At 41.3% G+C, this 219,172-nt stretch overlaps 10 protein-coding genes and 1 long non-coding RNA gene across 47 annotated transcripts; 4 read left to right on the top strand and 7 right to left on the bottom strand.

The window, feature by feature from the left end:
- Positions 1–43,826: 43,826 nt before the first annotated feature.
- Positions 43,827–59,154, bottom strand: LOC139820200 (uncharacterized). Its single transcript, XM_071790310.1, has 6 exons — positions 56,638–59,154; positions 55,946–56,114; positions 54,710–54,954; positions 49,477–50,215; positions 48,195–48,367; positions 43,827–44,615 (listed from the first exon to the last, which is right to left on the bottom strand). Exons 1-5 carry the CDS (start codon positions 56,647–56,649, stop codon positions 48,297–48,299), a joined length of 1,236 nt encoding a protein of 411 aa, XP_071646411.1. The 5' UTR covers positions 56,650–59,154; the 3' UTR covers positions 43,827–44,615; positions 48,195–48,296.
- Positions 59,155–59,908: 754 nt separating this feature from the next.
- Positions 59,909–160,188, bottom strand: Shot (dystonin-like protein short stop). 34 transcript variants are annotated; one of them, XM_071790273.1, is made up of 46 exons: positions 160,040–160,188; positions 155,063–155,434; positions 133,070–133,131; positions 127,961–127,978; positions 125,703–125,762; positions 124,455–124,544; positions 123,934–124,104; positions 109,094–109,373; positions 107,902–108,355; positions 107,547–107,804; positions 106,544–107,117; positions 106,348–106,371; positions 105,693–106,166; positions 104,411–105,616; positions 104,234–104,317; positions 102,813–103,034; positions 97,260–97,375; positions 87,567–97,053; positions 85,123–85,269; positions 84,719–84,942; positions 83,852–84,646; positions 82,897–83,750; positions 82,371–82,660; positions 81,241–82,284; positions 80,660–81,137; positions 80,393–80,562; positions 79,494–80,315; positions 76,530–79,351; positions 76,333–76,344; positions 73,746–75,870; positions 73,425–73,672; positions 72,968–73,021; positions 72,257–72,334; positions 71,628–71,799; positions 71,398–71,515; positions 71,090–71,319; positions 70,858–70,975; positions 69,454–69,516; positions 67,280–67,431; positions 64,244–64,403; positions 64,026–64,157; positions 63,741–63,924; positions 63,174–63,236; positions 62,652–62,771; positions 62,186–62,245; positions 59,909–62,015 (listed from the first exon to the last, which is right to left on the bottom strand). In XM_071790273.1, the coding sequence occupies exons 2-46, from the start codon at positions 155,226–155,228 to the stop codon at positions 61,853–61,855; spliced, it is 25,644 nt and encodes an 8,547-aa protein (XP_071646374.1). In that variant the 5' UTR covers positions 155,229–155,434; positions 160,040–160,188; the 3' UTR covers positions 59,909–61,852. The 34 variants fall into 34 exon arrangements, with proteins under 34 accessions (XP_071646374.1, XP_071646371.1, XP_071646386.1 ...); XM_071790270.1 differs by lacking the exons at positions 155,063–155,434; positions 160,040–160,188 and adding exons at positions 138,803–139,685; positions 146,685–147,141; XM_071790285.1 differs by lacking the exons at positions 155,063–155,434; positions 160,040–160,188 and adding exons at positions 138,803–139,685; positions 146,685–147,141 and having other exon boundaries at positions 82,371–82,585.
- LOC139820204 (uncharacterized) lies at positions 108,285–109,117 on the top strand. Its single transcript, XR_011733923.1, has 3 exons — positions 108,285–108,382; positions 108,623–108,847; positions 108,979–109,117. It is a non-coding gene; the product is annotated as an uncharacterized lncRNA (long non-coding RNA).
- On the top strand, positions 141,154–174,021 carry LOC139820201 (venom serine protease 34). Its single transcript, XM_071790311.1, has 8 exons — positions 141,154–141,166; positions 167,587–167,804; positions 168,066–168,287; positions 168,395–168,593; positions 168,885–169,085; positions 169,216–169,367; positions 169,451–169,607; positions 169,687–174,021. The coding sequence occupies exons 1-8, from the start codon at positions 141,163–141,165 to the stop codon at positions 169,710–169,712; spliced, it is 1,179 nt and encodes a 392-aa protein (XP_071646412.1). The 5' UTR covers positions 141,154–141,162; the 3' UTR covers positions 169,713–174,021.
- Positions 163,414–166,232, bottom strand: LOC139820198 (centrosomal protein of 89 kDa). Of its 2 annotated transcripts, none has more exons than XM_071790308.1 (6): positions 165,963–166,232; positions 165,596–165,849; positions 164,900–165,507; positions 164,348–164,835; positions 164,013–164,265; positions 163,414–163,931 (listed from the first exon to the last, which is right to left on the bottom strand). In XM_071790308.1, the coding sequence occupies exons 1-6, from the start codon at positions 166,079–166,081 to the stop codon at positions 163,662–163,664; spliced, it is 1,992 nt and encodes a 663-aa protein (XP_071646409.1). In that variant the 5' UTR covers positions 166,082–166,232; the 3' UTR covers positions 163,414–163,661. The 2 variants fall into 2 exon arrangements, with proteins under 2 accessions (XP_071646409.1, XP_071646410.1); XM_071790309.1 differs by having other exon boundaries at positions 165,596–165,854; positions 165,963–166,187.
- A 301-nt stretch (positions 174,022–174,322) lies between the features above and the next one.
- Positions 174,323–191,198, top strand: LOC139820197 (sodium- and chloride-dependent transporter XTRP3). The gene is made up of 12 exons (XM_071790307.1): positions 174,323–176,535; positions 180,495–180,727; positions 181,188–181,208; positions 181,439–181,663; positions 181,786–181,896; positions 181,997–182,238; positions 183,142–183,283; positions 183,362–183,563; positions 183,652–183,811; positions 183,884–184,046; positions 184,136–184,336; positions 186,333–191,198. The coding sequence occupies exons 1-12, from the start codon at positions 176,298–176,300 to the stop codon at positions 186,486–186,488; spliced, it is 2,094 nt and encodes a 697-aa protein (XP_071646408.1). The 5' UTR covers positions 174,323–176,297; the 3' UTR covers positions 186,489–191,198.
- Positions 191,199–191,321: 123 nt separating this feature from the next.
- On the top strand, positions 191,322–194,677 carry Fa2h (Fatty acid 2-hydroxylase). The gene is made up of 6 exons (XM_071790312.1): positions 191,322–192,173; positions 192,813–193,038; positions 193,145–193,305; positions 193,745–193,877; positions 193,990–194,109; positions 194,166–194,677. The coding sequence occupies exons 1-6, from the start codon at positions 191,826–191,828 to the stop codon at positions 194,249–194,251; spliced, it is 1,074 nt and encodes a 357-aa protein (XP_071646413.1). The 5' UTR covers positions 191,322–191,825; the 3' UTR covers positions 194,252–194,677.
- Kappab-ras (NFKB inhibitor interacting Ras like 1) lies at positions 192,577–195,804 on the bottom strand. Of its 3 annotated transcripts, none has more exons than XM_071790315.1 (3): positions 195,541–195,804; positions 195,073–195,447; positions 192,577–193,339 (listed from the first exon to the last, which is right to left on the bottom strand). In XM_071790315.1, the coding sequence occupies exons 1-3, from the start codon at positions 195,637–195,639 to the stop codon at positions 193,313–193,315; spliced, it is 501 nt and encodes a 166-aa protein (XP_071646416.1). In that variant the 5' UTR covers positions 195,640–195,804; the 3' UTR covers positions 192,577–193,312. The 3 variants fall into 3 exon arrangements, with proteins under 3 accessions (XP_071646416.1, XP_071646417.1, XP_071646415.1); XM_071790316.1 differs by having other exon boundaries at positions 192,577–194,218; positions 195,541–195,803; XM_071790314.1 differs by lacking the exon at positions 192,577–193,339 and having other exon boundaries at positions 194,262–195,447.
- Positions 195,805–196,510: 706 nt separating this feature from the next.
- On the bottom strand, positions 196,511–203,814 carry LOC139820272 (glutamyl aminopeptidase-like). The gene is made up of 12 exons (XM_071790419.1): positions 203,690–203,814; positions 201,666–202,240; positions 200,848–201,291; positions 200,368–200,551; positions 199,812–199,968; positions 199,446–199,527; positions 198,930–199,276; positions 198,533–198,810; positions 197,596–197,786; positions 197,224–197,517; positions 197,055–197,127; positions 196,511–196,645 (listed from the first exon to the last, which is right to left on the bottom strand). Exons 2-12 carry the CDS (start codon positions 202,217–202,219, stop codon positions 196,511–196,513), a joined length of 2,739 nt encoding a protein of 912 aa, XP_071646520.1. The 5' UTR covers positions 202,220–202,240; positions 203,690–203,814.
- A 532-nt stretch (positions 203,815–204,346) lies between these two features.
- LOC139820271 (aminopeptidase N-like) lies at positions 204,347–209,178 on the bottom strand. Its single transcript, XM_071790418.1, has 8 exons — positions 208,741–209,178; positions 208,253–208,436; positions 206,764–207,208; positions 206,377–206,651; positions 205,414–205,598; positions 204,989–205,279; positions 204,827–204,896; positions 204,347–204,475 (listed from the first exon to the last, which is right to left on the bottom strand). The coding sequence occupies exons 1-8, from the start codon at positions 209,013–209,015 to the stop codon at positions 204,347–204,349; spliced, it is 1,854 nt and encodes a 617-aa protein (XP_071646519.1). The 5' UTR covers positions 209,016–209,178.
- A 3,227-nt stretch (positions 209,179–212,405) lies between these two features.
- Positions 212,406–218,324, bottom strand: LOC139820270 (aminopeptidase N-like). The gene is made up of 10 exons (XM_071790417.1): positions 216,962–218,324; positions 216,436–216,619; positions 215,864–216,014; positions 215,508–215,589; positions 214,968–215,335; positions 214,582–214,856; positions 213,602–213,786; positions 213,186–213,476; positions 213,012–213,081; positions 212,406–212,537 (listed from the first exon to the last, which is right to left on the bottom strand). Exons 1-10 carry the CDS (start codon positions 217,231–217,233, stop codon positions 212,406–212,408), a joined length of 2,010 nt encoding a protein of 669 aa, XP_071646518.1. The 5' UTR covers positions 217,234–218,324.
- Positions 218,325–219,172: the final 848 nt, after the last annotated feature.

Here is a 219,172-nt window from a genome sequence, read left to right as displayed (position 1 = left end):
GGTAATGAAGCAAAGACGAAATCACGTCGCGCCCAGAGTTCCAGACACGGACGTGTCCTTATTGTGCTTGTTACAATACACGGGGCCACCCCTTTCGTTGAAAGGGGCGCGATAAATCGCTTACAGTATTCGTTCTTACGTGACCCAATTGTGTGTGTATGTGTGTATGTGTGTCTGACCCGGGGATAATAATTTTATTAATACCGTTAAGGTATCGCTTTGTCCCTCTGCGTGCGAGCTGACGATTTATTCCGTGGCTATTGTACGCCCCCTCCTCTGCCCCCGGGCTTGTTTTTATTCTCCGCAATGGTGGTGCGGCCGGCCGAAAATTTCGCTCGGACACGTAGTACTTTCCTTAATAGGGCACAATTTCCCTCGATGGAGCGAAGCGTTTCATAATTGACGAGTACTCGCACTTTAACCTTCGTTACCCTTCGTTCCCCTTTCCTCTCTCGCTCCCTCGTTCTCTCTTCTCTTTCTATCGCTTTTCTGCCTCATCACTCAAACTAATACGTACACGCGCTGACGCTCCGTCCGTTCCTGGTAGCAGTTTGGAAAATCCAAAAAGTCACGTTTCCGGCATGATAATCAAGCGGCACTTATTATCGCGCGTTTTAATTGCATAGCGAAAAAACGTTTGCACCGCGTCGCTGTTACCGTCATGTTTCGTAACTGGCGATATTTTGCGTTTTTATTGCTTACAACAGTACATATACAGGGTGTCCCCGTATTAAACACGTATCTCCGCGTATCGAAAAAGATACGAAATGTTATCTTTTTTTTTCTCTCCACATATTACTAACCGTGTGGAATGTCTACAGTGATGTCGGAAAACATTGGTTAGGTGCTTAACTATACCGTATTAATTGTGTTCATTAGATTAAGTAACGTAGAGTCGCGCGCGGAAACGGGCAAGTCGCTCTTTAAAATTGCAACGAGGCAGACGAGCAAGTATCAGCGAGCTCATTCAAATTGGACGATATATGAGCCGCATAATGCGAGCGCTGCTACTCTGCAAAATTCTAAATTTATGCCTGTGGAAAAATTTACTACGCCCTTTACGCGTCGTAAATGCAGGTGGAAGTAGGACATGGTTACCGCCTTTTAATCAAGCACACGATTTTTATAACTTTATATACGACCGGTTTTTTTTTTATAAATAAACGCGAAACACATTGGGTACAAATATAGTCACTGCGTTTTATAAATTTATATACAAAAATAGCAAAGCTCTCAAATACTTTCGTATACCTTTATGTGTATTATGTTTCCAATTAATTTGCGCAACATATATGGCTCGTAAAATTTCAAAACGCAGCCATTTCCGTTAAATAAATCATGCGGGATTTTACAGTGAGACTTCTGACGATTTAATTGATTTTTGCTTCGTACATATCGACTGTGCCGGTCATATACAGGCCGAGAAATAAGTAATGTAAGTATATCGAAGCGCAAAAGGGCGAAGGTGAGAAGAGGGAGGAGCGCGACGCAAATACAAAGAAATCTATCGGGCGCGCGTTCGCGCGCGGATACGTGTAAAACAATCGTACTTGCATTAAGATCCTCGTCCAGCGTACATCAGCCTGTATACATGATTCAACGGCGCCCCGTTCATAATTCAGAAATATCCGTCCGGCGGAACGCCGGCCAGCCGCTGGTTTAAAACCGTCGGAAATGTATGCATGTTTTACCAGTAGCGAGGAGTCGGGCGAACGTCAAAAAGAAAGGACGGCGCCGGGGCATAGAAGATAGATGCGCGGCGGGGTTTCGGTGAAGGAGTATATAACCGAGAGTAAGCATGGGAAAATTGCGGAAAACAGTTGAATGAAAGGTACAATAGAGCCCGTAGATTTTACCGCGGCGAGATAATCTCGTCGGATTCGTCGTGATAATCGTTCGTTATCGATTAAATTGTGCCAAAATTGTATCCTTTAAAAAAGCATCGTCTCTTTTATTACTTTTATATAATTTTTTTTCGTCCGCTGTTTCGCATTGGATCGCGAATTACGCTACGAGGCGAAATATATGAAAAAAAAACGTGAAACCAGAACGGCGAATGTGAAATGTATTGGGGGTGGCATGGCTAGCGCAGGAACAAAGCGGAAGACGGCAAATACACCCACCTCGTCTGGCCCGCGCCCATTATGATCGGATCTCTGATATTCAGTCCGGATACCAGTAATAGTATACTGAAATTTCTGTTATAGACTGTACACGGGGCCGGCAACCCCTCCGCGCGGAATATAAGAGGGTAGGTATAAAGTATCCGGCGCCACGTTTACGATGTGCTTCCTCCATTTCCGCTCGATCTTTTTCGAATGTTCGGTGCACCGTATAGGGCTGCACTTTCAAGGATCTATTTGTCAAAGTTAGTTTGCGGTAAGCACGCGGCTGTCAAAATAGTTAGCGGCGAACGCTTTAAGACCTTAGGTCAAAGTCGCTTGATTTCAGGAGCAATCTTTTTCTCGCCCTCCCCGAGTTATGCGACGAGCAACGAATTCTTCAAAATGCATAGTTGTATGTTTATTTACTGGATATTAAGGAAGTTATACGTGGGATGGCAATTACACGAGATATTACAAAATAAGATACCCCTCAGACTCGCTATAAATTTAAAACCAGCTTAATGCACGCTATTTACATGATGCGCAGTGCGAAATGCATACGTTAAAGTCGCCTTTAAAATGAAAATTAATGTATAAGTAGCGGCTTCTGTCATCGTCGCGATAGAAGCCAACGCAAATAAGGGCCCGAGAGAGATACGCGAAGTTATTACGAAGAATTACTTCATGCGCGAAGTTAGTAAATTCACATTTACATTTCGCTGGATTGAGACTGCGGAATGTGCAGACTACCTCGCCCTCCTTCCTCCCTCCCCGCCACCCCGATATATAGATATATATATATATAATAATTATTCAAACGATTGAACTCGCGTTGTAATCTACAAAAGCTTTTCCCTCCCTCAGGACCCAACGCTCGCGTAATCCTTTCTATCCTGTGAACAGTCAGATCTATCGAGAGTCGTAAAATCCATGAACTCCTTTAAGCAGCGCGATATCTCGTAACAACAATTGTTTTACTTTCTCTTCGGGTTGTCCGATAAGCAGATTACTCCGCGATCGATAGTGCTCAGCATTAAAATTAAATGTCCAAACACACGGTACGGCATCCAGCAATTCGATAGTCGCCCCAATTAACTGAAAAAAGATATTGTTACATTATTGACGCGACGTATCGCAGCATCCCTCTTCCCGGGATGCATCGGTCGATTCGTCGAGTGTGCTAATTAATTTATTACACTCGTCATCCGTATAGACCAATTTCTGATGATTCACCGTTTTGCTGGTGACTGTACCGTCAGGGACATCCCGAGAACGAAGGGATGACGCGCCGACGGTAAGGAGAGATCGTGCAGGGGTTCGCTCGTCGGTGAGGAGGCGAGGGGGGTCGGTGACGACCGTCGGTCTCGTCGAGGAGTATCTCCGGCGCCACGGTTACGACGCGCGGCGTCTTTCTGTCTGCATCCCGCTGGAACTGGCGCCAACCGGACTCCCCCGACAGGCGGCGAATACCGGACGGGCAAGGGGGTGGTGGTCGGGGGATCTGGACCCGGTCTCCTCCGTCCCCCTTGGGATTCCACGCCGGGCGTACACCCCCGCTGCACTACCCCTCGCACTATACTCCGGCGCGTGTCTGCCATGACCGACGACGTTGCTTCTTACCCTCTTCTGTTCGGCTCGGTTCTCGGTTCCGCTATCCAAACACATCCAGCAAGACAGCAGCCGCCGCCGTCTCTCGTCCCTGGCAAAACAAAAATCTCGAACTCGCGGGCTATATGATCGATCACGCGACGGTTTGAGCTCACTCGACCTTGTTGCGACGTAGAAGAAAAGGAGGAGAGATGAAATTTATAGCATTGAAAGTTTTTGAAAAGAAGTCACCTGAAAAGAGCACGAGATATCACGATCCATCTTATTATTTATTATCAAAACTTTAATTATTTACGGTATTTTACATATGATATGATAGCATAATAACGTGGATTATATATGAACATGCAAATGTTCCTCCCATCCCTTTTTACTTTTCTTCCCTTACATTTTTACAACTCGTAATTAAAATTCTTTCCGCCGCGTCCATTTATATATCATTTCATTTTATTAATATTTGAAAGTTTTAAATAAGCTGTCGCGGTCAGTAATACCCGTATTGTAAATATTAAAAGTTTTAAATCGATCATCGGTATTAATATGCATTATGCAAAATTAAAAAGTTTTAAACCGATCATTGATATTAATGCCTGTTTATTTTTGTCTCATCCCCGTTATTTACAACAATATTTAATCCATTATTAATGATCTTAAGAAACAAATTTAAACATGTATCAATCTCCTGCATGATTTATAGGGGACGACAAGTATTATTTATTTCCAGAGCTTCTCCTCTATATGCGCTGAAAGATAATATCATCCTCGTTCCACGTCACCCTCGCTAGGCGACAGTTTCGGGATCGGGGTCGAAGGGTGCGACCTGCCCTGCGTCTATCGATCGTGAATTTCGTCGAAAGAATCTGTTTACCCGAATTTCTACACCGCCGAAAGGAAATATTCCGTGTACGTGACCGCGTTCACTCGCGGACCCGCGTTCGATGCTTTCTCGTTCGCGCCCCGCTCCGCTCCGTACACGACGGCGAATATTTCTCCTCTTCCCCCTGCGGCCGTTTCCGTTTGCGGGGTTCGGTGTCGAGATCGAAAACAGTTTGTGAGACTCGGACAGCGAGCGAAGTTTCCGCGAAAGTTTTGCGCGTCGAAGGACTCGGGACGCCGCGACTGCCGCGAGCGAATTACGGATCGCGACGCGAGATTTGGCATATTCGCCATTATAAAGCGCGATATAAACTTTCCAAGTGGATCGGCGCCCGTTTCTCCCCGACCACCCGTTGTTTATATCCACTTTATTGTTATTTACGTGTGCATGGTCGTCGAAAAAGTGGCGGGTTTCGACGCGCAAACATTTTCATTCGCAGAAAGGTCGCCATCGGTTTCGCCGTTCGAAGGATATTTCGGAGATTGGGCCAACGCGCTAAGCATGTTTACGTCAATAAGGTGAGAGAGAAACGTGTTTTCGAGATTTCTCTCCGCAAAGGAAACTCGCGCGCGAATCCTTTCCCGGCGCGACGCCGATTCTTCCGATGAAAGATGGCCAAATAGAAAAACATGTTTACCACTTTCCGCAACTTTCACACGACGATATCGGATTATTTCGCCGATATCGACGCCGAGGCGCGGAAGACGATAACGATGAAATTGTAAAGGGATAGGTGCGCCGTATATAAATCGCACGGCGCGACAATTGTGATTGCTCACGATCGTTATATCCCCGGCGTGCTCTCCTTATACGATCGCGCGCCGTCTTTTAGCGTGTGATATATAATTCCGGCCGTTCGTTATATGCCAGGGGGATAGAACGGGCCGATCCGGGGGAAAACGCGTATCGAAGATTAAAAGATATCGTTATGTAGAATTGGATCGCGTGGAAGCGGCAATCTTGCGCTAAATCAGCAAACGAGAGAACCCAGAAACGGAGGAGATCGCAAGATCATCGAACCAAGATCAGCGCGACGAGTTTACGAGCAAAACCAGCCGTGGCGCGAAGCTCATGCACGTGCATACGTGTTCGTGTGCAGTGTTGTACCTCGATAGGATACATAAAATAGATGTGTGTGTGTGTGTGTGTGTGTGTGTGTGTATGTGTGTGCATGTTCTCCGTAGTTACAATGCGGGAATTGCGGTTTACGTAAAGGGGACGAAGGGGGAAGAAGGGGAGGCTGCGGAAAGATGGCACGTAGGTACGCGGTAAGATTTAGTATTCGCGGTTTTCATGCCTGGTTTGTACTAATATCTTGTCGAGATGGTCCTCATACATTCCTAGAATTAATATAATGAATGCTGACAGTGCACGGTGTGAAAGGGCATCTAATGGGTCGCGGCAAAGTAGGGAGAATAGTAATCTCAGGTTTCTGTACTGATTTTACGTCAACAATTAGAAACATACTTTTGAAACTATTCCTTTATTAAAGTCTCGATTAAAAATGTGATTTATCCTAAATCGAAATTAATAAATAACGGCAAGATAATTCATAACTTGCTTTCCGTATAACGATTTCCTGTAAGCGAAAAATGAAATATATATATATATATATATATATATATATATATATATATATATAGAAACGTCACGGTAATGAATTTAGCTGAAATATATCAGTCACGAAACAGATTTGACAGAGGAATCGAAATTTAACTCTGAATTTTAGAGTTCTGCTATAAAAAGCTGTATTTAAAATAGATATAAGTTTGTAAAAGTCAGTGACAAACGTTTCCGGCGATAATCTTGTCCATCCACTAAAGTTCACGCACTTTTAGACAGCAATGCGACTCCATATATTGCGCGAGCAGTTGTCGAGTTTCATTCTAGCGCACTCGACAATCGTATCCCTCAATAAATCACAAAGGATTCCTCTATTGCGAGAGCTGATCGCTACTTGAGACTGCACTAGTATCAGTCTCCCGCAATCGTGCCATTGTCTATTTAACTATTGGATCGATACGTAAGTAATGAGATACTACCCGTAATGAAGAGTTACACGGCTAATTAACATTCTGCCTTTCAACGAGGCTCATGCGGAGGATTTTATCGATTCATTTAATTTAATGGAACACGCGGTTTGCCACCGCACGATTCGTTTTTTTTTCCCTAAAATTCTAAATGAAAATTGCGGCAAGAGTTAATTAAAAAAAAAAATAATAGTAATATAAAACTGTTTAACGCATAAAAGTGTTATCGTATGAAAATCTTATAAAATGTTGGGTTCACGTGAGAGCTGTTCAAAACTCGGTGCATGCACGAAAGCCACCATTACTTATGCATCAAGCCAACTTCGATACATATAAAATCGGCGAGCGATTAAAATAATGTCGATAGCGGGAACGTAAAGTAACAAGAATGACCGTAAGGCAAACAAGATAAAGCCTTCGTGATGCACGAGAGAGACGGAGAAAGAGGAAGGGGGGTCGAGAATGAGAAAGGAGGGAGACAGAGGGAGACGGAGAGAGTTGGCTGGCAGGGTGGCCGCACGCTACGATAATATTCCTTGTGCGAATTCCCACGAAACTCGACCCTCCTTATTCGCCTTAGTGAGATGTCAGACTCGAAAACAATGCGGCCCACGTACCGAAGCCGAGGAATCAAATGGCGCTGGAATACTAAACATGCCGGAATACTTACCTCTAAGGCCCGCGCCCTCGGCAGGCACGAGGGGGGGGGAGAGGGGACGGCGTCTCGACCGCTCTCGTGCACGTACGACCACGTGACTGACTCTCCTCGACCAACGTCCGCGGTACGTGGCAGGATATAAACGCAGTGAAGAAAATGTCCTAATCCCTTAAGTGCTAATCCAACAACGAGCGCAGGCAAATGTAGCCCGGCTGCACGTTTCGGGATAATGTCTGACCTTTCACGGATTTCACTACTGGCTCGTCAGGCAACGCGCTGTAGCAGCCTGTCTCGGTACGTAATTTTATTCGTATGTGTTCCTTTGACATGACGCAGGAGAAATTTTTTCTTACTTGCTGGATAGTATGATGACTGGACGTAGAAATAAGTAATTATTCGATACTATCAAATGTCTAAGCTGGGACGAGTTGTGTTTTTTTTTCTCATTACTAAGATTATTTAAATTCATTTACACGATTAAAATTTTAATTTTTTTTAGTCTTTAGGATTATTAGAAATTTTAGATAGTAAATTACTTATGTCTTTTATCGAATTACACTGTTAAATTCGTAGTGTCAAATTACACTCAATTTTTAATTATTCTATAGGTTGCCATTACTCCTACTCGATATATATTGTTAATTTAACTAAAAAATGTTAGTTTAATTAAACCAATAAAGGTAAAATAATACTGTTTTTTGTTAAAATAATAAATTTCGGCAACAAACGGTAACTATAAATAACTATAATTAACTAAAAATAACAAAATATTATTTGATTCAAAGTATTGATTTAAATTTCATCCTTTAATAGTGTACACACTTGCTGTACAAGTTTTCTATTTCCAAGTTTTACATTAATCGTTCGTTCTCTTTACAAAACTAAGAGAAATAAAATATTCGATGTTGAAAAATTTTACAAGGCAACAAATAGCATAGGTTTTAACTTTTAAGATACGAAACGGTCGTGTTTGGATTCTGATTGAAAAATATGCGCTCGCTGTGGACCAATAGATCGTTTTCTCTTAGCGAATGTTGCGCGGCTCGGAGCGGCGCGGTGTCTCGAATATGATTGTTTCGTCGAATCTCAACGCCGCGCGCGTACGTTGCACGAACGCACGGCCAATTTATTTGGCGGGCACGTCAAAAAGAGCTCAATTAACGCAAACGCGGCGGGCGTACGTACGCTATCGGTGTCCAGCATGTGAACAAAAATAACGAGTAAAAATAGCATGTCCGATCTTTCCTCGTGGAACCGGACGGACAGATCGGGTGCGCGGAATACAAAAACGCCAAACAAGCCGACAGAATGCAAAAAAAAAGAGAGAAAGAGGGAGAGAAATGGCGAAAAGAGTGAGAGAAAGAGAGAGAGGGGGGGGAGAATAGGAAGAAAAAGACAGACAGAACCAGCGAACGCGATGGAAAAAACGTGGGAGTGAAAGGGCTGACGAATAATTAGTTGAGAACTTAGTCGTTATTTCCGTTATTCCATCATTTTCTGCCACTTCTATTTGACGCTGGGGCGGAAAAGTCTCGCGGATGATATGCGCGTTCACGGTGGGATTTAATGGGGAGTAGCGCGCGTAGCCGGCCGTCCATTCGCGTTGCGACGAAATATGACAGTAACCAGCGTCAAACAGTGTAACGTCCGGTCCAATTACCGTTCGCTATGCTATGGTTCGTAAAATGTAGTAACTCAATATAGCGTACAAGCGTGTTGCGTTTGTCGACGGCGCGCAGATTTCGACGGACGGTCTCTCAGCCCTTTGTATCGTTTTATTCTTTGCGATAAAAATCACTATCTGTGATATGATCTTCAGAATTTTTCATTTAAATTACAACTGACGAAGCTGCGTGCCATCTAACTGTACAAAATTAATGGGGGGGGGGGGGAATCAAAGAATTAGCGAATTAAAGGCTCAAGGACTCGCAGGCAGTAAATAATTCTATAGGAGGTATATAATAAGCTCGTCAGTCAGAATGTGAAAAAAATTTATGTTTCTCGCGCAGGTATTTTTAACAAATTTACGTCAAGCCGAACTGCTCCAAACTGCTCAAAAGAGGTATTTAAAGAAATACGCTAGAGACGACGTGAAAAGAAATCATCCGAGTAAAAATAGAAAAGAAACGCGATTGGGAGAGAGAACTGAGGGGTCAGGCGGGAGGTGTGGCGCGTGTACCACGGTGGAACGGAAGATAGGAAGAGGCCGAGCCGAGATAACTTGCAAAAATAATAATGGCCGTGAATACCGTATTACTCGTCCGCCAGCGTTCCTTCCCGTTATCGGCTTCCGTGTTCACGAGAAAGAAAGAGAGAAAGAGAGAGAGAGAGAGGGAAAGGTATGAGGATAAAACAGAAGTAGAAGAGACGAGAGAGGTTTGAAGGGGTGCGAGAGAGCGTGCGGAGGGTTATATCCACCTTTGCAGCTATCGGCAAAGATATTTGCCGTAGGGCACCGCGCGCGCCATCATTAGAATCTACCCCGAGGTACCCTCGCGGGTCTTTGTGCCCACCGTGGGCGTATACCGCCCCACCTCCCCCTCAAGACCACCTCCGATCCGCCGGTAGATCGCCTTTCCAACTTGCCCGTTTCTTCCCTGTCCGCCTCTCACCTCCCTTTTAAACCTGCATCCTTCTCACCCGATTCTCGTGAGCGGTGTGAATAGAGTTCTTCTTTATCAATGCTTTGAGATCTTGAGGCGCCGCCGATGGGTATAACATATAAAAAGCAAGGGATGATTTCGTAGGTGGCAACGGCGGTGATCGCGATGGAGACTGGTGGTTGTAAGTGACATAGCAACAAAAGGAAAGCGGCTTCGAGGGGTAGGATTAGATTAAGGTCGCGGAACGCGTGCCTTTTCGTGTCTTTTCGAAAGCTCCTCCGAGGATTCATGCATTCTCATAAATTATCTTCCAAAGCAACAATGCCGCATAAAAAGTAGTATTTTACCATTTTAACTCACTAATTTGTTAAAAAATTTATTTTTTTTAATATGGATTGTCGTCTCAATAGAGACAATCAATACGGAACGAATCTTTCGGACAGATTTGTTGGTCTTGAAAAAAAAAAAAAAATAACGCCTGAGAATATTGCAATTTTATATTTCATCTATTTATGCATCACGGACGAAACCAGTCAGGGGCCGAAATTAATGGCTAAAGTAATTATAATATCACACCTGCATATTATAAATAAAGTTTCTAACGCGAATAAAACATTATCAGATCTACTATATAATTAATGGCTGCAGGTGTACCTGCCATGTTTGAATAATTGAAAATGTAAAATTAAACACGCAGCCTTGCAAGTCATACGATATTTATGATAACACGTTCATTTAATTTAATCTTGTTAAATCTCATGCATTTCACGACGCCACTCGCGGACATTCTCGGGGTAAAACAATTTTGCTCTACAATCTTTTTGGCACCGCGCTGTTGTCCCTGGTAGCGCCAAATGTTCCACGGGACTATCGAGAGTGGATTTTGCCCGAGGGATCGTAGCCTCGTGATGTCGCCGTCGCAACAATTTCTGATAAATACTACAAGCGTCGCGGCTGACGCGACTCGAAGATAGTTCACTGGAAGGATAAAAATGGGATAGATAAAGGCGGAAGCTTTCACGGCGTAAGTGCGAGCTCTTAGAAAATCGAGTGAGAGAGCTTCTTGTCGGCAATTGTTACACCGCAATGTAGCGCGCGTTGAGATTTATTTAGAACGAGCGGTTTTTAATCGAATCTGTTATTTGATACATGAAGTATTGAACGCATAGAAAAAGGGGCATAGAGCCACAACAGAGTATTCGTGTCGTAATCTTTAATTACAATGATACTTTAACATACGTTTCAGCCTGTCATCAGACCATCTTCAGTGTAATAAGTTAAAATACAAAAGAAAATATATAAAGTAAACAAAAAGATAAAAGTAAAAACGCAACACGCAATTCAAATCGTTATTATTCAATCGCAATCAATTCGTTTGTTGTTGTTTGAACATATAACATTATATAAGTGACAATTTTGCAATATGACTGTCGACATGAAACACCGTAAAGCCCATATCAGACTACGGATTGGGATTGAGATTGGATTATAATTGACCAATCAGAGCAAAGTTCACTAAACTTGAGATCAGTTTTCTCTATTCTGATTGATTAAATTTCAATCCAATCTCAATCCCAATCCGTATTCTGATACGGGCTTAAGTCTTCGCATCACAATTCTTATTTTACTCCTCAACTTTTTTACTCGAAGAAATAGGATGCGCGTTCGATTTGAATTGCGACAAGAACTAATGTGATTAATTAGCATTGTAATCAAAGATTACGACACGAGCATCCCTTTATACCCCTTTTTTATGTGTTGATTTCTAATCATTTGCGCCTTTTGATATTATAATAAATTACTGTTTTCAGTTCTATCCGAATTCACGCATAATTACGTCCGACATAACAAGATCTCTGTGCGTGGCGTAATTTGCAGGACAGTTCGCACAATAATTTACAAATTACGGCGCTTCCAATCGGGATAAGTATGTATACAAATGACAAAATTCGAGTAGCCCGAAAATTCCCGGTGACCAGAACGCACGCGCGCGGAACGTTAAAGTGCTAAAGTAATGTTGATTAGTTTAATGGCTTTTGATTTAATGGCCGGTTGCAACCACAGGCGCAGCCGGTCCGCGTATATCGCTTTGGTAATCGGCTGTCGGATTGCATGCGACGTGCAGTAGAACGTCGCGCTTCTCGCTAATACATCGCGCGCCGCGCGCGCTCGACGCGCTTCGTTCGCAATTACAACAGTACAAATATTTATTAGTTTATTTAAAAAGCGCGTTTCGCTCGAAACCGAAAAGTGTCCCCGCCAATACGGCGCGGCGGCGCGCTCGCGTCCTCGCCGATTCATTTCGAAACGCTTTTCGGCGCTTCGCAAACAGCTCTCGCGCGCTGTTTACTTGTCATTATTCGATTTGTGTTTTGTTTCAATTTTGCCGGGCGTTGTAAACGCGAGTGCTTTCAGGTAAACGCAAACTTCAATTAGTCCGCTGTCGATTCCCGTACGCCGCGCTTCCGTTTTCATTCGCGAGCGGACGGCGACGGCGACGTCCTGCGAATCAAAATCGTGCGAAGTCGCGCGCGTCTCTCTCTCTAGTCGGGACGCATCTCTCTATAAAGATTGGCATGTGCCAGCCAGCTTGTTCCCGGTGTCGTCGCCTCGAAAACGCATCCGCACCCTTCATCCCTCTCTCTCTCTCGTTCTTTCTTTCGACTCCCTTCGACACCTTCTTTATCCGCGTTCTTTTTTTATTTACCCTTTATTTGACGCTTGACACGCGACGCGCGTAATAGAATAACGGCCTCTCCGACGACGGAAGTGGCGCGCGACGATCTCCTCTGACGGAAGACAAACTTCAATCAATGCCGCCGGAGACAAAAGACGTTCGAGAGCGGAAAGACGACGACGACGGCGACGGCGACGGCGATGGCAACGGGCTGCTTCAACGGATTTATCTCATAAGTGCCGTCGATTTCCCTCCGCTTTCAAACCTTTCCGCAAAATTTCGCGAGAACTCCGTGTCGAGGAAGATTGGCCGGTGACGCGCTTAGCTTACGATATATTTTATGGATATCGAGTGATTTCAGCGTACTTTCTTTGCACGCACTGATCTCGAACGAGCAGTCTCGACGGAAACTTTGCAGACGGAAATTCCAATTTTTTTTTTCGTAGATTTGCCTCGAGAATATCTCACGAGAGTATTCATAAGAATTTCGATGCGAGAATCGTCGCTGATAAATTCAACATAAATGTGAAACGTTGGCAGTATTGATGCAATTTGATCTCGCTTGAATATTTTAAAAACGCTGGCAAAAATCTTTCGCGCAGATATATCTCTGTCTCTCAGCAATTTCCTTTGCAAATGTCACGCAGACGTTTCATCGCAATTTCCGAAACTTAACTTCTTCCGGTATATTCTTTTTCGAATAAAATTAATTAATCCGAAAGTTTAAAGAAAATATTACACGTGTATGACGCATTTTTTGAACCTTCAAAATCGTGATCTACATTTAATCGAAAAGCTTATTTTCTATACGTTCCTCGTTGCGAAATGTCTGCGGCGCGCTCGCGATGATATTACTCTCCTGCAATATTGTATTAAGACAAATTGCCAACACGTGATTTACTCGCTATTGGAGATCACGCTATACTGGATGAGGGAAACTTTTAATCTGATTACTTATTTGCACTAAGAATATCGAGTATGATTCCTATCGCCTAGAATTTATCTCTAAACTTCTTATCTTGATTTACCTCGGCTCGGCGTTTGGCAGCAAAAAAGGAATTGCTCCGAAAAGATTTACTTCAGACTTCCGCGCAAATTATTGTCAATCACGATCGCAATGTATTCGACCTTTATGAAAGCTTTCCCCCTTTCTCTCTTTTCTTTCTCACTTGAATAGTTGAATTTTATCTAATTCTTACGTATAACAATTCTTTTCTAGTTTACTTTTGTTCGTGTATTTTCTAAGTATCTTCTAAAAATTGAGACAGCAGGTGGAATTATGTATATACGTGTGTGAGTTCCAAGCGAGCTTCTAATTCAAGACATGACTCCGGCAATTCTACTTGCAGCTGCGCGCCTTTAGAAATACAGGGGCGATAAAGCGCGCACGGTTTCTTTCAAACTCCCTTTGCAGCGGTAATGCGCATCCGTCCCTCAGGGGTACAATCACTTTCGGAACGGTGTGTCCGGCGCATTCCTTTGCATGTCACGCGTTTCCTCGCAGCTCGTGTCGTGGATCGCGTTCGTCGAAATGCTTCGCTTCAGCGCGACGCGACGGCATCTCGAACCGTTTTTCATCGGGCTCTTAATTCCGCGATAGAATACGAGAGGGATGAAAGGAGCGGCAGCATCAGCGGCGGGGCCTGTGAATGAGCCCGTGAATTTATTCCACGCACACGCGAGCACACATGCCTCACGTAGTCCACTTCACGAATTTGCGACGGATCCGCTTTTAGAAATCGTGCCCTCCACGTATCCTACATACGTTTTGGTCTCCTTAGTTGGCGACGCTGTCGAAAATACGAAGGAGCTTGTGTATTCTGACATTTTCTTTAATATTTTTTCCATCTCTGCAGACCGACTTCGTCGTCTCTATGAAAATGCAAGAGGCGCAGAAAAGGAACGAAGAAAGAGAAAAAAGGAGAAAGGAACAAATATGTTATTCTGAATAGAAAAGTAACATAAATGGCAACAATTGTACAATTGTTGTTGCACCACCACGACAAATTTGTGGGAAAAAATGTGGAAAATAATGTAAGAGCAGAAAAATATGAAATGTTAAGAATAGAAAGACGGAAGGGATGAAAAAAAGAAAGGAAACGGGAACGTTAATATAAAATTTAAGCTAAAATAGAATTTGTATTAATTAATTGAAAAATTATAATTGACCGCAGGTGATTGATGTACAAAATTTCAGAACAATTTGTTCGCGACATGTAATCATGCCACAGCGATGTAAAATATTTTTGTCGTCGCGTATCGTTCGGCGAGCATCTGAAAAACAATCTCCCGTCTATCGCAAAACAATTAAATATCCATATTTGGCGATGGTATACGATGACGTTAACTCTCCAGCTTTATTTCGAACGTAGTATTTTATCGTAATTGCTTGACGTTTACGTCGACCATGCTGGTTACAGGCAGACAAATAGTTGGGCGAGCTGGCGTGTTCGTATGACAAATCTGTTTTTTTCCCCGAGTTATAAAAAGTCGCCAAAATATATATTCGATGGGGCATAAAATTGATTAGTCGATTTTTGCGAGCGGTCGCTGATACCGAATAATAAAAATATCGAACCGATAAAGTTAGATTAGATGTAATTTTATTTCATCATCAACGCCGGGATATTTTATATATACGCAATAACGAAGGATTTTTTTGTTTCATTTAGAAACAGTCAATAATATGTAACGACTGTCAATAAGCTACATATCGTATTTTACATCCGACCGAATATCTTTGTATCTTTCGAGCAGGAATTAATTATATTTTTGTACCGTAAGATCGCGGGATGCCATCGAATGGAAATGCATCAACCCGTTCTGCGTAAACCTCGTTTTCCTCTATCCAATGCTGCGCCGAAAATCGCTTCGGGGCTTCAACTTCGCTTTGATAGCTTAAGCGTTTCCGCCGAGTCCCGCTCTGAAAATTGCACAGCACTTTTTTCACTACAAATTACTTAATTAATTCCGTTTCTAAAACTTAAGTAACAAAAAAAAACCGTATTGCGCGGAATTTAGAAATATATGCAAAATCGCGTAAAATTCCAAATCTGGATAGATGGAAGGAAATTCATTGGGGAACGACCGCCCGGATCTGTGTTAATTCCCGCGGTTATACGCGAAATATAAAGTTTAAGAGCCGTTTTACGCGGATAAAATTATCCCTCTGTTCCCCGAGAGATTTTAATAATAATTTGTATAGTAATTTCGCGAATACGTTCGTTGTACGAACGCGGCGTACAGGCGCACGCGCGTTTCCCTCTCGATCCCGTTTCCAAAAGTGGCAAACGCGGTCGGATACGGCGATACGTTTCCCGCGATTTACGCCCCGGGGTAACGCGGACAGATCGGGCCATCAACCAGGGACGGCGCATTAAAAACTTTTAAAACTTGGCCCCTTATCGTCCGGGTGTATTCCGGTCGTCGCATAAACGCGCGGCGCGTCCGCGACGTGCACGACTCGTTCCACTGCGCGAAGGAGATCCCTCATAACTCCCGTATTTGCGAGAGCGTGTGCTGGTACACCTACGGATGCAACGTTGTGTATGGCGTGTATACATGTACGTATATACGAAAGAATTCCAGCCAGCACCGCGGAGGGTGAGGAGGGAGGCAGCGGCGAGATGAGGGAGTGGGTTAGATGGGTATTTTACGTTTGAGGGGTTAGTAAGCCTCTGATGTATTACTGGCTGAGCCTGCGGAGTCAGCGCTGCCGGTCCAACAAACCGGACAATCCGATTTTTTCCTCCTCCTCTTCTCTTTTTTACCTTCTATCGGTCCCGGTTCCCCGCGCGGGAAAGGACCGGGGAAAAAAGGAAATGGATAGACTTGACTCGACTCGAAGAGAGCGACGGAAGAGAGCGACGTTCCATTTTCTTCCTTCCCTTCTGTCGTCGCGCACGCGTTTATACGGTTTGATAGAGGACTCGACGATTTTTCCGGGAACGGAAATTGTAATCTTCGCAGAATTGCACTGGATATTAGCTACGCATTACCTTAATGAAGTATAGTACTGATCGTACCAATTGTCGATGAAATTCTCTGAAATTCTCGGCACCAAACTCTCGGAGGAAAACGTCAATTATTTTTTCTTCTTTATCGCGTGTTCGACATCCCATAATAATTTCATTTTTCGATTATTAATCACACGCGAGATTACTGTATGCCGCGTATTTTTATCATGTACTGATTATTATGAAAATCACGGAGAGATTATTAATTATGTACAAACATAACAATTATAATTTGACTGTAATGATTACCATGCGCTTTCGCATTGTGCGTAAAACTAACTAGTGCAGATCGTTATATTTCCACCTGAATATATTAACATGTATTAATGAAGAAATATTTTGCCATATTATTATTGGGCAATTACAATCATTCATTAGGATGCCCCGCGCGATTTCGGTAGAGTAGATATCCAAATTCAGCGTATATACAATCGCGATAATTAATTAATAGCAATTTAATATTTGACGTATATGATCATCTTTGCGGAACAAATCGTTTGTTCGAAACGAGGGTTATTTTATACGTAACCTAATTATAAATTATAATTAACCTTTCTACGATCATAAAGGCAATTAAAATTAACTCATATTATATCGCGTATAGTTTTCCAATGCAGTGTTTTTAATTAAAATTCGACAATGAAATTATAAACAAATAAGGGACGCAGGAAAACAGATGGCGGGTAAAACAAGTGATATTTTTTACATTCCATAAACGAGTATAGCAGTCCTTACACCGACAACTTAAAATTGTAAATATAGCTTTTAGATTTCTTTGACGTTCTAACAAGAAAATACGGATGTGTATTTTCTCGGCTGAAGCATTTTGGCTGTAAACGTACCTTCTAAGATAATTAAACCCCAAATCTCATTTAATGAGAATCCACGCCTCTGCAGTGCCACGGCAAGATGGCACGTTGGGGAAAACACACTTGCGGTTGCAGCAAGCACTTACTTTTCTTAATTATATTGGTGTAATGATAACAACGCAATGTTACGCGAAAAGCAACATCGCGCGATTGTCTCATATAAATTTAAAAATATTACTTATTTTGTGAACCAGCAGATATCTAATGGGAGTAATTCTCATTTCTCGACTACAGTGACAGCACCGATTTTCGATTCGTTAAGTTTATTTGCATCAACATTTTTTAGGAAAGCAATTTTTGAAACGAGAGGATATAATTACATTCTTTTTTCCTCGAGTTGCGCTTCATCTCTCGCATTCCGAGCACTCGGCAGATTTTACGTGTTCGAGCGCTACGACCGCGCCTCGTTGCTCGAATTAAATACCTTTCCCGCCGAAGACGTAACTCGCAAAGGGCGACGTTACTTCGATACGAATTTGTTGAATCAAGAAGGAGCGCGGGATAGAACACAAAGGTTGCCGGAGCAACGAAGTACTGGAACTCGCGCGCGAGAGAGGACGTACGTAGGTGCCATGTAAGTAGAAAGACTCATTATGTAGTCAGCGCGCGCGCGCGCGCGAGAGAGAGAGAGAGAGAGAGAGAGAGAGAGAGAGAGAGAGAGAGAGAGAGAGAGAGAGAGAGAGAGAGAGAGACGTCTTCAAAGGCAGAACCCCGGTTAGGTACTTCTGTGAATCACGGGAAACCGAGATCAGGCACCGTCTAACTCCGTGCGGCAACCAGACGATAACAATAGCAGAGACACCATCTCGGTTGTGGTTACCTTAGGCTCATTGTCACCCAACGGCCGGCTCGACCAGGTAGTCGAACTTCCGTCGCGGAAAAGGAAGTTTGGTTTCGCAGTTCCGCGGGCGAACTTTGACCAGAATGCAACGGAGGAAGGCGCGCACCCTTGTCCCGGCCCGACGAATCTCGACAATCTCGCAAATTGACGCGGAATCAACATCTGCCAGACAGAGAACTTGCTGAAGCCGAACTTACGGAAATGTCGAATTTAAAGGAAAAATAGGAACAGCGCATGTTTTAGCCGTTTTAGCGAAATAATTAAATTAAATTAAATTAAATGAGTCGCTTAATTCCTATTCGAAATAATTAAATTAATTAACTCGAAATTTCTGAAATAATTTCAGCTTGATTTTAATCGTGGCATTACGACGGCAACTCCCCATATTTCACGCGTGCGAGCAAGAATCGAAAAAATTTCAACGTCGACCATAATGGTTCCAGCGAACCACGGGGGATAACACAGACATCGTCGGTCGCCGTCCGAGCGAGTGGCAGAAAATCCGCGCCGCGGCAGGTGAGACGAGCAGGACTGGCCGCCTTGAATTGGATATTGAAAGTCCGCGAAGTATTGCAATCAAGATCCGATTAATTGCGTTCCTTTGATTTATACGCGGCTCCCGGCCGAAGTTATATAAAGTTAATCCGAACGATTTTCGAAGAGAGACGGCGAGAGAGAGAGTCGGAGCAGCGACAGTGCCGTCTGTAAAGGACGCGGGCGGGGTTGAACTGAAGCTCGAGTTGCGAAGGGCGGGGGGTTGAAAGAGAGCCTTTCAACTTTTTCCAGGAGCCTCAAAGAGTGCAGCTTTTCAAGGATTGGGCGTCGATCGTGGGCGCCAGGTTGCCGACTCAAGGTGAGACAGAGGCAGAGCTCGACGGAGGCGCGGCAGAAAGTCGCCTAGATAGAGCAGCTTTCTTAAATTTCAGTGTACAAACGTCTCGCCGGAGGAGAGACGCGAGAGACATCGCGTTTTTTTTCTTTCCTTCTTTCGCGGCCTGGACGAGGGAAAACGTTTTCACGGAGTACATAGCGAGAGGCGACGCCGGTGTACCGTGTCGCGGCGGCGGAGCGACACGATAACTGGTAACTGGTTGAGAATTCTACTTGCGCGAAGACAAATTTACTTTCGGAGATAATTTATTCCGTAGCGGGAAACTCACGCGTAAGGTTGATTCGAAACTAGAAATAACGTAGCGGATCCGGGCTTGCCTTTTCCGAATCACCTCCTCTTTCGAAAAGAGACCCTCTATAATTCTAAGCGTTCGACGTGACGGCGAAACTTGTTAAATCTTTTAAATAAAAAAAAAATACAGAATGGATCTATACTCCGTCCAACGAGAGATCATGGTTGATCAAACATAAATAACGATAGGGCACAGAGCCGCAACAAGATGTTCGTGTTTACTTATTTTTATTTTTAATAGATATTGTCCAACACACTATTAAAAATAAAAATAATTTAACGCGAACACCTTGTTGCGGCTCTGTGCCCTATCGTTATTTATGTTTGATCAACCATGATCTCTCGTTGGACGGAGTATAGATCCATTCTCTATTTTCTTTAAAAGATTTAACAGGTTTCGCCGTCACGTCGAACGCTTAGACGTCGCCTGACGACCCACCCATCACATCGTCGCAGAACAAATTCCGACACAAAGGACACTATGAAAACAGCCGTGTAATTTCCGGCATTTATCGCGACACGATGTTGTTCGAGAAATCGCGCCGCGTACCTGTACAGAGTAGCAGGAATGTTAAGTATTCCATAGGACTGGGTGCTGGACGCTATAGAGATCGCGCTTGAAATTCAATATCGTGAAAACACGTCGCCAATATTATGATATTTCTAAATTCATAATACCGAGCGAATAACGTGGCAGAGGTTGACGTGGAACCCCGACAAGGGCCGGGGGGCGGAGGCGACGAGAGAGAGAGAGAGAGAGAGAGAGAGAGAGAGAGTCGGGGAAGAGGAGGAAGCCCGGAGATCATGGTCGCATATTGAAAGATACCTCTAATACCGAGTCACGGCACTCGAAGGCTTCCCATAGGTGCAGCAAACATCCTGAATATACGTTTAATATCCACGTAGACGTTATTATAACGGGTGTCTTCAAAGTTCGCAGATAGATCCAATTTAAGTTTCGCGTCAACGCAGGTTGTATGTCTATATGCAAAAATGATAATTATATGTCCAAATAGCCAGAGAGTTTAATTTAAATTTAAATGACATCGCTGACTTCCGAGAATCATACGACGGCAAAAATTATAATTATACAATCGAAATGAAACTAACTTGTCTACTTTCGAGAGTTTCGAGAAACTCGTCTAAAAACTTAAATAAAGTAATGTATTCCGTCTTCTTTGTTTTTTTCCCCCGTAATTATGTGACGGACATCCGGACTGTATAATCAATCAGACTCGCCGAAGGACCCCCGATTACATCAGATAGAGCTCGTGGCCCGCCGGGCGAAAGAACTCCCCTCAAAAGTCGCGACACGTCCACCTCTCCCTTCGAGCGGTTAAATTCAATTTATCCGTCGCAGTACACAGGAGGAGACGAGGAAGGACCGTGGCTATTCCACCTGACAGATGCCTTTATAGCTGAAACGTGCCGCGATAATGTAACGCGCGGGCGGTGGGTAATGGAACTTATGATATATCATGGCGACGAAGAGAAAACCGCGCGCGGCCCGCGGTATAGAGAAGATGATCCCACTCTCCCGCTCTAACATCGTAATATTTTTCTGTGAAGAAGCGCGAAGAGAGCTTTTACTCGGGACTGCGCCGCGGCGCGTATATGTATATACATATATATTATAATATATATGTATATCCTCTGTACTAAATTAAAATATGTCAGGTCGCGATACCGCGACCCTCCCGTAAGTACGTACTTATCGACGTTGTGCGAAGGTCGGCAAAGGTGAGAATATGCGCGCCCCGCGGGGAAAAGAATTTCTCTTGGCTCATCTTTTTTTATTTTTAAATTAAATCTCTTCGTGGACGTGCGAATATATTTAACCATGTTGCTCGTTATAATACGTGCAGCAGATGAAATTCTGTATTTAGCCTCGGACTTTACTAATGAAAAAGCCTCAGACATTAATTGGTCTATTATTCCATAATTTGGTCATAACGTATTAGATAATGACTTAATAAAACGTGCTTTATGCTATCGAGAACTCAATTCTAATTTTAACAATTTTAACCAATTTTAATTTCAATTAGTTAATTGCAGTGTCTCTAATTGGTTTATTTCATTCTTGCATTTATTACGTTTTTTATTTGACAAATATTGAATTATTAAAAAATTAATCCAACGTTAATGCTGCAGCGTTGAATACAAAATTGGTGCTTAATTGAGAGTTGTAAATTCTTTAATCGTTTAATGACTCGTAATGGAATCTCTAAAAGCCCTTCGTGACGGTCCGCGACAATGGCGGTGGGATCGTTAAAAAGTATCCAGCAAACGTCGACCGGGAGATAATTTTCCTGATCGCAGGAAGGATACCGAATATCCGCCGTTCCGCGCGGGTTTGTGGATCGGCGAAAAAAGAGGGGGGTTTCCGAAACGGGGAACACATCCACGGGAACCGAGCCTAATGGGAAGTGGGAGGCTTAATTACAGGTTGAGGCGGATATTAAGGGTATGCACGGCAGCGCGCGGTATAAACGTTGCAGCTGTCGTGTGTGTCTATCGACCGAAATTGACTCGCGCACGACAGACGGAAGGAGATGAGAGGAGACGCGGACAAAGACCTAAAGGGTTGGAAAGGGATATAGGGAAGGGAGAGAGGGAGGGCCAGGCTTGTGCCAGGGGCTGCGAAGATGGTCGCCCCTCAGTGTTGGGCGGCATTAAAACGCCATAATTCAAATTCTCCTGGCAGCTCCAAAATAAACCAATTAGGACGTTCTGTAAGCGGATATTAAGATTCTCATCCCAGATATATGCGCGGCCTCGTGTGAGGTGGGCGGTGTAGATGCATCGTCTTTCCTTAAAGCGCTCCCGTATACACGTCAAAGGAGCCACGCGTGTACACACGTACGCCGAATAACGCGCTGGACCGTTTATCGGGCACCGTATTCTCGCTCTCACGTCCCTTCTCCAGGACGCTATCCCAACACGGGAGAGAGCTGCTGAACCGCAATGGATGCACTCTGCTAGCGAAACTAAGATATTACAGGCATATCTCTGTCACGTAATCCAAGTATCCAAGGCGTAATGAACGCTTCGATATACTGTACCGTAAAGAGATGAGCTATCCAACGATTAAGTATAGGAGGATAAGAATATGTGTGAACTAAAAATGGGTGAAATAAGCGTACCCTCTCTGTGTATCAGAAACTGGTCAAGATTTTTTCGCGAAACGATTGTTACGATGAAATTATATAAATAACTATTATTAACTAGGAATCTGATACTATCTGATACAACTTCTTTGTCAATCCCTTTAAAATAAATATATATCGGTGAAGGACGGATTAATTGTTAAATTCGTAATGTCAAATTATACTCAATTTGAGTCATTCGTATAGGTCACTGATCTTATTCAATATGTCGTTAATTTAAACTAAGTCACTAGAGTTAATACTGTTTTGTAATTTTGACACACATGGTAGTTAAAAATAACAAAATGTTATTTAACTCAAAAGTATTGGTTTAAATTTCATCCTTTACTATTTAACAGTGTGTGAAATTGAATATTATGATTTATCAGATAAAGTTCATTTTACTTTAATATCTGGGATCCAACTAACGAGAATAACTCCTTCCCCAGACATCGGTTTAAGCGGCTATCCACGATGGTTCCCCGGGAACCTCTTTAGATTCTGCTTTGTGTACTTTGTGGTTCTGTCGGCCGCTCAGTCAGACGCTGGCGCATAAACGGTATCGGCAAATCCGATCTAAGATCGTTCGAGTCACGCGACAGGCGGACTGCCGCGGACTTTAGGGGGATTCTGCCCGCGTGACGCGGCAGTCATTTTATTTTCTATGCAAGAAAATGCAAGCATAATCGCTCAAGCTCGGCGATGCGCCGACATGCGATGATACCTCCTCCGCGGGTTCCGAGTTAGTTTGAAATTTTGTGCATGCACAGAGAAGACAATGAATATTCAATGCAGCCAAAGACGGCGGAAAGCAATTCAATTATGCGGTTCGATAACCCGCGTGCTATTAATTATCGAAAACGACGTATCGTTGAAACGTTTCGCCGTTGACAAATATTTTCACTTGTGGCTTTCGCGTCCGCGATGATTTCGCGAGCGCGGCACAGATACGTAGAAGTGAAATTCTTTAATTCAACGTAATTCGTAAAATACCCACCGACTGTCGTCAACTTGGCGACAAGCCATCAGGGTCGAGTACGAGTAGAAAAAGCTCGCGCCGGGTGCGGGGCAGAAAATTAGGGGAGTGAAAACGCGGAGGGATCGCGCCACCGTGGCGCTGGCATAAAGAGAGAATAGAGAAATGGGGTGGCGGACGGGCGGGGATAAGAACAGGGATAAGGAAGCGGATAAAAATTACAGATCTGGGTCATATATTCGCCGTTGAGATGGTCTGCCAGTGACTTCTCAGTTCTTCGCTCGGGAGCTTGCCAGCCCCACCGTTCCGCAGGAGTGCAGTAGCCGCATACGTCAGACGGGCCTACATATGCCGTGTCCTCGACTACTGGCGTGCGAGAACCCGGGATTGTCTTACCGTCTCACAGCCAACCGTTGTTTGCTAAGTCGCGTTCTCCCCCGGGCGAATAAAACACTCGATGCACATTCCGCATAGCAAATATGCAATAAACAACCGGCTAAAGAACATGATTCTACTTTCTGCTAAAATTTTCTTTCTTTTCGTTTTAAGATTTTTGATTCAAATTAATCTACGGAATACTTTATTGGAGTATCGATGGTTACATGCAGGAATAAAATATTATTGTGTGGAAAGATAAGAAAATATATACGACTATATCATCTCTTTAGTATGGTCTTGTGTTTTCTAGTATTTACAGAAACTTATCTCGCGCTCAGGTAAAATCGTAAATTATCAGTCATGCCACATTGCAGCAAAATTTAAATCAGCTGACAAGTTACTGTGAGCAGAAATTAATGTCCCGTTTCAGTGGAATATGAATAAATTTTCCGTTACGGAATTTAACGGGATCTGTATTGTTCTAGTGTGTCTAAGATTAATAAGCCGCATTTGTCATTCGCCTCTGCTCTTCGCGAAGCTTTTAAATTTCTGCCACGGGTCCGCCGCGCGTCTTTGTATTCATACTAGTTTGCCGCGCGCCATCGCTCGAAATGGAACGAGGATCTGAATGCACGTATACCGCGAGTGTGTTTCGTACTGTTTGGAAACTTGTAAAAGTGAACGTGACAGCCCTGACGGTAAAATTCTTCGACGGGGCGACACACGGATGGTAGAAGAAAATAGATATATGTGCAGCCATTGTTGGCCATCGATACGATGGCCTGTAAGAAGGACAGGCTTCCGCGGAACGCCTTTATCTCTTGCCAAGTTTATTTTCTATCGCCGCGCATGCACGTCGCGTGGATTGCATACCCGATAAGTATCAAAAATTCATTTTCATCCGTAAAACAACCGACCGCGGTCAACTGTGGTCCTTTTTAAAAATGTCTTAATGTCCTCTTCGATCTCGCTTCTACATAACTTTCGAATGGAGCGCACGCTGGACGTGTGCGTTAACTAAAAGTCGAATCGGACCCCGATAACAACTTTCGCGCCAACACGTAAGACGTGGCGATCGCGCCGCACAAATCGTTTCCCCGGTTCCTAATTTCGAACCGTTAATTGCTTTTCAAATCTATATATCGCGCGCCGAAGTCGCATAGCCACGTACCGGCTGTATCTCGGACACCTTATATATCAAAGTCGAAGTTATACTTCGACCAGAAAGACTCCTCGGGACGCCTCTGAGTCCTCTCCGATAAGCGTGGCGAGTAATGAGTAATAGGCTGCTTATTTTCAAAGTTCCCTTCGCGTTCGGAGGCAACGCGAACGCTGGGCGTTAGGTAAAAAGCGACAGAGGGGTTGCGATAAAGGCGGCGTGCGAGCGGCCGGGATGGGGAGGGGGGAGGTGGTTGGAAGTGCCAGTAGATAATACTATTAATTTACTTCCAAGAATCGTAAAATTACGATGAAACTTTAAATTGGATATTTTATCTGAGAATCTCACGCCGTGCTCGCCGCCCGGCTCATACTCTTTTCCTTTCGTTTCACCCCCGCTTTCTCGCACCCGCCGACCGGCTATCTCTCTTTCCGCTCTGTCTCTCTCTCTCTCTCCCTCGATTTATCTATCTATCTATCTGTCTATCGCCGTCTCTCTCCCACCGCCGGTGGCTTATACTTCATCCCCTTGTTTTTCCCTTCTTTTTTTAGCTCGGTGCGCACGCCATTCAAGGGAACAACGTTTCCATTGAACGAGCTGACTAACCAATAGGTCTTATCTAGGATATATCGTTCGCGAATTTATGTAATGTGTAGCGGGTACTTTGCAATCCTTTCGTCCCCCATGACGGCAATACGAGAAGTACGAAAATAATGTACTATACACGAAGCGCAACTGCGTGTTTATTGCATCAATTAGTTAGCTTTGCACTTATTATTTGCTGTGTATACTCTGTCAGCCCTTGTATTATCTCGAATTGTCGCAATTACAGTCCCTTTTTACGCGACAGTCGTAACCAGAAGCGTTTCTTCCGTATACGCGCCGTGAAATATTGGAATCCGGAGGGGACCATAAAGCATGACACGTCGTTGAGGCCAGGTTAAGAGGCGGGTCGGGTCGACGAGATAATCAGCGAATTAACTATTCAAATCGGCGGAAACGAGCGGGCGTACAAATCGCGCCGCCACAGAGTTAAGCTCCAATTCATCCATCGTTCGGCGCTTATTCCGCGATTCCCCGCCCCGCGCCCCCGGCGGCCCCTCTCATCGACCCCCTCTCGCTCGCCATTCGGGGGCTACGTGAGATCCGGCGTCACCGTGGGGCTTAAAGGGCTTTAAGGATTTGGGAGTGCGAAAGGCGCCCTTCAACTCTCTCCATTTCACTCTGTCTCCCGGCGATCCTCTTCCGCGTCTCCTCTTTTTATACCCCCGCAAATTTACCATATTACTCCGCGAGCCTGGGTCGCGATAATAAAATTTGTCGGCCGTAAAATACAATTCCGCCGGGGCATAATAATGCAGCGCGGCACGCTTCCCTTCACGTGGCCGGACTCCGCTCGCGATCGTACGCGCGTCGCAAAATTATGCGGTGTACGCTCGTCTTTCCGGGAAAGTTGACAAACGTGATGCCGAAGAGATAATTCAATCGATGTGAACTCTATTGTGTACTCCGGTCTGCTATCGTGTCGTGTAAGTAACAGATGCAAATTGAATTAACCGAGAATATGCCGGTAGCACAATCCGCGCTAGAATTTCAGAATTGTAGAACATGCTATAAGACTTTGTGCTGCTTAATCCCAATTATTATTATTTTTTTTTAAGTTTCTACTGGAACCAAAAAATCTATAATCACTCATTGCTAAAATTTTGTTGTGTCAAAATAATTTATGGAAAACATTAACACAGTTGTTGTAAATAAAAGAATTACGGATTTTTATTCATAAATTCTAATGCAAATATTTTATATATAAAAAAGTAGAGAATAAATAAATTTACAGAATTACAAATATTGGAAAAATAAATTGTATAGATCGTAATAAAATTGCAGTAAAAAGCATTGTTTATTTATTACACAATAAACATAGTTGTCACTATATTTATTGCATCACGTTCGATTAGATTATTCGTATTTGATTAAATATAAAGGGTACGGGGGAAAAAACGGTCAATGTCCAAATTAGACTTTGATGGTTTGATTTCTTTCCCACAAACGCGTGAGCTATGATCGTTTTTTCCCCAGCACGGTATATCTTTCGGCCTTAATTTCCAATGAATTGTAACTCTTCTTCAAAGCGGACAAAAATTATGAAAGTTCTTTGAAAATGCCACAAGATAACATGATCAGATCAATTTCGACAAAAAGTGGACCTTGATCATTCTTCCCCTGTATCCTTCAAATGATAACGAACAACATACTTTCGGCCTTATTTCCAATGAATTGTAACTGTTCTTGATCAAAGCAGATAAGAATTATGAAAATTCTTTGAAAATGCCACAGGATAACATGATCAGGTCAATTTCGACGAAAAGTGGACTTTGATCATTTTTCCCCTGTATCTTTCAAATGATAACGAACAACATAATCAAAGTTTGTAACCGAAAGTTTGTAAACTGAAAACTTCTGCATCTCGTAGCCGTACAGCTCCATTTTGCCCTATACGGAGAGAATAATCGCCACCTTTAATAACAGTTAACTTCTTGGATAAACTAGCGACTGAAATTATGCGCATTTAGGTAGGAAATTCGTGTGATGTGCAAATTATACACATTATTTGATCAATCTTTTCCCGTCTGACGAAAATCTTTTATCATAACTTGCGCTCTATTTAACGGCAACAATTAAAACTTATCATTGGAGTATGTCTCGCTCGAGGATGAATCTATTCCCATGTCGATATTTAATTAGATCAACGCGTTATTTATTGTATCGTTGTTTAATGATATAAAAAGTTATAAATTAATTATTTAATGGGCGGCTAAATGGGCACTAAGAGAGAAGAGTTGTTTCTTTGCGACCGCTTTTTGCCGTCCTCGCTTTTACGCAAATCAAGCATCTTTTTCGCAGATCCGACCTAACGACGCAGAATAAATACCAGCGTGACGAGTCGTCCCTCTTCGCCGCTGACATCCTAGCTAAGCGTCCTGACCGCGGCACAACGAACGTTCAGCGGCACCTCCAAAATGAACCGCAGTCCGCAGACAAGTAAGCGACGCGCTCTCCAGGCCTCCTCGCCTCCTCGCGGCACATTAACCTTAACGACCTTTTAGCGAGTTCTTTTTTCAAGCGTCGGAGACGGGCGGATTTTTTTCTGCCAGTTCCTGAGATTGCCGTGTCGCCAGCTCAGCGCCTCTTAATGTTGGCTTTTTCCTGTCTCTTTTTCACCCCTTCCTTTCCCATGGCCACCAATCTCGTTCTCGTCTCGTTTTCCTTTCCTCTGTCCCCTCCTCCCGTGTGACAGTCCGAGACACACTCGAATTTTGATGTACTACTTTAGGGGTTTTTGTTGTCGACGGCCCGGAAGTACACAGTGATTACAGAGCGTCTGGGCGAAATCGTGTCGTGTACGTGCCATTTGTCTTGGGAGATTTAAGGCGATCGTTCTGGACGGATCTCCGCCGGGGCAAAATATATCGTTCTGTTGGTTCTTCCCGAAAGGGTTGTTGATATGGCCCGTCCAGTCCAGGGAGTGTAAATTACAATTTCAAATTAGATTAGCCTCAGGCAAATAGTTCCGCTTTAGGTTTACATGGGGAATGAAAGATATATGAGTGGCTGTAGCTCACTTACGAGGTTTCGATAATTTCGCCGGAACATCGAAGCATAATTCTTAATATTTGATATATTTTTTCATACCTCGTCAGACGTATCTCTACCTCGTGACGAGGCGATCGCGGAAGTGAGAACCACGATTACCAGAAAATCCCGCGCAACGTGGAGCTGCAGTATAACGTTTTCCAAGACGATTCCGCGTATGTAAAGGTCCCTAGGTCTTTACAACCTTCTTTCGCGAGAACCAGCGCGAAATTTTTTCCCACCTCCGCTTTTCTCTGGTCGGAATCTCGTTTGCAAGATACGCGCGCGGAATATCGAGGAAACGTTTTGTCGCGACGAGGACGGACTACTCACGAGGACACACCGGGCTAGAGTTAACTCTCCGACACCGTGACTTACGACGATTCGGGGCAATCGTGTGCGAATAAACGGAAGGGATGCTCCTATACTCCGAAAAATTCTCGCGAGTATGCCAATTTGAGACACGGTACGCCAGTCGATTCTCAACTACACGCGTGCGACACCGTCCCCGGAATTGGCGGAAGGCAATTATCGTTAGCGGCGTTATCTGGCTTATCAAATCTATATAGTAGTTGATCTTATTAGGAGATTCGTCAGGATCGGACAAATTAAAAGAAACAGAGGAATATGTCCGCCCGTGCCGCAGAAGATAAGAATGGAATCGCGTTCACGATCGCGGCACGATAAGGCGGGATGGAAACAAATACGTAGAAATTAAGCCGGCCGCGATTGCCTTCCGTGGTATTGCATGTGATGCGGAATTGCGCAATGAGCGGGTTATCGCCGGCATCTCCGTAAGTCTGCACCGAGGGAGGATGGTTTGGGAACTGGGGGCGAGGGAAGCGATACCGCGAAATCACAGTTTCGGCGAGAGCGGACTCGAAACGTCCAAATCACGGGGCGGGAGGGGAGAGGCAGTGAGAAGTGGCAACGATAATGACGATAATGGCTGAAACTGCATGAAAATGATAATAGCGAGAAAACTGACGAGAGTAAGGGCCGATTAAAAAGCCCAAGACCCGATCGATTTAATCCTAGATCTGAGGAGAGAGAATTCAGGGAGCGAAAACTAAAAATTGCGTATAGAAAAATTAAGCGCGGAGCAACGGTGTAAAGCCGAAGGCGAGCGCAATTAATCTTCGCCCCATCAGAATCGCCCCGCGATCTGTTCTATATCTGTAAAAGTTGTTACGAAACTCACGTCTGCGGGGAAGAGCGAGTACCGCCGGGGAATCTTTATGAGCCATTCAATGCGCCCGTCAGTAACGAAAGAACAAAAGATTCTACGGCAACAATTTTTGTACGAAAAATTGCCGCGTTTTCTTCCTCGCGGATCAATGGTTTAATTAATCGATTTCTAGAACCCGCGAATATGCGGAATGCTCACCCCGATGACGCGCGTCGTTCGCATAACTCTGTACTGCTATAAAAAAAAACAAAAAAAAAAAAAACCATACACACAGTGTGTCAAATTAATCCAGTTGCAATCGGTCGCGTGACACCCGTGCCGCGCGTACACGAGGAGCATAACTCAATTTCGATACGCGGCTTAAAAAAATATAATAACACGCAACGCTGTCGTATATGTAGACCGATTTATCGAACCATCGATTTTTTATAAACTCTGTACGATGTATATCCGGATTGATTACAGAACAATAACGCTGCCCTACAAAAAACAACGCGATGTTCGACAACAACGATGAAGGTATATCAACGAAAAGTAGAAAATATATTCGATTGTATAATTCGCAAATAATATGTTCTATGTATAAGTACGACAAAATCTATATTTTTACAGATTCGAAAAGATAATATCTAATTTACTGAATCGAAATCACAAAATTTTAACGAAACAGAATAAATTAAAAATAGGAAAGTACATATATGTATATAGATGTTTTCTCAAAGTAACGTCGATTGCCGTGATATATGACGCTACATGCAAGATGAATATCTCTTTGTTAACAAATGCATGTATTTTATAGAGTTACATGTAGAAAGAGTGCAAAAGAGAAAGAGACAGAAAAAAAGAGAGGCTTTTCATCGAGAAAATATGAAACATGAAATACGCTCGCTTTAATCTACGGTCCGAAATCAATTTAATTAAATCTAAAACCTGGAATGATATATATATATATATATCATATATATAAATAAATAACGGACGATATTGATTATTTGGAATACTTATATATCTCTTTATAAACAGATATCTTGCTGCTTACAGAATTATTATAAAATTTCGTTAATCATTATTAATATGCGCGCTAAAGATTAAAGATATCAGCTTTGCAGAGTTTTATACACCGTGAAATTCGAGTGTCAAATTATTATACTCATTTTTAATTCATTCCTATAGGTCGTCACTGCTTCTACTTGATATGTCGTTAATTTAACTAAACCAATAAAGTTAAAATAATAGTGTTTTGTGTTAAAATAATAGATTTCGGCACATGGTAGTTAAAAATAACAATATGCTATACTCAAAGGTATTGAATTAAATTTCATCCTTTAATATTTAACAGTGTATTTCTTGGCGATTGTCCATGAAAAGAGTAAGATACGAATGGATATTAGTCAACTACACTAATTACAGTCCTAATTTACCCGCGTTCATACCACGGGCATTAACCGGGCGCCCGGATAGCCGAGTATTGACAGCGCGAGGGTACACAACGGTCTACACGAGTAGTCACATCCGGCGGTCAAATGTTCCAATACCACCAGCGGTTCCAATACCTGTAGAGCGGAAGTGCGCGAACCGAAACAGCGCCGGCGACAGCAACGGCCAAAGAATTACGACGTTTTCTACGGTGGTAGCGAAGTGTAGCCATAGATAATGCCGGGGGACCAACGCGACGCGACGCGCGCAAAAAGAAACTCCGAAATTCTGCGAAGTCGGCGTATTCCCCTATCTACCGGACCTCCGTCCTGCCGTCGCAACCCCCGTGTAAATTTTCCATGCGAACGCTGCCCGCGTAAACGAGCGCACGCGAATAAATTCATTCGTTATGAGAGAGAGGCAACCCCCGTCTAGATCCTCACCCGCGCACGGCCGCACTATTCAGACGTTATCGGACGCAACGCGTCGGAATTGCTTAACGAAACGGAATCGCCCACGCGATTCGTCCACTCCATCCGCTGCGTCCATCCTTCCCGCTTGTTTATCCCTCTTCGGCCTCTCTCTCTCTCTCTCTCTCTCTCTCTCTTTCTTTCTTTCTCTCTCTCTCTCTCCCTCTCTCTCTCGCTCTCTGTCCCTTTTGGCGTCCGCCCCGTATAATGCCGCACTGTACCACGCGGTAAACCCGTCCGACGAGATTGGAACGCGCTAGGTACTGCCATTCGACAACAAATTTTAATTATCATACCGCGACTGAGCCCACACCCGCCGCCGGTTAAATTAATCGTGACGCCGGGGCCACCGGAAAATCAACCAGCCTGGTAGCGTGTATACGTTCACCATAAGTGGACATCGCAATTTTGTAAGCGCGTCCTTTTCAGCCGCGTCTTTTACGACACATCCTTTCTCTCCCGGTGCACTTTACACGAGCGCATTTTTCAAAATCTTTTTACGGACCTCGCTCAATACATCTGAAAATGCCGCCGTGATTGTATTCTGCATTAGAAACCTACTTCTATACTTGAAGAACGAATTGCCGCGATAAATTTTTCATCACCGATATTCATTCTTTAGCGCTCTCGCTATACGCGTATCATCGTCGCTTTCAGTCGCCCGCGGCGCGCTACTGATGGCGCTTACACAATAGCATGGAAATGGAACACGGCAAAGGCGAAAGAAATCTTAGAAATAACTCAATACGCGCGCGTTCGCGGAGGCGACGCGGATTTATCCGGTCGTAGCAGCAGCAGCAACAGCGGCATGGCACGGATTCCGCGTTTAGAGTTCACAGGCGACGCGCTTCATTTGACGCAATCAGCCGGAACGGGGGGATGTGCGCGCATCCCTCCCTTTCCTGCATCCCGCGACCAAAGTAAACATTATTATTCATGGGACCGTGCCGTATTACGACGAACGAGTTCCACCCCGGCGTGTCCTGTTGCGTCTCGGGCGTCGCGACGGCCACGTACGCCAGATTATTAGATGCGGAAATAAGAGCAGTCGCAGGGGGGGGGGGTAAGAAGGTTAGAAGATGCCGCGAAACGTGCGGGCGCCATGGAAGATGACACCGTTAAATCAAATTTTTACCGTAGTTCGCGATCGAAGCCGTGAGATTTTATACGTGAATCTTCAGCGCGAGGTTTAATCTTATATGCTCTTCTCTCCATACATTTTGGAAAATAAATTTTATTCCGCGTAAGCAAAGTCTCCCTCATCATAGAATTTGGAAGTGAATCAACTGATAATTTTATTATATTCTCTAATTTTATTTCGCGTTTTCTTTCGGATTTCTTCCTTGAAGACAATTTCTGCCGAAAATGTCGAAGGAAGATTTCTCGGCGGGACCCAAGTTGATTTTCGTTAATGTTTACCGCGAAATTAATTCGACGTTTGTGCCGGGAATGAAATCAAAGCGCGTCTCGTCTGAAAAGGTCGCGATGGAGCCGTCGCATAAATTCGTTGTTCGAGTTCCATCCATATTTTATCCGTTCGATAATACGTTTGCCGCTCAAAGGGTTTCCGAGTGGGTTCAAGATATAACTCGTAATGAAGTTTTTCAAAGGATTGCGCAATATTCATGGATATTCGGGCCGCAATCGGGGCACGTGCGAAACTGTAAAAGGGCAAGAAGAGCGCAACGGCGGCGGAAGAGAGGTGCATCGGCCCGGGCTCGCTTTGTCGGTCCCTGTCTATATCCCGTCGGGTAAGAAAAGCGAGTATCGCCTCCGCGCCGAGCGGCACTCGGAATAACCAATCGGACCTCGCAATTAGAGACTCCACGGCTCGCCCGGTGAAAAGTAGAAGAAATTAAAGAGGAAAAAAAGGAGGAACTAAAAGAGAGGATCTCTCGCGCGTTGGCGGTCACCAATAACCAACCTCTTCTTCCTCCCAGGTCCCTGAATTTCCAATGCAGATAACTACCAGAGCCACCGTCGTCGTCGCCTCCACTCGCCTCTCCCGAAGAATAAAAAATAATCAGAAGAAGCGCGAAAGGGGGCTGGGAATGGGGGAAGGGGGCGCGGAGGGTGTAGAGGTTGAGCAGGAGTGATCGGCAACTCTCGAATACACGGGTCGGTCGGTCCGCCCGAGGAAAAAGGATCGACACGCAGGATCGGGAGAAACTTTAATGACATTTCTTATTTCCACAGTCGGACGAACCATCCCGTTCTGCAGGTCCTCTCGTCTTTATATCTTCTCTCGACAGTGGAGACGAAGGAGCTCGTTCTGATCTCACCGCGCGCCTCGTTATCGTTCCCGAGTGATCTTTCACACCGGAGTAGGTACGCGGTTTCTTCACTTGCTCTATTTGCTCTAAAAGTTTACGCGCTTCCTTATGATTAGTGCAATTTCCTGACGCCGCAATATCGATGTCTCGAGTTCGAGTAAATTGCAAGGTGCGAACTGCGTCGCGGCGCGAATTGATTGAGGAACTTTTAATATAGTTATTCTTTTTAGATGTTTTATATATACGTATACGTATATATATAACTTATATATTTTTTTTATTTATAAATATGAAATATAAATAAAAAAATATATACTAGACCTTAATATTTTTTAGGCATAAACGTTCTTTAAAACTACGGTGACTGTTATTTCAGAATATCGGTTCGTATTTGACCGTGATTTAAGGACGATGTTGCTATGGAGAAAAATGCAAATTAATACGCGGAACGTCGCAGGAGACGTCTTAAACGAGATTACGAAAGACCGGGAAAATCCTTGAGATTTGGCGAGAACTAAATCACAAAAGTAAAGACGGGACGAGGAATGATTAAGAATCACGAACAAAGTCTATACATACAAAGTATTCCAAAAATCATGCGGTTTCTACAAATTATGAATACCAAAGTTCTATCTTAAACGATAACGACGATTCAGAAATTAGAGCAGATAATTATAGAAAATGTTTCTATTTAGTTTTAAATCATATTGATAGAATTTTTTGTTTGTTATAAATTTGCTTATTATATTCTTATTACGAAGTATCTAATATTTTATTTAGTATTTGCCAAGAAAATGTTTTATTTAAATTTGCCAAAAATCTAAGAAAAGAATATGACTTCTGGGAACACTATACATAATTCAATCCACGATTAAAACAGAAGACGGTAGCTATCGAGAATGAATCGTTAGTTGGACCCGTAATCACAATGTCATTATATAAGCGGTAATTGGGAAAATACAATTTCCATTTAGTTATCAGATGAAGGATGAACGGTCCGCGTAAAAAAAACCGCAGTGCAGTAAAACAAACGGAGGTATATAACAGTAATAACGCGGTCACAGCTGAATAAATAATGTAAGCGAGTTTGTGAATATAAAGCGTAGGAATTATTGAACGACTCAATCATTTGTAAAACCGGGATACAATTGTAATAGCAGATTTAAAGGAAAATATATAAATCTAGAGGTAACTTTCTCGTCATTATCGCGCAGCGAAAATTTCGAAGAAGCACCCCCCCCCTTCTTTCTCTCTCTCTTTCTTTCTCTCTCCTCCCCCTCTGTGCGATGCAATAAATGCAAAACTGGAGCCGTCACGCATTTTAGCTTCCGCTATAAGTATATATAGTATGCGCAGATTCCTGAGCGACTTTCATGGAAAAGTCAATATTTTCCTTTGCAGTTGCGCCTACCTCGAGGCTCCATGTGGGTAGGATCGTGTTTTATCTAGTCCTCCTTTCAGCGTGTTTGCATGGTGCGACATAGGAAATAACGAGAAGGGAAAAATCACGCGCAGCTATCGGGGGGGAAAAAAAAGAATCGAACGTGAGACGTTGTAAATAAAAGCAAACACATGGCAATGCCAACCTGATAATTCAACGAAAATTGCAGAAAGAATAAAACATCGCGTTATTTTCAGAACAAAAAAAAAGCGACCTTAAAACATGGAGAAAAAATTAATCGATAAACGCAAAATAAGTAACAATTTAGTTGCGAAATATATAATTCATCGTGGCAGGGACAACATATATTGATACAGAATGTTTGCAGATATGACGATTTTTAGAACGTTACAATGAACTATAATGGCAATCGTTGGGATTACAGCGAGTTGGTACTCGAAGCGAATTATCAGAGACAAGGCTTCGCCGACGTTAAAGTGATATTGAGTCGATCGACCCAAGATTTGAGGAAAACAGAATAGCGGGCAGAGAATGCGAGACAGAATGCGGATATTAAACAAATATTGGATCCTTAGAGCAATCCACTAACTTCCTTCCTACGGCTCTTTTTAAGAATCTTGAAAATATATCGAGTGTACCGTGTTGATTAAACGAATTATACGATCAAATACGTATTCCTCCTTCTCCCTTAAAGTCGCGCTGTAAAGAACGCTCAAACCGCCATTCGATAATTCCACGATGGAGTAAATAAACGTTTTGCAGTTACGGGGAATCAAGTCACGGGCGGGCACAGGCGGCCGAGACTACAGTCTGCCGTAAAAAAAAAGAGCCGATCCGATCGATCGGAGAAGGCGCGGCTCTGTGCGTTAAGATTCCAGAAAACCGCTCAAACTAACGTGAATGAGAAGCGAGTTCACGGCTCGTTCGACTTCCAATCTCTCTCTTTTCTCGATCCTTGTCATCCTCATCCCTCGATGCTACATCCTCGGCTAACCGTGGGTACCTGGGCATAGCGACGGGGACTCGACACATAATCGATATTCAATCACGTACGACGACATCTTCGGCGTTGCCCCAGTTCCGAAACAGGCTGCGGGTAGCGAAACGGTGCAGGTAGTTTCCAGCGTAAAGGAGAAAACGAAAAATCCAAGGCGGAAAGGGGAGGGAGCGAAGAAAGGAGACGAGAAGAGAAGGGGAGGAAGAGAGAGAGAGAGAGAGAGAGAGAGAGAGAGAGAGAGAGAGAGAGAGAGAGAGAGAGAGAGAGACGAATGTGGGGGATAGGATAGTGAATTCTGGAATTCCAATATGTCTCATAGCTACCCTACGGCGTCTTCTCAATTTCCTCGTCGAGCTATTCGGCGATGAGGCATCGGCAGGCTGGTAGGATCTTTTCTAGACGGTGGAGCCAAAATCGAAACGTCATTACCGGGGAGAGACGGGAGCGACTATCGTAAGCCGCAACAACGAGAGAAGCCCGGTCACTTTAACCGTGCCGAAAGTGGGAGATGCGTCAGTTTTCCATTCCACGTTTATCTCCGCGGGAATAAAAGAGAGCGGTTGAAACTTAACCCTGGAATTAGCCGGCTTTTTTTCGCGAGCTAATTAACGCGGTAGGGAAGTTTGTTCCGCGAAACGACTGTATTTAGCGAGTACGTTTCTACCAGATCGTAACGCGACACGTAAGAAATTGAGAGAGCGGAAAAGACAGTCTCTTATTGAGTTCTGTTGTTACAATATCCCGGGAACGAACGTGGAGAGATGTAGATCGGAATATAATTAATTGGACATATAATTAAAAATATAATTAAGAAGTGAGACCTTCCTTAAGACGGTGGCCTGGAGAAAGATGGGTTTAACGACAGCAATGATTACTGCGGTCGTTATTCATTTCATTAGGTAATTATTAGACGGATGCGGATGAAAGCGGAATAGAACGGATGTTACACCAAGCGGGTATTCTCTATAACTGCGGCATAAATTATATACGTACCGCCGCGAAAGTTATTGTCCGAGCGCGATATAACCAGCGTTAATTCGGGTGGCAAAAGTTCTAACACAGTATCGTTATGGTCTTACGCCGTGCTCAGTACGTTAAATGGAACTCGGCCCTTTATGCTAACTAAATCTAACGCAACGTACAATTCACCGCCGGCAAACTCGCGCGCGGCCCCCTGTGCGCGGCTCCATGTGTGCGGGGCACACATCGGTCACGTTCAGTTGAACAACTTTGCAACTGCTGAGTGATTTACTGCTGAGCGCTCTCTCCCGCGGCGCATTTACTATTTCGCAGCGTGTTCAATAAACGCGCGCGCGATTTTTTTTGCAACGCGCGAAAGGTGGTGTCTTATAGTGGAACGCGGCGGGGTTGACATTTGGCGTACCGGAATGTTCGGGGGCGCGCTCGGGCTTTAGACGAAAATCCCATTGCGTCGTGATGTAAAAGAGACAAATAATCCCACGGTTTTTTTAAATCGAAGGCGAAGAGCAGCCTCCGACCGCGCGGTGTCGTTAGCAATCCAATATTACTCTGATGGGTTTCATCGATTATTAATAACTTTGGATGGTAATTAGTAGGGTGAATTATACGCGAGCGCGCATTACACGGTAATAATAATTACAGCAGTTACTAGCGTAACGTCACTCAGTGCAAACAATCCGACAAGTAAGCTGCACACTCGCTGCTATGTACATATGCCCAGCACGGCTCCCTAACTATAGTACTTATAGCGCAACAGCAAGTTACGAACCGCCCGACAACAAACCGGTGGCTAGGTTGCCCCACTCTATTGATAGTTTCGGTTATCCCTAATCTCAACTCCTACAACTTCCCGCTGCTGACTGTCCAAACAGTTAAACAGTCTTGCCCGCTAATCCTGGTAGATCGAATCATAGATTTCTTATCTCGCGTGTGCGGGGCTTTTTCACCGATCGATACCGACAGGCCGCGCGCTGTAAAACGTTGCGAGCGGCGACAGGGGCTGCAACACTCGGCGAAATGCCCCCCGAAACTTTACATCATTTATTTAAAAAATCATGAAGAAGAATCTTATACGTATAGCACGTACAAATTTTAGAATAAATAATTTAGAATAAATTTCAGAATAAATAACTTACTCGACATTCACGAATATACTTTCTCGGATTGCGAACCTCCTGCGGAAATTTAGAGCGATTCGGACTACGCACAAGTAATCCCGGTGGAGAGATAAGGCAAACCGGAAATGCGTCCGTGAGCGATTCAAATATCCTATCGGGCCCGTTCTCATATCGTGCCCGAAACCGGAAACAAGAAACGGTCAGATAAATTTCACGATGTTCCGACAGTTACCCAGAGGGTAACGATGTCCCTTATCGGGGATTTCTAAACGATAGTAATCGACGTTTGCGGAACAGTCTTAATTAATTCCAGGTGGATCGACCTCCACATATATTACATCTACCCGATAGCTATCTACATTCATTCGCCAGTGGAAACCGATGAGTAAGTTAGATGAGAATAATCCTATCACGTTCTCGTTCAATGAGAGGAGCGATTGCAATTAAAAGTTACAGATACGATGAGCATTAAATAATTCTCTAACGTTATTTATCTTTGTCACGGAAGAGTATGATGAATTACGGAGAACCAATATTTACTTGAAAAATTCAATAAAATTACTCATTCAATATTCCCAACTTATTGAATATATTAAATATTCCAAAATTAATTAATTATTAATATAATAATTAATTTATTTCCATAAAATTCAAGATTTGCAATTTAATTCGAACATTCGAAAGTAAAGATACTTTATCATATTATTTAAGAAATACGGCTACGAAAATATTACGCAAAACTTTCGTGCAACCCCGCTAAGCGTACGATTCGCCCAGTCGTGCATGAACTTCTCGAACATCCACTTATGGACATTTTAGTAGGGCCATTTACAGGTTTCAGCAGAATGTTGCGGTAAGACCAAAGTACTCGGGGGACTTTGCGCATAATGCACCCCAGCGAAGTTTACCTATAAACTCTGGATATTTTAACCACATTATTATCGCGAATAGCTGCTATTCTTGCGTAATATTAATTTTCTGGGTAATATCTAGTCGGACAACGACGCCGAAGGAGCTCTGACTGATTGTTCCGGATACTTGCTACCTTTATCTTCATACGTCTCGAGAAATGATGTTTCGTCAAGGGGTGGAGTTTAAGGGAAGTCCTTCTCGAGATTGTAAATTCAATTGTGACCGGTGGAGGTATACGGTCACTTCAGGAACACCAGCACGTTCAATAAATCTGGACCCAATGTCAACTGTAACGGCGACCTGTCCTCGCGACGTCAAGGCGACCCTTCCCGCGACTCGGTGCAAGAGTAACGGTCCTCCAACGCGCCGCGGGAACAAAAAGGGCAGAGGTGAAGGCGAGGAATAAAAAAAGCAACGAGAGGCAACAAACACGGGGGCGAAACCGGAACGGCGGAAAGAAGAAGCCGCAATAGCGCCGACAAAGCCGCGGTTTCCAATTTAGTGCTTCCACTTTGTATACAGTGCGGAAGGCCTGAAAAGAAATAGAAACGATAAAGAGTGCGAATGCTCGGAGAGAGAGAAAGTGTCGAGGAGGCAAGGGTGGGAATCGATGGGGGAGGAGAGAAGGGCGGAAGAAAAAAGAAGAGTGGACGGACGAGAGAGGGCAGAAGAGTGAAGGAGAGCGCGGAAGAAGAGAGAGAGATGGAGGGAGAGAGAGATTGGTGCTTGTAAGTCGACGGTGAAAGCCCGCAACTTGAATAGTTTGCGCTTTACCTTGATTGCCGCGCAAAAGTCCCGGTCGTTCCCATCGCGTTTTGCACGGGTCATTGCCGCTTCCGTCGCTATTACTGCTTTTGACAATGATGTTGCTCGCCGACTTTTCCATTGACTTGTCAACCAAGTCCCGGAATCGCGCGGCGGGAATCTATTATGGCGGGGCTCACGCCTTTTGAGTCTCAGTTCAACGCGAACGGCGAATGTTTACGTAATATAAATAATATATCCTTTACGATGAACTTCGTCACGCAACGCGGAATTTCGATATTCACAAGATGAGTCGTATTTAAACTGCACTCGGCGCGCGACTGCTTTATTTCGAATCGATGAAATCTCGACAAGTGCTCCTCTCAGTCAGCCACTTGGGATAGAAAAGTTTCCTCTCTTCGCCGAGAGAGAAAGAGAGGGTGCAATTCTGTCTAAGGCGTCTGAAATAACCCAGATAACGAAAAGTGTCGCGCGGATTGAGTGAATAAAACAATCAAAACTATTTAGACTAAGTGACGAAAATTAATTTCCCGCTCGCGCGAGCGTTATTCTGATGATTAATTTTTCGTTTATCGGGATCGACTTAGGCAATTTCTAATAGTTTATTAAATTGAGCATGTCCTTTATGCGGCGCAATCGAGTCGCGTCGCGTCTCTTCCTCCTTTATGGAGTGGTACCTATATCGAGACAGATGGAGGGACTCGAAGACGAAGATAAGATGAGCGGATGAAAAAGGCGAACGGAAAAGAAAAAAGTTTGAGAATACGTCTTCCACGTGGTCTAACTTAATTTGAAGGCACAAAGAAACTTCCTCTACTCGGGAAATAGGTGAGGACGTGTTTTTCCATGAGAAAACCCTCGTCTGCCTCCGTCAACGCTTGCTGCTTTCTTCTCACCGAATTCTTTATCCATCCGATACACACACTCCGGGCGCGCGACTGCATGACTCGCTCTCAACACCGTCTCTTCGACTTTTCTAGCTGCGTAAAATCGTTACGCGTAACAGAATTTAGCGAATTGTGGCGCTCTTATGAAGAACTGCCGACTACCTGCTGCAAACGATGTTGGTGCATCTTTTTATCACGTTTTTAATTATAAACCGCGTCGTGTCAATGAAGACGCGCGTTACGAGACGCGGCGTGAAAAGAAAGATGAAGAGCAATTGTCGGCTTAAAATCGAGACGGAGACAAGGTGGGACGGGTACGGCGGCGCTGTAATGTATGTTCAGTCGTGTTTTACAAATGTCGGCGCGATATAATGCGCCTCGAACACGAATGCACGAATGTAGATGGATACTAACTCTCCCTAACGAAGTCCACGCCACCCTCGCCGCGGTACTAATTAGTGCGCCACGAAAAGGGTAATAGAACCGCGAAATTTTCCCCCGGGCCGCACTGCCGAGCACAGACGAATACGGCGATGTATAATATGCGCGAAAATGCATTTCGCGGATGTCACGCGACACCCTGTCCGTCCTATAGATCTCAATAACGCTCGTTCTGGGTGTACAAGAAATTGATGATCTCGATTTCTTTTCCCGCGTTAATTAACGTAGCTTTAATGACTCCTCGAGATGCAGCGTATCCAATTCATGGCGATGCAGCGAAGGTCGCGAATGTGTAGAGTGCAATTTATACCACAATACATGGACAGCTGTGTTTTAATCTCAATACGTGTTAACGTCAATTCAATTTGAGTCTTTTAACTTTTTAGCGATCGTGGGGAAAGTTCCGTGGGATTGATGAATAAATTCAGGGTTACATCTAAACTGAATATACTGCGGCTTAGAGTTAAACTTTCGCGTCGTTTCGAAACAAAAAATACCACGATTTATTTAACGTGTTTTAAGTTTGTTATTTTATTTATCAAAAAGAGAAGGACCTGCTCGATATGGCTCGATATGGCTCTCGCGTTGTGTACGAGCTTAAAATGACAACAAGTTTGAATCTATTGTAGACGTAGATATTCTGTTTTGCGACCTGTCTCTCCGTCTCGTCTTCGGAATGATTCCCACGTCCCGATCACCCGAATCCACCTCGCTTCTTCACTGCTCACGTCGGAGAGTCTGAAACCAGATAAAGTACGAAAGAGCTCTCTCGTAACGAACCGTTAAACGGCTTCCCCGGCTCGATAAGTCGCCTTCCGAGATCAAGAGAGTGAGAAAGAGAGAGAGAGAAAGATCAACCCCATACCATCCCGCTCCATTGGCGCTATTATCCCCCGATCTTGCTCGAGACACTCGAGTTAGCCCTCGAGCTTTCCGCGTCGCGTTTTGATCATCAAAGGTATAAGAGTGACGGCTAGTTAAGCAACACTGCTTGAAATTTCGGGCCCTTCTCTCCCGAGAATGGACTTTCATCGATCAATCAAGATATATTCTGTTTCACATCTCGACGGAAATATCTTTAACGGCAGTTCATCGGACCGTATACGCGAGTAATCATTTCCGTAATTTATCCATGTTATTACACGTAACTAATCTGTGTCAACGTTGCGCAATAGTTGCCTGACATTGATTTATTTTGCTGGCTTGACTGAAGCGGACTAATCCCCGCCACTTGCCGTAACGGATAAATCGTCGCGTTCGACAGATTATTTCGTCTAGTTCATTTAACGATTACGTATATTGTCGTATACATCTCGCTTCCGCGTGTGCATTTCGCGCGGCGGCGAAATATACCGAGAGAGCGCATTTATTCGGAATGCGGCGCGCGTCGCGATTTCTCCAGGTGAATCTCAGCTCGAGCAATACAAATGTCTCGAAGGAATCGAGAACGCGTATGTATACAAACGTATTCTAAGCTCGAGAGTCATTCACGTAAAGGATTAATGTAGTTACTCCGCGGGGACGCCACAGCGCGCCCGCGCTGCATAATGCAACATTCCTATGAAATCTCCCTTTTGAACTCGGTTTTCAATCTGCTTTTTTTTTTAAAGAAAGATATTTTCTTGGTAAAAATATCTTTTGCAACAATTTCAACAATTGCACACACGTTCAGCAATTTTAAACATTATATCTTAAATAATTTTATGTGTAAAATGGAAAAACATTTCGCAAGCCGATCAAAATATAAAATTTGATTACGTTTCTTTATCGCAGTTAATCTGTTTCCTTAAAAATTCGCTGAGGGTCGAGTGTATCAACATCTTTCTACATCGAGCTTGTTTTCTTCTCGAGTGCGCTGCGTCTCGATATTTTCGTTTGGCGCGCCAAACTTTTTCCCAATTTAACGTTTAATCGCACCGTATTCCTTCCGTGCACCGGAACAGCGCGAATTGCCGCGCAGCTAAAGCCCCGAAGTCTGAATCTGAGGGATAACGCGAGACCGTTTTCTCGAGCGGGAAACGCGTCTCGCGCTGCGTCTCAGATCTCCAGTACCGTGGGACTCGCCTTCGTTTCAGCAGCAGCAGCAGCAGCAGCAGTAGCAGCAGCAACAGCAATAACAGTGGCAAGAGGGATCCCATATTGCAGATTGCGAGGCACAGGTACCTATCTTACATGTGTCGCCGCAATTGCGAACGTCTGAGTGTCCGTCTATCCGTATCACTGTTGTCCTGCGACGTACTCGTCCTGGCGTCCTGGGCCACAAGGAAGGCGAGAGAGGGAGAGAGAGAGAGAGCGGAGGCGTATATACCGCCGCGAGATATATAATAGAACGAAATCAAATAGAATGGAAACGTCGCGCGTTCAAGATATCTCTTTGTATGTCTTATGATTTGACGGAGTGTCGTCCTCTCGCCTCTCGCGTCGCGCGTCAGACGTCACAAACGTCTTAACGGTGACTAAATTGGCACTTGTCGTTTCTCACCAGCGACTCCGGCTTTTCTCGATTCCGCCTCCGATACTTTTCTGCAAGCTTCTTCAACGCGTTTTTCCGCGAAGTCTCTCGACTTGCCAATGCTTCGGCAATTTACGAAAGATAAATCCTCTCGGAGAGAAGAAAACGCGGAAGATTAAAAGAGCACACCACCGACTGGAAGCACGGCGAAGTCGCGAGGTTGACGAGGAAGCAGCGCGCGCACGTGCCGTAAAAGAGAGGAAAGGAAGCTCTCCGGGAGAAACCAGAGAGAAAAGTGAAAGATACACGCCTCGCACAGGAAAATACGTATCCGATGCCAACTAGCGCTGACTATCCCCGAGGGAACGAGGAACGACTCGTAAATACTGTGTTAACAGGGCGTACTTACAGGGAAGAAGAGAAAGTAGTTCACTCTGTGGCGCGTTCTCTCGAATTACTCGACTACATACAGTTCCAGTTGCAAATCTGAATATATAGAGCCATCTTATCTGTTAGATGCCGTAGGTACGATTTGTAAATATATTTGCAGCTTCTGAAAAAAGAATATTTTGGAATAAACTCTATGTTGCCACTATAGCACATTAATAAGATTTTAAACAATCAAAGAATTTATTTAAAAAAAAACTGGAAATATCCTTCGACTGAGAAAATTATTTAGAACGTCTTATATCTATTTATGACGAAGAGAAATTAAATTTAATATAATAACATAAAAGATGCATTTAAGAATTTTAACGATTATCTTTATATAGATACCATAGGTAACTATGATTTGTAAAAATATTTGAAACTTGAAAAAAGCATTTTTTGAAATAGACTATGTCACAATTATAGCACATCAATTTAATAAGATTTAGATAAACAAAAGAATTTATTAAAAAAGAAAACTGGAAATATTCTTCGATATAAATTTGAGATAATTATTTAGAACATTTTATAGTTATTTATGACAAAGAGAAATTAATTTTAATATAATAATTAAAAGACTTATTTTAGAAGTTAAATAATTATCTTTATATAGATTCTATATAATAATTCTTTATAGATAATTTGAGAATTTCCGTTACATTTCTGTCGCTATAAAATTATAATCTAATTCTATAATGATAGTTTTATGACCCGTGGTGAAGAGCTTATTTAATCCAAATAGAACTCTTTAATTTAATAAAATTTAGCTCGTTAAGGCCAAATTCAATAAAGTCGCTTCCAGGAACAGCTCAATTGGAATTGATACAACGTCTTCACAATATATCCGCAATATGTTTAAATTTATCAGTTTAATTAATAAACAACGGTAATGAGAATGTAAATACGGATACTCCAGATATCCTGTATAAATACGGAAACGGTGTTCTGTATAAAGAACGCGCCCCGATTTAGACATCCAAGTGCCCGACTGAGCTGCATTCTTTAATTAAGTGCAACTGCACAGACACACACGCGCGCGCACGCTGTTTTAGGTATCTCTGCAGGTGCAAAGCGCTTTAGGGTGCAACTCCGGGAGAAGACCGCAGGAACTCATTTCGCGGCAGCAACTTTATGGAGATCGATGCTTCGGGAAATAAAAGCTTCGGTATAACAGGGGGCCCACTCTCTCCCTAGAGTCTGGCAGGCTCGCTGCCAGAGCGGGATGGAGCGCCATGGGATTTGCTTATTTCACTACCCGTCTACCCTTCCCCTCTCTTTTCGTCTCTCTATCTCTTTCTTTCCGTCGCCCCTCCTGTCTCTCTTTCTCCTCTTCCTACCCGTTCAGTGTCCCTGTGAGTTTTACTGCCGTCTTGCTTCGTTTCGGGGACCATTCTCGATTCCTATGGCGCACAATCAAAGTTACCGATGAATATAAATGCCGGAGCTAAAAGCAGTCAACTCGAACGTCACGCGTTGACATTTCCGTTCGACTCTCTACGAGGAAGTCAAAGACCTATCATTTTCCTTTTTAACGAAGCAATTTCTACGTCTCGCCGTAATGCACCGCTGAAATATTTCTTTGTTTCGCGAATCGCGAATTTATCGGATTAGAACAATCACCGTGCATTGCGATGTATTGCAAAAAGGGGACGTTTTACTTTCGCAGCGAAGCGTGTGGCCGAGACTAATAAAGTAAACTGGAAACACACTGTCTCTCTCTTTCTTTTTCTCGCGTTTAACGCATTTTATGGGCCAATTTTATGTCTGAAAGGTTAGCGACGCGTATAAATGGCAGGACTAGGACGTAGTCAATTTGACGCCACTCTCCGGCAATAGACTTCTCTTTCGATTCTAAAGAAGCCATCGATCTTTCCGCACACTCAACGCCACCGCCGCGCTGTTTGACCCGCCGCACTTGTTCAATATGTCATCGACCGAGAATCTCGGTAAATACAGTATAATAAAAAATATAAGAAGACTTTTTCTTTTTTCGCGGCATCAAACATGGCAAATAAAAAAAAACATGACATATGAAGAGGTCAAAATAATACAGACTTAGAGGCACTTTTAATTAAAAATTAGATTAATTGAGTAGCCTTACTAATATAAGCGTTTACTTATATACTCGTTGCTTAAATATAATAATAAATTAATTATATCGTATTGTAAAGAGCAAAACAAATTCTTACTATCTTCAAGTATAATAAATTTCTTCAAATTTCCATCTTTAGTTTTCAAAGATTTATTCTTTGCAAATTGAATCTATAAAAGTTTTCGTGTATAAAGATTACTATAAAATTTTCTTTCTTCTAAAACGAATTGCGATCATAAAAGTGAACACGACGGCGGAAACGAATGACGTAATATTTTACATCCTATTCCATTGCAACTTAGCGTTTACTTACACTCAATATCGACATTGCGATAACTGTATCATCGTAAATCGTGTGTATATGTGGACTTAAGAATCCATGTGCCGAGAAAATAAAACCATACGTCGGTAGTCCAAGCTTAAGAAAGGCAGCTAATAAACAGCCTTCCTTACTCCGCTTTAAGATGTCTTACAGAAAGATGTCTCAATAATCTTGCAATATTATGTGCAAGATGAAAATGCATGTATTATGGAACGTGAAATGTATTTGAAATATCTTACCCGAATACGAATGTGCGACGGAGTTTCGAATTACCTCGCATTATTAACGCGTTTCGCCTGCATGGTAAAATCCCTTACGGGAGCGATTGAATCACTCGGATGTCGACGTGGACATCGCCGAGAAACGAAAGAAAGAGAGAGAGAGAGAGAGAGAGAGAGAGAGAGAGAGGAAGGAGGCGGGAGAGAGCGCGTTAAGAACGTAACGGCGACAAATGACGTGTCGGCGAACTTGACTCTACGACAAATCGACTTGTCGCGGAATCCTATTGTTGCCTGCTGCATGTTTTCCCGAGTCCTTTCCCTTTTTGCCAGAAATCCGATCAGACCTCGTTCTACCGTCGAACCCGAGCACTCGGGAATGCTTGCTTACTCCGCGTTTCGTTCGATTACATTTCTGTTGACAAAAGACGCCGTACTTATACATATAATATTGTCATTCGCCGAGAACATCGGAGAACTTATTGAATATTTTAATATTTTTAATTCTGGATAATCGTCGAGAGTGTTACGAAGCGCGATCTTAATTGATATTCCAAAATTAACGACAACCACTCTCTTTATTTTCAAACTGCTCCAAATATGATGAATATTATTGTCATAACTGAGCGAATCTAAATTATTAATTAGAGTGTATCAGAAACAGATAATTTAGTCATCGTCGGAAAATTATTCGGGAGAATCCTCGTCTGGGTCCAAAACGCCTCGAAAGTTTTCCCAATCAAAATCTTTCGTTTTAATCGAATTTCAACGCGGAGAGCGCTAATGCAAACCTCGCTTGTTCGACAGCATTCGAGAATAAATTTCTATAAACTCTCTTTTCTATTCCTCGTATCCTCCCCCTTCCCTTCTTCCCCCCGCTGTCTCCGGAACCTCGTTCTTACGTTTCACGTTCGGCTGGCCCTTCGCTGACCACGCTCTTTCTCACGAGGCTGCCGCACCTACAGCCGGTACCCCGGAGCTTCCGGTCCGAAATTTCCGGCTTAAACTAAGAGCTAATAGCCCAACCGGAGACCCCGCTGTATTTTTATCTCCTTCGCCCGCTAAACTTACCATTTTCCTGTGTGTTTTCTCCCGACTTCATGACAGATTGCCCGGCTGGCCAAGATTCGCAGATGGGATTACCGCCTATCCTCGCGATCGAACCGCTTCGCACTATCGCCTAAGCACTCTCTGCAAGCTGCTGAGACGTCTATTTGCGCCGCCGCCTTGGCTGTATTCAATACCTAGACAGATCACGATCATTATCCTCTTACCTAAGTACAACACGTGGGCGATAAACCTGAGAACTAGAACGCCCATCGAATCACGGAGGGAAATTACAACCGTATTGCGAAATGTCATCAACTGCAAATTAATCTGTCTTTTCCGTAAATAATTCCGCGTAGATATTTCGGTTCTGATGTCTGTTCGTTATTGAAGGAAAACGGATCCCTTTTCTCACGAAATCATTTGGCACGGATATATTTTTAAACTGTCAAGTTGGGCCATTAACGATTGCTGCAGCTATTTAAGACAAACTTCGAACGATTCAATTAGTAAGGTATTAATAGGTAATGCTACATCGAAGGCTACTTACCATTGTAGGGGATAAAGTCGTCTCAGCGAGATCTATTCGGCGAAGGGACGGGAAAGAGGAATAAGGAGGGGAGAGGAGGGGAGGGGAAGAAGAGAAATGGCCCAAGTTGTCGGTGACAGAAAGAGATGCGCCACCGTGTACTCGCAGGATCGCAGTCCTGAGAGACGGATTGAATATTCCAATGCACCGAGAGGCGATCAATAAATAGACGCGATTCCTAGGGAGCTATCCTACGGAAGCCGGCCCTCCTATCCATTACCGATCCCTATTCAGAGCGAGGACGATGACGATTCCTCGAATGACGAGCCAGATGCACCGGCTCTCCGGGCGCTGCTGTATTCTGCCCGCCTATTAGTATTCAGGCGACGACGTGACGTGCCGCGGTAATGACGAGAATGTAAGACGGGTGCAAGAGGAATAGCGCCGACGCGTGTTAACAATATTCGGAAGGACACCGCGGTGTATAGGCGGCGCTTGATTATTATCGCGGAAATGGGTTATCGCGGAGACCAGGTCGTCGAACTGTGAAGTAAAGATAAGGGCTCTCGTGTCTTAGCGCGAATCCTAAATATTCGATCGCAAGTGCATTCCGCACTTTGCATTGAAATATTGAAACTTTTAAGGAAACTGGAGTCCGATATTTTGCACGCAAACGTGTGTGGCTGTCTGTCGGCAGAAATAAATAAATAAATAAATCGGGGAACTGTCTCTTGATTGCGGCGACGAGTTCACTGACTTTGATCGCATATTTCGTACCTTTCGAGGGACGTTGATTGCCAGACGACCCGGATTCCCTTTCCTGAGCGAGTGAACTTCTCAGGGTAGATTGGCTCCATGTACCGGCGCGAAACGACAGTTCAAGATTTCTTTCATCCGCAAACGAAGGCGTCTCGGTAAACTTGCCCGCGGTCAGAGCTCTCCCCCGTTCCCTCAATACGAAATGATCTAGGAGATTCAGGTATTCCGTCTCCAGCTTCGTGGCCACCGACGACGAGTACGTGCCGGTGTGGTTGCCGTTGAAAAAATCCAGAAGATCGTCCCCGACGCTATCCTCGTGTCTCGTCCTCGAGTCCGGCGTGTTTAATTGAATGTAATTCAGCACCACCTCGCCCGGCGGGTAATTCGCCGGGCCGTATCGCTCCCTCAGGCTCTCCTCGACGGTCTTGTAACGGTACGAGTTGTAGGTGCACGTTATATCCACCACCGGTAGCTCGATTCGCGTCGCCACGAAGGACGACGAGTGTTGCGCCAGCGGGACCGTTTTTCTAACGGGCCGCTGCTGCCGGTCGACGGACTGCACGGCACGCGGCACGGTGGGTAACGAGAGAACGGTCCGCGTCGGGCACACCAGCATCCTGGACTCGGAATTGGAGTTTAACAGATCCGGCAACTTGGGATAGTGCTGGACCAGATTACGCCTGCCACGTCGGGCGTCGTCCGCGCTTTCCATCAAGCGGCATCGCAGCGCCTCGAGTAACTTCCGAGGATGCCGCAGCTGCAAATTTCCAAAATCGGGATAAGCACGCGCGACAAATAAACGCATTTCGAGAGGCGAGATGACAAAGTGTGTGCGCGCGCGCGCGCGCGAACCGCGCTCTTACGTTTTAAACTTCGATATTACCGGGAGACACGGTCAAAATGATTAATGAACGTGTGCGTGTCACACTTTCTTTTTTTCAATTAGTTGCCCGCCTTTAATGCATCGTGTCCTTTTACACACACGAGCGGGGGGGGGGGAGGGGGGGGGGAGATTTGTTTTCCCCGGTATTTAACCTACATACCCGGCGGCGCAATAAATCATTACTGCCCTTAGACGAAAACAATTCGTAGGTGCAATTTACGATCAATTAATCTTGATCACGTACGACAAGCGTCTGCAGTTGTACGAGCAGCGGTAACATCAGGATCAAGCCCAAAATTATGGCGGAAACGCTTTCCATAGTTGTAGCCACCAAGAAATCTCGTGTTGCACGCGGGACGTGGGTCGGATGATGACGACGGGTCGTTCGCGTTACCAATGCCACAGCACACATCTCGCAGCGCGGCCCGTGCCTGGTGCAGCCGTCATCGCAGCCGTCAATTTTGATCGGTGTCGCACGGGTCGTGATTGGAAAACCGCGGCATGTTAAACTTTTCGGCGCGCCGTGAAGTGCGACCCCAATTTTTCGACACGAATGTGAAGTAAGTGGCGAACGACTGTCGATCGTTCGTAAAATGTTACGTGTGTATAAATTTAAATGTGTAAATAAATACTTTTACGATATCGTACAATTATTGATCCAATTAAATCGAATTCACAGAGTCAAACGCTGTCGAAGTATGTCGATTGATCCCAAAAGGTCGCGCCGCGCCGCAGCGAAAACCGCGAAACTCCCCCTCTCCCCCCCCCCACCCTTTGTTCTCCAATCGTTCTCCGCAGAGCAAGTCGCGGACGGCTCGTGGCCTCAATGGAACACGCGCGGAATTTGGGATTCCATTATAGCATAATAACTCACAGAGAGAGATTCGGCACGCCGGAAGAATGGAACGACGCGCGGGGCGCGTCTCTATAATAGGATGCAATTTAGACGCGGTCGAGACGGACAACGCCGCATCCTGCGAAGCGTAAATCACGGCACGGCGGCGGCGTGGGGGGCCCCGCGGGGGGTCGCACGTGGGCGGGCGGCGAGCCACGAGGAAAGTGGAGGGTGTAGAAGTGCATATCTTAATTACAATATTCCCACGGGCGGAACACGGGGACCCTCGCCGGCGCTTCGCCGACCACCGTCTCTCCCTCGCTCTCTTGCCTCGTACATCCTCTCCCCCCCCTCCCCAACGCCCCTTAGACTTACCCAGGCAGCTTGTAGGAATTTAATTAATTTGCCAGTGGCGAGCAGGCTTGCTCCTTGTCGCCACTCTGAAATATTGTATCCTTCCCACCCTTTAAAATTCGAGCCAGCCGCCGGCGCCGTCGCCTTTGCCCTCCGGCGCTCGCAATCCGCGCTCGGTCGCCCCCCTCCCCCCCTTATCTCGCTCGTGTTTCCCCTTTTCTTTATTCTCTTAATGGATACGCGCCCTCGTGCCGAGTTATAGATCAGGTACGTTTGCGGCTTTATTAGTTACGGCCGGAAGTGCTGAGAGACGCGGAGAGACAATTGAGCAAAGCTGAAACTTTCGTTGTCTGTGTATACCGTTCGCCGGCCTCTCGGCACGAATAATAAGCGTAAGTTCGCGCGCGCGCGAAAGAGAGAGGGAGAGAGAGAGAAGTTCTCTCCGAGATTTCGCGGAAAACGAAATACTTGAGAAACTCGGAACTTTCTTCCCCGGAAGACTCCGCGGGAATATGCCACACGGTCGACAAAGCGGAAACACCCTCGGCGGCCGGGTGCTGCTGGCAGACACACGGCGAAAATCTTTCGAAGTGGCCGCGGCGCGAAGAAACGCGCCGTTATCTAAACATTTATTTCGCAAGTACCATTATGGTATATTTATTTGATACTTTATTCGAAATATTAAAAGATTTCTTATTTGAATTTTCAAGGAAAAAGTCGGTCTCTCGACTTAAGCAATAATTCTCATGGCACAAATGTCCTTCGTTACACGTTTACAGCAGGTTACAACAGCGTCGTTTGAACGTTTTCCGTTTACAACTTCCCGGATTCTCTCCGCCGTGGGGGTGGAGTACATATATGTTTCCAGATGTTTGGGGTTCCTCCGAAGTTCCAGGTTTCGCCGAGTACCGGATTTACCACAACTTCCCGATTCCCGGCAAGTTTTGGGTCTCGCAACTCCTCCTCGATGGGCGATAATCACACGACGTTAAGAACTGTTGCGTCGCGGGGGATGAAATTTCATCGTTCCGAATCTCGCGATATTACCCTACCGAGCCGCGCGAACCACGTATTCTCAAGCAATTCTGATAGATTGACGTAATAAAATAATCAATATCCACATTTAATTGCGATACATTAATTAACGGGATGAAATACGATGAAATTGAAAGATCTCGTACTTTAGAGTTATAAACGTCTCTCCCCCCCCCCCCTCAATAGGCGTCTAAGGGAATTAATTTCGAACCGAAGACGAGACGTCGCGATATATATAAAGACCGGTAGACTAATCGATACTGCTTGTTAGTTCTGCTTCTACATCAGTAGGGTACATATTTACTTGTGTATGACTTCGTGCTTGATGCACCCTTCGTATCGCGGTATGGTATTGCGTTATACTATACGCCTAAATTACCATGTACATGTTTAAGCTTCGTCGGATAGCATTGCGCGATATTGGAAATTACATTGACGGGATTCACGCTGATAGAATATAAACCCAAGTTCTATCACCTTCAATAGAATATATTACACGGCGTTACATTTTCGTGGAACACGATTCCGCGAACTCCTGAGGAGCTCGGCTGCGCGACACTGAGAGGAAAGGACGGGGACGCATCTTCAGCCCTTTAAACGTCCACATAATACTTTTTAAAACTTCTCCGTTAAATTTTAAGATAATAATTAACACGTGAAGATAATAACTCGATGAAGAAGAAAATTCGTTTGATTAAGATTATCTTGGCGACGTTAAACGCGAGAAGTTATATATGTTCAAAGACTGGATCTTGGTGAAGCTATCGAGGATTTTCACTGAATAATTTATCATCGTTGCGCCGATCTCAGATTGCGGCAGGGAGATTAGGCCAAACGTTTAGTCGTTAGAGTGGCCCGGCGTGTTACGACGGCTGGTCGAGGAGAAAAAAAAATAATCGTTTAACTAGGTGAAATGTGTGCGGAACGTGGCAGACGGGACTGGGCTTAGGAGGATGGCAGACATCGGAGGGCGCAGACCGACGACGAAAGATGGATGGCGGCGGAAAAAAGCAACTAAGCAGCGCGTCTGCCGTTGAAAAGCTGAGAATCTTGATTCGGCTGAGCGCGAATGCCCCGGGCGCGCTTGTAAAAAGCCCCCGCGGAACGCCCGGAAATCCTTTGGTCGCGCCATTAACGGTGATTTCTCCTAAGCCCCCTCTTCCCGCCGGATCCCCTTCCCTCTTCCCCGTATTCTCTCGTCGATGTCAACTCCATTTCGACTCATCAAGCCGTCATTCATCGATCACTCGAGACGCGGCTCTTCTCGCGACGTTTGCGCGTCAAAGTCCCACACTTTTACGTCGCATTGTTAGCGGTAAATTCGATTGTTCTATTCTGCGCTTTAATTCCGAGCAGGTCATCAATAAAAACCGAAGACGGTCGCTTTACCTCTACCGAAGAACTTTATTTTGAAGACGCTCAAGTGCCAAGTATCTTGCGTTCCAGCATAAATAAACGATATTTTCTCTGTATACATATAATCTACATTTTTCAGATATATCTTCTTGTATATTTCATAAACGATTATGCGACGCGAAATACGTGAGGAGATCGTGATGCGCAGGAGGACGAACGGGGATTATTTCCGGCCGTGTCTCGCGAAGGGAAGCCGAGTAACGTCAATCGAGGCAGAACCACCGCTGCTTGGTTGCTGCTTAGTAAATTTTCACGACACTGCCGCTGCCATAACCGTTCGCGACGACGGTCTGCGCGCCATAGAGGGATCCCGATCTGACTCCCAGGCCCAGTCCAAGACCCACCAGTCCCGAATTCGCGGCGACGACGTTCGACGCGGCCAGCGTGGATCCGGAGATGAACGGCTGCCTCAGCAGGGGCGCACCCACGACAATCGCCTGCATGATAAATGTGCGTGAATTTTCAGGAACGTGGAGGAGCATTTTGCAGCGACTCCCTCTCTCTCCTTTTTTTCTTTTTCTCTCTCGAGCGCTCGATTTAGTGTACAGGATCTCCCGTCGGTATCGCATTTTCTTTGACAATTTTCGGTGAGAAGGAGAGCCCTCCAAATCTCTCCTCAAATCGAGCAAAGAATCCCACGATAGATCTCTCTTTCTGTCTTTCTATCACGCGCGGAGACTAATGGACCGAAGGGAAAAAGCGCTCAAAAAGTAACTCAATTTACCAACCTGCGGGCGGACCGCAACCGGTGCTGGTGCAGCTGCAGCGATCACGGGGCGCACTGTCGCTGCTGCAGCGAGGGGTGCGGCGGTTCTAACCGTGATGCCGGGGTCCCGCTGCACGACCGCGTTAAAACCGTTGATAGGATCGGCCACGTAGGAGACGGCGCGCCGGGAACCGTCGGGCTCGATTAAGCTGTAACTTCCGTGAACTACGTCGCCGTTGCGAGTCTCTTCCTGCGCCTTGTTGTCGCCTTGAAAAGTATAACAGAGAGTAAGTACGCGTTTATAATACCTCGAGAGCGAAGTTCCGCGCTACGCGCTCACGGAAAAGCGCGTATTGTCCCGACCGATGTTTTAATTTAAGTTCCCCGGCAAAGTTCCTCCAATTCTAATTCGATGAAGGAAACCCGATGAACGGATACAACAAATAGCTGAATTAAGAGATATCGACAGGAATTCACTCTTGCGAATTTGGAACGTTTGGAAACGTCGTTTTGGCTTAACTTCTCTCTTAATTACGAAGTCTTAAACCCGGACACTTTCTCGTCGAAATAAGATTCGATTATACGCTGCTATTGTTTGCGACTTTTAAATTCAAGCAATTTTCATTCAATGTCACAATTATTAATTTTTAATCACTTTTAACAAATAAAGTATTTGTAAATGTCAATATCTTTTAACTAGCTACATTGCCTTAAGTTAAGTAACATTTTGTTATTTTTAACTACCACCATGTGTGTCGAAATTTATTATTTTAATTCTATTGGTTTAGTAAGTTAAATCAACGACGTTTAAAATAACTCAAATGGAGTATAATTTGACACTACTGAATTTAACAGTGTATACTCTTATTTTAGATAAACAATCTGACAATTACACAGTTTGAGTCATCTAACAATTACAGTTAAAAATGGTTCATAATATTCCCAAATTATATTTTTCAATTAAGGAATATAAGTAAAAAATGAGCTTTCTGCTCCTGTCTATATCAAACGCTCTATCATACGACTCTTGTTCTTATTCTTATCTTTTTCCTTATTCTTAGATTAAGTTGTATTTTGTTTTCACTCTTGCTCAGATATTTATTGTATCGTCAAACAAAAACGCGCGTGTATGACGTGTAAATTGTACGTGGAGTGTTATCGCAGTGTATTGAGTTGAGTTCCAATGGGTTTGCTAAGCCCAGATGATTGCGCGGATTAGTCATCCCTGCGGGATACGAATTATATTGCGGGGACGCACCAGTGAGACCATCTGCCACGCTATATCCAAAGCTATATCGAGGAGAATCGTAGTTTTCGGCTCTGATAATCGTTGCTGCTGGCTGTTGCGCGACGGCTACTGCAGTTGCACCCGGACCAACGATCCCGGCACGGACAACAGCCAATAAGGCAGCAAAATAGCCGATAATCTGCGCATCAGAAATGAAATGATAATTAAAGATGACTTTGTCTCTGATTAATTTAATGGACGATTAATTCAACCGGCAGAATCGTTCATAGTAAAATTTGAAGTATAATTCGTCGTCTCTGACCTTCAGTCTTTTTTTTCCATATGTCAGATGACAAAATATATTAATCATTCTATCGTTAATTAATAAGCTAATTGCATCTTTCCGATCGAAGTCACTCTAGCTGAATAAATATTCAGGCACTGTAAAAATTGCAACAATCTAATGTAAAAAGATTTCATACTGATTAATATTACCAAATATTTTAGACGTATTTTTGCAAAGGTAAAAAACGCGAAAGTTAATAATTTTTTTACTAGTTTCTTATTAGCTTCTTAACTTTACCAAGGTTAAGTTTCAAATTATTATTACCGGCTTATAAGAATTGACGCATAAACATGCTGCGAACAGTACAAGTGCAGCTTTTCAAGCGAATAATAAGCGAAACAACGATACTTAAATAACAAGATGTGTGGAGTATTACTTTGCAATACATGACGATCACCGCTGCTGGTATCTCGGTTACTCGTTAAACGACAAACGACTGCAGTGGACTGCAGACTGCATGCTTCGTCGGCTTCGGGACTTCGGTAGATTTTATACCGAACGAGTCCGGCCGTCCCCGCCCTGCGGATGCTCCTGCTCCTACGTCTGTATATCCTACACCCCACTTTCATCGGGGTCACTGCGTACATTACTATGCGGATTATATAGATAATATGCATCGTATACCAAAAATACCAACGTGGACTGCGATCTATGCGATATTATACCGATGAAAATTCCAAAGGCATCGTATGAACTGGATAGTACAAATATCTGATAAAAAAAGACAGCTTTTTTACTAAATTTAAAATTCTCTCGAGGGAGGAGAACTAATATTTCCTCGGCAAAATTAAAACCGCATATGGAATCTCTGTCAGACGGGTTGAATTTTTATGTTACATATATTTGTCTTTGATATGCAATGTCGATATCATTTTTACACGTTCTATAGAAATATTAATTTTCCTGCTATATAACGGGGAATACCGGAAGGTAGCAGAAAGAAGAGAGAACGGTTAAAAACTCATGTATATTTTAGACTGATAAGAAATATATGACGAAGAAAGTTATTTGCATTTTAATTTTCGAGAAATTGTAACTCTAACTTTTTAACTTTTGTTGTTTCGGAAAAATAATTAAAATTGTTATTTACACGAAGAATTAATTAGAACTCGAAACTTTTGAAATACATATCATCCCTGACGTTCAAAATTGAAAATTTAATTTCGCAGGTGATGAGAAACTTGTTGACTGCCGAATTAATTCTACTTGCATCCATTTTTTGTAATTTTATATAAAAAGCATTATTCTGATCCTTCGTAAATACATGTACGTATAAACAACTATTTCATGATCAGCACATTTCAATACAAAGGTTTTGGCAGTTGATCGCCAATCTCTTTAATTAAACCACTCAAACAAGAGGTGACGCAGCGATAAAAAGACGACCATATCATTCCGTATGTAAACTAATAATTGATTGCGACATTTAGTAATAAAATCTCGTCTTTGTAAGTCGAGGATTATCGGGCGGATAAGCGGATTTTTTATTAAATATAACTTCATATAGGTCAAGTAAGTCCAGTAGTAACTTGAGGATTCATTCGAGGACCTCACATGCTGAGGTCGGTAACTCTATCTACATTAATCCATGATGCTTGTAGCACAGCTTGTAGCCATATATATATTGGATATTGAGTGTCTGAGCTCTCGATCTATAACAAGAAATATTTAGATCGCGTATCTCAAGATGCGCGTATCCAAGATGCAGCAATAAGAGAGAGAAAGGTCAAACATGCCATATATCGCTAAAAAACAATTATGATGTAGAAATATTTTAGATGCTTTCTCGGAATCGCAATTCTTGGAATTTTAGATAGTGCATCCTCTTCGTCGATTATTTCTCTTGATACTTTGTTTATTTACAAAACTTTTAATTTTTATGATTTAAAATCCCAAATTCTGCGATTCTTAGATTTTAAATAGCGCATAATCTTTCCACAGCAATTTTTGTTCTCCTGATACTTTGTCTATGTTAAAGATTGTTAATTTTAGCAATAATTTGTAAAAATTGAAACTACAACTTACAATAGTTAATTTATCTTGTTTACAATAATTATGCTTAACTTTAATTATAATGTTACTCTTGATGTAAATAAAATAAGAAAAATAAAATTGAAGTATTTTACAGAAGCAATGAAGTATTTACTTATTCTACCCTTCTCTTCTTTCCTTTCATTTTAGAACGCTGTGGTAATCAGCAAAGAGACGACACCGTGATTGTAAGAATTCTTAGAACTTTGAATCCAAGAGGGTTCGTGAGTCACGGAAATTTGAACTCTTCAAAATCGACGAAGCGTAAGGAGAATATAGGTAGTCAGACAGGACCATTCTAAGCGTTGCAATTTTAAAAACTTCAAATTTATTATAAATTTCTTTCACCGTGTCTACACTTCATAGCAGTTCATGCCATGATCTCTCAAAAAATATATTTTGCGTTCATTATATTAAGTTTCGCACGTTTTTTGTATCAACAGTATGACGTATTTAGTTTTTTTTACCTGATTTTTACGTTCTGTTCTACAGATTAGAATTGATCTAATTATTTCCTACATTCGGTCATTGATGCCAAGATGATGAGTCTATCATAATTTAAAAGATTTTGCGCTAAAATAGAGTGCAATGTTTACCAGAGCTGTGCATCCGAAGAATTCGAGATATCAAAGACAGTAGCTGAAATCACTATGCGAGCGATTCATTTTTTTTAGTTGTATTAAGTTAACTTTTTGAAAACAAAGAAGCTTTTACACTTACTCTACTATCAAAAAGTTCCAATGTCTAGCATCTGTAACGATGTGCAATAATTATTACTGTAAAACGCTTGCCGATATTGCTATGCCATACATTACCTCCTACGAAAAACATCGAATACAGCGACAGTGATTAGAAAAATCGGAGAAGGAAGGGTATGGAGAGAACACACGACACAGAGTTGTATGGTAGAGAAACACCATATTCTGATACTTTACACATCCTTTTTGACAGTTGATTCTCTCCTGCACATACCACACCGGCATCCATATATTATTCGTATCTCGTCCTCCGGTCTTCAGTGCGAAAACATATTTATTCCGAGATTACAACGGTCAGCAATACAACAGGCGCATTCTTATAAGTGTAGACCCAGAGCGTTTGTAAAAAAACTGCGCGCAAAACTCATTTAAGACCCGTACACGGGTGTACCTTCGTAAATTACATGTCTACAAGCCGCGCGCACGCGGTGTTGGCACACCGTCGGCCAAGATACTCGGTAAGCCTTTATCAAGTGCAGCGTGCACAAAGCGTCGCTTGTTCCATCGGATCCTCCCGAAATGGTATCTGCTTGATATATTATACAACGCGACTGTCAGTCAACACTGGAGGCGCGGAGTTTGGCGCGTTCTCCCCGTCTCGGGGAAAACTCTATCCGTTTTCGCAAGATCTCGCTATGTATATCTAAATAGCTATGTTTAATTTAGGCATCGACGAGGACGCAAGCAACAGTAGGATCCCACGTGTCTGGACTGTGACACACCACGACTTCGATTAGAAAGTATGAACGTGAAAAAAAATCATATGCGCGCGCCAATATCATATATACATTTTTCTTTACATTTGCATGATGCACAACAATCGCCTAAAAATGAAAAGGATCAAGAGTCTCATTGAAATATCATGTGTATGCGTGTGTCTGTTATATTTCTTTTTTTTTATCACTGTGTCATCATCATTATTATTATTAGCATCATACAGCACTTCTCGGTAAGTGAAAAAGAAACGAAAATCATACGTTGAGAAGTTGTTAATAAGATTAATCGCATTACGTAATATTTATAAGAGGCAGCGAGTCATATCTCCGTTACATTAATCGCATCTAAAAGTATATATATGTGTAAAAAAAATGGAAATGTCTTTTTTTCAGAGTTTCTCTTTTCTACCCGTCACCTAACAGGCCACACTTCGCGCAATGGAATATATTTTACTTAACTATTCACACGTATAGTTTTCTCTTTTTTTTATTATTATTATTATTTTAACGCTGTTAGGTATGTTCCCCCGAACTCTTAAATCTCTCATTAGTCAATTATAATTAATAATTATATATTTTATATAATTATGTAATTATAATTATAATAATTATTTACTTATTAATTGATCATTAAATCGATAAATCGATTCGCAAACACGTAACAAAAGCATATCGCACGTTAATCTTAGAGCGGGCGCGTAAATGACTTCAGCCTTTTTATATTTAATTCCATCATATATATTGGCGCACGAAAGATGTAGCTAAAAGAATTTCATAGACATTATTTGGCGAAAATAACATCTGTGAAAGAATTGCACTTTTCAACTGCAACCGCTCGAGGATTAAATTTGTGCATGAATCCTAAACTACATTTGATTACTGTCGTATTTCTCCACAAAGCAACGAGATATTCCGTTTCGCAATACAAATATATCTTCAAATATACAAAAAAATCTTCTGGAAGTAACATCAAGCAGATTTGTAAAAATTAATCGATTAACATTTACGGCTTTACAATCTAAGTTCATCCAATTGACATACGATATGAAAGAAATAAAAAAAAAAAAAAAAAAAAATACAAGTTACATTTCAATTCATTTTTACAAGCGTGACTAAACTAATCGAATATGTACGGTGCACTTTGCGAAACGGATAACAAAAATGAATGTCGATTTACAATCTGTATCATAATCTAAAATCGCATACACGGTTTCTCTTCCTTTTTTAACAAATGCAAATTAGACGTTAATTCGTACGACGAATACAATAAGTCAAGCGGGAAATATTAAATAAATTAATGTCTTCGTGTGTATACAATTTGCTCAAATATAGCGCTCAAAAAATTTTCATCGAAACAACCTTCACGATCGTTTCACGCGGTGTATAAAGCACGCAAAGGTATGCGTGCGAAATGAGCAAACTATATTAAATTATATAAAAGTAATTACACAAGCATCTATAGTTATATATATTAAACATAAGCGTAATTATAATACATATAATGATTTCTTTCTTTTACGCTAAAATCTTTTTAGTAGTATTGTCCTTATCCAGAAAGTCGGCGAAGATATTGTTACATATCTCGCCTAAATATTTTCAATTATACAGCATTACCCTGCACTTTCGGTAATACCAAGATTATGGTATTTATAACAATAATTTATCTCAGTGTTATGTGTTATTACAAACTAGATAGAGGCTTCAAGCGCTTTCTAACGCGGGCGACGAAATAAATAAATTTCCCCAACTGTTTGTAATCCCTTACCCTAAGAGAGTACGTGAAATACTCATTAGTATTCGTAATTTTAATGGCATTCGGTACTTGGCGAAATTCAACGAAATGAATAAAAATCGTAACTTCTAGATTCGTCATTTGCCTTCTACGAAATTTTGATCCAGTCAATTTAGCACATATTACACGCGCTTTTCTCTCTCTCATCACATACAACAACAATAACCCATTTCGTATTTCCCTGCAATACCGTGTGGTTATTTTTAAATTCGTGGCGGGGATGTTTTGTATTTATTCTCGTTCGGTCATATAATACGCTGATTTTACAAGCTATATGTATCCGTTAATAAGCTATTACAATCGGAACGGCGCGCGCTGTTCGATCGGCGTGGGTTTTCCCTTCCGTGTGCTCGGGGTCGTTCCCGACACGGACGTGTCGGAAGCTCCGGAGGGTTTCCTCGATAATTTCGAAGACGGCGGTAGCGGGGTGCTGGATCCACTGGACGGTGTACGTACTCTGAAACAAATGGTATAAATATAAACGAATGCACCCGTGTAACCGAGCGCTATCTCTCAACGCCAATAAAGCTCAAATGCAAACTGATATCGACACTTTTCTTTAGGCATATTTTCAGCGAACGAATGGAGGAGAGAAGTGAACGTTTTTAAATTAATATTAATGTTTACCTAGCTTGCTTAATCGCTGTTGGTATGTTAGTTGCTGAATTTGTACACAGGGAACTGCTCCTAGCGTTATAAACAAAAACGTTAGTCGAGGAGCTTAAATATAAAACTGTTATAATCAAAACTTGCAATGGGTGTAGAAGCTAGCATAAAGTAGTGATAATTCATGGAATAATTTGGCTGGATTGCCGATACGATGAATCAAACAAAGAGTTACTGATCTAATTAGATAAAGAAAAGAAGCAAGCTTTGTCAAATAAAATAAAGCCGTGCGGTATAATATATAGTATCAAGATCAGATTTTAATGAGAGATGGATATAACAAACACAAGATGTTAAATAATAATGTTGCGAGAGAAGTTCTACACAATGCTTGAAAAGTAAGACGTTCAACAAAGCAAAACAATCAACGTTCGGATGTGAGAAGAAACGGAAAACGGGTTACATTGAAGCGCCAGTTAAGCCATACCCAGTGGAATCAGTAGAAATCGTAGAATGGTTGCTTTGTGTTGAGTGAGTCGACATATTGCTGGTGGTCGACTGAGGAGATTTTATATCCACTCCCACATATACGGGTATCCTAGAGCGGCTAAGGCATTACCATTCGAAACGTTATTTAATTGTACGGACGGTATATCGCAGTTAGTGTACAGCGGAATCTCTTTTCGCGTTGTTACGAGAATTAAATAAAAGAAGACAGAAACGAAAAGAGAAAGAAACGGGGAGAGATACAATCACAAAAGATCGAAATAAAATAATAAGATGAAAAAAAAGTGTAAATGTACCACGCCGTCACCACGACCAAAACTACGTTCTTATAAAAAGCGATGGCCCCACACCACAAAACACTTCGCAGCTTTCTACTTTGCATTTTGCATTTCTAATAAACAGCTTTATAATGATGGAGCGCATAACGCAAAATGAAAGCTGCAGAATCTGCTATCCCCGAACCAGTTTTACATGAAATTGCCGATTCGTTAATATGCTTTACCTGATAGGTGTTCCGACACCAGTCAGGGTTGGAATGCTCGAAGCTCTATGGATTGAGCCAAACCTAAAAAATGTTGTTAACCAGATCTGTTAATGATTATTAAAATACTATACCCGATCGATTAGTCGTGTAGATGTTTTGCGGTTAACACGAGATGTAGTAAGAGGCTCGATCAATTAATCAATTAATGTAATGCGTCATCGGGTCTTTGTTCCTTCATATTCGAGTACTATTCGATGATATTTTACGTGGTACGCATCGTATATACGCGGTAGAATTGTAATGTAAGGAAAAGACAAAAAAAATGAAACAGAATGGAAAGGGGGTGGGCTAAATAAAAAAAAAACTAAAAGACAAATCATCAATTCTTTCGGGATAATAACATTCTTCGAGCCATCGCAATCAGTTTGATGTAAAGTGAAATACTACCGGTCGACTTATCGTTAATCTATATGCACACAATTGTGGTTACACATATCTCTATTTAAGGCACACTAATGCGAGTTAGTCCACGATTTCTATTTCACGAGATATTTCGCTGTAAGGCGACGTGTGTTTACTACAAACCTGGAAGGCACTCCACTGGCGGGGCTAATCAATCCCGTTGGAGTGCGAGGTCGAGAGCTCGAACCATTCATCGGGGTTGTAAGTTTTCTACCGGATACGCTGTTGTGTCTACTGGACGTCGGAGTGTTACCGGAGCCGCCCACGATGGTCCTTCGCGGAATGCGACTTGGGGTGCATGAATCGTCTGCACATATCAGACATAATCTTTCAAGACTCGTTCAAAAAACGGAGAAAGTACAATACAGAATATGTTACAGTATAAAACATTATAAAACTTATATGTACCATCCAACGACTGCGTTGATCCGTATCGACTAGGCGGTTTACTTCCTTGTCTCGACGCAGGTCGGCTACTTGGTCTACTGGCTGGTCGGGAGGCAGGTCTGGATGCTGGCCTACTGGACGGACGGCTACCACCTGTAAAGCATCGCAGCATATAATTAACTGTAAAATTCTCGTTATTTCGTAAGTAATTATTCCTGGGTTCTAATTCAGAATCTTACCGGGCGTCACGGTAGATCTATAAGGCGTGCTGGTTTTTCTACCAGATATCTTGAAGGAACTTTCGTTGTCGCTAAGGCTGTCGGGCGTGCCGGCACTCAAGGATGAGCGTGAGGCTCGCGATTGACCCATAGGTACGCTGCGGGCACTGCGTTCTCTCACCTAGACGGTGAAAAAAAATCTGATAAAGTTTACACATAAACGCGTGCAAGAGCAGAAATTATTATATATCTAATTCATGTCCAATACGACTATCGAATTAGTACGGTTTCGTATTACGCGTTCTCTGCCGCCTAATTAAAGAATTATTAGTAATTGCTAATATTAGCTGTGTGCAAGTTATGTCGCGCAATAAAATATTCTTTAAATATTTCTTCAAGCTATTGGAGAACAGAAAAAATCTGCTGCTTGCAATGCAGTAGTTTTATCTTTTGCAATTTATTAGTAAAAATAAAAGCAAGCAGTATATCAAATAAAATTAAGATATGTCTATATTTATATATAAATTAACTAAATATCACTAAATTAGTAGTATTTTTGGAGTAATAGAAAATACATGCTTTCTTTAATATTCTACTATAAAAAATATATTCTATGAAAAGATATAAAAGAAAAACTAATAGAACATAAATAATTTTAGTTGATTATTACTTTAACGATAACTCATTCCAAGTAATGGAGATAAATGCAGCTGGTAAAATATAAAAGCCTTTATCTCTTAAAATTTAGATTGTTAAATTAAATCGGGTAAGTCCATGGAGTTATTATCGTCAAAAGTTTAAGCAACACAAACTTGTGCACAGCCGTGGACTAGTGAAGATATACCGGTCTGCGGTCTATTACGCTCGTCGAAGCTGTTGAAAGACCAAGATTAAATAATACGAATGTAAAATAAAACAGTTACCAGATTCGGGCAGTAGGTAAAGCGAAGTGTCATGCAAAACTTACCACAAGATGTTGGGAGAGATATAGTAGCTTATGGTGATTCGAGGTATCTCCGATCAATGCCACTACGCACGCAGCAATACAGGATACGACATTCGTTATGCATGTTCATGTTCAATTAAATTGACTACATATTCCCCGATGCGTCTTTCGTATTTGTCGTACGAATAAACGCGTGTCTACTGCCGCGAGCTTATTTGCAAAAATTCGATTTCAAGTTCCTCACAATTTTGCGATCGTTATCGACGATAACGACTGGTTTTTCGAGTACTAGACGAAAGGGGTTCACGTGAAAATCGAGAAATTAATCATCCTAAAATTTAACTGGTAATTTGTTGCTCGATATTCGCGTTACGTTAAAAAAAAAGAGATGAAAAACAGCGAAAGAAACATCTAGTCATGCTCAAAATTGGGTAGATCGCGTCAATCGTTCTCTCGAGGGGCAAGGGTCAGGGGAGTTAAGAGGCGTCCAAATAATTCCGACACAAAATCAGACACATTCGACGATCAACCAAAAGAAAAACCAACTCGATGCAGAGCAATGTGTTTGAATGAATGCGACGAGGTGTTTGCATTTCGCGATGTAACGTGCCTATACGAATCTGCCTCGAATGATATCAGACCGCGAGGTGGATAAAGTCGAGGCACGTAAGAGTCTCCTCATTCTATACATTCCTTACAGAAAAATGGGCAGGCGGTGAGGCAGAGACAAAGTGACACGAGATACATGATAATGAACCGGAACTTCTTTTTCTAAGCCTCGGCTTCTATCCATTCTCCTTCACATTACTGGCTCTCTTTGAACACGACACACATTTTCTTCTGACATGCACTTATCAACTTCATTACAGTCAGGAAACAATTGTGATCATAAAATCACTTATGCTATCGTCGATTAATCGTAATTATAACTTTTGGCGTTTATGCATCGCGGGGAGAATCTCCATAATACACAAATATAGAAATATAGCAAGAGGAAGAAAAGCAATAATAGTCCATGAAAACGCACAATGCACCGTCAATCGACTTCAAGTCGCGTGTCGCGGCCGCACTCAAAACCCAAACTCAAGTGCGCATACAGCATCACACGAACGGCAAAAAGTAGAAAATTGAGAAAAATTTCGTTATTTACCCAATGATAAGAGGGGGCGTGCATGTGAAGGGGATACGAGCACGGGAGGTCCTCCTTTTGCCTCAAATTCTCAAATATCGGCATCAGCTGGCTCATAAACTCCTCCGCTACACCACAAACGAAAATCTTTAGCTTCCTCATGCAATCGTAGTGGCCCCTTTTTCGGGAGGCTCACGCACACCAACGGAGTGAAAAATATTCCTGAAACGAACGGCTACTATCTCCGCGCTAAACTAACATATGATTCTAACGTGTTTCTTTTTTCTTCTGAACCGTAATTCGGATCACAATGTAACAAATTTCTTTCAATCTATATTTAATGTAACATTTATCGTCATAGGATTTCTCAGGGACAAGTGATTGGGCAGTTGGGAAGTCCAGTCTCCCCTCGCTGTTGCGAAGCGACGAGGTCGGGAAGGATTTGCGGAGAAGGTAGGCAAGAAATTTAACGAAATCGCATCTCCTGAGGTCGAACAAAGACTTTTGAGACGAAGACACGACGGGTCTGTCTGGCTTTTAGTTGGTGTAAAATCAAACTGTTTTTTTTTGTGTTTTTTTTTTTACAAGACCGACCGAGTGATGAGAGTAGACAAGCGTCATCTATCTAGCTACCTCTACGTATTCAAACAATGCAACTAACTGGAAAACTGCCATGCTCATGCGAACGTCAAACGACTAGGCTGACGGATGACGAAAAGTAGATATCGTATACTTACGGATATCGTCGGTGAGACCGTAAATCAACGTCGATAGAGTTGTCCAGGTAAGAGCTATACGTGCAATTTAAATTTTTCTATCTTACGATGCCACAACGGCACCCATAAAGATCTAATACAAAAATCCCACGAGTACTCTACGAGCTTAATTTACAAATTAACGGCAGAGAAGTAAAAGGCACCGCGAGACCGAGTACGTCGCATTTGGGAGGTGGTCCACGATCGGACAGCGGACCCCTGCTTACCTTGGTGATCGGTCCAGCATTGGTGGAGGACATTTGCGTACGCTGCAGTGTCGAGGTCGGGCTCGGCTTGGACCGGAAGGCCGTCATACTCTGGCTAACACCGTCCGCCAGTATAAATTGCTCCCGCAGCTCGATATTCGTTCTTCCCTTGGCTACAGTGTGTTGCGTGCACGCAGTTAGGGAAAAGGCGTTTCGGGGATGCGGGGTACGAGAGGAGGTGCCAGAGAGATGTTATTTTGTACAAGAAAACAGTCCGGAGAGAGAGAGAGAGAGAAACAAAGAGCGGGAACGGATGACGTCGAGATGAGATAACGAACGCGAGCACGGTATGTGACGGTGTTAGTTTAACAAGAGAAAAAAAAGAGAAAAAAAATGAAAGCGAAAACGAGTGTGTAAATATCGGAACGGCAACATCCGGAACGAGAGTTCATGAGTTATATGGAGCGGAAGGTGTAACGATATTAAATATATATATATTTTTTACAGGTTTACAATATCAAGGCATGCACGTTATCAATGAGCAGCGGCAATGGACAGGAGAAATAGTTTTGAGAAAGAGAAAAAAAAGGCGACAAAAATGTTTCACGGTATGCGTGCGTGTTTTCGTATATATGTATGCATGAGGGCATGTGTGGCGTATCCAAGTGTGTGTTTGTAATGGGGAAAAAAAAGAAAAGACAGCGTATTTAGAATATATGATCGAAAAAAGTTTCGGTATCATAAAATCGAATATTTCAGAGGTAAAAATTTATACAAACTTATTTTAAAAAAAGTCACTCGAATCAAGTTTTACGTTATCATGATTATTACGTAAAATTTACGAGATACACTATAAATATTCTACCACTGACTCGATTTTGTACAATACAGTACTAATTTCGGTGCTTAGGATATTCGTATAAAATGTGCAATTCGCGACGGAATTCACACACTTCCTCTTTTACAATAAAAATATAAGCGTAAAAACATGATTAACTAATTGTAAGTCGCCCAATATCGTACATTTCACAATATTCCTAAGCAATTAATGAATACATAGAGTACCCCAGAATGTCTTTCCACTAAAAAAAAATTGATTTTTCGTTAATAAAAATTTATTCGTAACTCATAGCTATTTATACCAACAATTTTATATTCTCTTATTCTTTATATTCCTTTCTCACTCTTATCTTTAAATATATATTTTTTGAATTTTAATTCTAATTTTTAGTTGGAAGAAAATACGACATTCCTAGAACTCTCTGTACGCAAAAAGTCTTTTGGGATTGTACGCGCAACCATGCCAAAAGAAACCAACGTACTTTGACGTAACATTTTAATGACAAACTGAACTAAAAAAAAGGGAGAGAGGAGAGGTTTTAATATATTCATATAGACAAAACTCATCTCCCAGTATGACAAATAATTATATAAAAACAATAATCAAAATTCACTAAATACATGCATTGGTTATCTTCTAGCAGGGATATTAAAATTTCTACAGGAAAGGGGAGCTACGAAGAATACATCTAAATTGATCATTGCAAATCAATCAATCATATAATCACATTGAATATTACTACAAAAAGGTAGAACATTTAGGGAAAATAATCATCATCAAATACGGGACAGACTGGCTAACGTAAACCATCCACCAAAACTAAAAACAAAAAAACTGAAGAAATAAAAAAACGGGGGAAAGAAAGCGAAACGACTGCAGTATACTACGTTCGTAATTCTCCATCACTATAAAACACAGGCACGCTTTTTCTTTTAAACTGATACTCGAAACTGCATCAAAATGTGAGACGATCAACATTACGTAGCGCAGTATAACTATAGCGTTTAATTTCATCTGCGCAATCTATTTACCTTACCCAGGCAGTAATTGCCAATATTTAATCGTTCCATATAATACAACCGTATACGCACGTATATATAGACATACTCAACAAAAAGGCAAACACGTCGAAAAATTATTTCGAACAAGCTAATAAGGTCATGCACCATACGCAGGGATATCACCTTCATGGTCTATACTGCAACAGTTGCTATTAGCGTGCGTCTCGGGCGTATCATAAATATCCAATACCAATTGGAGTTTCAAATATGACATTTTAATAATCGAACGAGCGGGTTTCGCTCAACCCGTATAGACCATGAACGGAATTATGTGCACGTAAAACAGTTCTCACCGAGCGGACACCAACCCTCATGTTGTTCCGGTTTGTTAGGATCCGGTATTGGCATTAGAAAAACTTAACGAGTTAATCACGATTCGAGAGACAGAGTCGATTGGAAAGAGAGCGAGATACATATTCATGCATGCGCCGCGAATTTGAAAGTTTAATAATTTTCGGTAAACACGACGGAAACACATTCGGTAAACAAACGTAAAACAGAAGAAAAATGAAATAAACAGAAATGTTTGTCGTAGAGTCAGACGTACGGGAATGTAAGGAGGATTGATGGACAGTAAGGGACAGTTATTATGTTAATGTTAGTACATTAGTTAACAAGACGTTAGATATGCCTACTGTAATATTACCTTCTACCTACTACTCATGAAATCGTACTATACCAGAAAAGGTTCTCTGACGTAGAACTAATGATTATCTCAAGATTGATATTCCGAAATTGATGAATTTACCATTGGCGGAAAAGGCGGAGAGAGAAAAAAAAAAGAGAAATACAGAGAAAGTTAGAGAGAAACGACAATGGACATTTTTTACGCAATTCAATGATATGCAATTAAATTAAATTAATTGTGTCATGCATTGTGTAAATATAATAAACGTAAAATATAAATGTAAAAAAATGATAACAAGTACCGGATCGAAAACCAACGGAGTAAACCAATATACATATGTACCGGAAAAGTCGTTAGATAAGCAAAGCAATAAACAGCGAGTGTGTTGTATACTACTCTCAATTCTTCTTTAAACGTTAAGTTAATATGATTTGCATTTAACGTCCGATTAATGCTAATGTTATGACACCTCAGGAGTCGAAATCGTACACATAGCATACATATTACATAATCTTAATATATTTTTAGTTAGTTTCGCTAGAATATAGAGTAGTTATATCAAATCGACGTTCAGATATGCTTTCGTTAATGACAATGAATTCTTAAATGATACCACATTCCTACATTTAATGCAGCAAAGTAATGTTGATTAATATGAAGTAAGAGCGATGGAAACAAAAACCAAACGTTAACACATTGTTATAATAACTAATACTTAAGAGCGTCATTTTCGATTATTAGAAATATCGAAATTAAACGGGAACGCAAGTTTAATTGCCTCTTGGGGAAAAGGATAGAGAGAAAAGGAAACAGTACCATAGAAAATTTATTTTGAAAGTTATTTCAATTGCTTGCAATTAAGGAGTAACTTGCCTTGCAAACATGTTTCGCATTAACCCAATAGTTCATTCAATTACAAGTCGTTTTGATTAATTACTTTCTTTTTCCTCACTATACTGACAATAAAAAAATTCGTGGATAGACTAGTATACGGTTACGATTTATCTCAACCTAATCTCGGATCGTCTATAAATATCGCGCAGATTAAAGGATTGTGGTGAATACTTACCGCGGCATGGATCGTTCTTTAGAAGGAATTCGTCTAACGCTACCCAGCCTCCACCGACGCGTACCATGACAGTGGAGCGCAGGATTCGAACCAAACGCAGCTTCTGGCTGTCGCCAAACTGTAATTTCGTCAGTCGTCACGATAAAGTCATACGTGATACATCAATAATAAACGTGATCGCAATTAAAATCAGCTAGATGCTTTAATTAAATCATTACAACTGTACACGTACCCTGTATTTTCCTTCGCCAACTTGGAAAACGCGGAATTTCTGGCGACAAGTACACAGCATGACCAGTCGTTTAACTTCGTCGTGTATCTTATCCGTGTCGTGGTAGGTCCGTCGTTCTTCCCAATCGGGTCGCAGAGCGGCGATGAACTCCTTCCAATCTATCAAACCCTCGCCGTGACGATCGAAGAGGTCGGCAACAGCAGCCATTTCCAGACGAGAAGTATCGAATTCTACAAATTAAACAATTAGAACAGTAGAAAAATACAGTTGTTTTTGTTTAGGAAACAAATAAGCGATATGATAAGTACTGGTGTTCATAATTCCTTGAATGAAGTCCTCCCTCGGTATAAGTCCATCATTGTTTTTATCCATCTTCCTGAACAGATCCGTCAGCCTGGATTTCTTGTGATTCATGAATTTCAGGAACTGCAATTAGAAAATAAAATCATTCATTTAAATAGTTTATGATAATTGACAAAGAAATAATTAGATTTTTATTTCCATCAGAAGTAAAAAGACGAATCTATGCAAATCTCACCCGTTTGCGCCACTCTTCCCAGCTAAAGTTAGCCACGCGATCCACTTCCTGAATGTAATTATATCTATCCTGCAGACGACGTTGACGCTCCCACGCCAGCATCCAAACGTGACGCCACTTATCCCAGAGAAGCTTAACTCTCGGACTGCGGAATTCCGGCTCGGCTCCTTTGCTGCTTGTAGGAAAGAAAATATATATGTGTATTTGTATACGAAAAGTAGATATACATCTAAGATATAAGAATTAGAAATGTGAGATGTCATTTTAATTAAGGAAGGAAGGGGGCAACTAATCATCGAGATAATTTCACAAAGAGATATAACGACGAAATATTCGCGAAAATAAAGAACAACTCGATAACAAGTTCAAATGTAAATGTTGCATCTGAAAACCCAAAACTTCACACTTTCAGTACAAGGCAAGACAGTTTTGTAAACGAACAGTAACAATTCATTAAACCCAATCACATCCCGCAAAGAGAAAAAAAAAACAAGAATCCCATTACCGAGACACTAGTGAGTTGTAATGGACACGTTGAGTCATATATGGCGTAGTGATGCCCGTATGATTCCGGGTGAAAATTATGAAATGACGCAGAATGAACTGAAATAAGACTAGGCGTAACGAACCTTCCTTTGGGTGGGAAGCGTGGACCGATGTGCGGCAATGAAAGATCTGGCGTTCTGTCACGACCTGGGCTGCCTCGGCTAAACAGGAACATGCGTCACATCACTCAAACATTCTCTACTAAATAAGGCATCTATAAAACGATCTTCTTTGATACAGCACTCTGGTTTATAGATTGGTTTTCTTTCATGTAAGTAATAGATTGTAAAAGTGCGAAACTAACGCGAGTTCTTATCGAACGTACAATTTGCACGTACATGTAGAAATTATACTTGATAAATGTTTAAAAAATCAGTTTCATACCGGGTTGAAAATATTGTTAATTGTGACGATGTCTTAAGCTATGTGTATGCATTATAATGACGTAACGTATAACACAAGACGCAAAAGGAGATATCTGATTAAATTTTTTAATACAGTGCATTGTGAACAGTAGTAAGTTTATGCATGTCACAGTCACGAGTGAAAAGCGAGTGAGTTAATACACTTAACTAAATTCTAGACTCTTGCTGGATACCGTGAAATTATTGTGCGAACAAGAATTATCGTGTGATGAGAATGTAGTGTCTTGAATATTATAAAGACGTACAAAAACAAACGTATACATTGCTACTAAAGATGCGCGTATTAAACACAAGAACATTGTACTTACGAAAAGGCTATGCGATTGAAATATGTAGAAAATATTTATTATGTTATGATGGACAACGCACCTTTGTTTACGAGGCTGAGGCTGCTCATGCTCGTTATCCTGATAGAGATCCTTACTGAAATCCCATTGCAAAAGCAACATATCATGCAACAGTGAAATACACACAATATACGAAATTCAAGACATAAAAGATGATATACAAAAAAAAAAAAACTGCAGGCATCTAGCAAAATAAAAAATCCTATCAAACATGGTGGTCTGTAACTGTTCCTAAAATTGTAATGTGCACGATAAAACTCGTGAAACAAAAATAGTTAAATGCACAGACAAATGTAGCACACATATAAGAGCATAATGCAAACAAAGCTTAATGATTCGAATACGGAGCAAGCATATTGAAATACAATGCTGCACATATTATCAGCATCCATCACGTATCTGTATTGCTTTACAAAAACGAGAATTTCTATTGTATCAATATATTAGAGTTATAAATTTTCATGTTGATAAATACGTACATAGGCGCTGGTGATCTGACTTTCGATATTTTTCTCGTATCCTTTATCGGCTTGATTTGTCGGGCTTTGCACACGCGATCAACCTCGTTTTGTCTTCGGCTGGTATTTTCCATAAACTCTCTGTGGTCCGCGATAAGCATTTCGAGCGTAGCCCTGTCGTCGGGCAAGGGTTCCGCTTCTAAGGCATTCAAAGTGTTCTCCAAACCTTCGAGCCAGGCTAATAACTCCTCAAGAAGATTATCAAGATCCTACAAATATACAGGTAATAATATCAGTCTTTTCCTATGAGATAAAATATGTGAGAGCATATATAATACAAACCTGTAGTCCCTGCATATGATTCTCCAGTCTTTGATTCCTTTGATAGGCCCAGGTTGCCACTTCTTCCCATCTAGACTGAATAATCGTGATCCAGTGTTTAATAACTGCAGCACCATCGGGATGCGCTTTTCCAAGAATAATATGTGCCAACTCTAACGTATTGTCTTTTTCAATTTCCTTAGTCTGTAACTCGCGAAGGAATCTCTGGTGCTCCATCAATTGATTCCTGCTTTCCTGCTCGTCTTCCGGCAACGGTCCGGCGAATCGTAGCTTCATCTCTGCATCACTCAACCATTCCAGCAACACGTGAACAGCTTTGTGAAGTCGTTCGGCCTCTCTGATGGCTTCTTCCAACAGTCTGGACTTCTTCGATGAGAGACTGGTTACTCTGTCCCATAGACTGTTTAATTCGTTTAACTGCGATCTGATCATCGATGCGTCTTCAATAGAGGCTTTAGATTCAAGTTCACGACCGGTCTTAATGACGGACTCCATTTGTGAGGCGCGTAAATCTAAATCTCTCTCAAAAGTTTTGTGTTGCTCCACTAAATTAGTTACTGTATCCAGATCGCCGTAAAGTGGTCCGGTATTGGCCAGATATTTCTCGGTCTTGCTCAACCACTCCAGCAGTGCCTGAATCGCATCTTTAAATTGACCGGAGAATAACAGAGCTTCTTCTAACTTTCTCTGTCGATCCACGCATTTACCGCAGACTGTAGTCCACTTATTCTTCAATTCGTTCAGAAGTTCTCTCAAGGCAGGTTCATCGGTCTTCGGCGCCTTATCCTTCAACGTTTTGCCGTTCTTCATGGTGTTATCGTACGTGCTTTGTTTAGCACTCAATGCCTTTTGTACCTCGCGGTGTCTGTTGAGACGCGATTTAATTTTGTCCGGATCGTTGCCGCCAAGTCCGTCGGCAGCGACCTCGTCCAACGTCTTCTCAGTGTCGTCCAACCAGTTCATCAAGTTCGACCAGCTATCGTGGAACTCTCTAGCTTCTTTGTAACCGTGATCTAAAGCCCTCGTCCTCTCGGCTGACTTAGAAACTACTCGTTCCCACCTATGTTGCACGCTCACGAGCAAGTTTCTTATAAGAATTACGTCTTGTTTTTGAGAAAAGTATTTGAGATGAGTTCCTTTCTTGTCGAGATTCAGCATGGTTTCGCGATGGACGCCGACGTCTTTCTGGAATGCTTTGTGTTCCTCGATTTGTTGAAGTATGGTTTCCATGACCCTTGAGACCGGTCTGAGATTCGTCAGAATCTTTTCGGCGTTAGTCAACCAATCAACGAAAGCTTGTAACGCATCATGGAACTCAGTGGCCTCCTTCAGGGCAATTTCTAACTTAATTTTTTTATCGCTGGCGCGCGAAAGCACGTTGTCCCATTTTTGCTTCAACGTTCGCAAATTGTGATTTAATCCACCGGCACTGGTCGTATCCGCTTTCTTCAGGTATTCCTGTCCTTGTTGCAGCACCGTTTCGACCTTCGGACGGTTTTGCTCCAGCTCGTTGTACACCTCCATGAAGCGTTCCAATTGCTCGGATGCGGTTTCGGGCAATCCACCAACGGGCTTGGAAGCTACTATCATGTTATCCACGTCGCCCAACCACGACAGCAAGTCCTGTATCTCAGCAGTGAAGGATTGTGCCTCTCGTAAGGCATCTTCCAGTTCTCGTTGGCGATCAGCGGCGCGTTGCAACAGATCTCGCCAACGGCGATTCAGAGTGCCCAGTTTATCGGCTGTAGTAGACGCTTCCGCGGTACCTTTGCCATCCTCAATCAATTGTCGTCCGGCATCGTTCAGAGTGTCAACGCTCGTCTGATGAGCTTGTATATCATTCACTAGAACCTTCAGCTTGGCTAATTCGACTTCGATCACTTGTGGATCACCCGCTACTGGTCTGAGATTATCCAACGTCTTGTCAGTTTTCTCGATCCACACCAATAGCTCGTCCAGAGCGTGCTGGAATTGACCGAGTCGCAATAACGCGTTCTCCAGTAATCGTTGCCTCTCCACCAAGCCTCTCAGCAATCCGTCCCAGCGTTTGTTCACGGCACCGAGCGGTTCCTTGATGGCTGCTGCTTGTTCGGAGGATGTTCTTTCCGTTAATTCGGCCGCTTGCCTAGATACGGAAAGACGATAATATTAGAAAGCACATAGCCACTTTTCTTGACGTTATGCAGCAACGTATATGCTGCTATATGTACTCGAACCACACAACATTGAACCATCTACAGGGAGGATGGGTATAAAAATTTCAATGAGTTTTTAACTACCGGAGGAATTAATATCAAAACTGGATATTAATTACTGCCGTTTCCACATTATTTCTATCAAGAAAGTAAAATGTATTATCGTATTAACTACGAATTCTCGTGGTTGATCACTCGATTTACCTGATACATGCGGCTGAGTAATTTTCCTAGAGGTAACATAAAGGGGGAGGATCCGATTAAATGTGTGACGCAAATTGTTATGGGGGCAGCAAGATTATTAAACTAAACGGGGGGGAAGTAAACACGTTCAGAACAACATGAAGCCATGCTCTAACTACCAGCGACAACACAGAGAGAGATTGACTTGCCTTGTAAGACTCCTATGTTCGGGAACCGGCACAGAAAAACAAAAGTCGGGATTAGAATTTTACGTTTTCTCAAAGGTCGTTCATCGCAAACGATTCTCGGATGGGAGTTGCACAAAGGGGACAATGCTGCGCACTGAACTCTTTGTAACGCCATTAACATGTAGATTCTTGCTTTTACTTAAAAATTAAATTTTCACCTGTTCAACGCCTCGACTTTCACCATATGCGGATCCACCTCGGCCTTGAAATTAGCCAGCTGCTTGATCTGTTTCTTCACCTCGTCGATGTCGCTGCCAAGCGGGCCCATCTCCGCGAATCTGTCCTCGGCCTCTTGCAAGAACTCCAACAGGTTCTGCAGCGTCTCGTGGAACTCCATCGCCTTCTCCATGGCGTCGATCAGATTCTCCTCGCGTCTAGCGTACAGAGCAGTGACGTTGTCCCAAGCCTGATCCAAATCTTCGATGTGCTTTCGCACTTCAGGTTTGTCCGGCTCGCCGCACAAGCTCATCAAGTCGTGTCCCGAGGTTCGAACTTGCTCGACATCCGGCTTCGTCTGATCGATCTCCTGTCGGATTTCTTGCAACGCCACTTGCTGTTGTTGAATAGCGGCTGGTTGAGCCGCAGGTGGTGCCTGTCCAGCCAGCGCGTCCTGCAGCTCCCTCAGAGTGGCCATAACTCCGTTCAGCTCGGCCCAGAATTTTTCGGCGACGGCTAGAGTATCGTCCAAGGTGCGACCGCGGTTGTTCGTGGCCTTCTGTACGTCGGTCCATAATTTGTTGAGCTTATCCAGCTTGCGTTTGATGTCCTTCACCGCCGGATCGGCCCTGTTGCCGGCCTTGCTGATCACGTCATCCGCCGCTTTCTTAACGGCCGCGTAAGCCTCGGATCTCTGAGCGAGATCGTCTGCCAAGGCGGCGTTCTCCTCCATCTGATCGCGTAAACGAGGCGGATGGGCACTAATCGGTTCGGCGCCGTTCACCTGATCGGCGGTAGAAGACAGTGCGCGCAGCATACCCTCCAATTTATCGGAGAACTGAGAGGATTCCTGCAGTGCCTGTTCCAGCGCCTGTTGTCGGCCCCTCAGCTCGGCTCTCAATGCCGCATAGCGAGCGTTGTCATTATCCAGAATGTCTTGTACCTTTATACCTTCTTCCTCGTTGCACAACTTGATAAGTGCCTCACCGGTTTTGTTGAGCTTCTCCACCAGAGGTTTATGCTCGTTGATACTCTGTATGAGAAGCTCATTCTTGTCCTGTTGGGTCGCTATCAAGTCAGGTCGCAAAGCAGGCATGGGTAACATAGCGACTTGTTGTTCAGCCTCCTCGAGCCAGCTGACTAGGCCGGCGTGAGTATCGCGAAGGTGTTCCGCTAACGGTAGAGCTTGCTCGAGAGCTCCCAATCTATCTGTTGACAAAGCTGATACAATTTCCATCGTTTCGCGCAAGTCCTCCATCTTGTCTCTGATGGTAGACGTGTCTTCATGTTGAGTGTTCTCGCGTATCACCTTCTTCGCAGTCGAAATAACATCACGGACTCTACCCTTCTGACTGGATATATCGTCGTTGAGTGCTTTATGTTCTTTCAATTGTACTCTAATAATTTCAGGCTCGCTGCTGGGCGGCTCGGCCTCTCGAAGTTGATTGTCCACTTCTCTAAACCAGTCGAGCAGATCGTCGATATCGCCGATCACCTCCAAGGATCGCTGCTTGCTCAACTGAATTCTTTCCGCCTTTCTCTGAATCTGCTCGGCAATCGCGTCGAATCGCCTATTGTCCCTGGTCACGAGACCTTCGATGGTCGCAGCACCTTCTCCTGGTGACATTTGACACAGTTGTGGGCCGACCGCGTTGATCTTGTCCAAGACGGGTCTGTATTCCGATATCTCCATCTCGAGTCGGATAATCTCTTCCTCGCGAGGTTCGGCCGACTGCAAAGCAGTTTCCGCGCCTTGCATCCAATCCATCAGACGATTGTGGTTATCGTGGAATTGTTGCACCAGTGGCAAAGATTCTTGAGCATGTTTCAAAAGATCCGAGCCACGCGTGACGAGATCGTTAAATCGTCGTTGCAAGGAGTCCAACTTGTCCTTCAGTTGAAGCGCCTCGTCACTCGAGATGTGTTTCATCAGTTCTAGGCCGGAATCAACGGTACTGTCGACTTCCGTTTGCCGCGTAGATACCTCCTCTGTAAGATCCGCCAAGTCGTCCATTTGTTGCAAGAGCTTCTCCGTGTGTACAGCTAAGATGCGATATTTGGACAATCGGATTTCCATGCTTTCCATCCACGCCTGTAAATCTTGATATGTAAGAACCAGATGACGTAAGCCCTGTCTCGAACGTTGCAGCAAACTACCGAGAGCTTCTGATCGTTCGACCAAAGTCGCGTATCTATCTGCCGCATCCTGAAGCTTATCGGCCAACAAGGCAGCTTCGTCTTCGCCTACCAGCGACATAAGTTGACTGGCTATCTCCGTGAGTTCGCTGAAGTCTGGTGTCTTCGATATAATGTCTTCGTGAAGTATGTCGTGCTCACTAACTCGCTGCTGTATCTTCTCCTCGTCGGTAGGGACTAGCTCCATATCTCTCACTTTCTTCTCCGTCTTATCCAACCAGATAGCAAGTGGTATCAATTTATCTTGGAATCGCTTTGCCACCGCCATTGCTTGCTCAAGAGCGTCCATTCTCTCCGCGGCGCTTTCCGTCAAATTGTCAAATCTGCCTACTAAATCATTTAATTGTTTCTCGATGGCCTTACGCTCCTTCGGGTCCGCATCGGCAGCTACCTCTCGTCCCATGTTGTAGAGGGATGTCATAGAATTTTGTCGGTCCAGCAACATCTTCTTCAGGAATTTCTGTTCTTGCAATTGCGCCTTCACGACTTTGTAATCTGACGAAGGTGGTTTTTGATTCGAAACCATCTCTTCCGTATCGGTCAACCATTTCTCTAAACCGTCTAAAGCTTCCTGGAACTTGCCCGACTGTAGTAATCCAACATCCAACTTGCGATCGCGCTCGTTTAGCTAAAAAATAAATAATTATTAATTAAACAATAAAACAATGCATCTTGTTAATTATTGCATGAATATATTAGACATATATATATATATATATATATATATATATATATATATATATATATATATATATATGTCAAATACTCACCCTGTCTTTTAAGTCGTTCCACCTTTCGTTCATTTTATCGACGTCTTTTTCGATATTACTGGTATTGACATCTCGTCCTGCAGTTTGTATAAGGTTTTGACCGAGCGCATTACAGTTTTCAACAGCGTGTGCGAGTGGTTCAATCTTCTTAACTTTGAGAGTTCTGAAGTCTTCCTGCTGAGCTTTAATCGAGTCCACTTCGGATCCGACAGGTTTAAATCTCCTGACCTGTTCGTTTGCGTCGCTGATACCTTCCATAACTTTCGTGTGCAATTGATAGAACTCTTGCAACTTGTTCAAGGTAGAAGTGAGTTCATCTTCTCTAGTACGCGCGCGCTCATCCAGTTTGCCAATTTGTCGTTTGAATCCTTCAACCTGATCTCTCGTCGCTACAGCATCAGCAGCGAAGCCGTAATCAACCAAACGTTCGCCGCGATTTTGCAGATCGCCAATTTCTTCATAAAGTTTGTTAACTCTGCTAATAATCTTGGCGGTATCTTCCAATTGTCCTCGTACAATCTTGATTTCTCTACCGGGTGCTTTCATGGAGTCTAGATCTTTTTCGAGAGCGGACAGATGTTGGTTAATCAATTTTGCTTGATCGTTAAATTGCGCGACCGCCGTCGCTGCGCTTTGCAGCTCGTTGCATCTGTCATCCAGTTTCGCTTGCAGGTCATTAATACGATCGGTGACATTGTCAATCTCGTCTTGTAAATGTGTCGCATCGACGCCCTGCTCGCCGGCTTTGTTTACGAGATCGTTAGCCTGCTGTCTCACGCATTGTAAGGGTTTCTTCAAGCTCGTTGTTTCCTCTCGCAAGTTCTAAAAATTACATAATAAGTATATATTTTGTATTAATCATAGTTTTTGTTTTATGAGAGTAGAATAAACCTAATTACCTTTATTCTGTCGAGAAGTTTTGGATCTTTAGCCGCTCCACCGAGAGCATCGTGTGAAGCTAACTTATCTTCACAACGTTGTAAACCGTGTTGCAAATCGCGTAAATTCTCATTGAAGTCCATTAAGTGACGTGCGGTATCTTCCAACGATTGTGTTCTAGACAACAAGTCTGCAAGAAATAATTAAATTATAATATTGTAACACAACACACATGAGTAAAAAACTAAGAATAAACTATGTTTTAATAATAATAAATTTAAACGTACCATTGTTTAATTTATCCCATCTTGTTTTCATAGCGCTAAGCTCGTTCTTCACATTTTGTTTGTCAATGTCGCAAGCTCCGACAAATGTCTCGCCAAGCATCTTGTTATTTTCGAACTCCCCGGAGTGCTTCCACACTTCGTTCCTGAACGACGATAATTCTTTCAGCTGCTTCTCGATGTCTTTGCGTCTAAATGAAGTAGGGATCAAACTGTCCAATTTATCCTCGGCCTGTCGAAGCCAAGGAAGAAATACGTCTTGAGCTTTGTAGTATTTCTTGCAATGCTCCGCGCAGGTCTGCAGTCGGGTGTGCCTTTCGACGGTATCCTTCTTTAAACGATCCCATTGCGACTGCATCTTATCCAAGTCACGTTGAAGTGAGCGATTTTCAACTTTCTGAGACCGCGCAAGTATGTCGCGTCCTTTGTTCAACAGCATTATGACTTCGTGCTCTTTACTCATCACATTACGATAAACAGGCTAAAAATTATATTTTATTTTTGTCAATAAAATAGAACTGACGGGGTATGAAACGTATAAGTAAAGAAAAGAAGATAGAAATTTCTTAAATAGTGACACATACCTCATGATGATCAAGTTGCTGTTGCAAGACTTCTCTGTCGGCAGACACCAGCAGCTTTTCAGACATATTTCCGAGTTCATCCGCGAGCCATCCCAGAGTTCTGCTACAAGAGGCCTCGAATTGTCTTCCATCTCGCAGATTACCTTCGATTTCTGCTTTCCTATAATCGAGCTTCTTCTGCAAGTTATTGTACATCTTGCCGACTGTAGCGAGCTTTCCTTGAATTTCGGATCTCGACGCTGGGTCACTCAGAACCTCACACAGCTGTGCACCGGCCATCTCCGCGTCGGCTAACAACGGTCTCTGACCTTCCAGCTGTCTCTCCAGATTCTCGATCTTACGAAGCTGTTCTTCGGGATCCTTTTCAAGAGACAACTCGTCTAGATTGTCCGAGATTCCTTGCAGAGCATCTCGCAGCCGATTAAGACTGGCATCGAATTCACGACTAGTATCAACAGCATCTCCCAAACTCTGAGCTCTTTCGTCCAATCTTCCCATTTGATCTGCCCATCTCTGTAAAATGCTCTGCAACTTCGCGTTTATCTTCTGTCCATCTGCCGAATCAATGGATATCGTGACAAAGATACTTTCCCCGACTTGTATGAGATGATCCAATTGCGGTTGCTGAGTTCTAAACTCCTCTCGCAAAACCTGCACCTGTTGCACTTGACTCGCGACCATACGAGGATCGGCTGAAATTGGTCCCAAAGCGCCCAACATACGCTCTTTAGCGCCGAGCCAGGAATTAAGACCATCGTACGTGTCATAGAAGTCTTTAATGTCTTCCAAGAATTTAATTCGGTCCTTGCATCTGTCCGAAATCGATCTCCACCGACTGGCAACGTCTTCCATCTCGTCATTCAATCTATCTACACCGTATGCATCTTTCTTACGTCTGACTAAATCACGCACTTGTGTTCGAGTACTATCGAGTAAAGATTGTTTCTCGTACATTTCCTCGACGAGAACCTTAACTTGCTTGGCCGTTTTGTCTGCATCATCTTTAGTTGCAGGCATACTTTCTTTAGGCAACTGCCGTTGAATCTGGTAAAAAAAAAAGTTATGTATTATATTTATATAGTCAAAATATACATAAAATAAAACATTATTTGAAAAAAATAAGAAATTACCTTATCCAAGAATTGAGAGAGTACTTTCAAATGGTCCAAATGTTTCTTCAATTCCTCTCTAATGTTATCTAACTCCGTTTGGCGATCCGACAATCTGACACCGAGTAATCCGTATCTATGATTAATTTCCGAAAGCTGCTGTTGAACGGGCGATAATTCCTCCAGATGGAAACCATCTTGGCTCGAACGGCGGCTGCTAAATCCGCTGCTACCACCTGGGGAGACCGGACTTTGAACTGCGTAGGATTTAGTGGGTGACGGCGAGCGACCGTCTTGTGACATTCGCAGTACTACAAAAAAAAATTAAGAAAAAAACGATCAAACGTAACGAAAATAGCAATGATTGTGTGCTGAAAAAGATGCAATGTGAAAGATCTATGAGCTAGTTGTTATAACTGATAAGTTACATAAACTAGTAGCAATTGGTTCGCAAAAAAACCAATATCCACAGTTCACAAAATCATGCAGTCGAAAAGTATCTATGCAAAATCGCTCATATATGTAGTGACAATAGCAAGGATAATACCTGGTCTTTTCGTTGGACTAGCACTGCCACGTCGACGCGTTGGACTTTCGCCGCGTTCCTTCATCAAACTATCGTAAGCGATACCGAGATCGTTGATCTTGTCGACCGTGTTGCCGTAATCGCGATATTCCTTTTGTATGGGCTTCAAATCTTCCTGCTGTATTTTCAATTTGTCCAAATCCACGGCGACCGGCTCGAGTCTTTGCACCTTGTTCTCCGTACGAGTAAGCCAATCGAGCACTTGATCCCGCAGTTTCTCATACGCCGTGTGTTGTTCTGCCCTCGATTTGCACAATCGTTGTTTCTCGTCGAGCAGATTGTTCAGTTCCTTCCATTGAGATTCGAGCGCCTTGATCTTATCTCTAATCGCGCCCGCTTCGGTTATATCCTTCTTGGAGATCAGATTCTTCCCGTTACGTATAAGGTCTTCGAAGTTTCCACGCTGATCCTCGCGCATGTCGATCAGTCGAGCCATCTTGGCCTCGCACTCCGACATATCGAGCTTGTTCAAATCTCTCGAGTCGAGAACTTCCATCATATGCGCGTACCAACTTTCAAACTTGGCCACATCTCCGAGGAACTCGTTCAGGGCCTGCGCGATTTCGTCCAGGAATTCACCGCGCCTCAAAGATTTGTCCATCAGTTTCTCAAATCTGCTTTGCACATCCTTCAACTTGCTCTCGATACGTTTGGCGATGCGAACGTTGCTCGAATTTAAGAGAAGATCTTGAGCGTTCGCTGTGATAGTTTCTACGCTCAAACGGTGACTATCCAAGTCTGCTTGAAGTAATCGCTGTTCTCTCTGTTGCTCTTCCAAGCGTTCTTTCTGCAAACTTGCTGGACGTTGAAGAGACCTGTGCAATACGATTTGTTACAATACAATTAAAATAATGATAAGCTTAAGATAACACAGGAAAATTCAAAAATAATAAAATTGTATCTATCTTATACTTACTTAAATTGACTTTCAACGTTGTTTAGCCATGCAACCAGACTGTCCAATGCATCTTGCACTCCTTGGCTTCTCACCAACGCTGTGTCAAGTTCTTGACACTTGTCAGCCAGAGCGTTACTCAGTTGTTTGTACTTATCTTCTAACGCCTTCACGGGTTCCTCGAGCTCGTTAGCTTCGTTGATTGTCAGTTGGCCCTCCAAAGAACGTAATAGAGCCTCAACGCTGTGTTTAGCGTTGTCGACTAGACGCTCATTAGCGAGGAATTCATTGTTCAACGCCTTGGCCTTGCTCAATTGATCCTCCACTTGTTTCGGTTCCGCGGCAACAGGTTCGGAGATAACTCTGTGCACTTTCGGCTCGACCTCTCTCAACCACGTTCTAGCTTTATCCAATGAATCATGATAATCTCTCTGTTTGCCGCCGACTCCCGACAATCTGTCTGACAGGAGATTTGCTCGGGATAGTAGATCTTTGTACCGAGTTGTCGCGCTGGATACTTCGGCTCGTACCGGCGAATCCTGGCTAGCCGTGGGCTCTTTGTGTGGCAATCTCTGTGGCAAGCTGGTCCTGAAGTCGTTAAGAACTTGGAGATACTCTTTACTCTCGTCAACGAACTTTTGCGCGGCCATGGTGATAAATCTCAAATCTGCTTGATGAGCGATGACATCGCTGATGAAATCGCGAGTCGTATCCGTGCTGCTACTGAGCTTGTTCAGATCGGATAAGGAACGCTCCTTCTCTTCAAGCACGCTTCTGGCCTTATCCAACCAAATCGAGAACGTCGTGAGTTCATTCCTGTGAAACAAAAAGTCAATTAAAATTTCGAAAACACTAAATTATTCAAGTAATTATGCAAGAGATACTGACTTGAACTTTGTTAATTCATCTCTGGCACCAATGAGACGTTTCACTAATTTGTCAGTGCGATCTAACGCTTTGTCAAATCGAGTTCTAAGAGATCGACCGTTCTTCTCCAAAGTAGACACTTCGTCGCTGGATAACACGTTGCTGCCCGTCAAGACGACCTGTCGAATCTGATCCAGGCAGGATGAAACGGATCGACTGTGCGATTCAAGATCTTCCTTTATTTCCTACAAGTGACATTAGATTTCACATGTAATTACTTAATATTCGCAAATCGTCGCGTCGCGTAAAAGAGTCACGGTCGGTCTCGCTCCGCGTGTACTTGGCGCGAGACACTACCGTGTCTCTTGATTCTATAAAATAAGCGTATTTACATGAATTACAGTTATGTGAGTTCTATCGCTTACTTTCATAATAATTATCTGCTTTCTTAACTGCTCTACGTCTTCCTTGACGGTATCTTGATTCGCCAGCTTGTCCTCAATTTCGGAGATCCACTGCAGAAGTTTTGAGAGCGTCTCGTCACAGAGCTTGTACTTTTCCTCCACCGCTTGCTAAAACGAAGTTAGAGGAAAACGATTCATTTCTATCTACTCGTGCAGCCCATCTATCTAGCTAAATCTAATGTGCTAGAAAGAAAACTAAGGTAAATCATAACAATATCGCCATCTCACCAATGACGATAATAGGCATCGTATTAATTAAAGATTAAAGAAACATAGGTAAGCTTACGACATATCTCACGCATGCAAACACAGGCACACTTTTAACGTACAGGTAAAATACAGTATTAAATGGTAGCTTTAATTTATCTGCAAGAACTGCATATTTCTCGTATCGGGTTTTTTCATATGCAGTTTCAAAGCATAAACGATAACAGTATGAAGATAACGTAATAAAAACACGTTCCAACAAGCAAATAAATTAAAACGCACAATGACGGAGTAACGATCGTGTGATGATGTACTGCATATAAAATAATGTGTATAAATGTATGATACAGTAATGTACAACGTGGAGAAACTCCCGCTAACTCATGCTAGCGAAAACATAGGTTCGTGATAAGTAAACATAATCATACCTGAAAAAAAGGAAAAAACATTTAAATGTATAATAATTATCATAACTTTGAATAGACAGATATTAAAAACTAGTTGAATTAAACGCATATTAATAAGTAAATTGACAAAATTAAGACAAGATATTATACATTTGTTAATTTCATCGTAATGTGTTAATCGTACGAATTTCTCGCGCGGATCGGTAAATAAAACCAACTGAGGCTCCAGAAACTTATCCCTTATATTATTTTTTATGAAAAACTTTTTTAAATATTGAGTAACACATTAGGAAGTGCTAATGCGGTGCTTACAATTATTGCGTTGGTCTTGATTACCGTCAAGCGTTTCACGTTACTTAACATTACGTTAAAAATGTCCTACCATCTACTGTTGCCTTATATCTCTTAATGCAATCCCGTTGCTTCTTTTACATATTATAAGAACATTTGACTATTATCGAATTTGATTTTTTATTCACCAATGCCTTTAATTTATCTGCCACAATTGTCTGTCACTTGTATCCTGATTAAGCCAATACTGAAGGATGATAAAAGACAGAGAGCAACGACGTGATTATGGTTGCATGTCCTTTCAGCCAAATCCTTCTTCTCGTAAAAGCGTTAATTTTGAATGAAAAATAGAGAAAAATGCCAATTTGCAATTTTTTTTATTCCGTACATGCATGCCGTACACATTAGTATGCTCAGTGAATGATTTGTATTTTTTTTCCCAACCAAAGAAAATTATTAGCATCAGGATGATCGAATATATGATTCAGTTTACTGAGAAATTGCTGTATTTTCATAAATCTCTTTGAAATAAATCATATAGATGTAACTTTTGCATCGCGCTGCACGTAAGACGATGGAAGTTTTATCGCGAAAAATAAGATAAGCAAGTTAAAATTATTAGATTAATGATAAAATTATAGATTAATGCTACTTAATTTATTAAAAAGGGATTAGCGTTGTTGATGCGACAAAACTTGGCTTAGGATTAATGATATTCGTGGTGGAGGTATTGTTCATGATGCGATGTTCGATATTGTCCGATGGTCTGCAGATCGCCGATTGTAAATGACGAGCCCGAGAGAACGTACGCGATGTCCGATTAATGGTTGTTCGTGATGATGGCCGCCTTTACTGAACCCACATTAAGGTAATGAAGGAAGGTAAGCACGAAGGTAAGTATGACATATTATATGACGAGGAGAGTCCGAGATAAATCTGAGATAAATTTGAATGAGATAATTTGAAGCGAGCATTCCGATAAAAGGAAGCACGGGGATGATTCCTCTATGAAGTAGAGGGAGAAAGAAACATCAGAGTGAGAACGTTTTTAATTTATGTCCATGCACATTACACATATTATTTCCTCTTAATCCTTGATCAAGATAAAAATGTCATGCGAGTCGAAAACGAAGATCTAAAGAGGTCCGTGCAAGGACCATCATGCCAGCAAGCGCGGCTTTCCTCGCGAATGATAATGATATAAAAATTCACGTCGGATCAAGGCAAGGCGAAATGTAACGGAAAGAGGATCGCACGACAATAAAACGTAATGTCGATTCGTGTGATAGCGTAATGATAATCACATCCAACTCTCGGAAGAAGCTGTTAAGAGAATCGTAAGTGGAAACAGTAGCAAACGTAAATTCGGGTGTGAGAAAACTTGGAGAAACCCAAACAGAGCAAGGGGGAAAAAAATAAAACGAACGGAGGAAAAAGAGTCAATCGGTGCGGGAGTCGCGGGGTTGTGTAAAAGGCATCATTCTCGCTGGTCCTACTTACCCTGGCTTCAGCGGCGAGTATATAACCCCGCTCCAAGGCCCTCACGAAGTCGATACTCTTGCCGTCAGTGTCCTCGACTAATCTGCCTCCTACGGAATCTACCTTCCCGCTACTCACTGCCTCTAACAGACTCGCGATATTACCCGTGAACGGATCTTTAATCACCGTGGTGGATGGATCGATCAGACCCGACTCGATTGCGTCCGCCAGCGTGAGGCGTCTACGATCTAGCACGGAGGTGACAACGAAGGGATCGTGAAAGCCGCCCGTGGTCGGATTGTAAAGACCGAACTGCAGCGCTTCGATGAACGAAACGCCGTTCCGCGGGGTGATCAACAGGCCGGCTTCCAGGGCCTTGGACAAACTGTACAACTTGGACGTGGCCGTGTCCAGCACGTTGCCCTTCTCCGCGTCCATCATGCCCTTGCGGAACGCCTCCGGCAATTTCACCAGCTTCTTCTTCTGCGAGTCTTTAATCAACGCCGAGTCCGAGTCTACGATACCGAGACCGATCGCCTCCTTGAGGGTCAATTGTTCGTTCGAGATCGGATCCGTGAACTTGCCCGATTCCAGCGACAGATACTCTTTCTCGACCGCCTCTTCGAATGTGAAAGGTTCCCTGACGAATACGGTAACGTCACCGAAACGCACGAAACGCGGTTCTCTCTTGCTTCCGCCGTTCAATTCAATTGTACCTCTGACGGAAGGATCTACGACACCGTCCGCGATCGCTCTTGCCGTCGTCACGAACCGACCGGTTCTAGGATCTCTCACAACCGACGTGTTCGGATCGATCAGTTGATAGTTGATCGCTTCTTCTAGAGTGCATTCTTTGACGTTTTTGTCGCCAAGTCCGGCTTTGGAGGCCTCTAAAGGTGATCTATGTGCTATTTGTTGCGCCAGAGGTTTATCAATCGTGACCAACAGGCCTCTTTCCAAAGCTACATCAATATTAAAAGCGCGTGTCGTCTTGGGATCTAATATTCTTCCTCGCGACACATCGACCGTCCCATCCTCGATGCCCGTCAACAGCGACTTGATCTGTCCGGTCGTCGCATCCTTCAAGGCGGTAGTATCAGGATCTACGAGACCGCAGTTGATTGCCTGAAGCAAGTCGTGATACTCGTTAACAACAGGATTAGTGAATTTACCACTGTCACCACGGTAAAGGCGGCACTTGACCGTCTCCTCGATCGAGAGGGGCATCTTCGACGTGACGATGAAGCCCTTCTTCGCCGCTTCTTGCAGATTAATCGCTTTGTCAAGCTCGCGAATGACATACATGCCGCGAATGTCGTCGACAATGCCCGAGGAAATTCCTTCGGCCAACGGGACGTATCTGTTAGACCTGGTGCATTTAACAATCGATGTCAGAGGGTTTATTAAATCTACTTGACATGCCTCGGCTAGCGTCAGCTTGCGGTTGCTGGTCGGATGTACGAATTTGCCCGACGAGACGTCGTACATGTTCATCAATATCGCCTCGTACAGGCCGAATCCCATGCTCTCTATGTCGACAATGAGACCGAGCTGCAACGCGACTGACAACGAGACCGAACCACTGGCGCCTGGTTCCTTGAACATCCCGGTGCGTCTGTCGATTACGCCAGCGCGACACGTTTCTGCTAATGACAACAAACGTTCGCCACGTTTGTCCCAATAACACGGCAACGTAGGACTGATTATGCATTTTCTCATCGCTTCGTGCAACGTCACGGCTCTGCCTGTACTGGGATCGGTGATCTTGCCCGTATTATCGTCGTACAATCCTTGATGGATGGCACGCTGCAAAGACACGGCGGCTCTATTGTCAACGATGAGGCCAGATTCGAAGGCGTCTCTCAGAGATACGTTCCTGTTACCCTTGCTGGGGTCTATAAGGTAGCCAGTAGTGCCGTCTATGTAGTCCGATTGTATAGCTTCCATTAGCGTCATCGTTTTCCAGATGCTGGATCTCGTATCCTTGACAGTAACAGAGTCAGCATCTATTAGATTCTTTCGTATGGCTTCTAATACTGTTAGATAACTGCCCGTCTGCGGATCTAAAAATTTGTTGGTCTTCTCATCGAGAATGCCCTTAGAAATTGCCTCGCTGAAGCTCATGGGTCTTCTTGTTTCGAGAAGCAAGCCACGTTCCAGCGCCTCCTGGAAATCTACAGGCGGTCCTCTGGCATAACTAACCGTCCCAGATTTGGGATCGACTATGGAAGTCTTAATAGCCTTGTTGAATGTCATCACGTCACCGTTGGGATCTCGCACAATCGCAGTCGTGGCATCTATCACGCCCATCTTAATCGCGCGATCAGTAGGAAGCTTCTCTTGCGTGTCAGGTACTGTAAATTGTCCGGTCTTCGGATCGTACAAACCTTTGAAGACGGCGTCCGGTAGGGATATCTTACGTTTCGCCGGCACAATAAAGCCGCGATCTAACGCATCGGTCAATGAAAGAGCCACACTGGTACATGGATCCACCGCCGTGCTGGTCTTCGCGTTGATAAAGCCGTGCTTGATAGCGTCGCCCAAAGATATAATATCGTTGTTTCTCGGATCTTTAATCGATGGACTATCCTTGCTAATAAAACCTTTCTCGATCGCTTCCTCTAAAGTACAATTATTACCATCAATATTGAAAGTACCGGACTTCGGGTCGTAAATTTGAAGAGCTAAGGCTTCTTGTAGCGTCCACGGCGTTACAGTACTCAGGATGTATCCCTTCTCAAAGGCGACGTCCAATGTCATGGAATGTGGATAGGTCAATGTTCCTCTTACTAGATCTATCAGTTTACTTCCCTCTGCCTCGTTGAGAGGAATAACGCTATCCTTTCTATCATCTTTTACCACTGTGGTCGAGCCGTTGACGTAACCAATGGCCAATGCTTCTTTCAGCGTTAAATTTTCACCAGTCATAGGATTCAGGACGAGACCAGTCTTCGGTGAATAGTATTCCTGAACAATCGCGTCGATCAGCGAAGGCACGAACGGTGTTGTGATAATCAGACCTTTATCAAGCGCTACGTCTAAAGGTAGAAGCTCTCCGGCTTTCGTGTCGCGCAAACGACCTGTACTGGGAATCACCAAATTCATCGTCAGCGCGTCGTCCAACGAGACGGACGAGCCGGCTTTCGTGTCCTCGATCTCGGTGATAAAAGCATCGACGACGCTTCTACGAACACCCTCCTCGACGTCAATCGATTGTTTAGTCAGAGGATCTTCTATTCTTCCCGTATCCGCGTCATAGCGACCTTGTCTGATAATAGCTTCCAGTGAGATCGGCTTACGAGAAACGGGCACGATCAGACCTCGCAGAAACGCGGTCGTGATATCGATTTCCGTTCTCGTTTCGGTATTGATGACAACGTCCTTGCGAAGATCCACGACGCCGGTCTCCAGCGCCTCGGAAAACGGCACGATCTCGTCGGTTATCGGATTTCTCACGCCGAGCATGTCAGCATCGATGAGACCCGCGTCAATAGCTTCGTTCATGGACAACGCTTGTCCCGTTTTCGGATCTCGAATCGTTCCTGTGATGGGATTACACACGCCGATGTCGATAGCTTCTTGCAAGCCCAGAGGTTGAGATTCTGCGAACTGTTCTCTCTCTATCTCATCCTCCGGTTCCTCCTTGATCCATTCCAAGCGCACCGCCTCGAAGAACGGTATCTTCTTACCGGTCTTCGGATCGACCATGTTAGCGACGTTCCTGTCTACAAGAGGCCGGTTGATGGCCTCGCGTAGTGTCACGTACAAGTCCGTCTTGGATGACAGATCCTTGACGAGCACTCGATCGGGATCGAAGACTTTTAAATTCAGCACTAGATCGTTGAAGGAAGTGACGGTACCCGTTTCCGGATCCAAGAATTTCTCTCTTACAGGATCAAACACTCCGAATTCCGCAAGAATCTGAGGCGTTAATTCTTTCGTAATCATTATTGAGATGTGCCTTGGCGTTTCTTCGTCCGTGATCCTCTTCAATTGACTGTCGTCCTCCATTTCCATCTCTGTAATTTGAATCTCTTCGGTCATTCTTGCATCTGAAAGCCCTTGTTTCTGCATTTCCATTTTGCTTGATTTCCTTTCTTCACTCTCGTGAGAATCGACACGAGATATCTGGGTAATTTGACTTGAAATAATGTTTGAAGGCGGACTCGATTCCTTCACCGAGACAGATAATTTCGTTGTCACGGATGCACTCGGCTTTGTCTCTTTAGACTTACGATTCGAAATTGCGTCGACAACTGCTTTTCCAGCTAAGACTGGCGCGGCGACGACTGCCAGGAGACCCATTTTCGTAGCTTCCGCTATGCTGATCGAACGATCCTTTTGATCCCGCGTGATCTTCATTTTTCCAGTGACGGGATCAAGCAAACCTTTCTCAACTGCCTCTCTGGTGGTGATAGATTCTTTGGTTTTCACGTTATAAAGCACGGAATCGGGTTCGATTAGGCCTACTTTCATCGCTTCCGTCAAGTTGTAGGATTCGTTCGTCTCGGGATCTTTGAAGGTCCCAGTTTCTTCGTCGTAAATCCGCTCAATTGCCTCTAATACGGTCAAACTGTTATTAGACGATTCCCTGGGTGTTTCAGATTCACTCTTGCTAGATGAAGTATCGAGGATTCCTTTCTCGACGGCCTTAGCGATAGGCATTGTAGCACCGGTACAAGGATCGGTGAAAATACCCGTATTCATATCTACCAATCCTTTCTCCACCGCGTGATCGAAAGACATCTTGATATCTTTCGTCGTGAATTCTCGCTTGGTTTCAGATTCGTCCTTGATGATACCTCTTTGTCGGGCCTCTTCGATAGTGATAATATTACCGGTATTAATATCTTGTACTTCCATCGCGCTCTTCAGCGCATAACCAGGCAAAAGCTCGACAGTCTTGGTCGTGATAGTGTGATACGATGTAATTGTCTCGGTAATGGCTGTACTTTCACCGCGAGCCGGCGGTTTGATGATGAGCAGGCCAGACTCGACAGCCTCGACAATTGGAATTGGAGTTCCCGTAGTGGGATGGAAAAATACAGCGTTGTCCCTGTCGATCAATCCCGATTCCAAAGCCTTCGTTATTTCGATACTGTCAGGAGCCACTGGATATGGTAATGCCATAATAAAGTCATCTTTTATAGCGTCCTCCAGTGGCAAGTGCTCCCCGGTAATCGGATGACGTATTTCTTTCTTGCTAATGTCTATCAGTCCACGTTTTAGCGCTACGGGGAACGTCATTCCTGCCGGCGGTATGTTAAAAGATTCGGCCGGTTCTTTCAGCTCGAACACTTTCTCTATCGCCTCGTTCTCTATCGCCTTGACTAGATTCACGCTGCCGCTTTTCGTCTTGACCAACAATCTCTCTGCATCGATAATATCGTTCGCGATAGCAGACATCAACGTTTCGGTACGGCCGTCGGTGGTAAACATCAAGTTAGATAAAGGATCCACTATCTCGCATACTATAGCCTCGTTGAGGGTGAGATACGCGCCCGTTTCTGGATGGACGATTTTACCCTCCGAAGGTTCCAGCAAGCCTTGCTTGTACAAGCTGTGCACGGACAAGCTTTTCGCCAAAGGCACCAATATATGCGCGCTCTCTGGATCCAGAATTCCGCGATCGATAGCCTGCTTGATGCTGAGCACGTCGCCTCTTTGTGGATCCACGATCTGTCCCTGATTAGCGTCTATTCGGCCGTCACGGATTGCCTCCGAAAGAGTAATCGGCTCCCCTTTCTCGTTGCACATCTTCCTCGCGAAGGTATCCGCTGTTTCCACGTCGATGAGACCGCTCTTGCACGCTTCCTCAACTTTTACTATTCTCTTTCGCATTTTCTGCAGAACAATAGGCTTCGCTTCTCGTTCGGGGCTCTGCGATAACGTTCTCGCTTTACCAATCGTAACTTGATATCTCGGCTCGACCGTCACTCGCGCTCTGGTCTTCGTGCCTAAACTTTCACCATCCGTAACATCACCGACAGATTTTGAGTCAATCAAAGTTGCACTCTTAGCGTCTTCCTTCGATACGCGAACATTTCCAGGTTCTTCGTGTACAATATGTTTCACAATAACTTTTTCATTTTCGTCGGGAGTACCACTTGCGGATTCAATAATCGGCGAAATTGTATTTTCGTCCATCGGAATGATGCCACGTTCAATGGCGACTTCCCTCGGCACTTTCTTACCGGTTACTGGATCTTTCACCATCGTTCTTTGTACCGCTTCTATGGCGGCCGCGGTGGCCGCAAGGGGAGCACCAAGAACGGCTACCACTCCGAATTTTGCCGCGTCGATCAGAGATATCTTCCTGCCATCGTCGATTTTATATTCACGCGTATTAATATCGAGAATACCGCGGTTGACAGCGTCCGCCATGCTGATGTCCTTACCCGTCGTTGGATCCTTGACGATTACGGCGGCAGATGGTATCGTTCCTTCGGAAACGGCGGTTAAGAGACTCGCGGATTTGCCGGTTTTGGTGGAGATCACTAGAGCCGTTGCCGGATCGTAAATCACTCCTTGAGTTACCTGCACCGGATCCGGCGTAGATATTTCGTCGCTGGTCTTTATCTCCAGTTGCTGGGAAGGATCGCCAACATGCGTCAACTCCACTTTATCGGGCTTGCCCGAAACCCTCGTGATCTGAAGAAGTCTCTGGTTAGTGTTATCGCTATCCATGCTCGAGCTGCCTTCCAGTATGATCAATTCATTCGCGATCGCTTCTCTCATCGAGATCTTTTGCGGATAACAGTAGTGACCCGTGGAGTCCAGAATATTCTTCTCCAAGCTTCGCACCAAGGATACCTTTCTTCCGTTGTTGGGATCGATAACGAAGCCAGAATTCGGATTGATGATCTGCAATTTAATACATTCCTCGAAAGAAACCAATCTGTCGGTGCCTGGAATTATGAAAAGACCTGTAGCAGGGTCAAATAGTTTCCTGTCGATAGCTTCGGCGAGTGTCCAGCCATCCGTGGGTAGTTCGAACACCCGTTTATCCATGGAAACACGTTCGTTGTCTATGAATTTCATGATCTCCGATGTACGACTAGTAGTTGGTGTAACTGGTGAGATTACTTCTGTTTCCATGTCTTGTTTTTCATCACGCAAAGGTGATTTAAGATCGTGACTTACTACATGCGTTTCCTCGAACGAATTTGTTTTCGACGTCATTTCGGACATCCATTTCGATTCGCTAACTTTCGTGGCTGACGAGATCTCCTTGGCCGTTGAATCTCGTACAGAAGAAACAGAATCAGTCATCGTTGATGGTGCGATCGTTATCGTAACCGAGGACGACTCTTTCGTCGGCGTAGATGATGCACGCGGAGCAATTTCTTTGGTAATAATACTAGTAACCGTGCCAATCGCCCTAGGTGGCGATTCGCTTCTTCTACTTCTAGGTGCTTCACCGATACTTGTCGTTAAGGTGCTTTCGAAAGTTGTCTGCAACGAATCCGGAGTACGCTCTCGCGAATGCACAACGCGTTGGTGACCATCATCACCGAGCAAGCTTTGCCTAAAGGCGTCTTCGATGGACATCGTCGCTCCCGAGTCGGGATCCCTAAACTCGTTTCTACTTTCGTCGATCAAGCCGCTGCTCAATGCTTCATCGTAACTCATCTTGTAATCTCTTGTAACAGTCTCGCCGGTTTGCAGAGTCGTCACGTATGTTTTGACGGTCTTCGTTACGGTCTGCGTGGTAACCGCGATATTCAGTAAGCTGGTAAGCAGCGCGGCACCATCGGGAGTGATGAGTCCCCGCTTGATCGCCTCCTCCAAAGGTACTATTCTCTTGCTACGTGGATCCAGCAATTGACCGGACTTCGGATCGAGCAATCCGAGCAGCACTGCCTCGAGAATGCTCACCTCGCGTCCGTTCTCAGTGACGCCGATGCCGCGGCTCAGCATCTCCAGCACTTCCGACCTGATGTAACCCTGCTCCTCTGCTTCGCTCAACGAAACGGTCTTTCCGGTTTTCAAGTCGATCGTGAAAGTACCGCCAGACTTTGAGCTGATCAGACCTTTCAGCAACGCCGCGTTCAGACTGATGTACTCGCCAGAAACCGGATCCTTGAAGCCGTCAATGTCGAAAATGCTTTTTTGGGTCACCGACGTGATCAGGCCTTTCTCGACGGCCTGAGAGATAGGGAACTCTTCGACCTTCAACATATCGCGATACGTGCCGTCAATTTTGATTATCCCGCTAGTTAAAGCGTCGGCTAACGTTATCATTTCGCCGGTTCGAGTATCTACTATGGACTTGATGTTCTCCGAGTCTAGAACGCCGCGGGATATGGCCTCCAGTATCGTTAATTTTCCACGGTGTGCCGGACTGGCGATTTTGCCTTTGTCATCGATAATTTCCAGATCATAACAGTCCTTGAGCGTCATCGGCTTGACGATCAGCTGCCGACGTCGAGCTTCCTTGAACGGCAGCTTCTCCATTGACAAACCGTGCATGTATCTACCGCCCTTAGCATTCAGTACACCGCGATTCATGGCCTCGGCCACCGTCATCTTGCTATCACTCTTCGTGTCCACAATCTCTTTCACGTTCGAATCGATAATACCCTTGTCGACGGCCTCGTCTAACGGATAAGACTCGCCAGTAATCCTGTCGACGACGCGGCCGGTCCGATCGTCCACGAGACCCTGCGATATCGCGTCGGAGAGCGCGATGGCATTACGAGTCACCCTAACGGTCACATCCACCTTAGTAAGATAGCCGCGCGAGTACGCCTCCTCGATCGAGATCCGCTCGCCATTCTCGGCGATGACCTCCCCCGTGGCCGGGTCCAACAAGCCCTCTCTCATCGCATCGACAACGCTAAATCCCGTGGCGGCGGCATTACTTCCACCACCGTCGTCGCGACGTGCTGTCGTTACCTTAACTCGGTCCGCGATGTCGGCCCGCTCGGCGTCGCAGAGCTCCCGCTGGATCGCCTCGAGCAGCGACACCCGATGACCCTCCTCGTTCACCCCGCATGGACCTAACAGCCGATCGGCCAGCGCCGCGTCGATGATACCGTCGCGAGCGGCCTCCTCGATCGACACGCTCGTCCTGCCGTCGCTCGACGTCACTATTCTACCGTTCCTAACGTCGAGGATCCTGACATGGATCGCCTCGCCTACGGTCAGGACCTCGCCGGTGCTCGGATCTACGATACCCCTAACGTCAATCACGTTCTCCGCCCCGATAACACCCCCGTCGTCGACCCGCGCCACCCTCCTAAGATCCCTAAGCTCGCTACTAAATCCACCGTCCACGACGGACGAGAACTCGTGCTGCTGCTGATGCTGTCGCCTGTTGGAGCTCGTTGTACCGCTCTCGTGCGAACGCTTGAGCAGGGCACCACCGGCGCCGACGGGTGGAACGGCCCCCGGGCTGGTGGTCTCGCCATTAGGACGACACGCGGCCTGCTCCGCGCTGTAACTTCGCTTCGAGGTCTCGCTTGAAAAAGTCGTCTCGGTGGACTCATGCCTCTCGGAGGTGTATCTGCGGCAAGAGCCATCGAGAAGTGTCAACGTCGGACCGAAACGCACCTCGCGTGCACGAAAAAGCTTGAATTCGTTTATTAAATGTGGATCTAAGGTAATTGGAAAATAAGCTCCTATCGTGTAGTATCATATAGCGGATGAAGGGTACTTCTCTACTGCGCGAATAGACGGGACTTCCCAACTTCTAACGCAAGTTATACTCACTGCGATTGTGTGTAGTGTGTGGTTGTGGATGTGTAACGCTCCTCGCTAGTAGTGCTTTCGTATATGTTGAACTCTGTGCGGAACGTCCGCAGCGGCCTTTGTTCTTGAAGAACACGCTGAAAGTAAACATTTTGCGACTTGCAGGAAACGATCTATCATACTATCTATCATTTACATATATTTGCTATGCATTCGTTTCTACATCGAACGTGACGTTCAGAATTCGCGGAGTCTGCAGTCTCAATTTTTCTTCGACAAAGGCACGATAAAAGAATGATAACTATCGATATAAAAAATTCCTATTTTAAATCGAACTTTCGTTCAGACAAAATTTATTTCACGGTAACTGAATCCACTATTCGCGAAAGTTGCTTATGTAAAAGGTCAAATGCCGTCTTTCGCCGTCCTTTTAAAGACCCTGGGTACATCTGGGTCAACCTGTCGATCTTTCGATTACCAAAAGCCGATTAACGACCGCGTCATCCACGCTGTGAATCGTCCACGGACTTCTCGCATGCATTTAAATGAGTCAGCCCGCGCGGCGATGCATATGAGTTTACATGCGGCGGGGACCAGCGTATAATTGGACCACGTGCCACGCCGCGCCGCGCGATCTTTCAGCCGAGACGGGGATTCTTAAATATAGCATTGCTCACGCACGCGCCGAACGCGAATCACTCTTACGCAAAATTTTATCCGGCGCGACGCACGCCTTGCCTTTAATTACCCAATTCCGAACGAGAGAGGTATCGCAATATACCAAAACGCGTAATTTCGGACGCGTGATAAATCTTGCCTCGCACTCGTAGGCGTCCGTCAAGAGTCTACGTCACTTGCTTATGTCATCGCGAAGACGGATGCTGTCTTTCCCATTATTGTCAACTCATGGAATCCAAGGAGACATGGGAGAACACGTGCGACCTGACGAAGAACAAGCCGGCGGGCCTTGAAAATCCCGAATGGAACATAATTCAGTTACGAAATAACATTATACGAAATTTATACGTGCATAAATTTTAATGCTAGATAGCAATCAAGCACGTCCATCACGTATTAAACACAGAACACGAATATCTGTAGAAATATTTGAAACAAATCGCCGGATTTATTTGAAAATGTAAAAAGAAATAATAATTTACAGCAATCTATGCGAATAAATATGTCTTCTAAACTCACAAACAAAATATTTTCATCTCCTTAATGACGCTAACAACGTTAATTCTATACGGATGAAGCAATTCATGCCAATAAAAATAAAATGAACGAAGAACACAAGAAATATTAATAGTGACCGTGAAGCAACCCGTTACCGATTTAGTTGCATCGTAAATCCACCGATCGAATTATACCTGATCGATGTGATCGCCGACCTTCGAGCGATCGATCGTCTATATACCGGTTGTACAAATTATGTTAATGAAAAATTAATTTACTTGCTTTCGTTGACGCAGTTTGCATATCTAAAAAGTAATCGGGAAGTCGTTCAACTTGACTCGATAGTATTATTATATATTTCGGTCGTTACGTCTCATTGTATCACTCTCGTCACCGTTTAATCGTGATGTACACACGTGGCTTTTCACGCATGTAAATGCAGAGTCATTTAAAAACATTTACGATATCGCAATAAACGGAAGTCAAATAAAGAATGACGGTCTTATCTTCAAAGTGTCAATACAATCTTCGAGTTCTGAGCAACTGAAGATTAAAATATCTTTGACGAGTTATCATTTATCAAGAGTGTAAAAACAACCGTGAAAGTTTCGAGATATACGAAAATAAATTCGATATAATCTAGAAGAGACCCCGGTCGCTCTTTCACTCTTCTCTCTTTCTCTCGAATACCGATCAGTTTCTGGGTCACTCTGTGCACGCGTTAAAATAAGAATCCGCTATTAGACACGCCGAGTACGGTGAATTTAAAGACGCGAGCTACCCCGGGAAAAATAACAATGCAGGTGACAGTGCAACGTACGTAAAACCGATTCCCAGTGAAATCGCGCTATCGATAAGAAGTCGACGAGTGGATGGTTTACCTTGCTGAAACGACCTAATCAATCGCGTCGCACAGCGTTGAGCCGATAAGAGCGTAATCAGAAACGACCGAGTCGAAAGCCAATAAAAGATTTGGCGAACGTCGCATTCTGCATATACAAGAGGATACATAAGACTATATGCACAAACAAAAATAAAAATTGAGCCTAAATATTTCGGATAAAAAAGCATCACTTGGCATTCAATTTTTAATATATGCCGCCGAATGTATAAAAATTTATGACTCTGGCGATTTATTTTATTAATATATATAAGCATACGCGCATTTAAATTTGCATTCCGCGATAAAATCCGAGCGCGAATATAGACGGCAATAAAGTAGCGTGAGTTCATGAATGTGGATGTCAGCAATAAAGTAGTAAATATTCGTAACAGTAAACACCGGCGGCAAGATATTCACTTATTCGAATTCACGTAGGAATATCCGAGCTCTAAGCTGTTCGCAAGTGGCAAAAAGTATCGCCAGATGTACCCTGAGCATCGTAAAGGATGACACATCAAAGAGCTCCTCGCGAGTAATCGCATTCTTGATGTAAGAACTTGCTGAACGACAATAAAATCATAAGTTCAGAATTTAAAAAGCAATATTCTTCTCGTGCCAATGTGAAAAGAAACGCATTTGTAAAATTAAATAAAGAACGACGATTTTAAACGTGTCAAGTTTTGGATATTAGGATTGTAGAGAATCTGCAGCTGATCCGTCACTTCTTTGAGAACCGCAGAAGGCAAGAAACATGCCAAATCACGATTACACTTCTCGACTCGTTTTGACATATGCGCATATGTTAACCAACAGCTCTAAATACCTCGTCACGTTTTGCAATAAATTATAAATTTATAAAATTTTCACGCGCATCAAATAAAACAGACTTAAACAATATTAAAGAAATTTAATTGCTGTGGTTGTGCTCCTCATTTGTCGATCGCGAACGCGTCAAAGTCGACGCGGACAGTTTCCGCGATTCTCGGCTCCAGACATGTGACTCTAAATCGACCCCCATGGATATCACCCAAGACGTCTCAAGGACGTCTCGCTCCAGCGATAAGATTATTTCGTAATCGACTTCTCGTCAATTTTCCACTCGCATCTGACACGTCCGAAAGTGTCCGGTTTCACCGACGGATACCGGCGTATCCCGTTTCCGGAGCACGCGACGCTCGTCCCTCCACCCTTCCGTACCTTTCGCACGATCATCGTGATCGCTCATCGGGGGCACGTCGGAGCGAAATCGCTCTCGCGGCTCTATCGCGCTCACGACGACGATGACGACGACGTCTAATCGTTCGCACGACCGGCGAGCATGTTCGACGAGCGGACGGTCATCCGCGCAACCGACGGTCCCTGACTGCGGCGACTCGTCTCTCTCTCCTCCGAGCCGGTCCTCGGAGGAGACGCGAGTGGCGGCGCCGACGCACCGCCGCGGTCCAGTGGCGCGTTTAAGCGTGGGTGCTTCCACTGATAATTCGTTCAGGCTGTTCTAGAACCCCGAGGCTCTTTTCGTGCTTTTAAAAAATCGGCCTCGATTCAACGAGCCGCATTCCGATGCGTTTTGATTACGTAATAGTCGTAATCGACTGCGCTTTCATTTCGCTCTCGAGGACAAACGTATGTACTTCGCATTTTCGGCAATAGCTTATAGCCGGCGCGAGTCGGTCGAAGCTCGTTTAACATTTCTAGTCACACACGGGTGGCTCCTCGGAGTCGTAAATATATTACGAGGCTTATATCGCGACGGTGAACGATGCGTTAGGAATTAAGGACGCTACGCTGAAGACCGATGTGGCCTTGTCTCTCGATTAATCTTGATTGATGCTCGTGTCGCGGCAGGAATTTGAAGCTTATTTGTAAAATACGCGGATTACCGACTTCCTCATTCGAAAATCCAGACTAATGATTTTAATTAATAAAGCAAAATGTTCATCAAAATAAAGCCAAGAAAAATACACCGCGACGGTCAAACTAAGCTGCGTTTTCTAAGAAGCACGGTGAAATTAGATAAAATTGTAATTAATATGTAATTAAATTAAACGTGTACATTTAATGAAGACATATTCTTTCTCATTTTTTTCAGCTCGAACTAATTGCAATTGTCCGACGAACTGGGGGGCCTCAACAGGTGTAAACGCGCCACTGCTTTTTCGTTCTGCCTTCGCGTCGGCATATCGTGCGGCCCTATCGATCCACGAGGCCGGCACGACGAGCGGGAAAGATGAAGAGCCGCCGTTAATCGGAGGCGAAAGTCGGTCGCGTGTCAAAACGGCTGTTTCGCTCGATCACGACCGGGGAAAACAAACCCTCGAGGTAGCGGCGTGACGAACGTGATCTCGACGGCGACCCGACGGTGGCGAGCGCACGCAAACCAGTCGCGATTAGATTAAAAAAAAAAAAAAAAACAACAAAAAACCGCGCGGTCCGCACACCTTCCGGCGTTTACGCGCTACCTGGCGAGGCGTGTAATATCACCGAGAAAAATAGCCGCTATTTCTGACGTCGTCGTCATTCGGAATATAATTATACCTGCGGGCGATGTGGGCACATACGGATTCTCGAGAGCTCATGAGAGCGCCCGTTCATCGCCGCTCATTAATTTCCAGCTTATGTCACCGCGCGCGGTTGCCGAGACCGAGGAATCTCGATCGAGTCGGTTCTCGGAAGATACGCCTCCCTCGTTCCGCGATGAAAAAGCCCACGCGTGATTTTCGACCGAGCCTTCGGCCGATTGTCGCAAGCACTACCTTCGAGGAGCATGATAAGCGCCTTTATTTTTATTTATACCTCGTATTTATCTTGTGTAACAATTTTACTTAAAAAGCGTTTCTTTTTTGCGTGCGTGTAATATGCGAAAAAAAGATCCGTCGTAACTAACTATTCGTTATCCTTTCGTTATTCGGAAATATTAATGTTAATTCGTTCTCTCTTACTGTAAAGATCGATGCGGGATTCGTATCCCGTACGACTTTGACGTAATAAATCACCTTCGCGTGATTAGAAATAGTTCTAATTCGTTATCGCGCGATAAGTCGTTCGCCGAACGTCGAAGAGCGTTACGATCGAGGGTCTTAATAGCTTCGCGGATTCTCAACGTTCGCCCATCGGCAATGGAAATTGCGAGGCCTTGCCGTGCCTCGGTATTAATTCCGTTTCACGTTTCGACACGTGGCGAAGGTTGAACCTAATCAAAAATACCCGGCAGCCCACTTCGCCTACGGCCCTTCGAGCTGCCTCTGATTGCTCAATAACAGCGATAATGAAAAATTACGCGTGCCGGACGATGTTGATATCCTCTCTTAGAGAACAACTCCGATTTATTCTATTTGCGGTAATGACAATTTCTAAAAAAAAAAAAATATTGAACGTGTTGAAGAATTGTCATGTCACTTTCCGTTTTCTTTAATCGAAGAGTCCCAAGACTCTGCCGGAGAAATAGATGTACAGTCTACTTTCACAGGCGGATTTCGAGAGAGACCGCAGACAAGAAGAAAAATGTTAAAACTCACCTGCAGGGAAGTGTCCTCAGGATGTAGTAGTGCCAGCTGCCTGACTCGTTCCTCAAGCAGGTTCACGAGGGTCGTGTATCTTCGGTTCAGGGTATCTAGATCGCGCGCAACATTATCGACCGTAATAACGGAATCTCTCCGCGGCCTCTTCACCGATGCGTCCAACGACGGGCAGATATCTTCCAATTGTTCTTTGAACGCTCGGAGCCTTTGTCCGTAAATCTAGGGGGTTTCCGGTTAGTCCGTTATGGTTAGTGCAATTAGATCGCTGTGTGTGTGTGTGCGGCAATTACCGTTAGCGGATTCCGAAAGCGACAGCGAGAGACGAGGCGTTGAAGACCGCCGCGCGCGGTGTGTTCACCGCGCGGCTGGCGATCTTTGTGATCTTTTGACAACCCAATGTGGTACTTCCGGTAAACAAGTGTATTAATGGTAGCTGCCGGTTACTCCCGTCAATACGTTAATCTAACCGTGTTTGAAATAATTTCGGGGCTACTTCGTATAGTCGCGCTAAGGACAAGCAGCGATTAATGCAGTAGCGCTGCAATTAATATTGGTAAAGAGCAGGGATATGTGTCCAATTCGTGCCGAAATGTAGTTCACGAGTACTCATTTGTGTACCTCAGCGAATTTTCCTACGTATTAATTTGTCAGTCTCCACCTCGCTCAGCTGCGCATGTTATACCTCACTGGGTTATCTGTGATTCCAGCGGATTCAGGGAAATATCAATCGTATATTGTGTTAAGCGCCTAAGCGGTATGCGATATATCTAGGATTTACAAAAATCAGCACTAGGTCGCCGCTAAAGGCGAGGTCGTGCAGCTCATTCAATCGTGCTTCTGATGTAATTATGTTAACGAGGTTGCCGTTAAAGTTAAAAAGGAGAGAAAGGCCTAGTGATATTACAAATGCGCGCTGCCCGTAGATCGTATCGTCCCCGCTGCGTTACATAAGTGAGTATATTTACTTAATGAATGGCAGTTAAGATGGTTTGTGCCGTTTAATGGCACGGGGCCCGGACGCAAATAGAGAATTTTACCGCTAGAAAATTGACGTGACGTCGCCGAGAAGACCGGTGGAAAAAGGCAGCAGCAGAAATTCGGACTGTAAAGGAACGTTCATGTTCATGTTTATGCACAGCCATAGATGTAACGCGTCTCGGTGCGCGTCTTGCGACTGCTCGCTCGATACTCCAGAAAAAGCGGCCGCTCCGACGAGACGCTAAATGGAAAGGATTCGTGTCGCGCGCATAATTTTCTGAAAAAACCTCGGAGGCGCGTACAATGGACTGTGATGAGACCTGTATGTATGTAAGACACACGCAGAACTCCATTCATGCAAGCATTCACACCGTAAGCTAAGAGGCTACCTATAAGGCTTACTAGCACCGAATTATACATTACGATCCACGTGTCCTCACCTTCCCTTCGCGGATCAGTCTGCCGCCCGTGAGATTCACCGCCTCGATTGCCGGTGTGCGATCCAACACCTTGCTCAACAGGTTCTGAATCCATAAAAAAAAAATTGTGAGTTTAACGCTCATCGATAACGCGCGAGAGAATAACACAAAATCATTGAAATTGTTCGCGCTCCCTACCTTGGTGTTCTCCATCTCTAATTTTCCATAGGATTCATCGACAAAGTCCACTTCGTTTTGATACGAGTTCTGATATTGCTGCGCCAATCCGTAGGCCGTTTCAGCGCTGCGCAGTCTGTCAACTAGCTGTCCGCAAACGTTCGTCCATCGAGCGTTCAGTTTGTTGACCTCAGCGTCCAATCTGTCCATGTCGCCGTGCGGACCACGATGATTCGGTCTCGATTTCTCCACAAGACGCCTGGCGTTATGCGCGTCCTCGTTCAGTTGATCCACCGACACTTGCTGCTGCGCGATAGCGTTCTGAAGAACCATCAGATCCTCCAACACGCATTGCAAACCTTTCACGTCCGATGGTAACTCGCCGAAAGAGGCCAACTTGATCTCAAATTCCGAGATAGCCGCCGTATTTTCCTCAAGGCTGGACAGCACGATTTCGACGCACTTCAAGCGTTCAATGTACAAGCTGCTCAGGTTCCACAGGTGATTCCATTTGGTCGTAATGTTGTCGAGCTTATTCCTCATCGCCGGGGTCTTCAGGGTGATTCCGCGGAACGTTTGCTGCATTTGTTCCACATCCGGCGCCAAACGTTGCAGACTTTGCTCGTAGTCTTTGTGCTGCAATACCAAATGTTCCAAGCTGTCGAGGTCTCGAGGTAAGGGCGCGGCTATGCGCGCGTTCAGAATTCGCTCGGCCTCGTCGAGTTCCTGCTGAAGCGAGGACGCTTGATCGTTGAAAATGCGTCCAGCATTCTTCGATTCCTCCTCGGCCCTGGCGCGCTTTTCAAAATCATCGAACAGCCGATTGACGTCCGCCATCTCTCGTTTCAATCTTCTGAGTTGCGGATCCGCCGGATCTCCCTCCGATAACAATTTATCCGCGTCTTCATTCAGCGCTTTTCTGATAGCGGTACGTTGATCCTGTTCCATCGCCAAGAATTGCGGCAGATCCCAACCCTTGACAACCTTGATAGTCGCGAATATCATGTTTTGTCGTAATCTCAAATTCTTTCGTTGCCAGAGAGCAACACTTCTGTCATATTGTCGCCTCAATCTTTCCGCAGCATCCAGTGCTTCCTTATCGGGAGGTTGCAGCGCGAAACAGACACTTGGCACACGAGATTCCACTCCCTGCGTGTTCTTGACGCGCCACTTAACTCTACCGGAAGTATCGTACAACGTGCACTGCTCTCCTTTCTCGATAGACATCTACAAAGAGATATAGATAAGAAATATGTATACTTAAACGTATGTATTTCACTTCTCCGCATTAAGAAATACTTACTACATTGACTTCCTTGTAGGTACAGATGCAAGTGACCTGTAACGGTCGCGTGACAGGTTGCTTGCGTTGCTTCATAGGCACGATGTCCTTTGCTCTCTCCACGAGTCTCTGTACGTGATCGCCATAATTATTATGCTCCTCGCGCAACGCTTGCATGCCCTTCAAAAGTCGTTCTCCCTCGTCCAATGCGAAATCGGATTGCGAGTAAACGGTATTCAATGTATCGTCCTGTTTGGAGATCCACTGTTCGGCCTGCTGAATATCTTTGAAGAATTGCTGATTTTGCGCGGCGTGTCTTAGATGTACCTCAAGGCAGAGGGTAAATTGCAGTAGCCGGGCCCACTGATTTTGCATTGCGGACATGTATGCTTCGATTGTTTTCGCGGCAGGATGATGCTGAAGAACCAGCGCCTCACCGCGATCTTGCACTGCCGAACACTGTATGTCGCGCTTCTCCAAATCGCTCATCAAAGACTGCAAATAAATAATAAAATATCTTATTACTTATATAGAATATTGAATTAAAATTTATATTAAAAATTGAGATCTATGAATACGTAAATTTGTAATTAAAAATTTAAACAAATAATATCTAGCAAAAATGAAACATTGGGTCAGAATAAAAAAATATGAGCACTTTTATTGCATATTTTACCTCTATACCAGATCCATACGTTTGCTTCACAAAAAAGATATTTCCAATTAATTCAAATCAACTGAAGAGCTACATATTACATATCGTAAAGGTAATTTAATGACATTGCGTATCAGTTTTTATGTGGATCTTACAAATCACGAGAATGGACTTTATCATTTCTACTGTTGAAAAAAGTCGCTCAATAATGACCAACCTCATAATATTGTTCGATGCTCTGCACATTAAGGTTCTTGTCGCTCCAATCACGCGCGATTTCTGTTTCCTCCTTTGCGTTCAACCAAACCAATTCGCCAGTAGCCGATTGTATGAAATCGTGCAGGGTCTCCAAATCGGAGAGCCTCTTATTCGATACGGCAAGAAGCTCAGCGTAGAGCTTTTGCAAAGTACTAAGATGCTGGTTGTATAACGTGAGTTCCTCGCCGTGGAAATTGTTCTTCGCTTGCACGCATTTGTCGACCTTGGCCTGGAACTGATCGATGTTCTTGTGCTCTCGACGATGTACATCCAATTCATTTTGCACGCTAGGCAAGTCTGATCCGTAATCCGCTTCTTGTAGATGCTTCAATTTGCTCTTACACCAATCTATACAATCGTGCAACGCGCGGAAGTGTGGATTGGTATCGACCAATCGTGTTTCGTGGACGGTAGTGCGGTGTTTCGTGACAACACGCTCCTCTACGGGAAAGGAAACCGCAGAGAGCGGATGTACCAGACGTCTGTGCAGGAGAGATCGTACTGCAACCCATCTTTGATGCAATTTCTGCACTCTGAAAACGCAAATAAACAAGTTTCACTTAATTCTTATTATCTTAAAGTCACGTTATTTAATATTGTATCAATGTATACGTCATTAGCTATTTACTTATTTGAAGATATATTGACATGTGGTAAACTTGAATAAAGGAAATCTTATCGGATATAGCAACATGTTCAAACATGTCCCGAGATATTTGGAAAGTCGCTAAACACGATACGTGCATGACTTGATTTTCGAAAGCTGCATCGTCGTGGCGATGGAAAGCGCGCTAATACTTCACTCATTAGCAAAGATTACGAGATTAGAAACAATGTAATTATGCATACGAGAACAGAGCAGACATGCGCGTAACATGCAAATGATTCTACATTGCGATATCGATATTCTAAGAGTGTGAATTTTTAGATCCTCATAACTCGGATAAAAATGAATGTTTTACCTCTTGTGAAGCTCGGGCGCCTGACTGTATCTACCTTCCGTAAGAGTGTGCACATCAGTGAATATATTCTGTATCTGTGTTTCCGTGTTGCGTATGTCCTGTTCCAGCAGATCCACCGCGTGTTTCGCCTCCAAAGGATGAAGGCGATCAAGCCTGCGCGCTTCGTCCTCCACACATCTCTCGAGCTCCTCCAGTCTGTTGTCAGTCGTTTTCATCTCGCGATGCACTTTCTCGGCGAGTCGTTGCAGCCGCTCGAGTCTGTGACGTACAAAGTACACTCGTATATTCATATATTTACACATACAAACGCGTTATATATATACACACGCGTTTAATTTATGATAATCGGACTTACCGTTTAATTTCATCTATAATAGCCTGCTCGCGCTCCTGATGCAACATTATCAAGCGATTCCAGTTCTTGTCGATGACATCAATATGCAATTCTGCTTCCATGTCCACCACTTCGCCCACCGTTTCGAAGGACTTTTGCAGGTCTCGGAAAATGTGTGTCAATCTCTGTTTGTCTCTATATCGCGGCGGCACCTCCTCGTTCTTGAACTTCATGCTGTCCGCCGCTAGTTTCTTCATCTCGATCAGAGTTGGCGGGAAGGCTCGCTCCTGCATGAGGGCCATCTTCTCGCGGATCCACAAGTGAAGCGAACTCGCGAGCTCGCGATATTCCGCGGACCGTCTTTGCGCCTCGACGTCGAGCAGAGGGTGAATGGCCGGTGGCTCCGGGAACACGTCGTAAAGCGAGGAGATGTACGTAATCAAAGACTTCTCGTCTGGTTCGGGGGTATCAACATCTGCGCAGAGTACATAAGAATCCTTGCGTAAGTCACGCCACGTGTGTAAATATAATAAATTATTTCTCACTAATCTTCTTAAAATCATCATTAAATTCTAGACTCATCATTTTTAATAATATTTGAAAAACGAGAGTAATTTTGTCAACGCTAATAAAGTAACGATATTTGAAAGATAAAAAATCTAGATGTTATCCATATCTATTGAAAAAAACCCGGTAAAATCTATCGCAAGTCATATCGAATAATAAGATACGTTATCCGTAGACAAGTTTCGCTTTTCCTTGCAACCTGATACCAATGTCAGATACCTGCAAGACGCAAGTATAGAAAGCATAATTACGACGACTACCGATGGCGCGACGTTACGGTGTACGAACCGAGACCGGAAGCGATTCTGGTCAGGTAACCGTGACCAGAAAGTACGTGCACCACGCTAGAACCCGCGGGAACTGTTCACGCACAGGGCATACATAAACGAGGGAAACACAGGTAGGGCTGTACCCGTGAAAGGCGTCTTTGTAAGATGAAACCACAAGAGCGACCCAAGATAACGCGACGATAAAAAAAAAAGTTAGGACACGAAACACGCATCTCGATATTTTTTTGCTTCGAATTTTCAGATAAACGATGCATAAAAATCATGATCGGAGCAACAGTCACTTATGGGTCAATGTCAAATGGTTTTAGAAATAATTAGGGCATTGCAGCACGCTTGATCGGATAATCATTCGTTACCTTCTGGATCGAGAAGCCTCGTAACACCGTATTCGTGCTCGGCGACGTAGAAGACCCGATCGAGCCGCTCTCGCGGCTGGCTTGAACGCGCGGTTCTCCAGTCGACCAGATCCGGCCGGTTCCTGTGGAGAAGAGCGCTGAAAGCCAGACCGTCCCTCCAGGAGCAAGTGAAATCGGTCACCTGTACACCGGGATATCGGGCCGTCGATCGTCGGGCCCATCTCAAGAGAGCCTCGCGCGCCGTTACATTCGGTTCCTGCCCAACCACTATGTCCGATATCTAGAAAAATAGAATAAAATTTTCTTAATAAAATACGCAATGAAAGTTTCTTAAAAATATGTAGCATGAAAATAGATATTGGTTCGCCCTTCGATGTATCATTTTACGATGTTTCGGGTGCCGCTGTTTCAACAAATAATGAATATAGTTAACGTTCGTTGCAATAATCATTTCAGATTGAATGGGGAAGTTCTCTTGAAGAATAGCAGTCTTTAAAACCTTTAATTAGTAACACTCGAGGAACAATTTACATTCGAAAGCTACATGTACCGGTTTCATTTAAAATTATCAAGCATAAAATTATGCGCGCGTTATATAATGCGTATTTGCAACCTTCCATAGTTCTATTTTCTTAGTTGAAAGTTAATGGAAACTGAAAGTTACAACCTTTCGAGAACTATTGACATTTTGCTTAGCCGGCCGGCGCCGGGAGAACATTGGTCACGGCATCAATCGATTTTAGAGTATCATTTATTATTACACTTCCTTTTTTTAAATAATTTCTAACGTTATCGTATTCTAACGTATTTTCTATCGCTAATTTTATTTCAACAATGCCGAGACTCGTGTCGGCCATTGACAGAATAATTCTGAAAACAGCTGCGTACATAATATATGTCTTCTTTTCTATATTAGGATAAGAAAACGAGTTTTCACGTCACAGTTCTGAACGGGGTTATCTTATCACGTATAGATACACGCTATATCGCGCCAGTAAAGATCTTCTTCCTGTATTTCCCGGCTTACTCCGATTATCGACAATCGAGTGCTGTTGTTACCTAACGTATTATTTATTACGTTTACGTCAAGTTCACTGAACCAGCAAAGTCGTTTTGCTTACTTTAACACGTAAAATACAGCGGCTGATAAAATTATCTACATAGATGCTCCTCGGCTATGAATAAAATCATTCAGGAGAAGATGTGCTGTTTCAATAATAGCGTCACAAATATTTTCTGTCTTAACATTTAAAAAAAAATTCGATAAGCTTTATTTTTAGCCACGTCTTTTACATCTTAATCATATTTCTTTTTTTTTCTGTTAATTTTAAGATATGTCAAGTTCGATAAATAAGAACAAGTCTCATAGCTTCGCGATATTTTTAAAATACTTCGCACTTGATCTCTCCTAGATGTTCAACGCGATGAAAGCACTTCGCCACCTGGCTGACTACCAAACTCGCTCAAGTAGTGAAATAATAGAGACAAATTATGCCACTGGCAATATACTTGACATTGGCACCGACGCTTAAATCGAGATCGCGACCGCTTGAGATCGTTGCCATTGGCATTGATAAAAGCCGGCATTTGTATTCGGGTCATCGTGTGTTTTCTCGCGCTCGCGATACGAAATGTGCGCTATTCGAATGGGTCGTCCCGTGCCATCTGATTCCCTACACCTACGCAATTTGCACAGCAACAGGTTGCAAGGGTTGCCCTCGGCATAAATCGTTCAACCGTCGCGCGATTTGATTTATCGAGAGAATATCGGGCAAAATACCGAAGCACACGTTCGACGAGCATTGTCGGCGATACGACGCGACTCCAATCTCGAGAGAGAGTGCATTTGGCCAAGCCTCGTCTGTCACAATTGAGTAACGTCGAAAGCGGTATCGACAAATAAGTAGAAACAGCTTTTTCGCCGAGTTTCATTCTTCGTGTCGCATGGTTAACACGACGAGGTAACCGTCCCGGCCACAGCTTGGACGTCACGAGAAAAAACACTGTCTCCTTCGCGGGTTAATTGCAGGGGCGAAATAGCGGATTAAGTGGAACGGTAATAGAGCTACGAGACCGAAGCGAGCGTAAGTATCCGCTCGAATCCTAATTAAGGCGATGCATCCGTTGTGACGAGAAAGAGAGAGAGAGAGAGAGAGAGAGAGCGCTTCATTCGAATGAGCGTTTAAGTCGAACACTTCCACGATGAGTTTCAATGCAAATGTCTCTGCCGCTCGAAATGTTCATAGCTATATTTGGCTTATTTTCAGCTGTGAACGCATACACCAGGTATTCGCCAATCTTCGAAGATATTTTTCGATGATATGAATCGATCTGTTCGCGATTAGTCCTCTTTGATACGTCAGCGTTTTAATATTTAAACCAAGAGATTGTCTGGCAACTTTTCCACGCAGAATCGCTTACCCGCACAGTTTTCGCTCTCGTTGGAACGTGCCGGGTTACGGTCATCGTCGACGAGCTAGCATCCTGCAGATACTTAGGATGGGCGCGTTTCGTCAGGTCCTCGGCGACGCTACGCTCCTCGCCGCGCGTCAAAGTCGTGGTCTTGCGGACGATGCGAGTGACGATGCGCTTCGTGCCGTTCTCACCGCGTCTCGATGTTTTCGTCGATTCGATCGACGAACCTGAGGCAGCGCGAACCGAGCGATACAGAACGTCGAACGAGAAGAGAATCGTGCGATCCAACTTGGAAAAGGATTCGTTCTGACGATGCGCTAATTTGAAAATAGTGCTATCGAGTGATCGCTATGCCAGCTATCGCTGCAAACATCTACGCCTAATCGCTGTTTTTCAAGCGCGCCGAGACGCAACATTGTCTTATTGTTAGCTACTAACAAGGAAAACACATTAGCCATTTAACTGCGCGGAATACGGCAAACTGCAATTGAATTTGGTACGAATGAGGTGGAAGAGTCTTTAAAGTCACGATGACGCAACGGTTTATTATACCTCGCTGAGAAAGGACAACCGGCGCCGGAGAAGGCACTCGCGAGGGAAACTGCTGCACGTCGCGTTAGCTCTGCCAGCGATACCGAGCATTAATGCAACTCAAAATCGCAGGCGCATAATTGCACCGCGATATTCTTAGGCCATGTGCTACATATTTCATTATATAAGACTGTTTATTTTCTTATCACCGAGAGGTGCGAGTCGTAGTTATACGCGTAGAGACGTGGGAGGCACGTTTCGCAATTTCTCATTGTCTCCGTAAAGACCAATTAACTGAAGATCCCAATCTCCCTCTCTCTGGGAGAGAGATTAGTTTTCAGCTAATTGGTAATTAGTATACTCGCAAAATCATCGCGATTCCTCGGCAGTCAACCTAACTTCCAACCTCGTGCAAATCAGTCAGAGCGGACCGCTCTCTCCTGGCGACCCGAGGCGCTCTCCGCGAACAGCGCGAGATTGTCAGAGCGAATCCTTTCCCTCCTATTCTCCTCGATTTCGATTTACTACCTAAGACCTCGGTCGACAATCGGCGTTTCGTGTGTATAGCTCGCAGATCGTCGGCGGACCGCGTTCCCGTTGGGCTAGGTGAAACGCCGTCACGATCGCCGTCCTCCCTCGTGCCCTGCACGAACAGCCTGCCCCCCTTGCTGAACCGATAGATCGACATTTTCGTGGATCACGAGGCACGGTATCGCAACACGTGCGTAATCGCCCTTTCCCCTTTCTCCGCTCTTCCCACCGGGGTCGTTATCGGATCGAGGCGTTCAAGCCGCGACTCGTTCGCGAGCTGCAACATTTGTTCATTTACATACGTGACACAATCACCGCGTTGTCGCCGTGAGTGCACCAAACCGCTCGCTCTGCTCGTATTTTCCTCGAGAATACTACGACAATTCGCGTTATGTCGATTCGCGTATTCAGTTCACGTTCGCCAGTTTAACCAGATGAAACCGCCTGACTTCCTCGTATTTGCCCGGCGCGAGAATTTAAGTTCAATGTAAATATCGTGTAACAATGTTTAAAGTGATAATAGCAAAAATCGTGGGCTCATGTATTTCCACCGTATATTTAACGTAAAGTACGATCATGTGATTTCGAGCCTGTTTGTCCAATGTAATCACGCGGTTCAACGTTCTTCAGTGTCGACGTGGAACGAAGATTGAACAGTTACAGTTAAACGTGCGACGAGAATAAAGGTCGATACATTTTGGCGTTTCGTTTCGGAATCAAGGGAGAGATCGGCGATACGGTCGCCGGCCTGGGACCGGAAGGACCGAGCTACAATCGCTTCGACGTGCTTTTATGCCGTACGCTTCATTAAGGCCGCGAGACCATCTGGATCCATCATCCATCGGGGCTACTACTTGCGACAGTCGCGAAAAATCGATCCGCGGCCGCTGGCCTCTAATGGTGTCTCGCCGGCGAGGTGAAGCATCGCGCTAACTGTAGCTCGTTCACGCCGGCAACGTTAACCAGAGCCAGACGCCGGTCGCCGCAAAGCGGAACCGCGCCGCGCCGGTTCGAGACGGCACAGCGAGCTGTTGGGTGCGTGAACGCATTTGTTGCGAATGCATTCGCGGCGGCAGCGTGGCGGCGAATGTTGTGACAGCTCGCGCTCTTGTCAACACGCACTCGACGACGTCACCATCGCGACGATTGACGGACGATGTTTTCCTGGATCTTCCGCGTCGCGAACCGACGGCCGGGCGACCGCGCGCGACGCAATCGCGAGCACTAATGTGGACGTGGACGTGGACGTGGACGTGGACGACGACGACGACGACGGCGACGATCGGGAATGATGATTTTAACTGACGACGGACGAGCAACTATGCGCGACACGATCGCCGGACGATCGCCGCGTAGCATCCGGCCGTCCTGGCGAGAGTAGGCCAACGAAATGCGCACAGGTGAGAGACGTTGCCCCCTCTCGCACTTCTGTTCCCCCTTCTACCGTCAACCACCCACCTGGCGCTACCTCGCGCTCTACCGCGCCTCGCCTCGTCGCGACGCGCCGCTATGTACGGCGCGATGCTTTAATGACGCGTCCGCGAGCCCCCCTCTTTTTCTCGCTGATTAAAAGAACTGGATCTACGTACATTTTTTCATGCTGAACTATTTTGGAGACTTTTTTCGACATTTATTTAATTTCATCATTTTTTTATCCGTTTCCGCCAACTTTGAAGTGTCTCGTCAACGTGTATTGTGTCCCCCCCACCATATTTCCTCGAAGTAGCGAAAGGAAGGGTTCGCGGAACGGATCGTTGACGCGCTCCACTGTACATCGCGAGCTGCGAGATCGAGATCGATCGCGCATGCGTCCTTGGATCGATCGACTTCACGCGCCGGTGGGGTCCGGTAATACGATCGGCGGGGACTCCGGCGGGGCTTCTTCCTCCTCCTGCTCCACCGGACGTCACCGTCGCACGTCCTTCCTCCTTTTCCTTTTCTAGAGATTTTGCGTTCCGCCGGCGCGCGAGAATACACGTATATAATGCGTACCCATATCTTAACGCGTCCCACGGCATTCCGCTCGTCAGGGTCTCAAACGGTACCGCGCGCATAATTCACGCGCGTGAGCGGTGGCGTATGGTTATCCCGATATCAAGGTCGTGCCGCGATCGGGCACGCGACCTTGGTAAAGACCGAGATTCCTCGGAACGGACCTAAAAAGGAAACGGAGCGATCGCAGGGCTTTCGGTGACGTCACCGGCGGCTCGTGTCTCGGTTTCGGGCGCAACTGATAAGCATCACGGCCGATAAGCGCCGCGATGATAATGATAAGGAAACAAGAGAGATTCGCGAGAAACGAGACGAGAGCACTCGCAAGATCGAATGTTCACGCGTATAGAATACAAAAGTTAGAAGATAAGATATAATTATATGATGTACCTAACGTAACAGAATAATGTGATGTAATGTAGCTCCATATAGCTTTCCACGTTCTTAATTGATAAAAATACAAATATTTGAAAATAAAAATACACTGGACTCCGCGATTATGTTTCCGAATGCAGCATGCTTTTAGGGAAAGAAACTAAAACTAAAAAACTAAAAAAGAATTATGTCAATAGAATTATATAGAAGAATTATATTAATGAAATAAATAGTTATTCCAGAGATACACGTATGAGAGCGGAAACGGAATTTGCTCCTATAAAATGCATGAGATGTATCATTTGCATCCGCCGCATTGGCACGTAGGACTTTTAACGATCACAAACAATCTCCTCGTTTGTGGAATAGCGTGGGGTCCGGTTTGGGGCCGTGTATTCGATATATAAATATTTAAGAATGTAACGAGCGAGGTCTTCATGTTAATAAGCTGTTTTGCGAACTGGAATGTCACGCAACGCGGATAAATCGCTCATAGAAACGAACATCGATACATACGCTTTCGATTCGCGTGGACCAAACGTGGTAACGTCGATCCGAATGAGATAATTACGTGGTAGCGCGATCCTTTTATGCCGCTCGAGGGCGATCGAGATAATGGTATGATGGAAAATCGATGTCGTAATCGCCGCCGATAAAAAAAAACCCGACTTCCTCGTTAATAGCGTTTTCAAACGTAACGATGTATACGCGAGACTTTGATCCTATCATCCAATTCAATTGTCGGACGATCTTGTCGTTTTCGGGACAAATCGTGATCGCGTGTCGTCATGCCGTCTTCTATAGAATGCCATAAAAACCATTTGGATAGCGAGTACAAACGACGGGAAGGAAAAGCGACCCACTTGCGCGGCTTTTCATTATTTTGCTGCCCTCCTGCGGAGTGTGGCCTGTTATCCGTCGATCCAAGATGTGACATAAATTGCCAGTAATAAAATAGAACGTAAAAGTCTGTGTATGCCTACACTTGAATCATTTACGTCGTACCTTTAGATATTTGACTATTTTATCGGACAATTGACAGTTCAATCAGAACGATTAAAAACAAATGCGGAAGGGAGAGGGTAAGAATTCTCAGACGGTGAAGTGCACAGACGATTCCGGCCGATATGGCGCACAATCGTGCCTTCATTGCAAATTTATACGCGTGCCGGCACTTAGAGAAACGGGCCGATGGCCGCTGACGAGTCTTGACGTGAAAAAAAACATGATCCGAGTGAAAATGAAAGGCGGAGGAGCGAGTTTAGCGAGCAGAAAAGAGAAGAAAGTGAAAATGTACTTTCGAGATTGTGGGTAGCGACGATTAAATGTCCTTGCACTCTATTAAATTTCATTCTACGACAAGAGAGATGTTTTATATGTATTGGCGTCTGTTAAGAGTACACGAAGTATCCCATTTCAAACGAATATGAAACAGAAATTCTTGGATAAGTTCATCAATTGTACTTTTGAGGAATTGCAATATCTTTAGCCACGTCGAGTCGCTGCGACGTGCCTAACTGCGTTAATTAAATCGCGGTGTGCAGATATTATAATTGCGGTACAGCGCCCGTGGCGCTGAGCTTAAGCTAACTGCACGCCGAGATCACCAGGCGGATATGAAGTCATCGCACCCGAGGCTACTTGATTCGCTCCGTCGTGGCTTCCGCCGCCGCCGCCGTCGTGGGTACGCTAATTCGTTGCCTTTGGTGCGAAGACGGAATACAATCCAGCCGCTGTAACGCGCACCAGAACTTACGGCTGTCTCCTTCGTACAATGGTAAATGAATAAGAAAGTGACAGCTAACGAATACAATGAGCAATTTCTCTCCGACAGTCATGATAGAAAAGGCTTATAAATAAGCAAACAAGGTATTTAAATTTAAATAAACCTATTGTATGTAAGTGTACGTACACGGCTAAAAGATATATATACATATAATTAATATTATCTTTGCGTATTGAATATCAACTTTCGCTCGGCGTCAAGGTTAAAAATAAGCACCGTGCAATTAAACGCCGTGTCGATCGGAGCTGGTGGACTGTCAACCGCTGGAAAAAAGTTTGAATACCGTCACGACACACGACACGGATGCCGGTTTCGTGAAAACGGCAACGACTCCGGAGACGGGAGAAGCCTTTCCCTTCGCTGCCGTGTGAAGAGAGTGAAAACTCGTAACCAGCACACATCGAAACCTGTACTTACGGACTCTCAATGGTTTCGCGCAGGTGATGTCATTCGTAATAGCGTCATCACTCGACGTCCTGGTTAAAAGAGCGCAACGAAGCGGCAATCAAATCTTATCCCGACAATGAACATTTCCATTCTCGCCAAGAACTAAAAGAGATTAATCTAATTTCTAATATATTAAAATTTGTATCAAATAATTAAACGAGAAGTTTTATACAATTTAAATTATTCTAACTTTTTTTTTAAACAAAGAACAATTAATATAATATCCATTAGATAATGCATAATAAAGCATAAAAAAATAATATTGTCAAGTCGCAGTAAAGAGATAGCGTCTAATAATAAAATTACGTTTGACGAAGAAAGGAAGTTATTATGACGGACTTATAGATTTATAGATTCCTCGACGCGATAATTTGCGCGATTGATTAACGAAGACCTTCGACTGCGAACACAACACGTCTACCCTGCGGAGCTTAATATTGCGATTCAATGTTTTTTAAAGTGGTCGTTTATTACTGATTCCACCTACGCGATTTTGCCGCGAAACAAATCGCGAATCGCGCTAATATGCTCGATTCCACATGCACGATCTTGTGTAACAATTATAGTTGTGTAACAATTAAGCATTTCTCATAAGTAAATTAAATGTATACCGAGTTTCCCTCATTAAAATCTCTCAGCTATACATATATATAATTGCGTACTGCGATATTGCATCGAATCACGTCGCTGCGCAGATCGGAGGTCGCAGCGTAGACGAGCATGTGAAAATTAGCAAGGTGAGCCGTTAATATTCACGATACAAGCTCTATCTCGACATCAGTCTCGGATAAAAAACATTCTGGGACATTGGCACGTGGCCAGGGAGAAACCGTGAGCATAATAAATCTTGATTTTTTTTTTCAGATGCAAGGATAATTTCGTAACGTTAATTAGGAAACAAGCAACTAATGCCCAGTCATCAGTTACGTTGCGTTGATTTTATCGGGAAACACATTTACCGCTCTGTTTAAGAAATTCTGTACAACGGAAGGCAGAAAGTATTTCGTGCATCCGCGAGAATTGAAGCTCAATTTCACATTCAAATATATCTTCCAGTTCCAACATTCAATATTTCAATTGATATATTTGAATATATCAATATTCAGGTGAACTCTTAAAATATATTTGAATAAAAAAAAGATAAGATCTAAATAACTCGCGTAAATTTTTAAACAAAGACAGAGATAACGGAGTAATTTGAATATCCTAAATACGTGCGTAAATAACCAAGAAAATTTTACTTTCTTTCCTCGCGAACAAATCCTTCCAAAGAATTAAGTAAACATTACATTCAGATAAAAGATTTTGTACAAATTTTTAAATAAAACAGATAAATGAATAATCTTTGAATATTTTGAATGTATGTAAGTGTGAATTTTACTTTCATTTTTCATGAACAAGGTAGTTATGATCGAGCGTGGGCATTCAGGTGGGAACCAAGTGGAAAACTGAGCGCTCATTCATTCGCTCGATGCAATTCCTTATAATAAAGGAGCATAAATAAAAAATGAGCTTTAGCTCTCGCTATTTTGCTCCATCTATATCAAACACGAGTCTTGTTTTTACTCTTATTATTTTCCTTATTTTCTTTATTGTTCTTGAGATAATTATACACCTTGGTACAATTTTCCTCAAATGTTTGTCGTGCTATAAAATCGTATGCACGTGGGTGTGTATAACGTGTAAATGTACGTGTGTTGTGTTTGGAACCGTGGGTCCCCTAAGCGCAAATGACTGTGCGAATCAGCCATCCGTGCAGGAGCTACGATTCCTCAGGTGTAACTAAAGTTCCTCAAATAAGAGTTTGGACACCGTCCAACTCTTCAGACTAACCATAGTATACTTTTTAAAAATGTTTAAGTCAGTTTAGTATCTATGCAGTTTATTAATATAAAAATAAATTTAATTCTATACTTTATATGTATAAAATTATTCATATGATAAAGCTGTAAAAATGTAATATAAATTTCTTCGTAGTTAGTTTGAAATATATGGCGCATTAATCAAAAATTGTCTAAGCGATATTCAAACTCTTACTTGAGAAACTATATTAACTACCTGTGTAACTACCTGTACGAGCCATCTGTGTTTAACGAAGCGATCGTCGCGGCAAGTATCGTCGGTAAAGAAGAAACTAACGCAGCTGCAATTCTGCAGTTGCAATAAGATTTTTTTTTTGCATTTGCGTAACCACTTTGGTTCCCAAACGCCATCTACACCCCCGCTCGGGGTGAGGGTCATTTAAGGGGTGTAAAGCGGTCGACTTACCTTGCGTCGCCAGCTCTGCGGCGCAAAAGAAAAGAAGAAAATTCACTATTAGACTAGGCGACTACAGTAGTTTTATACTTAATATTAAGTATACGTTCGATTCGTTATACTTAATTAATTCTGCACGACTCTATCTTGCCTGGCGCTGCTAACAATGCAAACTAACAATTCCCTATCTCTCACGATGTATTTTTCTCGCGTGCTTTTCTTCAAAATTTCCTTCTTACACTGGTCATAAATCACATTGATTATCAAGGAGCCAAAGTATATTTTTAAAGGTTCGCGAAAGTAACAATATCGCGGGATGTTACTTGTAAAATTCTGCGCGGAACATTCAAACTATATATCTTCCAACTTTACCGACTATGAGGAGTGAGAAAATTATGGAGATAAACTAAAGAAGACCACGAGAAAAAAGAAGAACTAAAAAATCGCAGATGCAAATGATCGTTCCTCACAATTTAAATTTCCATCTGGAATTTCTATATAATCTTCCTCCTGCGCTCGGCAGAAGCCACAGAGGGGGGCAAACACTAGCAGTCTTTATACGATCGCGTAACTCGGTTACTCGGTTCGCGCCTTCGCTCGGCTTTTTGCGATCATTCGAAAAGAAACGCGTACGATCTCTCTCTCTTTTTCTCTCCCTCGCCGGCATAAATGCATACCCGATGGGGCGACACGGCAGCGCAGCGCAGCGCAGCGCATTCGTGACCGATGAAAAGAAATATTCATGAGTGAATACAAGAAGCCGCGCTCGGAGAGTCGCGCGAGCGTCTCGAGATTCGCCGATATCGCGCGCGCGAGGAGTTACGGACAATCGACGTCAATCGCAGCACATCTTCATTCGTCGTGCGCGTCAATAACGATAGAAGAAACTTGAAGCCTGTATACTTACAGTATAGGCTTCATAGGTATTACATGAACTTCGTAACAAAAAAGCGCATCAGGCGGAATACTAAAAATGAAGTTTTATATCGTGGGACATGGACGATCTATAAATACTCACATTTTGATTGGAAACTTACAATTAAAAATGCTCGGTTAATTCTAAAAAGCGGGGTGCGAAGCTTGAAGTCATAAAAAAATTTTACAAGTTTTGTGGAATACTGCACAATATTATACGTACAATGAATTATCAATGAAGGATATCAAAGAGAATATGTTTCAATAATTATATAAAGTCAAGTTATTATACATACGAAAGGACAAACTATGAAAAATTAGAATAAAACTGGGTTTAAAGTATATATTGAAAAGTTATAAGAATAAATAAGCTAATATTTACTGGCATGTTTCATTTTATTAAGTAAATTAGAACACGGCACGCGAAGTAATTCGCGATACTATACCTGATGGCTAGTCGAGTCTCACTGAACGAATGATAACGCAACGACCTTGCATAAAAACAGCGCTGCAATAACGAACACATATGCCACAGAATTGTTGAATTATCTCGAAATATTTAATAAAATTTAATTTCATAAAATAAAATTACATTGAATATTCTTTGTATGGTTTGTTATTGCACATTCTGCACTTTGTTTTGTCGAGTAATTACCTTCACCTAATAATAATTGTCCGTTCGATTGAGAACGTTTTGGAATAAAAATACTGTTACTTAAATTTTATTTTTAATTGACGAGAGAATTTATTTCAATTTAACTGACATATTGTATATAATAAATGTACATTATTAATATCAAAATTTTACAAATTATTACAAATTAAACATAAATTATTTCTTTTTTAAATAATAATTTGAGTTTATTAATTACTCAATTTAACAAAAATATGAAATCTATGATTTGAAGAATAGTTTTCTTCGTGTTAAATAATTTTAATACTTTAAAACTCTTTTATAGATTTCAACTCAATGTTTCTTACGTAAATAATCGTTCTCTTCTTGAATCTCCGGAAAAATGTTACAAAAATAAAAAAAGTATTGGTATACGTACATACATGAACTTCTCTCGAGAATCAATTATTAAACCACGAGAACAAAGCTCAGACTGTGGTAAATACAAACCTCTCTGAATTCCTCAATGAAATCGCAGTTGCAAATATGATGTAAAAAATATCAAATTGACTTCCAAGATGTCTTTATTAAACCGTATCACATCTCAAGGTTGGTTTCAGTTGAATTCTTCGCAGAAACGTGACTATAAATACGGTCGTCAGTAAAATCGCGAATGATCGAGATACGAGTGCAAAGATCGAGACTTTCGAGTGCAAGACGGCGCGGCGGAGAGACGGTTTCTAGACTTCAATGAAAGTAAATTACACCCTTTATACTAAATGATAACGTGTGCGCGCGAGGTGTCCCTGTCCTTTTAGATTGAGCAGATTTCGTGCCGTGCGGAACTCTCGACCGGTCTCTGCCTCTGCGCGAGGCGAGCCGGCCGCGGCGGCCGTCCTCGCTTTCGCTTTTCTTTGGCAATGCACGTGATTCCGTACGAGCTATATGTACATTCGTTACCGGCACCTACCACAACGTTACATCGAGACATACGGGCTCTAAAAATAGCGCGGGACACAACGCACCGGCCTATCGCGGTATGTGACCTATCGCGGCGTGCGCGATGCTTTGATTAGCGTGCACGCTAATCGCGTCGCCGTCGCGTCGCTTAAACATCAACCTTATACGTTACGAAATCAACGGACCACTCATCGTCGACGGAACTCGGCAATCCCTAAGTCGCGATTAAAGGGAGAAGGTGGGAGACACTTTTCTATTACAGAAGCTGCAAAGCGGAAGCTCGACGCGTATAAATATCACGTTGTTAGAAGCGGGAAATCGTCACGAGTTCATCGACACTCTAATAGTCAACCTGTCAAGTTTTATGACACAGGCCAGTGGCCGGCGAGATACGAAGTGCAATGGACCGAGGAACGTTTCGCGCCGCGCGCGCGGCGTAAAACGCCTTCATGAAGGATTTGCTTCGCTATAGTGGGCACCGGTGCGCGTCTCGACGCGACGACGCAAATTGGGCGGAAGAAAGGCTCGATTACGAAACCGGCGCGTCACTCCGACGACGACAGCTAAAAAGAGAATCTCGGAAACCGATGACTAATCCTACGAATTATTCGCCGCGTTTCTGCCCGCGTATCTTCATAATTAGAGGAACGCACCCGCACCCTCGCGCGCCGCAATGAAAGTCCATTTCGAGCTGTCGCTCGTCGAAAGAGACAGCTCTAAATGCGACTTTCCCGACGTTTCCCGTCTGACCTGGGATATTCTATTCGTGTTGCGAATCGAAACGCGCGGAATAATAATACCGAGCCGGTGAAAACTTTAAGGAAAAAGCTCGGCGTCGCGATTATTCCGTTCTACGGCAAGTGACCGGGTAGCCGTTTCCAACACGACGAAAGTACTGCCGCGCCCAGTAGAATCAACGTATTCCGTTAGTCCAACGGTACGCGCATGAGTACACAAATGCAAAATACTTTCGACATGACGCCAGCCATGTCGCGACAGCGTATCGGTGCAGCCGATTTTAACAGACTAACCAATATTCGCCTACCATTGCCGTGTAAATGTTAAAATCACAACGGGCGAGAATAATGTATCGAATCATTTCAAAGAAAAAGTAAATCACTCAACATTTGGAAGAAATTCTTACTTCTCTTCACCAAAAATCTGATATGCATCTAATGTAGATACATTTGAAGTTATTCAATTCCAGACTGTTTAAAAACGGTCCGAATTTTTCGACGCTTCGATGAAATTATGAGAAAATGTATTTCTCGAACGTTCTGCGTGTATTTCACTTTCTATCGAGCTTCATGGCTGACTGGCGCATCGCATAATCCGATGGACACATTACAGCAAATTGTGATGGGCGGTGTTTCCATCGTGCTGACATTGCAGCCGCTTCATTTGCATTATACAAACCGTGCTATAAATACTAAATGCCAGAAAATAAGCTGGGAAGAAACTGGCGATTATTTCAACAAGGCAGTAATAACTCGGGAATTGTTTTTAAAATATTCAGAAAACGTCGGAAACCAATTATCGTCTTAGCAAAAGTTGAACTTTGAACTTAAAAAAAAAATGTAAAACTTGCCCCCCTATCTAATTTCATGTAGATTTCAACAAAATTTCTCGAAACACATAATACGTGAAACTGAAAGAATGTGACGAGCATGACAATGATGGTTCTGTGACTCCTCGTTATGGAAAAGTCGACTCCGAAAGGTCCGCGGTCAAAAAAGAGTACACGACTTCCGGGACTCCCTGAATACCAAACTGACATAAAACGCAAGCATGTCATGCGAGCCGAGCGCGCATAAATTTACGACACTGGCGGTACACTCGCACGCTATACTGGCAAATTCGACATAAACGCGTGTGGGGTGTCGTGCGTTGTTACTTCGTGACGCCTGGTCGATTCGAAAGGCGAACCACGCTTATTTAAGGTTCATCGTTATTGCGATCGTTATAACTCGGGAGGATCGCGCTTATCATCACGTCTCGCAAAATGGCTGCGCCACTTACCTGGAAGTGCAAGATAATGGTCCATATCAGGCCGAGGGTGAGCTTCGGGTTACCGTCCACGATATCCTCCGCCCGGATGTTGACCAGCTTGATCTTCTTGTACCGTAAAAAATCGAGGGCCATCTGCACGTTCTGCAGCATGTGAAAGCGCATTCGGCCCTTCTCCCGCGGCTGGAAAACGCGAACGGTTTATCGTTAATTACGTTCGATCGGGGACAATTATCGCAGCTTGATCCAATTGTCGTATAGAGACCCAAAGGCCCTAGAACTAAATGACTCGATGTTTGTTCCATCGACTTTGTTCCCGACGAAGTAACTAGTTCGAATTTACGAGGCACCCACGCAAAAAACAGATCCGCGATAAAACTCGACGGTAAATTAAACCTCTATTTAACCTTTTAAGGAGAAAATACATGACTTTAATCGGATATATTTAAATATCTTCTTTTCTCAGATAATAGTAAAGAGTAAATTTAGAAAGATCGCTTCGCGAGAGCATCGCGAGAGAAGCAAGTACTCACAAGGCCCTCGCCGGAGAGCACTTCCAGCAAGGAGATGAGATTGTGGCCGTCGCGTAGATCCTCGAACAGGTCCCCGACATGTCTGCTCGCCTGCAACAAATTCCAAAAGGGGCAAGTTAATTGCCGCTTTTCACATCGGAGTACACATCTGGCGGCGCAAAAAAAATACATCAAAACGACTGACGTAGAGAGAGAAGAAAAAACGGAGAACCAAGTAGAAAAATAAGAATGCGTAAGGGTATAGTCCATCGGCGACGTACTCAAGCGATTACCGTGAATAGAAAATGGAGAAAAAAACTGCAGGAATGTCGAGAGTTACGCACGCACAATGTAAACAGCGAAAGCATAGGATAAAATAGCGTGGATATGAGTCAAATGTGTACAGGTATCGTCGGCAGAATTACAGCTGCTGTTTGCGCATGACGTAATAAAAATGTTAGACACTCGCGGATTGTACTCGAATATTTCTTTCTACGATACTGATGCACATCGTTCATTTGCTGCAACAATGACATAACTCAAAAATCGTCATTTTCGAACTTTTTGCAAAAGAAGGGTGAAAATTCAATACAACGAATAAAGAGTTAATATATAGCTAGATATTTATGTTCCTCTACAATCAGTTATTGCATCAAAATCGCTTTTAAAAGTATCCTCTTCTAATAATATTAAAAATTTTAATGATTCAAAACATTCAAACTTATTTTTTTGGAAAAATTTTATTTTCTGGGTTATGTCATTGTGGCAGCAAATAAGCGATATACACGATCCGATTCGTATACGGAGCAAGAAAGTAAGCGCGGCGGTAATTAAACGGGAACGATGTAAAATCATCGAGATGTCTGAAATCGTTGTTTCCCCGACCACAGACATCCGAATCCGATTACGCGCGCGAGTAAACGCATGCTAATTTACAGACCGGTTTTAAAAACACACATTAAGCTCGGCGCATTCGTTACCATATCGGTCGACCAATGGTCAACTCGAGCATGCATTGCGAATACGTCATCATCTTGTGCAGGTGTTAGTCAGACAATGACGCGTTAATAACATGGAAGAGCACTCGTTACAAGGGGAGATCTCCTCGAGGAACCGGTCGAATGGGCGCGATTTACCGCATTCTTCGCTGGTTTTACATAATTGCTTAAATTCGTAACATTGTGGGCAGCTGAGGGATCTACAGTGTCAACAAAACGATAAATCATGCGTGTTTTCGCGGCCGATAACGAATGAGAGCTATGAACTTACGGTGGGGGAACAGCATGGTTGGTTGTTCACAAGGACGCACACGTGTAGGCACGTGTAAGTCTGAAAAAGATAGCGATGAGAACCGTCACCGTGGATTAGTAAGAAGAGCTCGCGCGGGCACGGGCGGATAATGATTTTTTTTCGGGGTTGACAAAGATAACAGTTGTAAAAAGTACGATATTAAAAAGAACGCGTGCCGCCTTTTTAAATTCGTTATTTCCGTGTCAAATATATTTCTGATTAAAAATATCCTCGTGAAATTTAAGTTACTCTGAACTCTTGAAATATTTCAAGATGTTGACTGTTTTCACAGTCAACATAATCGAATTTTATTAAAATTTCTACACGGACTTGTGTATGTCTTATTTATAAAATAAGAATTATCCGCCCCTACGCGCGAGCGTGTGCACTCGCGTGCGTCGCACACGCATGCACTCTTGCGTGCGTCGCGTGTCCTGCACAGCCATCAGGTGAGTAAATGTCAAGCGATTGACAGAACAGCTTGTGATCCGCCTCCCATCCGCCTTTCGTAACCGTGACTAATTGCAACAAGTCGCGTCTACGCGTCTTAAAAGATGATTTCGACGCGTTCCATTTTACGACACATTGCGACACACCCGTTCCTTTCTATCGCGTGTGAATGGGATTAATAGCGGTACACCCGTTTATCGAAAAAGTCAACGATTATATCATACGTGTCGTAAAAACAAACATTGACATGATTCGACCGTAAACGTCGCAATGCGTGCACCATAAAAATACGTTATAAAAATGGCAATCAAGCGGTGGCTTTAAAATCCCAAAGAAGAAAGTCAGTATGCTTTAATATACTCCAGTATATAGATTTTTTAATTTTAACACGTCGTAGAAACTTAACGAAATCACTTACATAAACACTTAATTATTATATAATATATAAATTTAAGTACCATATATAATATCAACTATTCGTATTTCTTTTCGCGTTTTATTAACTGCATTGAAACAAATTCTTCCGAACGTAGTTCGCAAACGTTTCCTACCTGTGTTAAATTAATTTGTTAATAATAATCTGCAAAAATTACGTTGCAATCTGTATACTCTTTCTATTAAGCCGCGTAATAACAAACCATGACGGACAACCGTTCGCCAACTGTTGGCAAACTCCGTTTACTTAGAAATAATAAACAACTAACTTCGGCAGTTTTAAGGTTCTCTAACTGGAAGTATTTCCGCACAAACTTCTTGCATCTTAACCAGTAAAATGCGTTCCCGAACTTTACCAGACCTATCAGGAATTACGCCTCGTGTAATAAATCCGCAATATATAATAAAAGATTTACATTTGATTTATATAGTAATTTAAAAAAAGAATAAGATAATGTAAAATATATTAAAAGAACTATTATAGTCTCGCTATAATATCTTTATGCACTTGAAATATCTTCTAATGCTTAAATTGGCTCCCGTTTGCTTCGTAATTAATGCTCAATTGCCTCGCATGATTGATTGCGAGCGTCTCGTCACATTGAGTGTGATTAGTCACTTCATGCGGCAAGACAGTCGAAATCCCTCGCATTTCTGAAGTCACACGAGTGAAGGGTCGGATATGCGGTAAAGGGCAAGGCGAGAGAACATTACTGCCGGTACGTCTTGTTCTGTCGCGTGACGCGACTCTGTAATTCCTGACGTGCCGTTTCGGCATGAACGCCACTTTGTCATAGAGGCATTAGAGCCACGGGGAGAATAAGAATAACAGATGGGACACGTAACGGTATGAATGTTTTTACGACGGTAATGAAAGTAATTATCCTAGCCGTTGCGAACTGCGTTCGTAATTTATATCTTTATATGTGCGTTACGAAAAGCCTTTAGGAAAAATGCGCGAGTCGTTGCGGGTAACAACCGCACATGAGGACTTGACACATCGCCGCTATTATTGTTGCGGTAACAATCCTCATTATTTCAAATTCGTCGCTTATAACCAGAACAATTAATGTCATTCGCATAACGTTTATTCTAACTGAACGTAAGTGCTGGTCTACAACCTTGCTTTAAAGGATATTTAAGCTCTAAGCTGTGAGAAATTGACCAAACACAATGGAATGTGAGGAGAATACTCGATTGTGATTGGGCTTAGAGCGTAAATACCCTTTAAAGCAAAATTGTAGACCAGAACTAATGTTTCATAAAAATTCAGAGTTTTAAGTCAATGTCACGATGCACTGATAGACTGCATCTTTATTCTCCAATATCCTAAAAGGAGTAATAATACATACCTTGACGTATTTCCAGTGCTGCGAAAAACACAAAAAAGCAAGAAATCGATGTAATTGCAGTAATGATTTACGTATAATTAATTCAATCGCGTGGGAGGACACGGTGCGTTGGGTACAGCGATTCACTCTTGGTCTTATCATTGATGGTAACGTGTGATTATCATAATTATTGTTACGATAGGAATATGGATCGTACATTCATTTGAATTAATATTTCTTCAAATGATAGATTTTGCGCGAAAAAATTTCATTGGCTTCGTTATTGCAGATCGTTGAGCTACGTTCACTACTCTGGCCTCGGTTTGCGCAGATCGTCCACTTCCGGTATACGTGATGATTCCGCGAACACAGTACAAAGTCCTGCAGCGCGAAGCAACGAAATTGCTATCTAGAACGATTCGCACAACTTGCTGCGTTTTGACCAGAATACGGTAGAGAACAACTGAAGAACAGTTAAAGACTTTGTTCCTCGAAAGAAAGTAGCCCTCATAATATAATTTTTCGGAAAAAAAAGTAAAATGTACAAGTCGACAAATTCGCCAAGATGTAAGCTCATTTACTATTCAATTTAAAAATAATTATAGACTAGAACAGTTAGATAATTGAATAAGTATTATGACGCTTGTAAGATTCTACCTTTTTTACACTTATTCATTAACCAAAGCATAGAATTACTTGATTTTATGAGTAATAACAAATTTTAACGTTCAGAAATTTTCAATTTAAAGATTCTATTATTGAAACGTAATACAATGGGCAGTAAAAAATACAAAAAGGCCAGCGGTACCGACGTATTGCGTTACATAAGCGCCGCGGATTTGTACCGTGAATCAAAGGCATAACACAATCGTGGAGAACGAAATCTAAAAACAGCTGTAAAGAGCTCCTTTCTCCCCCTTTTCGACGCACCCTCTCTTTAGGCTCGCTCCGTGCTCCGGACGTCGCGGCGCGGCGGCGCCCCAAAGAAGTTAAACGCTGCTTCACCTGCCCTACAGCCCCACCTCTACCACCGGGCGGGAGGTGGTAAATCGGGAACGGCACTCTCGAAGAGGGTTTCCGAATAAGGTCAGGCTCGCAAGACCAAACGTGGGCGCGCGAAACCGACCAACCGTGGGTCGATACTGGTAACCGGTAATCGCGCAACGTGTAAATATCGTCGTTATTTTCATGGTACCTATGTCGCGAAATTGGCCATTTCGAGGTTTCGAGATGCCAATGAATCCGAGCTTCCCAAACTCCGCAGGATCTCTCGAAACCACTAAAATGTTTCTTCAACTATAGATTTTTTCAGTCAACCTAAATATATCGAGGCGCCAATAGCTTGAACACTTAGCAAAAGTACATAAATATTGATGAAGGTATTGCTGTGCAAAAATGTTTCAGCTGCACTTGCGTGTCGCAAAGGCGGAGCTAAAGCGGAGTAAAACAATTGGCGAACGCGTAAGTTTGCGATACCTTGACCCTGTCGTATTCGTTGCACTGAGAGAGGCCGCCCGCACCCGATCGCACGTATCAACAATAGAACGTTATGTCGAGTTACAAAGGTGCACGTGATACACGAGCCAACGTGGAAGGCCGCGATCATTAAAACGCCATTCACACGGAGCCGCGCTTCATGTCGCAAGTATTATACTTCAATAATACTTACATTCAACGAGATCGCGACACGTTTCAATGAGAATACAAGACGTGTGCTTTTTTTCTTCATTGAGACAATCTCCCTTGATTGTCAATTTCAGCTGAGGAAAGATCATTTCCAAATTTGTTGACAGAAAACGCAACAAACGCTTTATAGATCTAAGATATTATTTTTTAAATATATATTTTTACACAAGCGAACAATTTTTCGCGAAAGTCTCCTTTGGAATTCCGAATAACTTTTCAAGAATGTTAATATTCAAATTAATTAACCAGAAATAAAAAGATTTAGGCGATTTTTTTCGTTTCTGGGGTAGAAACAATTTTTTCAAGTCTTCGTGGCTGACAATTTTTCTTCCAGAAACCTGATGCTTTTTGAAGAGTTTTGGAGATAATCTCTCAAGTGTTCCATCGAAAAATAATAGAATTCAAATCGATTCTGCCTATTGTCAGAAAGTTGCAACCAATTTAATGTAACAAAAAACCTAAAGCAGTCTTTAACAGATGCCTACTTGTTACATCTAACCGCCGAAACTCTTTGTCTTCAAAACTCATCAAATATTCCGAAACCTTTTGGACAAATATCGGAATTCTGAAAATGAGCTGCCAACTTTACGCAGAGATCATCCCGTTTTATCCTCGACCGACGAAAGAAGCGCCGCAGCGAAAATGAGGCGAGGAATGAGAAACGGTGGGCAGGAAACGGCACGACAGAACGATGCCAGCTTACGATAATTATACGTCGACGACGGGACAACTCCACCCGTATACGGCCGTGATTCGAACCATTCCCGGAGCCGGCGACCCGGTCTGCCTCGCGGCAGTCGCGGCTCGACGTGGCTCGACTGGACTCAACTTCAACTCGAGTCGACTCGGTGCGGCTCCACCGTGACGGATGAATCATTGTCTGTATTAAGTCCTGACTGACATACGCGCGGTGCATACCGCCGAACGAAAGCGGGCACGCGGTTTCTCCGTGTCATGATTTTCTCTCACTTAAGTGTAATTGACGAGTTAATTGAATATTTATGCATATACGTAGCTGCACAAACAGTTTCGTTCGGATGGCGAAAATATGTGCGAACACATCTCTTTCTCGATATAATTAAGCAGTATAATTTTAATTGCAACATTGAATCTCGGTGATCTAAAAATTCGGAAGGCTTGATAAGTCGGTGTCAAAAATGTGATTATCTTACTTCCTACCGTTCGTATGATAAAAAATCCCAAAAGAAATAACAAGAATTACGACAGCATTTTGCGTAATCTGATTAATATAATCCCGCTTATATAAATGAACAATTGAAAATAATCCGCTTACTAATTATTTCAAGAATTCAGTCAACAAAATGTACCGTTAAGCTATATTATTAAATCTTATCAGTAAACTTGCAACGTGGCGATCAATGTAATTCTTTATATAACGGTGTCTTTTTATATCGATTTTATCTGCAACGATCGATCTAGAAAACATTTAGCAAGAACCTTGCATTTAAACAATGATTCATAAGTACGGCTGACACGGAACGGAATTTACGCGATAATAAGACACTTCATACATATTTTATCACCTCGTGGGAAAATGATCCTACCTCGGCGCATCGCCGAAAGCGCGAATGTTCACGGGTTAACGTTTCTCAGCATTGTTCGCGGGGTATGCAAATATTCCCCGCAAAATCCCGACTGCAATGCCTGTCAAATGCAGTCCCTTATGGCGGAGAATTTCTTCCAGCCGTATGGCATAGCTCGCGGTTACTCACGCTCGCGAAGACGTGCAACGCGGCGCGACCGACGGACGGTCCCTTATCGAGAAACGTTTGACCGCGTTCTTATCCCGGACATAGTTACAACGCAGCGTCCGCGGTAGCGTGCCGAGAATCAAAGTTCATCGATATTTTTGTCATCCGCGATTGGTATCTGGCTTTCGCCACTTAACGATAATCTTTATCGGCTGACAACGCGACTCGCGGATATCTTTGCTTCGCGAGAACGACAGGCAGGAAAACAGACCCACGTGTTTGCGTCACATTTTTCTTCCGCGCGGTACATGGCGCAGCGGAACACGCCGGTGAGATTTCGGCCGATCGTTTTGGGAACCGCAGACGGTCCTGGGTCGTGTCATCGATTCGTCGCTCACGATTTTTCTCCGATCGCGTCGCCCACATGTCACGGCTCCGGGGGCCCCGCTGCCTTCTATAGTCGTATACGTTCCTCGCGCGAGCGACAAGGTACTTTCGACCCACGTGCGTGCCACATACGCAACACGGGGGCCGCGCGATATCGGGACCGTAATTGCGCAACGAGAGTTTGCTTATTTTTACGCGGCGATTCGCGCGCACACACGAGAACCGCCTACTTGTTACGGCGTTAAAAGCGGGGAAGAGCGCGCGAGAAGGCGCGACGACGACGAGCCTGGGCTTCGATCCTTTCGAAAGTTCGGAGGGGGACGAAACGGGACGTCGCGCGTCGGGCCCCCCCGTGAGGCCGTTCCACGGAACTCGCATCGCGCGTCGTCCTCTATTGCATATTATTTGCGACGCAAACCTCGATTGCCGCGCTACTAACGCGTTTCCTACTTCCAGCGCGATTTAACGCTTTCGCGATGCCCCCTGGCCATTGTTCGTCGACGATCGTTTTGAATCAACAGCTAGCGTATACTCGCTAGCGTTACGCGCTTGCTGTCTTTCGCACAATTTCGCAGATTTATGTGCTTCGCAGAGTACTCGACGACGAGTATAAATTTGTCTTCCCCGATTGAGTAAAAATAATCCGAATAGAAATAAATTTTCTCTCACGCCGTACCTTCTTCTACAGATAGCGATTTACGCGAATCGTAAATCCTTCGGCACAGGACAATTTACTGCTTTGTGCGTGAAATGACAATCCGCCTCCGTGAGCAATTTACGGAGTTACACGGGCATAGAACGAAGAGCTGGCGAATAGGTAAAACACACCATTATGCGTCATCACGCGCAAATTTGAGACTTGTTTACCGAAAGAATGGAACGTGGAAGTTATAACGATAAGACCAAGGTAAAAGGCCACACCTAAATAACACCCAAATCCGTAACTGGTCTGGGGTGTCCGCTAATCCGAGTCGCTATATGTACATAGCCGGAACGCTCTTTATTCTCCCTTAATTACACGGACTCTGAAAGGGAATATTGATCTGGAGCACCCTCTACTGAGAAAAGGTACGTAGACTTTCTCGTTTCCAAATACTTGCTACAAATTACCAAATATTGCAATTTTTTAATACAAAATTCATATAATCGTCTTGAAATGTCTCCTATATTCATCCTAGATTCCTCCGCTTATTCGCATTTCGCCAATAGAGGAATATACTTCGCATGTATCGGTGCCGTCGAGCTAATTAAGACGATGGCGTGAGTAACGAGATTCGCGCGTGAATGAAGAAAAACGCCGCGGGACAATAAAACTAACGCGAGAGAATCCGAGAAGCAGTCTCACCTTTTTCAAATGCTTGTTCACCCACTTCGTGAAGGTCTTCTTCTGTATAGCGTCTCGTTCGTCTGCGAACACACAAAAAGAGCAGGAATATTAGAAACGTGGATTTTCCTTCGGCGGCTACTGCGTTATGAGGAGCTACACGTAATGCATTATGCACCTGTATTCGTAGTAGCGAATGTAAATATAAAACATCCCTCGTTAATATTAGCGTAATTGTCAACAATTCGTGTCATATTCCATTATCATAATTGCCACTACACTTATGCAAAGAGCTGCAGCCTCGCTCGATGTCACGCTGCACAAACATAGCGCGTTTACTATAGACAAGGCATGTATACTATATATAGGCGGTACGGTACATGTCGCCGCGTCTATTGTCATCGACACGGCAACGATATAGATTACCGTGACAATTGAATTTCGCAATTCGTCGCACTGATATAGGCATAGCGGTTACATTGCCGTATCGCGGCGATGTAACGTTTATGCATACGACTCCTAGCGTGACAGCGAGAGCGTCATGACGCAACGCGCCGCCTGGAAATGGGTCTTTAAGGATGGTCGAGGTCAGTATAACGAAACCAAAGTCGCAGGCAACCGGATCAGGTCAAGTTGGATGAGGTCAAGCAGGTAGACAGGTAGATAGGTAGGCGCGAGCGAGCGAGCGAGCGAGTGGAGGGAAGGTCGGCCGGCTTGGCAAACTGCTCGATCGGTTGGCATGCGAGGCACAAAAATCCGGACAATGGACCGCGTGAATAAAATCCAAGCCCAACTTTACGCAATCCGTAATACGAGGTAGAACTGAAGATGGAATTGTCTCTTATATCGAGCCGTAAATAGAATTACGAAGATCATATAAGATCGAAGAAATATAAGATCAGATTTGGATCTGCTAAATATTTCGTTTCAATCAAATGTTGTCGAACACGCATCCTCGATCCTTCGAGACCTTCCGTTTTGTCACCGACGTGACGCAACGGCCGGGACCGCAAGGACGTCAACGTCAAGTCCCGGGGTTTCTCATGAATTAATGATGTATTTTTGTAACATAATCGTTATTGAAGCATGAATAAGTAATTTTGAATAACATCTCTGACGTCACGGGACAATTCGTATTTTGCGACTAAGCTCGAGATGTCGAAACGCGTACGAGCTAACACTGATGTTAACTATAATAATAGAGATCTTATATATGCATAACTGGAGCACTGATTTCAAGAGCTCGCCATTACGTCGTGTAAATTGAAGGGCGTAAAAAGTAGCGCATATCACGTGAGATTAATTAGACTTAAATGCATAAATCATTTATCAGCGATCGTAATCACGGAGAATTAGCGTAGAAATTCATCGACACTCGTAATTTACTAGCTATGATTTATAACGCATACTTGACACTCCATCATCGTACCCCGTGAAAAGTTAAGCCACTCGAAAGGCGGTATCATCGACCGGTATGTTTAAAAGGTCGGCAAGCCGGCGCGCAGCGCGGCGGCAAGTGTCAGCCTAACGCCAGACGATAATACAAAATAAAAGGTAAAGAAAGAGATATACCCGGGAACACTTCTTTAGATTTAGAAATATCTCGAGTGGCCCGCCCTGTGAACGATCACATTTTCCGAGTGCGCCTGTCGCTCTCGTGAGAGAATCGCTCGGTCAAATATTTTAATGAACGCGCATGACGCGTTCAACGACTCCTGTGTGATACGCGTCGCGAAAATGCTAATGTGTGTAAAGAGAACGTGATGTGATATTGCCCACCTGTAAGATATACATTTAGCAAAATATGTTAAATAAAATATATAAAATAAAATATATATACAAATCTGTATTATACAATATAAAATCTGATGGCTTGCATTATTATAATATACCATTGCACCGTAAAGTCCATTGCACGATGGTCCTAATTTCGAAGATTTTTTCAGAACAGTACAGAGATCTCGCGTGACAAGTATGTGTCAGAAACTTTGTTTAGTATAAATGTGCGGAAAGTTCATTAATGTCTTACACTCACGCACATGCGCGTGGCTTAACGAACTTTGCGGTTTACGCTAAATCGGACATTCCATTCTACTCTGCGAACCGAGCATTTGTTCTTCGTAGATTATCTCGCCTAGTTGTTGGGCCCAACTTTGGCCCAGTTTTAACACCTTGCCAACAATTCAAAGCTGCATTCGAATAACGGTGGCTTAGGCGGTAATTAACGAGTAATACGCAAAAAATTCCGCACTTCGCGACTTGGTTTTTGATGACAAATTTTCTTGTCGTCAAATATTCAAAGTCGAGCTTTCTTTAATTAAAAACTTAGATAAAAGAGCTTCCTAGAACACGCTGCTTTACTCCATTTACTCGTCAATTATCACGCAGACCCTATACTTTTATCTTTTTCGAAAAGATAATGTACGAAACAATTATATGTATTAATCAAGAAAAACACGGAATATCTCTCTTAAAATAAAAAAAAAAGAAATTCTCAATTTCTATTTATATGTATCTACTACTATTATTACTATTATTAATATGTATTTACTATATTAAACAGTAATCAATTTATATTTTCAATATACACTACACTTTGATAATCTTCTTCATATTGTAAGCTTAATTGACATAGTTGAAGATAGGATTGATTGAGAGTAGAAATGATCTAATCCGTTACGTCTCGTGGAACAAGTTTCAGTGTAATCAATCAATTAAATCAGTCATGTTGGTAAAAATAAATATAATTAAAGATCTTTTCAGCAGCAGCATTCCTTGGTATAATAAAATCTCGACAATTCCTCGATTCCTTGATCGTGACTGGTCAAATTAACAACGGAACCACAGATCGCATACGAAACGCAAGGTGTCAATTCCCCAACGTTCGCAACCGACACCTTGGATGTCAGAGAAGAGTCAGTCTGAAACTTGTGATGGGTGGCTTTCGCTCTCTAACAATCATGCCACAGCGACCTATTACCGATCACGAGCTAACGTAATTCCGGAGAATCCAATTTTCCAATGCCATAAACTACGGAGATAGCTTCGCGTGAATTGTCAGTCGTTAATTGGCATGGCCTTAATAGCTCGTCTTCGACAATCTATGCCAATCAATTTCACAATCAAATCTTGAAATTTATTTAATCATGATTCACGAAAAATTACGACACGGAGTGACAAGTTATACGCTATTCAATTAAAATTATTCAAAAAAATAAATGATGAATGCGTTTTTTAAATCTTCTGTACAATAGATTGATTGCTATATAATTAATAATTCAATTATATTTATATTTTAATTACATAATTATAATAAGACTTACTTTTTCAGAAATAAGTATCAATTGTTCGCAACAAAGATAAATATATATTTTATGGCTTTTAAACATTTCAGTACAAAGATATAAGTGCATCGGCAGAAGAAGAGAGGCATGAACTAGTCCCGAAGAAATGCGCATATATTAACGCACGCTTTCTTCAGTAAGTCCTTGTTAACGAATACGAATGCTGGAATGTGGAAGCTCTGAGAACAGTGACTGACATTGCAGGGGCTAAAGATAAACGCGTCAATGAATGTATTCATCGGTATTTATTCTTTTCGGAAATTCTCGACAGTAATTTAAGCGATACCCTCTCGGCATTTAGGATGGTGCCAGATAACACTTATCAAATTATCGACGAATCCAAGAACGGTGAATCGTCAGAATATTTGAATTACAAATTTTACTGATTTATCGCGTACAATTATATCCTGACGTTGATATATGATTCTAACTACAGTGTTTTTAATGAAAATTGTAATAAGATTTATATTTTTCAATATAAGAAGGCATTTTAATTTTAAAATAGAATTTAAAATCCCGTATATTAATTAATTGCGAGCAAGAATTATTTTCTTTCTATCAATTTATTAAAGTTTTAGTCATATTTCTGCCAGTTGATGTACGTTACTCCATTTTCAATGCACGCAATTAAACGTTCGAAGACACCTCTATAGAAGCTACGAAAAAGAATCACCTCACGACTGTGATTGACATCTTCGGCTAAGACATCTCATATACTTTATTCGTGAACAATGACGCGAGCATGTTTTACGATTCCATTATTAATCACCGCGCTCTCAAGTTCCCCGGTGAGCTCGGTGCAAAAGGAGATCGTAATGCGTGGACGAGACACTCTCGATTTCATAATGCGCGTCCTTCGCTCCATCGGCTCCGTTCAAAAGAACCCGAGGAAACGAAGGCGCGAAGGATACGATACGAAAGCAACAACGTCGATAACGACGACGTAACGGCCGCCGCGTCACGGGTTGGATTACCTACTCTCCGCCGGACGCGATGCCGGTAATTACGATTAAATTAGCGATCAATCCCGCGGCGCGCGGCGAACGACACGACGCTGACGTCATTCGTACGAGCCTTCCGGCCGTTTACTTTTGCGCTAAGTGAAAAGCAGCTATAACTGGGCGTATACGAGTCGCAATGCGCAATCCGAGTGGGCAGAGATTATGAAAAGCGACGGGCCATTGTTTATTGTTTGTCTACTTGGCGCAATTGTAAAATGGTGGGCCGCGGACAGTCTCGCGCGCGCGCGTGCAACACCGGATCCGCGTGACTTTGCAAATTCTGAAATTTTTCTCCGGATTCTCTCTCTCGAGGGTGGACGGAAGTTGAGCGGCAATAGTCTGAGCGGACAAACGATGAAAGAGAACCACTACTCTCTCGTTACTTATCTGCCTACTTATGTTATGTATACAGACGATATAGAGTTTGGATATTCCTGCGCGTAGACTACACTCGACTCGACTATACACGCTGCTAAAAAGGTGAGGCGAGGAAAGCGACACTCATAGCTCAAACATTTATCAAACAAACGTCGCGAGCGTAACTCAAACCTTTCAGACGCGTATATCGCGCGTGTTACGAGCGATCGATGGAGCAAATTTAATCGCCAAGTTAGTAAAAACCAACATCACGTCGTGTGTGAGTAAATTTGCAATCTGCAAACTGCAAGCAAACGCATCGCATACTTGGACGTACGGTTGGAAATATTTATGCAAATTTTATGTATAAACGCGGTTATACTGTAATTATTATAAAACAAATATAAATAATATTAATTTTACAGTTAATATCAACTTGGGAAGGATATTGTATTTATATGTTTGTTTTATTATATCGTAAATTGATATTTTACATTTTATGCCGACAGAGGTATCGTCATGAATATTCACTTCAATAGCCAACTTTGAATTATAGTCGTTTATAGGAACCCCGTTCCATAATTATATAGCTGTTTTTGAAGTATCCTCTCTTAAACCGGGCGAGAATGTCGAAATTAGCATGTTGCGAAGGTCGTCGCGTGCTTGGAATAAAAGTTTCAACGATTTAATCCCAAAGACGTTAATTTCACACAAGGAAAACGTCTCTCGTTCCAAATTTATACAAAATCGGTAGTCGGATAAATAGCAAACTGCTTATTTATTTAAAAAGGTATGTAAGGAAAAATAAAAATTTCGATGCACAAAAAAAAACACAAAAAAGACAAAAAGAAAGGAAGAATAAAAACAAGTGAGCTTTCACGAAAAATCTTCCAGCATCCGCATGCCAACTCTCTGCGTCTCTCTCCACCTACCGTGCGCCTCAATGAACATCGCCCAGCAGCCCCAGAAAGCCTGGGTGTTGCCGGCACGGTGTTCCCCGACTTCGCCATTGCATCCCGGACCATCTTCCGGGAATCCGTTCGCATTCTGACCTTTGAATTTGGAGAGCGACTCCTCGTAACCGTGCTGGGAGCGTTGCTCGCGCTGATGCTCGGCGACGGTATCCGCCGGGTCGAAGCCGAGCCGCTCCTTGTAGTAAGCCTGGGTCGACATCCTGTCCTTCTCCGGGCCCCGGGCCGTCCCAGCGAAGTAGAGGGTGCAGGTTTCAACGTTCATGCCCGGCTCACGCGCGAACTATCATGACACACTTCACGACCACGAGAACGCGGAACCGGCACCGGCACCAGCACCGTTCTCCGCCGCCCTGACAACAGCCGGCGGCAGGACTCGATTAGTTCGCTTATTCCGCGTTTAAATCGTATTCACCATTCGACGTTTATGTTCGTTAGAAATCGCGCTTATCTCTCGAGGTGCGCTTGAACACGCTTGTTCTCGTTGGTACCCGGTGACGTGGGTATATTTTTCTCACATTTTTGCAAATTTTCTCTCTCAAAGTTCGCTCTCGAGTCGAAGAAGCTCCTCGGCTTTTCAAGTTCGATCGTTCGTTGAACAGTCTCTCGCGTTTCCTCCGCCTCCGTTTTTATCACCGCGCCGTTCGACAGCGCGGCGGAATGCACGACGCGCGCGAGTATCCCGTGGTATCCGCCGATTATCCGTCGTTGTTTACCACGACGTGCACCAGCTTCGGCTGGAACGCGATCGGTTTTCTCGGGACCCTCCCGTCGTTCGAGGAATCGGCCAAGGATTCCCTCACCTTCGGATTCCAATGTGCCGCGCGGCCGGCGTATGCAAATTGCGAGTCGTTTTATGTCGCCCCCGAACTCTTATAGGATATGGCACTTTGTGAATTCTCGAAAAAAACGCCCGACTCGCCGTCGTGCTTCCCCCGTCAGTGACAACACGAAGATGGAAAACCTGTACAACGATAATGCGCAATGCGCGAATAAGATATTCGAATGTTAAAAGGTTTGATAAGTCATTCTAATAGTAAAACACGCGGCCGGAGAAAGACCTCGACAATTTTACGACCAAAAGTGTCATTTTTGCAAAATTAATCCCAAAATCATACTAGCTACACTCTTGAGTCATGTTTAATTTATTATGCATGAAAGAAATTTTGGTATGTGCGTGAGGGATGAGTGAAAATGAAATTATGGAAAAGTCTGGCAAAGGCGAGCGATTTAGTCTTAGTTCTGTCTCTGGTCACTTCCGAATTTATTGTAAGTTTTACAATTAGTCAAGAGTAATCAGACGCACGTCTGTACGCGAGCAAGTCCGACAGTCAAATCCTCGTTTTCCCGGGCCGGCTGCGCAGAAATAAGGCATACACTTCGGAAAGCCTCTCAAAACGTTTCGAATTATTTAGAACATAAATAACGCTTCGCGATTGTTTATTTCCTGTTTATTATTTGCGTTTTCGTTTCTTATTTTTGTTTTTACCGTTAATATAGCCTGTGTTTTCATATATTTGTACGTTTCTTCTAGGCGGTTGGATATGTGACGATGCAATCGCCGTAAAGTAATTCAAACTGATATGTTAACCATCGAATCGACAGATTGAGGAAAGTGTAGAAAAGCAGTGGAAACAAAGAGTGACGAAGTAAAAATGAAAGAACGATCGATATATTCGGGTTAGATTAGAAATCAGCAGCCTTGATGCACGTCTAACAAAAAGTAAAGAACTTGGAAACTCGATCACGGTTACGCCCGGCCACCAGGTATTATTAACCCACGCGGTACCCATCAAATTTACAATCGATCGTCCGATATATTAGGCTAACGACTAGGATGGGATAACCGCAACAACGGCAATAAAATGTGATTAAATATGATTAACTTGATTTATCTAATCGAACATATCAGTCACCATTTTAACCCGAAAATTTGTAAACTTTGATAGCAAATTTTAATTACATACTTTTTACAAATAAAAAGCTAAATCGCAGAATTTATGAACAATGCTAATAATGTCAGAATTGACGGATAAATTTTATACCAGGACACTGCACTACTTTATACTCGTTTAACAGACTTTTTACTCAATTTCTTCACTTGGTAAAATAAACTCAAACTGTTGGGTATAAACCGGCGGATAATTGTTTCTCTCTTTCCAATTTATAGCACTGTAATGCCTACGACACGCACCTACGGCTCGAGCAGTACCGGTGTTGAAGATCCCGGCTGTGACACACCGAGCGAAAAGCGAAATCGGACGGACAGATGGACGACGGGCGGGATTGGACAGATCGAGCGACCTTTTCAAACTGACGATCCGCGAGGCGCGTGGAGACTGAGCGCCGACGCACACGCCTGGCACCGGCGGAGGCCTTAAGGCGACGATGGAAGCGCGCCTAACCGCGAGATCGAACTCCCCGCATATGGTAAACGGAGAATGGGTACGTGGGTGCCCGTCGTGTGGTCGGTGCGTGTGTCAGGAAGGTCCGTCATGGACCAATTCGCCGACGCGGCGCGCGGCAGCGGGGAGAGCTGTCAGTAGACGCGATTATTGCGCTACCATTTCATAAACATATCACGCGTTTTCTCTCTCCCGCCCTCCCTCCCTCCCTCTCTCCCTCTCAAAATAAAATTTAAAAAGAATCCAGCGAGAAAGAAAAACCAGGACTAAATGCCTAAAGACGATAGGAGTCGCGTGCTTGGAATACGAAAAGTGTGTTGTTGCGACAACGCGAGGCGCGATGCGCATACACGATCGGGTTCGGTCGCGCCGCGTGCGCGATCGGATGCACCGCGCATCGTACGCACATGCATGCACGCCGAAGAAGCCGGTCGTCACTCTCGCCCCGCACGAAATTAGAAACGGAAAGAAAACAGAGTGACGCGGTCGCCACGCGACATGCGGTTGGGTGAGGTCATTCTCTGTGTGACGGTCGTCATTACACGCGAGAACTCGACCCCCCGACTCCCCCCGTCGATATACTTCTCGTCGGCACCGTTATAAATATAATTGCGAGAAAAAAGGTTTAAAAAAAAACTGACTCCTGAAAAACTCGCGACTTCAGAACTCGACGCGAAGGCAATTAGAGTTTTTTCGTCGATGCGTGAATTCGCAGCCTGAATTCGCCGCTCATTTTCGGATTTAAAATCTAACGGTACCTCTTCCGCTCTGAATTCAATTTAAGCTAAACTCGAACCGAGGAGAATGCATCTCTCGCCGCTCGTTGACCCGTGAACGTTACAGCTTTAATTGATCCCGTACCGCATCGGGACGGGACGCCTGATGGACGAGCCCTTGTTAATTCATTAAACGCCGAATGGCCGTACGAGCGGCGACGGTCTCGCTCTTAAATGTCGCCGGGTGCTGAATCATGCGTTCCGAGAAAACTTACTCTCCCGCATCCTTCGAGTACCCGTGCGCCTTATATGAGCATAGTCCGCTCTCGCGGAGCATACGTCATACATACGTCGCGAGGCGTAAAGGTATGCCAAAAACGCGGATGCATCGAGGGACCCGGGACCCATCAATAGGGACACTCACGACCGGCGCTACGTGCGGGAGAGATAACGCGCGAGAGAGACTGTCCGAAGGGACGCGCATTAATATCTCCCGATGCGTTAATATCTAACATCGCGCGCATGACGCGGGGAGAAGCGCGCGCAGACATGTAACCACGGGGTATTAACCGACAAGTTAAATGACGGAGCGAAACCACGCTCGCCTAGCAATCGTCTGCGCGCGGCTATTACTCGCTTATGCGCATACACGAATATTCGCAACGGCTATAGAGTTGGTATCCTCTCCTCGCGTGTCCTCTGCGAGCGAGAACTTTCGCGATACCGATGGCTCCGCAGTTAAAGAGACTGAAAATGGCTGAAAATTACATTCGACAGAAGATTCATGAAAAAAAATCCAAGGGGGAGGAACGTTCCCTCGTGAGAGCGAAGAAGAATCAGCGAAGGAGAGGAAGGCACGCGCGCGCGCGCGCGCGCTCGTATCGCGAGCGGCATAACGCGGGCTACACGGAGGCCGGCTCGGCGGCATTCTTGCGCCAAGTCGCATAACGGGTCCGCAGTCGATCTCGGCCCATTACTCCCGGAGCCCAGCGAGGTTACTCCCTCCGCGATTAACCTTGAAGGGGACTCGGAGAGGCCCGCCGAGACTAATCGAGTCGCGCGTCCCGCACGGATTACGAAAAAGTTACCCACGCGCGTTTATTCGCGCCTTCGATTCCGTGTATTTTCTGCGTACCTACCTATGATCGACACGTATGGATTTTCGTAGGACGTATGGGTCGTTCGGCCGTGGTACCCTTGATAGGGCGTCGGCTCGGACGATCAGTTACACAGTCGCACGGTGAGAGACCGGGCGACGAGAACGATTAAGGTAATGAGAAACCGAGGATCGATTTCAAAGGTAGACAAAGGTGGGCGGGAGGCTGACAGAACAAACAAGTCGCTTCCTGAAGCGCGACTTCGGCAGTTAAACGTGACGAAGCGTGAATAAAAAAAAATTCTATTGTTATTATAATTACATAAGTATATAAGAAAATATTTCTTGTCCCACTCAATCGCAAATTAAAATTTACATTTCACTTCGATCTAACCATCTGTATAAAGGATTGATCTCGAGAAGAGTGCGGAACAATACCTTCGGCGAAGGCGATACCTTCGGTTGTGATCGGCCCTTAAAAGGCGGCGCGAGCCGCGGAGTACGTGGGTTAAGCAGGAGATAACGATACGAAAGTGTTCGCACGGATGTCACGAGCTATACCGAGAGCAGGTTGCGAGTTTCCGCGCGCCGGCGGAGGCGTAATCCGCGCGGACGTGCCTCGCGTTCGATCACAATGCAATCGCCACCGACGTCAAGCAGCAACATGGATGGAATCACGTTTATTCTTGCCACGAAGTACCAGCTAACAAGTGTACAAATAAAGGGTGACCGGCAAACCGTGAGAATTAGCGACGAAGAAGTGCAGCCGCGGGCAAACTCGCGAGATTCTTCACGATCGAGATCGTCACTTTTCTACACCTTTCTTCAGCACCGAGAGGAAGACTACTAAACTGACCCCACATGTTTTACTGTTCATTATCCCGAGATATTCCCTGAATAGAATCGTTTTCGCTGCCAAACGATACGAGTAAAATTCCTGTTATTGTGAAAAGTGAATTCTACCTGCTGCCCCTGCTTGGCGCAACCAAGAATGGCGTTTAGGTCAGTGGAATCTAGTCTCGAGAGGAAGGGACCGGTTAGCGCGTGTATTAAGCCCGAAATCGAATGGGGCCCCACCTGTATTTGTCTAGACGTGTTCGCCCACAATCGAATCATCGCACCTCTCACTATGTTTACTGACGACACAATCCGCGAATTCGTCTTCGCCGGTTGACCATAAAAGGATATTTTGTCGTTGCAGTCTTTTTCAATATTGTCTTACTCCTTTTGCTATATAGTATCGTTTACCAGGAGACGATGAGTTCACCATCGCTCGCCAAGGGGCAACCGAGGGAACAAGCGAGAATGATTTCATCGAGCACAATCGTTCGCGAGAACGCGAGACGTCATTTACGATAATTCGGCGTAAAGCGTCGCGGTGTATTAAAAAAGCATTAAACTTGCTGCAGATAGAATAACAGAAAGGAAAAGCGAGCCTCTCGAGACATTAATGAGGAAGAATGAGATTTGTCGATGAGTAATTCCACTACAAGAGGAATAATAATGATAGCGCAGGAAACAGTTTTTATACACATATAGCTTCAAACGAATTTAAACAGTCCCTCTTCACAAATTGACACGAATAAAATCAGTCTTTGATTTTAAATAAAAGATATATTGATCGATCAAGTATTGATCTTAGCAGCGCGAAACAAGCTATTTACGTCTTCGGTTGATATTACGTACTCTCGAAACTCATTATAATTTCCACGGTTGAGTACCGTAGAGAATAATTTAGATTCAAGAATCACGATTATTTATGTACTCTGTGATCTTTGTCGAGTAAATTTGCCGAGCGAATTAACGGCGGGTTAACTGCACTAGGCAGCGCCAATTCGAGTAAAAGTTTCGCGATCCAACCAAATTAAGAAGTCGCGCACGAGAAGCCGGCGCGTGAGTAAACGCGTTTATATGTGCTCCCGTGCACGTCCTCCGCCTCGACCAGTTTTGTCATGCGGCTTGTCGACTCGCGCTTGCTCCTCGCTCTCGGTGTCTATTACATAATCGTCGCGTTCGATAAAAACGACTTTCTTCTTATCCCACAACTGGGACTGTGTCTGTCTCTCTTGGCGCGCGACGTCCGGGAAAACCGTTCAAACGGCACGACATGTCTTCTGAACTGTCGACGAGAAGAACGAGCCCGTTAGCGATGAAATTTCAAGTATTTCCGACGATGACTGAGTATTTCTCTAACGTTATCTTGGAGACCGGCGTGTTTGCGCCGCTTATTAAATATACTAGGCAAATTACCCGTGGTGTTTTTACCTCGCGCGATATCTGCCATCTTGTATTTATCCGGCTCAGGCGTATCGATAATGACAGATAAACACGCAACGCTTAACCGGTAGGCGCCGATGTGACGCCATTGTTGATCCTTCAGTAGTAAAAAATTTACGTTTACTTAATATATACACCTTTGAAGTAGTATTAAAATTTCTGACGGCGTTGCGATCGATTCTTTTGAAAATTTTAGGAAAGTCTAGTTACATAGGTGAATTAATTAATTAATTAAACTTATGCGCGTAAACAAAGTTTCCATGAAAATAAAATATTTAAATGGTTCGAGGATAAAATGATAAAATAATATTGTTGTTTTTAAACACATCATTTCCTTCATAGTTAAAATCTATCGTGCGATAAAATCTATGTGTCACGACATATACATATGTACGATGTGTAAACCATGTAGCAATTTAAAAGTCTACATCACGATTCCGATGTCAATGAAACATTTCCAGGTACATCGAGCACGCACGAGCAATAATGATAAACGAGTGGAAAAGTCGCCATACGAGAAAAGAGGTATTGGTATCGAACATATTATCGATCGAGAGAGAATGAGAAAGCAGAAGGGTGGAGGGAGTGTCGGAACTGCCGTGATTACGAGGCGTATGACTCAAACAGACGCTTGGCCAATGTTGCCAAGCCGTTCGGGATATTTTTGTGATTAAATGTAGTTCGATGGCCAGTCAAATATGGTCCCGCAAATGACAAACAAAATTAAAGATCAAAATTGAAATAATAACGTATCTTGATAAATATAGTTTATTTTATTTTATTTTTCGCGGAAAAAAACGTATTTGACCGCAAATGTATTTTTATCGAATAACCATGGAGATTGGTACCTTCGTATTATTAGTGCCAGACTTCGAACTTAATCGAACCAATACAAAACTCGATACTGCAGTGTCAATCAATTTATCAATAGTACATGCAATAAAGAGTCTCGGATTTGATTAGATTCGCACAACTATTATAATTCGCGCGGTGCACGTCGGTTTCAGCCTTGCTTTCTCTCTCGGCGCACGAGGACGATTCTCTCACCGCGCTTGTTATGATTTAACTTTGACATAATAAATAAAGAAGGACATGGACGATGGATATCGCGATTCGACAATTATCACGTAGACAGCTGGACATACGTTTGGCCAACCTTAGTCTAGGGGATCAAATATCCTACAATACTTGATATATCGTTAAAAACTCGCGGTTTTCTCCGTACACGTGTCAATCACGATCAGAATCCTCGCGCCGTTACGGAGTCGTCGCAATGACGGCATGCCTGAGATACCGTAAAACGCCCATATCGCGTTTATCGCTGCTGATAACGTGAACGTACGGTCGATTCGCTCTAAGCTCAGAAAACGTTAGCGTTTTATATCGCGTCCGGGCCGTCCGGTGAACGGCATCGCGAGGATTCTGCGTCGTCGTTATCGTCGGCTCTGGGCCGCTAGGCTGTTACCTACTAGACTAGAATAATGTCACTGACACCCGCGTACGAGGCAACACACCGAGGCTTGGAAAACGCGAACGAGCCAACCGCGCTGCTCGCTCCGCTCTCCGCGTCGTTCGGCGCCCGCGCACAGTTCACTACTCCTCGTGTTGCGGAGGAAACACGCGCGACACGACGACGACCGGGCGCTTCGAAACGTGGCACTGCAGATTCTTCTCTCTCCTTCTCACGGAGCCGCATACGAACGTGTATAAGTATGTATATACCGAGCGCCGACGACGACGACGACGACGACGGCGGCGGCAGCGGCGCGTTGACGAAGTCGCCGAGTATCCGGAGCGGAGCGGAGAGTCGCGTCGCGAGCCAGGTGCTGGAGCGACAAGGAGCGAACGGGATAGATGGAGAAAGAGATAGAGCCAGGCGCAAGGACGGAGACGGCAGCGACGAGGAGCGGACAGGGACACGCGTTGAAGTGGGAGAGAAAGAGAGAGAGAGACTCGGAGAGAGGGTACAGAGGCAGAAAGACGGAAGGATAGAGAAGGGAGGCAGAGAGAGAAAGAAAGAAGTAGAAAGAGAGAGAAAGAGAGAGAAGAGAGCGCACTGAGAATTGGAGAGGACGCGGTGTGTCGCTCCGCCGTGCAGGCCACGTCGCCTCGGAACGCAGACTGCCGACGCCTGGACAACTGCCGCCCACCCGGCGGCCGGCTCTCCCCCGAGAGAGAAAGAGAGAGAAGAAAAAGAGAGAGAGAGAGATCCAAGAAACGGGCCTGTTCCCCTCTGCCTTCCTCACCGCACCGACAACCGTTCTCACCGCTCTCCCTCCAGCCGTCGACCCATCGGCTTCCCCGATCGCGATCCTGCTCGCTCGCTCCTGCGGAAGACGAAGGAGCGCGACCCGATGGAAAGGAGGGAGTGTAAAACATAGACCAAAAGAGAGGGAGAAGAGAATCAGGATGAAGGGTGAGAGAGGACGAGGAACACACCTCCTCACACCGATATCGCGCCGTAGAGGATAGGCTACACGCCGAAGGAGCCAGTAAGGCAGGTCACGGACCGGCAGGGGTATACATATATACGAGGTGTGAGTTTACGGAAGTAGATTTTTGTTCATACGTTCCCTTGTTCCTTTCTTCGCCGGGCCGGGATATTATTGTATATTATTGTATTTTCTCGCCTGATTACAAGAACGATAACGGAGCGGATTTCAATTAGTCTTAGATCGCGATTTCTTATCTACGTTCTTATTCGTACATTTTTGATAAAGTTATCACGGCGTCAATTCATGCGGGAAGACGTGCGAAAAGTGTTCGAATGCGCTTCGTCGAACGGTATTCGTCGGGAGAGCAGTCGTATTTGTATCATAACGGGCGTCATCATTGAGGCATTCACGCCCGATTATTTGGACTCTAACGACGCTCTAGAGTTCGATCCGGAGAAGCACTCGTGATCAAGTGGAAGACACCGTAGGGCCACCACTACTATTTAGAGCACCGGCAATCTTTCAGATACCCCACCCAGAAGCGCGTACCCAGACTGGGCGAATCGAACGAGAGAAAGAGAGAGAGAGAGTTCTGGTCAAATATTCTCGGTGGGGTCACGCGTTATTTCTCGCAGCCACGTAACCCTCGGCAATATGCGTGCCTAGGGATGCTTAAATTGATCAGCCATTCGTACTTTAATCCAACGCGGCATGTATAGTTATAATCGCAATATGAAAGATAAATTGCTCTACCAGGAAAATTCACATACTAATCTTTCATTCCAAATTAACTCGAGGAAGGAACTTTATACTGGCTTTTATCTTAATTAATGTTATTATCATTATTAATTAATGTAATGTAATCAAAATCCGTAAATTTAATTTGAAAATTTTGCAGTTGAAACTTGGTGAAAACACAACGTAGAGAATTGAATTTGAGTTGCACTCTCAAGGTTTAAATAAGCAGACGCAGTTGTAGTACTAAATAAGCTTAAGTGTCTTCGAGTCTTTGAGTTTGTCGTCACACTGTTCAGTGTTACCGACCCAATCATGGCTGTTTTTTTAATTTAACTCGCGTTTTACATAGCTGGCAACAACTTTAACTGACATTCCTAACTGTACAACGATGGAGACCAAGATTACTCCAAACATATAAGTACCTCGCTTCACGTATAAAATCAGTCTTACGTCTTACTTCGAACGTTGATTAAATAAATCCTCGCTACCAATATTAATTATCGAAGGGATATCTTTAGTAATTTCAAAAATTACACGGCATCTATGTAATCCATGCGTGTGCTTAAAACTTATAGAAACATAAAATATCGTGCAAGTGTTGGATACTGTACCGGTTATCCGAAAAAAAATGAGACAGGTTAAAAATATTTCACCAGGTAAGCTTGTTCCAAATTATGTAATTCTTTGTTCTGCAAGTGTTAAATATTTTGAGAGTGTGTATATCATAAAGACTTAAATAAATTTCTTGAAAAGATCATACATTTTCGAAGTAAATGCACTCATATCGCTTAGAGATGTGCAACGTGCAAAATCAACCGTTGCAAAATCGAGATCGACGTGCGATTCACGGAGTACATTCGTGCGAATAATCAACATTGCGCGGCCAGCGATGACACATTGTTTTTGCACGTGTCTTATCGTATATCACGAGTAAAGCAAATCTTAAAACTCATTGTTAGAACATAGATAATCGATAAAATGTTTATTTCAAACTAAAAATGTTCCTATCTTTTTTTAACGCGAAATAAAATTAATACTAAAATAATTTCTCTGAAAAAAATTTATCACCGAAAGAGTTAAGAGTATCAACGGCCACTACACGATAACGATATTAAGGTGTGGTAAAACGGTTGCGATATCGATGAGATGGGAGCAACGTTCGCGTGATATTCCGATATCTCTTGCTGGTAAGGTAGATCCATCCCTTCTGTTAATTAACAACTGCATTATAGAAATTATAATATAAATGAAACATAACGTGTGATTTATACGTTTGTTACGATCTCTTTGTTTCCGAGTTAACGGAAGAAGAATAATCGCAAATAGAATCTCACGTCTATAAGTCAAACTAACTGGCCTGATCTCTATCTAACCTTTTTATAACGGTATTTAGAACGAAATTTTTCACTGGTCTAAATGCAACCTTATATTATTATAATTATGCCACATTTATGCCTTAAATGTATCAAATTAAAATAAGCGAAGATTATTTTTATATTTGTCTACATAAAAGTGACTTTTTAGTGCAATGTTCAACAAAGTTAAACTTCTCAAATGTAAAACTAGTTCAAAATAGTTCTCCTTTAAAAACGGTTCAGTAGAAAACATCGCACAAAGAAACATATTACACGAGTTGTTATATAAGATTAATTACAACATATGTGTCAATAAGCAAGTCGGGATGAGCACCCCGGTATCATCAGGTATATGGCGGTTACATGGTATATTTACATAGCAACTGACACCACAGGGGAACATGTGCAGGCTCAACTCGAGCACGAGCGGCATTCTAAAAGTACCATTTGCATTTCGAAAGTATACACAGACGTTAAAGTGTTATAAAAGTGTTCGAAGATGTTCCAAGATATATTTGATATTAATAATATTCAATTCTCTAAATTTAAAATTTTCCGAAGAAACATTCTGTGCCTAAAGATTAGATGACGATATAAAAATGTGGTAATATTTAAAAGCTTTAAAAAAATTTGATAATGTTAAAAATTCTAAAAAGAACACTTTCTATCTTCCTCGGGAATATTATTATGCAAGATTGCTTTAGAGCGCTAAAAGCTCTCGTACGAGGCAATGAACCTAGTTTGCATCAACTCGTTACTTACATTTTTCCGCTTACGCGCCTACAACGTTGCGGCTCGCAACGCGACGTTATGCGACGGACGCGTCGCGAAATATTCTAACGGTGTGCTGCGAATTGTGCGGTAGTTAGTACCAGGTAAGGTGGTGGGTCGGCTATTACTTTTGCTCTTTGCTTTTGGGTAGAAATGAAGGAGGACGGGAAATGCCAGGATATTTCGCGGTGTGCGGCGCGCTCTTTAGGATCTCCCACGCGAATTATGGGGTTAAACGTGAAAAGTCGCGCGGACACGAGTGGGTGATCATTGTGTCCACGGGTTAAATTTACATTAAGCCCCCGAGCGTTAAAAGCGCACCGACGAACGAATGCTCACGAACGCCTCGCGCGCGTAAGTTTAGTCTGCATGCCCCGATGAAGTCTGCGCGTCTAAACAGCTACGTTCTACGTTTACGCGTTGACATATGGGCGCACATGTGATTTTATGTGGGGATACTTGAAGAGTAATTCGGGATTTCGCTGTTCCTTAACTCGATAAAGGTCACAATTACAATATAAAACCTACTAATGTAATTAGCAGTTTTTATTGTAATTAAATAAGCTACTTTATAAGTAACAAAATTATTGAGAAGCGCCTTTCTCCAAAGAACTTTCACGCCGCGAAACTCAAAATGGCCTCTAACAGGGAAAATCGTCCAGCTGGCAATAATTAAAAGTGGAGAGCGCATCGCCAAGCGCAGACTCTAGGCAGAGAAGCGAACGAAGAGGCGGCTGGGCTGATGGCGTATAGCCGGGCATCGAACCGTGACCTGAGCACCTGTTGCCGCCTCCACGGTCGTGGCTCAATGTGAACTGACCTAACTTGTCCCTACTTCCTATAGTCCGTAAGAGATAGAACGATTCGACCAGCCTAACCAGTAGACAAAAACGATGCCACTGTCAACGGCTTGAGAAACTAATCGTTGAAAACTTGGCGAACCTAGCCATACACTAATATTACGAGACGCGCCTAACAGTTATTAGATACTTCAAAAATATTTAAATAAAAGTCTTTGTGCAGAATTTTCCAATCAATTTTGTGATATTTTATTAAATCGAGAATTAAAACAATTTAAAGAAAATATTTCAGGTAATATTCGATAGACTGATTAAATTTTTATAGCATATTTAAATAACTAAGGTAAGTCTTTCAAATAACAATGCAATAATGCAGTCACAAAGTAAAATACTGAGCTTTGTATTTGAATTTATTTCATTAAATAAATGTTATCTTCTTCGATTTGATAAAACTTCTCAAATAAATTGATAAATTACGTCAAAACATTCTCAATAAAAATTTTCTAATGTCTATTTCTATCAACGCAGATCAGCTTTAACCTCGGTTTAACTTCCTTCTTACCTTTTCCTTGTTCTAAGAATTAAAAAAAAAGATTAAAAGTAAGTTAAACCGAAATTAAAGTTAATCTATCATTGGTAGAAATGGGCAAAGATTCAAAGAACTATGACAGTTTTCGATCAGGAAGAAATTGATAGATGATATACGGCGCTATGACTAGACATATTATGATTCAATTACGCAACAATGGACAGGTAGTTCCTGCATCACATCATCGTCACACAAATAGACGGCCACGAAACGTGCTACTGCGAAACACGCGCTGACCACCTTATGACTAATAGCGCATAACAAACTTAAATTGCCACGGGCCATTAATACTTAACGAATAGATGCGTATGCGATACATATATAGGAACTTAATACATCTTGCGCTAGCTACTGATTTTACGCTGCAGTTACATGCGTGTCTCGTAAATTAAATTGTATATGTATACAATCGCGGTTAGAAATCTTAACATGTCAGTTGTAAAGAGAATCTATCGCATAAAGAAGTACTCCTCTTTACTATGTAAATTCTTCCTCATTCACTTTATCGCGGGTTATTCACTCCTGACGTAAAAATATCTATTTTTGTACATCCGAGCCCTTCGAATAATGAAGACTATTGACAGACACCCACGCAACATCATGCATACCCGAGACTGCCCGAGACGGATAATAATCAGAGGAGGTCGAAAGTCGCGATGCGCGAGGCACCGGAGAAAAGACGTCTTTAAAAAAAATTATCGCCGTAAGGCGATCTCTGACGCGAAACTCGATATTTACAGAACGCTCTCGGGTTTCTGCTCTCATTGCTACCCCTCGTTGAAGGCTGTGTATAACGATGTCGCGAAGTACGGAAACGCGATTGTCATTGTTCTAGAATTTCACGATACTCCATATTTTATGATAAAAAATGGTTCGTCGTACCATTATCTTTAACTACACACCAGCACGCGCAATTCGGAATCTACGTCTTCATTATTCGAGGATACAACAAGGCAGTGTTCTTGTTAAGAATTATCGAGTGACAAAAAAACGAAAGAAAGCACTGCACGTTACATAATATTGCCTTATTATCAAGAGATGTAGCAAATTTCACATGTTTTTGACAAAATTTTAATTTATCGCGTTTGGCGATGTGTCTAAAGATCGTTAATCGTTAGTCTCGCAAATTAAGACGGCCAGCAGACAGCCGACGTTATCGTATTAATTTTGAAAGGTAACGCCCCCACAGGACCTTTATGCACCGGCCGACCACCATGGTCTTCTGTTAGAATAACGGACTATTAACACACGCTTCATCCATTACCCATTATTTTTTACGGGACCCTAATTATCTCCGGGATGAACGGAGTCGTCAGAAAACTAATCACACAACTGAATTCGGTATACGGAGTGCTCGCATATTACCGCATATTCGCGAGGGGTCAACGCAATCAGGGACAATACAACAGCAAAATAGACAAAGTAATAAGGACCGCCGAAAAATTAATGTATGTGGAAGTTGGCCCCTCATTTTTTAAAAAAGATTAAAGCTCTAGATAAACTTTTAAAAACATTTCTGCCGTTTAAAAACTTTAATCTTTCTTTACAAATTTTGAAAATGAGGCACCAACTTTACACAATCATATAAATATGATTCCGACATAAATATATCACTTTTTAATTATCATCGATAATATTATATCAATTATTATTATTATCCACACTATGTGCATAATATCCCATATGTAGAATATAATAAAAATCTAGGCGCGGTAAATGCCACTCGAATAGTCAACAGCGTCAGAAGGGAGTGCACTTTTATCTAGTTAAGCTTTTATCAGCTGTCCGTCTCTTCGAGCAGTAAATGACGAAGATTCGACGAACGATAACGTTAGGCTCTGACAACGACTACATGATACGGTATATGGTATATGGTGACTACGAGATACGTTGTCTATACGTACAAAGAGATCGTAAAGTTCGTGGGAGAGGAATTTGCATGCGAACGATACGGCCAGTGATCGGGCGTCAACGTCCCCGATATATCAAATTACGTCAAAGTGCATGATGAATTTAGAATAGGCTCTAATTAAATTATCTCGTAACAAAAATGAGTTTTAAATTGATTCATTTATGATGAGTCAGTCACCAATATCGTAAAGAAAGTGAATTAGTAATAATACAATAATAGGACATATATTATTATTTATATAATTTATCGTTTGATATTTCGAAGCTTCACGGTTCAACGGTCAATGATTTCCGAAGTTGTTTCTCTCTCCGCGTTCACATTTTCGAATCGCAATAACATCAACAATTCAACATCTCGTCAGACCGGATAAGCCACGTGGATTCGACGTCGGTCGAGCCGAAACACACTCGCGGATGTTTACGATACATTGAACGTAAGTTGGCGATCCGTTTTGTCGCCCGGGAGCAAAATAAAAATACACGTTTCTGAACAACGCGCTTTGCGCTGTGCAGACTGTGCTGCATCGAGAAGAGCTTAGCGGCGACCGTGCACTTGCTAATGCGCCGCTATTTTTATCGGCGAAATGTAAATAACCACCGGCTGAAATAGCCGCGTGTCAACGTTGTTAACATTTCTGAACCCTACGCGAAAGCGGCGTCGCGACGAGAACGCGAGCGGATTAAGATGAATCAGCGACATCGGGGCAGCATCTCTTAAATCTCGCAGACTCACCGCGCGCATTTGCGCCGCATGAATGCACGAATGCGAGGCTGCTGGTCGAGAGGCGAGTCGAGCAGCAAGTTACGGCAAGGTACTCAGCTTACCTGGGCAATTTTTCGAATATGCTAGCTAAAGTATCGCCGTTACTGCTTTTATACCGGCGACCTAACACGATCGGGGTCTTTATTTTCAAACAAACTAAATCGCGGAATTGTTTTGACGAAAGCAGACGTCTCTATATTATATTCAAGTTCCTTCAATCTTACTCAACTGGCATTAAACGTAAATCCATGAAGTCATGAATCGTAAACAGACCGAATAATGAAAACCGCTACGATTTCACGCGCGTAGATTTTACGTGCGAATCTCTAACGTCTCTGTGTTGTATCTTTCCCGTCGGGGATATACACGTTAGAATATTGCGGAGCGCTCGGATACCCCGGAATATATCCTCACGAGTCATCCACCGTAGGCATGCAATTAAGGTACAAGCGGCGGTCGATGTACGACGTTGTTGCGGTACTCACCAGCGATTCGCAGCACGGCCCGGTCGGCAGGATCGAGCTGCAGGATGCTCAGGGGCTTGTCCTTCGCCCATTCCTTGAGGCTGCCGTCCAGCTCGAACTCCATGATCCCCGCAGCCCAAGCCGTCCGTTTGCCTCTCTTACACCATGCTCGGGTGCCGCGCCGCATGCGTCTTCACCGCTTCCGTTACGACGCGTCGTCGTACCGATGGCAATGTCCTTACGCGCCGCTATCAGCACAAAGCTGCGTCAACAACAATTCGCGGCCATTTCCCGACGTTGTTTACATCACTGGCGGCGACACTGGCGAAACACCAAACGCCACACCGGCACCGGTCCATCCGACACACGTGCGTACCGACGCACGTGCGTCCACTGCGGAAAACGGAACACTCATCACCCTGTTATCCCCTCTCTCTCTCCCCTTCGCTCCTTCTCCCGTCTTCGCGCCCGCGCGGATTGCGTTTGTTTCCGAAACGTGCCGCGACTGCCGCGATTGCGAGCGAAACAAGGCATATATTACGGGATTTGTTGGAATTATTCCGATCGGAATTGTTTAATTGTTTCCTAGATTTCTATTTTGTTTTCTAGACTAGACGAAATGGAATTATTTCGATCGGCATAGTAAGTGCCCAATGAGAAAAAAAAAATGGAGCATAGCATCGCTCATCGGCCCCGAAATGCGGCACGGAATGATATTATTTCGCTGCTAGCGCTTGTTTCGTTCCATTAGAGGCTCTAGTTCGCCGCGGGAGGGAAAAGTGGTTGCGATAGAGAATCCACGAGGGTTGCGAGGGCACGAATTGTTTATCATGCGAGCGATACATGGCTTATTGAGACCACTGTAATACGGGGGCGTCCGCAACGCTGCGCGGTTTCCGAGAACTCCTAGCTACCTAGGGGACGAATTGAAAATAATACTGGCTATCTTGAGATCTCGCCACGCTGACGACCTTGACGAACGAACAGCGACACGTGTGTGGATGAGTAAAATAATATTCAACTATATATCTTGTTACGTTTGTGAAATAAATCGTTCTTTCGCAAACCTTTCAAACAAATAAATCCATCTTAATTTTTCCCGTAAACCGTAAAACTCATTTTTCCTCTATGCGACTTATGCCCATTTCTACCAATGTAGATTAACTTTAATCTTGGGTTTAACTTACTTTCTATCTTTTTCTAACTTTTACAACTAGAAAAAGATGACAGGTAAGTTAAACCAAGGTTAAAATTAACCTGCGTTGATAAAAATGGACATTATTGTGTCATCGCGCCTGTCGGAGCACGTAGATCGTAGCAATCACGAATTCACATTACTTTCCCCGCGTATCACGCACATGGTATTTCTCCGATACAAACCGTTATGAAAACACTAGCTATTCGTTTGTCGTTAGCTTATCCGTGCATTGACCCTACCTGGGATCTTTACAAATGTAGCCGAACCTATCTATCCGACTTCTATTCGCGTTGCCAAGCGTCGAGCTTCCGGAATTTGCTGCTCGCGGCACGCACACAGGTATCTACCGTTAGATTACTCCAAACAAAGAGAAGACTGGTATCGGACAACGCGGTTAACGCGCGACGGAACAAAAGCCCTCCGTGATTTTAAATTGTATCAAACGCGGCATTAACGAGGGAGCCGCTATTAAGGTGCACTCGTCCGCGAGAAAATCGCGATGAATGGAATGAGAGACGTAGAGCGCGCGCACGATGAAACCGTAATTAAGAAGCGAAACACACAGAGCGGCAGCGCGCGAACCTCTCCGGGCTCTCCTCTCTCGTTCCCTTTTTCTCTCTTTCTCTCCACAACCGCTTTCGACGACGACGCGGCGCGGATATCCGTTCCACTTGCGAGCTTCGATTCGCGCGAAATAAAACGCAGGTTCGGACGTAAATCGGTATAGCGAGCGCGATTCGCAAAAACGAGGCGAAACGCGAAATGTCGCGCGGTGGATATTATTTTCGCGCGAAAACCGCGGTCGGCCGATATATAATCCGGTTAAAAAGAAATCGACTCACGCGCGCGTTCGGGTAAAGCCCGACATAAATTCACCGAGATAGATTGCACCGGGAGATTCGCGCTTCCTTCGCGCCGTGCAATTAACGCCGCTTCCGGTTGAAACGTAACGAAAAGGCTGCCGCAAGAGTCGCGGCAACGAGCGCGCGCGCGATGACGGTTTACTTACAATAGTAAACTTTACTCAGAGACGGAGTCTCGGGATCTGGTTTTACGAGCGAGCCATTAAAGAGCTCTCACGAGGGTGCTACACGGTTATAACCGGTCGCCGACGAAAGCTCACATCTGCCGCGTGACTGTTACGCTTTGTCGAAACCGACGGCGATAGGTAAAGATAGAGAAGTTGGGCACCTCGTGTTTTAGAATGGTTACGGTTTCTTAACGTTAAATTCTAGCGCTCGTATTCTCATCGCGTATATCTGATTCGCGGAGCGCGTCTCTCATCTCCAACTTCGAGCGCGATCTGCATGCCGAGTAAACAGGATTGTTTAGCCTTAAGTGCGACAAGGCCAAGGAGAGATGTACATATATACCGGTCTACTTGCAATTCCCGCTTACATTCGGTACCAGAAAATTCGGCGCAATTTTATGTCTCGGTTCAAGAATGGAATATAACGAACGGGATATCTATAAGGACGATTTCGATTGAAAATTATGAATTTTTTATTTACAGAAAGTCATTTCTCTAATATGTTTTTTCTCATTTCATACTCTATTATTTTGAATCTAATACAAAGTGTAGATGTATCTAATGATCGTGAACAGATAAGCATTCACATATGCCTCGTGAAATGAGTGAATATGAAATGAGAAAAAATATGTTAGAGAAATGGCTTTTGTAAAGCGTAAAAATACGTAGCCTTGAATCGTCTCTATAGATTCTCTGTATACGATACATTGGATACATCTAATGTGAAACTATTATTGATTGTTATTTGAATTTAGGGGAACTGTGCCTATTATCGCCCTTGTTCCTAATTTCACACTCTATACGATATTGAGTGTTACGTGTTGTATTCCGTCGGTAGGCAGTAAAAACTGTTGAACGACGCTACTTTGGACGTTCTTTTGTTTTACTTTAGTCCAAACTGCAATATAAAGCATAGCGTTTGCAGAGCATAGTTCGAACGAGGTTTTGTAATTTTTCAGAAGGTGTCTTGCGTTATTAATATTGCGGCAAAAAAAGGTATGAAAACATATTCATATCATTGAGATCACATTACGACATCCTAGAATAAAATGAAGAGTTACATTTTTATAGGATTTTTTAAATAAAAATTTTAGTTTTATAAAATAAGGCGCAATATTAGGCACAGTTCCCCTGTTATCGCGAAAAGAAGTCGGAGCGAATAAATTTCAATTTAATAAACGTATATTTCTACAATAAATTAGCATATTTACGATGTGTAATCATTCTAGAAGAGAAATATCTTCGTTCGTCAACCGTTCTAAAATAAAGCCGCATGAATTCGTCACGATGAGTTTCGGAGACACGCATCTGCCGTTAACTGTAGCATTACGAGTCTTTTCCTCGGGAAAGTGATTACACAGTGAGAGTTTAAATACATTATTAAACGCGCCGCTCATCGATCGGTCGACGAGCGTCACTCTCATTCGCCTACGAGCACCGCCGATTTTTTCCTTTCGGAAAGTCCTATTTGCCTGAAACGTATAGGTCAAATTATGTAGGTCGAGGGTTGCGGCGGCGATAAATTTCGACGCAAGGCCGAAAACAGCGTGAAACCTTAACCGTAAACCGGTATCGATCCCGAAACTTTTCGAGATCGCGTGGTATTTCGAAAACACGGCGCGATTACACGTATACATACGCAAATCGGCCCGGCTTTAATGAGAAATCTGACACGAGACGATTCCGACGGGCCGCGCGCGCGCGAATTATCGACACGTCCTACCTCTCTATTTTCGATCTCCTCTCGTCCGCGTTTATCACCGCGCTATCACGTTACACTTCCCACACATTCAAGGTCCGTCGATTGCGTAAATTGAATATCGCACCGGCGGCTGCTTGCCTAGCCCCGCGCTTAGTCACACCGCAGCCTACTTTTCCCGGCGCGAACTTAAAAAAACGTGAAGCACGAAAACCAACAAATAGAGAGTGCACCGCTACGCGGCCGCTCGCGCAACGTCTGCGTTCTCGCAACAAACGCGAAATAAAGCGGGATTAGTCATATTCGTCCTTATCAACGTCCTAAATCTCTGCCCCTCCGTCACGCGTATTTTAAATGGTGCAACATAATACAATTAAAAACAAGAGAAAGAGAGAGCGCGAAAGGGGTAAGGAATGAGGAAAATATCGATCGAAATGTAGACTTTCCATAGTCGATCTTCCTCATTGACTCTCGGAGAGGAACTCTGCCGCACTTTCTTTCTCACTCACTTCCGCACTTTCGCGAGGATATAACCGCGATTACGCGCGAGTACGCGTCGGGAGCGTGCGCAACGCGATCGCGACACACGGGTCTCCGCGATTGAGACGAGACGAGGAAATCGAGGAATCGCGATCGCGAACGGGTTCGCGGAATTCGGGGAGAACGGATAGAACGGGTTACACTTGTCGCGTGCCTCGTCGCCGTCGCCGTCGGCGACGTAATCGAGACACACGTCGTGGCGCCGCGTACGCCGCACCGCCGCCGCGGTTTCGTCAGTCAGCTAACCTAGCCGCACGCCAAGTGTAACGAGGATTCTACATACTTCCGGCGTACTCGCGAAGCGGAGCGCCGTTCCCCTCCCGCGCCTCCCCGCCGACGCTCGGAGCGTTGCGTTAACTGCAGGCGGTACTTGGCGGTAGAGCCACGCGACGGCGACGATTTACGCGTGCCACGCGCAAAGGGAAAGAGAGAGCGAGAGAGAGAGAAAGACGCGTCAACGGACGCTCGAGAGAGAGAGAGAGAGAGAGCGCGGGCGTAGGGCAGAAAAAGGGGAGAGAAAGAGAGGCTTACGCTGAAAATAATCCGTCGCACCTCCCGCGCGACGTCCTCGCCTCCTGGTGGTGGTGGTGGTGCGCCGCTTCCTCACGGCGGCATCGTCCGCGAGCGACGGCCGGCCGTGAATGGGAATCCGAGAGTCGCCGGCGATCCCTCCTCCCTCCCTCCCCCCCCTCGTCCGGACGGGGGAAAAACGAGCGAAAATCGATTGTTTCCCGCCGTCGGCGGCGCAACGGAGGGAACGGTAACGCAACGGGTGAACGCGGGTGAGCCCCTCGTACAGCGGGCGACGACGCGACTTCGCACTCCTCGTCCGCTCGGCCCGGCGAGCGGCGCGTCCGCTCGGTCCACCCGGGATAACGCGCTCGGACGCGCGCGGCGGTCGCCACAGAACGGCACAGTCGCACAGGTCACACACTCGTCGTCGTCACACACCGCCGTCTTACTCGCGAGCGCGGCGCGCGCGCGCTCCGCGCATTATCGCCTTATCGCGCGCCACGAATTTCGCGTCACGAACGCCCGACCCGGTTGCACGGACGAATGTGACGGACGACGCGCCTAGCAGACGACATTTTGCCTGAGCGCGCGAGCCCGACCGAGGCCGCGCCGGAAACGCACGAGCGGCGAACGTTGAGGGGCGGCCCACCAACGTGCCGCGAACATTCAATTTCGAATCGTCCGCCGTGCGCGATGTTTCGATCGATACTTCAGAGCCCACCTTGGACGAGCCGCGATTCGCGTCGAACTTCAGACACTTCGGGAGCCTGTTCATGAATATACGTTGTATTTTAATGAGCGTATTTTTATTTGATGTTTCGTTCTGTTTATCTGTTTCTGTCTATTTTTATTCTAATTATATTTTATTCTAGTCTATAAATAACACGACGATATATCAATTGAGATGCCATTTAATAATATTATTCGTGTCTTATAAAAACTCGTATTTTGTATTCTGTACTTTTTGCATTATGGCAGATCCCGTGGTCTTGTTCTCTATAAGTAATATGACAAGAACTGGAATTGCTACTTAAACCTACTTGCGATAAATTTACTTCAAGCGACACGAGTTTCTTATCAGCTCTTTCATTGCAATGTCGAAAACTCGCTTCGGCGCCGGCGTCTCGCCCTCAGCAGAAAAGAAATCGCGGCACGCTCGTTGAAACGCTCCTCTCGCGGTACTCCTTCGCTTCAAGTTCAAGTCGGTCACGCATACATTGCGCGAGAACTAGTTTTTGGAATTAATATGCGCGTCGCGCGTAACCGGCGTGCGACGTAACCGGCGCGGCGATTAGCTTTAACGCCTTCAGCCTCTTTCTCGCGGCTCTTGTGACGTCACGAGTCTACACGGTAGCGTTAAAGCAAATCCCTGTTGGCTGAAGTGCCGAAGTATATACGGCGAAGTCCTTCGAGCCGCGCGATAGAAGATTAGGCGATCTTTCATTAATGCCTCCATCTCCTTTTAGACAACCGCTCTTAATTTTCTGATAAATATCTTATCGCGAATACGATTCCAGGAGAATGTAATTTCGGTAACAATTTTTCTTGCAGAGAGAGAGAAGGAGAGCCCAAACAGTAGAACACGATTTTCAAGGCAGAGAACACTGTCTATTTTTAATGATTCTCATATATGAGATTCTTTATCCTCATCTGAGAGATTTATAAAAAATGAAAATGATTAATTACAATTCTGCGTATTATAATTATGGCTTCTAGCCGTTTTGCACATTACACTCTGTTAAATATTAGATGAAATTTGAATCAATATTTTGAGTCAAATAACATTTTGTTATTTTTAACTATACCACGAGTGTCGAAATTTAGTATTTTATCACAAAACAGTATTATTTTAACTCCATTATAGTTTAGTTAAATTAATATTGTTTTAAATTAACGATATATTGAGTAGGAGCAGTGCAATGGCGACTTATAAAAACGGTTGAAAATGACTGAAATTGATTATAATTTGACACTACGAATTTTACAGTGTACAATTACGACGCGCAAAACGTGCGAAATTAAAGTGGCGATTTCAAGCGCCTATAATTACCGCTGTACAGAAATTTATGACGGATGCGCATAGTTAGTTACAGAAAATGGCGATATACGTACGATATATGATTGAGCGATGATTGATTTACGACGCGATAAGGTGCGAGAGATGCGCGAGGATTTCGATTGATTCCGAGCACGCAGAGGTTGAGGCCGCCAACAGCGAAATTGTACGTTCGAGGTTTCTACCTGGATTTTATGTTCTCATAAAACTCACAGTGACATCATGATGACGTTATCGTGACTTTATTTCATCTTTATTTATCATTTTCAACTTTATTCGTCATTTAACTCTTAAATGCGCAGCTTTGCACCTTATATTATACAACGCAACTTTTTGAACTTTTCAATGCTCCGCGAGCTCTCTTTTATGAAGTCCAAACTGAAAACATGCGGGGGCACATAAAGGGCCTTCTCTGCTCCTTCTTCAGAAGATCATTATTTAAAAAAAAAAATATTCAGAATTCTACGAAAAATCGCGCATTTTTTAACATGTCCAGATAGTGGAATAACGTGATGAATAACGTCGTGATGACGCCATCATGATGTCATGAGTTTTATGTTCTACCTGTGAGATGTTGGTGCACGACACGGCGATCTTCATCGCACGTCGTAAACGGTATCGCCGAGAATCTCGACGATCACCAAGACTTTACCGTCTCGCGCGCAAAATCTTTTGATATTAACGTTTCGCTACGAAACTGATAAATATAACTGCGAAGATGCCCGTGTAATCTTTTCAATCTAGTCTAGAAACGACTTGACAGCAAAAGGTACAACAAAGAATCAAGCGTTATAATATCTGAAGTGTTTTCTCGATGTATGCCGGTATCGTCAGCAATATCGGAGTAAAAGTCAATGTTTATAGATTATCTGCACTCGAGGAAAACGTCCGGCAATTAGCAAAGAGCCGTTTAGCGAACGCAAGGTGCGATACGTACGCGATTACGAGCGCACTTACGCGCCTTGCATGTTAATATTAATGGAACGTGAGATCACTCCTATAAGTGGGGGACGTCAATTTTTCATGCCGCGCGGGGCCGCAGGTTCCCCGACGTTAATTCCACTGTCACACCAACGGCAACCTTCAAAACCTTTTGCCGGTTGATGTCACCATTAAATAAAGCCGGTGATACTATCGATAAATCTGCCGTTTCCTCCGCGTGCTGAATGAGCGCGTTCGGATATATTTGACACGAGAAACGTGTCATTATCATGCGGAATACATTATCTCGACGATCCGGCCGGTCGAAACCGGCACCGTTTTTAAATTCGTGACGTAAACCGATATCTTGCTACATGCTCGATCTGGATGAGGAGGCAATAAGAAAATGGCGTAATTACCGTTTACGTAATCATCTATATAATAAATTACAAAGGTCGCGCTTGACACATAATGCTACACGTATATTGTACAATGACTAGCTTCCGTTTACAGCCGACAAAGCGTTTCCTAAGATGAATCAGTGTTAGACCGTGTAAATTGTACGTTGTGCTTTTTTTTTTTATCGCGTCTTTTGTACGACGTTAGGGACGGAATTAAATTTATTTTACACCTCCATCGTAGATTTTACATTTCTAAGCTTAACTAAACGTGCTGAACCTTCGCGCTTTTCTGCGGCCCTTTAACTTTCTTGCTGTCCGCAGCGGTGACCTTCCAAACGAGCTCCAGGTTCTCGCGGGTCGCGCTAATCTCTTTCTGCAGTCGTCCGATCGTTTCCTCTTTTTGCTTCAGCAGATGCTTGAAGCGTTGCAGTTCTCGGTGGTATTCGTCTTTCATCCGGTGCACCCCACGCTGCTGCACTTTCATATTTTTCTCTGCCAGCGCTAATTGTTGCTTGGCCCCTTCGTGTACGACCTAATAATAACGTGACCATATTTTATTTGAAAATCGATAAGAAATGATGTATCTAGTACGAATCTTTTCTTTGTTATGCACCTTTAATTGTTCCTTTAGGTGGCCTACTCGTTGAGTAATAGTATCGCCAAGAAAATGAATGCTTGCATTTTCATTTTCTGTTTCATGTAAAAGTGCGACTAACTTATCCCGTTCGGCGGCTATCCTTTCATATTCGCCGAATAACTCTTCGCAATATAGCGTAGTCTTTCTTAACTGCTTCTTAAAAGAATCCCGGGATATTTGCATGGAATGTGCAATTTTTTGAAAATGCTCCAGTTTTCGCTGTATACGTCTAAAAAAAGAAAAGCAACGGAATAAATAATATAAATCACAATTATAATTCATAATTTGTAACGCATTAATACGAGACTCACTTGAAACGCTTCTCGAAGCTTTTATTCAACGTTTTCAACTGATTTCTTTCTATCGTAACTACATCCAGTTGCGTTTTATTTTGGCCGTAGAATTCTTCCAATTCTTTAATGCGAGTAGATAGTTTTTCCTTCTCGGTTTCATATTGACGCTTCAATTTATCAAACAATTCTCTACATTCTTCAACGGCAGCATTATGAACATGAACAGGCATTGTTTTTGTATTATCGTTTTGCAGCTTTTCGTATTCCTTATGAAGAACATCGTATTTCCCTTGAAGATTGCTTAATTCAGTCTTGGACCCAAGATACTCTTCGTGAAGTCTGTTATTGTCAAATGACATTGCCTCCACTTTCTGTTCGTACAACGAATGGATCTCGTGTATCTTTTGCTTTTGGTGAGCAGTCTGCCTCGTGTAACACTCGTTCAATTCCTTGAGCAAGTCGGCATCCTCCGATATCATCTTGATTTCATCCGCGTACCTGGTACACTGAAAAACTTTTACTACAATAATTTGTAAGGTGCACAATAATCTTCTTTTATAAATAGAATACCTTTGACTTCAATTTCTCCATTTCGCTCTGCATACATTCGTTCTCCATGACAACTTCTTTGCACCTAGCACTAAAATTCGCGATGTCCTCCTCATATTTATTCACGAGCTCTTGTTTCTCCGACAGGCTCTCCTGATAGGCGTCTAAAAGCGGACCTAGCACATGGGTATTCACCGAACCCCATGACTCCGATACCGTTTTGATATCGTCTGCTGGTCTCTTAAAATCTAATACATCATTAACATTTTTAGATAGGACACTTTGTCCAGATTCTTTTAATTTATCTTGATATCTCTCGAGCTCTGCATTCAAACGATATATCACGTGCTTAAGAAGCACTACATCTTCGTTCAGCTGAACGTTTTCGGCTTTGCATCTTTGGTTAAACGTCAGAAGATTGGAATTGGTTTTCTCCACCTTCTGTAAAGCTTCCGTAAATTTCTTGTGATGCGTGTGCAACTGACGATATTCCGTTTCGCGTTCTGTTAAAAGAGCATTTACTTTCTCATATTCCTGTTGCAGGTTGTCGTGATTTTTTAACAATTTGTGGTACTTGTTGGAAATTCTTGACATTAAGGAATCCTTTTCTTTTAATTCAGCGACAGTCTCTGAAATTTTACGGAATACTTTCTCGACTGCTTTTCAGCAAAAAATATTATTTATATATCATAAAGTATATTATTAGCGAGAACTTACCAGGGTTTACGTTGGAACTTTCCAGTTTCATCGTCAATATCCGGTTCTCTTCGACCAATCTGTCAATTTTCTTTTGAACGCTGTGCTTGCTACCTTTTTTAGGCAGTGCAACACCATTGCCATTTCCATTTTTATCCGTCAACTCCTCGAATTCACCGTTGACTCTCGAGTGACGTCTTCTATGAAACCGTCTATAACGTAGTGGCTTATGCACCGGCTCCAGTTCATTTTCCACAACCGAGATCCTACGACTGCTGCGCTGCGATTACAATAAAATCGAATGTAAGAAAACAAAGAATGCCATTACATCAGAAACCTCTCCACGAAGAGGCGTGGAAACATTTTAGACATTTTAGACACGACCTACCTTTTCTTTGGTATGCCTGTCGACACTGCCGTCGCGATTTGGCATTGCCCGCGGCCGCTCCGAAGGCACACACGTGGCAGAAGACGGCTGAAGGGAATCTTACAAAGCCATCTGCACATGCGAGTCTGACGTTGCCGGCGTAAACACGTGACGCGTCGAATTGCACCGACTCAAAGCGGGCTTTAGGAAGCTCACGGTTTGTTTGTGTTTTGATCACAGCCATGACTTCGACCGCCATGGCAACCAGCGACGACGGCCGACGGCTGCTGCCAGGCCACTAGGTGCCAGGCCCAGCAAGTTGGAGTTGGACGTCGGTAAACGCGAGCACCGCGGCGGCCTTCTGCTCCTAGCTAGATAACGCCGAACGCGTGAGAGCTCGAACGGTGGTTTCCATCTTGCGGTTAGATGGCAACAAATCCGAGTTTCTTCGAGCGGTCAGTCAAGCCGGCCAAGCGGCTGGCTTGGCCAGCGTGACCTAAGTCGACGAGAACGTACGTCGCGCGAATCAATGAAAGACCGCGGCACACATGTGCGCGCGTATGCATATTTCCATTCAAGTTCATTCAACGTGGGGCCTGCTGAAAGCGCGTCGGTAGACGCGGGGAGACGAGAAGAGAGAATTGCCATTTATAATAAAATTGCTCCAACTATCCTAACACATATGTTCAATTTATTCTTGCACAAACTTACAGCTTGTCAGCCGCGCGGCCGCAGCGGCGGTACCTGCGGCGCGGATTTCGTAACTTTGCAAAATCGTACGCAATATTATATGCGCATATATACAAAACAGTAATAATAATTATGGCGATCGAGCACAGACTGCTCTATTTCGCTTAAAACGAAGATATCGTTTTTAATATTTTATTTTGCCGAACGCGTTGATTATTTTCGATATACATTTAGATTTTTTTTATGTTTACAAGGTTTTCACGGAAATTCGAAATTCATGCAATAAATAATATCGATGAGTAATCAGTATTCTATTGACTTATTGACTTTGGCAGAAAGCTTAACTCATTTCTATGTAGCATGTCTTTATACATTTTCTTGGACTCGTGATATACGTATATGATAACAACCGCAATGCGGTTCTCCATAAACGACTGCCTATTTCTGTTAGTTAATCGTATATAATGCTATTTCATTACATGACGATTTGGTAGCAAATCTGATTTCGATTGCCAAGGAGACATGTCTATACCTCCCACAAATTAAGAGGACAGCAAAATAGAAAGATCTCGTTTTAGAGGAAAATATGTCCTGGTTGCGTAATATGGCATGCACTGGCGGCAACCGGCGCGGCGTTGCACAATCATTTATTCTTGAAATACTCTTATGTACTTGGCCGCAGCAGACTTTTAATTATCACTGTGATTTCCGAGATAATTTCAGAGTAGTGCGAATACTCTTTACTACCGTCTACCGTCTCGTTTCAGGCGAAAGTAAAAACACTGTCTAAAAAATGTTATTTCACGCAATGTCTAAAATGTTTATACGTGATATGAAACTGAATGTAATAATAATTAATTAAAAAATGATATTTTTAAATTACACAATGCATCTTTTTTTTTCTTATTGTAATGATATGCACAGCTGTCGGTAACCAAAACTGTTCTTTTTATAGTTGGATTGTTCGCGCTGAAGCTGTCGTTCTGTTTTATAATGTCAAACGGCTTGTTTCAACAAAGCTGTAACTATTCTCAGCATTTAAAACCCGGTGATATCTATTACGTGTACAATCAGGATTATCCCGACGCTTCTAACGGTCGACAACACTGCAAGTGGTTTGCGGAAAGTGATTATCGCGTTAGATTAACGTGTAATGTTTTCAACGTACCGTGGGTAAGATTTGCGTTTTATTATGATCAAACATGAACAGAATCGAACATGATTAATGAATGACATTTTTGCCCTAATTGTCGATTCGTATTCGTGAAAGGAATAATTTAATTTTCCGAGCTTCGAAACGTTGAAGCAACATTAAAACTATAATTATTGGTTAGGTTGGGTTAATTAATATTAAATCATTCGTTGAATTAATATTAAAAATAAATTACAAAGTTTTTACGTCGATATTTTATAGAATGTTATTTCTTTTCGCAGAATTTTAGATGCGCCTTAGATAAACTGACTGTGTACGTGAACGAGTCCGTGTCTTATTCTTTTTGCGGCAACGAGACATTTAGCGTAGAATCGACGGGAGAATTCATGACCATTGAATTATCAACCGCGTTCTGGTCGTCGGGAGTTAAGTTCCTGTGCGAACTCCAAGCGATCGACGATGACATAGAGAATGATAATTGCAGATGCGGATGGAAAAACCCGGTACGTGCTAAAAACAATTAGAATGTAAAAGATTCCATGTGTACACACGTCGCGTGTGTAGAAACTTCTATGAATTTTTCATTTCTGATTTCAATTATTCGTCGCAGACAAAGATAGTGGGAGGTATGGAAACTGGCGTGAACGAATATCCCATGATGGCTGGTCTCGTCGATCCTCTTCGAAAAGAATTATATTGCGGAGCGACTATTATATCTGAAAGACACGTAATAACTGCCGCACATTGTTTGACAGACAGACAGACAAATAATGTTGGTGTACTTGTGGGAGATCACGATCTCAGCACGGGTAAAAATTTGTTTCTTTATATAAAAAACCTTGAAGATTTTTTCAAGAGCAAATTTTTCAAAGAAAATAGCTTTGTTCTATGTTTATCAATTTTTATATTATTACTTTAACATTTAAGCAAAGTATAAATTGTAAAACATTAACACAGATATGCCTGTGCAGATCTTAACTGTATAGATATTCCTACCAATTTTTATCTCTTAAAAATTCATGTATTCGGTAAAAAAAAAATATTTTATGTACTTCTTCGGTGCTTTAATTATAGCAATTGAAATTTTCTAAACATTCCAGGTGCAGATACAAATGCCTCGCGCATCTACACCGTTTCCAGATTTTACGTGCATCCTTTTTATAACGACGCATCCTTAGAAAATGACATAGCCATAGTAATGTTGAATTCTGATATAAGTTTCAGCGAAGAAGTCGGGCCGGTTTGCCTTCCGTTTCAACATCGGTCCGATTCCTTCGCAGGAAGTTACGTGGATTTATTGGGTGAGGAAATATTATCGCAGTAGCAATTATTGTCTAGCGTTAAATAATTTAACGCTATGAGTTTTCGCGTAAGTTGCGCAAATAGCAGATTTTGATGTGCCGATTGGATTATTTGATTTGATCGAAACAGGTTGGGGAACGACACAATGGACAGGAATGAAGTCTAAAACTTTACAGAAAGTCACGGTAACCGTGATTACGTATCGAGAGTGTCGTCGACAGTATCCGAATGTTTCGTATAGTCAATTGTGCACTTATGCAGAAGGAAAAGACGCGTGTCAGGTAGCGTAAAAAATATTACAGTAGTTATATATCGCGGAAAAAGAACGCATTCATATTCGTCGTGTCTACAACTTTTGTTACAGTTCGACAGCGGTGGCCCCGATCTTTGGCAGAATCCTACGACGAAGCGAGAGGTTCTCGTGGGTGTCATTAGTTCTGGTATCGGTTGCGCCAGTGATAAACCAGGAATCAATACGCGTGTCGGCACATACATAGATTGGATCTTAGCTGTAACGCCGGGTAAGTGTATGACGTGTGCAACGCGTCGTCTCATTGAGAGCTTATTTATCCCACGGCATTTATTTATATCTTCTTACAGGCACCGATTACTGCAAACCTGAATAAGAAGCGTATAAATAGAAATATATAAGGATTTATTTAAAATTTATTATCTCAGATATCATTCTAATTTACTGCGTTTTTTGTATGGGATAATATACGTGATAATATACTTTTATAGATTATTTTTTTTATTTAATTATTTAATTTTCATGTACAATTTCAGAATTATACCAATAATTATTTATATAGTGCTTTTGGGTCAGATAATATTTGACATACACAATATTAATTAATTTACTAAAATGTATATTCCTGATTTATCTTCCATATTGTACATCAAAATACATTTCATCTGTATTAATCAAAATACTAAAATCAATATCAATTTGAATTACATAATAATGAAATAATTAAAGACTCTCAATTATAATAAGAATATAAAAGAAATTGGCAATAAGATCTTTTGACATTACGTACTAATAACCGCATCGACTCTTTTATTTCCAATTTCTTTTATATTCTTGAATTACATAGTTAATAATTAATAACAGACAGCAGATGCGTGGCAAATAGCTCCGAGCGAATATTTATTACAATATATTTTGACATGTGCGCGTACATCAGTATACCAGTATATACGATATTCCAAAATAATTGGATTTGCTTAGTCATTGGGAAGAATTACGGAACGTAAATTGCGTACGACAGTTCAAATACATCATTATTTCGCCCGAGATACTTGTGCACGCTTACGAGAACTTTGATTGTCCTTAATAGGGATTTCCATGGTGTAGAAGGATCAACATTGACGACTCGTAAACAATGTCTCATTATTAATAAATTCCTGAATGAGGATGTGACGTGAAACCGTCTATGGGAGGGAATGGTCTATGGTAAGCGTCCACTTACACCGACCAATGTAGTATCACATTAGCTTACTTGCCATGGCGCAGTATGTACCGAAGATTTATATCACGCTCTTACTGCGAGAGGTAAAATATACAAAAATAAAATATACAATATAAATAAAAAATACAATAGTCTGATAAAAGTACAGACCGCAAGAAACGGTCGACTGACGAAGAATTTTTTGCTATAGAAATCGATTCGTAAAAATTTCTATGTTGTTTTATTTTACTTACTTATATGTCAAAATGCAAACATTTATATTTTTTACACATTCAAAAATATTATCGTATCGAGTGTTCTCGCGGAGCAAATCGTTTATTGATAATACACGCGTATTGATAATAATAGTTTCGTGATCGTGGCATTTATTAAACAAATTGATTTCTTCGATATGTAATATCACGGTGATGTATCCTTGACATAGTTGTTGACCCAATGATACTATGCGCAAATAGATATATTCTTCTCATTGTGACAGAACTCTAATGTGAAAAACTGTTTGCGAGATAATGTTTTTTTTTTAGAGAACGATTTAAAGTATTTCATATATATTACCAAAGAAATTATGGACAAAATTAATTTTATTTTAGAAAAAACTAGATAGTCTAGTTGATCCTGTTTCATGTATCCTTGCAAATTCGACAAATTGAAAATGTTTTCAATTAATAATATTCTCTCTTCTTCTCTTTGATTCTTTCTTTTGTAAAAAGTATTTAAAATTTAAAACGCAATAATATTACTGTTCAATCTCAAGTATCGAATATTTCGTCGTGAGAACTTGGCGAAATAGGTCCGCTACCGGTTTAGGGTTCGCATAATCCGCATTTATTCCCAAGCGACACGGGTACTATTCAGAATAATAGTACAAAAATGCTTTGGACCGAGGCGCAGAAAGAAGTTGAATGACCATTGTGAGGATGGGCTTGTATAACCACTTAAATATACGATGCTAGATGGATGGCAAAGGTACGAGCCTGGCTACCTATGTTCTTATTTTGCGCGCGAAGGACACGCCCGGCAAAAGACGAGAGATCGACGATTTATTCACCGTGAATTTTTCACTTCTGACGCAAGTTTCAGTTCCTGTAGTGGTGGAAAAATAAAGCTGGTTTCTTTTGTAAACAGGAAGAAATATCATACGTATCCTGTGCGTCATTCGGTGCGACCACCAGCGTTCGGTTATCCACCGCATTTAGCACGGTGCATTGAACAGCAAGGACATATATTGCTCATTACGTGCACGCGTCGTTACGTATTGTATAACACTATTCCAAACAGTCTTTATTTCAACGTTTGAATTATTTGCAGTAGCGAACGTTGTTGGAATCTATATATAACATATTTGTTGACATAAAAGTACAAAATGTTATTAGAAGGAATATAATATGTGCTGTGTGCGTCATACGTAAATACGCAGCGTCATGAATTTTATAAATATAAACTTGCAAATGGAAATTGAAAACAAATAATCGCATGTATGATACGGATTGTATTTCATTATTTTATTTATCTTAGGAATTTAATGTTATATTTAATATTATTATATATATATTATATATCTTCTCTAATTTTATTAAAATATATATATATTTTTCAAAATATATTTTCTTCATGTATATATAATGTATTATAATGTACATAATATATTACTATGTATATAATATAGTAATCTGACGAGAGACTCGCATTTTTCAATATACAATATTTCTTCGTTAATACTTTAGCCGTCCAAACTGATTTGTAGGTGGAAAATTGCCGCCAAGGTTTGCGCGATATTATGCAAGCACTGCTCGCGACATTGGCGCGCCGTAATCAGCGCAGGTGTATCGGCGAAAAGAAAGATAGGCGGAATATCGGATTTCTAGCCAGCTCAATGTTCGACGCTCTAAGAAGCACAACTAAGCAGATTTTCTCGAATACTTTCTGAATTACTTCTTCGAACATTTTGCGTTTTTACTAAAAGTTTCAATAATATATACGTCCTACGTGAAGATCGAAGTTCACTTGGCGCGGGTCACCGAAAGCGGAACGTTGCGACGGTCATTACTGTCGTGCAACTGACACGGGTACGAGTATATATATTCATTAATGTTTACGCGATGCAAATCAGGTAAACGGTGATACACGGAGCGGCGGATAGTGAAGACTCGAGAACAAGGTCGAAAGGTTACGCGACCGCTTACGTAACTCGATGAAGCTACTGACTGACCCGCCTCTATGTACCTATGCTTATAGCAAGCTCGGGGCAGATCCCGTGAAACGTTTTGTCTTCTAGAGATAGTACGGTAGCTATAGCGCCGAATGACGTCACGAAGTGATCGCGACCACCTTTGGTCACCGACGTCACGAGCTTGCCAAGAATCTGAAGAATCTTGCCAAGAGGGAATAAAAGGCAACGTATCTTTTTAATGGTGAAAAATGTAATACGTATAAAAATTATTACAATAAATCTGTACCTTATAGAGGTAAAGAATCATACCTTCGGTATATAAAAGAGAAAAAATTAGGTTTCTTTTAATTTCTATGAAAATTTCCAATACTATTTTTTCTAAACATTGTATCTTAGTAATAATGGACTTTTTATCATTATATAACAATTTAAGCTCCTATAGTATATTGGAAAAAGTGAATTAACTTCATTTTGACAAAAACTAGAGATGCGATTCTTTACCTAAGGTACAGAAATGGAAGTAGCCAAAAAAGTAAAGCTATATTTATTTTGTCCTCAATCGCCTTCGATTCATTTTCAGATATTTAGTGATACGTGAACTTGATGAGTTTGCCAAGAATATCCGCTAAGCAATTATCTCAGCGAAAATTGCTTTTTTTTCGTCGAGGGGGATAAAGTGAGTCGGATGAGGATTAAGATGCTCTTGGATACCCCCAGGAGGCCTAGTTACGAGGATACGCTGCGGAAGCTTTTCGATCGAAGCGGTTACGATGGAAACGATGACGCGTGGGAAGCTGCGCGGCCGCCGAATATGTCTCTACTACCCCTTAATGGAAACAACAATCCGATCGATGGCACCGGTTCGTCAGTTTAAAACTACCCTCGCCACCCTGCGAAGAGACCCGCGAAGTTCAAACGTGCCGTGTGTCGAAACGTACGTGACTGAAACGTAAGCGACAAAGCAAAACAATTTCATCATCTTGAAACGCTAAGAGATCAACGGGAATACGCACGGAAAACAATTAGCGAAACGTTTTGATGAAGAGTTATGACGCAGATTGGCGGTTTATCTCTAAATTTACATTGGCGCGCGCTCTCGGCGTCATCCCTCGGCGGCCTTCGTTGAAAAGCCGGCGACAGGATGGGATTATCGCGCGAGCTACTGTTGATTGATATAAAAATTTAATCGGGATGCTTATAATAATTTTTTATCAAATCGCTATTTCTTTACTAATTTCGATGCGCACTAATTGCGATCCGGATTACATCTGTGAACACTATACAATCTTTGAAATTCGGATATTCCGTGGAAGAAAAAAAATCGCGCTGCGCGACGTCTCAAATAGTTTCCACCCCATTACGTGCGAACCGTCACCTCTTCTGCTCTATAATATAATAAGATAACAACGCTCGCGCTACCCGGCTCTTCACCGTTTAAAAGGGGTCGGTCGGCCGGCGTATGCGCGTACGTACACAATTACCACGGCCAATCGGGGGCCACCGGACCACCGGTAGAGCGAACCTTCGTCGCATTGTACAGACCTACAGACGTCGATGTCGCTTCCAGAGGTTCCCGTTCCGTAGGTCCGTTCCCTCCGCGCACATCGTCGCGCACCAGCGTCGGCTCAGTCCGATATCGACGTTCGTGCGAGGCGCATATTCAAGCCCACACCGAGCCAGCCACACGCGCGGTGCGCGAAATATATATTTTACGCGGGCTTCTGCCGTTCTCGTCGTCGCTTCTCGCATTTCCTGCTGACGGAACCACGTCGGAGCAACGTGAGGCAACAAAAACGAGGAAACGGACACTTGGCCACGGACTTGGCGGGTGAAGCGGAGGAGCGGTACACATGGGTACCAAACGCCAGGGAAGTCTCGCTCTTCAACGGCACACGCGCGTCCGCGGCGACGTCAGTCCGACCCGTCCGAGGATCACCGAGTTTAAATAATAAACTAAGTAATAAACCCGATAACAGAGTTTTCCCGAGGTCTCGTATCAAATTCTGAAACAACGACGGCGACGACGTCGAGAGGCGCAACGTCTTCCTCGGAGTCATCCAGCCGAGGAAGATCAACTACGATGCTGACCTCGTGACTTCCGACCACATCGATCCGCAAACGGCAGCGACTTAAAGGAATACGACTCATGAGGCAGGAAGACTATACCGATATACGCCGATTTCGACTCGAAGCTGAAGAGGGCTTTTCGTTTAAGGGCTGCCGAGAACACCCTCTGTGAACATCGAGGCTACTTGAAATCCCGAACGTCGCGTCGTGTGTCACCGTTGCTTCGAGAAGCCAGAAATCAGCGGAGCCTCTCGTTCCTCTTTCTTTCATCCCTTCCTCTCTCGCTCTATCTCTCTCTTTATCTCTCACTCTTTTGTCTTCTCCTCTCTAACGCTCTCCCTCATTTCGGTATCCACTTCCGCGCGCGGAGTGTCGATCGATATTTCGTCCCGACGGCGGCTATTAACGACACGCGTACTTTCATTCGCTCCCTCTCTCACTCCGTTTTTCACGCTACGATTGCTTCCAAACGTAAAACGTTAGGTGCGCCGCAACCCCCTTGCGACCCCCGTCGCTTCTTCCGTCAATGTCGGGTAGCGCGCGTTGAAACCTCGCGCGGCCGTGGCGATATCCTCCGAACCCGCGTTCTGGGTCGTCGATATCCTTCGACGGCGAGGACTTGTGTGACACGTGACCCGCGGGGGCCACCGGACTTCCCTCGTAACTCATCGTATACATCGCGTCAGCCGGCGCTCGATTTTTATCGGGTCACCTACGTGCCACCCACTCCGTTTCGCGAATAGGTCCTAGCCTATCCTATGACGTATCCTTCCTCGTACCTCGCACCTTTGCAATCCTGGCCGCAGCCCACTTCTACGCGGTCGCGTATGCGTCCGCAAACAGTCAATAAGGAGTACCGTCGGGGCACGTACCGGAGAGAGAGACGAACGGAACTCGGATAAAGAACCGTTCCTTTCATCGCAGAATTCGTAAAGAAGGGGTGTACGCTTAATATTAAGAAACGAATTGTTGCCGGTTACTCCTCGAAGAGGGAAGGACCGATCTCAGTATTTTTTTCGGACGCGATAGTGCGGACGCTGTTGACCTTACAAAATAAATAGTGAAGATAACTACTGTTGCTATTGTTATTGTTATTGTTGTTAATTAAACGTTATTGTTATCCCCCCCTGTTATCGCTGCACGCTCGCTGCCCATCCGCTCCCGTTGAAGTCAACGAGCAGAGCGCGGCGGTGGTAGTGGTAGTAATATAACAGTGAGGGGTTTTCGCGAGGCTTCTCGCGGACGCCAAGATACGCGTGTTCCTGCCAAATCGCGTCGATAATTGACAGGGCGGGAGATCGTCAATTCGTGTATACACGGGGAAAAGGGGAAATAAACGAGTGGGCAGGAAGTGGAGAAGAGAGAAGTGGCACGTGGAGTCGCGCAGGTGTGCCTGGGCGCGAACAAACACGAAGAGAGTGTGCTAAAGATCTCAATTAAGTCACACCACCCGCCGGGAGGAGTGATCGATTCTTTGTGTACCCATCGAGATCCACGGGAGAATGGTAGTCGAGGCCGGAAGAAATGGGCACGAGCTGGCTCCCTTGAACAACCACCGCCAACCCGGCCACAACGTGACGATCGTCGCGACGGCAAGTCAAAATGTTGGCCAGGAGACGAAGGAGGAGAACCGGGCGGCGTGGAGCGGAAAAATGCAATTCTTTCTCAGTATTATCGGATACAGCGTTGGCCTGGGCAATATCTGGAGGTTTCCTTATCTGTGCCAACAGAACGGAGGTGGTGAGTGCAATGTCGATAGGGTCGATCGGGCTAATCGTGACGCGCGGATAAGCGCGATCGTGTAAATTACGCGTTAAATGTATACGATGAAGTTACGACTAATTGGAATTTGTTCGTAAGTGTGGAGCAAATTAGATTATTATTTTAACGTACATCCCCGAGCGCGGTTGTGTTTATTATTGGTGTGTTTTTATTTTTGCGACCTTCGTACAGCAGGCGACACCTCGGGGTGTTCTTGAACCATGTGCGTGTCAACGGATAGCTAGGTAAACTCCAGTCTCCCACGTGTATGAGCACACCTATAATGTCCATATATGTTATTGAGATATACATGTCTCTTGTAGCAACCACGCTGATGCAGCCTCGAGATAGCACGTTTTTTTTCACACAGATGCACTATAAAATAGAGCGACAGTGTCTATACTGCTTACAAGATTGTATTTGTTCGATAGGAAAGGTTTGATGATAAATTAAATAGTATTCATGGGAAGCTATACGTAGATTTGCACTTGATAAGGATAAAAAAGCAATGATCAAAACGTTGTGGAGAGTCTATTCAATAAATGTGGCTAGTTGGGTCGAATTAAACAATTATTTTTGTTAGTTATTGCTGGCAAAGCAAAATATCTCTCTTTAATCTTTTCGCGGAAAGTTATTTAAAAGTTACGAATTTATGATCTCCGAAACTAGACTGTTGTATTTCTGTTTATATCGCACATGTTATTAAGTTGGAATTTTTGAAAGCTTTATATACCACTCGGCTAAAGAAGATATAGCGATTTCATTTTCTATCTCATTTGCCTTCCAAGAATTCGGCCTTCTACAGATACGCGGCAAAGATTTTGAATAAGATTTCCGAAAAGTGTAAAATTGACTTGTTCGAATTACGTGTATGTCGGTTTGCCCGATACGCGACAAGTGTTGACGTATGTCAACGTGCATACCGTAAAGTTGCATACATTGGAAATAGTTGTTGCAACTTACGGCCGTCATCGTCGGTCTCTATCGGCGTCGGATGTATAAAGCGAAAAAGAGCAAGGACAAGGCTGCTCGATATGAGGGCAGTGGAGCCGACATAAGCGCATGGCTATAGTAGTCAACGACTATTTTCAGGTATCCCACAGTTCCACGCCGGGGTTAAATATAACTGGCTACGAAATATTTCGCGTGCTCCCATCCTTAGAGACGCATTTTCCTATCGATCAATTTCAGCGACTACTTAATACGCTCGGCACATATTACAAAACTTTCGTAACAAATCATATTTATTTTTGACTTATCGTTAGCTGAAGATATACCATTTCTTCCCTTCACATTTCTTTGGCCAGTTTTATTTAATATGATACTATACTATAATATACATAATAAATCACTTATCTACTGGCATCGCAACAAACTGAAAAATTAATATTAGTAACTAGATCGTGCTTCACGGCGTATTATAATTCATGATGAATGGTTCAGCTGCGTGCAGAGCTCATTCAATTTTCATTAATACTTCAGTTCCGTTTGAGTCTATATTTGATCCGTTCCTATTTCTAAAACACTCTATAAATGACGTTGTTCTAGTATTTTTATTTAAATCTTATAACTCTCCACCGACGATTTATTTTTTTAAAACAAATATTGTAATAAGTCTTCTTCTTGCAATAAGCTTTTTTGTTTGAAACTCTTCCACAGATTTTTGCAATAAGTCGACTCTACTTTAATTAGCCGTTCCTCATTATTCTTCGTTTAATCAGAAAGCGACGGCGCATTTGCTTTACGTTGCTAGCGTATCATCTTTTTATTAAATGAATTTTTTGCGTGGAAAAATGGCGCGTGTATGTATAATGAAAGGTATACTTGCATATACTACAAGAATCTATAGACTCTTCCTCTCTCTACATAAGTGTGAAAGTTAATCAATCTCCGAGAGAAAACATAATTGTGGCATTTTATATGATCACATCGTTTATATATGTTGTCAAAAAATATGCTACAGAAATATTTATAATCAACATAATTCGGATTATTAATATTACGTGTATTTAACGTTAAAAATATTTTATCGCGACAGGTGAATATATAGAATCAATACATAGAGAAAGGCCATATCTTATTCATCGATTTAAAGTTAGTTCAAGGTTACACCTGGATTTAATTTAATTCAACATTACGTTAAAGGTCAACCAACTGCAAATACTAGACCAACTGCAAATATTAGCGATGTGACGTTTTGTTTAGCACCGCGTATACAGCCCGTAAAATTGCAATTTGGATGGAATTTTACAGGCGTGAATTCTTCAGATGGAAAATACCGCCCGTTGGCCCGTGAAATTTCACTCCTCTATCTCGAATTATTTTAAGCCCACCGCCGCTTTGGGAGGCGGCCCTCCTTATCAATCACGAACGGACAAACGGCTGTTTAACATACGTCTATTTTCGCGGAGGTAGGTCACGAGAGGTGCACGGGTGGCCCTCGCGTGATTATGACGCCGGAGTTTATACACGCCGAAATCATATCGGTTACCATATCCAGCAACTCTGCGCAGATCGAGTTTCCAATTACCAGATTATCGTGCCGCCTCAACGTCTATCTCGTTGCCGTAGGGGTAATACCTTTGTTTGAAAGTACCAGGCAACCCACTTACGATCGAGATCCAGAGTTAAACGATGTCGTGATATCGTTGAATTCAATGTCGCGCTTTCGAGAGATCGAGGAGGCTCCCTTCCAACCGATCGTAGACCCACTTTTTAAAAAGCGTGGATTTAAAACGAGAAAGGGAAGATTTTACTTAAAAAAGTAGAAGCTTTTATACTAATTGTTTTACTATATACAGTAGTAAACGTAACTAAAAAAGCATGTTAAATTTTGTTGAGCCTTCGATAACAGACGCGTTAATTACCGATTGACATCAAATTTCCACACCGACCGTCACCGGCGCAAGAAATTGTGCACAACCGCAGGTCATTGTCGGCGATTGAATTTCATGATTCTCAGTCGCACGTGGATTATACGCACACCTTTAGACTAAACGAGTCAAAAGGCTCGGCTCTCAATGGAAATTTCCTCGTTGCGCCGTATACCGCGTCCGCGTCCGCGTCCGCGTCGCCGAACGCCCATCGATCGATCCATACCACTGTGTATAACGGAAAGCACGCGACGACCTAACATCTGCCGTCGTGGTTCGCGGCTCTAATGTAATAGCGGCTTTAAACACAGAGAGCTTGAATTACGCGCCGTTTAGGTGTTAAACGACGCATCAATTACCGCAACATCGTGTTATCAAAGCTTGTGAGGAGCTGCGAAAACGCAATCGCGATCGAAATCGATATCCCGTATTTCTTCAGCAAATTTTCAGCCTCTATATGTCTCTATTAATATTAAATCAAATATCAACGCTAAAATTTAAAAACCTACAATCAGATATAATAATAAAATTAATCAATCACTGGATTTAAAAGCGTTACTATTACCTTTCTACTACTTTGTATGCAACTCAATTGGTTATGCGTATCTTAACGTTTTCCGATCCGCGACCTCCTCTTTAGTTCTAGTTTGTATATGAATACCAAAAAAACCGTCGAAGTGGTGGAGTGGCTGAACGGGTTAGGACTTAGGTTACTCGATCAATACGAGGCGCTCCAGCTCTCTCTACGAACGCGGAACTAGACATCCTAAAGGCAAAGGGAGAGAAGACCTTGTTAGGGACCGGGGATATATATATACATATACAAAAAAGCGGATGAGACGATGTTATAAAGTAGAAAATCTCTCACTCGAACGAAATATTGATTTGATACTGATAAACAAACTAAGAGAGCGATTAAACATTATGATTTGATAAAAAAAATTATAGGATATATTTATATACAATTAAATTATATTTTTTGGTCAAATAATTTCATAAGCATCTATAACGTTAATGTTAAAAACTTGTTGAAGCGATATTTGTATGTGTGTGTGTATGTTTTAGGTGCCTTCCTCATTCCTTTTTTCGTGATGCTCATCTTGGAGGGTGTACCCCTCTTCCTGATCGAGCTCGGTCTCGGACAACGTATACGGCAGGGTGCCCTCGGTGTTTGGAACACAATACACCCTTGGCTAGGCGGTATAGGGATCGCGTCGTGTATAGTGACGTTTTTCGTTGTGCTTTACTACAACGTAATTATTACCTGGTGCGTCTTCTACCTCTTCAACTCGCTCGAGGTAAGCAGATCGATAAGGTTCGTAGCACCGATTGACGCCACGGTAATCTGCGTCGAGACGTTCTAAGTGACTCTCCCACTCCGCTGTTTCACAGTTTAGACTTAAATAGGTAATGAAAGACGTCGCTTACGGTGATACGAAGTGTTTAAAGTCTGCTAGTACATCATGATAAAAATCATGTTCTAGTAAATATATTTATAGAGATTCAATTATAAGAAAACATTAAAAAAAAATTAAGAAATTTTTCAGTTGTAAGCAAATAAAAGGATTTTAGTATTTAATAAATATTTTAATTTTTATAAATAATTTAAATTTATTAATTAAAAATGCTTAAAATATTACGTTCAAATGTAATTATTAATGGCGTCTTCGTAAAAAAATATATATATATACCTTATCAATATTTTCCATAAATTTACAAACTATTAACGACATTTATCTTTTTTCATGTTTCAATTAGGCTGTCACGATCAAATTTGGTGTAAGTATCAATTTTTTATAATTAAAGAGCAATACTGCATTGTATTGTTATAGTTATAAATATTATATATAAATTGCATAAGGAAGCTATAATATGTAAATTTTGTCATAATCCTGATGGTGTCTCTCAATTCAGCGCTTAAAGTGTCGCTTTAGCTTTTACATCGTAATAACAGTATGCCCGTTAAAGTGTATATTGATGATCTATTTGCATATTCTGACGCAATTTAGAAACCACTGCCATGGGAAAATTGCCCAAAGGAATCGGACGGGAAACTGGTCGAGGAATGTGTCAAGAGTTCGGAGACCGCGTATTTTTGGTACAGGACTACCTTGGACGCGGCACCATCCATTGATGACGGCCAAGGTCTCAAGTGGTGGATCGTACTTTGTCTCTTATTCAGTTGGACCATTGTGTTTTTCATCGTCATGAAGGGAATACAATCGTCCGGCAAAGTAAGCTCAAGATAGATCAGAACCGATTTCCTTAATGTCGATTAATATTAATCATGCTGACGGGATTGGATCTCAGCGATCATTCTTTTGCCATCGTGGTGACAAATTATCCTTTCTTCCAGGTGGTATATTTTACGTCCATGTTCCCGTATCTGGTACTGACCATCTTTTTCATCCGCGGGATAACATTGAAGGGTGCGAGCGTTGGACTGGCGCACATGTACACGCCAAAGGTAACGATCGATCCCGATCGAGGTTGACCTTAACGAGGAAAGCGTTGCGAAAAAGCGATATGTCGAGCATTAAATGTGACATTTACTTTATTCGTTCAAGGTCGAGAAATTGTTGGATCCCAAGGTCTGGCTTGACGCGGCGACCCAGGTCTTCTATAGCTTCGGGCTGGCGTTCGGCTCCCTGATCGCTTTCGGCAGCTACAACACACCCAACAACAACTGCGTGAGGGACGTGATCCTGGTGAGCGTGTGCAACGCGTTTACTGCCATTTACGCGAGCGTTGTCATTTTCGCCATTTTGGGGTTCAAGGCAATGTCAAACGTGGACAAGTGCGTCGTCAGGTAATGCGACCGCAAGTGCGGCCATCGTTTCTAAATTCGCCATCGCGAAGAGGGTAGAAAAAATGTCCACGGCTGCGGAGATGTGTATCTTTAAACGACCATGATAGCTGTTGCCGCTTGTTCGAGATAGAAGATATGCGTGTCGTCGCTTTTAATAATTGTACTATTCCCCAGTTAGCCAAGTTTAAATAAAGCATCTGCAACAAATTTCCTTGGTAGAAAAACGGCAGATTTGATGCAAAATCCATTAATTAAATTGATCTTTACAAAACGACAGCAGAAATGTAACGTAACTTACTGCTCATTAAATGAGAGCAAATTGGCGTCAAAAACAGCGCAAGATTTGCTAGTCTAACAGCAAACAGACAGCAAAAATCGAGCAAGAATATGCACGGTGTAATACAATGACAAATTGGCAGCAAATAGCAAGCATGACTTGTCATTATGTAGCTCGATTATTCGACATGTTTTTTAAATAGTACGTTGAAAGGCCGAGTTACGTAAAGTAATTACGGCAAGTTTTTGACTCGATATTTGCTGCCAATTTGTTGTTAGTTTGCAAGCGCATTGTTATCATTTTGCTTAAGCAGTTAATATATAATAACGCACGTTAGCAGAAATCTTAATTAAATTAAGATTTGTAAAAAAGTTACATTAATAATGTACAACAATTCATGTTAGTGATATTGTTGAAACTAAACTGCAAGAATCAATTACATTATTAATGTATACTTGCATGGTACATCACAATTTAATTTAATTAGATTGCAAGTGTCAGACGTGTCGATGGTTGAGGATCTAGAAACGGGAGGGATCGAGTCATAATGGGACGGGACGGGATATACTTGTCGTTGGCGAAGAACAGAGGGACACAGAAGATATGTTAAATCGCTTTTATTTTAGCGCCCTGATACAAGATGGGCTGTTGGATAATTCGACCTCGTTCAACCGCGAGGATTACGATCTCATTATTTCCAACTCCTCGGAGGCCATAAAGGCAATGAACATCACATTGAGATGCAATATCAGCAACGAATTGGACAACGTGAGCTATAAACAATCTCGCGAATTCGTTGGTCGTGTATGGTCGTGAAATAATTAAATGATAATTTCTTTCACACAGGCTGCCGAGGGCACCGGACTGGCTTTTATCGTTTTTACCCAGGCGATCGTGGAACTACCGGGCGCGCCGTTTTGGTCCTGCATTTTCTTCATGATGCTTCTAGCCCTTGGCCTGGGCTCACAAATCGGACTACTCGAGGGTATGCTCTGCGTAATCTTCGACATAGATCTCTTCAAGAGAATAAAGAAGCAATACGTGACAGGTAAGCGCATTCTATTAACGTTATATTATGGCCAAAAAAGCCATAGATAAAAAAATATCCATTTTAATTGCATAATTTATGACTGCAGGAGTTGTCTGTGTCACATGCTTTTTCGTGGGGCTCATCTTCTGTACCGGCGCCGGGGAGTATTGGCTGAAGATGTTTGACAGCTTCGCCGGCACCATCGGTCTCGTTATAATCGCCCTGATGGAAATGCTCTCCGTGATTTTCGTGTACGGCCACGAAAAGTAAGTTGAATATACCGCGACGGTGATTCTCTTCTCCGAATGAGATAGATTAATCGCGCGAGTGCTTTGCAGATTTACGAAGGACATCGAAGAGATGACCGGATATAAACCTGGGCCTTATTGGCAAATTACATGGCGATTTCTCGCTCCTATAATAATGGTCTGCATCCTTCTGTTCAGTATCGGTTCCATGATCATCGAGAAACCGCAATATTCGGCGTGGAATGCGGCAACGGTAAGATTATATACTAAAATATATAACTAAAATATATAATCTTTCATATATAATTATGTCACATCGTAAAAATACTTTCGCTTTGTCAGGGTAAGGCAGTGCTCACGAGTTATCCTGGCTGGGTGCTGGGGATCGCCGTCGTCATTATTTTCGCAGGTGTCGCTCCGATTCCCATCGTTTTCCTTTTACGTCGATTCCAATTGGTAAAACTCGACGTGGATATACATCAAGGCAGTATTCGACGTATCGACACCACCGTTTCTACTAAAGAAATGATGGGCGACGTTGACGTGAGTACAGCTTTAATTGCGATTGTAGCTATATATACATATTTATGAAAGTAGAAACTCAATGAGTTATTTTGAAAGAAAGTTTACGCTAAGAAAAATATCGTCCGCGAAAATAGCAATAGAAATATTTGTGCCTTGTGATCGTTCGTGATGGAATGTATGTAAAATCCGCGACAGAGAGTCTACAGACTGGACGACTCGAAGATAAATGAACGCACGTTGCCCCCTTCCCCATTGAGCTAATTGTTTTGAACGAGAGTAGCGTTGTTTCTTCCCTTAATATAATTGTTCCGGATAAGTAGTTGTGTACCCCCCTCCGAGATAGCTCCTGTTCAAACGGGATAGCTTAATTAGCGCACTAACGAATGTCATGCCGTTTAATCAACAGTGTGGCCTTGCGCGATTAAAATGAACTCATAAATGTTGCTTATATCGATTCCCCTCCCCCCCGAGTTGTTGCGCAAGCTGTTTCTCATGATGATCCAATTAAGTGTGCGTACGTGACACTTTAGGTAACTCACAATTGAACGTACGATCTGCAGTTGTAGGTAAGCATCCATTCTGTCTGTGGTAACGTCGATTACTCGATATCCCCGTAGCTACGTTACACGTGAGTTCGCAGTATCAACTTTTGGGAATGCATCCTCTGAATGTTACTCCTAGTGCATTCATCGTCACACGCACGCGATGTCAGCGCATATCGTAAACATCGTGGCTCTAGTTTCTGTATCCTGACTGTTTTCCCTTTTTACTACGCGATAAATCGTACTTCGAGTTTAAATTTGCGATTGATTGATTGCACGATTATTTAATGAAATACTATGCCGATACCTTTAAATAAATCTTATACGCTCTTCCAAGTATGTCATCATCATCATCATCATTGATAGAATGCATGATCGATTGATAGAATGCAGATCTTTCAAATTCTTGTAAAATAAGATAAACAAACATTTAAAGAAAAAGAAAGACGATAATAATTAAAAATCTTCTTTGAAATTTTTTCCCACAAATTTTTTCCCCCAAAAATGATTGACGCTAATATTCTAATTTAAAAATACGTCTGTCTATGTATGTCTAAATTTACGCCATCTCTCAAATGCTGTATGTTTAACATAGCATCACGTTATATTACTAAATCAATGAGATTTATAATTGGTGCAGATTACAAAAATTAATTCTGCAAATTGGACAGTAGTAAAATAATTGTAATATTTTTCTACCAAATTCTTGCCATAAGAAATTACGAAATATAAATCTACACTTCATTAATGCAATAAATCAGCATGCTTGGTAAGTATGTGTCCTGTCCCAAAGTTTGGCCTGATTAGCATGTCAAACATGATAATCCCACAACTCTCATCAGGATTCACGTTTATGCTTCACCAGGAATGAAGCTTCACCAGAAATGCTCATGTATGTATAGGACAGTATAATTGATCGGTTGAGAATTAGAAGTGGTCTGTCAACTGTCAAATTGCCTATTCACATAGATCGTTCAAAGTCCTTGTCCAGCTAGCCTTTTCGCCATGCGGAAATGAGAAAGCAAACAGCTCAGAAGTATAGAGGCTATTTACGGCACCTCGATCGCGAGCTGAAAATTTGCGGGAATTGGGCGCTCATAAATAGCTTCTGTTTGGAAGTATGTGCTATTTGTTTTTTCGATTCTCACGCGGTGTTGAATGCGAACGGAAGCCGAACAGAAGTTTATGCAAAACCTTGATCACTTATGATACTAAACCTTTCGATTTTTGGCGAGGGTTACACAATCTTGGCGGTTGAAATTGAAATAGCTTCTCTTCTTACATGCGGTTTTCAGAATCGGAAAGATAATTCTTACTACTAGCGAGTCTGCAAACTGCAGTTAAAAAGAGTAATTATTTTGACGCTGTACATTTAATTCCAAAAGCCAAGATCGTGGCTTCTATAATTATTCTAGCTGATTTATCACACTTTAATAAATATTTTACAATGTTGTGAATTTCTTAATTTTCAGCTTGACGAGTATCACGATCGGCTCGAGGACTTCCCGGAAGAAGATGAAGATATTAATAGCGACGATGACGCGCCGAATACCGCATCGTCTATGAGTAAAATGGCTAACAAAGCGATGAAGGGTAGGGCCTTCAAAATGGAAGTAATGAACTATTAAAAACGCATAATCTGCGAGACTTTTTCCGTTTGATCTGTACGATAACAGATATCAGATTACACATATATAAAGACCTAAAACTGGTTTGTTAAATTACGATCAAAATTTCTAAAATAAATTCATTCTCTCTATTATTATACATAAAAAATTATACACATAAATTAATTTGTAAATTATTCAGAGAGGGGAAAGAGATTTTAACAAAAAATAATATATATACATATATATAATTATACATATTTATGTTAGTATATATTATGTATATATATATTATTATCTTGCCGTTTCTGATTTAAAAGATTATTTGTGATTTATAGAATCTGTTCAAATTCTGAATAAGAATTAAATTGTATTTGAAAATCTTTAACTTTGATGTAAAGATTTAAAAAATTCTGTCTTTATATATCTGTAATTATTGATATCACTCAGGGCGCTGTGCGTCTTTAAAATCGAATATATTGAGCAAGTGAACAACAAATGAGCAGCGAACATACGAAGTTATTTAAAACTCTTTCTAATGATCCAATGTATCCGATGATGAAAGAGTTGTATCAAACGCAAAAACATAGAGTTCGACATAGAGTATGTCGAACTCTATGTTTTTGCGTTCGATATGATTTTCCAAAAAGTTCGCGTTCGCTTATTGTACATTTGTTCGAAAAGTAGAGTGCGTCGATCGTTCTTCTCGTATACATACTCGTATATCTTTGCGTTAAATAAATATAGGGTAAACCGTGAATTCGTCATAAATCGAGCTCAATCTGTCGGATCGCGGTGCCACTAAAAGCAATACGTAATTTGGAATACAATTGTTAGAGGTGTAGCGCAAGAGAACGACCAATTGCGTCACGACGGTTCAGCGTTCAAACTCTGTCTGTTGTGTATCACACTTCCAGGTAAGATCGCGAATCACCAGGTGAATTACAGTAGGCGTATATAGCGGAAAAAAAATTAGCGAGGAGAATAGAATGTTCTGGCTTTTTAGTATCGCGTGATATGGAGACGATCGGACGTGGGATCCCTGATTTCGTCCGTGTCAATTCGATTTTAATTAAATGCAATTTTTTAAAATAGATCGGTAGTTGGATCTATGAAGAAGAGGGACGGTTGGAGAGAGACTAGACAATAAAATTCAACATAGTCGAATTGTTAGCCAAACGTAGCCGATTTGTTTAATGTTTTCTATATGGTCCCGGTGTAATGTGTATTTTTTCGATTCCTTCGAGGTTCTACCTTACGCATGTCATGACAGTCCAGAATTGATCGACCTTGCTTCCAAAAATATTCTTTAAAAAATAGGTGTCAGATATTAAACGAATTAATAATTTTTTTCATTAATTTCTGGATTTCATGTTTGCTTAATACATTTTTAAAACAGAAAATTACTTTATACTTTTATAAGAGGAAGAAGAGATATATTAATGTGTATTTATATTATATTACAAATATATTTATATCATAAGTATAATATGTTCTTGAGTTTGGAAAGCATACATTTTTTATACGTATGTACAATATAATATAAATAATGATATAAAAATGTACATATATTTTTACATATTTGATTTTTAAAAAATTAATTAATTTAGTATTTCCTACATAAATGGAAAGGAAACACGGTCGATTAGATTCTGCATAATGATACGTTCGGCGTTCAGTTCGGCAAACGACTAAACTTACGTAAATTACGTTTTTAATTGATAATTAATAAGATTACGTTACGCAAGAAAGTAATTATCCCTATTGATTTTAAAGTCGTCATTAAAGTTATTTTTCATTTTTTATTTTTATTCAAATACGCAGTCATTATCGGTTAGCTGCGGGATATCATTAATTTAACCATTGTAGGAAATGTCAGAAGCGACGCCTTAGATTACTTTACCGCTAATTTCGCCAGGAGAAACGAGAATTTGCGCGGTGCCATTATGACATTCGATAAGATAGATTACCGGTGCAGGCTATGCTGGTAGATTAAACTTGGCATCGTGTGTTGCATGAAATATCTCGCGCTCATTTCTGCGATTACGCGCGGGAGCCTTCCGCTATTGGCTATTGCAAGAGATTGACAGATTTTTCTTTCGGGAAGCGGCCCCTCGCGCGCGGGGCGCTCACAGCATCGTTTGGCTGGTCCAGCTATTTTGGGTACGGAGATATTATATATGCCGATTCCGCGCTAGGACGGATGATCAACGTGTGGTCGGTACGCCGAGCCCCATCCCCTAAGTTCTCGCCTGTGAGACAATGTGATGACATATATGTATTGATGTAAAAAAAAACCGTCGGTCGAATAACTGTAATGTCAATAATAAAGAAAATTAATTGCGATTCGCGTTCGCCGTGCGAATTCCTCGCGCGAGGCAGTCCTTCGTTTCGCGCAGGTGCGATCCGAGCACGGGAAAAACGCCACCGTTGATCATCTCTTTGTCTTATTTATATTTGTACATACTTTGAACTGCGATCGATTAATCGCACGAATCAGCGAGAACGTACGCAGCACCGGGAATGAAATTAATTCGCCGACAGAAGGTCAAGTTAAGTGATCGGTGCTGCGTAATCGAACGCGTCAACGGCTCGCGCTGAGATTGTAAGGGAGACGATGCGGAATGTATAATAAGAGAGCGATCGGGGGAGATCATTATATTAATGACATTACGAATTCGATGAAACGAATGCGTTAACGCGTGTGTGCCATTTGTAAATAGTATTAACTCGTGGCGTTACGCCACAAAAATCGCATCTAAATTGATATACCTCTGGTGAGGTACCTATTTTTCGAATCGCTTAGAATAGTGACGACATACATCCGTATCTGTTTACTTTCTTCCCTATTTTCCATTGAAGAGCATGTTGTCCTTCTCTTCGTGCACGAGGGACGTAAACTTAGAAATTACGCCAGAGCGGACACAAATAGACCGTTGCGCAAACTATTCTTTTTTTCTATACAAATATGAGTTGTACGATAAGCGATAGTTATTCATCGTTCCGAAGGAATCCGCGAGATAACGTCGGTCGAATGTAAAACGTACGACGCAGCAAAAACCGGTTTTCCTTAAACGTCGTTATTTTAAATGTGTTTAAATTTTAAGTTTAAATTTTATCATACCGTCCGAGGTCGTCCTACATCATCCCAGGTGTAAAAAGATCGCATCGTTTTTGTATTATTGATTTAATTTTAAACATAGCTTTAAACAACGCGCGTGTTACATACAATAACGTATTTATTATTTTCAAAGATTGAATTGAATTTTTTTTCTTTAATTTAAACTATTATTTCTTAAATTTTATTACGATTAGAGATATACCAGGTAAATGATAAGTAAAACAGCGATGATTAATTACTATTTGGATTGATCTAAACTGTAATTAATTATCGGAAAGGCGATTAATTTCATCGCAAACATATTGCAAGAGAATGGACAGATGCAGAAGAGAAGACTGTTACTTCTTATTATAAAAGAACACATCAAATTATATCTATCTCGTTGAATCTTGATAAAAAACAAAAAGTTTTTGTTCAGAAGAGGAGATGTTATACATATATTTTTTCTACTGCTTTAAAAAGCCGAAAAATTTTTATTTTATTTTGAGGAACTGAGAAGTATTTTTATTCAGTATATTTGAATAAAAGAAATTAATGTGATGTACATTGACTATTAACAGAGAATGTAGGGTATTGCAGATCCGGTAATTTTATCTTTTAGTTTTCGTTTATACGCAAGATGAACAAATAATTAAAATTAATCTCAAAATAACTATTTCTAGCTCTTATTTTTTTATGTTCCTAAATATTTTAGAAAATTAATAAAGGTAATTAAGTCAGACATTAGATCCAAGAGAACCAAGAAAAAGATCTAACAAAGAAATCTATATGTGTGTGTATGTGAGAGAGAGAGAGAGAGAGCGAGAGAGAAAGAGAGAAAGATCCCTCATCACTAATTGTGTCAACTTCTTCCACGTCACTTGTTAAGGATTAAAGAACATCTTCAATCGTCACGCGACATTCCTTTTTCTCGAATCAAACTCTCCGCGTATATTTGTAAATCCCATAAGATCATTCTCGACGATTTAACGTTTCAAGAATTTAAATACAAGTTTTTTGGCCTATCTTCTTATCAAGTAAATAAAAAATTTAAATGGCACCGTTAAACAAATAAACACAGAGAACACGCTTGTCCTCTCGTTTCTGTATACATTCGAGTTTCACTTAAACCGTTTGTGTCCGACACGCGCTCGGTAATTCCTCGAAGTGATATGTACATATAGTTATAAATGACATAATTAATGTTGGATAGTTCTGTCTTAGGCTGCTGAGAAAGTTCAGTTACGTGCACTCCATGTTGGAAAAGAAAAAGAGATTCCCTCTACCTTGCGAAATTTTCTTAAGTTATACACGTGTAAGTATTAAGCGAACGCGCGAGTATTATTACTTTTCGTTCGTTAGGTTTATGCAGTGCGTAAAGGTAATTATATTTTAGTGCGACCTACTTTAATGGGGTAGTTTTCGATAAACAAACGAGTACTTCCGATTGTATTTATAATTGCTCGACACACTAAGTACGTTTTTGATAGCGCGGATGCTCAAATTGTAATTTGTCCTCGAACTTGAGCATTGTCGCAATACTTTTAGCGACTGATACTTTAGACGTTTACTAGGACACAGTGTACACAAGATTCAAAGCGTTTAAATAAAAGCTTATTTATTGCCGAAAATGCGTTATCTTCTGGTATCTTTGGTGTTTCTCTAAAGATGTAGAATTGCATGCGGTGTTACATAAAATTCTAATATGTGTTTCTTAAGAGACTCGGGGACACGCGATTCCACAAAGATTTTATTCGAGAAATAATGGTGAATCCGTATAACAAACAAGATTTATGTTTATATTAAAAATGAGATCGAATCTTTGAATTTTAGAGGTGGGAGATTTATAACAAAATTTTACATAACAGAACTTAATGATCCTTGATTTTGAAACGCTTAATTAATTACTGCGCGCACACTCATACTTTATCGCGTATCGTTTCAGAATGAATTAGTATGGCTCCAATGTAATATACAGGTATATAGATATTTCGTATCTTTTCACATACGTGCAAATAGTAATCTTGATTATCGCCAAGATACCGCATTCGGTACGATAGTGTCGCTGTTTACGAGACATGATGCGATCATCGAGCCCTCCTACGTATAACATTACGGCAAAATCTTATCTGTTACAGCGAATTACCGAGTCACACAACGTCAGCTTAGTAGAATGCACTGGCGTGTACGGTGCGCACCGAGTCTTAGATCACGCGCGTAACTAGTTCATTTCCTTTTTTTTTTTTACGTCTTTCGAAATGGCTGCTCAAGGTAAAAACTTTGATAATACACGTCATTCCGCGAGCATAGATAGGGACGTTTTTAAAGTGATTGATTCCGATACGGTTTACGCAAACGGAACGGAAAATCATCGCGGTGACGACGCGTCGCGGAAAGAATCGACGGAGTTTCTCGTTAAATATCGCGATCGCGTTTATAATATTCAAAATTTCCTGAATTATCATCCCGGCGGAAAAAACCCGCTCGCACATCTCAAGGATCAAGTGTTGGATAAGGAGTTAGCAAAAAATCCTCATTCCAAGTCCGCCTACTATCTTCTCGAGGAGTTCGCTGTGCAACATCAAGAGAGATACAACGAGTGCGAAGTGAGTGATTTATAAATGAAAAGTAATAAACGACATTTATATTATTGAAAAAAATTGTTGTTACGCGTACGTTGTATTATATATTTGCACATTTCGATGTTAAAGACTAAAAGACGACTCTTTAAACAGTCAGATTAATAATAATATATAATTCGCATCAGACACGATAGACACGACTTTATAATTTTATGTGGTGTGAATTTTTAAATATATATTTCGTATATGTGTATATTCTGATTCTTTAAATATAATATTCGATTACTTCACGTATAGAAAATTATAAATAGAATTTAAACTGAAAGTGATAATCAGTTGTGATGAAACATAATTATTAAATTATATATTATATAATGAAGATGTGTCACTATTTTATAGTCGCTAAAAATAAAATGACATTAACATCTAGTATTATAGGATTGGTTTATCTCCGAGTTTATCTCGGTTCTACGAAATGTACATTCACGATACGTACAGATAAAAAATTGTGAAGATAAGTCGATATGAAAAGTCGCAGATGTCTGGTTTCGCGATATCTAATATTATATACAAGCTGTTACGACACTTCGAATGCTTACAAAATCGAAAAATAAAAATGCTGCTTTATAAATCATCATTTACAAAAATTGTGCTTTATTTCAGAATCTGATAAACTGGAATGCGCCACTCTTATGGCAAGTGGGCTTTATGGGCGATCGATATTGGGAATGGGTAAATCTGCCAGTAAACCGGCCCATTCGATATTTCCAATCAGAAATTTTAGAGATACTATCAATTACACCATGGTACATCTTGCCAATTGTCTGGCTACCCATAATCGCGTATTTCCTTTATATGGGCTGCGTCTCGAATATTTCCACAAACATCGGTAATTCGTACAGTATTAACACTAAAAAAATAGTAAAGTAATATCCACGAAAATCCATCTAAATATTCTACGTATACTCTATTGTAAAGTGCGTATTTTCTTTCAGCGATTACAGCGCAAAATATTTTACCGTCTTTCGTTCTGGGCCTATTTATCTGGACCATTGTGGAATATTTCGTTCATCGAAAAGTATTTCATTTTAAACCACCGCATAATTCGAAATTACTGATTACTCTGCATTTTTTGTTCCATGGAAGCCATCACAAGGTAAGAGTCAAGGATTCTTACTTTTAAACATCGTCTGTGAATAAATAATACCGCTTATGACATTTTTTCCAAATACACTTTCTGGCTTCAATTCCGCATCATCATTCTACAGGGTCGTAAATAATCATACATATTACTTACAGATGAGTTTCAATGTTTATTAAGGCCAGTATTCATGTCGGTTCTTATTTCAGGACCGTCTTAAGTAACGTCTTAAGATGCTAATGCGGCTCTGGGATTGGTTCATGACATCTTAAGATTATATTTAAGATGGTCTTAAAAATATAAGAACCGACTATGAATACCGGCCTAAGAATGTTCATTATAATGTTTTTTGTCTTTCCTAAAAACTTTGCTAATTCACGTAGGCAGAATTGTTTACTCATTGACGATACGTATTAATTTTGCCAATTATACATATATAAAAGTTACATCACAGGCGCCATTGGATGAACGAAGACTGGTATTCCCACCGACATTTAGTTTAGTTGTAGCAGCAGTTGTTTGGCAAATTTATAAAGTCATATTTCCTTTGGCAACAGTTCATCTTGTGGCCGCTGGTACCATAATAGGTACGATATTTGAACATTCATAAATTTTATTACATCAAGATATATAGAAAAAAATAAATTACTTCAAACACACACACACACATTCCTAACTAAATATGTATCTAATTTATAGGCTATTTGGGCTACGATTTAATACATTACTACTTGCACCATGGAGCACCGATAGCAGGATCATATCTATATACGATGAAAAGAAGACACAATTATCATCACTTTGTACATCATGACCAAGGTAACTGCTGCGAATATTGTATTAGTATACAGAGAAATAATCGTCATCTCTTGCAGGATTTGGAGTTACTAGCGAATTGTGGGATCGAATACTTAAAACGGATTCAATTCTGCGAAAATTAAATGAGCCTTTAAAATGGTGAAACCGGTGACTTGAAGAAAATACGTATTTACATTTATACACTAATACATTATACATTTTACACTGATAGTATCTACTTGTTTAATATTTGTATTATACAAATAATAATTTGTTATTAATATAATCACAACTGTAATTGTAATAAGTATAGAATATCATTTTTACAATAATTTCGCTTCTAAACTTAACCATAGTTTCAGTACTGTCGAGCGATTTAAGTACATATAAATCCATAAAGAGATTTAATAAATTTTTATAGCATTGTAGCATTATATAGCATTCAAATGACTAAATAAGTTTTTTAAGTAACAAATGTGATAACGCAGCCACAAAGTCAAATATTGACGAATTTGTATTTTAATAGCTTTGTATTTGCATTTATTCGATTAAATAAATGTTCTATTGAACAAGGCTTTGAACCAGCAAAGTTGTTGGTATTTTAAGTACATATTAAATGCATAAAATTCATAGTCTTCATGACTACAAGTTCCATTTATCCCACTTCAAGTCTAATATCACATATATCCAAAATTAACAGAAAAGTATATATATACCGTTGAGATCTCAAAACATATCTTCATTGTAGCGTTTAACTATCGTTAAATACATTATACCTGAGTACAAAATTCACGAGGGATTCATATTGCTGTTATCCGAATCAACATTGATTAAATTTCTAAGCAAGCATCACTGCGCTTCGGTTTTGACAGTCTTCCTACCCATACTTAATTGCGAAAATGTACTTTTATTAGCGGGAGGATTAAGCTTGGACGACAAATGCACGAATGCCTCAAATAGAGTAGGCCTATCCATGATATTCACCTCGTAATGCTTAACTTTCTCTCTGGTGCACCAGTTAGCCGCTTTGCTCACAGTGTTCTCCAAGTTATTCAACGCGGCATCGGTTTTCGTCGTTCGATTACCAATCACGATCACAGTTATCTCCTTCTTATCCTTATTCTTGTCGATGTCCTTCTTCAGCGGGAAGAGCACATCGAGAGATTCGGGTTTGCCAGTGTCGTACACCAGGACATAGCCGTCGGCGAAGCCGAGATAGTGTCGTGGAAGCTGCTGATTATTTACATTGCTCTGTAGAGATTCCAGCCCAGCTGTGTCGTAGAACCTGACCTTCTCCTTTGTGCCGCGATCAGTCTCAATGTTGGCGACATAAATGTCCTCGATTGTGGGATGAATTTCCTACGGGGTTGATGATAATTTCAGTATTACAGTCCTTAAACAGTCCCACAAGCGCGAGGACTGACTTGACAGCGATATAACCTAAATGCGTACCGTTTTCGCGTCGATATTTCCATATACGAGCTGCTCCAGCAGAGCGGTCTTACCGACTCCTTTCATCCCGCAAACGACTACCCTCGTAGTCTTCCCCATACCTGAATCTTCTCGTTACGTACCGACACTTTCACGTAGCGATGACATTAGAATCGGTTTGACACCTAGCGTTGGCTTGGCTGTCCCGTTGCGTCGAGCACTCGAGCGTCGAGGCCGTCGAGTGCGCGTGGGAACCATTCGCGCGTGGGAACACATGCCCGCATTGGCCAGTGCCATGACTGCCATATGATTCCAATAAGCCAGCCAGAACGAGGATATATATATATACAACTCACCGTAAAATGATTGATGCAAAACATTTATCAATCGTGTCTCATATCGAGTATCGTGCAGCTTTTAAATTTAATTTGTCAGTTCGAGCTTTACATCATAATATTTCCATTCACAGAATATGTTAAAAAAAAGAACAAGACTTTCGTCATATAATTTAAATCCAATTAGCTATTTAATTTTAAATAGCTGTTACTCAGATTGACAATCTGAGGACCTTTCAACTAAACGACTTTTTAAAAATATATGGTTTTTCATACGAGAGATTTTTTTTATTTGAGCAGTAATCGATAGATAGAGATATTTTCCGCATAGGCATGACATGAATACAGCTTTATATAAATATAAATTATTATTATTATTATTATTATTATTGATAATTAATTAATTATAAATAAACCTTCCAAAGACCATCTACATCCTATTTATGTATTCTTCAATGCAAAAACAAGAAAAAAATTAAACCACAGTAGTTTTTTATTCTCTAAAATTTCTGAACCGATACTAAAAGAAATAAATTTTATAAATATAGGTAATGCAAAATTGAAAAAAGAATAGAAATAAAGCAAAAAAATGTATTTATATAACAATAAAATATATGATATCATATATTGATAAATACATAATATTGTACATTGATTCACTTCGTCATTAAAGAATTCTTGAAATATTTAAGGAGGTCATCGATTTCTGACGATCGTATTTCTGCTTTTTTGATAAAATATGAAAATATTTTATTAGTCTTAGGGATATTATTTAGTACATATTTATAAACCTGAAACAGATTTTGTCAGCATTCATTATTACTACATTATTCTTGTTGTATATGACAGACAATATTTATTGATATTTTAATATTTATTTAAAAAACAAAGAAAAAAGAAGGGAGATAAAAAAATTGTGAAAGCCGAACCAAAAAGAATTTGTCCAATACATAGAAAAAGACGAAACAAAATACATCATCAAAGAAACGTTAAAAAAGAAAATAAAAAGAAGTATCAAGAGGTGGACGAGATATAGCAACATAATACAAGAATAAAGATCGAAAAAGAATATCGTAGAAAAAGAATTAAAAGGAATTGGTCTATATTTATATGTATCAGACTTTTAATAATATCCTATTTTCAACACAATCAAGAAATGTATGCTACACACACACACACATTTATATTCATACAATTTACCTTGCCAAATAATTGATCTGCAGAATACACATGATTAATAATGTCTATTAACGCTACAAACGTGTCGATCTCTCTGTAAAAAGAAAATGCCAGAAATAATCACAATTAATACACATAACAAAATTTTATGATTTTAAGCAATGTGTGTTTATAAAAAGAATATTGTTACCTAGGTACTAGATCTCGGAAATTTAGCATAATATGATCGAGCACTAAGTTATTTCTCGCATGTCGTGCAATAATAGAATGGAAAACTGTAATACGGTGTTGTGCTTCAGTAAAATGTCCCGATTTCAATAAATTGAGATAACTGATGATGATGGCATGATCTTTAGTGCACGCTAAAGATTTTAAAAGGTTAGTATCTAATACTTCAGTCTTCAACATTCTGTTCCAAAAAGTATTGTCCGCTGACATCAGTCCGTTACAATATTTCCATTTCCTCATTCCTGGCACGTCAGTTCTAAAATATTTGATAAAATAGAATAAAAATTTGTTATACGAATTACGCTCCTATCGTCTTATATTTAAATATCCGTACGATCTTTCCTTATGCAGTTTTAATTCATGAATGGCATTATTCTCACACTGCTCAGAATTCAGAATACATGCCCATTTCACAAATTCTTGTCTTAAACATGTAATAAAATCATCATCCTTCGACATATCCCCACTAATGGATGCATATCCTATTTTTGCTAGAACAAGATCCAAGACTATCTGAAAGTGTTCCTAGAAATTGATAAATATCATAAATGTTACATTGACTTGCTGTTATTCTAATAAAAGATGCAAAGTGTGCACATATATATACATTTTAAAAATCTTATTATATATTTCTTAATTTCAATAATTTAAAGTACGTTTTTCTAATTCCTTGAACTTTTTCTGATTAAAAGTCTTATATCAGTTTTCAAAGATTTCAGTCTTGTCGAAAAATTTTGTGCAATAAACATTTTTGAATTAATCATTACATATACTCTGTTGTGATAAATAAATACTTTTTATAAAATTTCGATTACTAGGAAATTTTTACGAGTTTCTAAGTATAGAGATTAACAGAGATAAAAGTATATACAAATGTAAAAGTTTACTTTCTGAATTTAAAAGTCTAGTATTTTATATACCTAGTATCAAGTTTATAAATTTTGTTACATACTAGTATATAATATTTATAATAATAATGTGGCATAAAAGAAGATAGATATGATTATAAAATAAATTTAGCGTATTTTGAAGTACTAAAAATAGTTAGGACGGAAAATATGGCAATATTTTCCGTCTTGATTTCGGTTTTTCATATTCTATATTTATTTTAAATAAAGTAACTGATATAAAAAAAACTATTCTTGTTAATTACATGTCTTATTTGTGTAAAACTTCTTAGTTTTTAAATATATAGGTATAAATCTGATATTTTATACGCAATGACTTCATATAATTAATATTTCTCATTGACAAGATCTAAGACTATCTACCTTGATTTCCGTACTTTCTGGATATGGGAAAAAGCTCGACACCTCTTCCATAATTTTGAACATAGGATACCAAGCTACATAATTTGTTTCACGTGATAGATAGTACGTGAGAGTTTTGAAGAGACGGAAATTGAGTTGGTTTTTTAATAGAAAATAATATGCATCATCAATGATCTGAGCACGATTAAGTACATGTATATTGACATATCCCTTTGAATAATTTAGATATTCCATAAGTTTTTGCCAATTATCATTGTCGTAATTAACACGATAATATCCTGTCGTATAGACATAAATAATGAATAAGTTTTATGATTAATTAAAAAGAATAATATGTAAAACCTTATTTTTATATAACAGATATAGAAGTATAATAAATTTATTAATTTATGTTTACCAATTTGTTGTACGTTGATGATAATCCAATCGTTTGTATTAATTTCAGTTAAATGTACAATTGGCGTTTCGGGTGTCAGCCATCTTTGCTTTATATCATTGATAGCATTCTGTGTGATATAAGTCACAGGTATCGACAAGTTTTTCGGATGTGATCGCGTATGACGATATTGTAGCGATGTTATTTCGATTTTGTCTTCAGAAGATTCTCGTGTCATCTGCAGTATGGGATAGTTAGTTCGGGTTGTCCATTCATTCATTATCCTTGTTAAGTCATACAACTCCATTTTTTGCAGAGCACCGAAGAATATGCTGATTGTGTTAATGGATTCAACGGATCTAAGTTGGCTAAATTTATAAGTTTAATATTAATATTAAAGGCTATAACAAAGACATAATGGAAAGTACAAAATTGTGATTAAATTTATCTGTATAATAATCTAATGCAGCCTCCAATAATAGTAGATACTTATCATTATGTTTGCTCACATATTCACAGCATATAATTATTACTTACTATCCGCTTAAATAACTATTAAGACCTCGGATAAATGTTTCTTCCGGAATTATTTGTAGCAATGAACGTATAAAAACAGGTGCTACAACAATTAATATTATAGAAATGTAATTAAGCAGGTTTAAAATAATTCAATTACAATTTTAATAAATTCGGAATCATAATTAATTAAAAAAAAAATAAGTTTAAAATTTTAGTTAGGTATAGGTATGTATTGTATATTCTTCTCTTACTAAAAAATGTGTCTTAGTAATCCTAACACATAAATAGTTTACAGACAAATTTGCAGTAAATCTTTAATATTTTTAATGAAATTTACAGTTAGAAATTTTTTATGGATAATAATTTAGCGATATATACTATTACCTTTAACATAATAAGTGAAAGAGAAAAGAGAAGTTACATCAGACGGTGCAATAACAAGTTTTGGAGGTACAAGAGGCATATCGTAATGATCATTCAAACGGAGAGACTCATGTTGAAATTGTACTGCGAGTAAATCCATCAGTTGGAATTGTACAAACTAGTGGTAAAAATTTTGATTTAATCAAATAATTATTTAATAAAAATACGTAATAATATATTGTTCTCTATTAAAAAGAAAACCTTTTTTTACTATTTGTAACGATAATAGTTTAAGTATAAAATGGCTTTTTTTTTTTAAACGCCGTATGTACTGTATACATTTAAATAAGAATTAGTCACAATTTTAATTAATTTATATTTTAATTTTAGGGTGCGTGTAATTTCCAATTCGATATTTATGTTTTTATATTTTAGATCCTACCAAGTTTTGGATAATTAATATCTAGTTTAAAAAAATAAAAATAGTTTATAAAATTTTATGAATTCTCTATCAATATTATGAATCTATTTTTTTCTAATTGTGTAATAACATAAAAAGTTGAAAAAAAAAAACAACCGCTTTGACGATCTTCATTGATAAAAACGTAGCAATGCCTTCGTTCAACCACAGATAATTCCACCGAGTTTGGCCGATTAGATTACTAAAGTATTGATGTGCCATTTTACGCGCTACTATGCGTGCTACTTGAAATTTGGTCGCAATGGAATCTAAACTTTTATTATAAGTAACAGTTGCCTCCCTAAAAAATAATAAAATATTTCAGTCAAAATTCGTCCTCTAAGGATCAAATGTAATCTCGGTTCGATGGAAAAATAATATCGATAAAAGTTGTAAGTGACATGCTGTAAATATGCATTATTTTGTTAATGTGTAATGTATCACACAGGCTATATTTCTGTTGTTATTTAATAAAACCAGTCTAGACATAAAACTATATGCATTCTTTTCAATTTGATATTCTAAAAAATTTACTATAAAGAAATTTTTTTTCTTAATAGAGATTAAAATTTCTTTTTAATTATATGTAAGCAATACCTATAAAGAACGAGACCCCAACTTTCCAGGCCTTCGTCTCGAAAACCCGGGACTACAACATGATCTACTTTCGGTGGAAAATGTCCTTCGTAAAACATGTTTTTCAAATACAATTTGGCGTTTTCAGCAAGTAACTGTGCGAATTTTGTTTGCGGTTCGACGATTTTTCTGCACCACACATTTTTAGAAATTTTGTCGAGATTGGACAATACAACCGCTACGTGATAAGGAGATATTTTATACGTTGTTTCGAAGTATGTCGAGACCGAGACCATATCATCTTTATTAGCCACCTTGAAGTAAACCGGCGAATTCGATATAGCTGTATAATTCTTATGATGCTTTATGGAAATAATAAATGTGGTCCTGATATCCGGCTCGTCCCAGCATGGAAATATTTGTCGGGCCCCAATTCCTTGAAAATCGGCTGCTGCGATGAACCATCTGTCACGTTTTAACAGTACTTATTTCTTAGATTTTTAATAATTGTCAGTATATAAGAATAATGTAGTTTGGTTTTATTAAGCCGAGTTAATATAGGATGTAACTAAAATAAGGGGACAAACTTCGAAGGCAAACTCCCCACACCAAAACACGTTTATGTCTGTCCGAAGTTTGTCCCCTTTATTTTAGTTATACTCCGTATATTCTGCGATCTTTATTATATCGCATATAATGCACAATGACACTTTTAAGTTGTGTAGTATTTATGTTACAAAATTAGAATTAGAATATAAGCCAATTAAGTATAAAAAAATTATTATTTTGTTAGAAGTTTTATCTCATAACTGTATATCTATTTGATTTTTACTACTCACGTATTTTCTTTGTTATTTTTTAGATAGGATGTTTTGACGAAGCCTCCTGTGTTATCTGTTATACTACCGACAAATTTCATGATTAGACGGTAAGGATGATCACTATGATCAGGCTCGAAAACGTCTTTAAAATAAAGGCCAATAGTTTGCGATTGTTTATGATATACGTGAGTCCACGGCACATAAGTCACATTACTACCATCGTCATGAAAACGAATAATTTTTGTTGCCGTTTTATCTATTTCCAGGTTTATCGCATTCAGGCATATTTTACTTGTTTGACCTGTATATTTAAAAGATATAACAGATTCACCATAGAAGATAAAATTGCCTTTTGCTTGTTGCTCATTGATATATGATTTAAATTTTTTATAAGTATCTGTATGCTTATAGTCATCTGTGTTGATGTATGGTGTTAATTCGACATTATAACCTGTTACTTTTATTGGCTGTGTATCTTTAACACAATATACTTCAGTCAGCGAACTGCCGAAAGCGCCCTTTACCGATATTAATATTAGAATAACATCTAACAATAATTTTAATAATTCCATGATGATTCTTGGTTTAAGTATCTGTAACGTTTTTTTTGTGAGAAAAAAAGTACAAGCACACAAAATTTATTAAAAATATTTTGTTATTTTTACATATATACGAAAATAGTTGAAAACAATGTAAAAAATATACATATATATATAATTCCAGTCACAATAATTTATTAAAAAATATGCATTCAAGTTTAAACTTTCTTTTATTACATATTTATATATAATGTATAAATTTTATAAATTTTGTATAAATAAATTTTATTGTGTTAGCATTCAATGTGGCTTCTTTAAAAGATTTGTATAACGCTGATGTAACTATAATTTTATAACATCTTTTATAATTATTCATGTGTATGTGTGCGCGAATGTATGTGTGTTCTGCGAGCAGCGAAAAGAATTAAGACTCGAATCGCGGAGACTCTATTGTGGCGAATTCGACCGACCGAAATCTATATAATACGGAATCATTCGCTTGAGAATATGTAATCGCACACTGTCACTGAGAAGTATTGACAATGAGATCGAGTGCCGGCTCGCGCGCGGACTTCGCGAATCTCGGAAGTTTCTCAAACTCCGGACACCCGGCAACGAGCTAAAAAATTTGCCGGACCAATCGGCTACCGACAACCCGAGAAAACAGTTGATTTGACGAGTGTCAAACGGCTCAGCTGATCTCGAGGTCGACAACCGATCAGCTGTTTTCGCTGAACTCTCTCGCTTTGTCCAAGGTGTTTACCTCGCGCACTGAGGCCCCGAGACAAAGGAGAGGATCGGCACGAGCAAAAACTAGGCACCGTTTTTTCTGTCTCTAGCCGTTTCCAAGAAATGTGCTATTTATTCCCGAAATAAATTTAGCATTTATATTTAGTAGAAATTAGATAGATTTTACATTAAAGGTTTAAGCAATTTCATGAAATGATTCTTAATCAGAGACAAGTTCTCGCGTGTAGTTTAAGGAGTTCGATTCCGAACAGTATTCTAATATGTACTTCCATTGCACAAATGGGTTTTGAAATCATTTTTAAACGATATAATACATTTTCCGAATTTATGTCAATTGAGATAGATGCAAATGCATAGATGTAAAATTTAGTAAAGTATAAATAATCAATATATATTATAAATGCAGATATTTATGTAACTACTGATGCAAATATGGAACACTTTCATTAAAATTTTTACTTTTTGTTAGTTCTATTTAGATAAACTATAAATATGCAAAAATAATGCGAGATTTTACCTATTTGTATTGACTTATTTATTCTGATTTTGAATTATATATATATATATACCCCCCCCTTTACTTATATTTTTTAGAAACCAACCAACCAAATTCTATTTTATTTAATAAAAAGTGTAATTTTATTGCAAAATGCTTTAATTCTTACAGAACTACAAAATAAGAAAATATAGCGCTTTATTCGCATTTTTAATTAATAGACTTAAAAAGAACTACAGATGTTTCTTGTTTCTTACCTTGGAATTATATTGAAATTGTGATTAGGATGTAATTTCTGGTTATATTAATTAACGGTTTATAAATGACCGCTTTTAGGAGCAGAAATATGTTCTTGCATTCTATCAACTTTGCGTATCGAGAGTTCACCGAATACTAACGGCGATATAAATAACTCGTAATAAATACGTTGTGTCTTTAAACCAAACTGTAAGAGGTCATATGTAAGCGCTATTAGAGCTTTATGTTAGAAGTTGGAAACGTTTCTTTTGAAAAGATGACAATAATAATAATGATTTCTTTAATTTGCCAATATGGACTTCTTATATCATAATATTTCCTTTCGCTGGGCAAAGAAAGAAAGTCAAACCCTTGTCTCATGTAATTTGATCTATGCTATTGATTAAGTCTACTATGAACATAATGTGTAGAGATAAGAAAAAAAATAAAGCACTACAGTTTTTATTCTCTAAAATGCCTAAATAATAATATTAATATATCATCATGCGGTCGATAATGGTATATTATTAAAGACCAACAGCGAAAGAAAATTAATAATAGGAAATGTGTAAAATATTGAAAATAAGAATAGAAGTAAAACATAAAAATGTATTTATATAATAATAAAATATGTAATATTACATATAGATAAATATATAATATTGTTAAACAATGATTCATTTCGTCATTAAATAATGCTTGAAATAGTAAACATGTTCACGGATTTCAAACGATCGTTTATGTATCTTTTGCATAACGTATTCAAACATTTTTTTAGAGAGATTATTTTGTGCGCAGTCATAAAGCTGAAACAGATTATGTTGATATTTATTATTTTTATATATTATTTTTTTTTATTGCATATGAGAGACAATATTTATTAATCTAATATTTATTCAAGAGACGAAAAGAACGAACAAGCAGATTAAAGAGGAAAATTGTAATGAGACAAACCAACAAGAAATTTGTTAAAGGATAGAGAAAAAAGAGACAAGATAATGGAGAAGAAGAATGATTAAAAAGAAATACTGTCGACGAGGAATAAGAAATAATTTATCTATACATGTGTCCGCAATATAATAATAATTTTTTTTTAACATAATCAGAAAATATATACATATATGTATGCTATATATATTTATGTTCATAAAATTTACCTTGCTAAGTTGATCATTAGAATACACGTGATTGATAATGTCTGTTAACGCTATAAACTTGCCGATCTCGCTATAAGAATAAAATGTCAGATATAATTGCAATTAGTACATATAAAAAAGTTTTATAATTTTAAACAATGTTTATAAAAAGAATATTCTTACCGAGGTACTATGTTTGTAAAATTTTTTAATATATAATCGAGCACCAAGTCATTTTTCGCATGTCGTGCAATAATGGAATGAAAAACTGTAATACGGTGTTGAGCTTTAGTAAAATATCCCGATTTCAATCGATTGATGTAATCGATGATGATGGTATGATTTTCAGAGCACGCCAAAAATTTTAAAGGTTTATTATTCGATATTTCTGCATTCCATACATAATTCCAAGTAGCATTATCGGCTACCATCATTCCTTTACAATAAACCCATTCCTTCCATCCCGGCAAAATTCTAAAATATTGAGTAAAATAAGAATACAATTTTGTTATGACAATAAACTCTTGTTTTATATTTCGTTAATTTTTGTTCTATAATTCTATATCGATTAGAAAAATCGTGATTACGAAAAGTATTATTCATATTACGGTTCGGGCTGTCTGTAAAACCACATTAAGTCAAAAACGGCTGCAGTCGTGCACTGCGAAGAATTCAGAGTGCATGCCCATTTCGCGGCTTCTTGTCTTAAACATTTAGTAAAAACATTCTCTTTCATCCTGTCTACATATCCTATCTCACTAAGAACAGATTCCAAAATTTTCTGAAAGTGTTCCTAAAAACAAATAAATAATATAAATTTGATATTAGCTTGTTGTCATTGTAACAAAAAGCATAATGTATGAGCAGATATAAAATACGTTCTCCTAATTTTTATCTCATTTAAATTAAATATCGGTTTCTAAAGATTTAATTATTAAATACACTCTTTGTTGAGATAATCTATTTTTTTTTTGTATAAAATTGTATCTACTAATTTACTTTTACGAGCTGTGAAGTAATGATCTATATCTATTAGAGAGAAAAGTTGACATAATTGTAAAAGATTAGTTTCTAAAATTAAAAATCGGATATAACAGTATGCATGTGTACGAAATCTGTCCAAAAAATTCCGAATTTTGTTTCTATATTTTTTCGAGGTTTACTCACAACTTTTATTCAGTCTTATCTCCTTCGAAATATGTTTCTTCTCGGTTGACTTATTACTCCTAACGTTGTTTCAGAAGTGAGAACGGTATAATGAGCGTTGAAAGTGGTATCAAGCACATTTCGAAGAAGACAAGACTGAATAAGTTAATCCCTAAAAATTATAAAGACAACATTCAGAATCTTTTTGGACTGATCTCGTATAGGTACTATCAGCTTCAAAAATGCTATAATACTGGATAAATAATTGGAATAATAATATAACATTTGTATATACATATAATAAATAACTTTTTTAATTATGTATTTTATTTGAGTGAAATTTTTAATTTTCTAATATAGATATATCTGATATATGCAACGACCATAATTAATATATCCTATTGACAAAATTTATTACTTCCTACCTTGATTTCCATACTTTGCGGAAATGGGAAAAAACTCGATACTTCTTCCATAATTTTGAACATAGGGTACCACGCTATATAATTTGTCTCCCTTGATAGATAGTACGTGAGACTTTTGAAGAAATGGATGTCGAGTTTGTTATTTAATAGAAAATAATATGCGTCATCGATGATTTGAGCACGATTGAGTACATGAATATAACGATATTTCTCTGAATTTAAATATTTCATAAGTTTTTGCCAATTATTATACTTGTAATTAACACGGTAGTATCCTGTCGTATACAAGGAATAAATATTATGAATAATTTTGAAGAATGCTACGTAAAATCTTATTTATATATAACGGTATAAAAGCATAATATAAATTTATTAATTTATATTCACCAGTTTGTTGTACGTTGACAATAATCCAGTCACTTGTATTAATACATGGTAAGTACAAAATTTGCTTGTACGGATTCATCCATCTTTTCTTTGTAATATTAGGAGCGCTCTGCGTAATGTAAGTCACAGGTATTCCCAAGTTTTTCACATCATATGACTCATCAAAATATTCTTGCAATGTTATTTCGATGTCGTCTTCAGCAGATTTTCGCGTTATATCCAATATGGGATAGCGCCTTTGCTTAGTCCAATAAGTCAATTTTATTGTTAAGTTAATGTTTGATTCATTTGAATTTTCTAGAACTTCATTTGAATTTTCTAGAACTTCTTGTAGAACACCAAAGAATTTGTCGGTTGTGCTACTCGAGGTATCGATAGATTTAAGCTGGCTAAATTTGTAAAGTTTAACATTATAAGTAATAATATAATTGGCAATAACAGATTGCTATGGAAAATATAAAATCATTATACAATTTATTTGTATATTAATTTTATGCAACCTCCAACTATAATATTTATTATATGTATAATACTTAATTATTACATTACTGTTATTACTTACTACGTGTTTAAATATCTATTGAGACCAGTTTTAAATGCATCTATGGATACGATTTGCAATAACGAGCGTACAAAAATGGGTGCTATAACAATTATTATTTTAAATTTGTGATTAAGCAGGTTTAATAATTTAATTACGGTTTTTACAAATTCGAAATTATAATTGATTTTAGAGAAAAATATGAGTTTTAAGTTTCAATTACATATATGTATTATTTTCTCACTAAAAACGTCTTACTTAGTAAAACTAATAGATAAATAGACAAACTTGCGATCAGTTAATATCTCATATTTTTTATGACACTGTTAAAAAATTTTCCATGCACAATTATATAACTATATTTATTTATTCCTACCTTTAACGTAATAAGTAAAAGAGAAAAGAGAGTTTATGTCAGAAGGTGTAACGACATTGGATACAAGAGGCATATCGTAATAATCATTCAAACGAAGAGACTCATGTTGAAATTGTACTGTCAGTAAATCCGTGAGGTCGGAATGTACATACTGTTAACAAGAATTTTTGATGTAATAAAACAATTATTTAGCTAATACATCACTAAATACTTTGCATTATTGATATAAATACAGCTTTTTACTATTTATAACTATTATAATTTAAAAATATTCTTCCACTTCTTAAAACGTCACGCTATTTAGAAAAAAAAACTAGCCATTATTCAATTATTTAAAAAGAATTTTGAATTGTAACTAAATCTTTATATTTTTAGGTTGCGTGCATTTTCGAACTTAATATGTCTCTATATTTCAAGTCACATAAAAATGTATAGTAAAAAAATTTAACAACAATATTTAATGTTTTTAAAAACCAAAAATAATTTATAAAAGTTAACAAATTCTTTACGTATTATCAAGCAGCTTTCTTTTTATTTGTATAGTAGCACAAAAAATTTATAAAAAATATAACCTTTTTGACAATCTCCATTGCCAAAAACGAGGCAATACCCTCGTTTAACCATAGATAAGACCACCAAGATTCGCCGACCAAGTTGCCAAAGAATTGATGTACCATTTTACGCGTTACCGTGCGTGCTACTTCAAATTTCCACGCAATAGAATCTAATTTTTCATCGTAGATAATAGCTGTCTCTCTAAAAAATAATAAAATGAAATTATTCTTTTAACAACAAATATTGTGTTTAATCTATAATAATATAAAAATGATAATGCTGGTAATTTAGATGTACGATGTAACTAATACGCTATAAATATATGTATTCAGTCTGTAAATATTTTAATGTACCTATAGTATGTCACCACGGTTTCTTTTGTTGTTATTTAATATGATCAATCTAAGAATATGTTTATTTCGAATTGTAAAATTTTAAAAATTTTATTAAAATATTTCTTTCCAATAAAGGCTAAAATTCTTTTTTAATTATATGTAAAAAGTACCTATAAAGAATGAGCCCCCAACTTTTCAGGCCTTCGTCTCGAAAACCCGCCGGGACTACAACATGATCTACTTTCGATGGAAACTGTCCGTCGGGAAACATGCCTTTCAAATATAATGTGGCATTTTCAGCAACTTGCTGTGCGAATTTTATCTGCTGTTTCACGTTTTGCCTGCACCACACGGTTGTGTTAGGAATGCGCTCGAGCTCGGACAGTACAACCGCTACTTGATAAGGGGATATTTTATCTGTTGTCTGAAAGCGTGTGTGAACCATACCATAGTCATCTGTAAACACGTGGTCAATCGGCGAATTCGATAGAACCGTATATTTACTGTGATGATTTATGGAAATTACAAAGTTGGTCCTGACATCCGGCTCATCCCAGCATGGAAATATTTGTCGGGCACCAATTCCCTGAAAATCGGCTGCTGCGACGAACCACCTATCATATTTTAACAGTATGCCTTAAATTTTCAATCATTGCCGATGTATAATATATTGAAGTGAGAAAAACGTTTAAATACGAGAGATATTTTAAGAATAATATTAGTACACCTTTATTACGCCGAGTTTTCATATTTTCTGCGATTATATCATATAATGGATAGCGATATTTTTACGTTATATATTTAGGTGATAAACGTTTGTAATATTTAGATTATTATCCGAATTAATTAGAATATGAACCAATTTATAATAAGAAAAATAATTATTATTTTATTATAATTTTTATCTAGCAAACGTGTTGAAATGTGTTAAATTTATATTAGATTAATACTACTCACGTTTTTTCTCCTTCATTGTTTATATAGGATGTCTTGACAAAGCCTCCTGTGATATCAGTTATTCTACCAACAAACTTCATGGTTATGTGGTAAGTATACGAATCAGGTAGCCAAAGATCATCAAAATGAAGCCCGATAATTTGCGTTTCTTTATCATATGTGTGAATTCTCGATATGTGAGACATATGTTTAATACCGTCAAGAGTAAAAACAATTTTTATCGACGCACCATCTACTTCCAGGTTTAATGCATGCAAGCATATTTTATTTAGTTTATTTCTGAATCGAAAATACATAGTAGATTCACCATAGAAGACAAAATTGCCTGTCGCTCGTTGCTCGTCGATATATGATTTAAATGTTTCATAAACAGTTGTATTTTTATAGTCATCTTCATTAATATATGGCGTTAAGTCGATATCATAGCCCAATATATTTAGTGACTGCATCTCTCTACGACAATTTACTTCAGCCAATGAGACCTTGCCGGTAACAGCTTTTATAGCAATGAATATTAGATTAACACCTAACAATAATTTTAATAATTCCATAATAATTCTCGTGTCAGGTATCTGTAACAACATCTCTTTGTGAGAAGAAAGAAAAACACAAAATGCAGTAACAGGTTTTCACTATTGTGGCATATATGTGAAAACAATTAAAAACAATAAAAGATATACGATTCTAATAATTTACTAAAAAACAATCTAGTGCGAGGAAAAAATTGAGCGTTTTTATTACTACATGCTTTTGTAAAATATATCTATTAATTACAATTAATCTTATAATATTTTTCATAACTTAGAAATGTGATTTTACATATAATTTTTTAATTTTTAGTTGATTTGCGTAAATAATTTTTTATATTCCTTTTAAGGAGCAATGTATATTCTTTGTTTAAATAAATATTATCTTATTAGATAAATTGTACATAAATACTTTCTGTATATAATAAATATTTTATTAAATAATCAAGTATTTAGAGCACGTTCTTTCAAAGTTATTAAGACATCAATAATGTTTATTTTAATAAAGCTACGTTTTTCACATGCCTCACGTATTGTAACTATATCAAGAGATAAATGTAACTAAAATGCATCATAATTCATATTCAAATGAAATTTCTGATGTCTCTTTTAGACATTCTTCTCAGAATTTAAAATTAAGCAAGTGCTTTTATAAAATACTGCAAAATAACATTAGTTTTTTCGAACACTCGTGATAAATAAGCATGTTTATTTTTAGCATCAAAGTCTGTTTGCTTCTTTAGGCTCTCTTAGGCTATGTACGATATAAAGAGAAGTAACTTTTAGCAAAATTACAAATATATGATAACGGTGCGAGCTCATGTCAACTTGTATTAGCTTGCACGTTCTTATATCGTTTTAAACTGTTATTTATAATTTTCAGATATAACCCCGCTTCCATTTTATTTAAAGAAAAATGTACTTTGTTGGAAAATACATTCATAAATTTATTCTTCAAGAATTACGAAATAGAAACATAGCCCTGTATTCGCACTTTTAATTATTGTAAATATATTTCATTATACATTCATCTACAAACTACAGAACTAAAGACGTTCCTCTTTTTTTACCTTGTATATTGGAAGTGTGATTGAGATATAATTGATGGTAGCAATTAATTTACGGTTGAAAAAGTACTGCTGTTAGGAATAGAAGTTCTTGCAGTCCACAACCATACATGTCGAGAGTTCACCGAATACTGATCACAATATCAATAGCTCATAATAAATACGTGGTGTTTCGAAAGCAAACTGCAAGGTCGTATGTAACAGTACTAAATAACATAACTATAAGGCCGTAGATATCCTAATTAATATAGGTTAAATAAAATAATGCTATAATCAAATAAAGTAATATATCCTTTATTTCTAAGATAATTTTTCTGCAAAAGTATGCGTTTGGTTAACAAGTTATATTTTATATGTTTAACATTTATAAGTTTTATAAAAAAATATGTCTTCGTAAAATATGTAGATATCTGTTGTGATTTACTATAGATTTTATTATTTCTATGTATCTGTGTATCTATATCATTAATAAATTTATGTATTAATAAAGGTATTAAACTAATATCCTTCTCTCTTCTCTTTTTCTTTCCAAATGTTATTTAATATCTCACGTATGCACTTATATAGGCACATGGTTGCATAATATAACTGTGTCTCTTTATATGAGTGGTGACCGACACATAAAAACATATTTATTTATTTTTAACATATAAATACGCCATTATAAACATACAATTAAAGTTTATTATTATGAATTATTAACTGTATGGCCTTACAAATTTCACACAATTTATGTTTATTTTTTTTCAAAGTTTGCAGTCTTACGCACATCGACGATACTGCATTTAAAGCCAAAACGAGAAAAGCATTAAACTATTAAATTATAATTGGTTTTATTTTCTAAAATTCTTAAAGTATTATATCAAGAGATATATGTATGATCATGAAGTCGCGCCGATAGAATATTATTAAACACTGATAGTGTAAATTTCGTTTATTGACTCCCCTCAGAGTTGCAAGGCGTTTTGTAGGGACATTCCCAATCCTTTTACTCAATTCTCATCCAATACTACCCTTCTCCTCTCATTTTAACCCTTTGGACCAACGGCTTAACGTCTCTTTCCGAAAGACGGAGCCCAGTTTGCTCCGCACAAGAGTCTATCTTGCACGGAGAGGCGCAGCTTTCGGAAAAACATTCCATGTTAAACACTGATAGTGAAGGAATATATTACGAATAAAAAAAGCATATTTGAAAATAATAATAAAACATAAAAATTTATTCATATAATCATAAAATATATGATATTATATATAGATAAATACATAATATTTTTAAATATTAATTTACTCCGTCTTTAAAAATTTCATGAAATAGCCAATATGTTTCTTGATTTCTAGAAATCGTATATATATCTTTTGGGTAACATACGAAAACATTTTATTAGATAAATTATTTTGTGCAGCGCAGTCATTAACCTAAAACAGATAATGTTAACATTTATCATTTCTGTATATTATTTTTTTCTTGTTGTATATGAGAAATAATATTTATTAATCCAATATTTATTTAGGAGACGAAAAGAATGATCAAAGCAGGCAGATCAAAGAGAAAATTGTGAAAGACGAACCAATAACAATTTGTTCTTAAGGAATAAAGAAAAAAGACAAGATAATAAAAAAGAAAAAGAAAGATTAGGAAAGAATACTATGGACAAGAAATAAAATAAAATCTATCTAATTATCATGTATCTGCAATATAATAATATTTTGTTTTCAATATAATCAGGAAATATATATATAATATTTGTATATATATTACATATGTATATATATGTATAATGTATAATACATATTACACACACACACACACACACGCGCGCGCGCGCGCGTGTGTGTGTGTGTGTGTGTGTGTGTATATGCTACATATATGTTTATATTAATAAAATTTACCTTTTTAAGTTGATTATAAGAATATATGTGATTGATAATATCTGTTAACGCTACATACTTGTCAATCTCGCTATAAGAATAAAAAACATCAGATATAATTACACACAATTAGTACATATAACAAACTTTTAAATTTTCAAACAATATGTTTATAAAAGGAATAGGTATCCTTACCAAGGTACTATATTTTTAAAATTATTTAATATATAATTGAGGATCAAGTCATTTTTCGCATGTCGTGCAATAATGGAATGAAAAACTGTAATACGGTGTTGAGCTTTAGTAAAATATCCCGATTTCAATCGATCGATGTAATCGATGATGATGGTACGATTTTCAGAGCACGCTAAAAATTTTAAAAGTATATTATGCGATATTCCTGCATTCCATACATCATTCCAAGTAGCATTATCGACTACCATCATTCCTTTACAATGAATCCATTCCTTCCATCCCGGCAAAATTCTATTGGGTAAAATAAAAATAAAATTTTGTTATAATAATAATTAAACTTTCTTTATATTTTATTAATTTGTTCTAGGTATATCGATTAGAAAAATCGTGATTATGAAAAGTATTATTATTCGTACGATTCAGGCTGTTTGTAAAGCCACATTAATCCAAAAACGGCAGTAGTGGTGCACTGCGAGGAATTCAGAGTGCACGCCCATTTTGCGGCTTCTTGTCTTAAATATTTAATAAAAATATCCTCTTTCACCCTGTCTATATATCCTATCTTGCTCAGAACAGATTCCAAGATTTTCAGAAAGTGTTCCTAAAAGCAAATGAATAATGATATTAATTTGTAACGGAAGGAGTATGATATATAAGATGAGCAGATATATACGTTTATAAAAAATCTTTTTATATTTTAATAATTTAAATTTCTTTATATTTTAATAGCTAAAATATATGTTCTAATTTTTTCTTTTCATTTAAATATTGGGTTTGAAATATTTAATTATACATATACTCTGTTGATATAAATTTAATTTTGCATAAAATTATTTCTATTATTAGGAAATTTGTACTGAACATTGTGATCTTCGAAGTCATGATCCATATCCATTAGAAAGAAGAGTTGACATAAGTGTAAAAAAATAATCTCTGAATTTAAAATCAGACATGATATATGAAGTCTATAAGACTGAATAAGTTGTGAGTAAATCTCGAAAAAATATAGACAAAATTTAGAATTTTTTTTAACAGACCTCGTATACTATCAGCTTTAAGATTTCTACAATATTTTACTAAAATAATATTTAACAATAATAATATATAATATATATTGTGTCTAACTATAAAATTTGTAGTGTTTAAAGTTGGAAATATAGTCAGATCAGAAAAAAAGAGTAAAACAGAGTAAATGTAATAACTTTCTGCTTTAAAATATTCTATGCATTTAATTTAAACAAAATAACACTATTATGTGAAAAATAATTAAACTTTTTTAATTACATATTTTATTTATGTAAAATTTTTTAGTTTTTAAACATAAACCTAGTATTATATATATATGCAACGATCACATAACTAATATATCTTATTGACAAAATTTATTGCTATGTACCTTGATTTCCGTACTTTGTGGAAATGGGAAAAAACTCGACACCTCTTCCATAATTTTAAACATAGGATACCACGCTACATAATTTGTGTCTCTTGATAAATAGGACGTGAGAGCTTTGAAGAAATAAAATTCGAATTTGTCATTTAATAGAAAATAGTATGCGTCATCGATGATCTGAGCACGATTAAGTACATGTATTTTGAAATATTCCGTTGAATTTAGATATATTATAATTTTTTGCCAATTATTGTAGTCATAATTAACACGATAGTATCCTGTCGTATAAAATAAGTAAATTTTGTGATTAACTATGCAGAATAGTACGCAAAGTCTTATTTATGTACAACAGATCTACAAATACAATAAATTTATTAATTTATATTTACCAGTTTGTTGTACGTTAACAATAACCCAGTCACTTATCTTAATATTTTCTAAGTCTAAAATTTGCATGTACATATTTATCCAGCTTTTCTTAGTAAACTTGGGAGCGCTCTGTGTAATATAAGTCACAGGTATCCACAACTTTTTCGCACGTGATTTAACAAAATGTTCTTGCAATGCTATTTCGACGTCATCTTCAGCAGATTCTCGCGTTAGTTTCAATGTAAAATAGCGTTTTTGCTTTGTCCAATAAGTTGTCAATTTTTTCGTTGAGTTAATGTTTGATTCATTTAAATTTTCTAAAACTTCTTGTAGTATATCAAAGAATTTGTCGGTTGTGCTACTCGAGGTATCGATAGATTTAAGCTGGCTAAATTTGTAAAGTTTAACATTATAAGTTATAATATAATTGGCAATAACAGATGTTATGGAAAATATAAAATCATTATACAATTTATTTGTATATTAATTTTATGCAACCTCTAACTATAATATTTATTATATGTATAATACTTAATTATTACATTACTGTCATTACTTACTACGTGTTTAAATATCTATTGAGACCAGTTTTAAATGCATCTATGGATACTATTTGTAACAATGAGCGTACAAAAATGGGTGCTATAAAAATTAATAATACAAATTTGTGATTAAGCATGTTTATAATAATTTAATTACGGTTTTTGCAAATTTGAAATTATAATTGATTTTAGAAATAAAAGTAAGTTTTAAGTTTCAATTATATATATGTATTTTTTCAATAAAAAATGTGTTTTAACATAGATAAATAGATTGCAGACAAACTTGCTTACAGTTAATCTCTCATATTTTTTGTGACACAAATGTTAAAAAGTTTTCTATGCACAATTATATAACTATATTTTTTTATTCTTACCTTTAACGTAATAAGTAAAAGAGAAAAGAGAATTTATGTCAGAGAGTGTATTGACATGTGATATAAGAGGCATATCGTAATAATCATTCAAACGGAGAGACTCATGTTGAAATTGTACTGTCAGTAAATCCGCGAGGTCGGAATGTCCATACTAGTGACAAAAATTTTGATGTAATGAAACAATTATTTAGTTAACATACTAATAAATACTTTGCATTATTAATATAGCTTTTTACTATTTATAACAATAATAATTGAAAAATATTATGTCATTTTTTAAACCGTCATGCAATTTAGAAACAAGTTATTATTTAACTTTTTGAAAAATATTCTTGAACTGTAACTAAATCTTTATTTTTTGTAACTAATCTTATTTTTAGGTTGCGTGCATTTTCGATCTTAATAGGTCTTTATATTTCTAGTTACATAACAATATACAAAAATTTATTAATCAATATTTAGTGTTTTTATAAAAGAAAAATAATTTATAAAAGTTAACAATTTCTTTATGTATTATCAAGCAACTAATTTCTTTTTAATTGCGTATGGCACGAAAAATACATAAAAATAACCTCTTTGATAATTTCCATTGCCAAAAACGAAGCAATACCCTCGTTTAACCACAGATAAGACCACCAAGTTTGGCCGATTGAGTTTCCAAAAAATTGATGTACCATTTTACGCGTTACTGTGCGTGCTACTTCAAATTTCCACGCAATAGAATCTAATTTTTCATCGTAGATAATAGCTGTCTCTCTAAAAATAATAAAATAATTCGGTCAAAATTATTCTTCTAACAATAGGTATTGTGTTTAATCTTAATACTAATATAAAAATGATAATATTGTTAATTTCAATGTGCATGTTGTAGGTAATTGATATGCTGTAAATATATATTTACAGCATATCAATTATTGTTCTGTAAATCTTTTAATGCATAGTGTATCATACCACACTTTTTGTATTGTTATTTAATATGATTAATTTAAATACAAAAATATGTGTATTACAAATTTTAAAATACTAAAAATTTTATTAAAAAGGTATTTTCCTTTCAATAAAAACTAAAATTTCTTTTTAATTAGATGTAAAAAGTACCTATAGAAAACGAATCTCCAAATTTCCAAGCCTTCGTCTCGAAAACCCGGGACTATAACATGATCTACTTTCGGTGGAAACTGTCCTTCGTGAAACATGTTCTTCAAATATAATTTGGCGTTTTCAGCAACTTGTTGTGCAAATTTTATCTGCTGTTTCACGTTTTGTCTGCACCACACGGTTGTATTAGGAATGCGCTCGAGATCGGTCAATACAACCGCTATTTGATAAAGGGATATTTTATCTGTTGTCTGAAAGCGTGTCCGAACCATACCATAGTCATCTGTAACTACCTGGTCAATCGGCGAATTCGATAAAACCGTATATTTACTATGATGCTTTATGGAAATTACAAAGTTGGTCCTGACATCCGACTCATTCCAGCATGGAAATATTTGTCGGGCACCAATTCCCCGAAAATTGGCTGCTGCGACGAACCTATTATATTTTAACAGTATACCTTAAATTTTCAGTTGTTGCCGGTGTATAATATATTGAAGAGTGGAAAACGCTCAAATGCGATTAAGAGATATTTCAAAAATAATATTTAATATGCTTTTATTACGCTGAGTTCTCACATTTTCTGCGATTACATCACATAACGCATAGCGATGTTTTTATGTAATTTATTTATGTAATAAACGTTTGTAATATTTAGATTATTATCCGAATTAATTAGAATATATGAGCCAACTTAAAATAAGAAAAATAATTAATATTTTATTATAATTTCTACCTTGCAAATGTGTTGAAATGTGTTAAATTTTATTAATATTATATTACTCACGTTTTTTCTTCTTTATTATTTACATAGGATGTCTTGACAAAGCCTCCTGTGATATCAGTTATACTACTAACAAATTTCATGTTTATATGGTAATCATACAAATCAGACAGCTTAAGATGATCAAAATAAAGAACGATAACTTGTATTTCTTCATTTTCATATGTGTGAATTCTTGGTATATAAGATACATTGTTAATACCGTCAAGAGTAAAAACAATTTCTATCGACGCACCATCAACTTCCAGGTTTGATGCATGCAGGCATATTTTATTTAGTTTATTTCTAAATCGAAAGTGTATAGTAGATCCACCATAGAAGACAAAATTGCCTCTTGTTCGTTGCTCATCGATATACGATTTAAAATTTTCATAAACAGTTGTATTTTTATAATCATCTTCATTGATATATGGCGTTAAGTCGATATCATAGCCCGATAGGTTTAGTGACTGCATATCTTTATGACAATTTGTTTCAACCAACGAGACTCTGCCGGTAACAGTCTTTACAGCAATGAATATTAGATTAACATCTAACAGTAATTTTAATAATTCCATAATAGATCTTGTTTCAGATATCTGTAACAATGTCTCATTGAGAAAAGAAATAAAAATACAAATAAATTGCAGTAAAGGACTTCCATTATTGTGGCTTATATATGAAAACAATTGATAAACAGTAAAAGATACAATTTCAATAATTTACTAAAAAACAATCTTTTTAAGAAAAAACTAAGTCTTTTATTACTACACGCTTCTATAAAATGAACTAAATAATGTTATAATATTTTTTGTAACTACAAAAATAATTTTACATATATGACTTTCTAATTTGTAGTTGATTTGCGTAAATAATTTTTGATATGTGATGGATAAGCATGTTTATTTTTGCGTCAAAGTCTATTTGCCCACTTTGGCTGCCTTAGGCTATGTACGAAATATGCGAAATATACGAAACATTATCAAATTTATTTACGGACTCTCTAATAAAGACTAGAAATTAGATACCAACAAACGTTCTGTAAATTTGTAATAGAATATATTTTTTTACATGAGACATTAGTGTTTGTTCTTTGTTCATTTGTTTGAAATAAATTAATTGTTATCTTGAAATTTTATAGTTAGTGGTCACAAGTTTTATAAATACTTGTTTTGAAATAACGTAAGAAACAAGATAAGTGGCATTAAATAATTCCTTTTAACATTTTAATAATAATGTAAATTAAATTATTTCACACATTGTATAGGTTTTTATTTGACGTTCAATAATTTCTTTTGAGAGTTTAAGATTATTCCACAATGATATAATACATATTTGGAATTTGTGCCGGTTATGATATGTAAATGAATAGACTTGGATAAAATGTAATTAAGAGTAAGAAATCCAATATGAATTATACACATAGGTATCTGTGACTTACAATGTAA

Source organism: Temnothorax longispinosus, chromosome 10 (assembly GCF_030848805.1).
Source record: "Temnothorax longispinosus isolate EJ_2023e chromosome 10, Tlon_JGU_v1, whole genome shotgun sequence".
NCBI lineage: Eukaryota > Metazoa > Arthropoda > Insecta > Hymenoptera > Formicidae > Temnothorax > Temnothorax longispinosus.
The sequence above is the reverse complement of the archived record's forward strand: the minus strand, read 5'-3'. Positions and strand labels throughout refer to the sequence as shown.

What these genes read in the sequence shown, in the direction of transcription:
- LOC139820200 (XM_071790310.1), bottom strand. An exon ending in CGTGGCAGATGGTCTCACTG is followed by an intron (nt 54,955 to 55,945) that starts GTGCGTCCCCGC and finishes ATACTTTTCAAG; the next exon opens with GCGACAACAAGGCGCAGGAA. An exon ending in CAATCAACGTCCCTCGAAAG is followed by an intron (nt 48,368 to 49,476) that starts GTACGAAATATG and finishes TGATCTGTCTAG; the next exon opens with GTATTGAATACAGCCAAGGC.
- Shot (XM_071790270.1), bottom strand. Translation starts at nt 138,986, where the DNA reads ATGAACGTTGAAACCTGCACCCTCTACTTCGCTGGGACGGCCCGGGGC. An exon ending in AACCATGCTGTTCCCCCACC is followed by an intron (nt 124,545 to 125,702) that starts GTAAGTTCATAG and finishes AATTTGTTGCAG; the next exon opens with GCGAGCAGACATGTCGGGGA. An exon ending in GCGCCCGAGCTTCACAAGAG is followed by an intron (nt 107,118 to 107,546) that starts GTAAAACATTCA and finishes TTGCGTTTTCAG; the next exon opens with AGTGCAGAAATTGCATCAAA.
- LOC139820201 (XM_071790311.1), top strand. An exon ending in AAGTTACGTGGATTTATTGG is followed by an intron (nt 169,086 to 169,215) that starts GTGAGGAAATAT and finishes TGATCGAAACAG; the next exon opens with GTTGGGGAACGACACAATGG. An exon ending in AAGGAAAAGACGCGTGTCAG is followed by an intron (nt 169,368 to 169,450) that starts GTAGCGTAAAAA and finishes CTTTTGTTACAG; the next exon opens with TTCGACAGCGGTGGCCCCGA.
- LOC139820198 (XM_071790308.1), bottom strand. Translation starts at nt 166,081, where the DNA reads ATGTGCAGATGGCTTTGTAAGATTCCCTTCAGCCGTCTTCTGCCACGT. An exon ending in AAGTTCCAACGTAAACCCTG is followed by an intron (nt 165,508 to 165,595) that starts GTAAGTTCTCGC and finishes GTAAAATTTCAG; the next exon opens with AGACTGTCGCTGAATTAAAA. An exon ending in AGCTTCGAGAAGCGTTTCAA is followed by an intron (nt 164,266 to 164,347) that starts GTGAGTCTCGTA and finishes TTCTTTTTTTAG; the next exon opens with ACGTATACAGCGAAAACTGG.
- LOC139820197 (XM_071790307.1), top strand. Translation starts at nt 176,298, where the DNA reads ATGGTAGTCGAGGCCGGAAGAAATGGGCACGAGCTGGCTCCCTTGAAC. An exon ending in CTGTCACGATCAAATTTGGT is followed by an intron (nt 181,209 to 181,438) that starts GTAAGTATCAAT and finishes GACGCAATTTAG; the next exon opens with AAACCACTGCCATGGGAAAA. An exon ending in CGGCGTGGAATGCGGCAACG is followed by an intron (nt 184,047 to 184,135) that starts GTAAGATTATAT and finishes TCGCTTTGTCAG; the next exon opens with GGTAAGGCAGTGCTCACGAG.
- Fa2h (XM_071790312.1), top strand. Translation starts at nt 191,826, where the DNA reads ATGGCTGCTCAAGGTAAAAACTTTGATAATACACGTCATTCCGCGAGC. An exon ending in AGAGATACAACGAGTGCGAA is followed by an intron (nt 192,174 to 192,812) that starts GTGAGTGATTTA and finishes GCTTTATTTCAG; the next exon opens with AATCTGATAAACTGGAATGC. An exon ending in GGCCGCTGGTACCATAATAG is followed by an intron (nt 193,878 to 193,989) that starts GTACGATATTTG and finishes TCTAATTTATAG; the next exon opens with GCTATTTGGGCTACGATTTA.
- Kappab-ras (XM_071790314.1), bottom strand. Translation starts at nt 195,639, where the DNA reads ATGGGGAAGACTACGAGGGTAGTCGTTTGCGGGATGAAAGGAGTCGGT. An exon ending in GAAATATCGACGCGAAAACG is followed by an intron (nt 195,448 to 195,540) that starts GTACGCATTTAG and finishes TCAACCCCGTAG; the next exon opens with GAAATTCATCCCACAATCGA.
- LOC139820272 (XM_071790419.1), bottom strand. Translation starts at nt 202,219, where the DNA reads ATGGAATTATTAAAATTATTGTTAGATGTTATTCTAATATTAATATCG. An exon ending in TGGGGTCTCGTTCTTTATAG is followed by an intron (nt 200,552 to 200,847) that starts GTATTGCTTACA and finishes ATTATTTTTTAG; the next exon opens with GGAGGCAACTGTTACTTATA. An exon ending in AATAGTTATTTAAGCGGATA is followed by an intron (nt 199,277 to 199,445) that starts GTAAGTAATAAT and finishes TTATAAATTTAG; the next exon opens with CCAACTTAGATCCGTTGAAT.
- LOC139820271 (XM_071790418.1), bottom strand. Translation starts at nt 209,015, where the DNA reads ATGGTTCACACACGCTTTCAGACAACAGATAAAATATCCCCTTATCAA. An exon ending in TGGGGGCTCATTCTTTATAG is followed by an intron (nt 208,437 to 208,740) that starts GTACTTTTTACA and finishes ATTATTTTTTAG; the next exon opens with AGAGACAGCTATTATCTACG. An exon ending in CAATGGAGATTGTCAAAAAG is followed by an intron (nt 207,209 to 208,252) that starts GTTATATTTTTT and finishes TATTTTCCATAG; the next exon opens with CAATCTGTTATTGCCAATTA.
- LOC139820270 (XM_071790417.1), bottom strand. Translation starts at nt 217,233, where the DNA reads ATGGTTCGGACACGCTTTCAGACAACAGATAAAATATCCCTTTATCAA. An exon ending in TTTTACTTATTACGTTAAAG is followed by an intron (nt 215,590 to 215,863) that starts GTAAGAATAAAA and finishes TAATTTTTATAG; the next exon opens with CACCCATTTTTGTACGCTCA. An exon ending in CTTATAATCAACTTAAAAAG is followed by an intron (nt 212,538 to 213,011) that starts GTAAATTTTATT and finishes TATCTGTTTTAG; the next exon opens with GTTAATGACTGCGCTGCACA.